A 225,697-nucleotide genomic window follows, 5' to 3' on the forward strand; every position below is an offset into this window, starting at 1 on the left:
TTAGGTGGCTGCCCCTTGTCTTCTTTGCATTTTATCAGAGCTGGATGAGGGGCTCCTTTCCCTGGTCTTTTATGTCTCTGGCTTCCTCCTTGCTTTGTGAACTCTTTCTGATAAATTCTTCTGGTAATTATGCTACTTGGCACCTCTTGGGCCCAGTTCCTCTCTCCTTTGTCTTTCTAATTGGTCTATCTATAGAGGCAGAAGCTGCTTTTAGTAAGATTCCCCATTAATTTTTAACAAAGACTATCTTTTCCTTGCCTGGAAACCACTTTTCCCTACACCACCAGTGAGTAGGCAGTAGAACACTGCTGTCTGCCAGTTTTAGGCTGCAATGATATAGTTTATATGATCTATGGACCTCCAAGTAATATAAGTGAAACATTATAACTCCAGACCTGCAGAGTTTGTGCTTCTTAAAATTGAAGAACAAATTCTAGGAACAATGGAGGTTAAGAGTAGGAAGAATTTATTGATAGAAAGAAAGCTTCTGTCTAAGAGAGACATAAGGGAGGCTCAGAAAGTGGGTTGTCCACTGACTCCACTTCTCAAAGATATTTTATTGAGCAAAGCCATGAGGATTCAAGGTGGGACAAAACTGTAGTCAACTAATGAGATTAAAAGTATACTCACTTTAGGTAATATTGATTCACTGGGAAATCACAAGGTGCATATGAGGTAGGACAAAACTATAGTCAACCAATAAGATTACAAGTATAGTCACTTAGGTAATATTGATTAAACGGAGATCAAATGGAGAAGCAAGTCACCTAGCAAATGTATATGGAACAAACAAGCATTTTGGGGAAGGAATGGGCTAGGGAGGCTTTGGTCCCCCACCCAAGGTAATTGATGCCTATTTAGATTATCAATCTCTGCTGTTCATCCCTAGAGTAAGTATTTGGGTGTAGTAATTACTCTTTTTCTTGAAGCCTGGCCTTCAGTGAATGTGCCTACAGCCACAGTTGTCCTCTACATCAACTTTGAGGGGCCAGCCCTGCCTGACTGCCTTTAATATTTCTAATTAACTTAGCTGTCTACAATAGCAGGAGCCTGTGTGAATGCCAATCTGGCTTCTTCTGCCTTGCAATGAAGAAATTGAGTCATAGAGAAGCTATGTCCCTTGCCCAGGACCATGAGAATTCTGCTGAGTGCTGAAGGACACCACAATAAATACTGAGTGTAATAATGCATACTGGGTACTTTCTTCAAAGAATTTATACAGGAGTCAAAAAATCCTCTGTGACATAATACATGACAGCTTTTTTAAAAAATTCTTTTATTGATACATTGTAGGTATACAACACAATTACATTTCCAATTGGGAACTTGTACCTTTACATGATGCATCTTGGTTCTTATTTTTTCCCCATTCCTAGCCCTCCCTTCACCCCCTCCACCCTTTCCTATTTACAAAGACTTTATTTCCATTTTTTCCATTTCTCATCATTTTTCCTTTTCCTTCTTTCCTTTCCCCTGCCCCTCCCACTACCCCTACCCCTTTGGACCTTTTCTTCCTATTTTGCATTATCAATTGTTCATTCATATCATTGGTACATTTTAGGTATATAGATTCAATGCAATTCCAATTGAGATCCCAGCAGCATACTTCATGAACCTTGAGAAAACAATCCAAAAATTCATTTGGAACAAGAAGAGACCCAGAATAGCAAAGGCAATTCTAAGTAACAGAGACATGGCAGGGGGTATCACAATCCCCAACCTGCAACTATACTACAAAGCTACTGTGATAAAAACAGCATGGTACTGGCAAAGAAACAGACCTGAAGACCAGTGGAACAGATTAGAAGATGCAGAAACAATGCCAGACACACTCAGCCATCTCATCTTTGATAAAGGAGCCAAACACCCTCACTGGAGGAAAGATAGTCTCTTTAATAAATGGTGCTGGAAAAATTGGGTTTCAACTTGCCAAAGATTAAAACTAGGCCTATATCTCTTGCCATACACTAAACTAAAATCAAAATGGATTAAAGATCTAAATATTAAAATAGAAACACTGAACCAGTTGGAACAGAGGTTAGGTAGAACTCTTGAAGACATCGGTGTAGGAAAAAATTTTATGAACAAAACCTCAGTTGCCCGTGAACTAGCACAATCAACAAGTGGGATCTCTTCTTATTAAAAAGCTTCTGCACAGCAAGAGAAGCCACCAGCAGTGTGAAGAGACAACCCACAATGTGGGGAAAAATCTTCACCTGCTTTTCCTCAGACAAAGGTCTACTATCTCGAATCTATAAAGTACTTAAAAGGTCAGACCTCCCAAATTTAAAGACCCAATCCAAAAATGGTCATCTGAAATGAACAGACATTTCTCAGACAAAGAAATAGAAATAACAAATAAATACATGAAAAAATGTTCAACATCACTGGTCATTCGAGGGATGCACATGACAGCTTTTTAAAAATATATCCAAAGTTATTTTCATGAGATAGTCTTTATCACTGAGAAAGTCCTAGTTCGTCTCGCACTAAAATAAATTCCACAGGAAGCACCCACAGAAACTCAAAATAATGGAAAGATTAATATGAAGCTACTTCCTCCTCTTCACCTCACCCAACACAGACTCACCTCTGAACTTAAAAGGGTGAAAGTATTTTCCTTTGTTAGGCTGCAACAGAGACAAAGGAGTGACTGCCCCCAAGGAAGTGTCCAGGCTAGAAAAGAAGGATTATCTTCCTCAATTAGTGAAAAGTAAAGCTGGCCTTGGGGAAAACCTCTAAGGAGTTCTTAGTAAAAGGGAGTGTTTGTGGTGCAAATGATCCAAGGTGAGAAGCAGAAAAAGAAACAGCTGAAGTTCACCTTGGATTAGCTCACAAATCCTGGTCTTGACTGAAACAGTAGAATATTATCTCATTAATGGGACATTATCGCATTCATAGACTAACAGAAATGGATTTTTATATTGAGCGATAGGGTAACCTATTAGCAGGCTTTATAATAATAGCAGTAACTAATGTTTAATTGTGAACATTGTTAATATTATTTTATCAGTATCATTATGATATAGGGGAATAGATGAAACTCCCAAACCTAGATGTCAGATATGCTGAGTTCTTGTTCCCTGAAGCCGAAGAATGAATTCTAAGGAACCACAGAGGTTAAGAGCAGGAAAATTTATTGGGGAATAAGAACAGCTGCTGAGAGATAGGAGGGGTCTGGATGGGTTGCCAATGAGCCCACCTCTCAAAGGAAGTTTCATAGAGGAAAGTCATGAGGGGTGGGTGCAGTATGAGTAAAAACTAAAATCAACCAATAAGATTGTAAATTGTTGCTTAGGTAATACTGACCCAATAGTAACAAGGGTATATGGGTGACATCATTAACTTTGCTCGATAATCTGTAGTCTTGGTCTTAAATCTTCTTAGTCTTAGTGGTCTTAGCCTTTGTGTTTGGAAGAGGATGGCCCACCCACCCCCAGTGAGATAATGGTCTATCTTTACAGGAAAGCCCAAAAAGGTTGTACCAACAATCTCAAGCTTCTGTTCATCCCTTAGGGAAGTATGCACATCTGGCCAACGTGACTTTAATCTTCTTCAGATTCGCCTCCAGCCCCAGCTTCCATGTGTTCTGATCCTCTGCTTTGACTTTGAGGGCCCAGCCTTGTCTGACTGCCTACAATATTTCTACCTAACTTAGCTGTCTATATTAATTACATTGTCTTTTTGTAGGGCTCTCTATTCTGGATACCCCTAGTAGTCCTCAGGTCCTCATTTAGCTCAAAGATTTGTTTGTGGTTTGCGGAGGTTAGGTCATGGCTGCACAGTGAGTTTGCTTATAAATGCTTCAAAATCCACTGAAAATAATTTAATCTCATGTTACTGTAGATAGGTAAGTTAATTAGATATCTTGTAGGCAGTTAGACAGGGCTGGCCCTTGAGGAGCCAACATGGAGGACAATTGAGGAGCCAGTATGGAGGAAAATCAAGACACATTCACTGAAAGCTAGCATTGTAAAAGAAGAGAAACAACCATGAAGGCATAGCATGAATAGCAGCGATTAATTTCCTAAATATGTCTCAATCACCTGGGTGGGGAACCAAGATCTTAACCATTGCAGGATAGATCTCTGACCCACTCCTTACCAAAAATCCTTGTAATCTTGCTGAGTGACTTGCTTCCCCATTGGATCCCCATTTAGTCAATATTACCTAGGCAACTACGCTTGTTGTAATCTTATTGGTTGATCATAGTTTTGTCCCACCTCATACTTTGTGATTTCTCATTGGACCAATACTACCTCAGCAAGTATACTTGGAATCTTACTAGTTCACTATAGTTTTGTCCCACCTTGAACCTGCCTCACCTCATGCCTTTGTCCCGTAAAACACCTTTGCAAAGCAGGGTGGGTGGGCAATCCACTTTCAGGCCTCCATCTGTCTCTCTTAGACAGAAGCTTTCTTTCTCTCAATAAATTCTTCCTACTCTTAACCTCCATTGTTCCTAGAATACATTCTTTAATTTTAGAAAACTTCAGATATCTAGCAGGTTTGGGAGTTGCACCTATTCCCCCCATATTAATGTCAGATATAATATGATAGAAATATTCATGCTTTGCAGACAACTGTCAGAGAAGCTCTGGTGGTCAAGTTTGTAATGGAATTAGATGAATATGCACCATTCTGATGCATACTCCATCAAGGAGTTGAAATGATTACTGTTAGAAGAGACCTTTATGTGACACCCAGCAGCTTGGCATGTAACTGTAATATTCATTCCCACCTTTTTATCACTGCATCTGATTCCACACCCAGGTTTTGGACTTTTATTGGTACATATGTATTGTTCTCTAGTTACAAATGTAATTACAGATATTCCGCACTTAACAACCCACCTATTTAATGTTTGTTCAGACTTATTACTAAAGTGCAGTCTTCGGACTTACAATCCACTGCTTGGACTTATGACCCACATTCAGACTTACAGACACAGGAATATGAGCAGTGGTGAAACCATTGGTGTCTTCTTCTATAGTACAGTACTGTAATTTTTGCTGATTGCACTGTACAGTACAATACTGTAGTTTTCTGTTCTGTTATACATTACAGTACCACATGTAAGAGTTATACAAACAAAAGCAAAGTCATTAAGTTAGAGTTTCCTTTGACCATTTCTTTGTTCTAAATACTGTATATAATGTACATACTATCTACAATTTCTCATTTAGTGACCAAATCATTTAATGGCCTAGTCACAAGAATGGAACTCGGTCATTAAACGAAGAATGTCTATACTTATAAGGAAGACTTGAATTCCTCCCTTAGTTTATTTCTGCCAGCTACCTTTCTCCATACCACTTCTGATGAGCCTGTTAGAAACCTGTGGATCTACATCACATCACTCTTCAGGGTAGCTCTCCTCCTGCTGTGTCTTCATGACAGATCACGGTATCAGGACTCACCCTTCATGCTGTTGCACATCACACTTAACAGGCTACAGAATCAAGCATTATACAGAATGGCCCCATTTCCTGTTTCTCATAGGAAAAAATTCCCTTGAAAACTTGTCAGTATTCCACATATTGTAAAATTGTGGCCATGGATGCAGTTAAAGAATATCTAAATTCATGGGGAACTCAAGGGACTTTTTTATACACACTTGTTTTATAATTGACATTGTTCTTATAATCGAAGCCTGAGTATCATGTGCAGATCTCAGAAGGCTCAGAATATGTGGTGCTTGTTCAATTCTAATGTGTTTGTACCAATGGGAAACCCAGGAATTTCATTAAGATTGCTGTCTGTAAGCATTTTTATTTTGGCATGTTTAGCTCCAAGTGGACAATGAAATACCTCAGCAAACATACAAGAAATTAATGTTAAACAAGTAGACTCAGAAGAGTGTTGATTATTTTCTTTTTTATTCCAAATGTGTTTAGCTTATATATCTAGTCTAGCATCTTGCTTGAGTGCTTAAGATGATTGAATATCTTCGGTCTTTCAAGGACAGACCTGAACAATAACAATTTGGTCTGACTTAACACAATAACTTTCTAGTTGGTCCATCAGCTTCCACAGTCAGCCCTCTATAGATGATCAAGCAATGCTTTACAAATTTTGAATTTCCAGTTTTTGTTTGTTTCTTTTTATTTTTTGCAGTACTGAGGATTGAACTGAGAGCCTTCCCTCTGAGCTACATCCCTGCCCCTTTTTCATTCTTTATTATGAGACAGGGCCTCACTAAGTCTCTAAGTTTCCCAGGCTTGGCTCAAACTTTTGAACTTCCTGCCTCAACCTCCCAGAGGGCTGAGATTACCACACCTGGCTTTTAGTTTCTTTTAACAGGGTCTCCATCATAGGGAAGAGTCACAACTGTGGCTAACAATAACCTCTAACAGTGATTGCTGACTGATGCTTGCTGAGTCTGAGAACCTTGTAAGAGGCTTAAGAGCTTGTTGTTTCTTTCATAGTCAGTAGCTTTAAGATGAAAATAATGATATTTTTAACAAATAGAACACTTTAATTGAAATCAATAGATAAATGACAGGCTGCATAGATTTAGTATAATTAATTCCTTTTGCTGGTCTTTACTATAAATGCAACCTGCAGAGGTTTTAAGTGAGTGAGGCCCTTTAGCAATCAAGGATATAACCACTTAGCCATAGCACTTGGGCAAAGCACCAAGGGCCTAAGCAGTTGTCATGGTTTCACAGAAAGCAGCTGTCACAAGAAGAGACAGTGCTAAAGAATTAATTTGTAGCTCAGAGACAACAGCCTATCAAAGACAGCTTAAATGAAGAATAAGAGGAAGCGCAACAGGCTTCTACAAAGCAGGCTTATAGCAAGCATTACACACTTGACAGTAGGAGGGCTGCACAGAAAGCACCATCTTGGAGATTCCTTCTGGGAAAATGTACAAACCTTGATAGAGTTAGAGCAACATGCTTTTCTGTTTAGATGAAAATGGCCATAAATGTATTTCTTTCTCTCACCCCCACATCCATCTGCAGGTCCTAAAGATTCCCAAACATAACCAAGGCCTGGCCTTTCCTCTTTCTTTTTTTCTTTCCTTCTTTTCTTTCTGTCTTTCTTTCCTTCTTTCTTTTTATTGGTACACATTTGTAGTATGTAATGATGATACTCATTGTGGGCCACTGGTGCTTGCACATGACATTTCTTAATTATTTAACCCCTCTCTGACTCCTCCTCCCCTCCCTTCATCTCTTGGATCTCCCATCTATAAATATATATATTATGTATTTGTCGTACAAGATCATCACATTCCTCGCAGGGACTCAGTGCATGTACACACTACACAATGCCCCCCTTTTTAAAAATCTCACCCCCCAACTCCCTCCATCTCTTGGTTCGCTTCCCATATGGTAAAGATCCATCTCACTTTTTCCTATTATCCATCTTTAATCTTGCCCTTTATCTATATATTGGGTTTCTCATATAAGAGAAAGCATATGATATTTAATCTTGTATGTCTATTTACTTAACTTAAAATCATGGAGTCAAGCTGTGTCCACTTTCCTACAAATGCTATTCTTTGTCATGATCAATGGGCCCCTCATCCAGCAGTTTCCAACACTCTTTCAGGGGATCCACAAGAAGGAAACTAGTTTCATCATAACATGTGGAAGTCCTTTGCCCTTCTCACTTGCTGACATGGGTCCCAACAGTGATGAAAAGGTGATGGGTGAACTACCTGTGCATCAGCACAACATGAGGCAGAGGTCTGCCCAGTCCCAAAGAAGTGGCCTAAACTGTGAACCTCATTATGCCTGACTCCTGTGTGGACATTTTCCTATGCTCTGTGTTACAAAATGGGAAGTTCCCATGAAGCATTGTGCTGTGGACAGCATCATGCTGGCTGGTGTCTCAAGTTTCTGAGATCACTTTACCACAGTATATGGTTGGAAGACATCCACAAGAACAGTCACAGAGAGAACAAGGGCTAGACATACACCCCAGAAGTAGTTTAAGCAGTGGTGAGCTCAGGCCAGGAAAGGCATGGTGCTCCCACCCTCTGTAGTGAGAACTCAAGTAAGTCACATGTAATTTTCAGAGGGGGCTGGGTCTGAAGAAAGTGCTGGCATTGAATCCAGTGAACTTCTTAACCGCAGCAGCACCACCCTAATGCCTATATTCAGTACAGAGCTCAGTAGTCTGTATGCTTTCCTTATCTGCCAATGTAAACAGAGATATATCTCAGCTTGGATAATTACCATGGCCTGGGATATATGATCAGAGGGGGTCTCTATAGCAAGGCAGGGTACCTCACAAATCCACAGATCATAAAGCTATCTTTCAAAATTGAAGGAGAAATAAGATCTTTCTATGAAAAAAAAGCACCTTAATAAATTCATGACCACTGCACTAAATTTTTAAAAGAAATCCTAGGCAGAGACAATGAAGCCAACAATGCTAAAAACTCTAGTGGATCAAATACATCAGGTATGGTGACCAGTTAAGCAGACGAGGGGGAAAAGTAATTAGAAAAATAATGCAATGACAAGAATAAGTTAATACCTTTCAGTAATAACTCTCAATGTCACTGGTCTCAACTCCCCAATCAAAAGATGTGGACTGGCAGATTGGATAAAAATACAAAACAGCAGTATGTTGCATGTAAGAAACATATTTAATACAAAAAAATTGTAGACCAAAAGTCAAAGGATGGAATACAATATTCTATCCAACAGGAGTCTGGGCAAGCAAGAGTAGCTAACCTATTTTCAAAGTAGACTTCAAGTCAAAACTGATCAAAAGAGGAAAAGACTGTCACTGCATATTTATTAAGGGAACAATTCCACAATAAGATAACATATGTACCAACTACCACAGCAGATAAATTCATAAAACAAACACTCCTGGACATCAACTCAGTTATACTGGGGAACCTCAATACTCTACTATTACAAATAGATCAAGCAGAAAAATAAATCAACAAAGAAACATCACATACCTATAAACAAATGGACCTAATAGGTATCTATGGAGTTCCATACAACAACAACACAATATACATTCTTCTCACCAGCACATAGGAATTTCTCCAAAAGAGATCAGATACAAGTCCATAAAGCATGCTTAAGTATATACAAGAGAATCAAAATTATCTGATGAATATTATCAGATCTTAGTGCAATGAAACAAGAAATCAATGGCCAAAGAAACCTCAGAAATTACACAAACAAAAGGAGATTAAACAATACAATTTTAAATAATCAGTGGGTCACAGAAGAAATCAAGAAGAAATTAAACCATTCCTAGCTTCAAACAATATGCTAGTGCAGCTTACCAGAAGCAATGGAGCACAGGGAAAGCAATGCTAACAGCGAAGTTTAGGGCCAGGGATTTAGCTCAGTGGTGCCACTGTCTGCCTCACCCAAGGGCCTGAGTTCGATCCCCTGTACCAAAAAACAAAGAAGGAAGTTTATAGCTGTGAATGCCCATATAAGAACAGAGTGAGCCCAAATAAATAATTTTAAGATGCAACACAGGATCCTGTAAAATAAGAACAATCTAAGTCCAAAGCTAGTAAAAGAAGAAAATTATAAATATAGAGTGGAAATCGATGAGCTATATATATGTATATTCAATGAATCAAAGAACTGTTTCTTCAAAAGAATAAACAAAATAGACATTTAACCAAACAACAAAAAATAAAACAAGGAAAGAAAGGGCCTATATTAACAACATTGGAAATGAAAAAGGTGAAATGCAATGAACACCACCAAAATCCAGAACATTATTAAAAACTACTTTGAAAATGTACTCCAACAAATTGGAAACTTTTGAAGAAATGGATAGATTTCTCAGTATAAGTGAATTACCAATACTAATCTAAAAAGACATAAAAATTCTGAACAGGCACTCAAATTGAGACAGTAATTTAACAACAAAAAACCCTACAAACTAAGAAAAGCCTAGGACCCAATGGATTCACTGCTGAAATCTACAAGAAATTCAAGGACAGGGCCGGGGATTTAGCTCAGTGGTTTCGTCGCCTGCTGCGCAAGCACAAGGACCTGAGTTCAATCCCCAGTACCAAAAAAAGAAGAAATCCAAGGACAATCTGACACCAATATTTGAACTCTTGAATGGAATTGAAAGGGAAGGAGTACCGACAAACTCACTTCTGAAAGCATTACTTTGATTCCAAAACTAGACAGGGCTCAACTAAAAAAGAAAACTACAGGCCAGTCTCTTTTACGAACATAGTTGCAAACATCATCAACAAGATACTACCAAAAAGATTGCAATGAATCACCTAAAAGATCATACATCATGATCAAGTAGGCTTCACCCCAAAACAGCAAAGACGGTTCAGCACTGCAAATCAATAAACGTAATACATTACATAAACAAAAGCAAGGACAAAAATCACATGATCATTTTAATAGACACAGAAAAGGGTTTTCACAGAATTCAACATCCATTCAAAATTTTTTTAAAAAAGGAAAGAAGATACAGAAGGGCCTTATATCAATCTGCTAAAAGCCATTTATGACAAACCTTCTGCCAACATCATATTAGATGAGGAAAATGAGAAAATGAGATCAATCCTCTGTAAATTCCAAGGGGAATAAAGATGGAATGAGGGAGGGGGAGAAAGCAACAGGAAGTAAAAAGAATTAAGATGCACTATGCGTATGTAGGAACTGCACACAATGCATGTAATCATCATGTAATTCAAACATGTACTAATAAAAAATTGTTAAATATGTTTTAAAATTAATTTTATTGGTACATTTAAGGTATACAATATAATGACATTGATCATTGGAAATGTGCTCCATTACATAATCTCTCTTGGTTCTTATTTTTTCCCCATTCCCTCGACCTCCCTTCAACCCCTCCATTCCTTCCTATTTACAAAGACTTTGTTTCCATTTTTTCATTTTCTCATATTAATTCCATTCCCTTCTTTCCTTTCCCCTACCCCTCCCACTTCCCCATCCCCTTTGACCCTTTTCTTCCTGTTTCACATTATCTATTGTAACTTTTAGTCCTTGTTTACACATTCAGTTTCTCACACTAGAGAAACTATTCAGTATATATACATGTCTGTCCTATTTATTTCACTTAAGAGTATCACCTCAATGTGCATCCACTTAGCTATAAATGTCTCTAATTTCTCATTTCTGATGGCTGAGTAGTACTCCATTTTATAAAAAAAACACATTTTCTTTATCCAGTCTCCAGCCCATGGGCATTTGGGCTGTTTCCAAGTTTTAGCTATTACAAACTGTGCTGGTATGAACATGGGTGCACATATATCACTGTGGTATGATTCTTTTAATTCTTTGGGGAAGATCCCCAGTAGTGGAATAGCGGGGTCAAATGGGACTTCCAGTCCTAGTTCTTTGAGGTATCTCCATACTGATTTCCACAGTGCTTGCACCAGTCTACACTCCCACCAGCAGTGGAGCAGTGTTCTTCTTTCCCCACAGTCCCACCAGCAATTTTATTGATTGATTTCATGATAGCAGCCATTCTTTCTGGGGTGAGGTGGAATCTCAGTGCTGTTTTCATTTGCATCCCTCGAATGACCAGTGATGTTGAACCTTTTTTCATGTATTTATCTGCTATTTCTACTTGTTTGTCTGAGAAACGTCTGTTCATTTCAGACGCCCATTTATGGACTGGGTCTTTAAATTTGGAAGGTCTGACTTTTTGAAGTTCTTTATAGATTTTAGATAGTAGATCTTTGTCTGAGGAACAGCAAGTGAAGATTTTTTCCCACATTGTGGGTTGTATCATCACACTGTTGGTGGTTTCTCTTGCTGTGTAGAAGCTTTTTAATAAGAAGAGATCCCATGTGTTGATTGTTCGTGCTAGTTCACAAGCAACTGAGGGTTTCTTCATAAAATCTTTTCCTACACCGATGTCTTCAAGAGTTCTACCTAACCCCTGTTTCAGCTGGTTCAGTGTTGCTGTTTTACTCTTTAGATCTTTAATCCATTTTGATTTTAGTTTAGTGCATGGTGAAAGATACAGATCTACTTTTAATCTTTGGCACATTGAAACCCACTTTTTCCAGCACCATTTATTAAAGAGGCTATCTTTCCTCCAGTGAGGGTGTTTGGCTCCTTTATCGAAGATGAGATGGCTGAGTGTGTTTGGCGTTGTTTCTGCATCTTCTAAACTTTTCCACTGGTCCTCAAGTCTATTTCTTTGCCAGTATCATGTTGTTTTTATCACAGTAGCTTTCTAGCATAGTTTTAAGTTGGGGGTTGTGATACCCATTGCCATGTCTCTGTTGCATAGAATTGCTTTTGCTATTCTGGGTCTCTTCTTGTTCCAAATGAATTTTTGGATTGTTTTCTCAAGGTCTGTGAAGTATGCTGCCAGAATTTTAATTGGGATTGCATTGAATCTATATAGCAGTCTTGGAAGCACGGCCATTTTCACTATGTTAATTCTTCCTACCCAGGAGGACCAATGGATGTCTTTCCATTTTCTTTTTCTTTTTCTTTTTTGGGTTAAATTCTTTTATTGGTACATTTTAGGTATACAATATGTTTACATTTATCATTGGGTGCTTGTACCTATATAAGATGTATCTTGGTTCTTATTTTTTTCCCATTACCTGTGCGCCCATCCCTATTTACATACTTCATTTCCATTTTTTTTTCTTTTCTCATAATTTTTCCTTTCCATTCTTTCCTTAACCCACCTTCTCCCACCACCCCTACCGCTTTGGACCTTATCCTATTTCAAAGTATTAATTATTAGTTATTAATCCTTTTAATCCTCATTTACACTCTCAGTTTCTTACACTAAAGAAACTATTCGGTATTTACACGTGTGTCTTATTTATTTCACCTAAGAGTATGGCCTCAATATGCATCCATTTAGCTATAAATGACTCTAGTTTCTCATTCTTTATGGCTCAGTAGTACTCCATTTTATTTTTTAAAAACCCCACATCTTCTTTATCTAGTTTCCAGTTGATGGGCACTTGGGCTGTTTCCAAGCTTTAGCTATTACAAACTGTGCCTCAATAAACATGGTACACATATATCTCTGTGGTATGATTCTTTTAATTCTTTTGGGAAAATACCCAGCAGGGGAATAGCTGGGTCAAATGGGACCTCTAGCCCTAGTTCTTTGAGGTATCTCCACACTGATTTCCATAGTGGTTGCACCAGTCTACATTCCCAACAACAGTGGAGAAGGGTTCCTTTCTCTCCACACCCCCACCAGCATTTGTTATTGGTTGATTTCTTGATAGCAGCCACTCTTTCTAGGGTGAGGTGGAATCTCAGTGTTGTTTTCATCTGCATCTCTCAAATGACCAGTGATGCTGAACATTTTGTCATATGTTTATCTGCTGCTCTTACTTCTTGTCTGAGAAATGTCTGTTCATTTCAGATGCCCATTTTTGAATTGGGCCTTTGAATTTGGGGGGTCTGACTTTTTTCATTTCTTTATATATTCTAAATAGTAGCCCTTTGTCTGAGTTACAGCTGCTAAAAATTATTTTCCACATTGTAGGTTGTCTGTTAGCTCTGTTGGTGGTTTCTCTTGCAGTGCAGAAGCTTTTTAATAAGATGAGATCCCAGTTGTTGATTCTTTGTGCTGGTTCCCGTGCTACTGAGGTTTTGTTCATAAAGTCTTTTCCTATGCCAATATCTTCAAGAGTTCTACCTAACTTATCTTCCAGTAAGTTTAGTGTTTCTGTATAATATTTAGATCTTTAATCCAATTTGATCTTAGTTTAGTGCATGGTGATAGATATGGGTCTAGTTTTAATCTCTGACAGGTTGAAATCCAGTTTTTCCAACACCATTTATTAAATAGGCTATCTTTCCTCCAATGAGGGTGGTTAGATCCTTTGTCAAAGATGAGGTGGCTGAGTACGTCTAGAGTTGTTTCTGCATCTTCTAATCTATTCCTCTGATCCTCAGGTCTGTTTCTTTGCCAGTACCATGCTGTTTTTATCACAGTAGCTTTGTAGTATAGCTTCAAGTTGGGGATTGTGATACCCACAGCCATGTCTCTGTTGCCCAGAATTGCTTTTGCTATCCTAGGTCTCTTCTGGTTCCACATGAATTTTTGGATTGTTTTCTCTAGCTCTGTGAAGTATATTGTTGGAATTTCAATCAGCATTGCATTAAATCTATATATCAGTTCTGGAAGTATGGCCATTTTCACTATATTGATTCTTCCTATCCAGGAACAAGGGATGTCTTTCCATTTTCTTATATCCTCCTCAATCTCCTTTTTCAGGGTGCTGTAGTTTTCGGTGTAGAGGTCTTTTGCTTCTTTTGTTAGATTGATTCCTAGATATTTCATTTTTTTGGATGCTATTGTAAAAGGAATTGTTTCCCTAATTTCTCTCTCAGTGAGTCTGCTATTTGTGTACAAGAAGGCTACTGTTTTTTTAGTGTTGACCTTATATCCAGCTACTATACTGAATCTGTCAATTAAGTCTAGAAGTCCTTTGGTAGAGTTTTTTTGGGTCTTCTATGTAAAGTCTCATATCATCAGCAAATAATGAGAGTTTAACTCTTCCTTTCCTATCTTTATTCCTTTTATTTCTTTCTCTTTTCTAATTGCTGTGGCTAATGTTTCCAGAACTATATTGAACAGGAGTGGTGATAGTGGGCATCCTTGTCTTGTTCCTGATTTTAGTGTGAAAGTTTTCAGTTTTTGACCATTTAGTATGATGTTGGCTCTTGGTTTTCATAGATAGCCTGCCTTAATCAGGTTGAGATAAAGACCTTCTATTCCAATTTTCTGTAGGATTTTTATCATGAATTGGTGTTGGATTTTGTCGAATGACTTTTCTGCATCTATTGAGATGATCATATGGTTTTTGTCCTTGACTCTGTTAATATAGTGTATTACATTTATTGATTTATGGATGTTGAACCATCCTTGCATCCCTGGGATAAATCCAATTTGTTCAGGGTGTAAGATCTTCTTGATGATCCTCTGTATTCTGTTTGCCAGTATCTTGTTGAGGATTTTTGCATCTATGTTCATTAGGGAGATTGGCCTGTAGTTCTCTTTTTGGGTTGGGTCTTTCCCTGGTTTTGGAATCAAAGTAACACTTGCTTCCAGGAATGAGTTTGGAAGCCTTGCTTCCCTTTCCATTTCCTTGATGAACTTAAAGAGTATAGGCATTAGTTCTTCTTTAAATGTCTTGTAGAATTCAGCAGTGAAGCCATCAGGACCTGGGCTTTTCTTTGTTGGTAAATTTTTTATTAGATTTTCAATTTCACTCATTGTAATAGAGGTGTTTAGAATTTCTATATCTTCTTCATTTAACTTTGGCAATTCATATGTATCTAGGAATCTGTCCATTTCTTCTGTGTTTTCCATTTTATTAGAGTACAGGTTTTCAAAGTAGGTATTGATGATACTCTGGATTTCTGCTGGTTCTGTTATGACTTCCCCTTTTTCATTCTTAATTGCATGGGTTTGAGTCTTTTCTTTCCTTTTTTTGGTAAGGTTGGCTAAAGGTTTATAGATTTTATTTATTCTTTCAAAAAACCAACTCTTTGATTCATTAATTTTTTGTATCATTCTCTTAGCCATTGCATTGATTTCTGCTTGGATCTTTATAATTTCCTCTCTTGTGTGGGCTTTCAGTTTGTTATGAGCTTCTTTTTCTAGAAGTTTGAGGTTCTGCATTAGGTTATTTATCTGAGTCCTCTCTGTTTTCCTAATATGGGCATTCACTGCGATGAATTTCCCTCATAGATCTGCTTTCATTGTCCCACAGATTCCTGTATGTTGTACTGGCATTGTCATTTACTTGTAGAAACTCTCTAATTTCTTCTTTACTTTCCTCTGTCACCCATTGGTTGTTCAGAAAGGTATTATTCAATTTTCAGGTGTTTGTGAGAGTTTTGCAGTTTCTCATGTTATTGATCTCCAATTTTTTTGCACTATGGTCTGATAATATACAAGGGGTAATTTCAATTCTTTTACATTGACTTAGACATGTTCTGTGAGCTAGGATGTGGTCTATTTTGGAGAATGACCCATGTGCAGCTGAAAAGAATGCATATTCTGATTTTGTGGGGTGGAACACTTTGTAAATATCTATTAATTCCATTTGTTCAATAGCTTGGTTCAGTTCTAGAATTTCTTTGTTAATTTTTTGTCTAGATGATCTGTCTATTTGTGATAGTAGGGTATAGAAGTCCCCCACTACAATTATATTAGTGCTTATTTGATTTTTCATGTCCATTAATATTTGTTTTGTATAGTTGGGGGCATTCATATTTGGTGCATGTATATTTAGGATTGTCATCTCTTCCTCTTGGATTGTTCCCTTCACAAGGATGTAATGACCATCTTTGTCTCTCTTAATTAATTTTGGTTTCAAATCTGCTTTGTCTGCAAATAAGATTGCTACCCCTGCTTTTTTCTGGGTTCCTGTCTTGTGGAGAGCCGTTTTCCATCCTTTTACTTTCAGTCTCTGAATTTCTTTTTGGGTTAGGTGTGTTTCTTGTACACAGCATATTGCTGGATTTTGCTTCTTAATCCATTCTGTCAGTCTACTTCTTTTGATTGGTGAATTGAGGCCATTAACATTGATAGTTATAATTGATAGATATTGACTCATCCTTGTCATGATGTTTCACTGTTGTTGGCTCTTATTTCTTTTTCCCCCTTTCCCTTTAATTTCTTACCTTGTTTGGTAGCTTCCCTCTGTTGAGCCTCATGGAGTTATTACCTTTGTTGCCTCTTTCTAGTATATTGCTTAGAATTGTTTGGAGGGCTGGTTTGGTGTTCATGAAATTCTCAGGTGTTCTTTTTCATGTAAATATCCAATTTCCCCATTGATTTTGAAAGATAATTTTGCAGGATACAACAGTTCTAGGTTGGAAGTTATTTTCTTTTAGGGCTTGAAATACTTCACTCTAAGCTCTCCTTGATTTGAGGGTTTGTGTTAAGAAGTCTGCCATGATTCTCATGGGCTTTCATTTATAGGTGATTTGTTTCTTTTCTCTGCCTGTAGGATTTTGTTCTTCTGTTGGGTTTCTGGGATCTTGACTGTTATATATCTAGGTGTAGATTTTTTTTGATCATGGCTGGTTGGAGTTCTATATGCCTCACTTATCTATATGTCCAATTCTCCACCTCTGTCTGGGAAGTTTTCTACTATTACTTCTGTGAACAGTTATTTTACATCAATGGTACTTTCTCCTGTTTTTTTTGTGGACTCCTATCAGTCTTATGTTATTCTTCTTTGCATCACCTAGCAGCTGTTGAATTGATTTCTCATGGCCCCTAACTATTTTTAAGAAATCTCTGTTTTCATGGTCCTTCACCACAATCCTGTCTTCTATATCTGATATTCTATATTCAGATTCTCTTAATATGCTCTGCATGCTTTCAGTGGAGTTTTTAATCTCCTGAATATCTGTTTGAATCTGTTTCATGGATTCCATTTCTTTCTTATGTTGGGTGATCATGGTTTCCATTTCTTTCTTATGCTGGGCATTCCTGGCTTCCAGCATGTTTCTGAGTTCATCTATTTTTTTTATCATTTTCTGTTCTAGAGCCTCTAATCATATGTTTCACTCTGCTCACCATCTCTGTAGTTATCAGGGAGATTATTTCTGCTTTGAATTTTTCTACAGCCTCATTCATTTGTTTTGTTACTTCCTGTGCTATCCATTCAGGGTGTCCAGGTGGTTGATTATCAGACTTTTGCACCTCATTTCCCCCAGAAACTGCCTTTTGTGGGGTGGAAGTCTGGCTTTGTGACTTGCTTAAATGTCTTCTCATTTTGTTTTTGGTACTGTCCTTGGTTTAGTTCCTGGGTTGATATTTTGAAGTTGTTTATTGTAAGTATCTTTGTTGATGTTTTTAAAACCCTTATGGAATGATTGCTTCTCAGAGGTTTCTTCCAGATATCGCTGGTCTTTAGGTTTTGAGTAATGACTCTGGAGCTATCTCATTTTCATTATGCCAGGAAGGAAAACTGTTTTTAGATCAATCACAACACCTTAGCCCAAGTCATACAATCGTCAACACCATAGCATCAAATACCTCTTAGAGAATGACAATTTGCGGTAGTTATTAATCTATCGCCTTTAAAAAATAAATGGCCTCCTTCAGGGTATGTCTCTGCTGCCACAATAGACAATGTGGGCAGCAGTGTGCAGTTATAAGTCAATGAGTCTCAGTAAGCTAGTCCCAGACCTGTGAGATTCAGGCAGATTTTTGGTTGCAAGTCCCAAGTTGAGCTCCCTGTCCTCCTGCAGGGTTGAACTCTGCAAGTTTCTACTGCAGGTTTCAGCTGCTTTTCCCCTGAAGAAAGTCCAGTTTCAGATGGGAGCTGATGATCCCTCCATCTTACCAATCACTGTGGTTTGGTGTGCCTTTATTGCAGAGATTCCCTTCACTTTTCCAGTGGGCTTGTTTTCATCAGGGAGCCTGAGACAGGTGCTCTCTCTGTCATTCACTTCTGCCACTCAGGACAATGGCTTTTATGTCCCCCTGTGCCTCTGCAGTGTGTAACCAAGTAGCTGCACTGCCAAAAGGCCAGAGGCCGGGGCGGGGGGGGGGGGGGTTGTTGGAGGCGCCTGCGCGGCCAAGCCGTCAGCTGGTGGGCCTGCCTGGGGGGTCCTCCTCACCCTGTCCTTGTGGCCAGCTATTGGAGCAAGATGGAGCAAGCAGGTCCTGGTCAGCCTGCAACTGCTCAGCCCCTCTCCGCCCCGGCAGGCTCCGTTGGGCCAAGCCGTTGGCAGGTAGGCCTGCCCGGGGAGGGTCCTCCTCACCCAGTCCTGATGGCACGCTCTCCATTTTCTGATATCATCTTCAATCTCTCTTTTCAGAGTGCTATAGTTTTCAGAGAAGAGGTCTTTGATTTCTTTAGTTAGGTTGATTCCTAGGTATTTCAGTTTTTTGGATGCTATTGTGAAAGAAAATATTTGCCTTATTTCTCTCTCAGTGACTGTTGTTCATGTAGAAGAAAGCTATTGATTTTTGTGTGTTGACCTTGTAACCAGCTACTTGATTGAATTTGGTTATTAAGTCTAGAAGACTTTTGGTGGAGTTCTTAGGGTCTTCTATATAGAGTATCATGTCATCTGCAAATAACGACAATTTGACTTCTTCATTTCCTATATTTATTCCTTTTATTTCTTTCTCTTGCCTAATTGCTGTGGCTAATGTTTCTAAAATTGCATTGAGCAGGAGTGATGATAGTGGACACCCTTGTCTTGTTCCTGATTTTAGTGTGAAGGATATTACTTTTTTACCATTTAGTATGATAATGGCTGTTAGTTTTTCATAGATGGCTTTTATCAGATTGAGTTAGAGACCATCCATTCCAAGATTTTGTAGGGTTTCTATCATAAATGCATGTTGGATTTTGTTGAATACTTTCTCTACATCTATTGAGATGATCATATGGTTTTTGTCCTTGGCTCTATTGATATAGTGTATTACATTTATTGATATGCATATATTGAACCACCCCTGTATCCCTGGGATGAATCCCACTTGGTAAGGGTGTATGATCTTCCTGAGGATCTTCTGCATTCTCTTTGCCAGTATCTTATTGAGGATTTTTGCTATGTTGATTAGAGAGATTGGCCTATAGTTCTCTTTTTTGGTTGGGTGTTTCTCTGCTTTGGGGATCAAGGTAATGCTTGCTTCCAGGAATGAATTTGGGAATACTGCTTCCCTTTCAATTTCATTGAAGAGTTTAAACAGTAGCTCCTCTCTAAATGTCTTGTAGAATTCAGCAGTGAAGCCATCAGGACCCAGGCTTTTCTTAGTGGGTAAGTTTTTAATTATGTTTTCAATTTCATTGATTCATATTGTGTTGTTTAGAATTTTTAGGTCTTCTTCATTCAACTTTGGTAATTCATACATATTTAGGAATCTGTCCATTTCTTCTGTGTTTTCCACCTTATTGGCTCATAGGTTCTCAAAGTAGGTATTGATGATCTTCTGGATTTCTGCTGAGTCCATTGTAAATTCATCCTTTTCATTCCTAATTGCATGGATTTGGGCCTTTTCTCTCCTTTTTCTGATAAGGTTGGCTAAGGGTTTGGCAATTTTGTTTATTCTTTTGAAGAAGAAACTCTTGGCCTCATTGATTTTTTTGTGTCATTCTCTTAGTCTCCATTGCAGTGATTTCTCCTCTGATCTTTATAATTTCCTCCCTTGTATGAGCTTTGGGTTTGGCCTGTTCTTCTTTTTCTAGAAGTTTGAGATTCAGCATCAGGTTGATTAATTGAGCTCTCTCTATTTTCCTAATGAGTATTCATGGCTTTGGATTTCCCTCATCAGACTCCTTTCATTGTGTCTCATAGATTCTGCTGTGTTCTGTTGTCATTGTCATTTAATTGTGGGAACTGTCTGATTTCTTCTTTAATTTCCTCTGTGACCCATTGATTATTGAGAAGTGTGTTGTTCAATTTCCATGTGTTTATGAAATTCTTGTGGTTTCTTTTGTTATTGATCTCCAATTTCACCGCACATGGTTTGATAATATACAGGGGATGATTTCAATTCCTTTGCACTTACTAAACCATATTCTATGAGCAAGAGCAAGTATGTGGTCTATTTTGGAGGATGACCCATGTGTAGCTGAAAAGAATGTGTATTCTGATTTTGTGGGGTGGAACATTCTGTAAACATCTGTTAAGTTCATTTGCTCACGAGTTTGATTGAATTCTAGTATTTTGTTGCTTATTTTTTGTCTAGTTGATCTATCAATTTGTTACTATGGGGTATTGAGGTCCCCCACTACTACTGTATTAGTGCTTATTTGATTTTTTATGTCCATTAGTATTTGTTTCATATAGTTGGGTGCACTAGTGTTTGGTGCTTATTTGTTAATGATTGTCATCTCTTCCTGTTGGATTGTTCCCTTTACAAGGATGTAGTGTCCTTCTTTGACTCTCTTAATCAGTGTTGACTTGAAATCCATGTGATCTCCAAAGAAGATAGCTACTCCTGCTTTTTTTTGGATTCCCATCACATGGAGTATTGTTTTCCACCCTTTAACTTTCAGTCTATGAATTTCTTTTTGAATTAAGTGTGTTTCTTCTTTGCAGCCCAATGTTGGATTTTGCTTCTTGACCCATTCTGCCAGTCTATTTCTTTTGATTGGTGAATTGAGACCATTAACATTGATGGTTATAAGTGATATGTATTGACTTATCCTTGTCTTGACTTTTTCTTTTTGTTGGATTCTCCCCCTTTGCATTTAATTTCTTGTCATGCCCAGTGGATTCATTCTGCTGGGCTTCCTGGGGTTGTAATGCTCATTGTCTTTTTCTAGGATATTTTCTAAAAATTTTTGGAGTGCTGGTTTGGTATTCATGAAGTTCCTATGGTGCTCTTTGTCATGAAAGTATCTTATTTCTCCATCAACTTTGAAAGATAGTTTTGCAGGGTACATCAATCTGGGTTGCAGGCTGTTTTCCTTTAGGGCTTGAAATATGTCTCTCCAAGCTCTTCTTGTCTTGAGGGTTTGTGTTGAGAAGTTTGCTGTGATTCTGATAGGCTTTCCTTTGTATGTGATTTGTTTCTTTTCTCTCACTGCTTGTACAATTTTGTTCTTCTGTTAAGTTTCTGGAATCTTAACTATTATATGCTTATGTGTAGATTTGTTTTGATCAAGGCTATTTGGAGTCCTATATGCCTCACTGATCTGTGTGTGAAGTTCTTTTCCCCTGCTCAGGAAGTTTTCTGCCATCACTTCTGTGAACAGTTTTTTTATGTCACCTGCCCTTTCTCATGTTTCTTCATTGACTCCAGTCAGTCTTATGTTATTCTTCTTTGCATCTCTAGCAGCTCCTGGATTGATTTCTCATGGTCCCTTACAGTTTTAAAGAAATTTTTCTTTTCTTGATCACTATTTGCAATCTTATCTTCTATATCTGAAACTTTGTCCTCACATTGATTCATTCTGATGCATAAGCTTTCAGTGGAGTTTTTAATCTCCTGGAAATCTGTTTGCAGCTGTTTTATGGATTCCATTTGTTTCCTATGTTGGGATTCCATCATGTTCCTCACCTCCTCTATTTTTTGTGTCCTCTCTAGATTTATTAATTATGTCTTGTACCATGTGCACAATCTCTGCTGTTATCTGAGAAATTATTTCTGATATGATTTTTTCCAGATTGTCTTTTGTTGCTTCCTCAGGGAGTCCAGGTGTTTGAGTATCAGATTGGTCCATATCATTTCCCTTTGGGGTTGCTTTAGGTGATCTGGAAGTCTGGTTTTCAGACTTTTTTATGTGTCTTCTCATTTCAATAGTGGGTGTGTGTTTGTTACTTGTGCCCACCTGGCTCACCTCCTCCACGCTGGGAGGGCTCTGTTCCTTGGTATTGGGGGTGGTGGTCTGGTGGCCCAGAAGGCTCCTTCTTGGTGCCTAAGGTGCACTGGAAGTAGTGATGGAGCTGTGAGACCATCAGCTCTTGGCAGCTGGCTGCAGGCAGAGAGCTGTAGCAGAGAGCTACAGGCTGTGAGCATCAGCCAGCAAATACCCAGCATGGCTGAGATGGCCACGGCCAAAAAATTGTTAAATATTTTAAAAGTAGCCTAATGAAAAATGTTACCATCAAAGTATATTTTTCACAGCTCAAATAATATAATGTAAAGAAAAAAGAACCCAGTAAAAGAAAACAAAAATTTATTTCTAATCTCATTTAGGAAAAGTTTTTCCAGGTATACAAATTTAGAATTTTAAATCAAAGATTGTTTTCACTATTTAAAATTTAAAAGATTTGCATATGAGAGGGAAATAATAGTAACAAGATCAAAAGAGAAATAGTCATTGCTAATATTTGTACAGCAGCATTGTAAAGAATTTCTTTTAAAATGTCATTTTCTTAAAAATGAGAGCTTCAAGCTTGCAGCATTGAAGCCACCAGCAACAGAGCCTCTCCAGAATCTAGAATTGAGATACATGGAAAACAGATACTTAGGGAGAAAGAAGGAAAGAAAAGAAGGGAAAGCTCTGGCAAACAAGAAAGTATGGACAATAAAGCTAAAATAAAATCATGGAAAAACAGAATAATATGCAAAGAAAACAACAACAAAAATACTAAACCTGGTTTCCAGGGTGGGGAGGGGACCTGGCTCTGAAAGCTCAAAGTAAGCCTGGAGAGGGCTCTCAGCCCCAATGATGAAAAATAATCAAGCAGCACCAGGCCCAGAGAAAAAACTCACAGTTGTTGTAAGCTGTGAATCAAGTGGATTTCATTGTTGTTTTTCCCTACTTATTCGTTTGTTTGTTTGCTTGTTTGTTTTGCAATAGGGTCACACTAAGGCTCCAAGTTGACTAGGCTGGGCTCAAATTTGCAATGCTCCTGCCTCAACCTCCAAGGGTCCTCAGATTACAAACTGTGCCTGGTCAATGTGGGATTTTACTTTGAAAGTCACTCCTTCTTTGGTTTTGTTGGGGGGGGGGGTTGTACCGGGGATAGAACTTGGGACTTTGTGCTTGGGAGGCAGGCAGCAGAACTACTGAGCTAAATCCCTGGCTAGAAGTCACTCCTTCTGAATGGCAGGCTAGTTTAGGTTAAGAAATCCACTGCAGTACCCACTATACTAAGGAGTTGTATAATCAGGAGCCATTCTGAGAAGGGGTTTAATGCTTAAAACTGAACTACTCCCGGGCTTGGGATTTAGCTCAGTGGTTCCACCACCTGCCTTGCAAGCATAAGGACCCAAGTTTGATCCCTGGTACCAAAAAAAAAAAAAAAAAACAACTACTCCAATACCAAGTCATAGAACAGCTACACATCATGGTCTCTGTGGTCAACTTATCACAGTGGCTGGGTGGGAGATAGCCACAAGAGATAGTCATGAAGAAGCCAGAGCTAGTCACAGACCCCCTGCGAAGTTGAACCAACAGGGACCTCAGGCTGTGGGGAAAAAGCAGGCCACTTGTGTGTGATTTGCTGAGGAAGTGAGTCTGAAAGCCCTGGGATTGACTTCTCCTGTTTGTCCCTCCTCCTTTTCTGCCTACTTTTGGCACAGAACTCAGTGGTCTGTTTTCCCCACTCATCAACAGGATTAGGAATATACCTCTATTTGGATGTTTGCCACATTACTGAATGCATCTACAGACGGACCTCAGGAGCAAGTGGGTCCCTTCACAAGCCCACAGGCTGCAAAGTTAGTTGGGAAGACCAGTGGCTGAGAGAAAGTCACAGGTGTGCACAACACTAAAAGTTTCTGGAGTGAATTCAGCCCTAAGGCAGACAACACACCACTGACTGACATTGCCCAATGGGAAAGGCAGGGCAAGACTCAACCAACACAGGACAAAAAGCGGTATGAAAACACAACAGGCCCAAGTTGTGATTCACTATCCCTTTCCCATAGCTGGTAGACTCCAATGCTAAAAGGCCTGGAAATAACCCAACCAAACACCTCAAAGTAGAATAATTTTTTGGACTCATTTGTTTTTATTGTCTTTGTTTTGTGGGGTTTTATTGGTTTGTTTTGTTCCTTTTTTCTGGTTTATTCCTTTCTGTTATTTTTACAAAATTCTATTTACATTTTTTATTTTTAATTAGATTTTTGGCCGTACTTTCTCTCTTCCTTCTCATTTAATCTTCTTTTTTATCTTTTCTTTTGTAGATTTTACTTCTTCAATTTTCCCTTTCTTCACTTCTTCTATTTTTATTATTATTACAATAAACCTTTATTAATTTTTTGCTTTTTAAATTATTTTATTATTGCTGATTTCTTTCTGTTGATAATGGTGATATAGTTGTTGCTTCTAATGGATTTTTGCTATGTATCAGTATCCAGTTTGTCTTTGTATCTTATTGTTATTGCTGATTTCTTTTCTATTGTAAGTGGTTGTATAGTTTTTACTTTTAATTGGCTTTTTACTCTATGTCAATATCTAACATGTCATTGTGTTACTGTCTACTGAAGTTTATTTTCTCCTTTCTAAGTGGTGCTGGGATCAAGCCCTGAAAAGAATGCTAGGCACTAGTAGCCCTTCACATAGAAGCAGAGATATCTATCCCAATATGTGCACAGATCTCAATATAAAAACACAAAATGTACGAAAACATAAGGCAACAAAATTCCTCCAAATGTCCATAATTCATTAGTAATGGAATCCAAAGATACAGAAGTATATGAAATGCCAAAAAATTCAAAAGACTAAATTATAAAAATTTGTAATGGCTTCAAAGAGGATACAAATAAAAGTTGAATGAATTGAGAAACACTGTGCAATATATGATGGAACAATTCAACAAAGAGAGAGATTCTGAAGAACCAAATATAATTTCTGGAAATTAAAAGCACAATAAATCAAAGCAAAAAGTTAGTATAAAGCCAAGCCACCAGACAGGACCAAGCACAAGACATAATTTCAGGGGTTGAAAATAAGATTGAGGAATTATTGCATGCAGATACTAAGAAAGAAAAACAACAAGAAATCATGAGTGATACCATCAAGAACACTAGAACATGGATTTCCATGTTATAGGCTGAATTTATGAATTTTTGGCACTAAGTGCCAAAGTAGGCACTGAGATTCAGATTAATGAAATGGAATATCAATTTAATAAAATAATAAAAGAAGATTTATTAATCTTGGGAAAGCTATAGACAACCAGGTAGAGGATGTAAACAGAACCCCAAACACCACAATCAAAAAAGAACTGCAAATAGAATGCAGAAGATCATTAAGAAGATCATATACCCTAACCAAGTGGGATTCATCCCAGGGATGCAGGGATGGTTCAGCATACACAAATCAATCAATGTAATACACTATATCAATAGAGCCAAGGACAAAAATCATATGATCATCTCAATAGATGCAGAAAAAGCATTTGACAAAATCCAACATGCATTTGTGATAAAAACCCTACAAAAAATTGGAAAAGATGGTCTCTACCTCAATCTGATAGAAGCCATCTATGAAAAACCAACAGGCAATATGATGCTAAATTGTCAAAAACCGAAATCCTTCACACTAAAATGAGGAACAAGACAAGGATGTCCACTATCACCACTTCTGTTCAATATAGTTTTGGAAACATTAGCCGTGGCAATTAGAAAAGAAAAAGAAATAAAAGGAATAAATATAGGAATTTAAGAAGTCAAATTGTCACTATTTACTGATGACATGATACTCTATATAGAAGACCCTAAGAACTCCATGAAAAGTCTTCAAGATTTAATAACCAAATTCAGTAAAGTATCTGGATACAAGGTGAACATACAAAAATCAATAGCTTTCCTCTACACAAACAACAGTCACTGAGAGAGAAATAGGGCAAATAATTCCTTTCACAATAGCATCCAAAAAACTGAAATACCTAGGAATCAACCTAAAGAAATCAAAGACCTCTTCTCTGAAAACTATAGCACTCTGAAAAGATAGATCAAACATGATATCAGAAAATGGAAAGATATCCCTTGCTCCTGGGTAGGAAGAATCAACATAGTGAAAATGGCCATACTTCGAAAACTGCTATATAAATTTAATGCAATCCCAATTGAAATTCCAGCAGCATACTTCACGGACCTTGAGAAAACAATCCAAAAATTCATTTGTAACAAGAAGAAACCTAGAACAGCAAAAGCAATTTAGGTAACAAAGACATGGCAGGGGGTATCACAATCCCCAACTTGAAAGTATACTACAAAGCTACTGTGATAAAAACAGCATGGTACTGGCAAAGAAACAGATCTGAGGACCAGTGGAACAGATTAGAGGGTGCAGAAACAACTCCAGACACACTCAGCTACACCATCTTTGACAAAGGAGCCAAACACCCTCACTGGAGGAAAAATAGCCTCTTTAATATATGGTGCTGGAAAAATTGGGTTTCAACTTGCCAAAGATTAAAACTAGACCTATATCTCTCACCATGGAATAAACTAAAATCTAAATGGATTAAAGATCTAAATGCTAAAGCAGAAACACTAAACCAGCTGGAAGAGAGTTTAGAAAGAATTGTTGAAGACATTGGTGTAGGAAAAGATTTTATGAACAAAACCTCAGTTGCTCATGAACTACCATAAACAAGCAACACGTGGGATCTCTTCTTACTAAAAAGCTTCTGCGCAACAAGACAAACCACTAGCAATGTGAAGAGACAACCCAGAATGTGGGACAAAATTTTCACCAGCTGTTCCTCAGACAAAGGTCTACTATCTTGAATCTATAAAGAATGTAAAAAAAATACCTCCCAAATTTAAAGAACCAATCCATAAATTGGCATCTAAAATTAATGGACATTCCTCAGACAAAGTAGAAATAGCAAATAAACATATGAAAAAATGTTCAATATCACTGGTCAGTCAAGAGATTCAAATGAAAACAATGCTGAGATTCCACCTCACCCCAGAAAGAATGGCTGCTTATCATGAAATCAACCAATAACAAATGCTGGCGGAGCTGTGGGGAAAGAGGAACCCTGCTCCACTACTGGTGGGAGTGTAGACTGGTGAAACCACTGTGGAAATCAGTATGGAGATACCTCAAAGAACTAGGACTGGAAGTCCCATTTGACCCATCTATTCCCCTGCTGGGTATCTTCCTCAAAGAACTGAGAGAATCATACCAAAGTGATATATGTGCACCCATGTTCATAGCAGCACAGATTGTAATAGCTAAAACTTGGAAACAGTCCAAATGCCCATCAACTGGAGACTAGATAAAGACAATGTGGATTTTTTAATAAAATGGAGTACTACTCAGCCATAAAAAAGAGAAATTAGAGACATTTATAGCTAAATGGATGCACATTGAGGCTATACTCTTAAGTGAAATAAATAGGACACACATGTGTAAAAACTGAATAGTTTCTCTAATGTGAAAAGCTAAAAATGTAAATAAGGACTAAAAGCTATAATAGATAATGTGAAATAGGAAGCAAAGGGGCAAAGGGGAAGGGGAAGTGGGAGGGGTAGGTGAAGAGAAAATAGGGAATGGAATTAGTATGAGAAAATGAAAAAATGGAAACAAATAGCAAGGGATGGAGGGGTTGAAGGGAGGGCAGGGGAAGGGGGAAAAAGTAAGAACCAAGATAGATTATGTAAAGGTACAAATTTCCAATGATGAATATCATTATATTGTACACCTAAAATGTACCAATAAAATAAAAATTTTAAAAAAGAACACAATACAAAAAAAATAACCTCTTCATATCATATTATAGTTAAAATGGCTAGAGTACAGAACAGAGAAGGAATATTGAAAAGAATAATGGAGAAACACTATCTTACTTATAGAGGAAAACCCATCAAAATAACTTCAAATTTTTCTTCAGAAGCTCTAAGGCCAGGGGGGCATAGAAAAAGGCATTTCAAGCCCTGAAGGAAAATGACCACCAATCTAAATTACTACACTGAGTGAAGATATCCTTCAAAATTAAAGGAGAAATAAAGACCTTCCAAGATAACTATGAACTGCAAAAATTTGTAATCACTAAGCCAGAATTGCAGAAGATACTTAGAGGAATCTTAACACAGAATAAAAAGAATAAAGGGGAAAGGGAAGAAGGGAAAGGAAAAATTATGAGGAAAAAAAAAAAAGAATGGAAATGAAATTTATGTAAATAGGGAAGGGTGGAGGAGGTGAAGGGCATACAGGCAATGGGGAAAAAATAAGAACTAAGATACATCATGTACAGTTACAAGCACCCAATGATAAATGTAAACATATTGTATACCTAAAATGTACCACTAAAAGAATAAAAAAAGGAAAAAAAAGAATAGATAAGCTCTTGAGAATTAAGAAAGAAGCAAATATTAGAAAAACAAATATTAATACATACCTTTCCATAATAGCCCTAAATATAAATGTTCCTAGTTGTTCAATTAAAAATACTGTCTGGATTAAAAACAAGACCTAACTCTTTGCTGCTTGCAATAAACACATCTCACTAGCAAAGACATACAAACTGAAATTGAAAGGATGCAAAACAATATTCCTTGTAAATAGACCCCTAAAGCAAACAGGAGTAGCTATACTTCTATCTGACAAAGCAGACTTCAAGACAAAACTAGGCAAATGATACAATGAAGGCATATTATAAAAGAAACAATCCACCAACAAGATAAAACAATTGTAATTATATGTTCACCAGAAACCAATGCATTCAATTTCAGAAAACAAATGCTACTAAAGGTAAAGGAACACATAGGTACCAACACAATAGTAGTGCATGACTTCAATACTTCACTCCCAACAAAAGATAGGTTATTCAGATAGGAATAAAAAAAGCAAAAAACCCAACAGAATTTAACTGCACAATAGATCATAGATCAGATGGACTTAACAGATGTCTACAGAGCATTCTTTCCAACAACAAAATACATGTTCTTCTCAGCAACTCATAAAATGTTCTTTTTAGTGACATAAGGCAAGCTTCCACATGTACAAAAATAATTGAACTAACTTCTGGCTTCTTCTCAAATCATAATAAAATGAAACTAAAAATCATCAGCAATAGAGGCCACACAAACACATGAACACTGAATGATTTACTTCAGTGGGTCATTGAAGAAATCATAGAGGAAATTTAAACATTCCTAGAATCAAATGGAATGCAACATACCAAAACCTGAGAGAAGTTTATAGCTATCTGTGCCTACATTAAATAGTCAGAGAGATCTCAAATAAATAACCTAATCATGGATCTCAATATCTTACAAAAATGAAAACAAACTAAAAGCAAACTCAACAAAAGGAAAAAAAATAAAGAACAGAGCTTAAATTAATGAGATAAAGACTAAAAGAACAGTACACAAGATCAACAAAACAAAGAGTTGGTTATTTGAAAAGATAAACAAGCTTGATAAGGCCTTAGCAAAAGTCACTAAAGGAGAGAAGATGACCAAATACATACAATTAGAAATTCAAAGGGAGATGTTACAACAAACACCACTGAAAATCCACAGGATTATTACAGACTACTTTGAAAACCTGCATCCTAACAAATTGGAGACTCTAAAAGAAATGAATAAATTTCCAGATATATATTAACTACTAAAACTGAAAAATATAATATAAAAACCTAAACAGATCATTAAAAAGCAACAAGATTGAAGCAATAATAAAAATTCTCCCACAAAACAAACCAAAAAAGAAATAAACAAACAAAAATACCTCTGGACCAGGCTGGTTCGTTGCTGAATTTTACCAGACTTTTAAAGAACTAATAGCAATTCTACTCAAACTATCCCAGAAAATAGAAAGGAAAAGAATGCTGCAAAACCCATTCTATGAAACTGATATCATTCAGATGCCAAAACTAAAGAATATAACAAAAATGAAAACTATAGGCCTTGATAAACATACCCTTGATTATCATAGATCCAAAAATCCTTAGTAAAATACTTGCTAGCCAAATTTAACAACATATTTAAAAGATCATGCACCATGATCAACTTGGTTGGCTTCACTACAGGGATGCAAGGATTTTCAACAAATACAAATACAATAAACATAATACACCACATCGATAAAATCAATGATAAAAATTGCATGATCATCTCAATTTATGTAGACAATACCTTGACAAAACTTAATATAACTTCATGATAAAAGCCCTGAATTAACAAGGTATTGAAGAAACATTCCTCAATATACTAAAAGCCATATATGACAAAGCCACAACCAACATCACTCTGAATGGGGAAATAGCTCAAAGCATTTTCTCTAAAATCAGTACTAAAGAAAGAATATCCACTCATACTACTCCTAATCCATATATGACTTGAAATTTTAGTGAGGGCAAGTAGGCAAGAGAAAGAGGTAAAACAAATACAAATAGAAAATTGATAACTGAAATCATCCTTGTTTGTAGACTATTTTATCCTATAGTTAGAAGACCCAAAAGACTCCAGCAAAAGGAGATGACATAAAAAATCTCTTCACAGAAATAATGGCAGAAAACTTCCCAAGCAGGGGAAAAGAGCTTGACATACAGATAAGTGAGGCATATGGGAATCCAAATAGCCTTGATAAAAAAAAAATCTACACATAGGCATATAATTGTTAAAATTCCAGAAACACAACAGAAGAACAAAGTTCTCCAAGCAGTCAGAGAAAAGAAACAAATCACATACAAAGGAAAGCCCATCAGAATCACAGCAGACTTCTCAATGCAAACCCTCAAGGCAAGAAGAGCTGGGAGTGCTGTATTTCAAGCCCTAAAGGAAAACAGCCTCCAACCCAGATTGATGTACCCTGAAAAACTATCTTTCAAAATGGATGGAGAAATAAGATACTTTGATGATAAAGAGCACCTTAGGAACTTCATGAATACCAAACCGGCACTCCAAAAAATTTTAGACAATACCCTAGGAAAAGACAATGAGGATCACAACCCCAGGAAACCCAGCAGAATGAATCCATTGGGTGTGACAAATTAAATGCAAAGAGAGAGAATCCAACAAAAAGAAAAAGTTATGACAAGGCTTTTAAAACTTTTGACTCCATCTCCCTAATGAGTATATAATTCAATCTTATTATTGTACTGAGTAGTATTTTTCTGATTCTAGAGTTGCACACCATTCCTTGTGCTATACTGGCTATCATCTTCTTATGTCTACATTTTATTTGGGTTGTCTATTAATGAGTTCCAAGAATTCTTTATATATTCTGGTCATAGGTTATATGCATTGTAAATATGGTCTGTTTAAGGACTACTTTTCATTTTAATGACGTAGTTTAATGTTCTAAATTTTGATGGAATCTCATTTATCAATTTTTTTCTTTTATACATCATGTTTTTTGTATCCTAGGAAATTCTTGCCTACCCTGAATTCATAAATATTTTCCCTTATAATTTCTTCTTAAAGTTTTATACGTTTAGGCTTTCTTATTTAGGTTCATAGATCCCTTCAAGTTATTTTCATGTATGGAAAAAAAGGGTTGAGGTTAATTTTTTATATACGGATACCAGGTGTTCTAGTGCCATTTGCTGAAGACACTATCTCTTCCTCGGCTCTTAAATTGAGTTTATATTCTATAAAATGCTAATGTTAAATAATATTTCAAAACTCAGTGGACCATATATGTGTGGTTCTTTTTCTAGATTCTCTGTTTTATTCAAATGATCTATATGTCTTTCCTTACACCAACACTGCCTTGATTACTGTAGCTTTAGAAGAAGTCTTAAAATTGGGTGCTAAACATCTTCCAACACTGTTTTTGTTTTTGTTTTTGTTTTTGGCTTTTCTGGGTCCTTTGTACTCCTACATAACTTTTAAATTTCAATATCCAGTTCTTCATTTATAGCAGGTATACACAGACCTGAATTTTTATATATACCTTGTGTTTTCTAATCCTGCTAAATTCAAGTACAAGTTCTAGGGGCTCCTAGAGATTTCTTAGTATTTTCTCTATAGATGATCATTTCATCTACATATAAAGATTTTGCTTCTGCCATGTCAATCCTATCCTAGTTGTGTTATTTTATTGCCAGACTATTTGGGTGGGGACTAAGCTTCAAAGATTAATGGACAGATAAAGAGTAAGCATATCTGCCCTTGTTCCCCACCTTAAGGAGAAAGCATTGTATCTTCTCCATTCATACAAGGTGTTCTCACTGAAAGTATGGAGTACATGTCTTTAATTTGTTGAGAAGTTTCTGTTCTACTTCTAGTCTTCTGATAGCTTTTACCATGAACAGCGGTAGAATTTGGTCCAATACTTTTTCTCCAACTACTGACAGGATCATATAGCTTTTTCCTTTCCTCTGTTAAAATGATGACTTTTGGGGGTGGATCTTCCAATGCTGAACCAACACTGCCATCCCTATAAGGAAAGCACTTTCTACATCCTGCCAGATCTGACTTCTAATAGTTTGTTCTGTTAAACAAATTTCTATGTTCATACTTTTTTCTTCTATTATCTTTATCCAATTTTAGGATTAGCACAATGTTGAGTTCCTAAAATGAAGGGAGAAGTGTTCCTTCTTTTTTCTGCTTTAATCGTTTTTTATTATTTATCAGTTAAAATGTTTATGAGCCTGCTGTTGTCATACAGGTAGGTTTTCAAGCTAGGAATATACTTTCTTTAATAGATGCTATTCAAATGTTGTATTTCCTCCAGAGTTAGTTTCATTAATTTGTTTTCTAAGTTACTTCTTAGAAGTTGTCAAATTTATTTCAAAAAAGATTTTTGTAATATGCTATCTATATCCTTTTAAATTCTGTAAAATCTGTGGTAATGTCTCCTAGATCTTAATATTGTAATTTAAAAATGTATAACTGATATTGTGTAACAGGAAGAAAAGGTCTAAAAGAGCAGGGGAATTGAGAGGGGTAGGGGAAGGGAAAAAAGGGAAAGGAAAAAATATGAGAAGAGGAAAAAAATGGAAACAAGGTCTTTGCAAATAGGGAAGGGAGGGCAAGGGAAGGGGAAAAAAATAAGAACCAAGAGACTCATGTAATGGTACAAGATCCCAATGCTGAATGTAACTGTATTGTATACCTAAAATGTACCAATAAAGTTAATGGGGAAAAAATAAGAAAAAATTTTTTAAAAAGAATATAAAAAACAATAAGTGCCGGCAAGGACATGGGGAAAAAGGAAAACTTCTGTACTGCTGGTAGGAATGTAAGTTAGTACAGCCACTATAAAAATCAGTATGGAATTTCCTCAAAAACTAAAATTAGAACTACCAATTTGACCCAACTATATTGCTCCTTGGTATATACTCAAAACATTTAAAGTCAGCATATGATATGGGTGCCTCATGCCCAGGTTTATTGTGGCACAATTCAAAATACCCAAGATATGGAACCAGCATAGATGCCTATCAACAGATGAATGGATAAACAAAGTGTAGTATATGTACACAGTGGCGTACAGTAATGTCTGGTTCATGAAAGCTTCTGATTGTAGACAAAAGCATTCCACAGAATTTGCTTCCATTCACAAACACTGCATTGTCTAGCAAACATGACCACAGCAATCTTCCCCACACAAACACAAACGCAGCCATCTTCCCCAAAATCATAAAACAAATTGTTTGTAAACTGAGGTACCATTGTATTATTCATCTATTTAGAAGAACAAAATTACATCATTTTCAGGAGAATGAATGGATCTGGAGACCATAATGTTAATAAGCCAGACTCAAAAAAGATAAATTTCACATGTGCTCCCTAATATGTAGTATCTAAAAAAGATGGCAAGAAAGTAGAAGGGAAACTATTATTAGTAAAAGGGAGGGAATAAGGGGTAAGGAAAAGTGTAAAGAGTAGGTAATGGGGGATAGATGAAAATATATTTTATACATTAAAATTTTAAAGTGTAAAACTGAGGGAGAGGACAGGACAAGGCATATGATGGGGGATGAAATGATTAAAGTATGTGATTTGCATGTATAAATCTGCCAAAATGAAGCCCATTAATCTGTATGACCAGTATGCACTAATAAAAAATGTGAAAAGAAAAATAGAAAAAACAACAATCCAATTTTCAAGTGGACAAAAGGTATAAGCTGTGTGTAGAAATTGAATTACAAACAGCTGTTAAACATTAAAAAATTCATGGGGCCAGGGATTTAGCTCAGTGGTTTAAAGGACCCAAATTCAATCCCCGGTACCCCCCCCCAAAAAAAAAACATTAAAAAATTCAAACTCAGAAAGGAACATTTAAAATACAATTTCTTATGAGATCTGCAAAGATAAAAATATTTAATAAAACACTATATTGACAAGAGTAAATCATCCCTATCATGCATTATTGGTGTAAACATTAACTCAAATAAACTCTATGGAGAGAGAAGGTTCAAGTTGCCACCACAATAAAACATGCATGTGTCTTTTGATCCACCTGTCACCATTCTATATACTCCCATGTGCTGAGTGAGATGAACAGGAATTGTTCAGCTTTCCTTTCACTAGGAAACTAATGGAAACAAGCCATATGCCTAACAGCAGAGGACAGGTTAATTACACTGACAGTCACATGATGAAACACTGATTTGCTTTTTAATAAGCAACTATTAATTTAGTGATAGCAAATATTACCTAGAAACACCATCAAGATGCCAAAGAGCAGGTGGTATAGTCTGCACTTCTGTAGTAAGTATGTGATACACACACAAACAAAACACACAAACATTCAATCAAACTATAGGCCATTGCAGGTCTTGCCAAAAAATGGCTCATGGGCCAATTCTGGCCAATGCCCATTTTCACATAGCCCACCAGCCAATGATATTTCTGAATGATTGGGGGAAAAAAGTCAAGAGAAGAAGGATATTTGTGGCACATTAAATTCAAGATTCCATATCCATAGGCAAAGTTTTGTTGTCACACAACCACACCCACTTGGTCAAGAATTCTGCTTTCACACACAGTTGCACAGTTAAGTGATGACAGATAATGACAGAGTCCCAGTGCCCTGCAAAACCTAAAAGATTTCCCATCTGGTCCTTTACAGAAAAGCCTGCTGACTCTTTGGCTGCACACAGAAGAGTTCCCCCGGAGAGAGTGCGAGTTTGAAGTTGGAGGCAGGATACCCCTGCTGGAGGCTGTTCTGTGTTTCTGAGTCAGGGGGCCAGGTGTGCCTCACTGCAGGTCTCAAATGCTGCTACCATGTGAACCTTGCAAGAATAATATATTTGATGGAGTCAGACTCCAGTACTCATAAGCCAGAGGAGGTTTAGAAAGAACACATCTAGCAGTGTAAGACTTCTACTCCAAAGTAAGCAAGTGAAAAAAGAAAGTCACTAACAAGCAGCAGATATCAAACTTAGGAGGTGCAGAGAAAAAGAACTGGCAGAAAAGGCCGTGGAGTCTGCCTCTCCTCAATGGTGTGCTTATTTGATGGTGCTGGGCATCTGTTTGCTGAACACCAGCTTCAGACCAGGCTTGTTAGAAAAGGGTTGTGGGGAGAGTTTGAAGAACCCTGACCCAAGGCCTCCACCAAGCCTGGAGGGGTTGAGAGATTTCAATTCCTAGCAAGCATCCCAGTGCCTCTGCCAGGAAATGCTGTTCTAATTTGTTCATGTGGGTCTGCCCTTTTTTCTTTTTTTTTTTTTTTTTTGAATTATCTGATTTTATTTAGCACACCAGTACAACTTTTTCTGATAATGAATTAATATGTAAAGTTACAAAAAGTGTCGGGTGCTAAGAAAAATGCTTCTGTACATATAAAGTATATGTAGAATTTTTAATCAGTTTGATTTAATAATTTCCAAACTCAGAAGCATGGCAACATCAAGTTATGGAAGGAAACTGGAGTTTCCAGTCTCTGTAATTCATGATTCAGTTTTGAGTGTATAAAATTTTCAATCACCATTTCAACTCACGCAAGCCACCACACCTGAAATGAGACCAGACAGCTAAGAAACCATCCGGTAAGGTCTCTCAGCTGTACAGACGAGGAATCTACTGGCCTGGCCAGAGATGACAAAGATAATCAGACACAGAACCTGGGTTATGCGGTTTTCACAGGTGCTCCAGAAATGTCAGGGCAGGGGGTGGGAGCGCTGAATAAGGCATATGTATCACACAGAAGTCCGGTACTCCTTCAAAGACCCTGATTTTCCTTTCTGCTTAACAACCTGGTATGTTTTTGTATTCACAAACAGAGTGAGCTCACCAGGGTGTCTGTTCCTGCTTGCAATTCATCAGCAGCAGAAAAAGATTACACATTAACACTATCTATAGAAGCATCAACATGAGCGCAGGACAGTTCGTTTCTCTTGGCAGCTCATTCCCACCAGAGTCAACATGTACCTTGCTCTCTGTGAGCAATCACCTTGCTCAAGGGCAGTGTGGATTACTTCTGGGACATCGGTGTTTCACACAGCAAAGAGATTTCGCATTGTATCAAGAATACACCAAATAATGTACTATGCACTTCTGGCATAAACATGTTTTTTAAAATTATGTCTCAGTCTAATGCTGCTACCACCAGCCATTAAAAAAAAAAATCCATTTAAGGGCCGAGGATCTAGCTCAGTGTTTCTACTGCCTGCCTCGAAATTGCAAGGCCCAGAGTTCAATCCCTGGCACCAAATTAAAAAAAAAGAAAGAAAGGAAAAGAAAAAAAGTCCATACTGATTGCTTTAATTTAAATTTCTGATGAGTGTGTGCAGCATTTACTAGTTAGTACTAGAACACTCACATTCTAGCAAGTGATTTTCTGATCACAGGGGCCATGCCCTAAACAGCCTCGTAGGCATTGGTATTTTCAAAACTATATATACACAGCAGAGTTGTGTATATAAAGGGATTTTTCACTTCTCATGTAAGTGATCCTAATTTCATGCTACTTGCAGCACTGCAGCAAAGGAAGATCAATAGCCTATCTTCTTTTTGCCTTTCTCCAGAGCAACATTACTCTGCAGGAGGGCATGTCTGGTTTGGTTGCATGTTATGGAGATTTATTAAATGTGCTCTCATGGGTATATTTATTCAGAATAGGCCTCCCATTTCCAGGCTCCTTTTCTGTTGTAAATGTTTTACCTTTTGGTAGTGACACAATTCTGTGTACACTGAAAGCACTGCTACCAGCCATAAAGACTTATTAACTCTCTCTGAAGTCCAATTTCATTAGTATTATCATCAAACAAATAAAAATCCAGAGACAAAGATATTCACTCTGATGTGGCAAAATCATTCATGCATTTCATTTACTTAAGCTGGAGTGTTTGGCTCCTCTCGTTCTTACTTATTTCATTTCCTTCTGCTGTTCCTCTTGCTCTGACTTGCAAAGAACATGCAGGATATAAGGAAACTCCATTTCTTTGACCATTTCACTTTAGACTTTCTTCCTTATTCACTAACTCGTAGCTATGGAGAAACTATGGCATGGCCTTGCTGTCCTTCCTTTTTTTGAGACAGGGTCTCACTGTGTAGTCCAGGCTGGCCTTGAACCCACTGCATAGCCCAGGTTTCCTCGAATTCACTGTGATCCTCTTTCCTCAGCCTCCCAAGTCCTGGGATTACAGGCGTAAGCCACCATGCCCAGCTCTTTCCTTTTCAATGCCACAACTGAATGCAGCATGAAGTGTAACAGAAATGGCATGTTGAATGAACAAGAGCATTCTAATAATGGCAAGACTGAGGAGACTGGTGTGGTGAGGGAACTGCAAGCACAGTACTGACAAAGCAACAGATTTTCTTAAATTTAGAACCACAAAGCTGATGTCAACATTCAACAACAGGGTTAATTTTACTCATTTTAATAGCTAAGTTAAAATATAATCTCTTTTTAATGAAGGAATCCTACTGAATGAGGTAGATGATGCTGTAATCAGATACTGAATTAGGTTTAGGATATAAAAATGATGAAACTAAAGGAAAGAAAGCACCGTTTAAAATTACCTTTCTTTAAATTTGGCTGGGTAATTAAGAACACTTCCAAGTCAGAGTTCTAAGAATGAAATCCAGATAAGAAAAGTCATGAGCTTGCTTCTCTATTTGAAGATGAACCCAGCAGTCGATGAACAGATCCACGCTCTCCCGAACAGCAAATCAGAAAGCAGTTGTCACTGCAAATCCAGGGACTTTTCATTCAATGTTTCCATCCAGGATGTGAATTCCTGAAGGCTTCTTCAGCATTTAACTAATTCTTTGTTGGCTGAAGGGGCTGTAAAACTGTTTCTCCACACATAAACTGATCTCTGTCATAAACCACTTTTATAATAAGAGACCATCTAGGACACGTTGCCACGTCTTCTCCATTCTCCAAATCTTCCTTTGTGATGGAGAAGTTACCTCCACATGACCAGGGGTAGAAATGTGTTTCCGAATCCTCATCATATTGAAAGTCCTTGATCTCCACCTCATCATGGAATACCACCATGGCCTTGGGGTCAGCAAAGGGCAGATGGCTGCACTGCCTGACCCCACCACATTTTAGCTAACTTAGTGGGCCTGGACTCAGCATCATCACCATACAGAAATCCTGCTTTTGTTTCTTTTTTCTTTTAATTAAATTCTTTTATTGGTACATTGTAGGTATACAACACAATTACATTTCTCATTGGGAATTGTACCTTTACATAATGCATCTTGGTGGTTATTTTTTCCCCATTCCTAGCCCTCCCTTCATGCCCTCCACCCTTCCCTATTTACAAAGACTTTATTTCCATTTTTTCCATTTCTCATCATTTTTCTTTTCCCTTCTCTCCTTTCCCCTGCCCCTCCCACTACCCCTACCCTTTGGAACTTTTCTTCCGATTTTACATTATCGATTATTCATTCTAATCATTGGTACATTTTAGGTATACAATATAATGACATTCATCATTGGAAATTTGCACCTTTACATAGTCTCTCTTGGTTCTTATTTTTCACCCTTGCCCAGCCCTCCCTTCAACCCCTCCAGTCCTCCCTATTTACAAAGAGTTTGTTCCTATTTTTCCATTTTCTCATATTAATCCCATTCCCTTCTATCCTTTCCTCTACCCATCCCACTTCCTTCCCCTTTGCCCCTTTTCTTCCTATTTCACAATACCTATTATATATTTAGTCCTTATTTACACTTTCAGTTTCTCACACCAGAGAAACTATTCAGTATTTGCACATCTGTGTCCTATTTATTTCACTTAAAAGTATCACCTCAATGTGCATCCACTTAGCTATAAATGTCTCTAATTTCTCATTTTTTATGGCTGAGTAGTACTCCATTTTATTTAAAAAACCACATTATCTTTATCCAGTCTCCAGTTGATGGGCATTTGGGCTGTTTCCAAGTTTTAGCTATCACAAACTGTGCTGCTATGAACATGGGTGCACATCTATCACTGTGGTATGATTCTTTTAATTCTTTGGGGAAGATCCCCAGCAGTGGAATAGTGGGGTCAAATGGGACTTCCAGTCCTAGTTCTTTGAGGTATCTCCATACTGATTTCCACAGTGCTTGCACCAGTCTACACTCCCACCAGCAGTGGAGCAGGGTTCCTCTTTCCTCACAGCCACACCAGCATTTGTTATTGGTTGATTTCATGATAGCAGCCATTCTTTCTGGAGTGAAGTGGAATCTCAGCGTTGTTTTCACTTGCATCTCTCAAATGACCAGTGATGTTGAACATTTTTTCATGTATTTATTTGCTATTTCTACTTCTTTGTCTGAGAAATGTCTGTTCATTTCAGATGCCCATTTTTGGATTGGGTCTTTAAATTTGGGAGGTCTGATCTTTTTAAGTTCTTTATAGATGGGAGACAGTAGACCTTTTTCTGAGGAAGAGCAGGTGAAGATTTTTTCCCACATTGTAGATTGTCTCTTCACACTGCTGGTGGTTTCTCTTGCTGTGCAGAAGCCTTTTAATAAGAAGAGATCCCACTTGTTGATTGTTTGTGCTAGTTCATGGGCAACTGAGGGTTTGTTCATAAAATCTTTTCCTACACCGATGTCTTCAAGGGTTCTACCTAACCTCTGTTCCAACTGGTTCAGAGTTTCTATTTTAATATTTAGATCTTTAATCCATTTTGATTTTAGTTTAGTGTGTGGTGAGAGATACAGGTTTAGTTTTAATCTTTGGCAAGTTGAAGCCCAATTTTTCCAGCACCATTTATTAAAGAGGCTATCTTTCGTCCAGTGAGGGTGTTTGGCTCCTTTATCGAAGATGAGAAGGCTGAGTGTGTCTGGCGTTGTTTCTGCATCTTCCAATCTGTTCCACTGGTCCTCAAGTCTATTTCTTTGCCAGTACCATGCTGTTTTTATCACAGTAGCTTTGTAGTAGAGTTGCAGGTTGGGGATTGTGATACCCCCTGCCATGTCTCTGTTACCTAAAATTGCTTTTGCTGTTCTGGGTCTCTTCTTGTTCCAAATGAATTTTTGCATTGTTTTCTCAAGGTCTATGAAGTATGCTGCTGGGCTCTCAATTGGAATTGCATTAAATCTATATAGCAGTTTTGGAAGTATGGCCATTTTCACTCTATTAATCCTTCCTACCCAGGAGCAGGGGATGTCTGTCCGTTTTCTGATATCATCTTCAATCTCTCTTTACAGAGTGCCATAGTTTTCAGAGAAGAGGACTTTGATTTCTTTCATTAGGATGATTCCTAGGTATTTCAGTTTTTTGGATGCTATTGTGAAAGGAATTATTTGCCCTAATTCTCTCTCAGTGAGTCTGTCGTTCATGTAGAGGAAAGCTATTGATTTTTGTGTGTTAAGCTTGTAACCAGCTACTTGGCTGAATTTGGTTATTAAGTCTAGAAGACTTTTGATGGAGTTCTTGGGGTCTTCTATATAGAGTATCATGTCATCTGCAAATAATGACAATTTGACTTCTTCATTACCTATCTTTATTCCTTTTATTTCTTTCTCTTGTCTAATTGCCATGGCCAGTGTTTCCGGAACTATATTGAACAAGAGTGGTGATAGTGGACATCCTTGTCTTGTTCCTGATTTGAGTGTGAAGGATTTCAGTTTTTGACCATTTAGTATGATATTGGCTGTTGGTTTTTCATAGATGGCTTCTATCAGTTTGAGGTAGAGACCATCTATTCCAATTTTTTGTAGGGTTTTTCTCATAAATGCATGTTGGATTTTGTCACATGGTTTTTCAGAGTCTATGGAGATAATCATATGGTTTTTGTTCTTGGCTCTATTGATATAGTGTATTACATTGATTGAACTGCATATATTGAACCATCCCTGCATCCCTGGGATGAATCCCACTTGATCAGCGTGTATGATCTTCTTGATGATCTTCTGCATTCTGTTTGCCATTATCTTATTAAGGATTTTTGCATCTATGTTCATTGGTGATTGGCCTATAGTTCTCTTTTTCAGTTGGGTCTTTCTCTGCTTTGGGGATCAAGGAGATACTTGCTTCCAGGAATGAATTTGGGAGTATTGCTTCCCCTTCAATTTCATTGAAGAGTTTAAACAGTAGTGGCAGTAGTTCCTCTCTAAATATCTTGCAGAAGTCAGCAGTGAAGCCATCAGGGCCCGGGCTTTTCTTAGTTGATAAGTTTTGAATTACATTTTCAATTTCATTGGTTGATATTGGGTTGTTCAGAATTTTTAGGCCTTCTTCGTTCAACTTTGGTAATTCATATGTATCTAGGAATGTGTCCATTTCTTCTGCGTTGTCCATCTTATTGGCGTATAGGTTCTGGAAGTAGGTATTGATGATCCTCTGGATTTCTGCTGGGTCTGTTGTAATTTCACCCTTTTCATTCCTAATTACATGGATTTGAGCCTTTTCTTTCCTTTTTCTGACAAGGTTGGCTAAAGATTTGTCAATTTTGTTGATTCTTTCGAAGAACCAACTCTTGGCTTTATTGAATTTTTGTATCATTCTCTTAATCTCCATTGCATTGATTTCTCCTCTGATCAGCTGAGAAGAATGTGTATTCTGATTTTGTGGGGTGGAAGACTCTGTAAACATCGGTTAAGTTCATTTGTTCAAGAGTTCAATTGAGTTCTAGTATTTCATTCCTTATTTTTAGTCTAGTTGATCTATCTATTTGTGACAGTGGGGTGTTGAGGTCCCCCACTACAATTGTATTAGTGCATATATGACTTTTCATGTCTGTTAGTATCTGTTTTATATAGTTGGGTGCACTAGTGTTTGGTGCATAGATATTTATGATTGTCATCTCTTCCTCTTGGATTCTTCCCTTTACAAGGATGTAGTGTCCTTCTTCATCTCTCTTCATCAGTGTTGGTTTGAAATCTACTTGATCTGGAAAGAGGATAGCTACTCCTGCTTTTTCTTGGGTTCCTGTCACATGGAGTATTGTTTTCCACCCTTAAACTTTCAGTCTATGAGTTTCCTTTTGAATTAAGTGTGTTTCTTGTATGCAGCATACTGTTGGATTTTGCTTCTTGACCCATTCTGCCAGTCTATTTCTTTTGATTGGTGAATTGAGACCATTAACGTTGATGGTTATAACTGAAACGCATTGACTTGTCATTGCCGTGACTTTTTCTTTTTGTTGTGTTCTCCCCCTTTACATTTAATTTCTTGTCATGCCAGATGGGTTCATTCTGCTTTGCTTCCTGGGGTTGTGATCCTCAGTGTCTGTTCCTAGTCTATTGTGTAAAATTCTTTGGAGTGCTGGTTTGGTATTCACGAAGTTCCTAAGGTGCTCTTTGTCATGAAAGTATCTTATTTCTCCATCCATTTTGAAAGATAGTTTTTCAGGGTACATCAATGTGGGTTGGAGGCTGTTTTCTTTTAGGGCTTGGAATATGTCACTCCAAGCTCTTCTTGCCTTGATGATTTGTGTTGAGAAGTCTGCTGTGATTCTGATGGGCTTTCCTTTGTATGTGATTTGTTTCTTTTCTCTGACTGCTTGGAGAACTTTGTTCTTCTGTTGTGTTTCTGGAATTTTAACAATTATATGCCTATGTGTAGATTTTTTTTTATCAAGGCTATTTGGAGTCCTATATGCCTCACTTATCTGTATGTCAAGCTCTTTTCCCCTGCTTGGGAAGTTTTCTGCCATTATTTCTGTGAAGAGATTTTTTATGTCATCTGCACTCTCTCCTGTTTCTTCATTGAGCCCAATCAGTCTTATGTTATTCTTTTTTGCATCATCTAGCAGCTGCTGGATTGATTTCTCATGTTCCCTGATAATTTTGAAGCAATTTTTCTTTTCCTGTTCACTAATTGCAATCTTATCTTCTATATGTGAAATTCTGTCCTCACATTGGCTCATTCTGCTGTGTAGACTTTCAATGGAGTTTTTCATCTCCTGGAAATCTATTTGCATCGGTTTTGTGGATTCCATTTGTTTCTTATGTTAGGATTCCACCATGTTCCTCAGCTCCTCTCTAGATTTATTAATCATGTCTTGCACTAGGGGCACAATTTCTCCTGTTATCTGAGAAATTATTTCTGATTTCATTTTTTCCAGATCCCCTTTTGTTGCCAGTTCAGTGGGTCCAGGTGGTTGAGTATCAGAGTGTTCCATCTCATTTCCCTTTGGGGTTGCTGTAGGTGATCTGGAAGTCTGGTTTTGAGACTTATTTATGTGTTTTCTCATTTCTACTGGGGTGGGGGGCTGTTAGCGCCTGCACGGGTTACCTCCTCTGAGCTGGGAGAGGTGGGACAGGTGCCGGGAGCAGTGGTAGTGATGGTGACCCAAAAGCCCTTCCTTGTGGGCTGGGAGCAGTGGGAGGGATGGTGGCCGGGAAGCCCCTTCCTCTGTACCAGGAGCAGTGGGATGGCGGCTCAGAAGCCCCTACCTCTGGGCCAGGAGTGGTGGGAGGGATGGTAGCCCAGAAGCCCCCTCCTCTGGGCCGGGAGCAGCAAGACAGAAGGTGGCCCAAAAGCCCTATCCTCTGGGCTGGGAGCAGCAGGAGGGATGGTGACCGGGAAGCCCCTTCCTCTGGACCAGGAGCAGTGGGACGGTGGCTCAGAAGCCCCTACCTCTGGGCCGGGAACAGTGGGACTCAGTACCTTGGTCTGGTGGTCTGGTGTCCTCTGCGTCTTTGTAGTGTGGAACCAGGTTGCTACCTGTCTGCAGCAGGGTGATTTGGCATATTCAGCGCGACTCAGGACCTCGGTAGGGCATGCACAGACCTGCCTGCGGGCTGATTCGGCCTGTTCAGTGCCACTTGGGACCTCGGTAGGGCGTGGGCAGACCTGCCTGTCTGCAGCGGAGTCTATTACCTATGACTGACAACCTGACAGGGGAGCCTCAATCATTCTGTGCATATCAGAAAGCTTGGATTTTTCAGTCCTCAGAGTGGAGCATCTTTGCACTGGGACGTCCTGGCGGACCAGGGCTCTGGGGCTCTCCCGGGACTGAGTCAGCGCAGGGGCCGAAAAGTTCGGCGGGAGGCGCAGGGCGGGGCTTCCTCCCACGGACTCCGAACCCGGCTCTGGTTTTCGGAGTCCACGTCTCTTCCTTTGGACAAGCTTGTTTCCTGGCTTTGTTTCTTAAGCTCAGCACGACGTTGCAGAGAGCCTTGAGCCTGGACTGGCAAGATGTTCAAGTGCGAGGGTAACTAGACTAGTGAACTTGAACAAAATATTGGACTGTCTGAGCTTGGGTTTCTCTATTACAAGGAAACTAATTATTGTATGCCTAATATCGTTACTGCTACCATCGTTACTAACAATATAGTATTTTAATTGTTGAAATTACATAATATAAATTTAATAAAATTTATAGTAAAGTTAATATATATAAAACCTTATTCACTCATTATTTCATTCAATCACTGTCTCCACCCTATCACCTGAATACTGTTATGTCTAGTTTATAGGCTAAAAAAGGGCAAGGAACTCATTTTTTATTTATTTAGAATAAATTTGTCACTGAAATCAAGTACATTGACTCTAAAATTGAATAGTTGACTATAAAGAGATGGCCTGTCTCAATCAGTTTCTCTCTTTCTTAAAAAAAATTTTTTTATTTTTTCGGTACCAGGGATTGAATTCGGGACCTTGCACTTGCGAGGCTGGTGCCAGAACCACTGAGCTAAATCTCCAGCCCAATAAGTTTCTCTCTTAAAACATTTACCTGCCTTGGTTCTGTTGAATGTGCAGCATGCAGCTTTCCCTTTGGATGTGAAGTAGATTTCCCCTGAGAGTGGCTGGCCTAGGCCAACTGGCCAGAATACTGGTTACTGGGTCACATTAGTGCTCCTTTCTGTCCAAGCCACTCTGGGTGGAATCACTATGGCAACAAATATCATGCTGGGAAGACTCAGCTCTGAGACATGTGATCTTAATCTCATAGACGGCAGCTATGTACCCTTTGGCTTCTGGGCCAGGCACTCAGGGAAGCAATTAATTTGAGTTGCTTGATAAGAGACCAAGCATTTATGAGCTATAACAAATCCACAAGGACCTTGTCGTACCTTTGTCAATCTAGAAAATCTCCCTTCAAAACTACAATGCTTACGACAAATCCCTGCATTCTACAGGAAGCAGCAGTGCAGGCTGCCTACATGTTCAGAGCTGTGTGCACACAATCAGAGGTCAACCAGGGGTCATGTTGTTCCTGTGGAACATGGTGCAAAGTCCAGAGGCCTTGTGGCTATCATGGTTGGTGTGAGCCATTGACATCTGGTGTGTGAGGCCAAGAGGAGGTGCCAGTGTCCTACAAGGTACAAGACAGTGCGCTCCCTGGAGAATGGTTCAGCTCAAACACCAGAAAGACTCCCATTTCAGGATTACCCTGCAGTGTTACTGGTACAAAAACAGACACATGGATCAATAGAACAGAATAGATGTTGTGGAAACAACCCCGGACACGTTCAGTCATGTGATCTTTGACATGGAACCAAAACCATAACCTGGAGGAAAGATAGTCCCGTTAACAAATGGTGCTGGGAAAATTGGTTACACACATCCAGAAGATTGAATCTAGACCCATATCTCTCACAATGTACTAAACTAAAATCAAAATGGATCAATACCTGGATATTAAAAGCAACCTCCCCTTCTGTCTCTCTTAGACAGAAACTATCTTTCTCTCAATAAATTTTCCTACTCTTAAAAAAAAAACTGTTGGAAGATGAAATAGGTAAAACTCTTGAAGACATAAGCATAGATAAGGACTTTGAAATAGAACCCTAGTTGCATAAGAAATAACATTAAAAATCAACAAATGGAATTATATCAAATTTTAAAAGCTTCTGTACAAGCAGAGCATGGTGGCACAAACCTGTAATCCCAGCACTTGGGAGGCTCACCAATAGTTCAAGCCCAGCCTAAACTACATAGTGAGACTCTTTCTCAAAAGACAGAAATAACAAATAAACAAACAAAGGCTTCTGCACAGCAAAGAAAACACACAATACAGTGAAGAGAAAACCTACAGCAGAATGAAAAAAAACATTGTGCCAGCTACTCCTCAGACAGAGGACTAATATCTAGAATATACAAAGAACTAAAAAATATTGAACCCCCAAAAGTAAGACCCAATCAAAAAATGGACAATTGAAATGAATAGACACTTCTCATAAGAATTACAAATGGATAATGCATACATGAAAAATGTACAACATCATTGGCTATGAGAAAAATGAAAATTAAAATAATACTGAATTCCATCTTAATCCAGAAAAAATGGCTGTTATCAAAAAAAAAAAACAAATAATAACAAGCACTAGCTAAGCTTCAGGAAAAAAAAGGCACACTTCTACACTGTTGATGGGAATGTAAACTAGTGTCACCATTAAGGAAATCAGTATGGACATTCTTCAAAAAACTAAAAATAGAAATTCCATTTTACCCAGCTATTCCCCTTCCGGGTATCTTCCCACAAAAAGTTAAAGACACCATATTACAGTGATACATGCATACCCATGTTTACAGCAGCACAACTCATAATAACCAAATTTTGAAAACAGCCATCAACAGATGAGTGGATTAAGAAAATGTGTTTTATTTACATAGTAAAATACTATTCAGCCATAAAAAATAATACATTTGACTCATTTGTAGGAAGATAACTTGAAACCATAATGTTAAGTGAAGTAAATCAGTACATCTGTATAAATACCGCATCATTTCTCTTATACCAGAAACCTAAAGTATAAATAAAGAGCAAAATAAAAGATATTACAAAATAGGGAGGTAAGTTCTTTGCAAATTTGAAGAGGAATTAGAGGAGAGGAGGAAAGGGAGGGCAATGGGAAGTAGCAAGAATTGAAATCTGTTTGTACAGGTTCCCAATCTTCACAAAGAATATAATCATTACATATAGCAAACATGTGATAATGAAAATAAATAAATTTTAGAAAAAAGAATTACCCTGCTCTCCACAGATACCTTCTCTTTAGGCCCCATTTCAGGTATCAGCTCACTGCGTTCTAGGAGGGGTCTTGGGTGTGCAAGTTTTCAGAACCCTGTATTATTGCTAGTCTATACTAATCCCACCCATAGCACAGTGCCTTTTCTGGAATATATATTTGAAACATATAAATAGTATCGTAATGAAGGGTGTTACATTATATATACCTCAATATCAATAATACCATTAGAACACAGATCCAATGATAAAGTGGCATGTGACTCCAAGGATAATCATGGTAGGATAGAAATGCAAATATTCCTAACCAAAAAATAGGAGTTTATAAGACAAATTTTTTTTAATAAGAAAACTCAAAAGAATCTGTAAGAGCATCACTAAAATGATGAAGATTAGCCATAGAAGCATTGCCAAGGACCTCATCAGTTGAATAAAGGTAGGACACGCAACAACCTCTTTAGACAGTGTAGTTTAGACAGTGTAGTGTAATTTCTAGCCCTCGCTTGACTCACTGTGTATTTCACAGTGACCATTTTCTGTGAATTCACTTGCACAACTACAGAGTTGTGCAACCTCCAATATGCACCAGAAACTGGGATTTAAACATAAAAGACACAGCCTCTGCCTTCTGGGAGCCATAGTCAGGTTGGGAAATACTCAACTCATTATTCAATGAGTAAACGACATACAGGAGGTAGGTAAAAGGTGCTGTGGAAGCCAAAAAAACATGTGCCTGATCTGATCTCAGGGGAGGCAAAGTAGAGTGATGCAGTTGAAATCAAGAGGCAGACAGTATCATCTAGACCAGCAGATGAGATGGGAAGGACTCAGGATCTGGATCTGTTTTAAAGTTACAGCCATCGTGGATTTAGCTAATCTGAGCATAAAACTCTTAGTGTATGTGTTGGTAGTGGAGAATTCACATTTACTAAAGCTAGAATCTCCAAACAATCTGAGGCCCAATCCTAGACCTAGGCAAATCCCCCAAGGCCATGACTGCCCTCAGGTTATTGAGGCATTCTCCAGCTGCCTCTCCTGACCTTTAGCTGGACCATGAATCATGACCTCTTATGTGGCATCTTCCTATGGACCATTGAAATGGCCATGACTTTAGGCAGCCTTCACAACAGCCAACTTGGAGTACAGAGTCTCAATCATGAATCTGGGGTCACACAGCCCAGCTCCAGATCCAAGTTACCTGTCCTCAACTTGGGAATGTAGCTCAAGGAATTAGGCCTGTGCCAGATCCATGGCAAACCCCCCCCCACACACACACACACATATGAGCAAGCAAGCTCATCCCAGATGTACAGTACTCCCTCAGTGCAAGGGTGTGACCACCCACCAAAACCAAGCTGGATATATACTTTGCTTCCCCTTTGCATGGGCTAACAAAGGCATAGACTAAACAACTAACCTGATTCTGGATGAGAACAGTCCCCAGGGAAAGAAGGTAAGCCCAGAAAGCCAGCAGACCCAGAGAGAAAGTACAGACCTGGCCAGCAACTTCAGGGATTTCATTGTTATTGGATGAGAGACACTGGGAACCAATGTGGAGAGGAAGTAAGCCAGTAAGTCTATCCCTCCCCAGACAACCCACAATGTGGGAAAAAATCTTCACCTGCTCTTCCTCAGACAAAGGTCTACTATCTCAAATCTATAAAGAACTTCAAAAGATCAGACCTCCCAAATTTAAAGACCCAATCCGGAAATGGGCATCTGAAATGAACAGACATTTCTCAGACAAAGAAGTAGAAATAGCAAATAAATACATGAAAAAATGTTCAACATCCCTGGTCATTCGAGAGATGCAAATGAAAACAATGCTGAGATTCCACCTCACTCCAGAAAGAATGGCTGCTATCATGAAATCAACCAATAACAAATGCTGGCAGGGCTGTGGGGAGAGAGGAACCCTGCTCCACTGCTGGTGGGAGTGTAGACTTGTGCAAGCACTGTGGAAATCAGTATGGAGATACCTCAAAGAACTAGGACTGCAAGTCCCATTTGACCCTGCTATTCCCCTGCTGGGGATCTTCCCCAAAGAATTAAAAGAATCATACCACAGTGATATATGTGCACCCATGTTCATAGCAGCACAGTTTGTGATAGCTAAAACTCAGAAACAACCCAAATGCCCATCAACTGGAGACTGGATAAAGAAAATGTGGTTTTTTTATAAAATGGAGTACTGTTCAGCCATAAAAAATGAGAAATTAGAGACATTTATAGCTAAGTGGATGCACATTGAGGCAATACTCTTAAGTGAAATAAATAGGATACACATGAATAAATACTGAATAGTTTCTCTGGTGTGGGAAACTGAAAGTGTAAATAAGGACTAAATGTATAATAGGTAATGTGAAATAGGAAGAAAAGGGGAAAAGGGGAAGGAAGTGGGAGGGCTAGGGGAAAGGATAGAAGGGAATGGGTTTAATATGAGAAAATGGAAAAATAGGAACAAAATCTTTGTAAATAGGGAGGACTGGAGGGGTTGAAGGGAGGGCTGGGCAAGGGTGAAAAATAAGAACCAAGAGAGACTATGTAAAGGTGCAAATTTCCAATGATGAATGTCATTATATTGTGTACCTGAAATGTACCAATGATTAGAATGAATAATCGATAATGCAAAATAGGAAGAAAAGGTCCAAAGGGGTAGGGGTCGTGGGAGGGGCAGGGGAAAGGAAAGAAGGGAAAAGAAAAATGCTGAGACATGGAAAAAATGGAAATAAAGTCTTTGTAAATAGGGGAGGGTGGAGGGCGTGAAGGGAGGGCTAGGAATGGGGAAAGAATAAGAACCAAGATGCATTATGTAAAGGCACAATTCCCAATGAGAAATGTAATTGTGTTGTATACCTACAATGTACCAATAAAAGAATTTAACAACAACAACAAAAAAAGTCTATCCCTTCCCCCCAAGAAATGTAAGCTCAGACTGGGAAGGATACAGGCCCTGCCCTTGATGGGGAACAATTGGACCCCACAACTGTTGACATTAAGTACAACAGTTCACTTGAACCCCTGACGGGCAGCCTACATCCAGCAGAGACCAGAAGGCTGACAGCATTTCCCATCTACCAGCTGGAGCAAGGACATGCCTTGGCTTGAATGGTAACCAGTCTGGGGTGAATGGACAGAGAGGCCCCTGATGAAGGGAATGCACTTCAAAATCCATAGGCTCTAAAGCTAGATAGAGAAAATCATGACTGCTGGACCGCAAGACTGCAGATATTGGAAAGAAACCACTCATTCAAAAACAGAGAACTGTTTTTCTTTGACTCAGTTTTTTTGATTTTCCTACTTTTTATTATTTTTCTTTCCTTCATCAGCTTCTTTGGAGATTTAAAAGTTTTCCTCCCCGTTTTTTGCTTTCTTTCTTTTCTCTTTTAGCTTCTTTTCTCTTCTCCCCTTTCAACTTGTTTTTCTCTTCCTATTTTTCTTTTATTTTCTTGTTTGGCTACTTTTCTTTTTCCTTCTCTTCCTTATTTATTCTTCCTTGTGACTGATCTCTAACACCATCAGCTTCCTTCTACTCCACAATAGGACCCTCACCTCACTTTTCTCTCCTTCTCCTATGTCATTGATTAATTTTTCAAATTTTGCTGTTTTCATTCTCCAGTTTCCCACCCCTTTTGCCTTTACTAGTATAACTACTAAGCTTTGTGAATCTCTAGCTAGCTAGTTAAATTTTCACAATGGCTCTTGCACACTGTTCTGTTGTTAGTAGAGTTAAAGTTGTTCCATTTACTAGATATTTATTCTATATCAACAGTAGGTCAGTATTTGGTTTTAGTGTCCTTACTATAATTATATATCTCTTTTCTATGGATAAGGATGGTACATTATTGACCCTTACAGCTTATCAATACTCAGCTTCTCTTTGATGTTATAATTGATGCTGATCTCATTTCTATAGCCAAGGTGACATATCATAGATATTGCTACTAAGTGATTCTCTTGGGGTGTCAAAATCTGGGTTGCCTTGGAGTTATTAACGTTACTGTGTCCCATTCTTGCAAAAGTAGATACTGGGTCAAATACACTGAAACCTCCCATCCCAAGTAAAGGGAAGTAGGTAGATCCTTGGTCAGAGGTAAAGGCCAATACTTAGCCATACCCAGAGGATACTGCCAAAAGTAGACTTTCAAAAGACTGTACAGGAAAAAAAAAGACTATGGAGACAAAGCACTTGACCCATCCTCTTCAAAATATCTTTCAATCAATTCAATTTGGCAATACAAACTGGTCAATAATAGGTAATGCAGGTATGTTCAGGTTAAGCCAACAATGTTTTGCATTTTTATGCTTTTTTTCTGGCAACACTAATGAAGTCAACATTGCCTGAATGTCTGAATAATGAAACATATCCCTGTTTAAAAGTATGTAACTGAAAAAGAAATAAAAAATAAAGGTAGTTTTTCTAAAAAATAAAAAAGTAGACTTTCACTAAAGAGATCTACTAGAAACAAAGCTTTCCATTACACTCAACCTACAACCCTCAACACACACATACACACACAAACACACACACACCCCAAACAAAAATAGAAATATGAGAAGCCAAGCCAATAAAATGCCCCCAAAACTCCCAAATACAACAAAGCATCGCAGTAGAGGAAACAACAACAACAAAAAAAACCTCACATAGCCAAATTACTTGAAATGGTATCAGAGAAGATAACAAAACAGATCAATAAGGTATTTTGGAACCATAAAAAATAAGTAAACAGATAATTGCCCAAATATGCAAATGATGAGAAAGTCTACAAAAGACACTAATAAAAAGCCAGAAGAACTAAACAAAATGGTGCAAAATATGAATGACTAGGATATAAAAGAATTAGAGTCCACAAAAAAAGCTCCAAGTAGAAATTCAGAAGAATAAAATTTTTTTTTTTTTTTGGTACCGGGTATTGAACTCAGGTCCTTGCTCTTGCAAGGCAGGCAGCGGAACCACTGAGCTAAATCCCCAGCCCAGAAGAATAAAATATTGTTATGGCTTGTGTTTAGAGCTTTCCCCAAAGCTTCATGCAGATGAGATGGGACTTTCTTTTCCAGAGGTGGCTGAATCTGGAATGTATAATGCCGGGATTAATGGCGTGTGATTACTAAACCACTACATGTTGAGTGATTGGTTTGGCATCACCCTAATCCCCATAGTCTTAATAAGGTAAAAGGGGCAGAAAGACGCTCTTAAGGTCCCTTGCTGCTTTTGCTACTGTGTGGGCACCATGAACTATTTCTCCTCTGTGATGTCCCTCCACCATGTGCCACTCTGCTTTGGAGCCAGCTGAATATGGATTGAAATCTCTACAAACTGTGAGCTAAATAAACCCTTTCCCCTTTAACTTTGTGTGCCAGGTATTTTGTCTCAGCAATGAGAGAAAAGTAATACAAATAAAAGGCAGCAGAAGTGACTGATATGAGGACAGAATGTCAGAAGTAAAAGAAAGAGCTCTTGTTGATGACCAACTACTGAGAGATACTTTAAAAACAACAAAATATGAAAAATCAATCCAACAGTTCCTAGATAATGCAAAGAAAACTAATACAAGATTACTTGGAATTAATAAAAAATCAAAAAACAGCACAAATGACATTAAAAACTGGTTTAATGAAATAATAGCAAAGGGAAAAGAATTTAACACAGATAAGTGAGGCATATAGAACCACAAATAGCCCAAATAAGAAAAAAACCTCTGCATGACATTCTTGGTCAAAATCCTGGAAGTTCAACATTGAAGTAGAATTTTAAAGGTGGTTAGAGAAATGCAACAAATCATTTAAAAGGTAAATCCATTTAAATTACAGCAAACTTCTCAAACACAAACTTTAAAGGCCAGGAGAGCTTGGAGTGAAGTGTTTCATGCCCTAAAAGAAAATAATTTCTAACCCAGGCCTATATAACTTGCGAAACTATCTTTCAAATTTGATGGTGAAAGAAAATATTTTCATGATAAAGATCAATCTAAAGAAATCATAACAACCAAACCAGCACTCCAAAAATTCTGAAAGATATTCTAGAAAAAGACAATGAAGCTGACAATGCCAAAAAAGCTAACAGAATGAATATACCAGGAAGGGTGAGCAGTTAAGTAGAAGGAAAAGTTAGAGAATTAGTAATCAGAAAATAAGGCAATGACAGGAATAAATCAATACGTATTAGTGAGAACTCTCATGTAAATGGTTTCAAGTCCACAATCAAAAGAAATAGACTGGCAGGCTGGAACAAGAAACTAAATCCAACAATATGCTATATACAAGGAACATACTTAACATAAAAAGAAACTGATAAACTAAACATCAAAGGATAGAAAACAATATTCCGTGCAATAGGAATGTGAAAACAAGCAGGAGTACCCATCTTATTTTCAAAGTAGACTTCAAGCCAAACGTGATCAAAAGAGACAAAGGTTAAAGGAACAATCCAATAGGAAGAGACAATAATTATTAACATATATGCACCAAATAACAGTGCACCCAACCTCATAAAAGAAGTACTACTAGATATAAAAGACCAGATAAGCATAAACACAATTATAATGGAGGACCTCAATACCCCACTATCACAAACAGATAATCATCTACACAAAAACTCAACAAATACCAGAGTTGGACAAAATGTTCAAACAAATGGATTTAAGGCATATTTACAGAGTGTTCCACACAAGAACAGAATACACATTTTTCTCAGCAGTGCACAAAACTGTATCCTAAACAGATAACATCTGGGAAAATGGATGCACCTTGAAACCATAATTTTTTTTGTATTAAATTCTTTTATTGGTACATTGTAGGTATACAACACAATTACATTTCTCATTGGGAATTGTACCTTTACATAATACATCTTGGTTCTTATTTTTTCCCCATTCCTAGCCCTCCCTTCACGCCCTCCACCCTTCCCTATTTACAAAGACTTTATTTCCATTTTTTCCATTTCTCAGCATTTTTCCTTTCCCTTCTTTCCTTTCCCCTGCCCCTCCCACTACCCCTACCCCTTTGGACCTTTTCTTCCTATTTTACATTATTGATTATTCATTCTAATCATTGGTACATTTTAGGTATACAATATAATGACATTTATCATTGGAAATTTGCACTTTTACATAGTCTCTCTTGGTTCTTATTTTTCACCCTTGCCCAGCCCTCCCTTCAACCCCTCCAGTCCTCCCTATTTACAAAGATTTTGTTCCTATTTTTCCATTTTCTCTTATTAATCCCATTCCCTTCTATCCTTTCCCCTAGCCCTCCAACTTCCTTCCCCTTTGCCCCTTTTCTTCCTATTTCACAATACCTATTATATATTCTAGTCCTTATTTACACTTTCAGTTTCTCACACCAGAGAAACTATTTGGTATTTACACATGTGTGTCCTATTTATTTCACTTAAGAGTATTGCCTCAATGTGCATCCACTTAGCTATAAATGTCCCTAATTTCTCATTTTTTATGGCTGAGTAGTGCTCCATTTTATTTTTAAAACCCCACATTTTCTTTATCCAGTCTCCAGTCGATAGGCATTTGGGCTGTTTCCAAGTTTTAGCTATCACAAACTGTGCTGCTATGAACATGGGTGCACATATATTACTGTGGTATGATTCTTTTAATTCTTTGGGGAAGATCCCCAGCAGGGGAATAGCGGGGTCAAATGGGACTTGCAGTCCTAGTTCTTTGAGGCATCTCCATACTGATTTCCACAGTGCTTGCACCAGTCTACACTCCCACCAGCAGTGGAGCAGGGTTCCTCTTTCCCCACAGCCCCGCCAGCATTTGCTATTGGTTGATTTCATGATAGCAGCCATTCTTTCTGGAGTGAAGTGGAATCTCAGCGTTGTTTTCATTTGCATCTCTCGAATGACCAGGGATGTTGAACATTTTTTCATGTATTTATTTGCTATTTCTACTTCTTTGTCTGAGAAATGTCTGTTCATTTCAGATGCCCATTTCCAGATTGGGTCTTTAAATTTGGGAGGTCTGATCTTTTGAAGTTCTTTATAGATTTGAGATAGTAGACCTTTGTCTGAGGAAGAGCAGGTGAAGATTTTTTCCCACATTGTGGGTTGTGAGACCATAATTTTAAGTAAAATAAATTAGACACACAAGCTTAAGTATCACATGGTTTCTTTTATATAAGAAATCCAAATTATAAATAAAGAGCAAAATAAAAGATAATAGAAAGCAGAGAGATAGATATTTCTCAAATGGAAAGGTGACCAAGAGACAGGGGAGTGTTTGCTTTGGCAGCACATATACAAGAGACAGGGGAGATGGGGAGAGAGGGCAGGGATTAAAGGGATTAAAAAAAGGGCTTAAGCAAGGACCCGAGCTTGATCCCCGGAACCAAAAAAAAAAAAAAAAAAAAAAAAAACGGAATTAAGATGTGTTATCTATGTGTACCAACTCCATATAAGTAATGTAAATATTACGTATTATACATGTATTAATAAAATAGAACAAACAACTTGCAGAAGCTATAAAAAAAACAAATCAAAACATGGGAATGTAAGCCAGCTGTCAAATTTCTCTGTGCCTCCATATCCTTGTCGGTAAAATGAAGGTCAGAGTATTTATACTACAGGATCCCTGTGACAAAGAAGCAATATATTTTAGCATGGAACAGGCTCAGAATGGTAGCTTATATCTGTGTCCTCCCTTAACACGGCGGAAAGAGCACACAGGGTCCTGCCCGCACAGGCAGGGGTCAGTGTGCTGCCATCTGCTGGCCATTTATCTATGGGCATCCTGTGACAATGCCGAGATGCGTCCTGTGAAAAGCAAATGAAGCACATGCACAACCCTGTCACCCAATGAAGGATCCAGAGTGATAGTTGTTAATATCTTATGGACAGGACCAGTCTACCAACATTCAGCACTGTCAAGGTCATCAGGGTGGGGATGATGTGGTGAATAAAATTAGAAGAGCACCCAGTCTTCACATAAAGGACAGTTAAAAACTTTGGATGAGAAATCAAGTGGGTTCTGGAATCACTGCTCACTTAGTTAGTGGCCTTCGGCAAGTTGTCTGGCTTCATTTTTCTAATCTGTAAAGCATGCTTTGGAGAGTAATTGAAACCACAATTATAAATCACTGAGTGTACTGGCTGGTATCCAGTGAGAATCCCATAAGAATTAACTGGTACTGCTGTATTCTTACAATGATACCATTACTACTGTAATTACTATTATTAGAGGAAAAAACTCATTGTATAAATTAGGACTTTAATAATTTTAAATTAAAGAAATGAATTTTCCAATGGATTAAGCCAACAGAGAATGTTCTGGAGACAGAATGTCCTGTCCCCAAAGCAGGGGAGATTTGGCCTTGCCAAGTCCAGGTACCTTGATGATGACTTCAACTCTGCTCAAAGAATTTCTTTTAAATTCAGACAACTTGCAGTGGTCTCTAAGTGCCTCAGGATTTTATCATCCAATTTCTATGGAAAAGAATTTTTCCATACATGCACAAAGAAGGTTCCTTCCAACTACAACTCGAAATGGAAGATTCTAAGGACTCTAACTTCCAGTCTGGCTTCTACATGGCCTAGGTGGCTCCCTGGGGTCAAGAAAGGGATCCCCAGGGCTGATGCAGCCCACCATTGGCAACTGAATTAGAATCGACAGGATCTTAGTAGAGGAACAGTTTCTTAGAAATCGGGGTCAGTAAAGAGCAGCAGCCAGAAAAAGAGCCCCTAACAGCCCAGGGCATAAGCAAGCATGAAAAGATTAAACTGGACAGACATAAGAAGACCCCAGGAAAGAGGCAGATTCTCTGAGAGGCTTTGGGAAGAACCGAAGACACACCCACCTAACTACCACCCTTCAGACTATCACAGTTAAATCTGAAGGTGCCTCTAGCTCCAGCATATTGCTAATCTTATTCCCAAGAATAAAGCATAAACATGTGGACAGAAAGTTGTTTGTGGTCCACTTCGTAGAGGACGTTTCATACATCCTTGGACAAATAAAGTTAATGCAATTCTTAATATGTGAGCTAAATTTTTTTTTAAATACCTTAGTCAGTGCTATGTGGATCTGTGAGTTGTCTTTTCTTTTCAGCAAGAGTTTCCAGCTGTGGGTTGCTCTGATTCCACAATTAAAAACACACTCAGAGTTGTGCATGGTAGCACACACCTGGAATCCCTGCTGTCTAGGAGCTTGAGGCAGGAGGACTGAAAGTTTGAACCCAGCCTGGGCAACTTAGCAAGACTCTGTCAAAACAAAAAAGGGCTGGAGGTATAGCTCAGTTCAAAGGCCCTGAGTTCAATCCTAGCACAGAAAACAAAGCAAAAATAGAAACAAAAACCACAGAGCATTTCAAGCTTTTATTATCACTAGGTAAGCAGGAAAAATAACAAAAATTCATTTTTATGAATTCTCATGTCTCTCACTTCCCCCCCAAAATGGATTTTTCCAGACTGAGTGAACCCCAGTGAGACTTCTGGTCTCCCTGGATATTCTTGGGGAGCAGACACCCCTCAAGGTGTCTGGTCTCCACTGACTTCTTTGCAACACGGACTCCAGGACCATGGAGGACAGGCCTGTCCTGTCATGGTGGCCAGACCATTCCTCTGCAGGTCACACCACAGCTTCTTAACCAGCTCCCCCCGCCCCTTTGCATTCTGCAACAGTCAGTTTATCACGCTCTTCCCTGTGACATGAACCAGCTCTGCAGTCACCACGGCTTCATCTTGTGATCTACTTAAGGTGGAAATGCGTGCACTGAATTCTTGGAGCTTTCAGCTCTTTGTGGCTCTGCATTCATCTTCTCTCACAAAAGGCACATCCAAAGCTCCATAGCTCGCAAGACTATTATCTGAATCATCAGTTTCAAGCGTCTATTTTTGAACTTAACTCCAAGTTTGACCCTTAGTTCTGAGCTGCCTCTGGCTCTGCTGGGGGATTTATACAGAAGGTGGCCGCCACTGCCTTGCTGGGTGACAGGAACCAGTGAGGTAAGGAGCCCCTGCCCCCTTCCAGAAAACCCACCACACACATAGAGAGGAGGGCAATGGCTGGCTTGAGCCCACCCTGCCTAGAATGTCCATCAAATTCATGGCTTAGAGCAGAGAATCATGCACTGGGAACTAATTTTCAAAATGTGGGCCCTGTTTAAGAAAAAGAATGTAGCATTATGAACAGAAAGTTAGGTACAGGGCCTAGGTAGGGGTTTCTAAAACAGAGAAGCCCTAAAACTTAACATTTGTTATCCTTTTTGATAAATGCATTCCTGCACGTGATGTCGGGCACTCTCTTATAAGAACCTTAGCTTTCCATCCATAAAGTGAGGGTGATTCCTCCCCAGATTGCTGTATGTATAATGTGAGAATGACTGGCGTTTGACATGCAGAAAATGCTCAGAAGGTGAGAAGCACCATTACTAATATTGATGGAAGGTAAGTTATCCATGTACACCTCTGTGGAAGGAAAGCATGAAGCAAGGGTTGAAGAAATGATGAGGAAGGAAATGAAATAATAAAAATGGTATCTAAGCACAAGATAGAGGGCCTAAGAATTGAGGCATACAATCAGTTCAAAACTCCTCATAGTCAGAAATTAGATGGCTATAAATGTGATTCACAACTCAGCAAAGAAAATCACAAGGTAATTTGTTCTATTGCCACACTTAAAGTATTTAAGCATTCACTAATGTGGATGTGATTCATTGTCCAGAGTTTCTGAGCAAATGATTATGGTGAACACAGGAAGCTGCCATAGTGAAATGCATTTGCTGAAATCTGTTGGTAAAATGTAGGTTAGAACCAGTTATATGAATAGGAAAATGGACACAAAACAACAGGTGACTGAAGCTTCATAAGGGTAGAAAAGAGCCTAGGAGGAAAGATTTGAAGGTGGAATGTGCTCTCCTTCCAGTGGAGACATGAACAGACATTTGGTGATGGGAAGAGACTAACAGTCATGTCATACCTCAGTTATGGCCTGGGCTTCACAAACCCAGGGGAGGAACATCTGTTTCTCACATAGCATCAGAAAGCATCCCCTTCGAGAGGCAGGAGACCCAAGTAAGGGTATGCAGGGAAACTGGCTCTTCACTGTTGCTGGCAGTTAGCATCGGGCAGAATTGGGGAGAAGAGATCTTGAGGTCTTCAAATGTCATGGGAAATGTGGCTACTTCAGGTGCCATGAGAAGGAAGTAAACTTATAGGAAAGGATAATCTCCCATTAAGTGGGAGAATTAGAATCGGTAACCATGATGGAGAAAGCCATGATTTTTTGGCACTGTTCCCTTAGCATGTGGAAAGTTCGTACTTTTCATATCTCTTTATAAATTACTTTTTCATTTAATATAGCTATTCACATTCACTGTGAAAGCTGAATTACCTGTTGGGAAGGGGACAGAATTGTAAACACCGTAGTCAGTGTGAATTCCCAGTCAGAATATCTTAGGGTCTTTATATTTTTGGTGAGTGTTTTTATGAGTTTCTTTTTATGAATGAAAACTATAGGTGCTATTTTGATTATTTTGTTATTAGGCCCAGACTAAGCGAAAATGCTGAATGTAACTACCCATACGTAAGCAAATCTATTTTACAAGGGTATGCCTTGATTTTGGTCGAAGAAGACAGATCACAGCCTGGGTTACAATGCTCAGAAGAGAAACCATTTTCAGTGTTTATGCACAGATGCTGGTTGGTGACTTCCTCCTCTCTGCAGAAAACACTGACAGAAAACTGCATGGAAGTCATTAAATCAGTGCATCTTAAACGCATTTTCTCCTAAATATTTATAGAAAAATCTACATTATCTCTGCAAAAAAATTATACAGATCTAGCAATTAGGTAGAAAATAATACACAGAAAACCATCAAATTGTATATTTGCTTTAGAAATCCAAAATTTTATTACAAATATCAAAACACCTAAAGCTTTGATGTTCACATACAGACATAAAACACCCTTGAAGCCAAATATATCCCTATCCTCCAAGGCAGAACACAGCAGAATCTTTCCACATTTTAAAAAATGCTTTACCCTTATTTACTTACAGATCTCCTCTGTCAAGAAAAAGGTGATACTGAGATGATCACAAATAAACAAGCATATAATAATACAGCAAAACAAACAAAGCTAAAATGAATTACCTACTTCCACTTACCTACTCTCTGACTTTATGAATTACCTACTCTCTGACTTTATTGTGAATGTTCTGGGACTGAAGATAATATTTTTAAAAAAATACTTTAAAAGGATTCTTAAATTAGGTCAAATTGTGAAATATATCTCTCCTGAGAAGGCAGTAACTTGTTTTGATGTGTAGGTATTTTAATGAACAAATATAATTCATTAATTAACTGAAAAAATACAATTAAGCTAAATAAATCAAATGCCCATCAACTGACAAATGTATAAATAAAATGTGCTTCAATTTTGGAAGGGAATAGCATTTGACAAAAAAGAAGGAAATACTGACACATATTATAACATGGATGAAACTCAAACACATTATGCAAGTGAAAGAAGGCAGTCACCAAGTCCACACCCTGTGTGCTCCATCCTGTGAAGGGGCCCACATATGGAGACAGCAATCTCCAACCCTGTGAGGAGAGCAGGAGGAGCTGCCAGAGCATATCTGCTCTGTCTTAGTCACTTTCCTGTCTCTGCAGCAAGATGCCCAACATCCACAACTTAAAGGAGGAGAGGTTTGTTTTGGCTCATGGTTTCAGTCCATGGTCCTCTGGCTCCAAGGCTCCAAGACATGGCAGAGGAAAGCTACTCATACTATGAGAGGAGCTGCCAGGAAAAATAAACCCTTCCAGGTCACACCTCTAGTGACTTACATCCAACCAAGCCCCACCTCCTAACAGCAAGTCAGCTATAGCACCCTCATAATTCAACCACCTTCCAAAATACATTCTTTTGGGGGACATTTATATCTAAACCATAACGCACTCCTTCGTAAGACAAGGAAAATGTTCCAAAATTACAGTACAGTGGTGGTAAATACATTCATTAAAAATTATTGACCTGTACACTACAAGAAGTCAAATTTTATGGCATATAAATTATATCTCAATAACGCTGTTTTAAAAATAGTTCTGTTGTAGGGTTAAGTCAGGCTCTATTGTGACACTGAACAAGTTCTTGTTCAGCCTGCAGTTGTGCATCCTGGTAAAACACCACAGTACTGCTTCTGTCTGGAATGATTGTCACACCAAACACCATCAGACTCCCACCCAGAGATGGAGGAAGCCTTGGTGACAACTCCATGCAGCATCATCTTCTAGGCAACAAGAAGAATCATCTCTGGATAACTGAAGATGGGAGTCATTTATGAAATTATGGTGACATTACTTACCTTTCAACTATAGTGCCGTGGAGAAGATCTACCCAGCACCCACAGCTCTGGAAGCATACTTCATGTTTCCTAGAAACACATCCAGTCTTAATTCCTATGATTCCTATGACAGCAGCTGCTCCTCTTCCTGACTTTGCTCCTGGAATCAGTTAGGACCTGACTCAGACCAAGCAACTGCTCAGCCTAGCAGACAAACCCAGGCTCCATTCTCTGAAATGTTAAGACCTGCAGATGAGAGGTAGGAAGAGCCTCCTTCCTTTGCTGACTACAGGTGTGCAATAAATACAGTCTTGGCTGTGTTACCAATGTTTCCAACAGCACCTTCTTAAAGAGTAGAAGAAGGCGGGCCAGGGATTTAGCACAGTGGTTCCACTGCCTGCCTTGAAAACGGAAGGACCTGAGTTCGATCTCCAGTACCAAAAAAAAAAGAAAGAGTAGAAGAGACTCTTGTTGGACATATGCAAATAAATAACCAGATTGTCATGAAAATGACAGTTTCAGAATTCCAGAAAGATCGTGCAGGGAGTGTAAGACATTATTTTTTTATATTAGGTTACAAAAGTATAGTCTACCAAATTGCTATGGACTATAGATAGCTTAGAGGAGAAGGGACTTGTATATCTGGAAATCACAGCATTCAAACATAAACAATATTGCAAACAAAGCTTACAATCATGCCTCATCAGTTCTCTCTGCCTATCATGGAAGCAGTTCTTGTTCCTCTCCACCTCAGCTAACAGTACTGTTAACCCACCTGCTTCTCAACTAGAGTTTTAGGTCCCTACTTATGCCACCGCCAGAGTCTCCAGATTGTTAAAATAAAGCCATCAAAGCTCATGTCCAAGCCTGCCTGGCATGGTGCTGTTCCAGGAAGCTCTGACACAATCCTCTATGAAGAAGACAAAACCACCCAGCCTGTCTATTTTGAGAGCTTTCAGGGAAGCTCTGGAATTATCACCATTTTCAAAGAAGAGTGGCTATTACATCTGATCTATAAAAGTGTATGAAAAAGAATACTCCAGATATACCAGATAGTCCTGACACACAGTGCCATGAATGCACTAGGTACACAGTGAGCAGACTAACACTACATGAAGGACCTCAAGCAAAGGTTCTGGAGCAGGCTTTAAGTCTGAGTGTAAACCAGGCGGCTCCCCAAGCAAATAATGCTAGTCCCCTGTCAAGCCACAGGCCTCAAGAATGCCAGATTCAAAACAGAAAAACAAACTATGACTAAACTGTTCACCTCATCAATGGTATTAATATTTGATTATTAAATAGTGAATAGGTCAAATAAACCTAACTTTCTAAGGCAGAATAACTCTTTTATGATTTTTAAATCTCAAAAAACAGTTGTAGTTGCAAAAGTTATTTAAAATTTGTTTTGAGAACAATAAAATATAAAAAGTTGTTAGGGCATTTAAATATTTGATCAAGGTGGGATCAGAGTTTACTGGATTAATTGATTTAACCAAAGTAACAATAAAGGCTTTTGAAAAAAACCATAGGAGATAATATGACTTTAAAGACACTTCAACTTCTCATAAGTGAGAAATCTTAGTTTTCGTAAATACTCAAGAACATAATACAGCTAACAGAAGCTGCAGATGGCTGCTCTGGTAAGCATAAGACTTTGTGAACTAGGCTGATTCCACAGAATGTAAATAACTTTCACAAGCTCTTGTGAGGAGCACACCAACAATCCAAGGAAATATTGTTATTATACCGGAGAGAAAACCAAATTTCAGTTTTACATCAGTGTATTTTGTACTAAAACTCTTTTGATTCTATTATTTGATATAACAAACATTATAAATAAATCCATCAAACCTTAGCCAACTTTGAGCACAAGAAATAAAATCCCTTTTCTGTAATATTCCACAAATATATGTATTTCATGTGGTAAAATTTCTCAAAGTAGCAGAATAAACATAGTCCACATAATCCCAAATATGCATATCCTCTACATAACATATAAAAGTATATAAACTTAAATTAGGGTTAGCAACATTTTAGTATTCTGTTTTACTTATAAGCAGCCTATGTACCTTAAAGAATATCAATTAACTCAATTTAATATCAAGCTAAAGATATTGAGTTACCTAAAAATTATCCAGGCAATTATCTTCAAGGTGACATAAGACTGTTGAAATAAGATTTCTCAGAATAATGATTCAGTTTTGGTTTAATGCAATTATATGTCATAATCTTAAACATTTAGAAGTAGTGCTAGCTTTTTCAGTGAGTCAATCTGTAAATTTAGGAAAAACACATATAAGTAGAATCAAAATGTACCTTTATATTTGGTTTCTAAAATAGTAACTTTTTCAGATTGAAATTATTAAAGATTCTATTTCTCTAACTTCTAGGAATTTTAGAAATGCTCAACTATGTGTTCACCTATAAATTAATCAGAACAGGGTTTCACTAAGAGACTTTAATCTAATTTGGTAATGCCACCAGAGGTAGGAAAATACTAACATGCATTAAGAAATGAACACCTTTCTGAGTTACAGACATATAGCCCAACAGATACAGAGTGAAACATCTCAGTTTAATTCTAAAATTTAACCAATTTGGATATAAAATTCAAGCATAAACAGAAATACAAAATTCATTTCCATTTCCTAGTGATCATGAACTGCCTATCTGATTTGAACATAAAACAAAGTAAAAAGAATAGTAAAGCAACTAGAGTCTCACTTGTTAGTCCCCATTAAAGTATCAGTCCAGTCGCGGGATTCCCCGGGGGGTCATATCAGGAAAGAGAAAGAATGCAGCATCAATCCAGGTCACGAAGAGTCATTGATTCACACGTACCCGTGGTTACAGCAGCTCAATTCTTCCAGCAAAACTATGGGAAAAGCCTAAGTGCCTACTGACAGACAAATGGATAAAGACAATGTGGAATATATACTGTCATCCAGTGGAGTGTTATGCAGCCATAAAGAGGGAAAGATTCCAGGAGTGTTGGAATTACAGGTGTGCACTACCATGCCTGGCTTCCACTTAGAATCTTTCTCCTACTGAAAGGGCACCAAGGAATATCCAGATTTGTTCATCCAAAATGAAAATAGTTGATGGTGTTCATTTCATTTACCTCTTCCAGTAGCATTTCCATTTTATCATGAATTAAAACTTGAAGGTAATAATGTTAGAATGCCCATCTTTAGCCAATAGAAAATTGATATTATTGGAACTGTAGAGGAGGGCTTTTCGAACACCTCCAAGTTCCTCTAAAGCTGCCCTTGTCTGCCCTCCTGTCATCATCCTGCAAGTGTCTACTGCAAAGATGAATAAATTGCAATTTTCACAACTGGTTGTGATTGCATCTGCCAAGACAGGACTGCAGAGCCACACATCAACACAAGGTCTCATTTGAATTTCTTCAACAGGCCCAATATGATTAAATAATTTTTGTAGAACAGCATTTAAATTTTGCTTTTGTCCATATTTTTCATAATAGCTAGCAGAAAACTGATTGCATCCTTCCAAGAAATGAACAATTTGACATTTTAAAGAGGTCCAGAGGCACACATTAGTACAAAAAGCCCATTTGGAATCAGGGTGTCAGGCAGACACAGCTCAAAGGTCTCTGCAAGTACTTCATCTTTCAGCTCCACCAAATGCTATTTTTTGAAAAGCATCCAGATTTGTATCCAAAGGGCAACTATTTCTTTAAAGTTCATAAAGTGTGGAATATCAATAAAAATGCATGCTAACATTTTTATCTATGTCCCCCAGTGATAAGAATTAAACATTATTTTGCACAAAAACTCTACAAACTGCAAAGAAAATAGCACTACGTGTACTTTTAGTTATTTATATTGGAATACCCCCATTAGTCAAAGACATATTCACAGATTCCCTCAGATCTTAGGAAACATTGCCACCACTTTCTGCAACGGAAACATTTTTATGTGTAGATTTGTCTGGGCTGCCTGGCCAGTTAGTCCATCAAATGCTAATTGAAGATGCTGTGCAGGTGTTTTGTAAGTATGATTGACACCAACAATCAGGTGACTGCAAGTAAAGAGATAATCCAGGATAATGTAGGTGGGCCTCATCTGATCTGCTGAATCCTTAAAGATTAAGGTTTCTGGAGAAGAAGAAATTCTACTGAAGACAGCATCTTCAAGGATCCTGTGTTCCCAGCTTGATTCCTGTGCTGCATGTGCCATACCAGCCAGGCCTCTCACCCAGATGAGCAGTTCCTTGAAATAAATCACTAGATAGATAGATACATAGGTGCACAAGTAAAACAAAAATCTCTTTTTGGTTCTGTTTCTCTTGAACAGTGGTCCCCAAACTTCTTGGCATCAAGGACTAGTTTTGTGGAAGACAATTTTTCGAGAATCTATACTTCAAGAACCTATACGCCAATAAGATGGAAAACAGAAGAAATGGATAGATTCCTAGATACATATGAATTAACAATGTTGAACAAAGAAGATCTAAAAATTCTAAACGACCCAATATCAACCAATGAAATTGAAAACATAATTAAAAACTTACCAACTAAGAAAAGCCCGGGTCTGATAGCTTCACTGCCAAATTCTACAAGACATTTATAGAGGAACTACTGCCACTACTGTTTAAACTCTTCAATGAAATTGAAAGGGAAGCAATACTTCTGAATTCATTCCTGGAAGCAAGCATCACCTTGATCCCCAAAGCAGACAAAGACCCAACCAAAAAAGAGAACTATAGGCCAATCACCAATGAACATAGATGCAAAAATCCTTAATAAGATACTGGCAAATAGAATGCAGAAGATCATCAAGAAGATCATACACCCTGATCAAGTGGGATTCATCCCAGGGATTCAGGGATGGTTCAACATATGCAAGTCAATCAACATAATACACTATAGCAATAGAGCCAAGGAAAAAACCACATGATCATCTCAATAGATGCAGAAAAAGCATTTGACAAAATCCAACATGCATTTATGATAAAAACCCTATGAAACATTGGAAGAGATGGCCTCTATCTCAATCTGATAAAAGCCATCTATGAAAACCTAAGAGACAATATCATACTAAATGGTCAAAAACTGAAATCCTTCACACTAAAATCAGGAACAAGACAAGGATGACCACTATCAAGACTCCTCTTCAATACAATACAGTTTTGGAAACATTAGCCAAAGCAATTAGACAAGAGAAAGAAATAAAATGAATAAAGATAACAAATAAAGAAGTAAAATTGTCACTTTTTGCAGACAACATGATACTCTATATAGAACACCCTAAGAACTCCACCAAAAGTCTTTGAGACTTAATAACCAAATTCAGTAAAGTAGCTGGATACAAGATTAACACACAAAAATCCATAGCTTTCCTCTATAGGAACAAAAGACTCACTGAGAGAGAAATGGGCAAACAATTCCTTTCACAATAGCATCCAAAAAATTAAAATACCTCGGAATCAACCTAACAAAAGAAATCAAAGACCTTTTCACTGAAAACTATAGCACAATGAATAAAGAGATTGAAGAGGATATCAGAAAATGGAAAGATATCCCTTGCTCCTGGGTAGGAAGAATCAACATAGTGAAAACGGCCATACTTCCAAAACTAATAAATTCAATGCAATTCCAATTGAAACACCAGCAGCATACTTCACAGACCTGGAGAAAACAATCCAAAAATTCATTTGTAACAAGAAGAGACTTAGAATAGCAAAAGCAATTCTAGGTAACAGAGACATGGCAGGGGGTATCACAATCCCCAACTTGAAACTATACTACAAAGCTACTGTGATAAAAAGAGCATGATACTGTCAAAGAAACAGACCTGAGGACCAGTGGAATAGATTAGAAGATGCAGAAACAATGCCAGACACACTCAGCCACCTCATCTTCAACAAAGAAGCTAAATGCCCTCACTGGAGGAAAGATAGCCTCTTTAATAAATGGTGCTGGAAAAAATGGGTTTCAACTTGCCAAAGATTAAAACTAGACCTATATCTCTCACCATGCACTAAACTAAAATCAAAATGGAATAAAGATCTAAATATTAAAACAGCAACACTGAACTGGCTGGAACAGAGGTTAGGTAGAACTCTTGAAGACATTGGTGTAGAAAAAGATTTTATGAACAAAACCTCAGGTGCCTAGAACTAGCACAAACAATCAACAAGTAGGATCTATTCTCACTAAAATGCTTCTGCACAGCAAGAGGAACCACCAACAGTGTGAAGAGACAACCCACAATATGGGAAAAAAATTTCACCAGCTGTCCCTTAGACAAAGGTCTACTATCTAGAATCTATAAATAACTTTTAAAAAATCATACCTCCCAAATTTAAAGACCCAATCCAAAAATGGGCATCTGAAATGAACAGACATTTCTCAGACAAAGAAACAGAAATGGCAAATAAACATATGAAAAAATGTTCAAAGTCACTGGTCACTCGAGAGATGCAAATGAAAACAACACTGAGATTCCACCTCACCCCAGAAAGAATGGTTGCTATAGTGAAATACCTATGAAATACCAATAACAAATGCTAGCGGGACTGTGGGGAAAGAGGAAACCTACTTCACTGCCGGTGGGAGTGTAGACTGGTGCAACCACTGTGGAAATCAGTATGGAGATACCTCAAAGAACTAGGATTGGAAGACCCATTTGACCCTGCTATTCCCCTGCTGGGTATATTCCCCAAAGAATTAAAAGAATCATACCACAGTGATATATGTGAACCCATGTTCATAGCAGCACAATTTGTGATAGCTAAAACTTGGAAACAACCCAATTGCCCATCAACTGGAGACTGGATAACGAAAATGTGGTTTTTTTATAAAATGGAGTATTACTCAGCCACAAACAATGAGCAACTAGAGATATTTATATGCACATTGAGGTGATACTCTTAAGTGAAATGAATAGGACACACGTGTGTAAATACTGAATAGTTTCTCTAGTGTGAGAAACTGAAAGTGTAAATAAGGACTAAAAGGTATAATAGATAATGTGAAATAGGAAGAAAAGGGACAAAGGGAAGGGGAAGTGGGAGGGGTAGGGGAAAGGAAAGAAGGGAATGGAATTAATATGAGAAAGAAAAAATGGAAACAAAGTCTTTGTAGATAGGGAAGGGTGAAGTTTGAAGGAAAGGCAGGGGAATGGGGAAAAAATAAGAACCAAGATAGATTATGTAAAGGTGCAAACTTCCAATGATGAATGTCATTATATTGTATACCTTAAATGTACCAATAAAATTAATAATAGTGATTGAAAAAAAATCAAATAATAACGGATGCTGGGGTGTCTGTGGGGAAAATGGAACCCCTCTAAACTGTTGGTGGAAATGTAAATTATACAATCACTCTGGAAATCAGTATGGAAATCCTGCAAAAAACTAAAACTAGATATTCCATTTGACCCAGGTATTCCCCTTCTAGATATCTTCCCAAAAGAGTTAAAGACATCATATTACAGTGATCCATGTGCACCCATGGTTATACCAGTGCAGTTCACAATAGCTATATTTTGGAAGCAGGCTATATGGCCATCAACAGATGAATGGATAAAAGAAAATGTGGTATTTACACACAATGAAGTGCTACTCTGCCATAAAGAAGGATAAAGTTGAGTAATTTGTAGGAAAATGGATGCACCTTGAGACCATAATTTTTAGTGAAATAAATAAATAAGTCACATAAGCTTAATGACCACACAGTCTCTCTTATATGAGAAACCCAAATTATAAATAAAGAGCAACATAAAAAATAAATAGTAGGAAGTAAGGAGACAGATCTTTCTCAAATGGGAAGGGGATCAAGAGATGGAGGAGGGGGAGGGAAAAGAAAGAGCATGAATAAAGTGATGAAGATGTGTTGTGTATATGTACCAACCCCACACAAGGAATGCAGACATTATGTACTGCAAACATATACAAGAAAAGAAGGAAGGGATCAAGAGATGGATGGAGGGAGGAGGAAGGGCAGGGAAAGGGGATGTCAATGTTATGTACTACAAACATGCACGATAAAAATGTTTTACAAAAAGAATGTGGACATTTTTTTTTAATTACCAGATGGCTGCTTCATAATAGGATGTTTAGAACAGGCCCCTAATCAAGGAGGAGTATTGTTTTATGTTATATGTATATATATATTCTTTTTTAAATATATGCATAATTTTGAGGAAGTACTGGGGATTGAACCCAGGGCCTTCACGCTGAGCTACATTCCCAGTCTTTTTTCTTTGTTGTGAAACAAGGTCTTTCTAAGTCACTATTTGCCCAGCCTGAGCTCAAACTTGTATTCCACCTGCTTCAGCTTCCCAGGGAGCTAAGATTATAGGAATAAACCACTATGCTCAGCTTTGTTTTGTTTTAATTGTGGTCAAATACATATAATACAAAATGCCATATTAACCATATTAGGCATACAATCCAGAAGCATTATGTACATTGACCACCATCCATCTCTGGAACATCTCATCTTTTTTTTTAAATTAACCTCAACTCTTTATTTCCATACATAAAAATAGCTTGAAAGGATCTATGAACCTAAATATGAAAAACTAAAACTATAAAACTTTAAGAAGAAATTATAAGGGAAAATGTTCACGAATTTAGGGTAGGCAAGAATTTCCTAGGATACAAAAAACATGATGTATACAAGAAAAAAATTGATAAATGAAATTCCATCAAAATTTAGAACTTTAAATTACATCATTAAGAAAATGAAAAGTAGTCCTTAAACAGACCATATTTACAATACATATAACCTATGACCAGAATATATAAAGAACACTTACAGCTTATTAATAGACAACTCAACCAAAAGCAGACACAAGAAGATGACAAATAGCCAGTACAGCACAAGGAAAGGTGTGCAACTTTAGAACCAGAAAAATACTAATCAGTACAACAAGAAGATCGTATTAAACACATTCATCAGGGAGATGAAGTTAACAGTTTTAAAAGAACAAATGTCAGGTTAGGTGTGAACCAGTTAGAACTTTCTAATACTACTAATGTGAATATAAAATGATAAAACCATTCAGGAAAACAAGATAGAAATTTCTTGTCTTACTGTTAAGAACCAACAGTTCCATTCTTAAGTTTTTACTTAAGAGGAATGAAAACACATGTTCACAATAGATTTGTACATACAAGTTGACTATCCTGCATCTGAAATTCTTGGGACCAGAAGTGTTTCAGATTTTGGTTTGAAATCCACTGGATCTGCAAAGAGGACAGCTACTCCTGCTTTTTTTCGGGTTCCTGTCACCTGGAGTATAGTTTTCCACCCTTTAACTTTCAGTCTATGAGTTGAATTAAGAGTTTTTCTTGTATGCATCATATTGTTGGATCTTGCTTCTTGACCCATTCTGCCAGTCCATTTCCCTTGATTGGTGAATTGAGACCATTAACATTGATGGTTATAACTGATATGTATTGACTTATCATTGTCATCACTTTTTCTTTTTGTTGGATTCTCCCCCCTTGCATTTAATTTATTGTTGTGCCCAATGGATTCATTCTTCTGAGCTTCCTGGGATTGTGATCCTCATTGTCTTTTCCTAGGACATTGTCCAAAATTTTTTGGAGTGCTGGTTTGGTGTTCATGAAGTTCCTATGGTGCTCTTTGTCATGAAAGTATCTTATTTCTCCATCAATTTTGAAAGATAGTTTTGCAGGGTACATCAATCTGGGTTGGAGGCTGTTTTCCTTCAGGGCTTGAAATACATGACTCCAAGCTCTTCTTGCCTTGAGTATTTGTGTTGAGAGATCTGCTGTGATTCTGATGGGCTTTCCTTTGTATGTGATTTATTTCTTTTCTCTAACTGCTTGCAGAATTTCACTCTTCTGTTGAGTCTCTGGAATCTTAACAATTATACGAACATCTTTTTTGATCAAAGCTAGTTGGAGTCCTATATGCCTCACTTATCTGTATGTCAAGTTCTTTTCCCCTGCTTGGGAAGTTTTCTGTCATAACTTCTGTGAACAGTTTTTTTATGTCATCTGCACTCTCTCCTGTTTCCTCACTAACTCCAATCAGTCTTATGTTATTCCTCTTTGCATTGTCTAGCAGCTGCTGGATTGATCTCTCATGGTCCCTTAGAATTTTAAAGAAATTTTTCTTTTCCTGGTCACTAATTGCAATCTTATCTTCTATATCTGAAATTCTGCCCTCACATTGGCTCATTCTGCTGCGTAAGCTTTCAATGGAGTTTTTAATCTCCTGGAAATCTGTTTGCATCTGTTTTATGGATTCCATTTGTCTCCTATGTTGGGACTCCATCATGTTCCACAGTTCCTCTATTTTTCTGTGTCCTCTCTAGATTTATTAATCATGTCTTATAGTATGGGCACAATCTCTGCTCTTATCTGAGAAATTATTTCTGATTTTATTTTTTCCAGATCCTCTTTTGTTGCCAGTTCAGGGAGTCCAGGTTGTTGAGCATCAGAGTTGGAACATCTCATCTTAAAAAATAAAATCTGTGGCTGTTTGTCTTGGAAAGAATCTCTGTGGAGACTTAAATGACTAGGAAAAGGGACAGTAATGGACAGGGACACGCAGAAGCAAGAACAGCTAACAGACCTGGGTGATGAAGAAAGATGTTTGGAGAATGTGAGCCACAGCAAGTGGAGGAGGGTCTGAGGTGGGGCAAAAGTTTTATTCTATAATTTGTGGGAAGCATGGTAGAATCTAAATGGAGGAGGTGGTATGCTCATTTAAGGACTGAAAAGCTCATCTGTCTGTGATATAGGTTAAACCAGTAGGGCAGCTGCCTGAGAAGTTCTGTAGGAGCTTGGGTGAGGGTAGACAGGAAGATGCAGAGACACAGAGAGTCTGCAGGTAGCAACAAGACAGTGGGCAATCAGATGTGTGGGGATACAAAGGGTCCATGACAGTTCCTTGGCACCGGAGTGGACAGGTCTATGACACCACCTGTGGCAATGGTGAAATACAACTAGGACAAGGCTGAGGGGCAAGGCAGTAGAACTGCATCTCCACTCTGCCTGTTTACACATTGTCCCCAGCTAATAGCAATGTCAGACCTATGGGTACAGGTTCCTCGGGAAATTGAACTTTTTTTTAAACTTGGAGAGGTGAAGACTGCTCTTCGCCATACAAACCTGACCATATATTATACACCCACATAAACGAGTTCACAGATGTACCATATATCCCATGCCCAAGCCGTTCATGTGTTAGTTCTCATTTATCTTAATTACCTGAGGCACATATCCTTCTGCAAATAGAGAAGCAAATTCCATTTTCCTAACCAAGTTGCCATAAGAACAGTATATATAAATGTTCGTTACTGGAAACATGAATAAGGTTGTGCAGATTAATTGACCTACAATTGGTGCCTTTCATCTCTGGCAGATTCTTTTAAGGGGTAACAGAGTTAAAAGCCAAAAAGTACTTTCACTGCAGCAAAAAAAAACAACAAAAAACTACTGGGTCCATTTCACTTGCACAATCTAGTCACTGTCTTGTAATTGGTGATGGTGAGGGCTTTATAACAAACACTTGAAAATGTACCCCGAAGGTTAATGATGTTTGTTAAATGTCAAATATCACTTAATCCCACTTCATCTGGACTTGGAGAAATGAGATCACAGAAACATTAAATGTTTTGTCCAAGAAGAGATTTATAAATATGTGGCCAGGGAGAAGCCTACTGGAAGGGCTGGGGTTTCTAATTTTTTAATTAGTACTTTAGTTCTACCTGCCAAGACCATCAGGCAAACAGAGGCAAGCTATGGGGAGGTAATGAAGATAAGCACAAAGTCCTGCTCTGTGTTAGCTAATTGTTATGATTTTCCTGAGTGCCATCTCAGCTTGAACCGTCCCCATTAACCCACTGTCCCCAGAGCTCAACGTGATGCTTCTAAATCACCACTTGTTCAGGACCCTGTCCAGCCTCAAAGCATCCTTTGCCTTGTCACCAGCAAGCACAAGTTGTTAGCTACACATAGGTTGGAAATCTTCTGGAGCCTGATGATGGCCACCATGATTGTCCACCCTCTCCACAGGAGTGTCTAAAGAGAAAGGTCCCTGTACCCGCTTCTAAGATGTTACCAATCAGCTGGAGGTTCTTGCTCAATTTATGAAGAAGTCACAAGTTAGTCAAGTGTAGCTCTGTTAGTGTTGACAGCCCTGGCTTCAAATGCCAGCCGCTATCAGCTCTTTCTGTGTAAGTAGTCCTTGTGGCCACTCAGAGCAGCAGTGACTGGCAAGTCTCAGGAACTATCCTGACCACCAGAGATGGCTGCTGTCAGCTGTTCTTCACTGTTCTTTGTCAATACCAACCCTGGCTGTTGACAGCTTTGGACACCAGCACTTTTTGTGTTACCAACTCAGCATACTCTACTTGAGATAGTAATCAGGAATAAGCAAGAATATGTCATCTAAAAAAGGCTTCATTAGAACTTATGCTGCAGCATAAAAAGGGAACAATTCATGGGCTGAATGCACCAAGGCTATGAGGCGGTTGCCTATGAAGGAAAACAGAGAGGCTCATGCATGCACAGTGTCAAGACTTTCTGTTTGGCTGTGGGCACAGGAGAGGCCCCTCACAGACCTAATGAGGAGGCTGCGGAAGGACAGCAGGATGGAGACATCTGGTATACCCATGAATGAAGCCTGGTGCAGCCAAAGCTAGTATCTCCCTCAACCCTGGTGCCTTACCTCTGACACAGTCACATTGGCTGCAAGGTATGTGGAGCAGCCGTGGAATAAATGTATCTTTTGGGGAGTATCTGTCTGAACTCCAAGAGCCCTGCCCAAGCTGACACTTTCAGTCTTGCCCTACATAGATCTCGTCAGGAGCTTTGCTACATGGGTGCCCCACTGTGCATGCTCTTCTTTCTCTCCATACCCACTCCTACTCCACACCCCAGAAGCACCTGAGAAGCTCTCCAGTCTTCCTGGCCTTTGGGCAGACCTCACTGGTGCCCTCTGGGTTTCCCAGGCTCCCCTGAAAACCTCTAGTGGTGGAGTGACAGCTGCCAGAGGAGCACTGAGTCCTCTGCCTGAGACCAGGACCTGACACACCCGGTGCAGCATGCAGCTCATGCTTGAGAGACAGTCAACACAGATGTGGGCTAGGGTCTCCAGGAACAGAGCACTCAGAGAAGTTCTGGGCTCTGTGGTGGGAAAAGAACTGGGCACAGACAGTGCAACCTGAGCCTGAGCCGCTGGTTAGGGAACACCCTGGCTGGGTGCTGCTTGGGGATGTCATGGGCTGTCATGGTAGGCTAGAAAGCCATCCTCTCCCCAAAGGCTCTAGGGAGGGCTCTTCCTGCCTCCTCCCACTGCTGGTGGTCCCACTTGGTCCTGGGCTTGTGGTCACACGGCTCTATCCCTGCCTCTGTTATCGCACAAGCACCTTCCCTTTGTCTCCTCTCCCCATACGGCTCTAGCCATTGCAGCAGGGACCACACTGATAACCTCATTTTGACTACAAGGTCACACTTGCAGGTCCTGGGCGGTGTGGACTTGCGCATCTCGGGGGTGGGGAGGAGACACAGTTCAACTCAGTGAATGTTCTCAGGAGAAGCAGTTTTCCAAATCTGGGGACAAAGTCCAGAAAAACTGTCTTGGTGGGGACAACTATGGCATAGGGCACCCACCAGTAGCTCGGGGTATGTGTGCAGGGAGATGGTACAGTGGAGACATGCAGGCCCCACACATAGCCTGGGCTCACACCAGTGCTCCCTTCCCACGGCCTCCACAGCTCCTCTAGCCATGAGCTCCTCCCAAAGGCCCTCAGTCCCCTTGGGGCTGATCTATTTTCACCGCCCACATGTCCTGTCTGCATCTGGCTAGTGGTTCTGCCAATCTTCCCTTTACTCTATGGCTATTCCAGCTGCCCTACAATGCCAGGATGGCTTCTGGGCTAGTTGTTAACGTGTTACCTTTATTCATTTTGTTACAGAAACACCATAGCTCACAAGTCTTGGGCACACAAACTCTCAGGGGTCTGGCTGGGCTCCACCCTCCCCTTCGCTGGGTTCCCTTTGGGCAGGCAGCCCCACACCCCATGCAGAAGGCAGTATTGGTGGATTTGTACTCTGAGCTGGAAATTTGAAACCTTTGCTACTGTGTTTTCTCTCATGTGCTAATCAAGCCCTCTGGTATGGACTGAGTGTCCACATTCCCCAAAATTAATCTGCCAAAGCGCTAAACCCCAATGGGATGATATTTGGACATGGAGACTTTAGAAGATCATTAAACATAAATAAGGTGCAGAGGCCAGAGCAGTTGCGTCCCTCTATGCACATGTGTGTACACACACACACACACACACACATCCGAAGGAGCCCTCCGTGGACCAGGAAGCACTCCCAGCATACACACTAGTGGCTTGTGCCTTGATCTTGAGCCTCCAGCCTGCAGAATTTTGAGAAGTTGGAGTCTGTTGTTTAAGGCCTCATCTCTAGTCCTCTGGTATAATCCCAGCTGACCAGGGAACCCTTCAGTGATATGCAAGCCACACTGGCTGGCAGTCAAGGGTCTGTAACAGAGTAAACATAGGTAACGTTTTCACAACCGGCCCCATATTCCTCTGGAATCTATTTGGAAATGAGGTGGATTATCCATTGAGCAAGAGAGCATGGAAAGTCAGCAGATACCCAGACCGTGGACAGAGTTCAGCCATGAAGTAAAGATGTCTCCACCCTACAGATGAAGGAACTAAGGCTCAGAGAGGTTAGACACTTGCTCACCGACAGGAGACAAATGGAGGTGGGGCTGTTCCTCAGACATGGAGAGGCAAGGGAGGATCAAGCAGGGACCAGAAGAAGCCCATGCTCTATGTGCATGGCTGTGAATCCCAGAGTGTCTTCTCCAAGGGACTGAGTGGGGTGTAAGGTGCTTATTGGGTGTGGGCTGATAGGGTCCTTCCCCAGCCTCCTCCAAAGGGCAATGAGGGTCCCATTCAGAGTCCCAGTGGCTGTGCTAGTTTGCCACGGCCATTGCGCCCTTTGATGTCCTTCTTGGTGAAATAAGAACAGAGGGATTGCACTCTGAAGTGACTGGCCCAGGGTCCGGGGTGAGCTCGTGAACAAAGGGCTCAGAGATAGGACCATGAGGAGAGGGACCCCTGGAAAGCCATGGGCTTCCCCATCCACTAGCAGCTTGGGGGAATCTTGGTTCCTGCCCTGACTTCTGCTGGGCCGCAGAGTGAGCCTGTGGCCTGGCTCTGCTGGTTATCAGCTCTATGCCCATGACCAAGCAGAGGACCAGCCCCTCTCAGCTCAGGCTCCTCCTCAGAAAACCTGAGATCATCACAGGTCTGGCTTACAGATTTGCTGCAAGAATCGAGTGAGTTAATACTTGCAAGGTGCCTGGACATAACAGGTGGTGAATAAACACTGGCTTTGCTTGTGATTGTTTTATTATCATCCGTGGGGCTGGGTGGCAGGCTCTGCCCTGCCTGTCCACTCCTCTGGAGCATCTCTTATGCACTTGCCCCTTTGCCAGCTCTTCCTGCCTTGTCCCCTTTATCCAGCCAACTTCTACACATCCTTCACATCTCCTGACTTCCTACGTTCTCTTGGCCTCTGTCCCTCACTCTCTGTGGTTGAGTGTTTTGCCTCTGTGCTCAGCCACACTCCCTGCTTTCCTTGTTGGTTCTCATTAGAGGATTTCAAGTTCCTTGAGTGATACCCCTTAATGTAAGTGCTCAGTAAACATTCTTGGCTAAATAAGTGGGTGAGTAAATAAATGAGTGAAATGAAAGAATGAAATAAAGCACTTTCTTTTCTGGACATGGAATTTGTGGTTATTATAAGTAGCAATACAATTAGGGGCAGGAAGTAGCATCCACATCCTCAGAGCTCTTGTGACCCCCATGCTTTCATTCATCATTCTAACCAACTCTTCCAGCATCTTTATACATCTAAGACACTACTCTAAGGTCACCACTGTGCCATGCTCACAGCCTGCACGGGCCAGGTGTCTAGAAAGAGTGAATGGCTCATTTCTGCTCCATGGTACCCAGGGGCTCAGCAGGGAAGACCACAGGGTGAGGGGGACCCAAAGGCAGTTTCATCTGAAGGCTTCTTCACTAGTACACCTGGCAGTCAAGGCTGCGATCGGTGTGCATCTCACCAGGGCTGTAAGCCACTGAATGTGTACATGGCTACTCCAAGTGGCTGCCTGGGCCTGCTCCAAGTACGGTGGCTGGGCTCTGTGAGTGAGCAGCACAAGAGAGAAAGGGAGACATTTGTGGTCAAGCCTCAGAAGTCCAGAGCCTCGTGGGATTGGAAATAGTGTTGGGCCACTTGTGGAAAATACAATTTGCCATGATAACTCAATCTCAAAGTGAGCATAGGGAATTGTATAGAGAATTCAGGGAAGTTACTGAAAAGCAAGCCACATTAGAAAACACAGGCATTCTAAAAGCAATCAAAATGGTAGATACTTACCACCGTATGATAGCTATTGATGTCTGTGATGGATGTCACATTTCCTTTTAGAATTCTTACACTTGCCTATATATTTCTGTAATTCTTTAAGGGTGACATTGATCTCTGTGGATAGTTGTGTGCTTTTATTTTAATAAAATTATAGCACTAGAGTTAAATAAAAATATGTTTATACTTAGTAAGTTTACAAAAACGTAATATCAACAAATTGATACTAGAGAAATGTGGGAAAGAATTTGTTTTCTCCCACATAACCACAGGCCTAAAATCTCCTTTCTTCTTCTTTTTCTTTTTCTTGTTGCTAGAAGTGAAGTGACAAATGACTTTGAGTGTGTGTGACTCTATAGTTGTGGTCTGCAGACCCCAAGTATTGACCTTGTTCACATAAGGCTTTGTTGCACTTCCTGAAATTCACGCACCTAATTTTCATGCATCCAGTGTGACCATGGCAGAATCCACCCAGTTATTAACTGAAACAAATAGTGAAATAATCACCCCTCAGTCACTGGTGGATTATCTACTTTGTGGTTATGACTAGCAAAAAGTTAATTACAGACCAGGGATGAAAATGAATTTCAGGTCTTGTATAAACAAAATGTAATTACAAAGTTAAATCTATGGATGAGAAAAATAAAGAAAACACACAACACATGCAGTTTTAAATATATGGGAAATTATTTAGATTACTCTACTTCCTTTAGCTTGGGCAATCTGGAGTTTAACTCAACAAATAGTTATTGAGTATCTGACATACACAAAAGTCCTTGCTCTTTTCTGCAATGTGAGAGCCTGATGAGACCAAGCTCCCTGCTCTCCAGTTCACTGACGTCCGGTGAGAGAAGGAGCTAAGTTCTTTGTGATGTTCTTAGGAATGCCAGAGACATGGTGAGACTTTGATCATCACGTGTCAAATTAGGCCTTTAAATTGTGTTCGGTGAAGTGGGCCTCTTTCATTTTGCCAAGGGCCGCATGGCTATCCTTCGGTAGAGTTTTCCCCAGAGTGATGTGCCAGCCTTTGCTTCCTCCATCCACTCTGCTCAATCTTGGACCCTTTCCCTAACTAGGAGAGAAAGCCTGTAGGCCCAGATCTTTTAAAATACCAATTGCCTTATTTAACAGTATTACTCATTCCTATGTTTTCCTTAAAGGATCTACAAATTTTTTTAACTAGCATGTTATCCCAACAAAACATGCATGGTGTGCTCTCATGAATACTGTAAAGCGAAGCTTAACTGGAGCTTGGCACGCCTGACACCTGCTGAGATGACTGCTGGCTGGGTGATGTTCTCACAAGCCACCAAAAAACCAGCAGAAGCAGTGTGACATGGAAGGATACCTACTTCTAGTTGCAGTGTGGCCTGAGTGTTGCCCTTCAGCCAAGCCTACCGACACCTGCAATGTGTCTCCTCTTGCAGTCACTTGGAAGCCATCAAAGAGACATGGAGGGACAGAAGCTGGTCCCAGAGTTCCAGCATTGTTTGGCCTGACCTCTATAGCTGACTTGAGTCAGGGGACCAGACCAGGTTGCTGTCACTGCCCTGGTCACCCTCAGCATTTTCCTGGCTCCTTTTTTGCCACCCCATTTTTGCCACCAGCACAGGAGCACAACTGCTAGATCCTCTGATTTTTGAGACGACGTTGGGCCATCAATTCCCAAACCACCCTGGAAGCTAGGTATTCTACACCCCACAGCTGGCCCAGGGGACAAAATGACGGTGGTCTTCCTCTTGTTTGGGGTTTGTGTCCTCTTTGCACTTCCTGCACCTGCCTGCTTCTTGCAGAGGTGTGCCTTCCACACTCCAGCAAGAATGTGGGCGACACTCCTGCTGCAGGTGCAGGACAAGGGGAGCCTCTGCAAGGACCTTCCGCGTCCCTCCACATCTGGGCCATGGATCCTCCCTCTCTCAATTCTGAGGTCAGTCCAACTTGGTCCAAGGAGGTCCCCAAAGCAGACATAGGGAACCTCTACTCACCCCACCTGCAGGGTAAGTTGTAGGTTTACTGACTTCCATTACTGAAAAAGAATTGTCAGTGTGAGGCATAAAGAGGTTTATTTAGGAAGAATTTTATTTTTTTGTGCATGTTTGCAGCACAGAATGTTTACATTCCTTGTGAGGCATTGGTAAATGTACATAACACATCTCACATTGTTGTGGACTAGTGAGTTTGGACAATAGAGATGACCCACACTCTGTGCCAGACTCAAGCCCATTTATTACAGTCAGCGGCCAAGGTGAGCTTGTGCCCAGAAAGTTCTCTTGGCAATGGGAAGCAGTTTGATTTCCCCTTTTAAATTGTGCTTTCAGTTGGGGAGGGCTTAGGGGAGAGCAAGGGGAATCTGACAGAAGCAGAACCATGCCAGGATGGGGGGGGGGGCACAAGGAAGTTTCACGCACTAGGTGAGCTACAAAACATCCTGCAACTGCAGCAAGTTTACTGCCAAGCAGGATACGGGGGTTTGGGGTGCTTTGTTCATGTGCAAGCATTTTGTTCAAGCACAGGTACAAAATGGCATTGAGGCACAAGATGGAGTCGGGTTGGCTATAACAACATAAGAGAAACCATGTGATATTTAAGCTGTGTGTCTGATTTATTTCACTTAACATTACAGTCTCAAGGTGTGTTCATTTTCCTACAAATCACTCAAGTTTATCTTTCTTTACGGTAGAGTAGTACTCCCCTGTGTATAAATACCACATTTTCCTTATTCATTTGTTGATGGACATACAGGCTACTTACAAAATTTAACTATTATGAATGTGCTGCTATAAACATGGGTATACATGGATCACTGTAACATGATGTCTTTAACTCAGGAAGATACCTAGAAGGGGAATAACTGGGTCAAATGGAATTTCTCTTTTGATTTTTTTTGAGGAATCTCTATACTGATTTCCAGAGTGGTTGTACTAGTTTACATTCCCACCAACCATGGAGAAGGGTTGCTTTTCCTCACAGCTTCTCCAGAATTTGCCATCATTTGCTTTCTTGACGATGGTCATTCTTTCTGAGGTGAGATGGAATAGAGTGCCTGCCTGCCCTCCACAGAGAGCAGTGTTAGGGTCAGAGGTTGTTTTTTGTAGGACTTGGAGAGTCCTCAATGTGGGTGATGGGAATTGCTGGTTTCTGTGGGGTTTACCCATGAGGGTGGAGGAAGACAAACGGTTCACCTGTGTTTGAAGCTGAGACATGCTATCGGGTTAAGCAGAGAACCTGAAGACAGAGGTAGTAGGAGGGGACACAATTTATAGGTGAAAGGGACTAGCTCAGGACCCAGTTTATAGGGTTTTTTGTCTTTAAGACCCTTAAAAAAATTTTTTTGGAGGGAGTTTCCTAGAAGGGGAAGAAAAAGCCTGAGAACTTATGTGTCCTAAATGCTGGTCTTTCCTTCAAGTGCACTTTTAGAATTACATTTTTCCAGTCCCCTTTTTACTTATCTTTATTTCTTCCGTCCTACCTCACTTTCTCAAAGGGCCACACCAGGTGAGTGAAGCCACTGAGGAACCGGAGTGGGGCGGATGGGTTTGGCCAGGTGCTGGCTCCCCTCCTAAGGCCCTGCTGTGACCTGGGGCGTGCAGATGCTATCTCGGGGCCCTCGGGCGAGGTCCAGGAGGGGCAGGACTCAAGGTTGAGAAAGTCCAAGGAGTCAGGTTTGGATCCCGGGCTGCCACGCCAGACCCGCCCCGCCCCTCCGGCGCTGACCCCGCGCCTGGTTCCCCGCGCGTCCCCGAGCTTAGCTAGGGCAGAGCGGGTCCCGGAGCCACGGAGCTCCGCGGCAGAGCGTCCAGGCAGGGCCGGCGGCCGAGTCAGCGCGCTTACCTGGCTCCAGGAAGCGGGGGCGGGGCGCAGGCGGGGTGCGCGCCCGTTCCCGGAGCCGCCGTCAGTCCCCGCCGCGCGCCGCGAGGACGAGCTCGGCCCGGAGCCCGCGGCGGCGACCCCGGAAGGCGGCGCTCTGTCCGGCCCCCGCGCCACGCGTGTTCGCGCCGGGACCGGCTCGCGGGCCCAGGAGGGCGCACGGCCGGGACCCGCGGCGCCTTTGGCCTGGCAGCGGCAGCACAGCTCGGTGAGTGACCTCGCGAGGACCGCGGGCCGACCGGGCGCCTTTGTGTGGCGTCCTCGCAAGCCGGGACCCGAGCCCCGCGGGACCCGATCTTGGCCCTGCCCGGAGGGCGGGTGTGGCGCAGTCTCCGCCGCGGCTCCGGGTCCTTGGCCGGGCGGGCGAGCGCAGCGCACCTGGGCAGCGGCGCAGGTGGCGGGGCAGGTGGCAGGCGGCGACCTCCGGGCCGACACGGCGCCCCACTCCTTGCGAGGGGGTGACCTCGGCATAGACGCGAATCTGTAGCGCAGAGTCCAGCACGCTGACGAGTTTCCAGGGGTGGTCTTCAGCCGGGCCTGGCGACCCGACCCCGGGGTCCCTGATTCTGCGCGCGGCCTAGGGGTGGCGGGGAGGGAGGAGTTTAGGGGTTGGAGGTGACACCGGTCCTGAGGCCGCCCTCGGCCTTGCGGAGACCAGGTGCCGACGGCCGGACAGGGTGTCTAACCCGGCCCCAAGCACTTGCTGATGCCCCACCTGCCCCACGGGACGACCCTGGACCCTGCTTACCTCCCACAGCGAAGCTCTGGTTCCCTGTGAGAGACAAGGGCGACGACAAAGGACTCGTCCTGCCTTCTGCCTTGGTAGGGCTTGTCTCCAGCTCCTAGGCCTGGCCCGTGCCCCGGACTCACCTGGGCCCACGAGGGCCCACCTGCGGCCACCTGCCTGCCCTGCCCGCTGTACTGGGCCTTCCTGGCTTGACTGCCTTGTGGTCAGGGTTTGACGGCTCCAGGTCGACTTGCTTGTTCAGGGCTCACTTGCTGTCAGTGTGGGTCTTATGGGATGCTCCTGAGGACATCTTGTGTCTTTGGGTCTCCTTCTGTCTCCTGATTTGGAAGGTGGAGTGGGCTTTGGACAACAGTTTAAGTGCTTTGAGGATCCAGTAAGCCCAGAGAGAGAAATAGGATGTCCTGGTTCCTTGCTCTGTTTTTCAGTAGACAGCTTGCTAGTCCTTACCATGTATGGTTTATTTTGTGTTGGTGAAAGGCCTTGGGCTGGGGCATATTAGGGTGGTGGGAGATAAACGTGGGGGGGAGGGCGGTGCTTCTTCCTGTTCTGGCCATAAGGCACCGAGTAAGAAGGGTTTTTCATAGGAAAGAGCTTTAGGGAACATTCCATTGAAGACCTATGTTTTATGGAGATTTTATCTGGCCACGCCCAGGAAGGAATTTTCCAGATGGTCGCACACACAGGGATCAGGGGACCATCCTGAGACTGCTTATCCTTCCAAGCCACCTCCTGGCAGGCACCTCCCAGTAATGTGGGTCCTCCTTAGACACAGGTCCAGGAAATGCAGATGTCCAGCTAGAAGCTGGGATAGAGTCACCCAAAGTAAGTGACATCCAGAGACCTGTCAGAGTGCTCATCTCCTAACTATGCAGGATCCCACCGCCCTGGGAAAGTGCATATCAGCTGTTTGTGTGTGTGTTTTTAAAAGTGGGACCAGCAGAGAGAATCTAATTTAAAATTATTGTGAATGTTGGACAGTAATTCTTTAAGATTTAACTGTTCTAAAATGACCACTTCTGTTAAGTGGGGCTTAAACAAAAGCAATTTGGTTCAAAACCATTTTAAAAATCTTCCTAAAGGGCCCAAAGATGAGAAAGTGTAAGCTGAGTTACTTGTTTTAGATCTGGTTTTTAGTGGCTCCATCACAGTTTTGAAGGTCAGTTTTTACAGTGTTGTCAATGGTGGGAGTGACTATGTGCACTATGATCTCCATTAGAAACTGGAAAATAACAGAGATTGTTTTCTATTTCTGCCTAAATGTTTTATTACTCATTAGAAGTTATTTTGTTTGACTTGTTTCTCTTTAGGTTCTTTAAAAATATCACACAATTCAGATTAGCAGCTGCCTCTCTGCTTTTTTGAATACCTGGTAGCATTTACTGACCACGTACTGATGAGCAGCTGGAACGTTCTCCTGGACAGGTTTTTAAATCTCTGTCAAAATCTGTCATTTCCTGTAGCACTTTGTTGCAGTGAGGAAGCTTATGTAAGGATGGGGACCGGCCAGGCAGATTTGTGATCTGTAGGACAGCCTGACACAGAGGCTAGCTGAGGCTGCTCTCTACAGGCACAATCGGCCTCCCTTTCCACCCAGAAAAACTGCAGGTGCATAGTCTGAAGCTACCAGAAAGTCTTGGCAAAATACAAAATTGTGATTCTGTATGTTTCATTCTAGATCCTGTGAACAACACTAAGTAGATTTGAGCCACCCTTGTACAAAATTAGGTGGACAAATAAAGGATTGAAGATAAGCAGTCTAGTGTGAGATTAGTCTCTGGAATATATAAAAAGTTCTGAAATTCAATAATATAAAATGAGAGTCCTGAGAGTAAAATGTGAGACCAGATAGTCTCTATAAATCTAAAAGAGAAAAAAACCTAAAAGGATTGATAAAATACATAAAGAACTTTAACCTACTGGTAGTCAGGAAAATGAAAATTACAACAGCATTAAGGTTCTTTTCCACACTCATTATACTGGTAGAATATTATATTGTAACTCTGCCAAGTATTGGGCATGATGTAGAGAACTGAAAGCTCATATTATCAAATAGAAGTATAAACAGGAACAATGTTTTACAGAATGATCTAGAAAAGCTGAAGATACTGATCTGCCAGGAGGCCTCAAAACTTCATTTCCAAGTACGCATACGGAGAACCTGATCATACCATGAATGATCACTGAGACAACTTGCTAAATATTTTTGTTTCCAAGTAATCGTAGATTCACATGCAATTGTAAAAACTAATACAGGGACCTCAAATACCCTTTAGCTAGTTTCCACAACGGTAACATCTTACAAAACTGTAATGAGACATCGCAACCAGGAAATTAGCATCAATACAACCTATTTACCTTGTTTGAAATTCAGACTTCACCAATTTATACATGTCCCCGTGAGTGAGTGAGTGAGTGTGTGTGTGTGTGTGTGTGTGTGTGTGTGTGTGTGTTTAGTTCCTGTGGAATTTTACCATCCTATGCACAGTCGTCTGATGACCAACACAATCAAGGAACAGGACAGTTTCATTGCAAGATGCCTCATGATACTGTATAGTCACAGCCAACTTCCTCTTATCTCACTCCTAAACTCTGACAACAACAAAGCTGTTCCTCATTTTCTATAACATTGTCATTTCAAGAATGCCATGTATATAGATTCATATATTGTGGAACCTCTTGCGGTTGGCACAGTTCCCTTACAACCTGTCTAGGTTGTTGAGCATATCTGTAGTTTATTCTTTCTTACTGCTATGCAATATTTTGTGGTGTAGATGGACAAGTATTTAACCATTCAGCATTTGACAAGCACTTGGGTTATTTCCAGTTTGGGGTTATTTGATTTAAAATTGCTATGAACATCCATTCGGGTACAGATTTTTGTTTGAACAGTTTTCATTTCTCTGGGATAAATGCCCATGACCACAATGGCTAAGTCCTATAGTAAGCCCATGTTTAATTTTATAATAAATTGCCAACCCTTCCAGAATGGATATACCACTTTGCATTCCCAGGTCTCAGTGACCAAGGACCTCTGCAGCCTGGACTGCATTTGGGATTATCTCTTTTTTAAAACAATTTTAGCTGTTCTAATAAATGTGTATAGTTCATTGTGATTTTAATTTGCATTGCCCTAGTGGATAATGACATCAAAGGCCTTTTTATATGCTAGTTTGCCATCTGTAAACTCTCTTTGGTGAAAAACCCATTCGTTTCTTTTGCACATTTTCTTTTTATTTTATTTTATTTTATTGGTACATTTTAGGTGTACAATATAATGACATTCATCACTGGAAATTTGTACCTTTACATAGTCTCTCTTGGTTCTTATTTTTACCCCTTCCCCTGCTCTCCCTTCAATCCCTCCATCCCTTCCTGCACATTTTCTAATTGGGTCGTTTGGCTTTAACTATTGAGTTTGCTTAGCTCTTCATATTTTCTAGATAACAGTCCTACTGGTTTGCAGATGTTTTTATACCAAGTTAGCTTCTCTTTTCATTTTCACTGGAGGGTTTTTTTTTCAGAGAAATAGTTTTTTATTTTGATGCATTTCAGTTTATTACCTTTTCCTTTCTCGGTGTGAAAGTCTACAAAGTCTGAGGACTTGAAGATTGTCTTGTTGTTGTTTTTTTCTTATACATTTTATAGTTTCCCATTTTACACCTAAGCCAGTGATCCATTTTTAGTTAATTTTTGCATAATGCCTGAGGCTTAGGTTGAGGATTTTTATTGTGCTTTCTTTTTGTTTTTGCCAATGAATGTCCAGTGGCTCCAGGACTATTGGTTGGAGACATGATCTTTCCTCCACTGAATTGCTTGGCTCCTTTGTCGAAAAGCATTTCCACATATTTTTGAGGTTCTCCTTCTGGGTTCTCTGTTCTATTGCATTGAGCTGAGCTGTGTCTGCCCCTCTGCCAGGATCATTTATCTCAATTGCTGCAGCAATGTCACAACTTTAATCAGAATCTTGTTAATGATGCTAGGTTTTATGCCTTTCCTTATACATTTTAGAGTAATTTGTTTATATATACAGAAACCTAGCTGGGATTTTGATAGGAGTTCCATCAGCAATCAGTTGAGAGTAAATTGACAGTTTTACTGTGTTGAATCTTCCAGTCCACCATCGCAGGTTGTCTTTCATCATGTAGATCTTTTATTTCTTTCACCAATATTTTCTGATTTTTAGCATACAGATTTTAAATCTGTAAATTATTTGTACAGTGTATTTAAGTACTAATTTAGGGAGGATACTTCTAAGTGGCATTGTGTTTTTAATTTCAGTTTTCATATGTTTGTTGTTTAGTATATAGAACTGGAAGTAATTTTTGTATTGATCTCATATCCTGCAAACTTGCTGATTGCACTTATTAATGCTAGGACCCTTTGGTAGATTTCTTAGGATATTCAAAATAAATCATATCATCTGCAAATGGGATAGTTTTATTCTTTAAAATCTATGCTTTTTATTTATTTTTTCTTGTCTTGTACTGGCTTGAACTTTCAGTGTTGTGTTGAATAAGAGTTGAAAGAACTTGCATTATTCCTTATCTAGGAGTAAAGTATGCCATATTTTACCACTAAGTCTGATGTAGCTGCAAGGTTTTTATAGATGTTCTGTATCAAGTTAAGCTCTTTCCCCTCGATTCATAACTTGCTGAAAGGTCTTATCAAATGGGTGTTGTGTTTTGTCAAATATCTTTCTGTGACAGTTCATGTCTTGTGATTTTTCTTTTTTTTAAATTTTCCTTTTTTAACCTGTCAGTGTGATGGATTACATTGATGGATTTTTTTCAATATGAACCACCATTGAATATTTGAAATAAATCCCACTTGATCACATGAATAATTTTTTATGTTGCTGGATTCACCTTGCTAATGTTTTGTTGAAAATTATTGCCTCTAAATTAATGAAAGATGTTGGTCTGTGGTTCTTATTCTTTGTACAGTCTTTGCAGTTTTTGTGTCCCGAAAGTACTAACCTCATAAGATGAGTTGGAAAGTATCCCTCCTAATCAAATTTTTGGAAGAGATTGTATAAAGTGGGAATTAATTTTTCCTTAAATATTTGGTAGAACTTTGCAGTGAAATCATTTAGGTAAGCCTTGGGATTTCTTTTAGGGGAAATTTTAAAATTACAAATTCAGTTTCCTTTGTAGTTAGAGGATTATTCATTTCATTGTGTTTGAATTTTTGTAGCTTGTGATTTCTAAGGAATTACCCTATTTCTTCTAAGTTGTAAAATGGATGAGAATAAAATTGTTTTAGTCATCCCTTATTATGCTTTTAATAGCTACAGGATCTGCATACCCGTTACTTCTTCCTGATAATGATGTTTTGTGTCTTCTCTTTTTATTCGTCAATCTTGCTAGAGACTTCCTAATTATATTAATATTTTTCAAAGAGCCATCATTTTAGTTCATTGACTGTTTTCCTGGTTAAATTTCACTGATTTCTGCCCTTCTCTGTGTTATTGCTTTCCTTCTAATTTCTCTGGAAATATTTAGCACCTTTTAAAGTTTCTTTGATGAGAACTTAGATTTATTATTGACTACAACTGGCGTGCCTCAGTGTAATTTAGTTTCCTTATATTTCTAGGCCCCTGATTTGCAGCTAAATGTTCTCTTGTTTCATTGGAGACAGGAAAAGCAGGAAAGATGTTTGCTAGGGCTTGATTTTTATCACAGAGAAGGGTGAGCTTAAAACTATTTTCACAGGAATTAAGTGTTGCCCCTTCACTGCTATGTCTGTCCTGGACATAAAAGTAGTACAAGGCTTCACGGGGGCCTCAGTCAAGGCTGCACACACTGGAGGTGTGTGGCCTCACCTTTTGGGCCCTCAGGGGCCCTGGGATCCTCTCAGGGCCAGGAAAGGATGGAACTCAAGAGAACTCCTCCAACAATCATGCAGGTATGCTGGGCCGCTTCCAGGCAACTGCCAACCTGGAACAGAGGAAACTCCCTCTCAGATCTAACTATTTTCATCTAATGTCTGATCCTGAACCCTAAAGCTTAAGAGGTCAATACATACGGAGAACCTGCCTGGATCAGTTTAGATTCTAAGCAGGAGATCGAATTGGCTTGGTGGCTTGGATGCCAGTCATTTGCCCAGGGGAGAGATCTGCAACCACCTGCACATATTTCGGAGAATTTCTACTACATGCAGAGCCCTAGGCCCAGTCTCAGGCATACCACACCACAATCTTGGGGATTGGGCCCAGGAATATGCTCTTCAGTGAGCCCCTGGGTAAACTTAGGACCCCTGCTTTAAATGAAAGTAGGAGATAGATTGCAGGACCTGTATGTGTAGGTCTACACACAGCGTTCAGACACGCATGCAGAAGCTCAGAAACACATGCTTTATGAGATCAATCTTTTACATTTCACTGATAAACACTATGTAGGAAAAGACTCATTGATAAAGTTATTTTGACAGTGTATTTTTATTTGTATTATTTATTTTTAATACTTTATATTTAGATAATAATATATCCTGCCTGTGAGTGCTGCTCTATCTGATGAGAAAGATTTATGGACAGTCAGTCTTCATCTGATTTGGTGTATGGTTGCAACCTAACATGATTGCTAAACTTGTTATTAGAAGCAGAAAATGTAGAGCTAAGCTGCAGGCTTCCCATGTACAGCAAGTGCACAATTCCTTTAAGAAAATTCCCTGGCCATCTTCTATGTACCAAATAGTCTGCTCTGCATTTCAGGATTTGTCAAGAGGAGCAGGTGTAGTTCTTGCCCTTACAGTGATAATGATTATATGAGGGAACTTAGAAGTCCACTGGTAAGTTTCCCCAGGCAGAATACTTGCGACATTCCCTGCAGTGTGTACAGACAAAAGCTGCAACACATCTGAAGAGCAGTGTTCTCACTAAAGGGTAAGAGACTCACCAGCTGGTTTTAACAGTAATAGAGTGTAGTTTCACTCTATTCTGTACTTTTCAGATCTGTTTACCTTTGCTTTCCTGAAAGCTCCCCTGGCTTCTTGAAGATTGCCCATCTGGATGTCCTTGCAAAGCTTGCCGGGACTCTGCATTCATCGCTGGGGAAGACTGCATTCCTGGAGTTGCTTCCTCACCCTGTTTCTAGGCTGTCTTCTTCCCTGCCAGCATCGAGAAGTGGTGGCTTTCTTCTCCAGTGTTCTCTCCGCCTATTTTGTTATAAAGGGTTCCATTGTGTACTTACATTGTAGAGAGCTGTTAAAATATATGTTGTTCACTTAAATACATCCCATGTTACATAGACCTAGTATTGGTTGCATAAACACATAGGTGGATTCTGCTAATTCTAATCATCATCTGATTGATGCATAGCAAGAGCCTGAATCTTACAGAAGTCATGTGTCTAAATCAGTAGACAGTGTTTTATTCTGTTTCCTTTGGAGGTCTGAAAATGTAGTAACCATGGAATATCTTGAGACCAAGATTGATAAAGTATAAACATCAGCTGCAGTTGTCTTCCTAGAAATGAAAGGAGGATACATCATATTTTGGAAACAAACATAATTCATCCCAGCTCTAGTACCTCACTGCAAATTGCCCTGTGAAAGACACTGTGGCTCTAAGGGAGATAGTGACTCCCATCCTGCCACTCTTTTCGTGTGCTGAGATTTATTTCTGCAAAGAGAAGGATTTAAAGCAGATTTTGAAACCTAGCCATATTCATTATCATACTAGTGTTTGGAAATTGTTGTATGAAAGGGAAGTAGAACATAGAAATGCATGGATCTGGCAAAGAATACTTCTGAAAATACATGTTTAGGTGCATGTGAAATTCCTCTTTAAAGCCTCATTAGGTAATAATCATCACACCAGATAGATAGATAGAACTAAAATAAAGTGTGCTATAGGAACTTAAAGCATTTTTTTAATTCAAGGGCAGATTGAAACCTGGAAAAAATGTACAATATTTTAAACACAAAGAAAAAAGAACAATTACATTTGCTCATGAAGATAGAAGAGGTCCCAGCTGGTGCTTTTACATTTTTTTTGTGGTACAATCATTTCTCTGAGACCTACATCTCCAGTACTTTATGTGTTTTCACCATACAGGTAGAAGAATTTGAAAGATTTACCATGGATTACACCTACAGAGGCTTATATCTGACCTCCTTCAGTTGAATTACCATGTCTATAATTGGATGTTGGCTCGTTAATTCTGTCCTTCCATATCCCAATATTTGCTCATCCTTCTCTTAAATCTTCATAGTCTCTTGCCCTGGACTTTCTATACATTGCTGATATTGTGGTTTTCCTGACAGATTATGTATATTCAACTTAGATTGGAGTTATATCCTGGTAAATCTATCATAAGTTAAAAATATAAGACTAAAATGCATTTAATACACCTGACCTCCAAGACGTCATAGCTTTGCCTACCTGAAATGTGCTCAGGACACATACAGTAGCCTTCCACTGGCAAAATGCTGTTCCACGCACCCTATTCTATAATAAAGTGGTGGGTATCTCAGGTGATTTACTGAACACTGTGCTGAGAGTGAAAAACAGGATGGGCATGTGGGCATGCTTTCACACCATCATAAAGTCAAAAATGGTACCGCCAAACCCCATCAGCAATCAGGGACCACCTGTATAGCATGGAGGCCAAAAGAGGCCAAGTATGAAAATAGAGAAGAGGAGGGACCATAAATCATCCATTCACTCCTCAAGGTAGGCCAAGCTAAGACCTAATTCAAAGCCAATGGGGCTTCGTGAAAGACAGAAAAACAGCCCTAAGCTGAGGTCTTCCTACTGCACCAGCTGCAGGCCTGCATCCCGCTTCACACTGCACCTCACATTACATAATGTCTCCACTACGGCCCACTGTGTGCTTCATGGGTCTCCAGGTCCCCCAGTGTCGCTGATCACAGCTGCATCAGATTTTGTGTGGACTGACTTGGCTTTGGATGTTTCTATTTTAGCAAGTTTGGGAAGGGGCTTTTGAGAGAGGATATGCCCTGCCTTAGGACTTTGATAAAAGTAACCAATTCATTGGAGAATCTTCTCCCCAAAGCTATTAGTAGATTGTTTCAACGTATTTTAGCTGTGACACAGTGTAATTAGTTAGTGAGCTAAGTGCAGATATCTTGTTTAATCACAGGTCCTCTTTGTCTTCTGAGGTCAGAGCCTTGTGTGTGGAGATACAAGGTCCCCCTTGCAGCTCACATCCAGGGGTCTACATTTGCCCTTGATACATGGCCACCTGTTAGGACAGCTGCACCCTGGGAGGTCCTGGCCTCCAACTGCTTCCTATATCCTCCTGTCTGCCCCCTTAGGGTAGGGCATTTGAGGTTCTCACCCCAGTGTGAAAGATGGGCAGGCTTGTTTGCAGTAAAGGCAAACTGACTTGTCAGCCTCTGTCATACTTGGTGTCCCGCTTCTAGGCCAAGCCTTGTTACCTCGGGGAGCTCACCTGGAAATGACACCTGGCTATGTTTAAAGGCACCTTGTCAAACAAAGCACTGCACCCTGGATAGGAACCTGGATTCTCCCTCTGATAAAAGGCTGCAGGCTCCTGGCTGCTTCTTTGCCAGGTGGTCCTCAAGGTCCTGCTTGAAGCCCCGATATCCTCCCCTGCACAGCACATGTACCTCACCCTGACTGCATGCTGCTCAAATGCAGCGCCACAATCTAAGGAGTGGTCTGTGTCGTTGGAACACTTGTGCAAGGGCTACTGGTGGTAGGGGTGCTGGGGTAGGGAGGCTGGCATGTGTGTTCTCTGTATCTGTTGCTCTTCCAGGAGCTGAAGATGCCTCGGTGGAGAAAAGCAAGGCCTCACTTCATTGTGCTTTTGTTACACTGAGGGATATGGGGTGGCTCGAGACCTCTCACAACCACTATTAGAGCTGGATGTTTAAGAGATCCGTGGCAAATCCTGGCCTGGAGGAACATACTGTCTTTCAGGAGCCCCCAGTATTGGTAGGGCAGAATACAGCAAGAACATGGCTGCTCCACGTTTCCCCAGGCCTTAGTCCCTGAAGTGCCCAGGGCGTCTCTCTCCAGGGCCTTCTGTTGGTGCGCAGAGCCTGGGGCAGCCCTACAGGCCACCCACTGAGTCAGTGTGCGTTATGGGAGCTCCACCTGGGGCTGGAGCTGAGGAAGTTCTTTTGATTTCTTGTTTATGTCCTATCTCCTTCTAAAAATCATTGGGAAAGTACGCTCAGCTAGGTGTGATGAGAAGCTCCTCAGAGGACAGGCTTAGAGAGCACAGGTCCTTTTGTTTCCTAGCACTCTGAGGTTGCAGAAAGGGGTACTATGTTAGGGAGGGGGTGCCTGTGTGCGGTATTTGTTTGTAGATTGTGTGTGTGTACTTGGTGTATGTGAAGAGTATGCGGCACGTGTGTGTGCACTATGTTCGTGTGTACGTGTCGGGGTGTATGCGGTGGAATCCAGCTCTCTGACCCTTGTGATTGACTCCCATCTGGCACCAAGTACCCAGTAGGTGCTGGTAACTTGGAGTGCTGATTGGCTCTCATCATGTACTTGGCCTCCAGCATCAGGAGTATGCCTGTCAGCAGTTAACACCACACAGACAGCTTTGCTGGAAGCTTGTCCGGAAACACTCGGTTTGTAAAGATACACAGTGTTCCTGAGCTTGCAAGTCCACACCTATCCTTGCAGAAATCCTAGCACGCTGTTGCAGACTCTTCGAGCTGACACACCCGAACCCAGCCCCCTTTCCTTCGTTCTTGGGAAGGGGAGCAGACAAGGAGTCTAAAGAAAGGGTCCTGCCCCGAGGCCACTCAGCTGCCAGCCACAGACAGACGTAAGCCCAATTCAGGCATCCTGCTTCCAGCCGCTCTTCTCATTCCATTGCACTCTGTTGTTCTTTTAATTCAGTTATTTGCTGCCTTTGGACGTCACCAACCCCGTTTGTAAGTGTTGTAATTATGGAGAAGTGCATGTGATAAGGATACTTTATAATTTCAGTGTAACTCACAAAATTGTGAGTATACTCTGCCAGGATGTTTGCATTTTTCAAGGTATATTTTAAATTTTGATAGAGCAATGAAATTATAAAACCTCCATCTAGTGGTAGTAAATCGTTGTTGATAGGATGTTGATCTTTCTAATTCTAAACACGTCATTTAGACATGAAGTGGCTGCAGAAACACTTGAAAAGTTCAACTTCAGAATGCAGGCCTGTGGGCAGCGTTCTGTTCCTAATGTATGCTGTGCAGTCTAGGTCTTCGTCACTTATTCATTTGAATGCCATTTTTCAATAACAAAGAATTTTACAAGATAATAACATTTTTCTAGAATATTTCATTATTCATTGTTACTGTATGATAGTTTTCACAGGAAGGAAATGCAGTTTAAAAGCTTTGCCAAACTTGTCAGTTTTTTAAATCATCAGAGTACACATTAAAAGGTGTAAAATGAAGGAGAAAGTATCCCCTCTGTCCTTTAAATGGAGCTCTTTTCCTTAATACATTTAAGATTTAATACAGCCAGAACCCTGTTTTTGTAACACCAACTCATCTGGTCAGCACGTGTGTTTGAACTAAAACCCAAGAAGTTGCATACTGCATAGGAGCCAGGAGCTCAGTGTGGTATTGCTGCCTGGCCCTGTGTGCCACTCAGACCCAATAAACTGCATGTGTTCACTGTCTGAAAAGTGGGCAACATAAGAAGTTGCCCTTCCAAGAGCTCAGCCAGCACATCTCCCTCCCTTTTCTTTAAATATTATTGTCACTTGCTGCATTCTTTGTCTTTCTATTGTGTCTTAGGAAGTTAAAGACTAGCCAAGAAAAAATGTTTGTTCCCAAATGAACACACAGGACCCCTTATGAGATGGGCTCAGAGCCATGTCTTCTGCAGGACTCTATGAGATTAATGACCACTCACAGCATTCCTTTCCCTGATTAGAATCTGGAAGGTTTTGGAATGTTTAAAAAGGTTCTGGAAAGTTCTAGAAGGTTCTGGAAAGAAGTCATTGAGTAACAGGCTACCTGCCAATGTGAAGACATGACATCAATCAGAAGTTTGACTGTGAGCCGGGTCTCAGGCAGGCTTGTGGTGGGGTCACAGCATGGCATTCTTTTCTCTGATTAAAACCTAGAGATGTTGGGTCAAGAACTTTGGATTTTCTTGTTTGGTTTTCAGAAAGATTAGATTGGATTTAGACACAGTTCAGACTATATCTCTTGAGGCACAGGCCACTTGGGAGCTAATGTCCTGTGTGTATGTTGCTCCCCACATACAATGCCAAGAGTTGTTATACCTGAGGCCCAGGAGGCTGGCTGTTCTGGAGGAGAATAGAGATAAAGGAATCAGGGATGTACTCTTCTATGCTGTTATCACTGGCCCTGCTATGAGCCATGCCCAAGATGAGTATGGCTCCTCTAGCTACCAGTGCTCTTAGCCCTGGATTGTGCTGGGCACATGACCTATAGTCACAGCAAAGTTGTCATTGCTTGCCCTGCCTCAGAAGAAGATGCATGAAGATAGGACCTTCGACTGGACCTGGAAGGAGAAGCCCATGCTGGGTGGTTTGTGTCCTTGGTGCCTGTGAGATACTAACCAGTGGTCTCAACAGCAGCTTCAGGAATTACAGTTTGCCATCAAGGGTTTATAGATAAGGAGGAACAGCTAAACGCCCACAGCAGGCTGGAAGGGCAGGACCAGAAGGTGCGGGCTGGGGTGTATCTGTTCCTCAAGCCTTAGGAACTTCTTTCCTGAGCCCAGAGCTCCAGCCTTGGGTAGGCCATGCCTGTGACAGAGCCCTGCAAAAGCCTTGCCAAAGCAAGGGATGAACATTCCTCCTGACTAACACCAGGATGGGATGTTCATTCCTCATGACCAAGTCAGACCTACATGATTTCAAAGCTACCAGAGACAGGCCACAGAGCAAGGGCGTGCCTTGTGTGCCTGAGTGAGTCACACAGACTAGTCTGAGATGACATGCTGCTCTGGCTTGTCACAGACCAAAAGCTGCTTCCTTGTGTCCCTACTGTATTTACACAAAGAATTTTGTGTCTTTTGTAATAGTTGCAAAAGCTGAGCACCGTACCTAATCATTGACTTGTGGTTATATATTTCTTTATGCATCCATATACCCTGTCAATAAATAAAGAGATTTCAAGTTAATCTCCCCTGAGCAGGATGAACTACTATTTGATTGCTTCTTCCTTTCAAGAAAATGCTTCTGTAGTGCAGAGGGTGACATTAGAGCAAGCTGGGAACTCCAGAACTAGCAATTTGCTGCTTTATTCTTACAATGGCTTATCTACAAGATCAGCTGATTCTGTAAGTGATAAATTCAAGGGAACAAAGTCAGATTACCAATAAACCCCACTTTTCTGCAATTCTGTAACTTTCTTTTAAAATGATTTCTGATGATCTCGGGGCAGTGCTGTTTGCTATAAATCTACTTAACTCTGATAAGCCTGAAGAAAAAGGAGGAGGACACCAAGCAGCTTATGGATGATATTATCTGGTGCTGCAAAGAAAAAGTGCCACTCCACAAGATCTGGAAGCTGGTGCTTGAACGCACAGGTTCAGAGTGGCTCCGTGGAGTTTTTCTGTTTCAGATGCCAGGGGACACTCAATGCAGTGTAGCTTCAAGGTGGTGGAGAGGCTGGGTTCCTCCACATTGCTCTGCCATGGGCAGCAGCCTGGGCTCTGCTGTGAGAGAGACCGACCCGGTCAGAAGGAACTGAGAGAGAAGAGCCGTCCATGAGATGGGCAGAGGGAGGGGCCCCCAGGTCCTCCGCCACTCTGCTGCTTAGGCCAAGTGTGGCTTCCTGAGTCCCCACTCCTGCTCTGGTATGTAAAGTTGCCCTTTTGCCTTGTGAGAGGGTATTTTTTTTGTTTGTTTGCTGCTTTGCTGATGTTAGAAGCTGTTTGCTGAGGTTTGAACACGTGGTGTTCCGAGAGTGTTTCTGACCTAAGCAATAGTGGTTGTCCACAGAAAGCAGGCTTAAAAATGTGGGTGTGGGTGTGGGTGGGGAGATTAAGCAGAAGAGGAATGGAGAAAGGAAGCAAAAGTGAGAGACGGCAAGGACAGTAAAGGAATAGAAGCCCCTCTGGTTGGCTCTGGTTTTTCCCCTTTCAGATCTTTTATTTTACATGCGTCCCTGGCTCTGTTGTCTGTTCTCTGGTTTTCTGCCTTCCAGGTTCTTGTCTCGGGCGAGGGTTTATTTTATCTGCAGGAGGACAGGCAACAGTATTCTTGCTGAAACAGACCCACCCACCAAGTCCAGGTGCCACCTTTGACTTCAGAAGCCATCAGCCAGGTCAGAGTGTCAATCAGCAGTGCTGGGGGACCTGCCCAGGGCTCTGGAGAGGAGGCACAGGCCTCAAAAGAGGACGTGGTCCTGCCTGCTGCCCAAGCACGGGGCTCTGCCCTGGGGGATCGGGTCGTGCTGCCGTCTCCAGTCTGCTGCGAGGCCCGCCCAGCTCAGTCTGCCTTGCACTCAGCACTCCACAAAGGGACATAACGGCCCCTGGAACCTGCACTCTTCATCCCATTACCTCTCGTCTAGCCTTAGTCAGGTTTGCTCATTTCTACAACACAGCCTCTTTCTACCAATCTAAACTCCATGCAGTCATCTCCCTCACCCCGTTCAGGACCCAAAAAGCCTTTCTGACATGTGGAAATCCGTGATAATCTTTCCTTTAATGACATTCTTCCAGAATGTATGTTCTGTCACCTTCCAAATACAGAAGCATTATCCTAAGCACGCGGTGGTTTCCCAGTCAGTACCAAGTGATACATTTAATCCAAAGGATTGACATGTCTGTCAATCCAGGGTGCACATGTGTGTCGAGCCTTTCCTCCATGCCAGACCACACCAGGCTGTAGTAACAAGTGCCTAGAGCTACTGAGGTCCAGGAAAGAGGTCTAGGAATACAAATGGGGGCCACAAGGACAATAAAGTCAGCTTACTTCTAAAGTCTAGGAAAGACTAGTAATAATCACTAATGGTTAACAGCAAAGCACATGGGTACTGAAAGTATTGCTTTAAGGGTTTTAAAAAGCAGAGAAAACAGATGAAGGCACCATTCTGATGACACTTTTAAACTCTACTAGTGTAAGTTCACATTAATATTCCTCCTTCTTCACTATAAATGGAGTCTCTTGGATAGACTTTTAAAAATCAATCATAACTTACATGTTTTGTAATAGATGATACAGTGCCTGTTAAGGTGTGCATGTTATCGTCTCCAAATACATAGAGCTTATCTTTAATTTATTTTGTGCCTAGTGCAGTAGTCATAGAACAGATATTTCCTCAACCCTTACTGGACAACTGGTTGCTAGGACATGGTCACATGCAGCTGCAAGGGATGCTGGGAGAAGTCGTTGCCACTTAACAGTGGGCAATCCTCTTGACTAAAGGAAGAAAGAAGGAAAGGATGTGTGTTGGGGAGATTCTGCTGCATAAGCACAGGAGATCTGTTCTTTAAATAAAAACAAAAATTCACAATCCAGATGACTTGACAGTTTTAAAAGATGGTTATTATCTATATCAGAAATGAGGACACTTTTTCTATAAAAGACTAGATTGTAAATATTTTAGGCCACAAAATACTGCAACTACCCAACATTGTAATGGTTGTAGGAAAGGAGCTATAGAAAATAAGCAGATGGAGGATTGCAGTCCTGCTCTAACAAAATTGTACAAAAATTTTTGAATATTTGGTATATGGATCATAGTTTGTTGATCCTTGATCTGGATAAAGGAAGAAAATATGTTTGTGTTTTGGCTCAAGTAGAAATAAAGTGACATGACATATTAGGCCTGGTAAATGTTAGTAAAAAGTTTGAACCAATGCACAATTCCAGGCTCTAGTTTGGTTTACCTTTCGGCTTGATACTTGCATAACTAACACACAATCAGCAGTAACACATAGCCTCTCACAAATAATTTCTAAGTTGTGAGCCTAATTAAATTTTAGAAAGATTATCTAAACCTTTCTGAATTAAACTGTCATCTCATTATCAACTTGGGGTAGCTTCTTTGGATATATACTGTACATGGGACATTTGGGTGAGGCAGAGTTTAGACAATAGCCAAGTCCTGGAAGCTAAGGTAGTATAGTACATGTGAATGTAAAACCCAGGTACATATTGCTCATCGTGTTTTCAGAAACCAGTGACTGTCATTGTCCATATTATTTATTTCTGCATTTGAATTGCAAGTTTTTTACAAATGCTAGTACTGTCCTGCTTAGACATGGGAAGACATGAGTGCCTTCTGATGTTCTTTGGTTGGTTGGTTGGCTGGTTAATTGATTAATTGATTAATTGACTCATCGACTCATCCTATGCTGGGCCCAGAAACCACAAGGAATACTTATGACCTTGTCCCATGCCCTCGTGGAGTGGGCAGTCCAGTGGGAATGCCCACTTTATAAACAGGCACACACAAGGTGCAGAGATGACAGGTACATTAGGTGCAGGACTGGACCCAGGCAGAGTATATAATTGAAGGGTCTCATCAAGATTAGGTTGTTAGAGAAGGTCACTGTGGGAAAGTGAGTTTTAAAATGCAGCAAGACATTTTAAAAATGTATAGTTTTAGGAGCAGATACTCGTATATCTTTTTCTATTCTTCTAATCTATAACTAAAAGTAGAACATATAAAGCAAAAAATGCAAGGTGGAGTATTCATTCATTTTGCAGAGAAAGAAAATAAAATTTACCCTCATGTCTGAGCAAACTAATTCTGAATCTTTTTGCTTGGTGTTACCTTTGTGCCCAGCTCCTGGCAGACATCTCAGTGAGGTTTCTTCTCCTTCCTATTTCTCACCACTTCCTTCCTGTGAGTCCCAAAACACCAAGAGGTGTCAGCATGGCCTGAGGTCCTCAGACTTTTCAGACCTTGTGCACAGAGCCAGGCCATGGAGTGTTTCTAGAAACTCCCCATAAGGTGGGTTCTGCCGGTCTGGGGATTTGCCTCTAGCTCTCTCACCCGCTCCGTGCATGAGCCAACTTTCATCTCACTCTGCTGCAGGACATGGTGTTTCTGTGCTTCTGTGGTTTCTCACTTGACCCACTTCTCTGGCTGTCTGTTCTTCTCAGCCCATCTCCACTGGTGTTTTTACTGTTAACCATTCACTTACGCAAATGCATATAAATGCTGGTGGACTACAGGACAAAAATAATTACTCTGAAATCCTGTACATAAAGAACTGCACGAGAGGCTAATAAAAGAGATAAACTGCTGTCTGGCTACCTGTCGATCCTAAAGTGATATGTTTGCTAAAAACTTTTTATTACTGCAAGAGAGTTGAACTTTTTCTGTCAAAATATACATATGAAAGCTTGGCCCCTTGGGCTCTTTGCAGAGTCTCTTCTCATCTCCTCCTGCATTCAGGCTCTTATGCAACTCGAAAGTCATTCTTTAAAAAGGGCAGAGACGGGACATCAGGGGCCCATTGCCGTCATCGCAGTTTCCTTATTTAACCCTCCCTACAACACCACCAGCACTCCAGTTTTACAGAGAAGAAACCAGAAGCTGACAGAAGTAATTATTGATAGACATGGAATTAAAACCCAAATAGCTGAGCTTGGGGGCAAAACCCAGTAATTCCAGTACTCTTGTGCCTGCGGCAGGAAGATCACAAGTTTGAGCCCAACCTGGAAGCTTAGTCACTTAGTGAGAACCTGTCTCAAAATAAAAAATTTTAAAAAGGGCTCTGCAAATGATGTGAGGTCAGTCCCCGGTGAAAAATAATAATCTGCTGTTATTTCACAATATTAGACAATGACTGAAGAAAGTCCTTGTTATTTTCATAACTTGTGTATCGGTGTGCATGTGTATAAGGAACAGGTTCTTGCTACTCATGTATTTTCTCAAGGCTACTTGTTTAAGATCTTCTTAGTCTGTAGGAATTAGTAATTTAATTATTAATAAGTTAGGAATGCATGCTATGTTAGACCTTCGATGATACTTGTTTCCCACATAGGATGCATTCATAATGAAAATAGCATTAAGCCAACTGTATTTTTACTGGCATGTATTTCTAAAGGCACACATAGCTAGACTCTCATACTTCTCTTTCTCAACTATAAAATAGGAATGGAACTGGCAGGGTTATTGCTATAATTATGTAACTTTAAAGGTTTATAGAAATGTGAGAGATGAAGTAAATCATTGCAAAAATAATCCTGTTATCTCCATAGATACATTTATTTTAGGATTGTTTTCTTGAACCTGAACTCAAAAAAAAATTGTGTAATCAACATTAGATCATGAAAACAAATCCAAAAGAACTCTAAGGCTGTAAAAATAATACAACTGGGATGGGTGTCCAGCAACATGTACAATACTGCATCTGTATCCTACAACATATATGACATAGATATACTATAAAGACTTTTATGAATAAGCCCAAACATTCAGTGCGGTGAGGACAGCACACATGATTAATTCCGTGCCATCCTAAATGTGATCTTACAACACTGCTACTGATGTTCACTGCTTACATTTCAGCAGCTTTGGGGAGGGCAGTAAGATGATGTGGGTGACCTCATCTGCTAACCAGCTGCTCCAGGACCCCAGGTAAGGTAGGTCTTCTCTCTTTCATTTGTTTCAACAAGGGTTCTCAAAGTAATCCTTTCTGAACTCAGTAATTTTAGAACTACCCACTTCAGGGGTCTCTGCAGTTCTGGGACTGGCTTCTCTTGCATCACCTGTGGGCTTTCTTCCCCTCCTCGTCTGCTGACCCATGGTACTAAGTGTGGTCTGGATCTTGCACATGTTCCCCAACTTCCTGTGCTTCCATTGTCTGTAGTGAGCAGGGGCTTTTGTTCTGGGCTGACAGCTCACAGCTGCTTTCCTGCCTTTGACCTCCTTTGCATGGAAGCATATACACTGGGAAGCCATGTTCTGGTCTCAGAAGGAGTTGGTATTAGAGAGATAGCTGGTATCTCTTCAGCCACTCCCCACCTCCCCTGGTAATGCTGGGCCAGCAAGAGGAAACAGGTGGGATCCAGCCAACAGCTCAGTACACCCCAGCAACCCTCACCAACCTTGCAGCATCACCTTCAGCTCACCCTGACCTTAACCCCAACTCCGACCCTAACCCTAACCCTAGGAGCCAGGGGGACAAGAAAGGAGCTTTTATTGCACAGAAAACAAAGGCTCAGAATGGAATCTTGCCCAAAGTCACCTAGGTGGAACCCAGAGTGAGACCGGGGTCCCATCCAGTCTACTTGCACTTTGGAAAGTCTGAAGTCCCTATAAAATATAACCCATTAAAGTACTTAGGACCTAGTATTGTGCACAAGTACAGCTTGGGCCGCCTCACATTTTAGCTTCACCATTTGCTTGGGAAATGGGCTGATGAATTCTACCTAGACTTATTCCTCTTCAGCTGCACCAGGGTGACATTTAGGAGTCTAGCTGCTTTGGGAACAGGTTATTAAAAATGGAAGCCCAACAGCTAAGATTGGATTGTTTCCCAGTAAATTAAGGTTGTGAACTTCTTCCTATGATTAATTTTAGCCCTCTAGCTGACAAAAATTGTTGGTAATCATGTAGGCATTTCCCAGACCTCCAGCATTCCCATTGGCTATAATCTGATCAGCATAGAAGCCTGAATTCCAGTCTAGAAGTCTGTAGCAGTCTCCATATAATCCAGATGTCCATCCCTTCTGCTCTTTTTTGCTTTTCTGAAAAGCTTTGTCGGTTATTCAAGGGAAGCTTGAGAGCCTGGCTTCCCTGAAGCACTCTGCATGTTTATCACATTTTGCTCTTGTTCTCTCAGTTTAATTAATTGCAAAAGTAAAATGTAGTAAGGATAACATCAGACACGTAGCTCCTCGTCTACAGACAGCTCTTCCCTGCAGTCAGTGGAATCCAGTTGCAAGTGCCATCTTCAACCTTCTCTAACTCAACCATCTCTAAAAGGCAGACCAGGGATGCATGACTGTCTTTAACAAGGCAGAAATCCCATCATTCATGACCATAGCCAGGAAAATGTGTGGCACCTAAATGTCATTGTCCTGACCATGGTCTGTGCCCTGCATTGCAGGTGCTGATGTTCAGACAGCACTGTCCGTGACAAGGACTCCAACCTTGGGATACTATCACGCATCAGGTGGTCATTTGTGTTCCTTGTCTCTTTTCCTGGCACTATTTATATTTGTATTTCAGGCCAGCCCAATCTAAGTAGGTGTACAGAACTAATTGGTCAAATCTAACGAGGTTGATTTAAATGTCTTATCTGGACTTTTGTTATTTCAATTAATTCTGTGTCCAGTAGCCTTGAGTTTTGAAATATTGATGAAAATCAGTCATCTCAGCCAGGCATGATGGTGCATGCCTGCAGTCTCAGCATTCTGGAGGCTGAGGCAGGAGGATCGCACGTTCAAGGCCAGCCTGGGATTCAAAGCCAGCCAGGGAGATTCTGTCCAAAAAGAAAAAAGAGAAAAAAATATCATCTCAAATGTAAGGTAAAGTTTTGCTGCGAAACTCAATAAAAGTCTGGTCAGAACATGCTGGTGAGGGAGGGATATGGCCTGGATCTAAGAAACAGTTCAGCATCTTGCGTTACATTTCAGCTGTGCTTCAAGGGCTCTTTGTCCAAAATAGCTTTCCTTTGTGAGCAACTTCCAGATTATTTACATGTCACACGCTGTTCCAGTTTGTGACAGTCCCTTAAGAGAGGTAATGTCATATGTGGGTCTAACAGATACCAGCGTGGGGAGATGAATAGAAGGCAGGACACAGGCAGAGAGGGGGTGGGTGTCAGAGGGCGGGCCTGCGGGAATGCTCAGGAGGAGTCCACAAGTGAAGAGGAGGACAGCAAGGTAAGGTTGCCCAGGGCTGGAGGCACACAAACAGCCCCAACCCCCAGCCTGCCAACTATCATTAAAAGGAATTAACTACTTTCGCCTGTGTTTATTTTGACTAGCCAGTTCTTCCTTCCTAAACAGAAAGGTAGACCCACAGATGTCTGATGTGTTATTCTATATATTAATACGTATTATAAATTCTCAATATTTAGTCAAAACTACCCTGCGTGGAATTAAAGAAAAGTCGAACGGAACACACCCCTTTGGTTTAGACCATAAGAAGCCAAAAACTAGTATTTTTTCCCTTTCCCTTTCCCTTTCCCTCTCCCTCCCTTGTCCTCTCTGTCTCTCTTCCTCAGTCTTAGCAAGTATCACATGTGCCCCAAACCTCCATTTCCTAATGAAAAGCTTATTCCGTAGAAATATTGTTTGTTTATTTGTTTTGTTTGTTGGATGGCCCAAGTTAAGTAAATCAAGAAAAGAGATGATGGAATTGCAATAGATACTGAAATTATCTGCAAATGTTTGGCTTTGCATTTTAGAAATCATACATATCACAGTGTCGCACGCTTCGTTCCAGTGCTGTGAAACCTGACCGTTACCCACTTCTTCAAAGTCGGCTATGTCCGTATCGTTGGTGTAACCGTACCTTTGATTTGCCAGAGCATTGTCAGCACGGTGATTGAAGTTGCCTGAAGAAGATCACTTTCATATCTTGCTGCTCGGGGCTGTCCCCAGAGGTGTCACCGTCTCCTACCTGTTCCCACTGCACGGCAGTCCCTCCAGGTCTTCCATTCTGCAGCTGACTGGCGGTGGTGTCCCCTCCTGCACGTCCCTCCTGCACACCGCCACAGGCCCTGCCCGCCAGGACTGACTCCTGCCCTGCAGTTGTGGTCAAAGGACAAAATTACAACTTGGCTTTGTTTTGCATTCTAGAAATGAGCAGCCCTTTAATCCATAAAATAGAATAAGTATGTGATGAGCTGTGCAGAAGTTGGTTTTATAGCCAGAGAAGGGCTGAAGAGAGCAAAAACAACAAATAGCTGGATTGGTTCTTTCAAAGTCACTTTCCTTATAAGAAGCAGGATTATGAGACAAAACAGAAAAATCACTGATTAGGGAATATCAGGTTGCTCTGTGCTACTTTTCTGCAAGGAGAAGGCAGAGGGAGTGTCACTGTCAGGCCAAGCGAAACTGATCTGTTTGGGAATTTGGGCTCTTATCTCTTTCTTATCTGGAGACTGGAGCTTTAGCACAGCTGGCTGCACTGGGACATTTAGTCCAGACTGAGGAGCCAGCACAGGAGCCCCTGAGCCCAGCAGTGGCCTGGTCAGCATCAGCCTTCATCTTTCCTATTTATGCATCCCTTCACTGCTGGGGAACTGGCTGTGTCCTTATGGAGAAGACAGTCCTGAAATTGTCTTTCATGATGAATCATCAAAAGACACCCAGGGAAGATGGAAAAGTCAGGTGCTGGACAGTTATCTAAAGAGTAACTTTGGGGGATTAAAATGTGTCGTATTCGAGCTAGGTAATATTCTGGGAATTCCCCCATCTCTATTTTAGAATATGACTTATTGTGTTACCTTTCCTGGATTCAATGTAATCCTTAAAAAGATCTCATTGTGAGATACAGCACATTGTCATTGTCCTGCAAGATTCAGGTCACCTGTCACCAGGCCGAGGCGCCAGGGGCCTTCTGTTGGCAAATTCCCAGTGGTCAGTGCAGGTCCACAGAGAATGGATGAGCAGTTGGTTTGGAATGGGTACAGTTAAATGCTTTAGTTCCCTGTGTTATATGGAAAAAAACAAGTGTGTGATTGTTGCTGAGATTTGAGTCATAAAAATGAGCTGATGCTTTTTATTCTACTTTATCCTCCTGGCAAATTCTGTAGATTCTTTGGATACTCGCCTGATACGCAGTCTAGGTTTGATTTCTTGCTGTCCTTTGATCTCACAGATCCTTTCAAGCAGTCAGTGCGAACGTCTACTTGTGACCTTTTATGTTTTCTAGAAGAATGTGGAGCTCTGTTCTCTGCTCAGCTCCTTATGTTACCCCTGTGGGTGAGGCATGGCTCTCTGTATGTAAGTATTCATGTGCAGATGATCTGCTGGAGTTGAAATGGGCTGACATTTTATAGAGGAGGACATGTACTAAATGTGTTCCCTGCTGTACAGAATTTGACCTTCTGTTTTGGGGCTCTTTACATGGGGTTGAAAGGCAGTGGTGTTTGCTCTCTTCAGGTTTTAGGGCTTTGGTTTTATCTTCTCAAAAATGAGCAGTATAAATTTCACAGAGTTGTTCTAGTTAAAAAAACAATGAGGAAAACCCTAAAAGTACTTGCTCTCAGGCTAACAACTTGTCTTTTTGTTGCAGCTGCTGAAGAGCTGGTCAGTTCAGGATGGGGAACCACGTGGGAAAGCGAGAGTTAAGCGCTGAGAAGGCCAGTAAGGTAAGGCCTGGGCTGAGCCTGCAATCTGAGCTAGCCTGAGCGGAGCCTTTGGTTTTGGTTATTAAACACAAAGCCCCTCGATCTGGCCTGGGGTAAAGGGGGTGTTCAGCTAACACAGCTCCTACCGATGGCAGAGAGGAGATCATGTCCTTGTTATTATTCTTATTAATTTGTTCAGGAAAATTGTGTCGGTAGGTAGGCCCTGTCCTTGCACAGAAACACAAGGAAGGCAAAAGACAAGGATGGAAGGAAGGAGAAAAAGAGGAGAGAGAAAAGAGAAAGAGAAAAATGGAAAAGAGAGACAAGGAGCCCCAGCCCCATCCATGTCAGGAAGGCTTCTCTTTCTGCCCCGCATTCTGTGCTTGCATGTTCTGGGCTTTTCTCCAGAACTGCTGGGTCATCCCCTCATACCTTAGAACTTAGGGCTATCCTCAGCACACAGACTGACACCAGGCCCACCCCAGGCTGATGGTGGCTCGCCTTTCCAGTGCTATCTGCTCCACATGCCCTTCCCCGCCTTATTATAGGCCATTTGGAAAGTACAGATAAGCAAACGGGAAAAATGCAATTCATCTCAATTCTTCCAACTAGTCAGAGTCGACCTGGTACTTCTAGCACATCATCTGCACTTCCCACATTATGTAAGAATCAGCTTCCTCCTTCTAACTGGGATTCTCTGCATTAGCTTCTACCCCTGGAGCATCTCCCTGGCGTGCCCCTCGGTTTCCTTCTGAGTCACTTGTGATGTGTGATGTCCACGTGTCAAGGAGGCCCCCATTGCCTCACTCTGTCCATTACTTTGTCCACCCCTTGAGCCGCATTGCAGGCTATGAGGAAATAGGCCTGGCAGAGCACACAAACCTCTGAATACACCCTAATTGGTAAGGGCGAAAGGAACTTCAGTTCTTTTGTCACTGCCCTTGAATTTAACGTAAAAGACAGTGCATTGTGATGCCAAGGATGGACCCACACATCCCCGGCCCCTCTGCAGAAGTGATTTGAAAGTGTCCACTAAATTGAACTGAGCTGAACTGTGACCTCCACACCTCTTCACCACAGGCCAGAGTGCTGTGATGTTTAATGTTCTCTTTTCATTGTATTATGTTATACCTAATGAACTTAATTGATGAACTTTTCATTGGTGGGTCCTTCTGTAATCTGTGTTTGGACTCAGTTTCTTTAACAGCCACATGAGTTTCCTTGATTTGCTGTCAGATCATCCATAGAAAACGAGTGATTGCATTATTCATGTGCATATTTTACCCTTCAAGTGGTAAACAGTATTATCTAGTTTCTTACCTAATGATTTGTAAATATTTAAATGACTGTAGTAAAAACTGAATGGAAATGTCTAATTATTTTAATGCATACGTAAATGTTCTACTGATCATTTCCTTGTAATTAAAATAACATCCAGCCTTAACATGTGCATTGTCTATGAGGAACACGGTTTGGCAGTCTCTGAATGGGAGGATCTAGTTTCACCAAAAGTGAAAGTGCGGAGACAGCTGTGATCTGGTGCGGGCTGCTAACGCTGTGTGGCATTTGAGGTCTCAGAATGACTGACTGGCAACTCCATTTTCTAAACCCCCTGTGGCTTACAGTCTCTTGCCTGTCGTTTAACATGGTAAACACTGAAATATCCTTTTAATTTGTTTTTATTCCATCAAAGTAAGATTGTTGGGCAACACAGAAATCTATTCTTGTGCTTTTGTTTTGTGGAACCTAATTTTTAAACTTCTGATGACTTAAGAGCAAATAAAAAACGGGGACCTTGAAAACTGTGGTTGCTAAGGGTAATGTTTACGTGTAAGAATATTTGACGCATTTCAAAGGGCGCAGTCTGTGATCCTGCTTGCCACGCAATAGAAAACAATGGCATGCACTCCCACCTTGGTCTTTACCACTTGGTTCATTTCTGTTTGTGATATAGGGAGGCTCTTTTGACCACCTATGAGAGAGTCAAGAAAACCTAGTTAGCTTCAGGGTGCTGATCGTTGATCTGAAAATAGGGAGAGATTGCCCCCATTCATCCACCTGTAGGGCCTCTTGGCTGGAGGGAGCCCAGCTCCCTCCTTCTCTCACCAGCACCTCACTCATCGCCCCTGTTCACTGCCTTCACCAGCCTTCAGCCGTGTAGCCTGGTACAGATTGTCTTGATCCTTTTACCCACTGACTGTGTCCACTGGGCCATAAACAAAAGGATCTCCTTTTGTGTGTGTGTGATACTGGGGATTGAACAACCCTGAGCTACATCCCCAGCTCTTTTTTTCTTTTTTGTAGATAGGGTCTGCTAAGTTGCTAAATTCCCAGGATGGCCTCAAATTTGCAATGCTCCTGCCTCTGCCTCCCACACTGCTGGGATCACAGACTACCACATCCAGCTAGGATCTTCTGTCTTACTGCTGTGTCTCCAGGAACACCCTCAATATACATTGGTTCCTCAAGTATTTCAAAGAGTAAATAAATCAAACCCTATTTACCAACTTCTTGGTTATATGGAAACCTAGTGTTGTGGCCATGCTTTGTCTCTGTTGGCTGCTAGGGAAGGAGGTGGGGAAACCTGGTCTCTTCCTTCAGGAATTTCCAGTTTGCTTTGCAAGGTTTTTGTTTGGCAACTTACCCCCTTGAAATTTTGTCACTGGCTTTTCTGGTACTGAGGGAGACCTGTGAGGAAGTAAGAGGAAGACTGTAGCTGAAAGAGTAACTGCAGTGGAGCACTTGGCCACATCCTGTGGGGTGGGGCCTCTGGTAACAGAACGGTGGAGGGCCATGTTCCTGCAGTCAGCTAAAGGGTACAGCATCAGACTCACTCAAGGAGACAGGCTCCATCATCTGCAGACCAGAACTGCTCTGAGCATGACTCATGCATGAAGACAGTGTGTCCTCAAGGTTGTTCTTATCTCAAAAACACAGAAATCCATGCTTTACCTTAAACTCTCTTTTCAGTCACAGTAGAATTTGGTTTCCAAACTTCCCTATCTCACTAATTTGTCAGCTTTTTATAGACCTGTTTGTGTCTTCCTCAGTCAACATTTTCACTCTGGTTACTTGGCAGAGCTGGGAAGCTGTGGTTGTGGCTGCTCTGGAGAGCCTGGGACGCACACTCCCTCAGCTCCCTCAGCGGGGACCCCCACCCACAGAAGATGCTGAACAAGATCCAGTCCCATGAGCTAAAAGTCTCCCCCTACCTGGGATAGCTTTGTGGCTGCCTGACAGTCCTAGGTACCTAGGCCAGAGTTCCTGGGATGAGGAGACATGTGGCTCATCTGCCTGCTACTCAAGGGACACATGACCTTTGTCAGCATCAGCACCACTGCTCCTAGGAGAGCCCATGTCCTCAGAGCAGGGTCTGTGGAATTAATCAGTTCACTGTTTCTCCTGTGGGTTTACTCTTTGGAGTGTTCTGCGGACAGCTAGGCTCTACTGATAATCTATAAGGGCTGAAGGGCCAAATGACATGGAGCTAGTATTGATGTTAATTTCGGTGCCTGCCATGAGCCAGCACTGTGTTAAAAAGGATCGGAGAGCTTGCAACAGTTAAATTCATGTCAGAATTTTGCAATGAGTAGTAACTTAGTCTGTTTGGTGTGTTTCCGCTCAAACTGTTTTGGGGTTTGTTGGTTTTTTATTTTATGTTCTGCACCAAAGCCAAGGGTATGGCAGATGGAAACAGGAGGCAAGTGCTGTGCACCTCTCCAGGGTAATCCTGTCCCTGGCAAATCCATATTTAATTGTTATTAAAACTCAGCTGTCTTGATGAGATTCCAGACATTAAAATGACATTCTGAGAATTGAGACATTTCGTTTGCAAATATACACAGAGGCACTGAAGCACTCAGCTCTTCCCATCCACATGAAAATAGAATTTTTCACTTTGACAGAGAAAATATGTTTCCATTAAACACCGACATCCCAGCTGTGAAATATGGCTGGCTGTTCTTCAAGTCCATACCTTCCAGAGCCATAAAGCCTGAAACTTTTCACCACCACAGTGGAAGGTTGTCAAGTTATTTAATGTTGTCATAAGCTCTGATCCTATCACATCCTGCTCAGAAATGAGAAGCAACTACATTTCAACTGCTTACCACTTGCTATTTTATTGGATTCCCTCTTCTCACCCCAGAGAAATTGAGACCAGAGAAGACAGAATCCTGTTGAGATTCTAATGGATGTGTCCATGGCCACAAGGTGCTCTAGTGCTCAGGGAAAGTTTGTGGGATGGCTGAACCCTGACTCGTCAGGCCATCTGTGGAGGTTTCTAGCATGTGGCCCTGCCCAAGCAGGGGAAGGTAACAGACTCCTGACTCCTGAGACCCAGCTTTGAAGAGGGAAGGAATGTGTCCATCCGCATTGCCGCAGAGGACAGCAGAAATGGGACCTGAGTCCAGACCCCTCAGAACTCTAAGCCCCGCACTGTCCTTCCCCTCCCCACACTTACCCATCTAGTTTCACACAGATATACGGAAACACCTAATAGACGGTCGAGACAATTTTTTAATTGGGGGATTATGAATCGACTTTTTATTGCCCAGTGCTGGACTATCTTTTAATTGGGAGATGGTACATAAGATAGCAACATACTGTAGCTACAGCTGCACCCATGATGACTCCGTGCCTCGACCCTCCCCTACAGCATGTGTCCACAAGGCTAGGAATGTCCCATGTGCATGCTGCCCAGTGGGGTAGTTGACACATGCAGCTGACAGCATAAGAGATGAACAGTAACTACCTGTGCTATAACTGAGGGGCTGAATTCTTCATGTTACTTATTTTATTTCCTTCAGATTTTTGTTTTTTATTAGTATATGTTTGCAGTACATAAGGTTTATGATATTCCTTGTGCAGAGTTGGTACATGGACTTTGTCCCTTATATTTTATCCAGGCTCCCACCCTCAAGGTGAGTAGCACTTACATGCTTAATCCCAGCATTGCATCCTTGATCCCAGCTTTACATACTCTAGATCCAACCACCTCAGAAAAGTTCCACCTATGCATGAAGCTTTGGGGTTACATGTAGGAACAAGCCATAGCATTCCACCCTAGCTCCCCAAAGACTCATGCATATTTTTTTATGCAAAAAGCATTTAGTCCATCTCTAGGTGTTGCCAAAGTCTCAACACCTTAAGCATTGCTGAAAAGTCCAATTCCAAAGTCTCCTCTGAGATTTAAGGTAGATTCTTAGCTGCAAGCCCCTGTACAAATGAAAAGAAAGTTAAACACTTCCAGCATTCAATGGCACAAGATGAACATTTCCATTCAAAAAAGCACAAAGAGGAAGATAGAAAAGAATGGGAACAAAGCAAGACCAAAATCCAGGAGGCCAAACGTTAAGTCCCGTAATTCCCTGTCCAGCAGCTGAGGCAATCTTTGGCAAGATTTGAACTGTAAAGGGCTTAGATGACTTCACCCCTATGGCACTGCTGGTGGTTGTAGTTCCCTCCCATGGCTTCTCTCCTAGCCTTACTCTGCTCCCTGCTTGCAGTTTTCCTCAGACAGTCCACATTCCTGGGTTCTCCAAACTTCTGGTGTCTCCGCTGCACCTTCAGCTCCACACTCCCAGCTTCACACGCTGCCCTTACAGGGGCTCTGCCTGGCCTCCCAGGCCTCCTTCTGAAATCTGGGTGGAGCCTTCCTGACCCCACAGACCCACAGCTCTGCATGTGCCTAAAACCAGCACCACGTGGATGATGCCAAGGTCTGCTGCCACCTGGAGCAGTAGCCAGGCTTCCTTCTCTTTTGGCTGTAGGGGTTGGATATCTGTGAATCAAGTCCCAAGGAAAAATTATCCTAGGCTGCTGCTATTCTATAACATGGTGCTCTGGGGCTTTCTTCTCAAAGCAAATTCTTTCACTTTTGCAATTTTGAGGCTACAAAGGGTGGAGTCCTGGTTCTTGTGATGCCCTCAGACCATCTTTTCCATTGTCCTCCTCTGAAATATTTGACTTTTCTTTCTAGTCTTTTCAGCAACCAATTTCCCACGTGTTCCATCTTTGCAGGCTGCAACTTTACTGAAGCTTCCTTTTTGACCAAATTCAAAACATTTTAAATCATTCTGCTGGGCTCTTTTTTCTCCATTCTTAACATAAGACTGGCCAAAAGCCCCCAACAATAGTCATGCCATGGCGTCAACATTAGACTGCCCTGAAATGTCTTCTGCCAGATTAATTAGTCCACTGCCCTTAATCTGTCTCAGGCAAAGTCTCTATATATGAGTGAAATGCAGACAAACTTTCTGCCAAGGCATAACACACATTGTCTAGAGTCCAACAGCCGATGCAGTCCTTCCCAGCAGAAAGCGCCTGAGCCTGGTCTTAACAGCAGCATTTCTTCAGCATTCTGGTCTCCTGAGCTTTGACCAAAATCTCCCACCAAGTACAACCTAAGGGTTTTAGGGCTGTTTTTTCAGCCAGCATCTCCAAACCTTTCCTAGCTCTTCCGCCAAGCCAGTCCCAAAGGGTATAGTCACAGCAGTGACCCCACTTCTCTGGTACCAAATTCTGTTTTAATTACTTTTTTTCATTGCTGAGACAAAGTACCTGACACCCAAAGTTAAAGGAGAAAGAGTTTATTTCAGCTCACAGTTTGTATAGGTTTCAGTCCATAATCAGTAGATTCCCAGGCAGGGTGGCATGGCAGAGGGGAATCGCAGAGGAGAAGCAGTTCCTGGCAGGCAGAAGGCAGGAAAAAATCCATGCATACAAGCAGCAAGTGACAAGTGACGACCCTCTTTCTGTCCCTTATAGCTTACCCAGGCCACCCACCCTTAATCCTAGCATCACACACCCTAGATCCAACCACTTCAGAAAAGCCCCACCTATGACTCATGAGGCTTTGGGGGGGCACCTATATATAAACCATAACATGTACATAATGCATCTCAATTCTTTTTTCATCCCCACTCCCACCCCTCCCTTCTCTCCCTCCATCTCTTGATCTCCTTCTCATTTAAAAAAAGATTTACCTCCCTGCTTCCTATTATCTATCTTTTATTTTGCCCTTTATTTATAATTTGGGTTTTTCATATAAGAGAAATCGTGTGCCATTTAAGTTTCTGCATCTGATTTATTTCACTTAACATTATGGATGGTCAAGGTGCATCCACTTTTCCACACATGACTCAAGTTTATCTTCTGTTATGGCAGTATAGTTTCAATAATTTAGAATATTTTAAATAATAAATAGCCTAGTACTGGGAGTGGCAGCCCTGTTGGATGGCCAGGATTGGCTGGATACTGGATATAGTTACCCTCTTCTCTCATAAACCTGGGTTGAGATAATGATATTAGCTCCATTGAGTCCATTTAAAAAAGAGACCTTCCCCAAAGACATGCAGTTTTGTGCAAAAGTAGCATTGTGTTCAGAAGGTAAAATCCTGACAAGCATACGTGAATGCTGGAAACTTGAAAGGGCCAGTGCTTGTGCACTGTAAACTACACAGCAAACTGGCCCACTTGCTCCTGCACCACCTTGGCCAGGAAACGTTCTGCACACGTTGCTTTGTTTCACACTCGCATTAAGGGGTGCCTGCCCTGGACTTCAGAAAGATGAATTTAAAGTAACATCCTTCATTCCTGATTTGATTAGCGCACCAAGAGAACTTCTGGGAGCTCCTACAAAGAGGAATAAAGTAATATGGAAAAGGGTTCCTACAGAGAGGCCTCTTAAGCTGTGACTAATCAGCAACCTGATTATAGTTCTGGAAAATTCAAAATTGATCTGACATGAAGGAACAGGAAGAGAAAAGACTGTCATGGGAACTAAGGGAAGTATGTAATGTGAAGCATCCCTGCCAGACTGCTTTTAGAAAATTCTGCTCAAAGTAGGAGCATGCAGAGACCCTGGGATGCATTTCTGTACCCTGGAACTGCTGTGGTTTCCGAGGACCTTTTTGTTTCAGGGGCAGAATTTTTTGCTGATATCAGAGAGGAGTCTTCCAAAGTGTATGCTTGTGGCCATTTCTCCAGAGTGTAGAGTCAGAAATGCTCTTGCTTTTTGAGTGGACTCAGAAGAAAGTCTCTTGTCAAAACTTCACCTCAGAAAGAATGGCCACAAAGTTGACTCTGGGTTGTAAAGCAGGTGAGCAGGTGTTCTGTTTCACCTTTTAGTCTAAGAACACATATAGCATTGTAAATCGAGGGTGGCAGTGGGTCTCACGGAGGGGAATGTAATTATTAAAGGCATCAGGCGTAATTAGCAAACAAGGCCAAGCCCTTAGCAACCCTTACTAACAGTGATGCCAAGCTGATTATAAAGCAGTGCCTTAGGCAACATAAAACTGGCAGTTTTATAACATCCACACCTAGCTTATAAACGGGCCTGAGGACCAGCTCCTTGGTTCACTCACTCCAGAGTGAACCCAGCTGCCTGCTCTCTCTACTTGGCCCTTGTACACGGACAGCTGGCTACTCAGGAGAGCTGGCCACAGGCCCCGGATCTCGGTCATGGTGAGAGGTCCAGAAGCCGTAGAGCAGAACCAGCCTGGGTCCCAGAGGGGTTGGGCTCAGGGATCCCAGTACCCCACGGGCACTCAGAGCCTAAGAGACCTGCCTTCCATTCTATCACCCATATTACATGCGGTGGTGTTCTTTTGGCCCCTTAGTTTGAGAGTTAGTTAACAAACTTAGTTTTTATCAGAAACTGAGACCTAATTTGCAAGCAGCTGACTTCCAGCAGGCATTAAGGGCACAAAAGTTGTTAAATATAAATGATATATTTAACCTTGATTGTTAAACATAAATGACAAAAAATAAAAACAGTTCTCACTGCAACATTGTAAAAACAGCAAGCCAGGCATGGTGGTGCATGCATATAATCCCAGTGCTGAGAGGCTGAGGCAAGAGGATTGAAAGTTGGAGTCCAGGCTGGGCAGTTTAGCAACTTAGTGAGTCCCTGCCTCCAAATGAAAAAAAAAGAAGCTGGGGACACAGCTCTCTCTATCCTTTGTCTGCAATACTAACAGTCCCAGGAGCCCTGGTCGGCAGGTGGGAAGGGAGGTCAGAGATGACTGTGATTGAATTTGAGTTTACTTTTGAGTGATAACAGGATATCGACTGGGGAATAGCAGGAATTTTTTCATGAGTCATTGGTGACTTAAAGTGTATGAGGCCAGTACCCCTTTCCTGGAAGAGGGAGGACTCAGATCTCATGGGGGTGGAGAGCACATTCCCTGCCCTTCAGATGCTCACGGGACTGGGCAAGCTGTAGCTGGGTGGCAGCCTGTTCCCTATCTCCCAGCGGGTCCCTGTGCTTGCCAGGTTTGTGCACTTGTGTAAGGCTTGTTTACCACTGCTTCCAGTCCATACCAGACGGCTCCAGAAAAGCCACCTATAATTACCGTAGGGGAGACATGTTTACCTCAAACTCTGAACGTGGAGAGCATGTGCTTTCATGTGATGTTTCCTGTCTTCAGCAATTTCCTTTGAAAATTTTAAATTTGGAAGAGTTTTCATATTGGAATAGTTGTGAAATATTATCTCTTGTTTCTAAATGTATGTGGTGTGTGCAAGGGTGGGAGGTGGTATGTGTGCTGTGTGTGTGTGTGCATGTGGGCTGTGTGTCTGTGCATGTGTGTGCATGTGGAGGCCACACGTGTGTGTCTGTGTATGTGTGCACATACATGTGTGGTATGATCATGTGTGTCTATGCATATACGTGGAGGTGTGTGTGAGTATCCATACACATACTCACGTGTGTGTGAGTGCTTATGGTGTGTGTGCGTGTGTGGATGTGTCTGAGTGTGCACCTGGGGTGGTGGAACTCTAGCCCCCTAAACTCAAACTTAGCCCTAGCTCTTTACTTTGGCAGTTCTGACACCGCCTAGTTGTAATTTGTTGCATGCATTAATTCATATTTTTGAAATATAATTAGCAAATAGGTATGGAGAAAGTTTGTCATTATGTTCCTATACCCTTTAATACTTGTAAGAGTCTTGTTTTCAATGTTCCCTTAATTATGATCAAGCACAAGTCCTGAGTAACTCAATACATGTTAGTAAATACAAAGATAGATGCAACTATATGAATTGCAGTGATGATTTAGGAGTACGGCTGCATAGGTTATTTGCAGATGTATGTGTATTCACACCATGCTATATCATAATTATCCTACCTAACTACCTAACAAAATACCAGTTCAATACCGGAATACCAGAAATTTAAATGAAAAAGGTAGTTCCAAGTGATGTTTCTGAATGTGTTGGTAGGCATTTACTTCTTCTAGAAATCTTTTTTTCCCCTAGAACTTGGAATCAAACCCAGGAACACTCTACCTACCACCGAGCTAATCTTCAGCCTTTTTAAAATTTTCATTTTGAAACTAAGTCCCATTAAATTGCTCAGGCTAGCCTCTAACTTGCAATCTTCCTGCTTCCCAAGTAGCTGGGATTACAAGTTTGTGCTGTCACACCACTGGAAATCATTTTGGGGAATGTCCTTGTTGCCACAGCCCCTGAGCCTGCTCTCTGCCCGTCAGCCTGTGGGGGCTCAATGCCAACCCCACTGGCCTCAGCTTTTGCCCTGTTGTCCCAGGCCCTCCCTGCCAGCACAGTGTGCTGGCACCACCTGACATCAAAGAATGTGGAGGCCTCCCTCCAGGCTCATCCCAGGGCAGGAAAAACCAGAAAAAAATGGGAGAAATGAATGCAGATAGGTCTGGGAAGGCCTCCTTCAGCATCAGCCCTTTCTTAGGACCAGTGGGACTCAATGCAGGCTCAGTGAACATGGGAGGTGCTGTGTGGCTCCGCCTGTTGTCCTGTGCTTACTGTGAGTCAGTGAGTGATAAATAACTTATTCCCACTTTTCTTTGCAATATCCATGGTTCTGGGTGTGCTTTGCATCCCTGCTCACGTTTCTTTGATTTTTTTTCTATTGAATTAATAAAATGTTGTAGTGCTTGACGATGCATTTAGGTTTATACTTTTCAAATCAAGTGATTTGAAAAAGTTGGAGGGCCATTTATTTTTCTCTGTGGCTGTTTTAGTGTGTTTTTAAATGACTTGTTGCAAAGCATTTCGGGATGAAATATGACATGCTGTTTGGAGGATATTGCAGTGTATTCCTTTTGGTGAACTAGTCTTAAAACATGGGTTCTTAACACTGTTGGAATACAAATACTCAGTCACTCTGTTCAGGAATAGTATAGTTTATGTCTTTCTTGCCAATTCCTTAATATTTAAAATAAAACTAAACTTTTATGCTTTGTTCATGAGCGTGAAATAATGTGGATTAAACTAAAGACTAGAAGAGTGCATGTGTTTTTTTAGTGCTTAAAATAAAAGTATTATTCAACTAATAACTCAGGGAAAACCATTTGGTCTGCAGTTTTCCTGGATAGTTTAGTTGCCACCTGATTTGTTAGAATGAGTTGAATACTCTATAAAGAAGTTTTTCAAAATATTTTTACCACCTGTATCTTCTTATCAATATATTCTGACTAAATTTTTATTATCAAATATGAAACAAGAGTTGTATGGCCTGACCAACAAAATTTGCCCTGAATGCAGTTTCACAGAGAATACCATGTTCAGACTGTTGGTGAATGAGGAATGGACCTTCGTGGATTCTGAAGCTTGGCATCTCTCTGTACCATGTGCGCAAAATTCTTGACATGACGCATGCCTCAATAAAACGGGATGACTCGTTTTTCTATTGAATGTGTACAAACGAGTCCCAGCCTGATGTGTTTCTACTCTCTTAGAGCAAGTTAGAGCAGGTTCGATGCTCTGGTTCATCTGTCTGATCACAGGGAAAGTAAATCTGGGCTTGAAGAAAGCTCTGCAAGGATAAATAGCAGTTCCATCTTGCAACCTGTGTTTGGTCTATAAGGCAAGGAGCCAGCGTTTGGGTGCAATTAGAGTCCGTGTGAATTTCTCTCTCTGTCTTTTTCCAGTTCTTAGTCATGTTGCATTATTTGTGTTAAACCTTATTTCTTGCTTAAGAGTTTATTTCCACCCTTCCAAAGAACTGGCTGAGGAAAATAGGCAGAAGGTGAATGACAGTAAATAGACGATGATAACGTCCACATTGACCATGCTAGCTGATGGCCAGCTGCCTTGACAGCTTTGCACATATGAGCTCGTGTTGTTTGTATTCCTGAGGGCCCTGTGAGGTAGCAACTCCACTGTGCAGCCTCACAGTGGGAGAGGATACCAAGGAGGTTAGAACCAGCCCAGCTAAGCGTATGTTCAGGAATATACATTCGTGTTGTAATATTATTGTCTGATATATTAATGTTCCTCTTTCGAACAAAGATATGCCTTTCTTCATGTGCTTCCCTGTTGCCCTCTGTGTATACACCATAGGAAGCAATTAAGTAATCACATGGAGACATTGATTAATATTTTAGAGAAATTAAGTAGGACAGTTTTGCATTACATAAAACTAAAGGAATGCATCCGCCTTCAAAATAAGATTTAAGGTTTCTTTTGCTTTATTCTATTTTCATAACAGAATATTTTTTGATGCATGAAAGCCCTTCCATGGATTGACCTTAAGTGTATTTTAATCAGACTTGAAATTCACTCAACCGTCAAACTCTTGAAGTAGCAAAGCTGCACTGAGAAGAATCAGTCCCTCTCTCCTGCCTTCCTTGAAGTAACTGCTCCTCATCTACTTAGCCAGATGAGAGAGCAGTGGCATCTAGGAGTGAATGGTTGTATTCTTAAATTAGAAGCCAGTGTGTCCAGTTGCATAACAGACCTTGACAAGCACTTAGAGATACTAGGTAATATTTATTTTGGTGTGACTCTAAAAGTCAATGTTTAAACAAATCCTGAGCACATTTCTTTGTATTCATTATTTAAAGAATGCTAAATCTAAATTATACTACAGAGTAATCTCACCAAGCTTGTGCTTTGAATCTAAGGAGTTAAGAGGGCCATTTCCTAATCTAAGGCAGTGTTTCTAGGAGAAAAAAAGCTTTTGATGCTGCCTCCAGACTTCTTCCAAACCTGCAGCTTTGTGCTAGGCAGTCGCTCTACCATTGAGCTACATTCCCAGTCTCACATGCATTTTCTTAAAGCAGCTGTACTGAGATGTGATTCAAATGCCATAGAGCTTACCCATTTAAAGTGTGCAACCCAGGCATAATGGTGCATACCTGTAATCTCAGCACTCTGGGAGGCTGAGACAGGAAGACTGCAGTTTCAAGACAGCCTGGGCAATTTAGCAACATAACCAAACCCTTTCTCAAATAATAAGAAAAAACAGGACTGGGGATATAGCTCAGTACAAAGGTCACAACCCCTGGTACCACGAAAAAATAAAATAAAATAATTAAATATACTTTGCAGTGTGTTTAATGCATTCATAGATTCATGCAGCCACCACCAGTCCCATTTAGCTGTCCTGCAAAGGACACTTGCACCCTGGGGCTGTCCCCTTCCCCGCCTTGGCCTCAGCAGCCACTACTCCTCTCTGCCCTAAAGGTCCGTTACCAGCATTTCATGTGAATGAGTCCTCTGTGCTGCCTTTTGTGCTGAGCTTCTTTCGTGGAGCAGGATATTTTCAAGGTCTGTCCATGTTGTCACATCTGTCCATGCCTCCTTCCTTTTTATTGCTGAATAATATTCCATTGTAGGAATATCCTGTATTTTAATAAATTGCTCATTAGCTGATGGACATTTGAATTATTTTCACCTTTTAGTTATTACGAATAATGCTACCATATACAAATATTTGTGTGAACACATTTTCGTTTCTCCTGGATATAGACCAAGCAATAGAATTACTGGTGTAGGAGTAGAATTTGGTGGCTCCGTGTTTAACTTTTGGAGGAACTGACAGACTTTCCAAAGCCACAGCACAATTCTGTATTCCTGCTTAGCAATGCCCAAGTGTTCCAGTTTCACCACATGCCCCTGCTGCCCTCCCACCTGCTGCTCTCCATCTTTTTGGGTGTAGCCCTCCTAGTGTTGTGAAGCAGTGTGGCAGTGCAGTTTTGATTCATATTTCCTTAATAGATTATGATGCTGAACATCTTTTCTTATGCTTATTGTCCATTTGTGTATCTTTCGTGAGAAAATGTCTATTAAAATCCTTGACCCATCTTTTAAAATTGGGTTTCTGTCTTTTGTTGTTGTCTCAGTTACTTTTTTCTTGTTGCTGAGACAAAATACCCGACACCCGAAGTTAAAAGGGAAAGGTTTATTTAGCTCACAATTTATAGAGGTTTCAGTTCATAATCGACTGGCTCCAAGGCAGAGTCCCACATGGCAGAGGGGCACCACAGAGGAGAAACACTTCATGGCACCCACATGGTAGCAACAAGGAGCAACCACAACTCTTTCTATCCCTTATATCTTATACAGACTATGTAGGGAAGATAGCACTCATTCAGTCCTAGTGCCCTTGAGCCTGCATTGGTCCATGAATCAGTCACACACTCTAGACTCAGCCACCTCAGAAAAAGCCCCACCTATGACTGCATGAGACCCAAACCATAACAGTTGTTGAGTTCTAGTTCTTTATTTGATCTGGATACTTGACCTTTGTCAGAGATATGATTTGCAAATATTTTCTCCTGTTTTCTGAGTTATCTTTCACTTTCTTGATACGATCATTTGTAGAAAGAGTTTAATGAAGCCAATATATCCATGACTTCTTTGGCTTATTATCTTTTTTTTCCTGGTACTGGGAATTGAACCTAGGGCCTTTGTGCAGAGCTAGATCCCAGCCTTTTTTTTTTTTAACTTTGAGACAGGGTCTGAAGTTGTCCACACTGGGCTTAAACTTGTGACCCTCCTGCCTCAGTTTCCATGGTCCCTTCTCTTGCTCATGGTTTTGGTGTCCTAAGAGACTTGCCTAGGAAGCCCTTGTTTTAGTGACTGAAGTAACTTCTCACCTTCAGTCAACCTAAGACCCTTGTCATGTTGTCCCTGCTCTCAAATTCATTTAAAAGTAGAATTTCCATGATTTAAGTGTTTTTATAAGAAAATTTTATTACCACCATTTTTTGTTTTTGTTCTTGTTCTCTCTCTCCCTTCTCCTCTCTCTCTACCTCTCTCTCCCCCCTCCCCTCTCTCGCTCTCTCTTTCTCGTTCCTTCCCTGCCTCTCTCTCTCTCTCTGCCTCTCTCTCTCTCTCTCCTCTTTGTAAACCACCAGCTCTTAGCCAGGCATGATTTTTCCTCTAAGAGACACTTGCCAATAGTGGGGGACATTTCTGGTTGTCATAGCTGTAGGGACCACTAGCATTTGGCAGTTAGGGGCTGAGAGGGCTGCTGATCCTCCTCCTGCACCCAGGATAGGCTCTGGCCCACAACAGAGCATTGTCCTGCCCAGAAGATCAGCAGCACAAAAGGTTGAAACCTCCTCTAGATAAAATAGTATGTGGCCTTGCTTTTGCTTTTTAGCTCCGTGCCACTCTGCACCTGCACAGAAAATGAGTCAGGCTGTGTGATTCTGGTTCTTTTCCTTCATAGTCTTTGCTTTGGCCCTGTAAGCTATCCATGTTTTGCTAGTATCTTTTTATATGTGGAGATGATGCGGCCTTGGAGAGCTAATTGAAGAGCAGTGCCATAGGAATTTAAACTGAATATATACATGGCCAGCCTGTGCCTGGCCTGGATGCATTTTGAGTGTGAAAGGAAGGCTTTGTTTCTTTAAAGAAAGTGACAGAGGAAGAGGGAGAAAGAGAGACAGAGGGAGAATTTGCCTTAAGAGTGCACAGTTCCAGTCATATACCATGTGTTCCTGGAGGTGAGGAACTGGTTTGCTCAGCTTCCTGGCCTTCCACCCTAGGTACCCACACTGCACTCTACACCTTGAACCATCTCACTTCTGAACCCTGAACCTGGGAAGGACAGAAGACTGTGCCTCCCCTGGGCCCTCTGCTTCAGGTCACCATCCTGCTGGCTTCATCCATGGCCCTTGAGCCACAGACTCATCTCTGGGCTCCTGAGCCACCTTCCTGGGAGGGGCTGGTCAGGGAGTCTTGGTCGGGGAGTCCCCAGGTCTCAAAGTCACAGGAGGGCCGGGAACAGGGGACAAGATGAGGGGGTGCTGGTGGGCTGAAGTCGCCCCATCCCAGAGCTCCTCACCAGCCAAGGCCATAGCACCACCTAGGCAAAGGGCAGATTCCTCATGCTGGGTGGGGGGCTGCCTATCAGAACCTCCCAGACAAGAGCAGGAGTGAGCAGATACAGTAATGCTTCTACACACCCAAGGGAGGAGTCTGCCTGCTTCATCATGGATCTGCAGAGAAAGGAGGAAAATCTGAAGAGCTCTGTCACAATCTCCCCATATACTTTACTTCCTTCACATTCTTTTTCAATAATTTTTTATGCAAAGTGATATTGCCTTAGACCAGTGATGGTGAACCTTTTAGAGGCCTGCCCAAACTGCAACTGAAAACCCACCTATTTATTCCAGAGTGCCAACACTGTAATTAAACCTGGATATCTGATGCTCAGCTACTGGGATGACTTGGCTCTTGTGCCAACAGAGAGGGTTCTGTGTGCTGCGGCACACATGCCATAGATTCACCCACTGGCATAGACCATGGGAACAATCTAAACTTGGTCTAGTAAACTGGTTACAGGTAAATTAAAGCTTTTATCTGTAATTCTCTCTTTAGCTTTCAGGGTCTTTAAGTGAATGTTTATGACTTAATGCTTTTAAGGCAGCTGAACATGATATAGTCATTCTGAGAGTCCAATATACAACCAGCTTCACAGGTGCAATGACTCTGTGCAACATATCTCAACATCTTTCTTCTCCTGATAAGTATTTTCTAGTATGATTCAGAACTTTGGTAATGAACTTTGTAACTTTTCCACAATTGACTAAAAGGTGATTTTTCTCTCCTAGACCTTTTTTTTTTGTTAACTTTCAGAATTTTCTACAGTACATAGGAACTCATACCCAGGGCCATTCCTTCAAAATTACCACCTCCTGGGTATCAATCTTATAAAAATGCAGGGTAATGATAAGCACATTCCCACCTCAGTTTGTGTGTGAATGTGCGTGGGCACACTGTGAATATGGTATTGTACAAGTGTGTGCCTGTGTATAAAAAGCCATAACAAGCAGAAGATTCCCTTCAAATGGCAGGTGGTACATCTCTGTGGTGGATGTGTGTCTAGGGGGCACTTGGACACTCAGCACAAAAGAACAGAACACTACCAACCAGGCTGGTCCTCCAAAGCTGACCAGGACGCCTCCTCCACAGGTACTCTCACTTTACTCAGCATCAGTAGTTTTGGCTAAATCATTTGCTGCCTTGCTCCACTGGCTTCCAATGAAGACTAAATGCATCGCACTTTCTAGGAGGCTGCAGAAGGCAACTGTGTGAGTTCTCACACCTCCTACCTTCCCAGCACCACCCCAGGCCTGGGGTGGGGCCTGTGCCGACCCCACAGGGAATGGCTACTTGAGGTTTAGAGGTCAGGCCCCAGGGAAATTTCTTTTTTATGTTTTCCTCCCAGAAAGAATGACACTGATTGTTACTTTATTATAGACTAAGCGACTAGAAATTCCTTAGTACCAGAAATCACAGTTTTTTCCTCTACCATTTTTCACTATACTCGATACTAACTACACTCAATAATGTCTGAGCTGCTGTCTAGGGGAAGAGGGAGTTTCTAATGGCTTCTACAGCAAGTCACCAAATGCCAGTGACTTGAAGAACAGAAGTGCATCCTCTTGAAGAGCTGGCTCCCTCTGGAGGGCTGGAGGGAGAGTCTGCCTGGCCTCTCTCCAGCTTCTGGTGGCTCTAGCAGTCCATAGTGTGTCCTGGCTTGTAGCTGCATCATTCCCATTTCTCTTTATCACTGTCCTGTGTGGCCCTGTCCAAAGATCCTCTTTGTGTAAGGGAACCAATCACTGGATTACAGCCCACCCTAATCCAGTATGACCCCCTGTTAAATGGATTCCATCTGTAGAGTCTCTGTTTCCAAATAAGGTCACATTCCCAGATAGCAGAGTTTAGAATGTGGACATAGCACTTAAGGACACAATTCAGCCCGTGAGGGAGTGAAGAAGCTTGGTGTGGATAACTGAAATTTGAAAGAATTTGGGGAGTGCAGTCTTGATGCACAGTCTGCTCAAGCGAAATGACAGAGGGAAATGTTGGAAAGGTTACCCCGTGTTGTAGTCAGAAGGATTCGACAAAGGAATACATTAAATACAGGACACATAACTTATAAGATTATTTTATGATAATTACCCAGAGTCAAATGCAAAGGAGTGTAAGAAATTAATTGCACACTAGAAGCCCAAAGGATTCAACTGAGGGCCTAGATCCCAGCAGTTTCCCACACAAGTCCAGCTGAAGGCCTAGAGTCCAAGGCAGTGTCCTCCTCAAGTCCAGCCAGTGGCCTAGAGCCCACAGCAATGTGTCATGCTTGTCTGTATTAAGAATCTGCACCTGGAAGGCCCAAAGGCCAGTGGTGGAAGCCAGAAAATCTACGCTGGTGAGATGAAGGATTTCTGCCACCAAGTTGAGAGATCCACATTGGAGGCAGGAAGTGATGCTCCCAGTGAAAATCAGAGCTCCCTTGATGAAAACAGCAGCCATTCCCAGTGACAGCGAGGCCCTGAGCTCCTCCTTTGATGAGAACATCCTAGTTTACATCAGGAAAACCATCCGCAGCAAGCTTCTCCTACCAAATCAACAAGCCAAGATCTTTCCTTCCAGTTCTCTTCTAAAATAATATCCTCTTTAATAACCTAAATTTTTTTTGGCCCATTAACTTTATTGGTACATTTTAGGTATAAAATACATTTACATACATCATTGGGATCTTGTACCATTACATGAGTATCTTGGTTCTTATGTTTTTTTCCCCTTCCCCTGCCCTCCCTTCACCCCCTCCACCCTTCCCTATTTGCACAGATTTTGTTTCCATTTTTTTCCTTTTCTCATATTTTTTTCTTTTCCCTTTCCATTCCCCTACCCCTCCCACTTTCCCTACTCCTTTAGACCTTTACTTCCTATTACACAATATCAATTATACATTTTTTAAATTAAAATATCAAGACCTAGGAGACATTACCACAGATTTTACAGAATTTAAAAAGATATAGAAAGCATATTTCAAAAATCTGTTTTGAAATAAATTTGACAACTTCTAAGAAGTACCTTGGAAGACAAATTAATGAAACTAACTCTGGAGGAAATATAAAATTTGAATAGCACCTATTAAAGAAAGTATATTCCTAGCTTGAAAACCTACCTATATGACAACAACAGGCTTGTATACATTTTAACTGATGAATTATATCAAACATTTAAAGCAGAAAAAAGAAGGAACACTTCTCCCCTCAATTTTTGGAAATCAACTCCAGTTCTCTTTTTACTGCTATTGGTAACAGTCTTCAGGTGGATCCTCCACGCCCAGACCACGCCGATTCAGTTCAGCTGGGCATTACAAGGTGACCATTAATCAATCCACCACACCCAGCTAGATACCAATGGCCTTGGGGACAATTGAATTTTGTCTAATAAAAGAAAGATTCCTTGCTCAGTTCTGCAGACAACATGTATATAGAATGTTTTTCTTTAATGCTAGTAACTTTGGTTTTTTATACTTGTCAGTGTCTAAATGAGCAAGAGTATGCCAGCATCATCTACCTTGAGGTAGAATTGTAGGTTAAACACACACATAGAAAGTTAGCTTTTGTGAGATGGTTGATGTGGGGGTGGTTCACACACATTGTACCCTGGAACCCGTAGAGTGTGTTGTCACATTGCTCACAGAGCCTCCAAGAGCCAGCAAGCCCTTGCCTCAGGTCTCCTCCACCTCCCTGGTGGCAGTCACGGGCCCCAGGCCTTTCCTTGTGTGAATGAACTGCCCTGTGTGCAGTGGGATGGCACATCCAGAGTGCTGTGCCCTCTGCACCTTCTCTGTGTGCCCTGTGGTGCTGTGTGCACCAGAGTGCACATACTGAGCACTACAGGTCTGAATCACACTTTGGGTTCACAAATTAGTCAAGGCAATTTTCACTGGAAGTGTCACACCTGACTCAAACTACAGAAAGCCCTGTATGTGGGATGAGATGGGGTGGGAGAGTCCCAAAGTCAGGAAATGTACTGGCTTCAGATGATTTACTGCCACTGCCCACAGACACAACCCCACCCAGCCTCCAAAACACCAGCCAAAAATACCAACCCCAAGCCTCTGGCTTCACTTCTCTAGAGAGGACGCAGATAAAAAAAAATAGAGGATCTGAGGAACATGATGGAATCCCAACATAGGAAACAAATGGAATCCATAAAACAGATGCAAACAGATTTCCAGGAGATTTAAAAACTCCATTGAAAGCTTACACAGCAGAATGAACCAATGTGAGGATAGAATTTCAGATATAGAAGATAAGATTGCAGTTAGTGACGAGGAAAAGAAAAATTGCTTTACAATAATAAGGGACCACAAGAAATCAATCCAGCAGCTGCTACATGATGCAAAGAAGAATAACATAAGATGGATCAGAGTTAATGAAGAAACAGGAGAGTGCAGATGACATAAAAAAACTGTTCACAGAAATGATGGCAGGAAACTTCCCAAGCAGGGGGAAAAAAGTGACATACAGATAAGTGAGGCATATAGGACTCCAACTAGCCTTGATCAAATAAAATCTACACATAGGCATATAATAGTTAGGATTCCAGAAACCCAACAGAAGAACAAAATTCTACAAGCACTTAGAGAAAAGAAACAAATCACATACAAAGGAAAACCCATCAGAATCATAGCAGACTTCTCAACACAAACCATCAAGGCAAGAAGAGCTTGGAGTGACATATTTCAAGCCCTAAAGGAAAACAGCCTCCAACCCAGATTGATGTACCCTGCAAAACTATCTTTCAAAATTGATGGAGAAATGAGATACTTTCATGACAAAGAGCACCTTAGGAACTTCATGAATACCAAACCAGCACTCCAAAAAATTTTAGACAATATCCTAGGAAAAAGCAACGAGGGTCACAGCTCCAGGAAGCTGAGGAGGATGAACCCATCTGGCATGACAAGAAATTAAATGGAAAGGGGGAGAACACAACAAAAAGAAAAAGTCATGACAGTGATAAGTCAATACATATCAGTTATAACCATCAATGTTAATGGTCTCAGTTCACCAAACAAAGGAAATAGACTGGCAGAATGGGTCAAGAAGCAAGATGCTGCATACAAGAAACACTTAATTCAAAAAGAAACTCATAGACTGAAAGTTAAAGGGTGGAAAACAATACTCCATGTGACAGGAACCCAAAAAAAAGCAGGAGTAGCAATCCTCTTTGCAGATCAAGTGGATTTGAAACCAACTCTGATTAAGAGAGACAAAGAAGGACACTACATCCTTGTAAAGGGAACAATCCAACAGGAAGAGATGACAATCATAAATATATATGCACCAAACACTAGTGTGCCCAACTATATGAAACAAATACTAACAGACATGAAAAATCAAATAAGCACTAATACAGTAGTAGTGGGGGGGACTCAATACCCCACTGTCACAAATAGATCAACTAGACCAAAAAAAAAAGCAAGGAAATACTAGAATTCAATCAAACTCTTGAACAAATGAACTTAACTGATGTTTACAGAGTGTTCCACCACACAAAATCAGAATACACATTCTTTTCAGCTGCACGTGGGTCGTTCTCCAAAACAGACCACATACTCACTCATAGAACATGCTTAAATAAGTGCAAAGTAATTGAAGTTATTCCCTGTATCAGACCGTAATGCAATGAAATTGGAGATCAGTAGCAAAAGAAACCGCAAGAGTTTCATAAACACATGGAAATTGAACAACACACTTCTGAATAATCAATGGGTCACAGAGGAAATTAAAGAAGAAATCAGACAGTTCCTACAATTAAATGACCATGACAGTACAACATATTGGAATCTATGGGACACAATGAAAGTAGTCTTACGAGGGAAATTCACAGCAGTGATACTCATATTAGGAAGACAGAGCGAGTCCAATTAAACAACCTGATGCTGAACCTCAGGCTTGTAGAAAAAGAAGAGCAGGACAAACCCAAAGTTCATACTAGGGAGGAAATTATAAAGATCAGAGGAGAAATCAATGCAATGGAGACTAAGAGAACGATACAAAAAATCAATGAAGCCAAGAGTTGGTTCTTCGAAAGAATCAACAAAATTGCCAAACCCTTAGCCAACCTTATCAGAAAAAAGAAAGGCCCAAATCCATGCAATTAGGAATGAAAGGGTGAAATTACAAGAGACCCAGCAGAAATCCAGAGGATTATCAATACCTACTTTCAGAACCTATACGCCAATAAGATGGACAACACAGAAGAGATAGACAGATTCCTAGACAATCCATGAATTACCAAAGTTAAACGAAGAAGTCCTAAATATTCTAAACAACCCAATATCAATCAATGAAATTGAAAACATAATTAAAAACTTAGCAACTAAGAAAAGTCCGGGTCCTGATGGCTTCACTGCTGAATTCTACAAGACATTTAGAGAGGAACTACTGCCGCTACTGTTTAAACTCTTCAGTGAAATTGAAAGGGAAGCAGTACACCTGAATTCATTCCTGGAAGCAAGCATCACCTTGATCCCCAAAGCAGACAAAGACCCAACCAAAAAAGAGAGCTATAGGCCATTCTCACTAATGAACATAGATGGAAAAATTCTTAATAAGATACTGGCAAATAGAATACAGATCATCAAGAAGATCATACACCCTGACCAAGTGGAATTCATCCCAGGATTGCAGGGATGGTTCAACGTATGCAAATCAATCAATGTAATACACTATATCAATAGAGCCAAGGACAAAAACCATATGATCATCTCAATAGATGCAAAAAAAGCATCCAACAAAATCCAACACACATTTATGATAAAAACCCTACAAAAAACTGGAATAGATGGTCTCTACCTCAATCTAATAAAAGCCATGTATGAAAAACCAATAGCCAATATCATACTAAGTGGTCAAAAAGTGAAATCCTTCACACTAAGATCACAAGACAAGGATGTCCACTATCACCACTTCTGTTCAGTATAGTTTTGGAAACATTAGCCAAAGCAATTAGACAAGAGAAAGAAATAAAAGGAATAAAAATAGGAAATGAAGAAGTCAGATTGTCATTATTTGCAGATCACTTGATACTCTATATACAAGACCCTAAGAACTCCACCAAAAGTCTTCTAGACTTAATAACCAAATTCAGTAGAGTAGCTGGATACAAGGTCAACACACAAAAATCAATAGCTTTCCTCTACACGAACAACAGACTCACTGAGAGAGAAGTAGGGCAAACAATTCCTTTCACAATAGCATCTAGAAAACTGAAATACCTAGGAATCAACCTAACAAAAGAAATCAAAGACCTCTTCTCTGAAAACTATAGCACTCTGAAAAGAGAGATTGAAGACATTATCAGAAAATGAAAAGACATCCCTTGCTCCTAGGTAGGAAGGATCAACATAGTGAAAATGGCCATAGTTCCAAAACTACTATATAGATTCAATGCAATCCCAATTGAAATTCCAGCCGCATACTTCATGGACCTTGAGAAAACAATGCAAAAATTCATTTGGAACAAGAAGAGACCCAGAATAGTGAAAGCAATTCTAGGCAACAGAGACATGGCAGGGGGTATCACAATCCCCAACTTGAAACTATACTACAAAGCTGCAATGATTAAAAACAGCATGGTACTAGCAAAGAAACAGATCTGAGGACCAGTGGAACAGATTAGAAGATGCAGAAACAACTCCAGACACACTCAGCCACCTTATCTTCGACAAAGGAGCCAAACACCCTCACTGGAGGAAAGATAGCCTCTTTAATAAATGGTGCTGGAAAAACTGGGTTTCAACTCACTGAAGATTAAAACTAGCCCTATATCTCTCACCATGCACTAAACTAAAATTGAAATGGATTAAAGATCTAAATATTTAAACAAACGCTGAACCAGCTGGAACAGAGGTTAGGTAGAACTCTTGAAGACATTGGTGTAGGAAAAAATTTTATGAACATAACCTCAGTTGCCTGTGAACTAGCACAAATAATCAACAAGTGGGATCTCTTCTTACTTTTTTTTTTTTTTTTTTTTTTTTTGGTACCGGGGATCGAACTCAGGACCTTGCGCTTGCGAGGCAGGTGCTGGAACCTCTGAGCTAAATCTCCAGCCCTGGATCTCTTCTTACTAAAAAGCTTCTGCACAGCAAGAGAAACCACCAGCAGTGTGAAGAGTCAACCTATGATGTGGGGAAAAAAATTTCACCAGCTGTTCCTCAGACAAAGGTCTACTATCTTGAATCTATAAAGAATTTTAAGAAATCAGACCTCCCATATTTAAAGACCCAATCCAAAAATGGGCATCTGAAATGAACAGACATTTCTCAAACAAAGAAGTAGAAGTAGCAAATAAACGTATGAAAATATGTCTGACATCACTGGTCACTCGAGAGATGCAAATGAAAACAACACTGAGATTCTACCTCACCCCAGAAAGAATGGCTGCCATCAGGAAATTAACCAATGACAAATGTTGGCAGGGCTGTGGGGAAAGAGGAACCCTGCTCCACTGCTGGTGGGAGTGTGGACTGGTGCAACCACTGTGGAAATCAGTATGGAGATACCTCAAAGAACTAGGACTGGAAGTCCCATTTGATCCTGCTATTCCACTGCTGGGTGTCTTCCCAAAGAATTAAAAGAATCATACCACAGTGATATATGTGCACCCATGTTCGTAGCAGCACAGTTTTTAATAGCTAAAACTTGGAAGCAGCCCAATTGCCCATCAACTGGAGACTGGATAAAGAAAATGTGGTTTTTTTAATAAAATGGAGTACTACTCAGCCATAAAAAATGAGAAATTAGGACATTTATAGCTAAATGGATGCAGATTGAGGTGATAGTCTTAAGTGAAATAAATAGGACACACGTGTAAATACCGAATAGTTTCTCTAGTGTGAGAAACTGAAAGTGTAAATAAGGACTGAAAGGTATAATAGATAATGTGAAATAGGGAGAAAAGGGACAAAGGGGAAGGGGAAGTGGGAGGGTTAGGGGATAATAAAGAAGGGAATGGAATTAATATGAGAAAATGGAAAAATGGAAATAAAGCCTTTGTAAATAGGGAGGGCAGGGGAATGGGGAAAAAGTAAGAACCAAGAGAGATTATGTAAAGGTGCACATTTCCAGTGATTTATAATGATGTCATTATATTGTACCTAAAATGTACCAATAAAATTAATTTTAAAAAAGAAATTAGAGGTTGGAATTCAGTGGCATAAAGTAATTGCAGGGCCAGATTAACAAGCTGAGGGAGCCACGCGATAGAGAAGCGGCCCCTCTGCGGCTGGAGATAACCACACAGCAGTCCGGAGGTGCTCAATTGCATCTGGAAAAGGCTCCACCTTGACTCACTCTACTCCTGGAGGATTATGAGGAATTCATAGGAATTAGGACAGCACTGGTTATAATTGAAAAACCACATACAAACAAGCTGAATAGTCATCAGCGGAGCCTGGCTGGGTCTGCAAAGTGGCATGAACACTGGCGCCCATGTAGACATAGGTCAAGGAGACAGCTCCATGCCGACATGAAGGTACCCCTGGGATTGCTCCTTCCTTGGCAAGGGCAGGAAGCAGAGCAGCATCCAGAGTGTGAGGCCATTTGTGAAAAGAGACAGAAAGGAGAGAGGATACCATTGATGGTTATGCACAGATCAGGTGCAAGGAACCCAAAAGGAGCTGGAAAGGCTGATGCCCCAGAGGGGAAAGTTCGGCCCAGAAGCTCAAGGGGGAACAGGATGTGGTTGCTGCACCCCTGCCAGACTGTTCTGGATTTGAGATTGTGTGCAAGTATGACATAATTCAGTAATCAAGTACAATTGATTCCACAAATGTAAGGAAATGGAACTATTTCTGCTCTCTGTACTCCTAATTAAACTATGCATTGGAAATTTTAAACCCAAAATTAAAACTCAGATTCATGTGGCCATCCAGGTCCCAGACATCAGCAGATGGAAGGCCCAGAGGAGAGGTAAAAAACAGCTGCTCCAAGGGCACAGATTCCCAAAGGCACACAGGGCACATGGCCGGGGTACGGCCCCAATAGCAAGCTGTTCCCCCAACTCATAGGAACTCAGGTGCTCCTGGATGGTCAGTGCTGTTTTCTGTCCCCAGTCGGTCCTGACTGGCTTCCAGTTTGCCAGAGATGGAATTCAAGAAAGCTGTGTCTGTGTCAGTTCTGCCCCAGATGTTACTTGTCATCCAAAAGTGACCACATGGGCATATTTTAGACTGATCAATTAATGCTCAGCTAATTTATTTTATCCAAGCTGATTCTGTTTCCTTTTTTGAAAATGTTCAAATGGACAGTGAGAAGGTTTCAGGGCGGAGACAGAGAAAACAAGCCAGAATTCAGAATCCCCTGCACAGAATCTACCCTTGAACTAAAACTCCGTTTCCTCTTTGAGGACAGATGTGAGAATGTGATCATCTGATTTTTTAAAATGTGTAAGAGAGAAACAATAACTGGGTTGCTAAAACTGTATCTGAAGAAGGGGTTTTGCTGTATTTTTCTAGAATGGCGAAACTAACAGAAGAGGATCTGAAATGAAGAGGAACCTTGGTGGACTTTCACAGACAACCTCAGAAGACAATGACGTGTTTGGTATGTAATATGGAACCAGAAAATGTGCTTTCACACAACAGTTGTGTCCACACACATTCTTGTGGGAAGCTTTTAGTCTCTCAGTTGAGTGGGTGATCCATGGGTCTGTTCTCCTTATTAAGAAACTGTAGAGGCGGGGAACAGATCTCCTTCCTCACCTTCTGGAAGTCCCCTTGCCACCTGTGAACGCCCTCATTTTGTTACTGCTTTTATTTTTGTTTTGTTTGCCCTCTTGTAATGTAAATCCCCAAAGCTTCCCAGTTTCTCCTTCCGGTCTGGTCTTTCTCTCATCCTGTATTTATCCATTTGTAAGAGGGCAGTAGAAAACCTGAGAATGCCATAAAAATAGCTGATGAAGAAGCAAAATTTCCAAAGCTTTGTTACTCTGGTGTTTACCCTAACTGCAGACAGTGACTCAGAGGAGTGGGGAAGTCACTGTGTTCTGTACAACTTACATTTCCCTATTCCTTCAGTGAATATACATTACCTTTACATATACATAGTCCTCCTTGCCCTGCTTCCACCAAAAATGAATGTGTGTTCTTATCTGATTTGTATGTAAAAGCAATTGAATCCATTTTTCCGCCATGACACTGAATCCAGTCACAGAAACCAACAGCAGATCTATTTTGTGTGCATCATTCTTCTTTTCTCCAGTGCTCAGATCCTGAGGCCGCTGTCTACCTAAGGAAAGGAGGAGAGTTCTTGGCTACTAAACGAACTGTTCATCTATCCTGGACCACCCAGCCTATAGGGTTCAGACACTCAAGGCCCACACCTTCCTGGCTGTATTTCTCTGCCTGGCCTATACTTATTTATACAAAAGTCTTTCTTTACACCTCATTCATTAATCAAGACAATCAATTTTTTTGTTTGTTTATGTTGTTCCTGATTAACTTGTTCTTTTTCTAAGTCCCTTCTTTTCTGTACTTCTGTTCTTTTTACACAAACACACAAATGCATTACTGTCCACTTTTCAATGTCTTCTACTGTGAAAAAAGCATAACCCAAAAGCTCAGAGACTGAAAACAATGAGGATTCATTTAATGCTTGCAACACAGGCAAGTGTAAAGAGGAGGAGCACTCTGATTTCCAGTGCTTTATATCCATTTTTGTAGGGATTTTCTTAGGACCTTCCTGCACATAGTCTACTGGCTTCATGGACTGGGGTTTTCGTTCCTTAGTGGTGTTGAAAATAAGCCCCCAGATCAGTTTGTTGGTACAAATAATAAATCACTCGGGCACCAAGAAATCTTGATGAGGCTTTTTTTTTCTTCTGCAGAAGGGTGCAGGCATGAGGTAGCAGGCAGGCAGGACAAATGAGGGTTGCCCCTTTTACCCTTAACACAAGAGAAGCAGCTATCCTTTAAATTCATTGGCTGAATTCAGTCTGTTGCAGCTGACTAATTCGAGTGCCACAAAGAAGAGGGTGTCGCTGATAAGTCAGGGAAAGGGGACCTGTGATTTGGAATGGAAAGTCCTTGGTTCTTATCCTGGAAAACAGTTGTGTTCTGGTAAAAAGTACATGGTCACCGCTTCTTGGAGTACAGGATATTAACAGAGCAGGTAGGTAGTGAGTAGATGGCCAGGTCATTTAAATCCAAAATGGAGTTGCTTTGGCCTTGTGCTTTTTTTTTCTTTTTTAAAAAATTATTTAATAATTTTTATTTTCTCCCATTCCTTCCCTTCCCCTTATGCCCCCTCCCTTTCCTGGCCTTGTGCTTGGACAGAAAAGACAAAGCCTGTTTCTCACAGTGGCAGAGGAAGGGGTAGAAAACAGTTGTATGGTGCCAGAGAGCCATAGCAAGTTATTGAGGATCCATGGAGGGGCACGATCAATGTGTTGAAATAAAACTCTTTACAGTGTTAAGAGTCAGCCCACCAATAAAGCTGTAAAATAGTAGAGTCTCCTTAGATGGTCAGTGTACTCAGATATTCCAACTACTGTACACACATGGACCTGATATGTACAGAGAGACTTGAAGTCCAGTTTTAGGTTTTATTTTTTTAAGCAAACATCATCTTTATTAGTTTCTCTTAGGATTATTTGTAATAATGATGACCATTTTGTTACCATCTTACACACACACACACACACACACACACACTCGCTCACACGATATATGCACATGAATAACACATGTACCATATACTGGTAGCACAAAAGTCCTCTGGAAAGCTGGGCACAGTAATGCGTGGCTGTAATCCCAGCACTAGGGAGGCTGAGACAGCAGCATCACCACAGGTTTGAAGTCAGCCTGGGCTACATGGTGAGTTCAAGGCCAGCCTGAACTACATAGCGAGACCATGTCTCAAATTTTAAAAAGCCTCTGGACCTCTTCTTTGCATGCTGGAGATGTTATAATTCCAGACGCTCTTTCACAGGCAGCCCTCTTTAACCTTTCCAATTAAATATTCAACTTGAAGCATTGCCATCTATGGTTGCGGATGCTTCTGTCCCTGCAATGTGTGTTTCCAGGGAGAGTGCCAGCTGCTGCTATTGCTTACTGGGTGCACAGTGGAGAGATGTGTATGTCTGTGGAATGAGCGATGCGCCGCGGCTCCTGAGTGATCTGAGTCACCTTCATGGTGTGCACAGTTGCCACCTGCTTCCAAGTGAGTTGCAGTGCAGGGGCTTGTGAGGAGTACACAGCCCACCCATGTCCTCAGCTGCCTGAGCTGGGCTCGGGGAGGCCTCAGAACCTCAGGCCTGTTCAACAATCCCAAGTAATGCGGACCTGAGAGGCTGGTGAGCTGCTGGCTTCTGCCCTTGAACCTGATACTCTCCTCTTCCTAGCCCATCCCTGTAACCATTAGACACTCCAGTCTAAGGGTGCGAGATGGCGAGGAAAACAAAGCTCCCCTGAGCTTGGCTATTAATCTTGACAATATTCTCTTAGAGGATAGGATATAGATGAGAATTCTTTTTAAACGATAATGTTTAGTGTATGGTGGCCCCAGATGAGAACAGCTGGCCCCTCCCACTTCACAGATGGTCCTTCCTTGTCTAGATAGCAAGCTCCTAATGAGGACACAGAACATGCCTTCTTGACTTTCTGTGACTGCGTGAATCAGCAGCAGCCATGTCCTGGTCATATTTAAGATCTTGGTGACCATTTCATCCCAGAGTCAGAAGAATGGGCCAAAGGTTGAGAAAGGCATTATCGCTTAACTAACAAATTACTGCAGGACGCACACACCCAAAATCTCTGTGGGTGTCAGAAAACTCCAGTCTTTCAGCTGTGAGTGTGTCCCCCGTTGAGGGCTGGATTAGGGAGTCAAAGAGAAGTCTGCAGCCGGGGACAGACTCAGCACACCTTTACCAAGTTGTAGCTCACACCTGAATGCTCAGAGCTACAACAGGACAACCAAAATCCAACAGTCTTCCTCCATGTCCATTTGGAGCCAGAGCCAATCATTTACTTAGGGGTGCACAGACAAGTCTTACAAACTTCATATTTGCTGGTAAAAATCCCACTGAAGGATTGCATTAGGTCTAAGCCTAATTCTGTGGAGCACTGGGTGAATCTCTGTACTTTTCCTCTAGCATTGATGTAGTCACACCTGAGGACTGTTTGCCTGGTTACAAGGGAGGGAGGAGACATGCCCAGCAACCTGGAGAACCACACGTTGTCCAAGCTTTGGGGAACTAGGTCATTTGCATCAGGCCACATATGCACTGCATTGCACATACCACCCTTGTCATCTGAAGACTGTGCAGGAAGGAAAGCAGCAGTATCCTACCTGGCTCCCTCCAGAGGTCTCTAATCATGATGCTACAGCAAAAGCAGTTCACCTATAGAAGTGTGAGAAGTCTTAATTCTCCATAATATACATTCACAATGCAGAGGAGCCACCAACAGAGGGCACCACTGCTCTGTGGGAATGCCTGTACCTTCCAGATAGGTCAAAAGTTGCAAAAGCCACAGCTGAAAGGCTGGGTGCTCCTCCAGTTCCGCGTAAGCCCCTTCAGCTGGACAAGTGGCTTAGTCAGGAAGTATTGCCTTCCTGCTCCTGTCCCTAGTACTTCATGTGGCTAAGGCAATTGCTCCAAAGGACAAAATAAAATCCCTGTAAAAGTCATTGGAGGACACTCACTAGCTCATTCTCAGACTATGGAGATAGAATATGTATGTTTACCTTGGAGCAAAGACAGCATTCTTCCAAGAAGCATTTCAGGATATGTATGTATCTCTCTGCATGTCACAGCTCAAGTGAGCTTCCAATATGAAGACACACTGGAAACACTAAGATGTAAGTGAGATTGGGAAGTCTAGATCAAGTACAGAAACACCAGGAGTATGTCAACTGCTGTAGAGGAACTTCACCTTGAACTGTGAACTTCCGGGTGCCTGGGTGTGAAAAGGGAGGTCTCATTTTACTTGGGGAGTGGTACAGCTCCACCACCTGCTTGCTGTGTGATTGCTGGCCATTCCCCCATCTTTCTGTCTTGGCTTCCTTATATATGAGTAGGGGTCACATGTGTGTATGGAGAAAACACCCCTGTCCCCCCACCCCCTCAGTATTAATACCGTGAACATCATCTGTGATTACAGTTTGTACACGCTGCAAAGGATGTAAAGCTGAGCTTCATAAATTGTAAGATTTAGTTCCTGTTTAGGTTTTTGCCAGAGATGATGAGTCACATAACAGTCAGTGACCTCAAAGTATTTTGTAGCAAATGCAGCAGTTCATTTCCTATCACTGTTTATTGTAATAAACAGCACAGTCTCCCACAGAGAACATTGAGACAATGTGACCACAGACAGAAGTGGAAGTAACCAATGTCCTTTCCTGAACCAAGACTTTGAAAGGTGTCTGGTGGCACAGAGAGCCCAGGTCCCCCTCTGGAATGGGCCCAGGAGACCGGCATTTGGTGTTCTGGCTATTGTGGCCCATCCCATCCCACTGTGATGAGCAGCTGATAACAGAAAAGGGGTAAGAGAATCTGTTTGGGGACAGAGGGGTTTGAGCATTGGCTCAGCCCTCAGCTCACCTATATCGGGGTGTGCAGTTTTATCTCTCTCTCTGCCTGTTTTTCCCTCCATTAATCAGGTTGTCTACTCATATCCAAGCATGGTTGCCAGGGCTCAGTGGAAGAACAGACCTGCTGCTTTACAGGGCACCTTGACCTTTCTGCTACTCTCAGCCGTACTCATAATACCCAGGGATAAGTGTTCCCATTTATTTGCCAGGTGTGTGCTAAGTAGCATTTAGCACTGACCCTACATTCATCCTCAGCATGCAGGATATCCCAACTAAATGGCAGAATTTATTAGGATGCTACGAATATGGCTTAATGTAGCATAGACATGTCTCAATTCATTGTTAGTACAGATTCATTAAATTTTCACCATTCACTCATTTATTCATTTTTGCACACCTTGAATGAATCATGCAATGTTCTAGGGATGAGGCCAGAGGGGAGAAGAGGGAAGAGAAAACAAAATAGGAAAACGGAAGGGGGTCCACCTGGAGAGTTGGCACTGTGGGATAACATGAAAGACATGGAAGAAGCACATTTTTCCCTTTCACTTTTTTTCGAGTGCTGGGTTAGTGCCCTGAGGCTGTAACATGGACAGCTGTGGTGTAGAAAGATGTGTCTTAAGTGAGTGACGAAGCCTTGACAGGAAGATAAATGAAAGCTCAAGGGAAGCCACAGTAGAGAGAAATCAGTCTTGTCAAAGACAAGGCAAGGCTGAGTCAGGCTGGATGCGGTGGGGATTTCACCCTGACAAGTATCCCATGCCACTGATATGTTGGTGCTAGTTTGTCTTTCCAGTGAAGAAAGATGTTAAGCACTCAGAGAGCAAGACCAGAGAAAAGCCCTCTCGGTCCAGAGAGTGGCAGTGCCAGTGGTATTCAGATGTGCCCAGCACCCTTCCTGAGAGCCCACTGGTATGGGTTCCCCCAAAGTTGCCCCCACCCACACACCACCTAACCTATCCTGACACCCAATCTTGTTTCCTTAACGAGAACCGTTTAATTGCATTTGTATTTATATCTTTTTCCTTTCACGAATGCCAATTCCTTGAAGGTGGTATCCTGTAGCCTGTTCCACACAGGGCTCTCGTGTCTGCCACAGGCAAGCACCTGTTATTTCGAATGGACTACTCAGAAGAGGACTTAGCACCCAAGTGGGCATGCCCAGTGCCCAAATCCACACATGCAGTCCACATCTTGGGATTGTTTTACTCCTGATTTTCCCCCTCTGATTTTTAAAATAAAAATATCATTGTATTTATTTATAGTCTTATACATACGTTAAATTGAATTAATTAAAATTAATTAAATAATGAAATTTATATTAATTGACAGATTAAAGGTTAACTCTGCTACCTAACATAACTTTGTCCCTTTTTCAGTTTTGTATTCTGATCTTTTCCACCACTAACTTTTTCCTAGGTTGTGAGCAGCTCTCCTTTTTAAGAGTTACTTATTAATCCATATGATTGGTAAACTGTCAGGGGTATCACCATTCCTCCACTGCTTTTCACTTAGGTACAAACCATGCTACAGTTAGTACTACTGGGATGCGAGGTTTTCGCCATCTCTTATTTCTATAAGACTGTTAGTCACAGTGAGTGCAATGGCCGAAATGTTTTCCCCAGTTTGTACGGAGCACCGTACCCTTCCTAAAAGGTGTGATATGGTTTATACTTCAAACACTCCCCCAGATGCGTGTTCTAAAGGCTTGGCTGCCGGTTGATAGGCTTTTTGGAAAGTGATTGGATCATGAAGACTAACTATTGAGTGGATTAATGCACTGAGGAGATAATAATTTGACAGGGAGGTAATGGAAACAGGAAGTGAGAATCCAGTTGAAAGGAATAGGTCCTGGGGACATGATCTTATGGAATAATATCTGCTTTCTGGTCTCTTCCTCTCTGGCTCTTTCCCTCTCTGCTTCCCAACTGCCATGAAGTGAGCAGCTTTCCTCTGCCACACCCTTCTGCCATGATGTTTCTGCCTCACTGCAGGCCACAGCAATGAAGCCAGCTGACCATGGCCCAAACCTCCTGAAACCTTCAGCCAAAATAACTCTTTCCTCCTGTAAGTTGTTTATCTCAGATGTTGTGTCACAGTGGTGGAAAGTTGACTAACACAGGATGAACATCCACCTCTCATCCGCACGTTTCCATTTGGACTGCAAGCTTGGTAACTACAGCTGTGATTGACCCTCAGGTGGGTTTTGCTATGTCTGAGTAGCGAAGGGTTTCTTCTTTTGATTTTGGTGACACTTAAAAATTGGACATTTGCGAGTTTAGAATCACAGCTTCTCTGGAAATGTGAAAAGCCTGGAAATGGCTGACTCCCAGGGCACTGGTGAGCAGCTCTGTAGAGCACACAAGGGCTGTGTAGTCAGAGGTCATGCTGGCAGTCACTGCTGCATGGGCCTAAAGGTGGGCTCCTCCGGCACTCGCTTCTGACAGAGCCTGGCCTTCAGAAATACAGCAAACTGCCACTGAGAGTCACTTAGGGTCAGCAGAGCCACAATAGGACAGCTAAAAGGTCTCTGGAACAAAGAGGGAATACAAATGGCACAATGGCACAAATAGCAGATGCGATGGGTTTTGGCCAGTGGGACAACAGTGTGTCCCAGCCTGAGGCCCAGAGATGCAGTCTTCCTTGCTTATGGGGCTCATCTGGGAACCTCTTACCTTATCCACCATGATGCCCTTGGTTCTTTAAGCCCACTGTGTCTGATCCCAATGTGAAAGCATTTCCATTTGGTCTCCTCCAGTAAGAGTCAGGGTTTCTGATTTCGACCCCCACCCAGCCTGAATTTGTCCCTGGGACTTGGGAACTGCAGCATGAGGTGGAGCGATCCTCACTCCTCTAGGACCAAGAACTAGTCTGTGGGTTGGCACATGAAGAAGACTCGCTCTTAGAGGGCACATTGCCAGTGAGGCAGAAAACACACATGTACCAGCTAATGGTTCTACCTCTCCCTGTCGCATTCCGGGAGTAGCTGGAAGATGTTAAGATGCCTTTTCCCCCATTTACTCCAGTGAGCCAGGGCATCCCTGCTTCCTCCAGTGAAGCCATGAGTGGGCCTCACTTCTGCCAGGAGTGCATCAGCATTCTGTCAATTAAAGAAGTGAGTCACTGAAAAGGAAAATAAACACTCTGTCATACTCGGACTTGGCAACGCTGCAGGCCAAATGCTCCCGGCTCACATCCAGCCCCTCAGTCCAAAGCCCATCACTCCCCGATTGCCACTTCCTGCTTCCAAATTAATTCTCACTTTTCTTTTCTCCTTGGAAAGTGTTACATTTGATGTATCAGGAAAGTTGTTAGTGCTTATTATTCCTAACTATCTGTTCACACGTCCAAGAGCCCTGGAGACCATTCCTTCCACTCAGTAACTATGGAATTGCGTGGTCCAGCCCTCTGCAGGGCTCCGTACCTCACGCCCCACCTGCTGCTGTGGCCTCTGGACCCCAAACCCCATCCCTGAAGAGCAAAGTCCAGAGACCTAGAGTGTGCTGGGTCCACCTGGAAGGTGACCTCCCATTGACTGTTAACTCATGGGACTGTGACAGTGGTGGGATATGGAATTTTACAGTAGACTATAAAGTGTTTCTGAAGACATGATTTGTTTTTGCCGTTGTTGCAGTGCTAGGGGTTGATCCCAGAACCTTTGCACTGAGCCACATCCTCAGCCCTTTTTTACTTTTGAAATAGGATCTCACTAAGTCACCAGACTGGGCTCAAACTCATGCTCCTCCTGACTCAGCTTCCAGGATGCTGGGATTACAGGCATGCACCATCATGCCAGGCTTTACAAGACTTAATTTTATCATTATATGGGAAAGGCAAGTTACAGATTTCCATATCACTTATCAGCAAGTGAACTCTTAAGTAACCTGTTGTGCCTTAGGCACGTTAAATTTGGAATATATTGCTAGGTTGATTTCTTGATTACTGGTCACTTTTAGTTAAGATTAGAATATAATTATTTCTAAATTTAAAAAAATTTACCTAAGGTGGAATTTCAGGGGTTTTTCTTCCTCTTTACCAGTAAAGAGTCTGCCTAACTTCATGAATTTTATTTATTTTGTTGTATTTAAAGTTTACCCAAGCTGAAACTTTTTATGGAAATTGCTTTATGTTTCTTTTTTTTTTTCCTGGAATCTTCATTAACAACTGACTATGTTAGGGGCAAATATAACCAGTGGTCCACATGTCTGGAACTTGATACTGGAATAGTTTGTCATAGCTGGGGAGACAACGGTAGCAGGGATTTCTCTGGAAGTCCGTGACAGTTGCTTCATGGTATTGATGTAACACTCCTAAAATGCTTTTTTGTGCTCTAAGGAAAACTTACTAGTGAAAATTTTGCCCGTCTTTCTGAAAGTAAATGCAGCTCCTGTTCCAGTGAAGTGGGACTTGTTACACACTCACTTTTTTTTTTTTTTTGTACCAGGGATCGAACTCAGGACCTTGTGCTTGAAAGGCAGGCGGCAGCACCACTGAGCTAAATCCCTGGCCCCTCACATTTTACATCTCATACACTTGCACACTCATTCACCCTCACAAACTCACACTCATGCACTCATTCACGTGCTTTGCTTGGCACACATCACACACACAGTGGCACCTTGGCCCACTGTCAAGCACCACCTGAGACCTGGCACTTGAGGGTCAGAGGCTGTGCTGTGGGGCTGCCACCTCTGCCCAGGAGTAGCTGGAGGTCACATTGATGTTGAGCTTTGGTCATTGGCCAGGAAGTTCAGCCACAGCTGTGGCCATCAGGAAGAAGTCTCCTTCGTGGCCTCTCAGGTGATTTACCTGTAACTAAGAGTGGAGGCCTTTGCTGATTTCAGTAAGATTAAGATATCTTTTGCGGCTTTGCTTGGTGGGGAAGAATATTTCATTTTGTAGTGCTTAGAAAGAATATTCACACTGCATAACCATAGAGATTACCTCATTTCTCCCCCCAAACAGCGGATACCAGTGCTCTTTGTTCTAGGACAGAGTGATCTACCTGATTGTTTCAGGGGATGCTGTCAAATCCTCGAGGTCATTGTCACTCACTTTAGTTAAAGTCACATTAAAGGAACAAATGCCAGCGTGCACAGGAAGGGGACGAGCCATGAGGTCTAGGCTGCTGTCTCACAGCCCAGATGGGCTGACAGGAAGGTCAGAAGTGGGGTGCCCATGGAGGGGAACTCAGGAGTTCATAGTGAACATCTCGACCTTGACTTCAAACATGTGGAGGAAAACCGTGTGAGTGATCATAGAGGCACTGCATGTTCAAGGTTCCACGGCCCCCTGGATATCCTTTTAAAGCTTACATGCTTGGAATATCAGTGTGTTTGACTCATAAACAGAATGCTGTTTGAATACCTAACAAAACTGGCACAGATTCTTCAAAAGCTAAGACAGCCTATGCAACACTTCTTCAGTAGTCACCTCTGTGTGAGCAGCGAACTAAGCTGTGGATGCTGCAGGCTTCACCTGGGTGAAGTAGGGGATTTTGTATCCTGTTTACAATACAAATAGTCTTTCAGAAGGTTATCTTCAAAGATGACTTAAAATAGTCACAGCTTCCAAATCTTGTTTTTGCAACTGCTTCTCTCTTCAACAAGGTACTAAAGTCAGGACAGCCGTTTCCTTTGTCAAATGTCTCAGCATCTCGGTGAGTCAGTCATCATGAGTTTGGAAATGTTTCCGTGGGACCGTCATGATAGGTAGACATGTAACTTCTTGAAGTCACGATGTGGACAGGAATATAGGAATTGTATTGCTCAAAGAGAACCTGTAATTTTTGTTGTTCCTGGTAGTTATTTTTCTAAGAACATCAGGATGACAAACTATACTTAGTCCAAAATTAAACAGTACTTGTAACTTCTGAAGTACACTTTGGGGAGTTTAAAATGGTCACTAGTTACCCAATGATGAATGCCTGAAATAAATCTACATGTGACCAAAAATAACGGTCCATAAAGATAGGCACTTTTTCCTTTTCTAGTAACAAATTTGAGCATAACATCTTCAAAGGAGCAAATATTCTCTTCACCGACCAGGCACATCTTCTGGTCCATTTGAACCACCTCTGATAGCTTTTATTCTAAACTTGCAGGAATTTGAAAAGAAACTAGCCTTTTCTTTATTAGGGTGGGAAAGAGACCCAGCTGTGGTGCATGCCTTCACAGACAGATTTCATCTTCACTATACATTGAACAAAGATTTCTTTTCATTTTGAAACAAACTGTACTCCTTCTGCAAATACTTACAGAGCAATGTCTTCTCAGCAGGCATTGTTCTCAGTGCCTGGTTGCAGCAGTAAATAAAATATCTCTGCCCTCACAGAGATATCCTTTTACCTAGCTTCAGATCTCAACTCTATCTTCCTCTTTCCCTTGCTCATTTCAGAAGGGCCCCTTTGTTCTGCCCCCACCTCTCCAATCATGAATGATAAGCCATTACCCAGGACAGTGTTCCTGCTTTTTTGAGACCTCTGAGTAATCCTCAGATCTGCATTGCTGCTGGAAGCCCAAGGCACTCAACCAGCAAACAGGAAGCAGCTTCTCCCCGCCTGTGTGCAAGGAGAACACTTCCAGGGGCAGGTGCAAAGGGGTTCAAAGGAGAAGAGCCAAGAGAGGCCCAGTGCCCTTGAATCTTTCATTCTACAACTAATGATTGACCTGTTCATTACTGGTATTGCTTATGGTCACGTTTCTGAAGTGTACTAGATTTCTAGACTTGGGGTTGTTTTTTGACAGTAATATAACATGGTTTTTGATAGTACTGTGATCATAGTTCTGTGATTTCTGCACAGAACTTTTCTCTGAAGATGAATAGTTCTGATTCCTTTATTGGGTAGCACACATGTTATTCAATGATATGTCCCGATAGCTGCATAATCATTTGTTAATTTGATTAAGGCATTTGGAGTTACATATTAAATATATCTGTGGTTTTTCCAGCTACATTAAGATATGACTGAGCATACCTCTTTTGTGTTGATTTATATCCTGTTGAAAAGTTGTATTGAAGCGACGGAAGGATAAAATGGAAATTTCGCTAACTGCTTTTTTTTTAACAGCTTTATTGAGATACAATTCATATACCAGTTTGCCCATTTATGTGTACTAATTAATGGGTTTTAATGTATGCACAGAGCTGTGCAGTCATCATAGTGTATTTTAGAGCATTTTCATCACCCCACAAAGAACACTTGCACTCACTGGTATCCATCCTCCTTCCCCACACACACCTATGGTGTGCGGCAACTGCAGAGCTACTTTCTGCGCCTTTGGGCTTTCCCTCTGGATAGTTCATGTAAATGGTCTCAGTAAGAGATGTGATCTTTTGTAACTGGCTTATCCATGCTGCAGCATGTGTTGGCACTTTGTTCCTTTTTACTGTTGGACAACATGCTATTGTGTGGATATGCCACAGTTTGTCCAACTGGCCATCAGGTTATGGACATTGGAGAGTTTCCACTCAGACTGCTGTGAGCCTTGGTGTTCAGGGCTTCACGTGGGTTCGGGATTTGGGTTCCCTCGGGCACATGCCCAGCAGTGGTTATTTCTATTTTATCTGCTTTGTTTAGTCCCACAGGGCAAAGATTGTTATTTGAGCTTTCATTTGTATGTCTACCCCTCCATTGTTTATTTCCCAGGGGTAGAAGTCCCCTTTGATTGTAGGTTTTCTAATCTGTCCTGTGAGGCTTGCAGGTAGTTAAGAAATGGAGACCTGTGACCTATCATGGCTGTAGAGATTGCTTTTCTGCCTCCCAAAGGTCACAACACCATGTGCAGTAAAACAAAGCCTCACCCCTTTTATCCTCACCCCTTATATCCAGAAGCTACCTCTTCCTGTCCTGGAAGGAGGTTTGGGCCGTAGTAGAAAAAGGACCTGGGTGAGCTTTGGAGATGCTGTACAACTTTAAAGTTTCAGAGCACTGGGGCCTGTCACCGCCTGCCCCACACAGTGGGAAGGATCAGCCCTCCCCTGCCCTAGCTCCACAGCTGCCCAGAACAGAATGTGGGTAGGATGGCTGGTATGCAAGGAGGACAGCATGTTGGAGGTAGTTACATGAGATGATGCACCCAGATCTCCAGCTGTAGACAGAAAGCCAGGCCCAGGGCATCCTCCTGGTGTCTTCCCCAAGCCATTTCCTGCTGTGAACACAGCACTGCTGAATCACTATTTCATGGAACTAGCTGTCTGTGAGTTAGGAAATGAGGACTGAAAGTGGGGAAGACAGGTGGGCCAGGATCTAATGCACTTTAGCAGAGTTGGATATTTTGCTCATGCTGAGGCAGCTTTAGAGAGCCCTGGAGCAGTGCCTTCATCCATTTGCTGTTGTCTTGGCCCCAGTTTTCTCCAAGTAGCATAATGTCCCTTCCCTAACGAGCACTCTCTTGCTTACTGGAACAAGCAGCTGAACAGCAGACAGATGGCCAATCACCCAGAGAAATCAGCCTCGACCAAGGTATATCAAGTTAGCACATTCATCTGCTTGTCAGCATGTCTGGATGTATCTTGTCACGTAGGGGGTCTAACTGCACACATATACTCACCACATACACAGGACACAAAAGACCGCAGACTCATAGCCTTGTAATGATTGCTATTAAGGGAACAGATACCCATAAAGAAAAATAAAGCTCCTTTCCATGCATGTTCTTCTGCTGCTCTTGTGAGTTCCATTAATTTGCTTTTAAGCAGTTATGGTCTGACTGTTAGCCACACAGATGATCACAGGTGCCTTGGTGTGCAGTGTGAGCTGAGTACTGCATAGGGTGCGGGGGTGGGTGGGGCACCTGAGCCCAGACACTGGGGCCAAGTAGGGCAGCAAGGGTGACAGCTGCGTGTGTCAGAGTGCAGCAGAAGATGGGGCTCTGTGGTTTCTTTAGGAAAATCCAGAAGGGCAGTGCAGGGAGTGGAGCCTTCAAGCTGAACACAGATGTCAGGAAGAGAGGCAGCAGTTTACGGGCCCTATACCCAGCCACTTGGTCAAATGAGACTGACGAAGGGGCCAGGGGATGGAGACCATCCTGGCCAGGATGTCAGGGTGGCTCTGAGGCTTGGGGGGCAACTGTAAGAGGGACGTGGATGCCATTTCTGGAGTTTGGTCTGTATCTCATCATTGTGAGCAAACACAGAAGGTCCTGTTAGGCACTGACCCTGCAGCTATCCTCGTAGGATCCCAAAGGATAGATATCCAGGAGGAGGCTGAGAGAGCCAGACAAAGCCAGGGAAGGGCTGTAGGTTTGGGAGAGAAGGGCAGCCGCAGGGCTGAGTGCAGGGTTAGCTCAGCCCCTGTGCCCTTAGTCACCAGAGCTACCATCCCAGGACCTGTGCTTTGCCTGCAAGCTGCCCCTCCCCTCAGTCAGCATGCACAGTGCTGGGTGCTGCAGCACTCAGGGCTGTGCAGGAGGCTCCTTTCCTGAGGGCCTCACAAGCAGGTGCTTGGAAATGCTGACGTTACCTTCCTGTGAAACAGGCACCGGGGGGCCAGCATTTACGTGGCACAGGGGGAGACAGGACAGAGGAACTCACATCCTGGAGGGGAGAAGATTTGCAAGTCCTCAGGGGAAGTGGGGGTGCCGCCCACTCTGCGAGCGGAGGCCAAGGCTGTGGAGGGAGCCTGACAGAAAAAGGAGGGTGGAGGAGAGTTGCTGCGGACAAAAGAGCTGTCTGGCCCGGATGCTGAGCAGAACTCAGCGGTGAGGTTTTGATGTCTCCGCCCCAAATGCTGTTCTGCCCCCATGCCCGGCCCTTTCTCATCCACTCTGGGTCCCCAGGAAAACTTGACACACTGCCACTCATCACACCCTGCCACTCAACAAGCAGTAACTCAGCCTGTTGCAGTCTGTGGCGCATTCATAGAGATTGCGTGCTTTATCCCGAGTAAACGAACTCCCAGGGATGCCATTTTAGACACTGCCTATGGAGGCACGTAGAGCGCTTCATTACAGCTTTTTACTGCTAGAGTAACCAGGACCTTTCGAAGTAACTCAAAATGCATGGGAATTTACTTCAGATTGTGTCTGTGATAAAGATAGAAAGTGTTAGTGAGATTTCAGGAAATCAGCTTTGCTCCAGTATTGAGCTGTTGTATGAATATATTTTCATGACAGAAATGTCAACTTTCTGCTTATGTTCATTTCTTTACAAAAATCATCTATTTAAGGCTCACTCAACAAGAGATAAAAATGGGCTATTGCAAATATTCACTGTGATTACATCAGAAATAGACTTTTCAAAGTATCTACTTCTACCAGATCAAGAGAGGGACTGTTTTCCATTTCTTTATTCCGGTGCTATTTATAGGTAGACGTAAATGGTGCCTGATTATTTGATGACAAGAAATTGTCTCAAAGTGTTCAACAAAGGAGGAAAAAAACTTTAAAAAATTAGTGTGCATTCCTGGCTAAAAAGAACACCTATCTAGAAGTAGTTAAAACAGCAGGAAAAATGGAGGCTTTACTGGATGGAGCCCACTTTGGTGAAGATATCTGCCGGGAACTTCTTCATTCTCATTGACTAGTGGTGGTCTCACCTTTTCTTAGGAAAATCTTGTTTTATTATGTGAGTGTTTTTAAGAATTCAAACGACTTTTCCTCCGCTTGAAGACTTAAAGTTATTTTTATCCTTGAAAACTAGCAGGACCTCACCCCAGCTGGTACCGGTCCGGGCAGCCTGCGCAGGCGCTTCCTGACCTGCCAGGTTCTGAAAGACAGATATTGTGCAAGGCCCCACCCACGCCGTGCCGGACACTTGACACCATTGTCCCATGGTATACAGCTCTGCAACTGTCCCCGAGAAGGACCTAAGAATAACTCTCCTTTACTGAGAAGCCCAGTCATTAATGTATCGTTTGGTTTTTTTTACATTGTAAGTCTGTCCTGAAAAGAGACCACATGTACAAGATTAGTTTCTGATTTGCAAAATAATACAACTGTTTTTAGAAGTGTGATAGTTAAGCTTGGTGCCATGTTTTAGCTAAGAGAAGGGCAGCCAATCACAGCAGTCTATCCTTCATGAGGAGGCAGTGCGGCCCTGTGCCAAGCACCAGAGCCTTTGGAGAGACTGTGGTTGTGCTTTTTAGAGTATGTGCCTTTGGCTGAAATGGTAAGAAAGCACTCCAGCCTCCCGTGTCCTTTTGTAATTTGCTCATGCATATATTCAGGGAGCAAAAAATTCAAAAGCAGTCACAGAAAGTGATGGCCAGTTCCATTCCATTATGAACTGATAGTTTCTCTCTCTCAGTACATTTGATAGCTCTGGGCTTGACTTGTTTCTTCTAATACTGTGATTACTAGAAATTCCACATCTTTTCCTGTTACAAATCGATAACATAGGGTCTGTTGTGCTACTCTTGTTTGGTTTTCTGCAGATCTTTTATTGATAGTTCTTCCTAAATAATCTTGTATTTGATTACTTAACAGACAAACTTTAGACCTGGAAGTAAAGAAAAAAGAAAACATAAGATCTTAAAATTGAATTTCTAAAGAAGGCACAGTGACCATCAAGGCAGTTGCATGGGCATGATTGAGGTTTTATAATTTATGTGTGACATCGTATGAATAAATTCCTCTGAGATCGGAGCCATTTGCCCACTCTAGAACAGGGAAGGTGGGGTTCAAGAGCAGTTCAGACAAACCCAAGGGAGGGTCACAGTGTCAAAATGATCTTTATTTTGGTGACAGTAGAGGTGACACCAAGTCACTTCCATGTTTCCCCTCTGTCCTCTTTTCCCTCTAAATCTCAGTGACAAATGCTCGACACCCCTATTCTTCCTTCCCACAACTTCCTTCCTGGCTCCTGCCTGATTTCAGTTTCTAAAAGGCACCGTTCGCCTGGTAGCCCAGTTCAGTTCCAGTGCTCTGTTCTCCCTGTGGACAGTCACCCTCTTGCCGTCCCCTTCTGAGTTTTGGGAATGGCTCTCCCTTCCCAGCGCTGCTGCTGAGGTTCGAAAATGACCCAGAGGTATGAATTAAACATAAAGTACCCCAAAGGACAGACCAACCTCATCATCACACATTCATCTTCTGATTTTAAAATAATTATCATTAATTTCATTCATAAAATGAAAACCAAATACATTTTAAAACTGCTTTACATGTACAGCACCAAAATTTGAACAGTACAAATACAGTGGACCCTCAAGTAACAAACAACTTAGATTACGATGCAAATTTTAATTTTAACTTCTGAACAAGGTCTTGAGTTATGACCCAAATGCTGGCCACTTGTGCTTCCAGATGGTCTCAGGTACAGATTAAAGAGTTCCGGAAGGAACATTACAGCTCCTTTCCTGTGTTGAGAAATCCTGGGCCAATGTCTCTCTAAGGACTCTGAGATATGCCTGTATACAGGAGAGAGACTTTGAAGGCTGTGTAGAGGAGCCTGACATTTCAGTTGACCAGCTTGAGTTACAACCAGCCCTCGAAAATGAATTGAGTTCATAAGTCAAGGGTCCACTGTAATATCTTGGCAGCTTGCACTTGAAGAATCCCAAAACTGACTTCTGAGTTGTGTTGGAATAACTCAGCTCTGTTCTATCCGAGCGGCACTACTTCTGTCTTGAAGCTCTGTGTTACATTACAGCTCAGTGACATCCACAGCTTTTTTATAAAGGACCAACTAGTGAGTAATTTCGATTTCACAGGTCACACGATTTGTCTCATGCCCACTGAGCTCTGCCACTGGAGAATAAAACTAGCCAGAGATAATTTCTCCAACAAATGATTGTGACTGAGTTTCAAGAAAACTGTCTTTACAAATGCTGCAGATTTAATTTCATATATATTTTCATGTCTCATGATGTACCATTTTTCTTGGATTTTCAACCGTTTAGGAAATTTTTTTAATTCTTGGTTTTTAAGCTAAATAAAAACAGGAGATGAGCCAAATCTGGGGAATGGGCATAGTTAGCAAACATCTCTCTTAGATGATTCCAGCATCCCTGCTAACATATTGGTCTGTTCAGTACAGAAGAGAGAAAAAGAATTCTAGCTAGTCATATGTGTAATGCTGTAGAAATATTACACGAAAAGTCAGCAGCAGCATCCATCACATTAATCAGTTCATGAATATTTCCTTCATTAAGCACATGATAAACATACATGTCTATATTTGTGTTTGCAGGTGTCCACCCATACATTAACACACATGCATCCATGTGTAGCAACTTTTTGGTGCTGTTACCTGAGCCAAGTACTAGAAAAGTAGGACAGAGTGGGACAGACAGAGAAATCTGAATGCTTTGTTTGTCTAATTCCCAAAACCCAGTTCTGCAGTGACAGGAAACAAAACAAAACAAGCCTGGTATGGGTGGTACATGTCTGGAATCCCAAGACCAAAGCAGGAGGATCACAAGCTTAAGCTCAGCCCAGGAAACTTAGTGACTTAACAAGATCTTGTGTCACAATATAAAGGAACGGAGTGGTCTGTAGCTCAGTGTGAAGGCCCTGGATTCAATCCTCAGTATTGCAAAAAACAAATCAAAACACTCAAGGTGCAACATCAGAAAACAAGTTTGGGCTTTTGTTACCTGTGTGCTATGGAGTCAGTTCCCACGTCTCTGGTATTTAAAATTGGGTTAGGAACACACTCTTTGTGCAACACACAGCAGCATGGAAGTGAGCCTAGAAGTTCTTGGTAATCCCAGGAACCTAGTTCTTCCCAGAGCCACCCTCTTCTACTTCCTAACTGTCACTTCAGAATATGCCCCTGTTCCGTCCTTTGACAACACAGTTACTTTCTTCCAAACTGAGCTAATGTTCACAATGTCATTAATTGAAGATTTCTAGCATAAACTCTTCTGCAATTTTATGCCAGTCACATGCAGATTTGATTAGTTTCGTGACTAGACTCTGTCAATATATTGACAATCAATATATTGATCCCTTGACTGACGTGTTAATGTCTTCTAGCTGGTGGTTAAAATGTGAGCCCCGGAACTGACTGAAGTCATTGTTTACAAGAACAGCTCTTAACATTTAATTTGCATGCTGTCTTCACGGGGTTTGAATATGGATTATCCTTTTATTCCCTAGTAAACACAGCAGCATAATTTATTTTAATATCATCCATTTCTGTACAGTTGGTCGACACACTGTAGACTCAGCTTGGAGACCTGTCCCCTGCCTGTCTCCAACATTCATGGGGCAGCTGTCACAGAAGGCCAAGCATGTTCTTGCTCTTCACACCTCCAAGACAGAGGACAGAAGAGGCATTCCTCCAGGGAAAAAGATTGCAGTTGTGATCACTTGCTTACAGTGCAGAAGCTAGATCTACGAGAGGAAGAGGTTCCAATCACCATTCTGGCTGCTGTGTTTGTTGAGGGACCACCAGTCAGCCCAGGGGAACCTCAGCTAGCACAGTGGGCAACAGTGCTGGGAATGTTACAAACACAGCCTCTCCAGGAAGCTCTCTGTGCCTCCACCAGCCCCTGCACAAAAACCTGGACACCCTCCCAAGGTCCCTGGAGTTGGGAGTCAGTGCTCTCAGCTCAGTCTTCCAGCAGGTGACCCTCATGAGGAGTGGAGCTCTGCCTCCTTTTCTTTCCCTTCTGTTTATCCTGACAGCCAGTGTCACATTTATTCTGCAGCCACATGCTTTGATGCATGGCAGGAGCCTGGTCTTACCAATTTGTCCATTATCAGGTGGCTTTAGAGACATTTCCTGACCAAAACAAGCATGAGAGTCTGTCACGTTCTGAAAACTCTTCAGCAGTGATGCTGCCATATAGTGCTTTCACCAGGACTTGCTTATTCTGCGCATATTCTCACTGTCATGGTCATTTGCTTGCTGTGAATTGTTCTTTCTCAAAAACTTGTTGACTTAGCTCCAGTTGCATTAACTTGTATCAAGATCAGTGGAAGTTTCACAAAATAAAGATACCAAACTGGATCTTTTTCCATTGTAGTTTACTTTTAGGTTTAGTCTTTGGATCTCTCTGCTGTCAGTATGTTTCCTGCTGGCCTGGTTTCTTCTGGAGGATCAGTTCCCTGCAGGTTTTCACAAGCCTTTATTGATGGCTTGGGGTGTGAAGGTAACAGTGCTTCATTCATCTCTTGGCTCCTGGGTCTTCCTTCATTCTCTACAACATGTGAGCAGCTCAGGATGCTGCACTGGTGTCACTGCAGTGTCTGTTTTGTTGCTATTAGGACAAATCAGGAGTCCACTCTTCACAGACAATAGTTGTGCCACTTTCTAGGAAGGAGAGCCCCTTGCTTTCAGAAGCCAAAGGCTGGTTTTTAATGGAGGCACAAGTGGCTGGCTCATGTCATTGACAGAAGCACATTTTGAACTGAGGTAAAAGAAAATAGCATTTAAGTTAGAATGTAATTGCTTCACTTATTCAGAAATACTTATTTATTGAGCATGTACTATGTGGACAACGTTCTGATAATAGATACATGCAGTTATAAAGGATTCATGGTGAGAACGTGTGGACAGACATAGAATGCAGTGTGTGAGCTCCAGGATATCTGGGTACCAGTCACTGTGGATGCTCACAGGACCGACAGCCAAGTAGGATGAGATGATTAGCAGTGTGCAAGAAGGAGCATCTGAGGAAATGAGAGAACATGGACAAAGTTAGAGCACATCAGGTGCCCACTGGAACCTGTCCCCAGTGTGCTGGTGGGTCTGCAGAGAGGGCATGTGTCATGGCAGATCAATGGAAAATGCTTTGTCCTGCAATTCTGTATGCCAGAGCCTATGGGAAGGCATGAAAAACAGAAATAGTCCCCTGTGACTTAACCACAGAGTGGTGTTTATTCTGAGGAGCAGCTTTAAGTACTTACAGTGCTCCAGTGTTTCAGGAAACACAATTTGGGAGAAGCTGGAGAGAGCTGAGATAACACAGGGCGCCTAGGGCAGACAGTGGAAGGGATGTGGCAGGAGCTGACATCCCCAAGAGCCCGCTGTGGTGATGAAGGGGCTGAACAGTGTGCTCATGATCACAACAGAGAGGGCTTTAAAGGAATGAGCAGAGAGAGTACACAGAGCAGGCCAGCCTTCAGACGTGCCAATATGGCAGTCACCAGAGGAGACCTTGAGAAGTTCCTTGTCACTGCCATTGGTTCTCAGCACTGTCAGTGATGGAAACAGATTGCAGAGATTGGTGGTGTAAATAAGGATGAGGGTCCTGAGACAGCAGGAGAGACGTCCTTCTTAGGGTCTGCAAATGGGACTCAGTAACTGTGGGGGAAAGCTAGAGTCTTGGGCTTCCTGTGAGGATTCTCATGAGCTGAGCACCTTAAAGTGACAGACACTATGTCTCATGGTTCCAAGCTAAAAGTCTTGGCTACAAGTCTGAAAATCCAGGCCGCTCCCCTTCTGAAGGCCCAAGGAAGAAGCCTCCTGGCCTCCTCTGGCTTCCGGTGCTGCAGGCAACCTGTGTCTTCCCTTGGCTTGTGGATGCCTCCATGGTCCATAGTAGTCTCCTCTCCATGTGTCTACATGCAGATTTTCTTCTTACAAGGATGCCTGGCATTGGATTGGGGCCCTCCCTAATCCAGAATGAACTCATCTTAACTTGTTACATCTGCACAGACCCTGTTTTTAAATATGGTCCTGTTCACCAGCCTGGGTAGCAGAAATCAGGTGTGCAGTCCACCTAGGCCAGGTGCCCTCCTGTGAGAGAAAGGTAGCCACAGCTGTAAATGTCGGATCCATTTCCTTAAAGAATCAGAGAGACTCACTGGTAGGTGGGAAGGGAGAAGTACCTTCAGTTCAGGTGGAAGGAGGGCAAGAGAAAGCATGTGGATTCAGATTGTACCTTTGTGATGACAGTGGCTACAGAAGCGAAGTGACAAAGGTGGGTCTTGAGGACCCTGAGGACTAAAGTACACTGGGGGCTGGGGCAGACCCTGGGTAGGACCATCAAGACTGGATACTGGGCCAGGATTTAGCTCAGTGGTTTTGCCGCCTTCTATACAAGCTCAAGGACCCAAGTTCGATCCCCGGTACCAAAACAAACAAAAGTTGGATACTGCTCTGGTGCCACAGCATCCAGCATCTCACTTGTTCTATAGGGCTGGAAAAGAGCATCCTGGGCAGATTTGGGTCTTGGGAGGGTGACACTCAGGGGAGGGCAAGAGGTGAGGACGTTACCGAGAAAGTGGTCCAGAACTGGAAGACCAGTCCCCAGCCACAGGAATGGCTGCTCAGGAGAGATCCCAAGCCTTGGGCTGGAGGACCAAGGGGCTACCAAAGACCTGGAGAGCGGGAGTGGGAGGACAGAGGAGACTGTGGCTGGTTCCTGCTGCTCCGTATCTAAGAGACACGGCAGGTCCACCCTGGAAGAGCGCAGATGAGGGAGCAATGTCACAACCTGGAGCAGTGGTGGTGACCAGAACTGCTGGCCTAGGAAGTGGTGACAGTCAGGGACATACAAGAGGGCACAGGGATCCTTGGGGGAAGCTGCTTGTTTCCTTTAGGATGTAGGGGGCAGAGAAACTGGGCTGTGGGCAGCTGGCTTAGATAGTGCCACAGCTAAGAGGTGTGGGGCTCCAAGAAGGAGACTTAAGGAATTAGAGAAGGAAAGCCGAGAGGGAGATGGCCCCTTCCAGGCTCAGGACAGCAGCTTCCCTGAGAGGGCAAGTCCTCTGCAGAAGGAAATGCTGTGACTATCCAGGACTTTGGGATATAAGGTAGGGGTGAGCCACAGGGCAGGGATGGGCAGAGACTGCTGAGGACTGAGTGGCGGAGGCAGGACACGGGGACAGGAGCAACTCAGAAGGACTCGTGTCTCCTCCCAGTCTAGTCTGTGCCATCCCCAGATCTATTCTGTGCCACATATAAAAGAAGATAAGCTCTGTCCAGGTGAAATCATTAACTTCCAGATAGGACAAAAGTCCTTGGCAGCATGGAAGGTATGAGTGCGATCCTGACCCATGCCTCTCCCCTCACAGCCTTCCCCTGCACACACAGGCACACACAGGCACACATCTGCACCTATACGCGCAGCACCAGACATGAGTCTGGGCTGAGATGCCCTTTCTGAGCACACTTAGGGTGGCAGCTGCTGTGCGGCTCCAGGACCTCAGTAACTGGCCAGCACAGTGGCATCTCAAGCTCTCAGCCAGCTGAGAATGCAGTTCCTCCAGCAATTTCCATGATGTGTTATCTGATAACATCAGATGAAACTGTGTGATCGTCATATAGGACACAGAAGACAGAAATGAAGCCAGCTGCTTACTCTTACATAATGCAGATCACAGAACACGGCTAGAGGACCTTGGCCCACTTGGAGTTACTACGGGGACAAAAGGCATCAGTAGGTCCAAAAAAAGATGATAGTGACCCAAACACAGGGTTGGGGGCCAAGGAGATGGACGCAGTACACCAGCCTCTGTGGCCACTGCTGACAGTGCCTCTCAGGGAAGGGTTATTATCTAAGTGGAAGATGTCACCAAAGATCCTGGGTATAATGTTCATTCAGCCGATTATTGGAATGATTGCAGCTCCTTTTCCGTTATTTTCAATGCTTAACTTTTCAATGGAAAAGGAAATCAAGAAAGCTCAGGGCCCAATGTTCCCTCTTGCAATTCCTTTAAATCATTTTATGTATTACAATGTTTATGTGTTAAAGTCATTTCAGGAATCTAAAAATGATGCCTGGACCCTGGATGGTTACATCAGAACCACACGGCACTGCATGAACAGTGGATGGCTTGGTGGGTTGATGGAGGAGTGGATGGTAGGTGGATGGGTGAATAAATGGATGGATGGGTAGACAGTGGATAGGAGGATGAAAACTGTATAGGATCTTACTCCTGTTGTACAAGGTGTTTCCGGACTAGCTTTATAAATATAGTAGTAGCAACAACAACCAAAGCGTTTGTTGAGCATTTGCTTGCACCAGAGAATATTTCATCACGTAACATTTCAAGGAGTCATCAGAGCAGTTCTGTGAGACAGCTCCAATTGCTTAATCCATTTTGCATGTGAATCAGGCAAACTTTAAAGAGATTAAATTGTGCTCACGGTCACATAGTAGGTGGTGGAAACCAGAATCATGGTCCGCTCTGTCTGACACCACATCTTGGGCCCCTGAGTTTACATTCAGTTTAACTCCATCTGTTTGTACCAGCTCTGTGAAACTGGCCAGGAAATAGAAATAGTTTTCCAATGAATGTTCTTCCTGGGGAAGCTCATTCCCTGTCAGTGTCAGTGACCCCACTGTCCTGAAGAAACTCAGGTGCTTTGGGTGTGCTCGTTGTTAGCACAGAGCTACTGTGAGCAGCCCTTGAGATTGCATGTGGACCTGACCTATGTGAATGCTATTCTCTGCATTTTCTTTTGTGGTGGTGATGGTGGTCGTCGTATTGGGGGTTGAACCCAGGGCTTCTCCAGAGCTATGTCCCAAGCCTTTTTTTTTTTATTATTATTTTCACTCTGAGACTGGGTATCTTAAGTAGCTAAGTTGCCCAGGCTGGATTCTGGGCTCATATTTGGAACCCTCCTGCTTCGGCCTTGCAAAGTCCTGGGATGACAGGCATACGCCACCACACCCATTGAATTGGACTCCTTTTTAACCTCATATCTCTATACCAGCCTGTTAGGGGAACTGGACAGATGGCTGTGGTCGCCGTTATACAGAGAGGAAGCTGCTGCTGGATGAGATGTATACTGACAGTGCTCAAGGGTGGGGCACAGTTGAGCCCTGAGCCCAGAAGAGTGCAGTCCCAGCCCTTGCCAAGACCCCCTTGACACAGCACTGACCCCTTCCCTACTGTGGCAGGGTCCTAGGGTGAGCTATTTAGAGGAAATAAAAATTATATGTGCTGGACAACAAAGAAGACTTTGGTGTGAAATGGGTGGGTTGATAAGATTCGTTTGTGGAAAGGTTTTAAAGAAATCTCAGGGGGTAGCCTGGCAGGCGGCCACATGCCTCTCATAGATGCAGAATTTCTGCCATAGCAAATCCCCAGGCCACACCATGGGCCTTTTTGTTTCCCGTGCCCTCTCTGATGACCCTGAGCACAGCATGCCAGCAACAGAGTATCCCACAAACAAGGAGGGTCCTCTCAGCCCTGGCCCACACTCCCAAATTCCAGGGCTTCTCTGCAAGTTCAGGCTGCCTCCTGAGAGGGCTGGGCAGTTGAAGGCACGCAGGTACCCTAGCACCCCTTCTGCACCCCAGGCCTCCTCACTAGAGCAGCGCACTTTGCCACTGACTTAGCTTTTGTTTGCTGTCAAAGGGGCTGGAGCCCAAGTCAGATTGCTCATGGGCACAAGCCTGCCTCTTTACAGGAGCTGAGCTTAGCAAAGCCTGAAATCCCAGCTCCTCAAACGAGGTCAGAGCCTGCAGGCCACACTGCAGCTGGTGCCCACCTTTTCACAGCAACTGAATTGGGAGATGCTCAGCAGCACTACCTAGGGAGCCATCTGGTCACTTCTGCCCTTCGCAGCCAGCACAGTTGCCCTCAGCTTCCCCAGAGATGGACAGGGTTAGCAGTCTAAATAGAACCTGGGATGCTGCTTTGTCCTGGGCTCCTCAAGCAAAGTGGAGCCAGATGTCCTTCTACCAGATAATACATCTCTGCACACCCTGAGTGCAAAGCTTCCCTATAGGAAAGGAACCTGGAAATTCTCTCTAGATGGCCAATGACCTGCTTTATACCATTCTTGGAAACAGAACCTGGCTGCGCAGGCCTGAGCAAAAGAAACCACCTCCGTCTCCTTTTTCTGTGGTTTTCTTCACATTTTCCTGAAATCTGTCTGTGGGGAAGCAGGAGGCTGCTGAGGAGAAGCAGGCCCAGGGTGTGCCTGGAGCACATGGAGCAGTGAGCAGCATGCTCACCGCTTCTCAGCAGCAGCTTGTGCCAGACGTGCCACAGGCAGAATACTAAACAGCTCCAGCGTCTTCCCTTCCTAGGTAATGCAGCAAACTTGAGAACTGACATTTAGGAGACTGCTTGAGGAAGAGACAATGTCTTGTTTCTTCTGGTCAGTGTTCTGAGTTCTCATAAATTTTTCTGGGCTATAGGAAATGGTATCACTTTCTCTTGATTTTTTGGTTATTTCTTTTCGTTACTGTCTTTAAGATGCAATGACTAAAGTGCTAGCCAACTGTTACTTAGTTCCCTGAAACCATCTTCATATTTCCTACAAGTTTCCTGGCTGTAACGGAAGGTGCTGTGATCTCAGAATCTCTTCTGCTGAGATCAGACAGCCACGGTGAAGACTTGAACTTGGGTGTGCAGATTTTTACCTCGTCGTGACAACTGGTTCCCATAAGAGAGGGCTTGGAAGGCTGCGGATTTAGCTCAGTGGTTTCGCTGCCTGCTGCGCAAGCACAAGGACCCGAGTTTGATTCCCGGTACAAAAAAAAAAAAAAGAGAGAGAGAGAGGGCTTGGAATAGGAGCACTCCAGTAAAGTAGATCATACAGTGGCTCTGACAGCCCTCTGCCATCTTTAATATGCCACCTGATAAAAAATACTGGAAAAGTATATGTCTTAAAAGCATAAGTTTAACCTAAGAGGCTGAGGCAGGAGGATTGCAAGTTCAAGCACAGCCTGGGTAACTAATACTGTCTCAAAATTAGAAGGAGGAAGGGCTGGGGATAAGCTCAGTGTGAACACCATGGGTTCAACCCTTAGTACTGCAAAAAAAAAATGCATTTAAAAGCACCAAATCAATCCAAATAATTAAATATTTTGCTTCATTTCTGGATTCCACAGTAATGGTTTCACTGGCCTATTTCATGCTGCCACTTTGCATTAGCAGCTAAAGGTGGACCTGAACACTTTTGAGAAATGCCATATGCTGGCATATGTGGACATATGGATTTATTTTGGGTAATGCTTCCTAAAGTGGCTATAAGCCAGATAACCAGATTTTGAGTGGCTTTAAGAGTGAATCATTCAGAATACCCACCCAACAATTCCTCTGAATTCTGCCTGTGTATGTGAATCTGTGATAAAAATAACCAAGATGTCCCATCGCTGTGCGAAGGGTTCCCGAGTCCCACAGTGGCTACCCCATCCCAAGTCTCCTATGCACCGTCCCCACATGAACAGTGCCACACACTCAGATCTCCACTGAGTGCTTTGTTCTGGGGCACCAGTGGCAAGCTGATCAAAACTGAGACATACAGGGAGGGACAGCAACAGCCCACCCCCATCCAGGAGCTTTCTGACCAGTTCCTGAGCCTTCAGGAAACCTAGTTCTCACTGCTTGTTTTAATTTTATGAACCTCAGGATTTCCTCAGGCATTGGGATGTGAGGTCCTAAGAAGCAAATCAAGAAGGCATTTGGGGTGAGTTCCATGGGGACACTGAGCTGGTGCTGGGCCCTGAGTGGGCTGCCCTCCCACACAGGAAGGACGCTATTTTGGGGGGACAAGTCCCTTTTCTAGAGAGACCCATCCAGTCAAGTCAAGTCAGTTCATTTGTGACCATGTGTGTGCGTGTGTGCGTGTGTGTGTGTGGTGATTTTACAGACATTCAAAACATCCAAAACTAACCAAAATTATACTCTGAGCAGTCAACCTAACTAGGTACACCACCAAAGCAATTGTAAAACCAAGTTGGAATGTGGAAAAAAACAGTGAGTCTGTTAGTACACTAATCCCTCAAAATGAACAAACCCATTTCATTTCTGTCAATATATCTGATGGAGGTCACATAGAAAACAGTAGAAAGTGATTCTCAAGAGCCCTTTTGTGGCCAAAGGAGACTTGTGAGTTGCAGCAGTGGCTTGTGGTGGCTTGTAGGATTTAGATTTTTGGTGCAGGACCAGCAAGTGTGATTGTCCAATCCATGAGACAGCCAGGTCTTCCTCCTGCTCACTCAGGTGTTCCCTGCTCAGGAGTCACTGACAGAGTGAACAGAGAGCAGCCCTCCAACTTGGTGGACCCAGGTGGCTGCATGGCAGATGCCTCCCCTCAAAGGCAGGTCAAAAAGTGAGACCCCCTCCCCAGTGTAACCTCCATGAAGCTAAATGCATTCCCCAGCCTTTATCCTGAGAGGATCCCTTCCCACACCTTTGATTGCAAACCCCTCCTGCTGTCCTTTCTTCCTTCTTTCAATCTGTCATTCTTGAGATTATAATGCTGTACAAATTTGGTAGCTGTAGGTATTTAGTTAATGTCTTAGCTGCCAAAATAAAACTTGTAGTCCCAAGGTGGCATATAAAAGCCCAACGTGCATACTCCTAATTTTTAATATTTTACTGGTCTTCAAGTCTGAGAATCCCCCATTTAGATGAAAATCTATGGGAGCAGTAGTATAATATAAATAAAGCCATCCAACAATGATGATTTACTGTGTGCCAAGTCTCTACCCCACATTTATTAAGTTTATTACTGGAAAACCATCAAATGACCTGAGCAAAGATTATTTCCATTGTCTCTAAAGATCTCATGGGCTAGGAATGTGAACTTTTACTAAACATTCCTAGTGAAATTATATTTGAATGATTCTTAGGTATAATGTCTTAAGAATACTAATCATAGAAGAAAACATTAAATTAATCGTAATGAACAAAGGACACCATCCTACCTCTTCTGAGGAAGTCCTTTATGTTATAGTTCAGTGTGTGACTTGCACTTGCAGAAAGGACAATTTCCGTATTATGTTTCTCTCAGGCTTGCTGGGCAACATAGCCATGCTTTCAACTACTAAATAAACACTTTATATTCCTGTTGACCTGAAAACTTCCAGCCTGCAGCACAAACTGCAAAGCCGGAAGGTACAGCTAGTGAGCTGCTGCCCAGGGACCTTACTCCCTACAGCCTCCCATGGCCAGTGGAGAACAGTAGACTGTGGTCAAGTCAGTGTGGGAAAGCACTGCATTCAGGCACTGACTGCAGCAGGTAAGCAGCTGGCCTCAAAGAGGAGGCAGAGCAACATGCTGGCCAGCTGCACTCATGGCACGAGTCCAAAACCAAACCAGCAGCAGGCTCAAGGCCATGGCCAGGTCTGAGGTTGACAAGCCTTCAAGGCCATCTCTGGCGCAGTGTCAGAGAGCATGCAGTGCAGCTCCCCACTCCTAGTGTGCAGATGGGAGGGCAAGACCTGTTATTTGGAGAGTGAATAGCTAGTTACCACTGTGCACCTGACTTAAAAACAAAGCAGAATGAGGGCTCCGCCTCAAGCATCAGATTTACTGGATCTGGGGTCTGTCCAGGAAATGTAAACCTGAATCTGCCTCTCTCTGTCTGCCTGTCTGTCTGTCTGTCTGTGTCACTCATGCATGCGGACACACACACACGGCTTTGATGAAAGTTTCTTATAAGATATAATTCTTATGGATGCAATTGAACAGAGCGTGAGAAATGCACTCTGGGTCAAATAATGATAAAAAAAAGTTTATAGGACATTTTTCATTTTGTCATCACAGTTTTATTTGAGATTATCTTGTATGAACATTTGATTTGTGCCATACCCTGGTCGTAGCAAGGTGTCAGATGAGTGACGGTTTTCTGCACAAGCTTGGAGTTATTACTCTGAGCTTACAAAGGTTCCAGGGAAATGTCAGATGGACAGACTGTCAATGGCTACCTGAGCTCAGCTTTGTCTGTATGTGTGTATTTATCATCATTAATGGATTTTGCAGACAGCTGATGTTCTAAGCTGTGACTGACTGTGTGATTTTGCATGCAGGCAGACAGAGCAATGACAGACATGCAGGCCCCTGAGAGTGCAGAGACCACACAGTGCTTCTGGGCTCTCTTACTGCTGGCAGGTGGCAGACCTGGCTGAGTTCTGCAGTCAGGACAGGCAGCTTAGAAAGTCCCTCTACCTCCTGGTCACCTCTCTGTCCAGCAGTTGTGCCCCACAGCATTTTTGCCATCAGTTTTCTGCAGTTACATTTGGTGTGGGCTGGAGAAGTGCCAGGGGTACAGCAACCGGGGTGGGAATCGTCTGAAGTCTCCGTAACAGAGAGGTAGTAATAGACTCAGAATTAATCTCAGTTTCTATGTAGCTTGCTAAATCTCCATTTCTGCGAGTGAATAAAAGGGCTGCTAAAACCACCTACTTTGTATGTTTTTAAGGAAACACTGCACCGAAACACCTTGAATATACTCAGCACAGACTTCTGTCACTTTGTGGGGACAGTGGCAGTTGCATGCTGTGTGAGGCTGGCTGAAAACGTTGCACCATACTGTAGTGTGCTGTTGCTGAAAGGAACCTTTGACATTCCAGATGAGTATATAGTGGTCCCTTCCCATTTTATAAATACAGACATGGCTGCCCAGCGTGGCTCAGCAGCTGGCTCGAGGACTTCATCTAGTGAACATCAGGATTGAGCAAGCCTCAGGGGCCTGTCCTTGTTGGTCTCCAAAGACCCTTCCCTCACCCGGCACCCATTCTGAATGCTGCACCCATGATCCTTTCCTTGGGGTTTGATTTGTTCCCAGCAGACCACAGAGCACACGTGGCCTAGGACTCGTCAGTCAGCACCTCACTAGAGGCCATTTTCCAGACAAGCAGCAAGTCTGAGTGGTACATTTGGAGGTGCAGTTCAAGAGAGGATAGCACTGGAAAGCCAGGTTCATTATTCTGGTACTTCAGAGCAGTGCTGAATGCCTATGTCTATTACAAAGCCTTATGTGTGACCTAAAGAATTGTCTAATTGAAATTACTGTCTAAAGCAGAGGTCTTCAGGCTACAGGTGAAGAAATTGCCATGATTTAAGAGAAATTTCACTTAAAAATAAATGGATAGCTGGATGCAGTGGTGTTAACCTGTAATCCCAGCACTCTGGAAAGCACTGAGCCAAGAAGATTTCAGGTTCAAGTCCCACCTGGACAACTTACCAATTTAGTGAGATCCTGACTCATAACAAAAAATTCAAGCACGGGTGGTTGTGCACACTTGTGATTCCAGCATTTTGGGAGGCTAAGGCAGGAGGATCACAAGTTCAAGCAGCCTGGGCAATTTAGCAACTTAGCAAGAACCTGTCTTGAAATTAAAAAAAAATAAAATAAAAGCACTGGGGATGTTGCTTGGTACAGAGGCCCCAGGTTCAATCCCCAGTACTGCAAAAAGGAGTGGGGGGGATAGTGGGGGAAGAGGGAGGCTGCTGTCAAGTAAGAAGTGTCCCAAAGGAGGAAGCAGCACAACTTGGTGATTTTGTGTGCCGGAATTAGTCAACAGAAAGCCCCAGGCAGCAGGCATAAAGAGAAGCCACCGCGCCCGCTCAGCGGAAGACGAGCCTTCTTCAGGTAACACCGTCTGAGCTCGTCAAACAGTAACTGTCACCCCAAATACCAAGGCCCTTGTGTGTTTGTGTGCTGCTATGCTAGGTTAACAAGTGCTCTGTTCCATAAATATAACCTAAATAAAAGCCTACACTGTGCTTTACCTGGACTGAAGGCAATATTTATGGACACATTTAAACTATACTTCTCCCCACCAAAATCACTACACATGCACTGATTTAGGCTTCCTGCAGGCTTCTTATGGCCTGGGAGAAGCTACTTTGGAGACATAAATGCTTTCTCTGTGCCTTACAAATAACTGTATTCAGACTCACAAAGCCCAACTGTTGTAAAAATATTAGTATTCAGAAACTCTTGTGTTTTGTTAATGCATTTAATTATGTACAATATAGCTGTTGTTTTCCTTTCACATTTGCATTAATTTATATTAGCCACAGGATATAAAGCACAGCTACAATATCAGACTCTTTAGCTCTTTCTATTGCTCCTGCAACTTTTAAATTTATCTCCCATCCTTGCAAAAACTCCAGCTTTCCACCAGCCATAGTGATCTTTGAATTGCTTTTGCAAACACTGGAGTGCAACAGTGCATTCAGTACATACGTTGGAAATATCAGTGTTCTTATGAAGTTGAATTTAGCCAGTGATCATAAAAGAACAGTACCACCAGACATTCCTACTCTTTCTTCTCTACTCATCCTTGATGGGGCAGCCTGTTTACAAGCACACAGCATGGCTGGTGTTGGTACTGTTTGTTAGGAGGTTGAAGATGACTACAGTGATCCTGACTTCCTGCTGTTCGCCTTGCACCTTGATCCTAGCACACATCTGTAACATCTTATGGGAGTGGAGCGACTCTGCTTTGGGAATAAGGCCATTATCAGCTGCATTTATCATTTACTGACTGCATGATCAATGCCATTGATGGGGCAGTTTCTCCAGCTGTATGACTTGATGAAAGAGTTTGAAATCTTTGCTTTTTATTATATACAGTGTGAATATACACACACACACACACACACACACACACTCTATATTTGGATGTTCCTATGGGAGTGTGAGCTGAATTTCCACCAATATGCATAACAAAGGAAGCAACCTGCCTAGGCTCTCCCGGGAAATCCCCCCCACAGCTGGTGGCCTGGCTTCCACAGAACCCCACAGGGACCTGGACAGAGGACACGCCAGTGTCACTGTATGTGCTCAGGAAAGGGTAAGCTTTTCAGTTATTCAGAGACCATAGTGAAGACTTGGAGAAGTAAAGGCATGAACCACGCTGGAGTCAGAGCCCTCAGGCTGGCTAAGACTAGAAGGTGCTGTCTCACCCACCATGTCAGCAGCATCGTCCCCAAGGGCAGCAGCTAGAAGCTGGCAGGCTGTCCCCCTGTCCTTGCAGCAGCTTCCTTCCTTGCCATGGAAGGCCCTGAAGTTTTTGTAAGCATTGCAGAGGAGGAACCAGAAGACCTGAGTTCCAGTTCAAGTGGTGCTTTGCTCACATGGGGGGGGGGGGGGGCGGGTTCACCGCGTCTGAACATGATTGATGTGAACAATATCTGCTTCACTGGCCCCAAAGAGTAGCTGCTAAGAGCAGATGAAGTCACCACCCTAGACACCTTTCCCGTGGGTTCATCCTCCTTGTTACAAATACCAAGTTGGTACCAATATGAATGTTGGAGAATACTTCCTTAGGAGATAAAACTCTTCTAGACATTTAAAAACCCAACATCCTCCAGGTTAATGTCTTTTCAGCACAAATAAAGACCCTCAGAGTATTATTGTGCCTGCGAAATTATTTTTCTCAGTAGTGTGTTTATGACTTTCCGGCTCATGGGAGCTGCTCAGAAAGGTAGTCACATAGCCAGCCTGAGACCATCTGTTCCTCAAAGGCCTGCCTGTAAGCTCAGGCCTGATTGTGGTGTGGGTGCTGGTGTGTCAGGACTACTCTGCCCCCTTCCCCTCCTTGAGAGGGTGGTCACGTTGCCTGAGCTGTTTATGTACTTGATGTGGTCAGTGCTGGGCATGTTCTCTTGTTCTGGGAATGCAGAATCTCGGTCCAGGCCACACAGAGGGCCTCCGTGGTCCGCCCCCAATGCCACCCTTGGGGCTAAGTGTCTCCAGCAGAGATCGTGCCACTTGTGTGACCAGTGCATTGCTGGGGAGGTCAGCGTGCCCTGGTGACCCACACCTTCCCCTTAGTGGGCTGGTGCGTGTCCTCCACAGCAGTGCACCCAGCGGATGGTTGGTTGTGTGGGCCCTGTGGTTGCTCCTCGAAAGTCATCAAGCCCAGGGTAGCCATGGGGCCCCAGCATAGCTAAAAAGATCCTTTGAGGAACCCAGTGTCCTCACCTGCAGCCTGCCCGCTCTTCTTTCTCCTGGCTTTGGGGTACTTTCCTGCTTAGTGCTTTTGCTTTCCCTGGAATATAAACTCAGAGGGCCGTGGCCTGGCCCCCCAGCCCAGGTGCCCAAACCACTTCACAGGATGGACCCCACACGTGCGTTCCTGTACCACCTCTTCCTGAGCTCAGCCAGGTGCTTCCTTCACTCATGTTCGAAACCGACTCCCAGCGCCGCCGCCTGCCCCGTCGCCACATACTGCTCAGGATGAAAGGGGCCTGGCCGCGCCTGGGCTCTTCTTCCTAGAGCCTCGGCCCCATTCTTCCCCTTCCCATCTGGTCTCTACCTGCTCTGCCCATTCTCCTGCCTCCTGGGGCCCCGTCCTCCCTTGGCTCAGCAGCTCAGTGTAGCACAGGCTGAGCGTGGAGCTCCTTCCCACCAGGCGTGTCCCGTGAGGCCCAGACGGTCACCCTCAGGCGTTACCTTCCAAGGGCCTTCCTGGCAGCCCTTCCTGTGCTCGGTTGTTCTTCACTTCACCAGCTGATTCAAAGTATACACCTTGTGACAAATGACCACAAGCTTGGGAACTTAAAACAGTGGCAATTTATTCTCTCACTGCTGTGGAGCCCAGAAGTCCTGAATCAGGTGTCTAATGGCTGCAGGGAAGAATCTGTTCCATGCCTGGTGGTGTCAGTTTCCCATGTGTCCTGTGGCTTCCTGTGGCTTGTGTTTGTGTCACTCAACCTCTGCCTGGGTCTCACCCTTTTTTACTTCCTCACTGTGCATTAGCAAAGCTGAGTCCAAATTTCCCTCTTTTACAAGGACAACAGTCATTGGATTAGGGCCCACCCTACTGTAATATGACCCCATCTTTATGGGATCGCTTCTGCAAAGATCCTGTTCCTAAATGAGGTCACAATCATGGTAGGGGGTTAGCGTGTGAACATATCATTTTGAGGAACAGTGTTCAATATCTGATTCGCCTGATGGAATGTAAGCATTATGAATACAGTGACCACACTTTATTCATCACCTTAGCTCAAACATCTAGAGAGGAGTATATTATACTTGGTAGATGCTTAATTAATAATGGATGGCTAGATAAACAAGTGGGTGGATAGGATGAACAGGTGGGCGATGGATGGATGGATCCATGAATAGGTAGATGGATGCTATTGGGTAAATATTAGTGCATAGATGAATGGATGGGTAGATTCATGGATGGTATTGCAAGAAAGTGTGAATCCATATTTTCTGTAGTTAAGCAATGAAGTTTGGGAAAGAAATTAAATTGTGTTCATTTAAACCTAACTTACTATAACTTGAGAGCAAAATGGGTGTATTTCCCTTTGTAAGAGAAATGCTCTATTTTTGGTAGAAGGCTATGAGGTGGTGGGAAACAACATGAAATACCCCATTCCTGCATTAAGCATTCTAATCGTTGCTCCTTTCAGAGGAGAAGCCAAATCAAAGTGTCCTGAATAAGCAATTCTCCAATGCAAGAGGCCTCCTGTGGAATCTTGGAGTGAAAGAATTCTAAACACCCCATTTCTTTAAGGCATGAAATGCAAAAAGATGTGGGCAGTTCCATTTTTACCAACATCACTGAAACCACCTTTTGTCAAATAAAACCCCAGCATGCTCAGCTCGTGCACCAATAGCCTTTTAGGTAACAGATGCCCCATAAGATGCCTGCACTCCTGTGCTCTCCAGGTGCAGTAGGTAGTGCTGGGAACTCCTGGTGTGACTGCTGTGTCTGCTGAGCCACCTCTCCTGGAAGCCCTGGTATGTCTTAGCCAGGGTGCCAAGCCTTGAGTCACTGAGTGACCCCAGGGCCTCCACACAGCCTCACTGAAGCCGCTCGTTCCAGGTTGGTTTCCGTCAAAGGCAGTCTGAGGCTTCCATGCGACTTCACGGGCATTGCCCATATTCTGTGGATTTTATAGGAGACAGCTAGTTCAAGACCCCTGGAAGAAAGCAGCTTTGTCCCACGGGCTTTGCACAGGCTCGTATTCATAGCTCATTGTTGTTTGCAGGAGAAGCAGATGCGAACCAGAACAATGGGACCTCGGCTGAGGGTACAGCGGTGACAGACTCCAAGAGCACAGCAGACCCAAAGAAGGCCTGGCAGGATGCCCACCCAGCTGACCCAAGGAGCCGCCCCCACTTGATCCGCCTCTTCTCCCGAGATGCCCCGGGGAGGGAGGACAACACCTTCAAAGACAGGCCCTCTGAGTCCGACGAGCTCCAGACCATCCAAGAAGACACAGCACCAGCTTCCGAGGGCCTGGATGTGATGGCGTCACAGAAGAGACCCTCCCAGAGGCACGGATCCAAGTACCTGGCCACAGCAAGTACCATGGACCATGCCAGGCATGGCTTCCTCCCGAGGCACAGAGACACGGGCATTCTTGACTCCATCGGGCGCTTCTTTGGCAGTGACAGGGCTGCGCCCAAGCGGGGCTCCAGCAAGGTGAGCTCTGTGGAGTAAAGGAGCTGTAGCTTAACTGGAAGGAGGAAAGGTGAGGTCCAGGTGGCTGAGGGCAGTGAGGAGACTCTGATGTGCACCCTGAAGGTCTGAGGTGCTGGGCCTGGCTGGACAGTGTGTGTGGGCCTAAGGAGTGGGCCTTGGTTGCTGCTTGGGCTGTTTTCATCCCGCTCCCCTCTTTTCCTCTCACATGGGACTGTGATCAGGGTGTGGGTCTGAAATGCAAGGACCTCCTGTAGTGGGTCTCAGGGCGCCCTGGCACTGGGCATTGCCAAGAGCACCACACTCTAAGGTCTCTCATGCCCTGTGCTTGGGGCTTTGACTGCTTTTGCCTCTGCGCCATACTTTTGGGTTCAGCGTTGGGTTTTGCTTATTTTTTCCTGGGATCAGTGCTGCTAGCTTCCCGTTGCTGTTCAATGACATGACTGGGGCAGAGGAGGCCTTGTGAACAAACTCCTGAATTAAATTTGCTTTGAGTAAACCTTCTCTTTTGTCTGAGTCCAGTGGAAGGGATGAAGGGACAAATGAATGCCTGTGAATCAAAACCTTATTATCTTGTGATCCCATTAAATTGTATATGGACTCTTAGAAGTTTTATTATTTAAATGCAGATGTTCTAGGGATAGCAGTATATCACAGGGAAAATGCTCTTGGTGATCCATTTTCCAAGAATGGCCTCTAGAGTGAATGGGAGTAGTTAACCATGGCTGCAGTTTGTTAACTAGCTAATCCCAAGTGATGCTCAGATTGCAGATGTATGGAACTTCACAAGAATTTACGGTGTTCGATGGCTGGGTAATTTTGGAAAGAGAGGTGATATTTAAAGGCCCTGATTTAGTAGGTGTTCTCAAAAATCTGTTAAGATTTCTTCTGCTTATGTATTGTACTTACTCTGAAAAGCCTTTCAGAATGTAAGAGGCTTTTGAATAAAGTGAGGAACAGAAGCCGAATGATGAGGATGTACCCTCAAAACAACCCTAGAACAACTTAGAACCACGTGTTTCTAAGGTTTAGTCTACAGCACAGTTCTTAAGGTACTGATGATCATGAATTGTTGAGACAAATGCAGATTTCAGCTTCACTTTCCCTGTGAGCATCAGAGCTCTCAAGTGGCAGTAACTACCACCCCTGTGACCGAAGATTTCAGGTTGTGACGCTTGTCATGACTCATCTGTGAATAACATTTGGCATAGCCTAAGTGCTTATAGAATTCATATTCTGGCCCATTGCTTCAAATCTATATTGTAGACACTTTATTTTACTCTCTAGCAGCCCTTCCTCACCCTGAAATGTCAGTCACCTGACTTAATTTCAATGGGAGTGATTTTGCAAGGAAACCTATCAAGCCACATGGTGTCTCGGTGAGTCCTGGATGCCAAGAGAAGTCTGGCTGTTATGCCAAGCACTGTACTTGCAAGCATCATAGCCAGTTTTGAAAACTTGAGCTATTCTGCTCAATCAAAGGAGCAGGAAAAATGTGTTAAAACTGTGCAAAAAAAATAAAAAGGTTGGGCTGGGGATTTAGCTCAGTGGCACCACGCCTGCCTCGCAAATGCAAGGTCCTGAATTTGATCCCCAGTACCAGAAAGTTAAGTAAATAAGTAAACAGATAGATAGATAGATAGATAGATAGATAGATAGATAGATAGATAAATAGATAAATAGATTAAATGGCTGGCTAGCACAAATTCTGTAACAGGCTTCATTTTAGTGGCAATGGTTTAAATTGAAATAAAATTGTGAAAGGCTTTATATCTAGCATTGTGACTGGCTCAAAGTGTAATTACATACAATTATGACTATGTATGGCATATCAAGATTATAACCATCAGGGCCGGGGATTTAGCTCAGTGGTTCCACCACCTGCCTCGCGAGTGCAAGGTCCCAAGTTGAATCCCTGGTACCAAAAAAAAAAAAAAAACTGGATCAAAGATTATAACCATCATTGTTTTAAATATCTGATGCTCTTCAGTATTTTCAAAGAAAAGATTTTAGTCTCAGACACAGTCAATCTCTTTGCAAATAGTGTGTCTAGGTTATTAAGGATCCTGAAAAAAAAACATTTTCATAGGATTTTTTAAAATAAGAATAATTTTTAAGTAATTGTTTTTAAAATTCTCAGGCATCAATTCTTTCCTCTCCTGAGTATTTTCAATATAAAAGATTTTTAAATGAACAGCTTTGCCCTTGGGTGCCAAAATAGTCCCTTAGCATTTGCATTTCTAATAATAAAGTGACTTGTTCCCAGTGCAGGCCAGCCAGATGTGATTCCTCCCAGGGTCCCTACTGAGGCACCCATTGGGGTGACTGACAATGTATATCCAACTCAACTACCTTATTATGGATAATTTGTTTGTTGTTACACACTGGAGTTCCAAATGTAACTCACTTCACACCCAGCAACAAACCCACAATCTCCATAGAAGTCTGAGGTATTCATTGGTGTAAGTTGTTAAGGAGTAATTTTTAAATGTTTCTGTTCCTAATTTTAGTTTACTCTGTTCAGGAAAGCTCTCATTATAACATGCTAGAAAGGTCCTTTTGATAGACTTAAGAGGTTTGCAAAGACAATCTAAAGACCTGCTTACTGTCATTCATGACGAAAGCTGGTTTCACCATTTCCATTCCTAAAATAGCTGCCTGATGCACATAGGGTGCTGAAGGGGGACCATGTGCCAGTGGCCCCCACACACTTGGGAAAGCAGTGTCTGCCCATCTGTCTAGAATAGTTTTCATGGCAGAATCCAGCAAGACTGAATGGGGCCCCCATCACCCCATAAAGGGGCTGCTTGTCCCTGCCCCACCGCCCTCCCCAGGCACGTGCTGGCCTGTGGTACCACGTGAGGAGCTGCCACCCCCAGTACATGGAATGCACTGACAGCACCAGCCTTTGTGTGGCCGGGGCTGACATTCAAGGAAAGCGCACTGAGAATTCCTTGAGGAGGCATATTCTTCTGAAAGACGAACGTGAAAAGTGCCTTTGCAAAGAGCATTCTCCTTTGTTGTTCAGAAAGAAAGGAGGGCTGTGTTGTGGCCTTTAAGGAACAGGTTTTCCGGTTCCCTGGAATGTGGGGCCTTATGAGGAAGGGGTGGGGGCCTCTATGAGGAGAGGATAGACTTGGGGCAGAGACTAGATGCACTGGCCCAGGCCCCAGACCTCTTACTTGGTCGTGCACACACCAGCTCCCTTCCTGTGTCAGCAGGGGCCCTGAAGCTGCTTGGGCCTAAGAAGCCAACAGCTTGAAATGTGAGCTCTGGGGACTGTCTTTCTTATCTAAGGAAGTGGAGTTTTACAGAAGAGCTAACTGCTCGGGGGTCGTTAGTCCCAGACAGTTCTTACAAAAAGATGCTAGAAAAAAAGAACTAGTCTCCCTCTGTAGCACTGTGCTTTTAAAGGCACCCATAAGACAGCTTTTCCTATTTTCTCTACTTACTTTACATTAAAAACTCTATAGGGCTGGGGATTTAGCTCAGTGGTTGCACCGCCTGCCTCGCAAGTGCAAGGTCCCGAATTCAATCCACGGTACCAAAAAAAAACTATTTATAACCCGCTAGTCTCAGCATGCCCTTAGTCAGCACTCAGAGTACTTACATGTCTCTAGTTGTGACACTGCAGATTAGGAGCAGGTCCGGTCCTTCAGGGCTATGGGTTATGATCAGTCTTATAAATTAACAGTGTTTGTTTCCTGATATTTTTTCATTGCATTTTAATTCCATTAAACATCATTACTTCTAAAGTAACGTCACTCTCCATTGTTAACACGGTATCCTAATTCTGTTGCTGTGTTCTAGAATCCCATGAGAGTGTACCATGTGGAGATGATATGGAGGACGTAGTAGAGGGCATCTGTGTGGCATTTGGTGGGTGCATGTTGGCCCCGCAGTCAGGACTGGAAGGGATGACTTTGCTCGCCAGCATGCAGGAGAGCACGCAGAACCACGTGGCATCTCCTTATGAGGCTGTGGTACCTGACCCAGCCATTTACTGCACCAGTTTGGCAAGAATTGTGGCCAGAGATCCTCTAGAGAAAGTAAAAATATGGCGGGCTGCATTCATTTCTACACCCACACAGACACTTTCTGCGATTTCCTGTAGGAATTCCCTCTGCTGTATCTTTACCCTGATCAGTTATTAATCGTGGGTGTCTCTGGCTCAGGCACCAGCCACCTACTATATATCCTTTTGTTATCTTGGGGGACGTTATTTCTTCCACTGTTACTGAAATCAGAGAGAATTACATTGGGATTTGATGTGCCTGTATTGGGAGTCGTTTTGCTGCACCCTCTGTATAAGTGATACATTTGTAAGTTATATTTGTGTATTTAATGATGATTGCCTCTGGCAGTTGTATGACAATTTGATTTTGTGATGAACTTCCACTTTATGTATATTTCTGCCTTTTTATGACTTATTAAACAGTTTAACAGACAAAGGACGGTGTACTAATTGCATGTGAACTTTTTAATTATCATTTTTGGTGACACTACCTAATCAATTGTACTGTGCATTGGATATCTCCATGGCCTTGTGTCAGGACCAGCAGGTAAGTCTGAGCACCTGCACTCCTTCCACAGCTTCAGATAAAGGTCACAATTTCTTCTTCATCTGCCGTTATCCACGAAGGCACGCTCTCTCCATTGACAGTGTGGTATCCTGGTCTTTCTGTTATTCTTTCTATTTCTATTGTTCTTGTTGTGTTCTTTTTAATGTTTCTCTCAAAGCACCATCCTGTGGATGTCAGGGGAAGTATGGATGCTGTGTAGATGGCCCCAGTACACCCACCCAACAGATACCCCCTGAATGAATTAGCACACCAGTGGCTGCCCCTCCTGTGCTCCGTAGTGGGGATGTGTTCAAAGGGTGACAAAACAAACTCAAGAAACTGGAATGGGAGCTGTGCTTGCTCTTCCTGAGAGTGATACTGTGTAGTGTGTAGGTGGATGGCAGACTTGGGTGGCTGATAAATGAGAAATAAGAATGAAGACATTTACTTAACGCTGGCATAGGTTGCCCTCCTTCTGTGTGTCCTGTCCTGTTGGTAGGTCTTGTCTTAACTCCTTTTTTCAAATTCATCGTCACTTTAAGGCACTGATTTCCCCCATCATTGACTTTGCTTTTGGTAAAAACATTAGCCGTTTGATAAAAGGCAATTCTGACTGGTTGATAGTGAACTTAGCTTAATATCTGAAGAAATGGATAATTACTACGGGAAGACAGATCGTTATCGCCATCTGATCTCACATGGAAATCTCCCATGATACTGATTTAGGATTTAAGAATAATGGAAATCTCTTACAAGCTCTGATTTAACAGGTTAAGAGTTATTTCTATTACATCTGTCACTACCATCTTAAATGTCCTGAAATCATACTACTTCATAAAACAGTAAAAAGAAAAAAAGCTAAAGAGAAATGAAGTTTTCTGGGTATGATGGTAGAGGGACAGAGCTAGGTAAAAATGTCTCACTGTAATCTTCTTCCTGCAGAAGGCATTGTGTCACATAGAAAACCATGAAGAGACAGTTTTCCTCTGCTGTTGATGAGTTCCAAGCATGGCTGTGGCCCATACACCCCCAGTCAAGGACAGCCACATCTTATCAAGACAGAACAACCACAAGCTTGTCCATGGGGACATCCTCTAAGATGTCCAAGTGTCTCTCTCTTGTAGTGCATTCCTCATGAATGAAAGCCACTGGCAATCTTTGCTAGCATAGAAACAGCCCCTCTCATGCAGGGAGGGAGCATCATTTCAGATGCACAGATAAGCACGTGGTCACCACAGATTTGCCTCTGGGAACCCCAGCATGACAACTTTCAGAAATACAGTGACACCTCGGTTCACAAACTCAATTCTTTCCACGATTCTGGTCACAAACCTAGTTGGGGGAGAACCGAATCAAATTCAGTGGTTAGATTCAGTGTTGAGTTTATGGGAAAAGTTTATTCGGTTCGTGAACTGAGTGAGGTACCACTGTACTGAGTATGCTAACATTCTGGGTCATGCTACTTGGTCATCTCCAGGCATACCCACCATTAAAAATAATCCATTTCATCTGTAACCAGTGCAGGAAATCTCTTGAAACCCTTATTACTAATTGTATCTTTTCACCATTGTGAGCCATTCCCGCATACCTTCTCTTTCCTTCTCCTCCTCCACCACGCCCCATCTCTCTCGCCACTGGCAGTGGACAGTCAAAAACTAGGTACTTTCTACAGGTCATTTTCCTTGGTCCTGTAATACTACTCTTCAGTCAAATCACCTGAACTTCGTTGATGTGGCATATACTCTCATAACGTAGAATGAGGAGAGCATACTAAATTAGAGGCAAATACTGTCTTGCAAGATGTATAACAACAGAGCTGAGATCGACATATAACTTATGCCATAGAATATTAAGTTCCTAAGTTCCTAAACTTCAGAATAACAAGGAAGAATGTCAGGAAGAAACTAGCATTCCACGTGACTGCTAGAGTGACTTTGAACACTACAATTTATGAAGATATTCCCTTGTACCCAATAGAAGGTTCAAAAAGGCTATACAGTGACATCCACAGTTAACCCCCACAGAGCACAAGTGAACTGTGCCTATAAATTCAATGCACAGCTAACACACTTGTTCCAAAAGAAAATAAAACTGCAAATAGAATTGAATGTGAATTGTATCCATTTCATCATAGACTTCAAAAGTTCACTCCGTACTCTTCCCAGATCAGGGGATGCTCCCTTTCCTTGCTCTCTTAGAAATCATTTGTATCCAAGCCCTGCTACAATATTAAGAATATGTAGTCACATAATTTGGTACAGAACCCTAAAACAGACTCTCAAAGAAGTCATCTTTTCCCTAATCTTTCCTCTCCTTTCTCTCTGGGTCCTGTCCTTCCTTTCTCCCCTGGTCTCTCCAGGGCCCATCCATCCATCAGCCCTTCACACCTTCCCCTGAGCGCTCTCCCTGCAGCCTCTGTCTCCCACTTGCTCTGCCCTGCCTGGGCCTGGCCTCGCTCATGCTCAAGGAGTGATGCTGGAGGACTGTGGGGTGTGCGGGCAGTGCCCACCCTGGACTCACGCCGCCCACTCTGTGTCCTCGGCAGGTACCCTGGCTAAAGCAGAGCAGGAGCCCTCTGCCCTCTCATGCCCGCAGCCAGCCTGGGCTATGCAACATGTACAAGGTAAGACATGGTCGCCGTCCCCGCTTGCTGAGGGCTGTGCGTGAAATATTCTGTGCACAGGGTCCTTGGAGTTGGTCACATCAGCCAGTGCAGGCAGGGCCTCCAGGGGTGCTGCTCTGTCTCAGGAACACAAGTTTCCAGGGGCATCTGTGAGATGTGGCAAAGCCAGGGAGGTGGGTCCTGAGGGGCCACACCAAGAGGATTACGCAAACAAACCAATCAAAGGAAGACAACCGGAGGGTAGTAGAGGAGCTGCCTTCCTGTGGGAGGCTCTATGGATCAGCCAGGACAGGGCACGCTGTCAGATCAGCATGATGGAAAAGCCCCGCAGTGTCACCATCAGCAATGTCCCATAGTCAAGGGAGCAGTGGGGGGCTCTGGGATAGGAGGGCTGCCCTGGACATGGCTGCTTGCACACCTGTGCTCAGGCTGCTTTGAAAGTCAGATAGACATTTAGCACTCACTACATACCACCTGAATTGGCCTTGGAAAGTGCCATCCCACGGGGCTCCGCCCTGGCAGAGCTCAGACCCTCTCACAGAGGAGGAAGGACATCGCTGGGGCCTAGCCTCACCTGTGGACACTGCTGCCTCTCAGAGCATGGAGATACCAGGCGGTTTTAGGGAAGGCAGGGGGAGTGGCACCCTAGTGCTAGCCCTTGTCCCCATAGTGAGAAGTGACTTACATAGTTCAAGGGGCCACCAAGCAAGCAGGGGCTATAGATTTACCTCTGGGGTAAAAATAGTCACTCTGTATCTTGGTCCCTGGGAAAGTGCACAAGGTTGAAAACATTGCTTGAAGGCTGAACGTGGAGATCATTCTTCCCATGCGTTCCAGTGAGTGCTACACATTCATGCATGCAGGAAGTAGGGTGTCCAAGGAGCTGGTGGCTGGGAAATTTCCTCTGTGGAGGTTAGAGATAGGCGAGAGTGAGCAAGGAGGAGTCCCCACAGCTGACCACTGCAGAGCCCCTGGGACAGAAACCTTTGCTTATGAGCCCGGGCAGGGCCCATGGAGGAGGGTGCTGCTGCCCATACCTGGGTTGGCAGGGTTGAGCATAGAGGGTACTGCGCCCTCCCTTGTGGGGAGAAGTGTGAGGAGTAAGGTGCATGCCCTTGGCCTCCAGACAGCCAGGCCAAGGCTGGGGGCAGCAGAGGACACCCCGGGTCCAAGGCACCAAGGCCTTGGAGGTGCCAGCCCACACCAGCACCAAGGCAGATGGCGGCGTGAAGAGCATGAGCAGTGGTGGGCTGAGGTTCACTAGAAGGGGCCCATTTGGGGACTTGGAAGGGGAGCACCACACAGGGTCTCAGCACCTCACCTGAGTCTGCAGCACCTTGACTCAGGCACAGCTGTGTGGCTGTGCTCGATGTACAAGAGCTGGCTCAGTGACTTCTTCCTGAAAACTCCGCTTCCCTCAGGTGGTTCCTGAGAGTACCCTGTCCCTCCAGAGCCAGGCTTTCCTGGCACCCACCTGGGTCTGAGGCTGCCTGAGATTCCCCAGACTGGGCCAAGGCTGGGCCAGCAACCCCTGCCTGGCAGGCACCAGACCCTAGGTTCAGGCCAGAGAGTGCAGGGCTTTCGAGAAGGGCATTTTCAGTTCTGCAACACAAGTGTGTGGCCTGACTGAGGGGAGCAAGGAAGCACCAGCACCGGGAGCGCACCCTAAATGCCTCTGATGCCTCCCTGCTCCCTTCTTCCCTCTGCTTGTGACAGACCCTGCAGAGAGATGGAGATTGTGCCAGGAATGCCATGATGTTGCAGAGTGGATCACAGTAAAAGACTTTCAACAGAATGTTGGATTTTCCCCTCTAAAATGTTACGTACAGGCCTATAATCCCAGCTACTCCAGAGACTGAGAGACAGGAGGATCAACATTTCAAAACTCTTTCAAAAGAAAAAAATATAAAAGGGGCTGGAGATATAGCTCAGAAGTAGAGCCTCCCTGGGTTCAATCCCCAGTACCCCCCCAAAACTATTTAGCAAAGAAGGAAACCAGCCATCCTGTTTTCTAAGTCCATCCCAGACAGATTTGTGTGTAAGCATTTAAAAATCTGGTCTAAACTTCATCCCTGCAAGGTTCTGGTCTCCCGAGGATATGTTATCAGGTGGTTAAAACAGCAGGTCTCCAGCACTGGGCTGTTTGTGTTCATTTTTCCTTTGTGGGTGCCCCATTCTGGTCCATATAGCGTTTGCATTGTCTTGCCTGACAACACACTTGAGTTTTACTAAAACATATAAGAAAGAGTAGGTGGCTGGGTGTGTGGTATTTATATGTCTACCAAACACAGGAAAAACAACAGCATAACCTAAAGTGTCTATAAAAGATGCGTCCAATAGGATCATTCCTAAAGGGCAGAGAACTTCTTCCATGGCCTTTCGCTAAGGCACCCACGCCTGTCTGGTCCACGGAGGAAGGGACCAGTGGTGCCTGGTGAAGGTGGCTGCTCTGAGAAGCTGGGGTGTTGGTGTCGCCTTCCTGCTGTCACAATTCCATGCTGCTTTCAGGCTGTGAAGAACAGGCCTGGGATCTCCCCTCTGCTCTTTGACGAAGAGATTTGATGATGTTGAATGTCCTTCCACAGCATAGGTTATTCTTTATTATTTCAAGAAAATGACTAAGATTCCAAGAGAGTGAATTCAACAGCATCAGCCACAGGGAAAGCATTTCAGGGGCAGAAGTATATGTCAAAAGTAAAAAGAAGTATATATCAAAATACTCTTGTCATCCCAGGATTCTATGACAAATGCCTGCAAGGAGTCAGAGTCACTGGGTGACGGCCACAAACTGGTCGGCAACTTATAGTAGGAGGAACCAAAACATCCTCCCCTCAGGTCAGACATTCGGCCATGATGAGCTCTGCTGAGCCCTGGTCCCCACTCTGGTGGCCCCAAGCCACTGCCTTCTCTCTCTCTCTCTCTCTCCGCAAAAACACCAGCAGAGAGGAAAGACCCACCTTCCACAAAGTTGGAGGTCACACAACAAGCAAAAGGTTGGTCCAGTGCTGCTGACTGCTTCATCAGGCCCAGGCCTCTGGGCCAGAAGTTCTTCCATTCCAGAGACTCCGCATTTTCCTTGGGACCAGCACTGCCCATTTTTCTGGGGCCAGGAGGGAGATGGAGGGAAGCACACACGGTCAAATGGAATAGCATTTAAGAACCCAAAAGTAAGTTGGAAAATAAAAGCTCTGGGGAGAAAGAATGTGGGAAGCACAGGATGGGAAAGCAGCAATGGGAGATGGATGGATGCATCTCAGGTGCCCATCCGGGCAGCCCTACCACTCCCTCCTGCCTTCTGGATCTCAGGGGCTCGGGCCCAGGCAGGGGCTGGCACCAGGCAACACTGAGTACCACTAGAGGGCGATCACTGCCGAGAAAGTCTGAAAGGAGCCCAGGGAGGGGGCTCTGCCTCCAAGGATGCCTGCTTATGTGAACTTGGCTGGAAGCCTAGAGACAAAAAGGTAGACAGGAAAGGCCACCTCTGCTGTCCACACCCCTCAATCACTCGTCTCTGCTTCCCCTGGAAGAAAATCTGCCCTGCCTGTAGATGCTCGCCCGTCTCAGGGGACTCGAGATGTTTGCTGAAATGCTCAGGCTGAATCTGAAACTGCCAGCTGTGCCCACAGCACACTGTGGCTTGAGAGGCGTCTTTGTCTTGGGAGAGGGTGGGAGTACGAGTCACAGGCACCTGGTCAACAGTAGCATAACGTTGGGCCTGCTGTTCATCTCTGAGCTGCAGTTCCTCACTCCTAAAACCGCAGTGAACCCAAGATGGTCGTCTGCCCTGCCAGCACTGGTGAGAAAAGAAACAGGAAGGCTCAGGATGGGCCCACCCTGAGCATGCACGAGTATGGTGAGTCCTGCCTTTGTGCTGCTGGGAACTCAAAGCCTTCTGGAGAGATATGCCACCACTTCATGGAGCCTTGGACGGGGCAGAGTCTGCCCTTGAGGGTCTGGGCGGCTCCAGCCCTCTGCCTGTGGCAGCTGTGGCCTCGGGGCAGTTGCATGTCTGCTGCCAGGTCTCTTTCCTCCACTGTAAGATGAAAGCGTCACATCAATGACAAATACTCCAAATATGTCCTTGGAGACCCTGGTCCCACAAGTCTCTTTCCCTGCACCTGCTCTGGGTCCAAGCCTTGTTGCTTCACTTTCCCTTCCAAAAGAAAATCCCCCAGACCCTCAGCTTACCTGCATGCCCACACTCTGCCAGGTGGGCACTGAGTTCTTAAGCCATGGGAAAGGCACCCTGGGCCACTGCTGTTTGTTTGATGCCCCGATTGTGACACCAAATCTGTTTTTGTGCTGAAAAGGATTTTCTTTGAAATTAAAAAAAAAATGAGTGCTTGGAAGCAAAGGGAAAAAATATCTGAGTGATCAAGACCAACACCAGGACCTACTTCTGCCATCCTTAGAAGGTGACAGACAAAGCCAGCAGGTGAGAAGCACCCAAGCTCCTTTGGTCAGGCGTGCTCTGTGCGTGTCCTGAACAGGAGCAGAGACATTGCCCATCCCACAAGTCAGCACTCAGTGGTAGTCAAAGGTGCACGAGAGACGCCTCAGCAAAGTGATCCTCAGAGCAAGCTGCCACCAAGCTGCTTACCTAAGTCAGAGCTGCCAGTGGAAAGCACACCACGCTGCCATGACTTCCACATCAATCTGACAACTGCTTCCAGTTCCAATGGAGTCATTTGTCCACCTCCGCCGCCCCTCTGCTGCAGGAGCCGCTGGCCAGGACAAGAGAGCTGGGCACAGGCATCACAATTGTCCCCAAAGGGCTGGGAGCTGCAGACTTGAAGAGTGCTTGCTCCCTTGGCAGAGCACGGGCTGCTGCCACGCACTTGCCCTGGCTTTCTGTGCCTGGGACGGAGCCTCAGATGTTTCATCCAAGGAGGGCTCTGATGCCAACCCCTACATCACCAGAGAAGGGGTTAAAGTCCCCGAAGGAGGCCAGTGGAGCTTTGTCCCCCTACTCCTGGGTGAAACATCAGAAAGGAAAGGAACCAGATGTGCCAACAACCACATTTCAGTAGCATCTCAACTGCTTCCTGCTCCCAATTTGTTAAAAGTAGAAATTCTCATACTTGAAAGCTGATCCCTCTGGTCGTGCAGCAAAGCATCAACCCCCCCAAGCAGAACAGCAGGAAGGACCAGACAGTTGTCAACTTTCTCCACACCCTCCGGATGCCCTCTTCTTCCAGCATCTGAAAAAGAATGCATGGTAGAACGGTTACCAGGTAACCCAAAATCTCCACCTAAATAAAAGGCTTGTCTGATTTTCTCCAGTACCAGAGAAAGCTCTGTTGTTGATACTGCATGGCTTTCTATAAAGAAAGAAAAGCCCACCGCTTTTAATTAAATTCGTCTCAGTGATTCAGAAACAAACATATTCTTAAACCCTGCAAAGGGGAAAATCTATATGTATCCCTCAGACAGGAATAGATTCTCTCTAGATTGCAGGATTTAATGCACTACTTTTGCCAGGAAAAAAGCTAATACTCTCTCCTGAGACATATTAGAAGCTGTTCAATCAGAAATGCCATAATAGTTTCCCCTGAAAAATGGGTATAAACAAAGCTAGAATTACAACGAATAGGCAGTGAGAGGGGACTGCTGTGGCTTGTGGGGACTTCTTGGAATGGTCAGAGTGTCCTGATAGTTGGGGACACGGGGAAAAAAGGAAAGGGAGAAAGATCCTCTTACATAACCGCCAGTCACATGTGTGATTTCGTCACCAATCCAGAACCCTTGATGCCGCTGTCTACTCCATCTTCATTTTATCGGCACCTGTTGCAGCTTTGGACTATTGGCATCGGGGGGAAGTAGAAACGCCAGGACTCTGCCGTGTAAGTGACTCGCTCACTGGCTGCTGCCCTGTCCAGCAGTTCCCAAGTGGAAAATGATTGTGGCAATCAAAACACCTCCCTCTGTGGGAAGGAGGAAGCCACCCCTGCACTTCCTCTTTCTAGACGGCTTTAAGGAAGAGAAATCATTTAAAAAGATTTCTAAGGGATGTGAAAGATTTTTATGAGCCCAAAACTAAGTTTAAAGCAAGGGAAAAGGGCAGAAAAGATCTATCCACTTTAAAGTGAACAGTTTTATGGATCTCAAATATGAAGAGTACAGTAGGAGAGAAGCTTGCTTGGTTTTATTTCTATCTTACAAGAAAAAATAATTTTATTGATCCAAATCTCCCCTGTTGTTTTTTTTAAATTGGGACAAATCAAGCAATGATACCATTATTTCTCATAGTTCTGAAAAGGGCAGCACAGATTAGCTGCCCATCCCCTGGCTGCTGAGTTTTTTGAGAATGTCCTAAAAATCAAAGATTTGAGGGGTGTGTAAGTTCGCTTATTACTGCACCCCCAGGACCACTAGCCAGAACACCTATGTGGATGGCCGGTCTCCAGCTACACTTTCAACTTCAAATTGAGGGAAGAGGTATCAGAAGATATGCTGTGGTTCTGGACACATGGACAAAGTAGAGTGGTCCAGACAATACAATCCGTTAGTGTTAAGGTGTGATTTTTCTTTTGGAAGAACTGTGTCCCTATATAGAAATGTATCCTTTAAAATGACAATGAAATTGAAAAGTCTCATCTCATTAACCAGACTTGCATTTGTTGATCTAAATATAGGTGTTTACCAAATTAATTAAGAACTTGTTTTCTAGAGAAACAAATGAAACTTCTCAAGTTACCCAAATGTTAAATGACATGACTAACAGACTCCAACAGATATTAATTGCTTTTTCTCATACATAAGCACATTTTTATTTCTAGCTTCTGGCATCATAGAATAAGGTAAGTCTATTACTTTTGAAATAATAACACAAGCACACAATTTTTTAAATTCCATTTCTCTCCCATATCACTTCCTTGTATCATATGAAAAAGCCAATGAATTTCCTAATCAGCTGCTGAGTTTTTGTTTCTAACATGAGCTTCTCATCCTGTCCATGCATTGTCTACAAGAACACTTGCTATAGCTGTCTAAAGGACTGGACTGAAAAATGAGGGTTGGTAAGAGATCCATGGACCTTTTTTGTCCCAGTCTCCATATCTGTAGAACAAGGCGGTGCCGAAAGCAGTGCAATCCTGGTATACCCACAGTGAGGGTGGAGGACGATGTGTACATCCTTGGTTTTAAACTCCAGCACAATCACTTTCTTTACTCCCTTCCTACAATGAATCTTCTTGGAGACACAGAGAGGAATGTGCATACTGAGAACTTGGCTTTCTTACTTGACTAAAAAAAAAAATGTCAGTAAGACAACAAAGCTCTGTTAAGTCACTGGACTCAGATGTGACTGACAGGGTCTATTTAGGACACTTTTCTGGAATGTGGCCCTTCTGAAAGGGCAGCAGGGATTGGTCACATGTGGAGGTTTAGGTGTTTACTTAAGTCCTATGCCCAAGTGCTAGAGGGCCACCCTGAGCCCCTCAGCAGGAAAAGACAGTGAGGTCAGGGTCGAGAAAGGCTGGGGTGAGGGAGCCTGGCATCAGTGTCCACCAGCATACCCACCTTCAGGTCCACAGAGGGGCACAGGGCTCCAGATACACTTCCACGTACAGGCAACTTCTTGTTCACAGGTAGGGAAGATGAGGCACACATCATTGCCATTCAATCACAGGAAAGACCAGTTTCCCAGCAACTTGAACACAATAAAATATATTAAAGGTGGAAAAGCAAAATATCCTTTCGGATTGGAATGGTGGCCAGGGCATCTGCAATGATACATGAAAGATGGGTCCATGTCTGGCCTGAGGGACAGAGGTGGAGAGGAGTGACCTACTGCCATCAGCGCTGACGTACGCTGAGTCCCGTGCCAGGCTGGCTAGGACTGGCTGTGTTGTCTGTGCTTGTGTGGCCATGATTTGCGTTCCTCCAGACACCAAGACCAAGTGGACAGAGGCTGAGCGCAAGGAGGAAGAGTGAGGGGTCTGTCTGGCTTGCACAGTGGTCCCCAGGGGCTCAGATGCATTGCAGATCCTGACCAGCAAGCAGGGAGCGTGTCGCACACGGGGCAGGTGGTGGGTGCGTGCACGCGCTGCGAGTCCAGGACGGAGACCGCAAGGGTGGGTTCTGGAGAATTTCAGCTCCTCTCTCAGGCAGGAAATAAACTAAGAGGTAGAACCTTTTTTCTTCCCCAGTCACAACATCTCAGGCACCAGTAGGTTAATTTTCTCATGAGCTGGTATTTTCTTTTGAGAGGAGATGACTTCACCGATCTGTCTCCTTTCATGAACCCAGAGTTCCTCCCTGAGTTCACGAAACAGCTTCTATTTGCAAGGGAACCCGTTGCTATTCAATCTGAGGACCACTGACTTGATAGGCGATGGTCAGAAGCTACTCTCGGGGTATGACTCCCAAGTTGAAGACCTCTGGCTGTCCCGGACTGTAAAAACAACTGGAAAACGTTCGCCAATCCCTTCCTAAAACTTGGATATATCCTGTGCACAGCCAGGAGCCGTGTGCATGAGCGCACCCTGCTGGTCACAGGTATTGTTGCAAGTTGAAGGAAATCAGACTAATTTTTCAAAAACTGCAAATAAACAAGCCAAAAGAGAAAGTTATTTATTTAAAGATAAATGAAATGGTTGACCATGGACCTCTAGCACAGTTTCTAACACAGTTCAGTATAATGTTACTTTATTTGCCATCAAAAAGTTTGTTTTTGTTGTTTAATCAAGATGTAAGTGTATATTGATATGAAAAAAGATGCATGACGTACTTCATAGTAAAGAAGAAAACCTAGGCTAACAAAAGAGTGTGCACGCACAGTAGGATCACTTTTAAAGCCATTAGCAAATTTACCCGTATTTAGGCATAAAGCCAGGTCAAGAAATGTCATCAAAATGTAAACAAGGGTTATCTTGGATGCTAAAATTTCCCCAAACCTTTATTATTGACATATGCATGAGTACATATTGTTTTTCTAAGCAATAGAAAAAATTTCAATTAGGGTACTTTTCTAACCAACATTTGTCCCAAATATTCAGCTCCATGCAGAAATGTCGTAGCCATGGTCTCTGGAGGAGGGAGGGCAGGGTTCAAGAGCTCCAGCCATCCTCCTGTTCCCGTCCGCATTGGTGGCCCTTCTTGTTCACATTGAACTCACCTTCACCATTTGTCCTGTACCTCTTTTGGTCACCACCTCACCCCTGTACTGGCGATTGGACCCAGTAAGCTAAGTAGCCCAGTAGTAAGCTACCTCACCATTATTATTTTTTATCTTGAGGTAAGGTTCTTGCTTAGTTGCCCAGACTGGACTCAAACTTTCCATGCTTCTGCCTCAGCCTCCTGAGTAGCCGGGACTACAGGTGTATGCCACTGCACCAGGCTTTCCTGTGCTCCTAAATCACTTGCAAAGAAGACAAATGACTTGAAACAAGCTAGGCATAGGCAGGGAGACTCAAATCTCAGTGAATGACCTACTACATTGGTGGAGAACAAGGTGATTTGGTCAGCAAAGAGAGCAGCAGAGGGCCCGACATGTGGACACCAACAGTCCAGATGGAGGATCCAGAAGCACCCAGGCTCCTCCTGTCTTCTCACCTACCAGAAACTCTGTTGCTGCCCCACTTAACCCCAAAAGCACACACCTGATCAGGCCACTGACGGAGGTGGAGGATCTGCTTCTCAACCCAGAGATCCCTAAGCTGTCAGTTAACTTCACACTTGAATGCTCTTTGGCCTTCAGAATAGCAGCACCATTGTGCTGCTGCATGGTGGAATTCATTCAGAGAACGCAGAGGTTCTATTCAGGCAAGTGACGGAAGGAGAGGGGGAGTTTGGGCAGGGTTATCTGAGGGCACCCAAATGTCACTGCCAGATCAGATCAGCTAGAAGGCATCTGGGCCCCTTAAATGGTGGAAACAGCCAATCAGTGGAAACTACCCAAATGTCCACTTGGTGGATGAATGGATAAACACAGCGTGATGATTGTATATAGTGGAATGTTGCTCATCCTTACAAAGGATGGAAGTGCTCACACATGCTGTGACATAATGGGCCTTGAGGTGCTCGCTTCGGCAGCACATATAATAATGGGCCTTGAGGACACAGCTAACTAAACCAGGTATGAAACAGCCACTATTGTATGACTCATCCATATGACGGACCTGGAGTATTCAAATCTACAGAGTCAGAAACCCGAGTGGTGGTTGCAGGGGGTAGAAGTGTTCAGTGCGAAAGAGTTTCAGGTTGGGAAAATGCAGATTCTGGAGATGGATGATGTGGTGGCTGCACAATAATGTGAATGTGCTTAATGCCACTGAATTGTGCTTAAAGATAGTTAAAGGGATAAAATTTGTGTTGTGTATATTTTACTGTAATTTTTTAAATGGCTTCTTGCACTCAGCACACTTGGAAATGCCTTTGAATTTATTGCATGTACTGAAAGTTTGTTTCATTCCACTCCTGAGTAGTATTCCATTGTATGGACATACCACAGTGATTTTATCCTTTCACCCACTAAAGAACATTTAGGTTGCTTGTAGTTCTTAGTGACTATGAATTGAACTGCTATAAACATTCATGCAGAGGGTTTTATGTGAATATAAGTATTTAAGGTTTAAACTATTTTCTCTTCAAAAGTTTATGATCACTGTATTTATTATAAAAATCTTTTCCAAAAATATATATTTTCTTTTTTGTCATTCAAAGAAGGAAATGAGATTGAAGGATCAAGTGGTAAGCACATGATTAACTTCATAAGAAAATACTTTCTTCATAAGAAAAATACTACTTCATAAGAAATTACTTTTAGGGTGGTTGTGCCGTTTGGCCCTCTCACAGCCCTGCATAAGGGTTCCATTTGCTCCACGTACTCCACAACACGGAGCCTGGCCAGCATCTTACATTAGTCATTCTAGCAGGAGTGTAGTAAAATTATCTCCTGGGTTTGAAGTGTATTTTCCAGATGGTTAATAGTGTTGAACTGTGCTGATTTGTCTTCAACACATCATCTTGGTGTTTATTCAAGTATTTTTCTCATCTTTAACAGGTTATTTGTTTTCTTTTTGTTGCGTTTTGAGAATACTTATAGACATTTAGTTGCAAGTCTTTGTCTTATGTGCAATTTACAAATATTTTCTCCCAGTCTTTAGCTTGTCTTTTCATTTTCTTACCTGTATTACTTATGAAACAAAAGTTTTAACCTTTGAAGAGGTCGTTTTATCCATTTTATTCTTTTAAAGATCAGATGTTTTGGTGCCAGGTCTATGAATTTCTTGCCCCTTGCCCCCAGTTCATGAGGAGTCCTTGCTTTCTTTTAAAACTTTAGAGTTTTACCTTGTAAGTAGAAATAGTAGAAATTTATGAAGCATTTTAAGTTTTATATAAGATATAAATTTGTGTTGAGGTTCTTTTTCTTCTCTTTTCTTTTTGAGCACATGGATGTCCAGTACTTCTAATATCATTTGTTGAAAGGACTGTCCTTTCTTCATTGTTTGTCTTTGCACCTTGGTCAAAATCAACTGATCATGTATGTGAGGCTATCCACCTCTAGACTGCGTTCTGTTCTGTTGATCTATGTGTTTATCCCTTCTCCGATGCCACATCCCATAGATTACCATAGCTGTATAGTAACTCTTAAAGTAATGTGATTCTTCTTTTTCTTCTTTTATTTTACAGTTGCTTGGCTCTTTTGATTCCTTTGCATTTCTGTATAGTTTTAGAATCAGCTTGTATATTTCTAATCAAAATACTCCTGGCAATTGCACTAAATCCATAGACCAGTTTAGAGAGAATTAACGTTTTTACTCTACTGAGTTTCCTAATCCATGAATATAGTACATTGCTCCAATTAAGCCTTCTCTGATGTCCTTATAAAGATCTATACATGTTTTGTTAGAGTCAGGTCTAGCATGTTGTTTCTTGTGTGCTATTGTGTATGGTAACATTTTTAAATTTTTGTGTTGTGTTTAACTGCTCATTGCTAGTATGTAGAAATATGATTGACTAAATGTTCTTTTAGTAAAAGGCAACTAACTATAACAAAAAGTTATAACTACATAACTACCTCAAATGATCTGTGTAACTGACAACTTATAGCAAAAAAAAGCACAAATCAAAGTCCTTGTGCAGTCACTTTTGAATGTATATATAACCAAATTTGTATGATTTTTACCACCCAGACTTACGCCCTATATTAGGCTCTGTACTAAAAGTGATCTAAATGTAGTTCAGCAAACTACATTGTCAAAATCAAACAGTTGATGCTTATTGTATACTTAGCTCTGTGCTCAGTTCTATAGATAACCAATTTCCCTTTTTTGTGAACAGTACTGTCGTTAGATTTTGTAGTTCTGAGAGCTAAGATGCAATCTACCAGCTTTGTAAACTGCTCAAGAAATTTAAATTATTCTCCTCTCAAAAATTTTGTGACCTATATATTCATTATAAAAGTAACTGACAAAAAAATATATAATTCCAGCTACTAAAGAGGCTGAATCAAAGAAGATCACTAGTTCAAGGACAGCCTGGGCAATTTAGCAAGACCCTGTCTCAAAAGTTAAAATGTTTAAAAAGAGCTAAAATGTGGCTCGTTAGTAGAGCACCTCTGAATTTGATCCCTAGTACCACAAAACAAATCACACACACACACGCATACACACACACACACCAAAAAATTTAACTTTTCTTTTGTCACTCATAACAAGGATGTACACATGAAACGTTGTCTGCATGATACTTTTTAATTCCTCACAACACAAACAATATTAACAGTGTGAGATCAGTGGCGTATGCAGTACCTAGAATCTTCTATGTAGACCTAAGGAGTTTTTTCTAGTGCCACATATGCTATATTGGTATGAGGATGACAGAAGAAGGATTTAAATGCAGACAGTGTTTCTGTGATTCAAAATCAAACACGCAGCAAAATTCAGAATCCAAGATCAAACACACAGCAGGTAGAAAATGGTATATGGACACCAGGAGAAGAACAAACTGCACTGAACTTTGGTCTATTTTAATTATTTTCAGCCCATTGGGATGTAGTCTGTAGATATAATAGACACTTAAAGTTATTTGTCCACAAGTAATTGAAACAGTGTCTGGGCTCAGCTGCTTTGGTTTCTAATTCCTCATTTTATGCCTGACTTCCTGGAGAAGGTTGTGTATGGCTAATCAGTGGTGAGTGGACACAGGTGGCCGGCACCCCCAGCGCGGCCAGGCCAAGAGGAGGACCAGACAGTGATCCAGGTGCTCACAGCAATGGGAGAGAGTAAGTTGGAATAGCAAGAATTGGAGTGGCAACATCCCCTTCCCTGCTGCTGTGACACCTCGAGTTCCAGCGCCTATGGTGTCTGCCTGTGAGGGAACCAAGCAAGCCATCACAATCCTTTGGTTGCTGAATAAGGGGGAGTTAATGTCACAGTAAGGAAACAAGGACAGATGCGCAGAGGATCAGGCCCGAGAGGAGAGCAAGCTGCATCTTACAAATCATACATTCCTGCCCCAGAAAGGCTTACAGTCTAATAGGTGCACAGATAGTTAACAAACAAGGTGCACAAAAGAGGAAAAACACAACTAAGCAGTAAAATACGAGGTTACCATTATTCAGAGATCCAGGAATAAAACTGGAATGTTTTTTCATCTACTAATTTATTCCCAAACTCTGGGCAGGATTTTTGTCTGTTTTGCATCTGTCATATGTGTACAGTGCAGACCACACCTGACCCTCGCCAAGGCCATTTCGAGGCATCACAGATGACAATCGGCGTCCTCTGTTCCTGAGTGCTCACAGCCTAGTTGAGAGGGACAAATGTCACACATGGCGATGCCCCACAGCTAGCTGGAACTGGGAACAAGTGGTCTCTAGGCCGAGTCTGCCCAGGCACTAGAACAAGCCTGCATAGCGCATGTGGGCTCTGGGCTTGGGGAGGGAGGAGATGGAGGGTCCCTCTGGCAAGAGCATGTGTGGCCATCTACGCAGAAGGCGGGCATGGCCACAGCACGGGGCAGGTGCTGGGAATGGTCCAGGGAAGAGAGCAGCTCTTGGCAAAAGAGGGCAGGGGTCAGGCCCCTCAGCTTTAGGAAACCCTTGAGGATGGATCTCTTTCTGTGGGCACAGTGGGCCACTGGACATATGTGAAGGGGAGGCCAGGGGCTCTTACATGGGTTTCAGAAAACTGACTGTACACAGTGTGCAATGGCCAGGAGGGGAGAGAGTAAGGAAGAGGAAGCAGCTAGGAGGCCATGGCCAGAGGGAGCGTCAGGCAGGAATGGAAGACTCTGGGCTTCCCATTGAAGGATGAACGGGCGAGGGACCTCACAGTGAGGAGGGGTAGGATGAAGGCAAGAAGCATTTTGAAGATTTGTTGTCTGAGTGAACAGGGGAAGTGGACTGAGAAAATGGTCAAGATGACTGCAAGGCATCAAACCTGCTGGTCTGGTGTATCCTACATGGAGAATAGTCATATGCATAACCCAGCTACGTCCCGGGGTATGCTGATCACCTGGCGAATAGTGTCCCTCGTCTCCGACCTGCAAGTGTTACCTTGAATCAAACCCACTAAATGCCTTGTCATAAACTCTACAGAAGCTCTTTTTGACTTTTTGGTGGCAAAACTGTCTTCTGAAGGGAAGAGGTCTTCCCAAACCTGCACAGAGAAAGTGGAAGAAATGCTTTGAATGACTTCCCATCTAACTGATGGGCTGCAGCACAGCCTTCTGCAGTCAGGGAACACTGGATTGCCTGGCGGAAGCTCCTCTGGCCTCCAGGATGTTCCTGCTGTGCTCCTTCCTTCCCGAGAGGATCCCATGCACATTTATGCCCAAGTGGGTTCTGGGAACAGTGGAGAGAGAACAAGGGAAAACAAGCAGCATCAATTCTGTGCTGCCACCCTGAGGTCCATCTCCTTTGCCTTTCTGAAAACTGTCTTGTTTTGACGCCTCCTCTAAATGGACTCCTTTCCCATGGACACTCAGCTGGACGTGCCCGCTGTGTTCAACTCGCCCTCACTGCATCTCCTTAACTGTGCTGGGTGATTGTAGCTGAGGAAGAGCCAAAGAAGGGAGGTGTAAAGCCCGTGAGGGCAGCAGCAGCCCACGTGTCCACTCAGAGTTGCTCTGTCCCGTGGAAGAATGGCTCTGACCCCGTGCTCATCGCTGGGTGTCTTCGGTTTGGTATTTACTCACTTGGAAACCTCTGGGTTTTTAGGGTGAATCGGCTGCAGCACTCATGCCTCTTCCCTTCCTTCTTACTGAACGTGCAGAAGTGATTGCCCCAAACCCGGCTGACCATGGTAGCCAAAGTGAAATTTTTGAGACGTAGTGGCCACCTCATGTCACCAGCCACATCAAAGCTTATGAGTAGATTTGCCTTTTTCTGTTACAGGTTGTTTTATGTGGAATTTCTGGGCATTTTCTTTTATCCAAACAGAAGCCTGAGGATAATTAGCAGTTTTCTCTCAGTGCTTTGCCTACCGTGCCCCTACTTTAGATGGAGTCACCCTTTGATGCTCTCCCTCCCCCATGTTGGCTCCAGAGAACCAGTTGCTACATCAGAGATAGAAATCTTCACCTAACAAGATGTCCTCATGAGACCCAATATCCTCCCAAGTGCCACGCCTGCCTCGGTCTATCTGGTGAATTGTTAGCAGCTTCCTAGTATAAGGTCCTTAAAAACAAAAAAGTGATTCCAATCCCCAAGGGAGTGAGCTCCACCTTCCCTGGGGAGGACCAGACTTGGCCTCAGGTCATCCTGAGCACGTGTGCCTCTCTCTTTCAGGACTCACACCATGCAGCAAGAACGACCCACTATGGCTCCCTGCCCCAGAAGTCCCAGCATGGCCGGTCCCAAGACGAAAACCCTGTGGTTCACTTCTTCAAGAACATTGTAAGTGCTGATTCACAGGGAAACACAGAAATTGCAAAGCAAGATTCTCCTGCCAGCTGCTATAATCCACAAGGCTCATGAATACACCCACAGCAGACACAAGGTCCTCCTCACGGTGTGGCTGGCCTTGCAGAGTCAACCCTCAGTGGGAACTGCCACAGAACCCAGGTTCCAAACCAGCACTTCTAAACTGCATCTGCCACTTACAGAATTGTGTGCATTAGCAAGAACTCGCTTGTCTTGATGCTACCAGGTGATTGGCAATTTGAAACACAGCTTTGCAGAACCATGGCAATACCAAAAAAAGATTATTGGTTGCCCAGGTCAGGGAAAGGGGAGGATGAATAGGGGAGCACAGAGCACTTTTGGGGCAGCAAAACTGCTCTGTGTGACACTATAATAGTGGATAAGGGACATGCATTTGTGCAACACCATAGAATGCACAACATAAAGTTTACTTACAGAAACTAGTTACTACTGATACTAATGTATCAATATTTGTCCATCAATATTTGTAGTTATGAACTACACTAATCCGCAGGTGTTAATAATAGGGGATACTGTGTAATATATGGGAATTCTAACTTCTGCACAATTTTCCCATAAATCTAATACTGCCCTGCAAAATAGTTTGTTAAAAAAGGGAACACAATGAAGCAGATATTTTAAGGTAAATTCTGATGGGTGAGTTTGAGATCCACAGACCCAACAGCACTCCCTTCGGAGCTCTAGATGTCAAAGGGAAGGTAGGGAAGGGAGCTCAAGGTGCATGTCACAGGGCCACAAACCAGCTCCCCGCTGAAGAGCCTTGGGGTCCATCCTACCAGCTCTGGGAGGTTTGCGCAGCCTCCAGCGAGTGCAGGTTCTCAGTTTCTGTGTTCCTCACTCATCTAGGATAGAAGTGGGGAAGCTGGGCAGAGTGTGGGTGGTTTCTGATCCTGGTGGAAATAAGGCATTCTCCGTATACCTGAGCTCGTCAAGACTCTGGGAAGAGTGAGCTGCTCAGAGGAAGGGCAGCTCCCCAAGCCCACCCTTCTCTGTGTTTCCCAGGTGACGCCTCGCACACCTCCTCCATCTCAAGGAAAGGTAAGACTGAAATGTTTTGATTATTATCACTTTATTCATAGGCATTCCCAGAAATCTCAAAATGTACCCTAAAGGAACAGACTCAGGGCCATCTGAACCATTTCCAAACTCTTTTTGCCACGTGGCTACCAGTAGAATGGGGCTGGCAGGTGCCTGGGATCCTCACAACCACTAGGTCTGAGCTGCATCACGAACCTGCTCCTCATCCCTGTGCTAGGTTGTTTGATTGTGTTTCTTGTTTAATAAGACTTTTCTCCTCACTGATCGTGGTGTCATTGTTTCTTTCTCTTCCTCACACAGGGAAGAGGATTGTCCCTCAGCAGATTTAGCTGGGTAGGTGACAAATGCATTTGCCTTCAGCTTCCTCCTCCTTCTGGGTCCCCACAACCCCTTGACTTTTGTGTTCTGCTCTCTCACTTGCTTAACGGCCTGCCTTTTCTTTCCTATCCAGACCAGTTTGCCTACTGAGGTTAATGGATTACCTTTTACTTCCAGTTGATGGGCTGCTCTCACTTCTGCGTGGGGAAAAGCAGACCTGGTCTTGCCTTGCAGCATACCAAGCTCTCTTACCTCCAAGTCCAGGTGCTGCAAGGTTCGATCCCTCTTCTCCAGAAAGGCTGCGGGCAGACCCCACCAGCCTCCTTCCTAGGGAAGGAGAAGCACCATTCTGGAGAAAAGTCTTAATTTCAGTATAACTGATTGGAAAAACAATCCCAGAATGTTGAATGTGGAACTGTGGCCGACAATCCATTTAACCCCAAGTGTTGAAATTTTGTTGAGAAAAATAATACTGCTGATGAAAACAAAAAGATGCCAAATTCAGTTATTTAATTTATAATAACCCCATTAATCCAAAAGATTTTGGTTTTGTGTTTTATTTATAACTAAAACTTGATATTAAGATATCCAAGAAAACTTCCTTAGATATGTTAGGCTTTTTAATATGAAGAGCAAGTTTTCAATCAAGATTTAAATAGTCTATTGATTGGCTTTCCAGAGCCTAGTGAGTGTCTGAGCCACTTAAAATGCCTACCAATATAACCAAATTGATTAACTTCTGTTGCTGGAAAGTATTAGGTCTATTTTTTACTTTATAAAAAATATATATAATTTTCAAGATAAACTAGAATGTTAACCACCTGTCTGTTGGCTGGGGATTGTTTGGGGAACTGCAAGACCTTTGTGATGGACTACTGAACCCACCTACCTGCTGCTCTGTTAATGAGCATCACATAAATGAATAAACGAATTTAAAAGAAAGAAAGAGCAAGGAGAAAGAACAGGAAGAAAGAATAGGAAAAAGCAGAAAGAGAGAGGCTGAAAAGGAAGGATTGCTTCAGAGAGGGAAGAAAGATTCTGTGAAGCTCCTGTATTATCCCAAGACGTGATCACATTGAATTATGAACCAAGGTGTTTGCTGGAATATTATAAATAACTTTTGGGCCTGCTTTTTCTCACCTAATGAATCTGCAAAACAGATGACAATAATTAGGATATTTACATGAACTGATACTCACGGCCAATTAACTTTTGATTTTCTGTGCCAGCAGGAGACAAAGATGATACTGAAGAATGAAATCCATTTTTAACCCAGAAATCTTGTTTCAGCAGCTGTTTTATCTCCCTGTTAATTTTCTAGATACGGACTATTGGGGCATTGTGCAAAATCATCACTGAATATGGAGTGATGGGGGTGCAGTGAGGAGACTTGCTTTTTTTCCAGCCATTTATAGGCTCCTTGAGCCCACCAATTAACAAGAAAGACTTTGCATTCCTCTCTCCATTTCTCTATTTTTGGTCCTACCAATGTTTGTTAAATTTCTTTTTCCAGAGCCCACTCCTCCTCTATATTGTGTTACCTTGTTTGTCTGTTTTCCAGCGCTGAGGACCTTCTCTTTGTGTGGAGTTTCTGAAAGCCCCATTTGCTTTTTCTAAACTGTGTTTCCTAGCAAATGCTAGGTTGTCCAAAGATAAAAGTGACCAAGAATTTCAAAGAGAAAAAGTGAAGCAAATTATTAATCTGAATACCAGACTGTAAATTGAGTTCTCAGAAGTTCTTTATTTTTGGAGAAAACCAACAGAGTGAGACAGAGGGCTTAGTGTGTGGTCTGGGAATCAGGGTTCCAGCCATTTAACATCTGTGTGTCTGGTACAGCACTCCCTAACTGTCATCCGGGCCCCCGTGTGCCATCACCGAGTCTGCGTATCCGTGGAGAGTTCTCCGAGGATGCCTGGGTCTCGCTGGCTTGCCTCTAGTATGCAGCGCTTAGACCTTCTTTGCCAAGTGTCCCCTGTCCCTTACCCCAAGTGACAACCCTGGAGATCACATGTTCAGATGAAAGTAGCTGTCTGGGTTCTGGGTGGCCACTGCCATCCCCAAGCTCAGTTGAATGAAATAGAAGTTATAGAAGTAGCTGGTATGGCCCTGAGCGCTATTCCTAGGGCAAAGGCCTTACTTCACACTGTTGGCACCAAAGTTCATACTTACAGTAGAATTTGAAAACCACACATATTAGAAATTAACTGGCCCTGGGACACAAAGATCTGTATATTTTAGAAATCACTTGCCATTGCTATATCCCATCAGGGACCTTCATCCCTTCCCTGAAGTGGGCGGCAGGAGGTCAGGGTGGGGGCACTTGTTCCACCAGGCAGCCTTCCCGCAACAGTGTGAACTTGGAGGTGGACAGCTTGCAGGCTGTACTCTTGGGGCAGCATCTTCACTAAGACCTCATGTTCTTACAACACCCCAGGAAAGAAAGAACCACTACTAGCCCCAGTTATACATAAGGAAACTGAAGCTTAGCAAGGCTTCAACACTTGCCCAAAATCTCCCAGCTAGGAACTGGGGTACAGAGATCCCATCTAGTGGTCTGTAAAATTGTACAGTTGGGCCTCAGACCACATGGCACAGCCCCAGCCCACACTAGAACCTCCCTGCAGGTGACACCTTGATAGACTTGGGGAGAGGTGCCTCTCCTATCTCTCCCCTTCTTAGCTGGCCTGTGGCTCCTGAATGACTCCCCAAAACCACCTGGTGGCATGGGTCTTTCCCTGGTGGGAGCCACAAGTGGACACTGAGCTCTGGTCTTTTCTTTCAGGGGGCCGAGGGGCAGAAACCAGGATTTGGCTATGGAGGCAGAGCTTCCGACTATAAATCCAAAGGATTCAAGGGGGCCCATGATGCTCAGGGCACGCTTTCCAAAATCTTTAAGCTGGTAACGTAACCTTCCTTCCCGGGGAAACGCTGGGGTCTTCCATTGGGAGGCAGGGATCGATCCACAAAGTGTTTACTGTACCCTTGTGAGGGTCTCCAGACTGAACTGTGTCCCATCACAGAGACCAGGGATTAGTAAAAGCCTCAGTAAAAGACAAATTTCAGAATCCCTAGCTAAGGGTCACTGCCACCTCCCACTTACCACCCACGATACGACTTCAGTGCACTCTCTTTCCCTGACCTGGGTACAGAGCACCACTCTGTCTTCCATGCCAGAATTTCTTGGGAGGCGAACTTGAAGCAAAATGAATTTCAGAAGGGAGGCATGTGGGTTCCGTGCACCAGCACACTCTGTGGAACACTGTGAGTGCAGCACCCAGCAAGTTCCAGCTCCCTGGAACTGGATGTCAGGTGGGGTGGCTGATCTCCATGCCTAACCAGAGGCCCCTGCTGGGGAGAGGGGACAGTGTGCCTGGGAGTAGCTAGTGGTGGCTGGAGAAAAGGAGCAGGAGCAGGAGCCAGGCCCACAGGGAGGAGGAAGGATCACTGAAGTCACTTGGAAGGGGAGTCAGGAATCCTAAGAAGGAGCCCTGTGGGCTACAAAGATCCTGTGACCACACAAGTCCAGCATTCATTAGCCAGTGACCCTGGCCCCTTAAGCTCTCTGAGACTGAGTTTCTTCATCTACAAAGTAGGGGTGACAATCTAACTTATTTTACAAAATCATCATGAAAGCAGAATGCAGTGACAAGGCCACGCGGTGGGTGTAGCTCCATGGAGGACAGGTCATAGGAATCTTCAGCAGGAGCCCACAGGGCATCTAGAGCTCAAGGGACTATGCTGAACCCCACTTTCCTTTGTCTCATGGGCCTCTGCCCAGGGAGTCCTGAAGGTGAGGACAGCACAACCTTTATTCTGAGCCCAGCCCCAAGCTCCCTGATGAGGAAATCTGCCTTCTGTGGTGCTGGGGAACTTCATGTCCCTGGGGGCAGGACACCGTGGACAGGGGCTGCCCTCCTAGGACAGCGCTCCCTGTGGCCCCAGAATCCCTCAGGACAAGCCAAAGTCCCACAGCTCTGAGAAGCTGGGATCCAGGGCAGCAGTGGGACCAGGCCCTGCCAGGCCCACCCTGCCCTGGGGCTCAGCCTCCGCTCATCTTCCACAGCCACCCTAAGGGTCTCAGCCCATCTGCATCTAGGTCCATGCAGACAGAGGGACTTCTCTGTCTAAACACCCATATTTTAATTCTAGATCACTCAGTATAATGAGGGCCATTTGGCCTCTGTTTGTTTTTCTAGGCCAGGGTCTCCTGGGCTACTGACACAGAAAGGTGACAGGCCCTGCATGTAAATAGTGTTTAGGTAAACATGGTCTCAGCTGCCCACAGGCCAGAGGCATCAAGCCTGGGGAAAGGGGCACCCTAAGGTGGTCACTGTCCCTAGAAGCTGGGTCTCTGGAGGAGTCCAGGTGACGTCTGTTCCCAGTGGGGTGAGTACAAGCTGGCCAGGAGCAGACCCACCTGCCACAGGGACTGGGGTCCCGGCTGGCTGTGCACCCAGGGACCAGGCAGAGGCCCCCAGGTGCCCTCATTGCTGCAGTCCCGCAGGCCATTCTTGGTGCTAACCAGTGCTCTCAGGGCACCACAAACAGAAGGGACAACCTGGAGCCAGGCTTGTGTTCTAGAAAAGGTAAGGGGTACAAAGTGAGCAAACTAAATTCTGCAGGAGAAAAGGGCGTAAGGCATTGCCGTGCACAGCATGTTAGAGAGGAGTTTCAACACCAGATGGGGTAGCCAGGGAGGACCCTGAGAATCAGGTAACACTGCCAAGACTTGAAGGAGATGAGGAGTCAGCCATGCACAGGTGGGAAGAGCGTTCAGGGCAGAAGGAACAGAATGGGAGAAGGTCTCAGAGGGCTCTAGAGAGGGAGGAGTGGTGATGAACTGGGCCACAAGGGGAGAATGTCCTGGGGAAGGCGAGTCTTGACTCTGTCCCTGAATCGGCCACCAAGCGGTTCCAGGAAGGGAGTGACAGGTATAACCTACATGCTAATGTTGAAATGCCAACCATGTGTATCTGGCAGACTAGGGAAAATCGTGACTGGATTTGGGATTCTCTGGGCTAGATAATAAAGAAGAAGGATGTGTATAGCCACACACAGGGGTTTGGCAATTGACACCTGCACATTTCAGGGAGCTGGATGCAATAAATCGCCACCCTTCATGGGAGACAGACCCCCACCCTGGTTCAGGGCTCTGAGGGAGAACTTTCCGTCCCTGCATCCGAGGTCAATATTGATGGCAGTCTCTGCTGTCACCAAATGAACATGATTGGAATTGATGTCCCTACTTAACCCGGTATTATAACAGCCCAAGCTCCCATTTTCATTTACCCGTAAACAGTCAAGGTGAGCTACTCCCCTCCTCGATGTGCTGTTGTGAAACAATCACTGCCATAATTATTTAGGAAGCTCTGCAAAGTCAGCTCCCTCGCCAACCCAAAGACATGCAATAAGGAAGGCAGATGCCAGCAAATCAGTTTTCTTGTCAGTTAAGACAGGCAAGCATAAACCCACAGGGCCACAGTGCAGTCAGGAGAAAAGTGAGCCTTGAAAGATCCCCTTATTGTCTCTGGTGGTGAAGGGTCAGCATTTCCAGGTGAGTCTCTGAAGATGAAGGGTTGGGACTGTGACTGCAACGGCGACGTGAACCTGTCCTTGCTCCCAGACGACAGTGTCTGCAGTCTCTCCAGACTGGGATCCAGGTGTGACAGGGTGCACTCCTGATCCTTACTCTGTGCACAGCTTTTCCATCTTGTGTCCGGGAGGCTGCTCCATGTTTGGGAAGCTGAGTTCTGTGACTTCATATTTCAGGTGTTACCGCTGATGAGAAAGGAGCCCAAGCTTGCCCGGCCTGCTGTGGGAATGTTCAGCAGGCTTGCAGGCAACTCAGTTTGACCTGAAAGGGATCTGCTGTATGTGGCTGAGATTTATTTATTAGCTTGATGGCAGGGCCCATGCGCCTCCCTTGTTCCTGTGACACTGAGCCCTACGCACCCTAGAGGTAGAGGTGTAGATGGTTCCTCCATCAAACCATCACTGATAACAAACCCTTGACTTCCTTATGCATGCTTCCTAATTGCTGATCCAAACATCAGGGTTTTACAATTTATGGGCAAATGATCTACTGTGTAACACAAACGCTTTTTGAATTTAGCCACCTAATCTTTAGCTCCACCTGTTGAGTTGTGTGTGTGTGAGCTACTCTCTGGCCAGAAGCCAGGATATGTCCTTGGTGGTATGTTTATGTCTCAGCCTGGGCCTGGGAGGGTATGTGGACCAGGGACAGGTAATATGCAGCATGGCCCTGCTTCTGGGGAAAGGCTGTCAGGAAAAGCCTCAAACATGCGCCATGAGTGAAAAGGAACAGAGCCACTGCCTTCTTTATGTCGGGGAAAGTATAGGCAGGATTTATAACTCAAGTATACCCTAAGGCAATTCAGGTAAGAAAATAAAGTAAAATCCAAATATTCAAGCAAGATAACCTTCCTGATACACTCTGCCTTGAATGTGGTTGGAAGGAGAAGGTATAGAACAGCAGCGCCTCCAAGTGACCTTAGTACTGGCCAGGAGATCACCTGCCCCGAACCACCTGGGCACCTGACTCATACCTGGGTGCCCCAGGCCACCACACCTTGAGAGCCTGAGAGACCCCAGATGCTGCTACCTGTTACAGTTTCCCAGGCTCTCCTGTAACTGCACTGTTCTGAGAAATACGGACCCGACCCATCAGTATCACTAACTACTGCCCTGCTGCTTCGTGAGTGTTAGACTCGCTGAGAGTGGGTGATGGCTCAGGTGACAGAGGCCCAGCCCACTCAGACTCCGCTTGGAAGACATGGTCCTTGGTGGCTCCTTAGTGACATGTGCAACAGTTGTCCATGGGTCCTACCAGATGTCTGAAGGCCAGAGCTGGCCGTGGCTGTCCCTCAGAACAGAACAGCTGTGCTGAGAGCCACACATTTCTTATGTGCAGGTAACATTAGTGTTTTTTCAAATATGCTTAAGTTTTCCCCTGAAGTTGTTTTTGTGAGATTTATAAAAAAATTTTAAATTTCTATATAGTTCAAGGAAAATGTAAACAAATTTTAATTCTTTTGGTTGTAATTAAATTTTACTACATAAAAAGCCCAAGCACATAGCTGGCCTCCTGTGGTCAAATGGCTGGAGGCATTGACAGGGACAGTAGGTCAATTTTAAAAGTCCCTCAGAGAGAGGAAGGCTTGGGGCAGGCAGGTGGCAATGGGAGGAAGTCTGAAGCACTTAATGTCACTTGGCTCACTCTTGTTTCCTGCTCTTCTTTACACTCCTGGAAGTGAGCAGCAAGGCAGAGGCTCTGATTTGGCATCCAGGGTTGCCATCAGGATTGGGGTTGACTGAACTGTCAAGTCCTTCTGTCACTTGGGAACCTAGTCTTATTTCCAAATGCAGAAAGTGCATGCTTTCCATGGGGTCTCTTAGCTTCCCACCCTCAGTGGAAGGAGCAGCGAGCTTTGCCGGCTGAGCCCAGCCTGGTCAATCACCGGGGCCCACAAACTCAGGCAGATGTCGCAGATACAAAGACAAAGAGGAAAAAGTGTGAGACAAAAGCAACAATGCTACCATTTCCCCTCTTGGCTCCCCTCTGCCTGCTGGCTGACTTTGGGAAAGTGACTCAACCCCCTGACCTTTCGAATTCTCAACTATAAAATGACAATAAGAGCTTGTATTCAGGGGTTGGCTGTGAGTACAAAAGGTTCTCAAGAAACTGTGGGTACAATGATAGAAAGTAATATCATATTTTCAGCATTTAACTCCAAAAAGAGAAATCAAGGCGTCAAAATGGTACCCACCTCATCTTACACGTACACTGGGAATACATTCCACTCCAGCGCAGTTGGGCTTTGTTTTCTAAAACAGTGTTTGCACAACTTTCAGGAACAAAACTCCTTCTAGAGAGGACAGAGCACAGCTTTGAAGATGTGAGGTGGAGGGTCGAGCAGAGTCCATCTGCCCCAGAGGGACCGGGGCCCCTGCTCCTGTGTCTCTGGCCATGCAGAGCCCATGGGAAAGTGGCTTTCCTTGGGAGAGGAAGAATCACTAGATGATTTCTGAGGTGGCTTCAGAGGCTGGACTTCTACAAACATTCTCAGCTGTGAAAATTTCTTTGACGATGTGGTCAACACACAGGACATCCTTTGATCACACCAAGCGTAGTTAGGTGACAGGTAAAGTCCAGGGAGCGAGGGCCCATGTCTTAACCTGCTAACTTCTTCTAGAAGCAACTCTGGCCTCAGCATCCATCACGAGTAACCTGGAGGGCACAGAAGCAGGCAGGCCAGGGTGACTATAATCCAGGCCTGAACACTGAGGCAAAGCAGATTCTTTGTATCCTTTTGCCTCCTGAGGGCTCCCAGTCCAAACAAAATCTTTGATAGGTCAGTTTTCCATCCACGACCTGAGATAACAAAGGAAAAGCCAAGGGGAAAGAGAATAAAATTTGAATGCAAAAAAAGAAGAAGAAATAACTTCACCCAGAACAGCACAGTTCCCCCGGGTCAGTCTGAGTGGCATTGAGTGTGACAAACCAGCTGAGCTTCTCCGCCAAGGCCCACACCCTGGCTTCCCTCACACTGCTGCCAAGCTGGGCTCCCACTCAATCTGACTGCCCACTCTGCTCTTTTTCATTTCAAATTGTATTAGTCCAAAAATCCACATCAACTTATGTTTTTCAGGCCCTCTCAGTCACTGTGTAAACACTCCTCTGTGTTACTGACTCATCTTGCTGTGTGTGGCACAAGAGAGGAACAACAAGAGGATGGCCAGGGGAACCATGGCCTTGCTGAGTTCTTTTCTGGTGCATGTAGCAATTGGTGTGCATGTAGCAATTGGTGTGCACATCACACTAAATCTCTCCAGAAATATCATTGTTCCTGTCTCTGTTCATAGAGTCCCTCAGTTACCCCGGGCTCACTAGGGTAAATAAAGTGCTCCTTCAAAGCACAGCAGTCTCGTGAGAGAGCCTTCACCCACAGAAATGCAACATCATCATAGCCGGCACCAGCTAGCTGTGTCCTGGGACTCCAACTCGAGTGTCTTTATTGTGCCATTCTGCAGTTTCAGTTAGCACTTGCTAAAGGAGAGTGTGAGGGTGGAAAGAAAAGATCACTCGACGTGCAGGATGCAAATGACAGTCCCATGTGGCCTGCGGTCAGGTGCCCACACACAGGGCACCTTGGTAGGCAGAGTGACACCCAGTGCGGATGGGCCATGGAGCTCTCACCTAACTGTCTCTTCCTTTTCCTAGGGAGGAAGAGACAGCCGCTCTGGATCCCCCATGGCAAGACGCTGAACCCCTGCCTTGTCCTTCCAGAGTCCTGTCCTCAGCTTCTTAATATAATTGCCTTAAACTTTAATTCAATTTGCATCGGTTAGCTAGTTAGTGCAGATGACCTGTCACCTAATCCTGTTGAGTTATGCACACAGTGGGCCAGGCACACAGCACCCTACTGGCAATTTTTGGCCAACAGTTAAATAGAGAAGATGAAAACAAACCTGGTGAAAACAGTCACTTTCCAATGAAGACGGACTCCCTCGGGGCCTTCCCTGGCCTGCACCATGCCCCAGTGCACACCGGTCCATCCTCTGCAGGCCCCAATGCACAGACGCCCCTCCCAGCTCCCAGCTCACCCTCCCTTCACCCCTGGACTTGCTTTTCACTCTGACGGGGCATCCCTCGGGCTTTTGCTGACACTGCCATTAATTGAGGCATACCACCGTGGAACCAGAGAACGAGGGCATGGGGGGACTGTTACGATCCAAGCTTCCTTTGTTTTCTTTCCCTGCCATTCTCTCACCTCCTAGAGTACCTTTTGTTTTTCTTAACAGGATTAGACAGTCAGAGTGGCTTCAACCCGAGGGAACTTTCGGTACGTGGACGCAGGCTGGGCAGCTGTGAGAGTCCAGTGTGGGGCAGCACAGAGGGGGCTCCGGGCTGGCTGGCCCCACACCCCACCAGCTGAATTCGAGCATGGCAGAGGGAGGGAAAGAAGGCAAATGGGCTGGGCGATGGCCCAATTGGGAAACAGGAATGTGGGAGATTAGGTGCTGCAGATGTCTCATGTGTGGCCTCCGGATGGCACTGTTGCTCTGCACAGCAGCCACCTGAGCAACCGCTATCAAGAATCCTGTTTCCCCACCAGAGCCCAAGCGGAGAGTCTAGGGAGATGGGGCATCTCAGAGTGGGACTGCAGAAGTTCTCTGGGTGTCCTCATGGTGTCATCTGGTCACTTCTTGATGTTGGGCGTGACCACCATCCATAGTTCATAATGGCAGTGTTCACTGGCACACACTAATGAGCAGTGAGAAGATAACTTCCTGTCCTGCAGATGACCTTCCTTAGTGAGTGACCTTGGAGAGTGCCCCTCCTTGAATCACTGCTCTAAGCAGCCCCTGAATCGAACCTTTTCTAACTTCTGCTGACTCCTCTGTGCCCCTTGCTAACCCACTGATTCCTGCCTTTTGATTTAGCTCGTCTTCAGAAACCTTCCAAAGACTCCCACACTGGCACCATCCTCCCTTAGAAGGAAGATGAGGAATAAATAGTCTATGTAATGCCAAAATGTATCTTTTTAACCCCATTCTAATTATGAATGTTTAGTGTGGGTTTAAAGTAATACCTATTAATATATTAGAAGAAAAGGGAACAAAACTCTGGAAATAAACCCTCCACATTTTCAAAACAGCACTCGCCCTCTCTTGTGCTGATGTTGGCTGAGTGAACTCACCTGTGGCTATGCCAGAGCAGCAGGGGCTGCAAAATGGGACCAACAGGACCACATACCGTTCTTGAATATTGAAATAAAATAATAAACTTGCAATGCTCTCTGCCTGGTGTCATATTTTGTATTTTGGTTTGTGGAATGTGAGCACATGTCGGGTGCTAGTCCTGTCTCAGAAGCCACTGCTAATGTGTGTCCTGCAGTCATGAGCCCAGAGCTGTACCTGGAAGGGCACTGTCTTCAGATGGTTACGAGTTAATATACAATGGGAGTAAGGTGGACTGTCAGGCACTGATCTGCTGACTCATAAGAAAAAGTAGTTTCTATTAACCCAAAGACAAGCTTCTTTTTACCCAGGAGCTGGTAAGTGCTCTGTCCCAGAGCTACACCCAGGCCCTGACAAGTTTTAAAGTCTTTACATCTTGCTATTTTGCTACTGTAAACAATGTTAATATAACCTGAGGAGCCCTATAAAAACTACTCTGTCACATACATTTTCTCTGTCAGAGACAATGGCAACATTAAGTGATTTTTTTTTTTTGCTCACATTTTTCTTTGAGTACAGTACTTCTTTTTCAAAATATAAAGTTCCTTTATATTTTATGTTGTTTTTAATAAAACTATTGGTTCCTTTCTGTGTCTCGGTAGCTGCTGAGAAACTATCCTCATTTGTGAGCCCTGCTCTGGCATGACTGTGGGATTGCAGGAGCCCCCTTTTCTGGGGCATATTAACCCCAACTTCAGCAAAATAACCCAAGTACAGGGAAGACAGGGCCTCTGAGTTCACCCGTTTCATACTGCAAACCAGAGTCGACTGACTCAAAATCCAGTGTCCACCCTCCTCCCTCTTCCCTTCTCTACCAAAACCCTTCCCAAGGGAAGGATTCAGAAAATTGTGCAAAGAGAATCACAGTTTTAAACATTGTGTTCTTTCAGTTGACGTCGTGTTCTTTGTGTTGACAAGTCTATTTTCATGTTGTACTTGTAGGAAATAAATGGTAAACCAAGGGCATATTGTAATGTAGCATTTACTGTGATAATGAAACATTCAGATATATATTTTTAAATACCTAACAAAACAAAATAGGAGGTGAGCCCCAGAGCTGTGTTCTCACTGAACACGTATCTAGAGAGATCAGTGTATTTTCCCTTCAAATTGACTAAAAAGCTTTATGGGAAGGGCTGCTGAAATCCTCCAGATACAGATGCTCTTGTGCATGTCACAGTGCAGGCCTTGAGCACTGCTGTGGGGAGTCTGGGAGTATCATGAGAGTCATGGAGCTAAATATGCAGGTTCCAGCTCCTGAGTTGTTGTGTATCCAATCAACTGGCACCTCTGCCCATGCCATTCAACCCAGACCGATGAGTGTGGGTGCCAGCTCCCCAGAGGAGAGCATGCTGGGAATGGGCAGTGGAGCTGGGCCCTGAGGCCTCAGGCACTACTCAGAACAAAGGACAGAGGATGGGGCAAGAGGGATGGTGGGAGAGCTGCCCTGGCTCAGCAGATGGACTGCAGACCATAGAGTGCAGAGTGGCTTTGTAGGCTGTGAATGATTCACTGGAATCAGGAATTTGTGAGAAGGGAGAAGTGAGGGCTGAGGAAAGAACTGTAAAATAGTGAATTAAAAGTTCTCTTGTAGCAATTTACAAAAAGTAGAGCTAAGCCATTCATCAATATTTGGTATTGAATGAATCTTCCAGGGCTGCCAAACAAACACCACAGATAGCCTTAAAGCAAGCAGCTTTATCTTCCCCAAGTTGTGGCGGCTGGAACTCCAAAGTCAAGGTGCCAATGGGGCTTGTTTCTGGTGAGGCCTCTCTCCGTGCACGTGGTGCCTTCTCCCTGTGTCTTCATGTGACCGAGAGAGATCTCGGCTGGTGTCACTTCCTCCCATAATGATGCCAGTCTTGTTGAACTAGGCCCCTACCCCATGACTTTGCTTAATCTTAATGATCTCCCTAAAGTTCCTGTCTCTAAATATAGTAACTTTGGGCATTATAAGACATGAATTTGTGGGACACAATTCGATCCATAGCAGGCATGTAGGGTTTCTCCCTCTCACTCCCAACCTTCCTCCTTTTACTTTTTGCGAAGACTAAGAAACTTTACTAGAGAAAATGAATGCATCTACCATTCCCAAGTATGTTCTTTTGTTTTTGTTTGTTTTTGGTACTGGGGATCGAACTCGGGACCTTGCGCTTGCACGGCAGGCGCCAGAACCACTGAGCTAAATCCCCGGCCCCCCAAGTACATTTTTGACAAGAACAGGTCACACCAGGCTCACTGACAATAGTTTCTAAATTACAGTAGCATAGTTCCTTGTACTTTCCAAAGAATAAAATGTCCTTTAAGAACCAAATAGAAAAAAAAAACAAACTGAATAGGAGGTTGGAAGAGAAAGAAGGTAAATCTTTTTTATTTAAAAAAAAAAAGTAGCAGGTTGATATTGTAAGAACACATACTGTGGGCCAAGAAATCCAGCTAAATAAATATACAGAGAGACTGGGGTAGTAGCACTAGGTGCCTCCCTGTTGAACAGGGGAGGCAGATGCAGAGAGAGAAGCTACAGAAATTGTGTTGGAGCTGTGGGCCCCTGTATGAACCAGGATCAACATAGAGAAATAGGTATTACAGACAGTGGAGGCATGCACATGTGTGCATGTGATGTGTGTACACAGACACACACACACACACACACACATTCCCCAGCTCTGCCTGCTTGTTAGGTGGCAGTGAGTACACATACCACTCAGCCTTTGGTTTCTAAATACCAATCTCCACTAGAGAGACCCAGGGCTCCTTGAAGAAAGAGCTGATCCTGGGGCTGGGAAAGAACATTTACTGTGTCAGAAAATGAGTAAAAGTGTTCAAGGAATCATGGAGGCATATCAAAAGGACTAAAAATCTACCCTAAAGAAGCTCCTATTGCCCAAATCTGAGATTGACTATCAACAGAAATAAAGATTCTAATGGGCTGTAACAAGTTGGATAAAACAGGAGCCATGATGCTAAACCAATGTTAATAGAAGAATAAACAAATGAAGGAGAAGATTTTCCTTAAAGGAGAATGCCAGTGAATAAATGTAGAAGTGATACAACTAGAGAATCACTGACAGCCCTTGAGTCATTGACTGGGGAGGATGACAGAATGCTGAGGGTGAGGATGGAATGAGCAGCACAATTGCATGGTCTCAAAGTGTCTCACAAAGTATTTTCCAGTTGCACAGGGAAAAGGGGCTGCAGGGAGGGAATCTGGCACTGCCTCAACCAAGTGATTAACATTAACAACATCGCAACTGGGACAGACACCCTCCTGGTAAGTTGTGATTGGAACAGAGCACTGGCTGTCCCAGACACAAAGTAGGAGATGAGCAACCTTTGCAGTGCCTGACCCAAGGCTTTCAGAGGTATCAAGGCAGTGTAAGCTAAGGGAAGCTGTTTCAATGTGCAGATTTGAGGGACATGATAGTGGGGTGCAGTGCAGGCCCCTGGGCAGTATGAGTGTGCCACAAAGACCTTACTGTTCAGACATCTGGCAACATTTTAATGGGGTCTGAGGTGACAAGGACAGTCATCTTTCAGTATGCACATGGCACTGGTTCTACAGCTCCTTAAAGACTCCAAACCCAGAGATGCTCAATTTCCTTACATAAATTGGTATATTTGCCTGTGACTTATCACAACCTCCTGTATATTTTAAGTCACCTCTCAATTATTTATGATATTCAAGACAATGTGGATGCTGTGTAAGCAGTTGCTATGCTGTTATTCAGAGGAAAGTCTCTAGGTGTTCAGTACAGACGCAATTTTTTTCTCAAATATTTTCAATCCATGACTAGTTGAACCTGAGGATATGGAAGCCACAGATACACACTTGTAACTGTATATGAAAAGTCTTTCTAATTCTTTCAACTTTTCTGTAACTTTGAAGCTGCTTCAAAAATGTAGCCAGGCATTGTGCCACATGCCTATAATCCCAGCACTCTGAGAGCCTAAAGAAGGAAGATGGTGATTTTGAGGCCAACCTGGGCAACTATGTGGCTTAGTCAGACCCTGTCTCAAAATTAAAATAATAACAACAACAACAACAACCATAATAATGATGATGACTGAGGGTGTAGCTCAGTGAAAAGGCCCTGAATTCAATCCTCAGTATTGGTAAATAAATAAGTAAATAATTTCTAAAAGGTCATGCAAAGGATGAAGATTTTGGATTGTAGGGAACAGGGAAAGGGGACATTACTAGAACCTCTGCAGTAAGTCCTAGTCTCCTGCAAGCCATGGCAGCACACGGCAAATTAACTTATTATACAGGAAAGGTAGAAAAAATGAGACTTGAATGTGGGACTGCTTAACCTTTGTTCCTTTTCTCCAGCCCCATTGTGATTAAATGTGAGTTAATGGATAAAGATGCTTGTTAGTTTTGGGACACTAGATAAAAATCTGTAACAGACCTAAAGTCCCAAAGTAAACTACTCAACTCCTTGATTGCCCGGAACTGATGTTCCGGACACCACAATCTATAGAACAAGCTACAAATGTCTGCTGACCATCAATACGTGACAGTCGACCACTAACCTTTGTCCCCTTTTCTTTAATTCTATGTTAACTTCCCCCTCAACCCCCTATAAGAACAGCCTGAGACTCTGAGCCAGTTGCCTCTCTAAGCTATTTTGCTTTGGGAGTGCCGTCTGGCCAGACTAATAAAGGTCTGTTTTATTTTCCAACTTGTCCGGTGTGTTCCTTCCCGGGTGTTCTTCGCTGCAGTCAGCTCCTCGGAGTGTTTGGTAAGGCCCCCGGTCTTACATTTTGGAGGCCCCAGCGAGATCCCTGGGTAAGGAACTCCAGTTCAGCCCAGACTCTGTGGCGGGATCCAGCAGGAGACTCTGAGGCACAGACCTCAGAAAACCTCCGGAGGTAAGTTTTTGGCCGATTGCAACCGTTTGTTGTCAGGAGTGAGGTGCTGACGGGCCGGTAAGCCTCCCCTGACCACAAGGTTCCTGTCGAGGAACAAGGGAAGGTTTAGTTTTGCTTTTGTTGTGCCGCCTGTTTGTCTTGTCATTCGTACGTTAGTGTCCTGTCCGTTGTGTGTTTAATTTTGTATTTCTTTCCAAACCATCAGGACAGAGATGGGAGGATCCTGCTCCAGAAATACCCCCATTGGATTGTTTTCTCACTAATTTTAAATTGGCTTTTTCCCCCTGAACAGGAGAACGAATGTGGGGTTAAATTTTCTCGTGGAAAACTTCTCTCCCTGTGTCAATTGGAATGGCCGGCCTTTGGAGTTGGATGGCCAGCTGAGGGCCGTTTTGACCCAAGTCTCTGCAGGGTGGTATGGAGAAGGGTCACTGGGCACCCTAGCCATCCTGATCAGTTCCCATATATAAATATCTGGTCCAGGCTTGTCAAGAGCCTCTGGCATGGTTGCAGCATTGTTCCCTGCGAACAAACTCTCGCATTCTGGTTATGGCCCCAAGGGAACCCCGAGATGCCAAAACCTGGGCTCCCAAGCCAGTGCTCTCACAAGATCCTGACCCCTTAGATCTTGTTATAAGACCTCCACCCTATGTGGAGCCATCCTCCTCCTCTGATAAAGCTGGCCCCAGATCTCAAAATCCTCTCTCCCCTCCTCTTCCTGAAGAAGGAAAATCTCCAGATTCTGTAACCTCCCCCTCCCACACACGAACAGGGGCAGCTTATGGTCCCTGAGGAGCTCTCACTGAAGGGACTAGTTCAGTTCCTCTTCTGCCTCTTAGGGAAGTAGAACAGGGTCATTATGTTTATATCCCTTTCTCTACCAGTGATTTGTATAATTGGAAACATCAAAATCCCCCTTTTTTCAGAAAAACCCCAGGCTTTGATCTCCCTCCTAGAATCATTTTCATACCCATGACCCAACCTGGGATGATTGTCAACAACTTCTCCAAGCTCTTTTTACCTCCGAGGAAAGAGAAAGGATCCGAGGGCAAGCCATAAAGTCGGTGTTAGGGGGAACAGAGGGCCCCCTTGATAAACAACAGTGGGCCTGTATTGAGGGGCAACTTCTGTCCACCCGTCCCCCGTGGCAAGCTAATTCCTCGGGTGGGAGAAAAGCTCTCCAAAACTACCATCAGCATCTCCTAGCTGGCTTGAGGGGAGCCGCTCAAAAGCCTACCAATTTGAGCAAGGTAAGCGAGGTCCTTCAAGGACCTGAGGAATCCCTTTCTGCCTTTCTGGAGCCTCTGTTGGAAGCATACCGTACGTATACTCCAATTGACCCAGATGCCCCTGCAAATCGACAGGCAATTAATTTGGCTTTTGTTACTCAGTCGGCCCCAGATATTAGAAAGAAACTACAGCGGATGAAAGGATTTGAGGGAGAAAATAGGGAAAAGTTGATAAATGTGGCGATGAAGGTGTTTAACAATAGGGATCCTTTTGAGGATAGAATGGCTAAAAAGATAGAAAAGGTGAACATTACAGCCTTGGCAGATGGAGGTTTTATCCAAAAGGAATACAGAGAAAATAAAAAAGAGGATAAAAGTATGGCCCTTGTTAGAGAAGGATCAATGTGCATATTACAAAGAGAAGGGCCATTACAAGAGGGATTATGAAAAGTTAAAAAGAAAGAGAGAGAAAGAGACTAAGAAAAAAGGAGACGGAGTTCTCTTGGTAGATGAGGAAGATTGACAAGACCAAGGTGGAGATCTCCAAACACATCCACCAACTCCAGGAAGCCAGCATCTTGGTCCCTTGCCAATCCACCTGGAATACACCCCTGCTTCCTGTAAGGAAGCCTGGCACCTCAGACTTCAGACCGCTACAGGATTTGTGGGAAGTAAATAGCCAGGTGGAGACCGTTCACCCAACAGTACCAAACCCCTATACTCTGTTGAGTCTCATCCCTCCCAGTCATGTGTGGTACTCAGTATTAGACCCTAAAGATGCATTTTTCAGCCTGCCTCTAGCACCTGTGAGCCAGCCCCTCTTTGCCTTCAAATGGACTGACCCAGACACCGGAACAACCGGACAGCTGACATGGACCCAGCTGCCGCAGGGATTCAAAAACTCCCCTACTCTATTCGGGGAAGCTCTCAGCAAAGATCTGCAAGAGGTAAGAAAAGTGTTTCCCCAGGTGACTATTCTTCAGTATGTCGCTGACCTCCTGGTGGCGACTTCAACCGATAAAGAATGCATTGCAGCCACTGAGGGCCTCCTGAAAGCCCTCCAGGAACTGGGATATCGGGTGTCCTGGAAGAAGGCTCAGCTCTGCTGGACCAAGGTAACCTACTTGGGCTATGTTCTTGAAAAGGGAAAGAGGAGGCTGGCAAAATCAAGGGTATCTGCAATTCTCCAGATTCCGAAGCCAGGCTCAAAGAAACAGGTGTGAGAGTTCCTAGGGGCAGTTGGCTATTGCAGGATCTGGATTCCTGGCTTTGCTGAGATTGCCAAACCCCTGCATGAGGCCACTGAGGGAGGAAACACACCCCTCGAGTGGACTGAGGCTCACCAGCAGGCATTTCAACTGCTTAAGACTGCACTTACATCGGCACCAGCCCTGGCACTGCCAGACTTAAATGGCGAAGCCCATCCAACCTCCAATGCTGCTTGACAAAGTTTCAGCTGGGGGAAAAGAAGGGTGGAACACACTGTACCCTCATATTTTATTTTTTTCATGCCATAATGTTTAAAATTGTTCCCCTGGTCACAGGAGTCATTGTGTTTGTGACTAACAACAAACTCTCCATGAGGCAAATTGGCAATGATGTATTGAAATCTGATCTGGCTCAAAAGTCCCAAATTCCAGTTTCTCTTAGTTCTATTACCTCATCTACTTCTAAAGAAACCTCTCCTAAAACTCCTCCTGTTTTTCCCACTAACTATAACTCCCCCTCTTATTGCTGATGTTCCTTTTACTAAAGGGGTCTTATAAAGAAATTAAAAGGATAGACTTTAGATGTAAGTAATAGTGGGAAATGAGAAATGGAGAGAAAGTTAAGACAGGCAAATACATTAAGGGGGCAAGTTATTCAATATTTCTCACAGTGCTGAAAATATTTCCTGCTCATGAACTATGAACCCGAATGACACTTAGGTAAGATAAATAGAGGTACATAAAAATAGAGAGCTAATAGCAAACTATATTAACCATTGTGCAGTTTCTCAAGGGCTAGCTGGTGACTACAAGTTTGACATTTAATTAATTAAATCTTTCTTGTACCCCCACTGATATAGAGATTTTGATTAAGTTACATTTTGTTCTGCTTAGGTATGGGAAAATAAGGGGACAATTGTAATTTTAAGATATGTATTCATGATGTTCAATGAAATGAATCAGCTTAGAAAAAATATACTGTTTAGCAAAAATAACCTTTACCTCACTAGATATTGCTAAGGCAACCTAAAATGTAAACATATTCCGCCCAATGCCTCTTAGCTATTGCTTCAAGATATGAAAATAAATCAGACCCTGAGACTTCTCAGAGGGAAACTGAACATTGCTTGTGAAGGTTCTTTTCTCATCGCCAGCCCAGGACCTCTCCCTTTCCTACCCTACATCGACTGCAGCTGGTCTGCAGCACTTAAACAAGCCCTTTACCTTGTATGTTACAGAAAAAATTGGGGTGGCTAGAGGAGTGATTACTCAACTTTTGGGGCCATGGAAATGGCCTGTGACATACCCCCCCAAAAAAGCTTGACCCAGTGGCCTGAGGGTGGCCTACTTGTTTGAGGACAATAGCAGCAGCAGCTGCTTTAACCCGAGAGGCTGACAAATTGACCTTTGGACAGGATTTAAATTTGATCGCTCCCCATGCCATTGAGCCCTTGTTGAATAGCTCACCTAGCAAATGGCTGTCTAATGCCAGACTGTTACAATATCAAGGACTCTTATTAGAACAGCCACGCATTAAGTTTGCCACCACTGCTGGCCTCAATCTGGCCACTCTACTCCCAGAATCTGATGAACAAATGCCCACCCATGATTGCCTCAAGACTCTTGAAAACTCCAGGGGAGGACGTCCGGACTTGACTGACCAGGCCCTCCTCTGCGCAGAGATAACGTTCTATACTGATGGGTGCAGTTTCGTTCGTGATGGTGTGCGGTATGCTGGAACGGCAGTGGTCAACCAAGACCAACAGGTGGAATGGGAGCAGGGGCTACCTCAAGGGACATCAGCACAGAGGGCTGAGCTGATTGCTTTAACTAAGGCTCTGGAATTGGAAAAAGGAAAAAGGATAAATATATTCACTGACAGCCGTTATGCTTTTGCCACTGCCCATGTACATGGGGAGATTTATCAGAACAGAGGGCTGCTAACCTCCGAAGGGAAGGAAATTAAAAATAAGACTGAGATATTGGCACTGCTACAAGCCATCTGGTTGCCCTGAGAGGTTGCCATCATCCATTGTTGTGGGCACCAAAAGGGGTCAAGCCCCGAGGTGATTGGTAATAATGCTGCTGATCAGGCAGCAAAACAAGCCGCCCAAAAATCAGTGGGGAAGCAAGTGGTTCTGCTTCCCACACCGGTACTCCCAGAAAAACCTAAATATACAGACAAGGAGATAACGGAAATGAACAGGAGACACTGGACTCGAGGAAGACATGGGTGCTGGACGACTAAGGAGGGAAGGGTGGTGCTCCCAGTCGCTGTAGCAGACACGTTGCTGCGAGAACTACACGAGTCCACCCACCTCGGTGAGAAAAGGATGATGGCTGCCTTACAACCCCATTTTGTCAGCCAGGGATTAGCCCAAAAGGCCCAGGACATGGTGAGATGATGCCCCACCTGCCTCAAGGTAAATGCTAATCAGGTAACTGGGTCCCCTGGGGTCCGACACAGAGGACTAACTCCAGGAGAACATTGGGAGTTGGACTTTACTGAAATGAAGCCTGGCATGTATGGGTACAAATACCTGCTAGTTTTTGTGGATACCTTTTCAGGATGGGTAGAAGCATACCCCACTAAGAGGGAGACAGCTGAAGTAACAGTTAAAAGGCTCCTGACAGAAATAGTTCCCTGTTTTGGTTTGTCCTTAGCTCTGGGGCCCGACAATGGTCCAGCCTTTACGGCTAAGATGTCTAAATTAATTAGCAATATCCTTGGAATAAAATGGAATCTACACTGTGCCTATAGGCCTCAAAGTTCAGGACAGGTAAAAAGAACAAATCAAACTTTAAAGGAGATTCTGACTAAATTATGTTTGGAGACTGAACTAGGTTGGGTAGAGCTTCTCCCTTTTGCCCTCCTCCGAACGAGGTGCACTCCCAAGCCTCCCCTCAAACTGTCCCTCTTCTAGATTGTTTATGGGCGATCTCTCCCAATCATTCCATTATTAGATGTAAAATTTAAAAAAAAAATTTCCCACCTTTGACTCCTTAAATCCTTAAAAACAGTTCATCAGCTTCAGTCAGAGCTACATGAGACATTACAAAAGAAAATGACTAGTCCAAATGAAAAACCTTTACAACCTTTACCCTATAAGCTGGGAGATTTGGTTTTTATTCACAGGTTTGATTCCAAGACCCTGGAACCTCCTTGGAAGGGACCTGGTTCCTGTTGCCCTTGGTGGTAAAGGTGGCTGGACATTCTGCCTGGATACATGGCAACCATCTAAAAGCAGGACCCCCCACGGACATCAAAAAGGACAAATGGAAGGTTATCAGCCCTCCAGGTGACCAAAAGCTAAGACTGGAATGGGCTGGAGATGTTTCATTTTAATGATAATATTCTCTGGGACATTGACATTATTGCCCCCAAGAGGACTAGATCACACAAAAAATGTATGGATTCAATTGGCAAACTCACTTAACTTGTCTGAATCCTGCTTAAATGTTGATGTAAATTTCCATTATGTTCTGGGAAGCTGTCTCATTCCGGTATGCACCTCTTTAGAATTAATACGACCCTATACCCTATTTAAGAACATCCCAGGAAAAAATCTTACTTACATGGATAGTTATAATTGGGGGCATGACACCTGCCGTAAACCTAAAAATGCTGTCAAATTATATACACCCAAGGTAATTATGTCAAACAAAACTGAATGTGCTATGTATGAAAATTGTACAACCAAATGTCTGAGGAGAAAATGGTCAGAAGGGATGTCCTGACATATAAAACAAAAAATTGTGTGTAACAATTGCCATATCTCCCTGCCCACAGGATGGTTTTATACCTGTGAAGGAATAACTTTTAATTATATTCCAGCAAATTTAACCGAGACCCGTTGCTGTTTGAGTCGTCTAGCTGTAGTGTTGCCAGACAGAACTGATTTGATTGTGCCTAACAGAACTAAACGTTGGTCACCTTACACTGCACCAGGATGCGATGATGACGTAGGTCTGTTAACAGATGCTAAAGTAATAACCATGATAGCATCTTTTGTTGCCCTGCCTTCTATAGGAGTCCATGCTGAAAAGGCAGTACTGTGGGACTGCATGATTCCAAAATCAATTACTCCCCTAGCCTCTATTGTACTTGTAAATTAATGGTTAAAATGTGCTTGTTAGTTCTGGGATAATAGAATCTGTAATGAAACAGAGTTCCTAAGTAAAATTGCTCAACCCCTTGTTTGTCCGGAGAACGAATGTTCCCGGGCCCACTGTCGGTAAAACAATCCATCAATGTGTCTGCCGACCATCGGTACGTGACGGTCGTGACCATATGGTCATGACCATTACTGTGTATGTCTGCTGACCATTGGTACGTGACAGTCGACCACTAACCTTTGTTTTTTTTTTTCGTAAATCTACATGTTAACCTCCCCCTCAACCCCCTATAAAACAGCCTCGGACTCTGAGCCAGTTGCCTCTCTAAGCTATTTTGCTTTGGGAGTGCCGTCTGGCCAGACTAACAAAGGTCTGTTTTATTTTCCAACTTGTCCGGTGTGTTCCTTCCCGGGTGTTCTTCACTGCAGTCAGCTCCTCGGAGCGTTTGGTAAGGCCCTTGGTCTTACATTGAAGAAAAAGCTGAGCTTTGGGCCTGATCAGTGCTGCTCTGGGCAGCAAAGACAAAAGCCCCCCAGCTTGCTGCAGGAAACAAATGTAACAGATGACTGGGGAGTGGCAGAATTCCTAGATCAATGAGGAATTATGTAGATGAAGATTTGGTTCCTCCCAGGATGCCTCCCACAGGTGCAGTCTTGCCCTGGAGCATCACAGCATCACAGAATCATTGAGGCCAAAATGGAATCATGTCTTGAAATGCCATAGCTGGCCTGTAGGCAGGAGAAATAGGCCAATGATTTTTCCCTAAAATTATGTAGCATTGCTCCCGGCATTGGATTATTAACCTTGGGGAAGGTGACTGAAAGAGAACTTAAAATTGTATGATGGAGTATCTCGAAGCAGATAGCTAGCTAGCTACAGTCCATCTCTACACAATGTCCATCTCTACTAAATGTTGGCTGAGACCATCAAAGGAGCTGTTGTGTGTTAAAGGTAAGAATCTTTTCCCTGTGGAGATTGGTTACTAACAGAATCAAGGCTTGCTCTGTACAGGTTACTAAGACAGTAGCATAAAAACCATCTCTCTTGGGTGGCTGGCATAATGAAAACAGGGAAACATGTTTATTGGTAGAAAGGAGCATGTGGGGGTGTACATTCCTTAGGGAATAAGATTTAATGAAGGTTCTAGTCAACAGCAAAATCTCTCTGATAGCCAGAACACTATAGATAGTAAAGCAGAATTTAGAAGAAAAAAAAGTTTTTTCCAGCCTTGGGCTGATCCCTCCCCATTGCCCCTCCTTCCCCTGTAGCTGTAACTCTTTGTTCTGGTACAGATAAAATTCGCAACTATGTCCTGTAAACAAAGTTTATGATATCTTGTTCTCACAAGATTCACAAGGTTCTGTCGTCTTTCAAGGCTAAAATACAGGCTGTCATCCCATGATGAATTGCTTTTGTCTGCCTGCCTGTAACCTCACTTAGTCCTCTGCCTCAATTTTGCGCCACTAGAAAGACCACCCTCTCAGCCACATGTATGAAAACTGGGGCCTTTTTTTCAGGGCTCAGGCTTTGGGCATTAGTCTGCCCAGTCAATGTACACCTAAAACCGTGAATAAATCTTGTTTCTCCTGTGGTCTCTCCAGTCTCTTGAATTCTATAACATTTCCTGGGGACCATAAAGGGTCTGGAGATGACACTCCTGCTGTCTTCTTTGCCTGTAGGCAAGAGGGCTCCAAGCTAGGGGAAGCCTGTGACCCCTGGTGCCACTGAGCAAGACTTAAACTTGGAGAGGGAATCAGCCCTCCTACAACCGAGTCCTCCCTTGTTAGTGCAAAGGGAACCTCTGAGGGGCTACAGAATGATTCTGAAACAGCATGCTACAGGACTGCAGCAAAGTTTTGAGGTCCAGGGGAAAACGTGTCCCATTAGGGCAGAGGGGAGACTGATTACCTCCTGGGGTGTACTGAGCAATCTGACCCTGAGTAGGAAAAATCAAAACCCCAAGCAGAACACAGGAGTGGCCTATAGTGGGAGTGGCCCGCAAACAGTGCCATGGATGGTCTACCTGCACCCAAGAGAAAGAGTCTGGGAACCCACAGAAGTGGCCTGTGGCAAGAGTGATGTGACTCACAGAGAGGTTCTTTGGGCAATCTACCTACAACCAAGTGGAGAAAGCAGGGGGCCCGGGGAAGAGGCCCACAGTGAGAGTGCCTTGAAAAGGGGCTCCTTGAATGATCCACCTGTACCCATATAAAAGGAACAGCAACAAAGCAAAGACCTGGGAATGAGGAGGCGTGAATGAGTGGAGTGAAGAGAAGCTGGAAAAGCACCAGAGATCACAGAGCAAAGCAGGCAAGGTGTACCACCTCCTCTGGCTTTGGCCCATGGCTGAGTGCACATTGTCTGCAGAGGTAGGGAGCCAGGCCACAGAGGGCAACCAAAGCAGTGCACTTGGAGTGGACTCAAGCACAGAGACCATGTGCTGGGCTAGAGCCCTGACTCCAGCAGCTACAGACTGCATGCTCCACAGGATGAAACAAAGAAACACAGGCTGGCTCCAAGGTCTCCCTCTCCCAGCTTTGGGAACCCCAAGGCCAGTGCTTACTCAGTCACCAGCTTGATATTGCCACAGGCACCTGGAAGCCCCAGCAACGCCAGTCAGGGGCTGGAAGGCCAAAGTCAAGGAGCATCCTGCTGGGCTTAAGGAGGTTTTACAGGAGGAACTGGATTACAAATTTTAGCTAATTGACAAATATACTTTGAGCTTCCAATTTGATGTTTTTGTTTAATTGGTGTGCTTAAAGCATTTCTTGTGCACTGCAAGTTCTTCAACTGTAATTACAGGGTTAATTCACTGTTTACTCTCTGCTGGTTTAAGATAAGAACACTGATTCAAGGTTACTTAGAGGTGTGTTGGCAGCCAGTCAAATTTAAAATGTAACAATCTGAGAACAAAGGGAAAAAAGGACACTTTAAAATCCAAGCAGCCACAGCCAAGTTTGTTATAAAAGGTTTATAGTAAGTGAGATGAAGAAAAATATTAAGAAGACTATAAGTACAAGAGATATACCTTTGATATGAGAGAATTTTATATGATAAAAGTTTTCCCCTGCTAGGAAGATAGAAAGAGAATGATAAAATTGAAAAGCTCCTATATGTCAAGGGAAAGCTTGGTTAAGTAGTTTATCAAAAGAAATATGTATGTTTGTTTGTTGGTTTGATGGAGCCCAGGCTGTTCCTTCTAAAAGTTCCATGTTGCTCAAAAGGCTGTAGGGACATAGAGTAAAGGTGACCCCCCAGAGGTGAGAGCTCTTTGTGAAATTGCTTGAACTTCCTTTAATGTTGGATGGCTGGCCAAAGAGAAAATAGGGCAACAACTGTGTGTGTATATTGGGTGGTAACCAAAGACAGAGGACAGTCAGGGCACCCCAGACCAATTTCCTTACATCAACTCATGGCTAAAGATAGTCCAGACCTGACCTGGATGGCTACGTCCCTGTCTGGTGGCATATTTTAAAACACTCGTGGCCCAAGCTCAGCCTAAAACAAAAGAGATAGAAAATCAGCCCTGCTGGGGTCCACAGAGATGAAGGAAAGGCAGTACAAGGCTGACATTGAGCAGTGCCTTGCACAACTGCAGAAGGCATCAGAAAATGAGCTTGAGTGGCAGAAGGGGCTGAAGGAGGGCACACTGAAGCAGCAGTGCAGGTGGAGGAAGAGATCCTCATACTAAAGGTGAGCTTTGAGAAAGCTACTGCCAGCAAGGCAGAACTAGAACTGGGGTGGTGTACATTCACAGCAATTCTGAGGACACATTGCACAGCAAGGAGCAGGTGGAACTAAGGCTGCATGGCAACAACAGTTGGTGGCAGAGGAGGAGGAACAACAGCACCTTGAGGCAAGGAGTATATAGAGAAGAGGCAGGCAGCTGAGGAGGAAGCTGCAAGGCAGCACAAGGCTGCACTGGAGAAAGTCAAGCAGTTCAAGGCCAAGGTGGGAGAAGCTTAATAGCTGAAGCAGTTGACAGAGATGCATGCCTAGGCCAAGGTGCAGGCAGAACTGGTGGTGCAAGAACTACAGCAATGCAGGAGGAGATGGCAGAATGGGAAGAGGCAGCAATGGGTGCACAGCTATAGAAACATAGTATCCAGGAGGAGTTTAGACTGCAGGTGAGGAAATGCAGAGACCAGCTGTGGCAGACATAGTCAAAATGGATACACCAAATACACCAAGTGCAGGTAACCCTGGAGACAGCTCAGCATAGCACAGAGGCAAAGCTGCAGAGCAAGTGTGCCTCCTTTGCAGAGAAGACTGCACAGCTGGTGCACACCCTGCAGGAAAAGCATGTGGCAATGGGCCAGCTGTGGGAAGAAGCAAAACAAGGACCACAACAACAGACAAAAGCTAAACATGCTTGTGAGGAGGCTGAGTGAGAGCTGGAATACTGGCAGCTAAAGGCCAATGAGGCACTGAGGCTGCTGCTACAAATAGAGGAGGTGGCACAACAGAAGAGTTTAACACAGGGCAAAGGCAAAGAACAAAAAAATAAAGACTGTATTCAGATAAGTCACCAAAGCCATGAACAGATGAGCTACATAGATTAATACATAAGGTTCCCAGGATGTGGGCTGAAGATAATCCACCTGGGCTGGCTGTAAATCAGACACCAGTGATAGAATTAAAACCAGGGGCAATTCCAGTTCAAGTCTGCCAATACCCCTTCCCTGGGAAGTCATACAAGGCTTTCATCCCAAAGCCTCCTTTCCTGGAGACCTCAAATTACACCTCAAGTAAACTGCCTGAGAAACTGGAAATTATATCAAGGGAAAATGGCGGAAATCCTCTGATGGAAGACTGACCATCCCTGAAATGATGGCCCCCAGGTTTGTAAAACAATTCCATCAAGGGTCTCACATTGGAAAAACAACACTAGAGATGTTGCTAAGCTGTTATTTCTATGTGTTGTGGCTCATTGCCATCACCTTAGCTATATGCGAGCATTGCTTAACTTGTGCTCAAAACAACCCAAGACACGGGCCCACTTGCCCCCTGGGTATTAAAAAATGGGTGCTACCCCTTGAGAAAACTTGGTTGTGGACTTCACTGAACTACCTCAGGCAGGAGGCTAAGGATTTATGTTGGTGCTCATCTGAACCTTTTTAGAATGGGTTGAGGTTTTCCCCACCCAAACAGAAAAGACACAAGAGATGACAAAGGTACTGTTGAGAGACATTATCCCAAGGTTTGAAATGCCTTTGATCTTGGGATCAGACAATGGACTGGCATTCGTAGCTGAGATAGTCGAAAAACTCAACACAGATGTTAAAAATAAAAGGGAAACTATACACAACCTACTGGCCACAGAGCTCAGGAAAAGACTGCATGAATTGGACACATAAACAATTGTTAAAAAAAAAAATTGCCAAGAAACCCACTTGAGATGGGATCAAGCCCTGCCTGTGGTCCTCCTGTCAGGTGCACCCCACACCAAACAAAACTGGATATTCCCCTTATGAGATTTTGTTTGATCAGCTACCCCAATTATAAGCCAAATTAAGGGTAATCTTTGTTATAATTTTCTTTTTTTGGTACCAGGAATTGAACTCAGGTCCTTGCACTTGTGAGGCAGGCAGTGGAACCACTGAGCTAAATCCCCAGCCCCAAGGGTAATCTTTGTGAACTAGGGGAATTGACCCTAAGGAAGCAGATACAGGCTTTGGGAATAGCCATACAAGACATCCATGGCTGGGTGCACAAGAAAATACCTGTAAGCCTAACAGACCCAATACACCCCTTCAAGCCTGGAGACTTTGCTTGGGTCAAGAAACAGAGTCTAACAACTCTAGAGCCCATATGGGATGGGCCCCATACTATAATCTTGTCCACCCCCACTGCTGCTAAAGTTGCAGGAATTGTGCCTTGGACCCACCACAGTCAGCTAAAGCCAACAGCCCAAGGCAAGTGGACCAGGTGGTAGGATCCAGACCACCCAAACAGACTGACCTTGTGATGAGATCAGTCTGCCTCTGGAAATGGCAGCCTTTCTCTAGTGACTCCTGAAGCTGACTAGCCCACGCACGGCCAAAGCTTGAGGATCAACATAGTTACTATGACACCATCAACCTCTTTTCCTTTTTGTTATAATTTTCCCTCTGCCCGACAGAGAGCTAACCCCTCATAACCATATAAATAATAATGACAGGGATGGTCTCTATTAATAACTCATTTATAGAAAGCATCAAAGCGGGGAATAAAGCAGAACTTAGAAGAAAACAAGTTTTTTCCAGCCTTGGGCAGTTCCTCTCAACCTTGGATCACCACCCACCCACCCTGTAGCTGTAACTCCTTGTTCTGGAAAATTGGAAACTATGTTCTGTATACAAAGTTTATGACATCTTGTTCTCACAAGATTCACTTGGCTCTGCCTTCTTGCAAGGCTAAGTTATAAGGCTATCACCTCATGATTAATTGCTTCTGGCTTCTGTAATCTCATTTGCCCACCCCCACCCCCAGTTTTGCACCACTAGAAAAACCACCCCCTCAGCCACATGTATAAAAACTGGGACCTTTTGTTCAGGGCTCAGCCTTTAGACATTAGTCTGTCCAGTCCATGCACACCTAAAACCCTGAATAAATCCTCCTGTTTCTCCTGTGGTCTCTCCAGTCTCTTGAATTCTGCAAAAATAGGTTGGAATAAATTTCTGCTCACATTGTGAGCTGAGCCAAGGATGTCTCCAGGCCCTGAAATGAATTGACCACATCCTTTCGATAACCCTGAAGCAGTTTTGATTCCACTTTCCCCACTCCAAGAAGCTGACTGGTTTTCCCTGGGTGCTAGTGGAGGACATGTCCCCCTCTATCAGAGAGAAAGAGATTGACCATCCTCGGTAACATTAGAAGCCAGAGCATTGGTATTTTAGTCAAAGCCCAGCCCCAATTCCCAAGCGGTAACACAAAGGGAGCCTAGAGGGGCCTGAACACGTGTTGTGTTGTAGCACAGAAATCTGGGCATGGGGAATCTGGATCTTTTCTCTACTGGAGTCTATAGACAGTGAGCCTGCCAGAGCTTTGCCTTAGAGACACTATCTTGCTCATCATGGTCAGGAAACAAGAGTCCCTGTGCCACCTCTGTCCTCCAAGGCAATGCCCCCACAAACACCCTTGAGTGCTCATGTGGAAGCATGAACAGGAGAGGCCAGTGAAAAGCTGCCTCCCAAACCTCACAGCCCTTTAGCTAGGGAGGAAACAGCAGGTAGAGCAAGGAAGGAAGACACTCGATGCACTGATGTTACAAAGCACCGACAAGCAGCCCCTCAGGTCAGCCCATCACCTCACGTCTCAGTGTGGTGGGGCACAGGGGTTCTGTATGCTCATGTCTTTGGTTGGGTTTAAACAAGAACTCTTGATACTTTCTAACAGTCAAGCACTCTGGAAAATCTCATCTGGGAAACCATTTTATTTTTTATTTTTTTATTTTTTTGGTACCGGGGATTGAATTTGGGACCTTGCATTTGTGAGGCAGGTGCCAGAACCACTGAGCTAAATCCCCAGCCCTAGGGAAACCATTTTAAACAGCTAAGACAAACCACTGTAGAGAAAACAACTTTTTACAATCTGCCAACTAAAATAAGAACCCAATTAAAATAAGAACACTTCCCTTACTTACATTTCAAAAGCTTTAGAGTAAGAAGCCTTCTACAAACAGGCCTCATGGAACTGTCCCTTACCATCCCTCTGCCCCACATACAGGAGGTGGAGACTGCTTCAACATCTCTATCCCGACCTTTGACAGGAGAAAGATGATCTGCAACACAGGTGTCCTTAACTTTTTACTTGAACAGAGAATGGTCAGAAACTAAAATCCCTACGTCAGTCTCCATCTGGAAATGTGATACACAGTAAAATACATTCCTATATATTCCCAAAGAGCTAGAGGCTATAAACTAACTCCACTGGTATTTCTGAGAAAGTTCAATATCCTACATATATCATTAACAGGCAAAATGACAGCAGGCTTGATTTTCACAAGTCACTCTTAAATGCTCTTCAGAAAACACAGAAGGCATGGCCTGGCCTCCTGCAGCCTGAGACTGACTTGCTACAGACCTGCACTGGCAGGCGACACTCATAGCAGATGCATTAGCGGGAGAAAAGGACCTGCTACTAATGGTTATCACTCACCCCAAGCCCCAATAACATACAAGAGTTTTAAAATAATACAAAAACTATTTTTATTATTTTTAAAAGCCAGCACAGTGGCTTTTGGCATAACTATCCATTTCTAATACAAAATTGGATTAAATAAATATCATCCAATGTATAAATAGACCATGAGACAATTCTGAAGATAAAAAGAGAACTCTTCTGTAAATTAAAAAATTAACTTTACATTTTCTTCAGTGGTGACTCAAGAACAATCACTATGGCATTTTAGAACTTGTCAAATATAATACAAATCTTGATTCAATACAAAAGTCTTCATGCTGTAGTGTTACATATAGAAAAAGATTAAATAGCAAAATCTTTTATGATTACTATCTATTGCTCCTGACATTTATACTAATGAATCTTTATTTTTTAGCGCTTTAAATATTTATTAGTCATCCATATAAAAATCTACTGCAGTGCCTCTGGGGAGGTGATAGGTGATATTGAGTGGGCTCATCTGTGCACGAGTGTGTGCAAGGAAGGGCAATAAATTCAGAGAGGATATGCAATGACTGAATCCCAGCCATGGCTCATGGGCCCTACCAAGACATAGAACATGTCACTGTCAGGGATTGCAGGGCTTCTGACCTTACAAGAATTCTGTTGCTTCAATTTTTAGACAACAAACCATATGCAACCAGATTTCAAAGTGATATTTTTCATTAGTATAAGGTAAAGATACAGGGGCCCAAAGCAAATACAAGACACTACAATAGGGGGCCCGGGATCTAGCTCGGTGGTTCTGCTGCCTGCCTTGCAAGCGCAAGGATGGGAGTCCGATCCCCGGAACAAAAAAAAAAAGACACTACATTAGATTATGTGTGTAGGCTCTTTTGAAATTTCATTCTAAAAATTCCAAAGCATCTACATTATATGAACACATATTAAGTGTAAAAAGGGAATTCTAGATTCAAACGTATGGTTGCATAACCTCCTCTCTGCCGACTTCAAAATGCAACGGCTTAAGACGACACCAATGATCAACTCTTGGATTAACTCTTTTGGTAGAAGACAAGGCAGAGTAGGGACTATGAAATAAGCTTCAGGAGAAACAAAGTTAAAGAAGCAGGTATAAGGCATTCCTAGAAATAGGAACCAGAAAGCAGCTCTATTTATCTTGTGTATTTCCTTATAAAATGTGAGGCAAGTCTCCATGATGGTACTTTAATCTTAAAAGGTGAATTCTGATGAGCTATCTTTCTTGAAAGAGGGACGTCCACACAGGAAGAACGGAAATCTACTTTTTAACGTCTGTACTGGCACTGACACACATTTCACACACAAACACGCATCAGCGTACAGAGCAGAACACCAGCCAGTCTTTTGGGTTTTATTTTTTTGTTGTTGTTTTTGCAGTACCAGGGATAGAATTCAGGGCCTTTGAACTGAGCTATATCTCCAGTCCTTGTTTTATTTTGAGACTGGGTCTCACTGAGTCACTAAGTTGCCCAGGCTAGGCTCAAACTTGCAGTCCTCCAGCCTCAGTGGCCCAGAATGCTAGGATTACAGGTGTGCATCACCACAACCAGCTGTAATTTTAAAACTCAACATTTCTTTAGAAATGACAATGGAGGAAGGAGCACCGAAGGATGAAGTAGAGCCACATTCCCTAACAAGTGCGGCTCATCATGGAAACAACTGGCTAGTACAGCTGCGAGGGCTCACAGCAGCACTGTGGCAGAAAAGATTGGTTTCTGATGAACACTCCGGCAGCTGCAGGCAGCACTTGCCACCCAAGGGTCCTTCTTACACACGTGTCTCAGCGCCTCTGGTATAGAAAGGGCCTCAAGCAGAGCTTGCTGGGCCTGGGGAAGCATTTGAGTTTATCTCTTTGAAAGCATGTTTCTACTTCACTTTTTTAATTTATGTATTTACTTTTGGATTTTTGAGACAAGGTCTCACTATTTAGTTCAGTCTGGGCCTGAACTATGTAGTCCAGGCTGGCCTCAAATTCATATGATCCTTCTGCCTCAGCCTATGTGCTGGGATTACAGGCAAGTACTACCATGCCCAGTCTCATGTTTCTATTTTAATCTAACATCCTTCTATATATTTTGCTCACACTAGATTCCTCCTGTTATGTCATCTTTACTTTTACATTTAGCATCCTTGGAAAGGTAATTTCTGCTTTCAGTTTATTTAAGTACCGAAGAGTTCCTTTACCATGAACTTGGGTTAAAGATAGTTATGAACTTTCAAACAGAAACTAAATCCTCAGTGTGAT

General features: G+C 42.8%; 1 protein-coding gene, 1 long non-coding RNA gene and 1 pseudogene across 7 annotated transcripts; 2 read left to right on the forward strand and 1 right to left on the reverse strand.

Moving 5' to 3' along the window:
- Window positions 1-38,474: 38,474 nt before the first annotated feature.
- LOC101702144 (diphthamide biosynthesis protein 3-like) lies at window positions 38,475-38,725 on the reverse strand (annotated as a pseudogene).
- Window positions 38,726-82,229: 43,504 nt separating this feature from the next.
- On the forward strand, window positions 82,230-203,935 carry Mbp (myelin basic protein). Of its 6 annotated transcripts, XM_013078552.3 has the most exons (10): window positions 82,230-82,368; window positions 106,036-106,111; window positions 132,641-132,728; window positions 168,254-168,690; window positions 175,795-175,872; window positions 191,609-191,716; window positions 192,767-192,802; window positions 193,103-193,135; window positions 195,904-196,020; window positions 202,363-203,935. In XM_013078552.3, the coding sequence occupies exons 2-10, from the start codon at window positions 106,061-106,063 to the stop codon at window positions 202,405-202,407; spliced, it is 993 nt and encodes a 330-aa protein (XP_012934006.1). In that variant the 5' UTR covers window positions 82,230-82,368; window positions 106,036-106,060; the 3' UTR covers window positions 202,408-203,935. The 6 variants fall into 6 exon arrangements, with proteins under 6 accessions (XP_012934006.1, XP_087047139.1, XP_004861988.2 ...); XM_087191013.1 differs by lacking the exon at window positions 195,904-196,020; XM_004861931.4 differs by lacking the exon at window positions 193,103-193,135.
- An 8,656-nt stretch (window positions 203,936-212,591) lies between these two features.
- LOC147830007 (uncharacterized) lies at window positions 212,592-216,901 on the forward strand. Its single transcript, XR_015443074.1, has 2 exons — window positions 212,592-213,614; window positions 214,328-216,901. It is a non-coding gene; the product is annotated as an uncharacterized LOC147830007 (long non-coding RNA).
- Window positions 216,902-225,697: the final 8,796 nt, after the last annotated feature.

Source organism: Heterocephalus glaber, unplaced genomic scaffold (genome assembly GCF_053883595.1).
Source record: "Heterocephalus glaber isolate CG9 unplaced genomic scaffold, H.glaber_assembly_v1.0 deba00000331, whole genome shotgun sequence".
In the NCBI taxonomy this organism is placed as follows: domain Eukaryota; kingdom Metazoa; phylum Chordata; class Mammalia; order Rodentia; family Bathyergidae; genus Heterocephalus; species Heterocephalus glaber.

Bases quoted from the DNA above. Each gene is read 5' to 3' on its own strand.
- Mbp (XM_013078552.3), top strand. From the start codon at position 106,061: ATGGGGAACCACGTGGGAAAGCGAGAGTTAAGCGCTGAGAAGGCCAGT. The intron at 106,112-132,640 runs GTAAGGCCTGGG...GTATTTTTCTAG, and splicing joins GCGCTGAGAAGGCCAGTAAG to AATGGCGAAACTAACAGAAG. The intron at 132,729-168,253 runs GTATGTAATATG...TGTTGTTTGCAG, and splicing joins AGAAGACAATGACGTGTTTG to GAGAAGCAGATGCGAACCAG.